Consider the following 287,417-nt stretch of genomic DNA (forward strand, 5'->3'; position numbering starts at 1 on the left):
TACTCTGGCCTACTGGTTAAGGTCTTAGACTCTTACTCTGGCCTAATGGTTAAGGTCTTAGACTCTTACTCTGGGCTAATGGTTAAGGTCTTAACTCTTACTCTGGCCTAATGGTTAAGGTCTTAACTCTTACTCTGGCCTACTGGTTAAGGTCTTAGACTCTTACTCTTACCTACTGGATAAGGTCTTAGCTCTTACTCTGGCCTAATGGTTAAGGTCTTGACACTTACTCTGGCCTAATGGTTAAGGTCTTAACTCTTACTCTGGCCTAATGGTTAAGGTCTTAACTCTTACTCTGGCCTAATGTTTAAGGTCTTAGACTCTTACTCTGGCCTCCTGGTTAAGGTCTTAGACTCTTACTCTGGGCTAATGGTTAAGGTCTTAACTCTTACTCTGGCCTAATGGTTAAGGTCTTAAGTCTTACTCTGGCCTACTGGTTAAGGTCTTAAGTCTTACTCTGGCCTAATGGTTAATGACATAATTCTTACTCTGGCCTACTGGTTAAGGTCTTAACTCTTACTCTGGCCTAATGGTTAAGGTCTTAACTCTTACTCTGGCCTAATGGTTAAGGTCTTAGACTCTTACTCTGGCCTAATGGTTAAAGTCTTGGCCTCTTACTCTGGGCTAATGGTTAAGGTCTTAACTCTTACTCTGGCCTACTGGTTAAGGTCTTAAGTCTTACTCTGGCCTAATGGTTAACGGCTTAATTCTTACTCTGGCCTACTGGTTAAGGTCTTAACTCTTAATCTGGCCTAATGGTTAAGGTCTTAACTCTTACTCTGGCCTAATGGTTAAGGTCTTAACTCTTACTATGGACTCATGGTGAAAGTCTAAACTCTTACTCTGGCCTAATGGTTAAGGTCTTAGACACTTACTCTGGCCTAATGGTTAAGGTCTTAGACTCTTACTCTGGCCCAATGGTTAAGGTCTTAACTCTTACTCTGGCCAAATGGTTAAGGTCTTAACTCTTACTCTGGCCTACTGGTTAAGGTCTTAACTCTTACTCTGGCCGAATGATTAAGGTCTTAACTCTTACTCTGGCCTAATGGTTAAGGTCTTAAATCTTACTCTGGCCTAATGATCAAGGTCTTAACTCTTACTCTGGCCTAATGGTCAAGGTCTTAACTCTTACTCTGGCCTAAAGGTCAAGGTCTTAGACTCTTACTCTGTCCTAATGGTTACGGTCTTAGACTCTTACTCTGGCCTAAGGGTTAAGGTCTTAACTCTTACTCTGGCCTAATGGTTAAGGTCTTAACTCTTACTCTGGCCTACTGGTTAAGGTCTTAAACTCTTACTCTTGCCTACTGGATAAGGTCTTAACTCTTACTCTGGCCTAATGGTTAAGGTCTTGACTCTTACTCTGGCCTAATGGTTAAGGTCTTAACACTTACTCTGGCCTAATGGTTAAGGTCTTAGACTCTTACTCTGGCCTAATGATTAACGTGTTAACTCTTACTCTGGCCTAATGGTTAAGGTCTTAGACTCTTAGTCTGGCCTAATGGTTAAGGTCTTAGCTCTTACTCTGGCCTAATATTTAAGGTCTTGACTCTTACTATGTCCTAATGGTCAAGGTATTAGACTCTTACTCTGGCCTAATGGTTAACGTATTGACTCTTACTCTGGCCTAATGTTTAAGGTCTTAACTCTTACTCTGGCCTAATGGTTAAGGTCTTAGACTTTTACTCTGGACTAATGGTTAAGTTCTTATCTCTTGCTCTGGCCCAATGGTTAAGGTCTTAACTCTTACTCTGGCTTAATGGTTAAGGTCTTAACTCTTACTCTGGCCTAATGGTTAAGGTCTTAACTCTTACTCTTGCCTAATGTTAAGGTCTTAGACCATTTCTCTGGCCTAATGGTTAAAGTCTTAACTCTTAATCTAGCCTAATGGTTAAGGTCTTAACTCTTACCCTGCCCTAATGGTTAAAGTCGTATACTTTTACTCTGGCCTAATGGTTAAGGTCTTAACTCTTACTCTGGCCTAATGGTTAAGGTCTTAGACTCTTACACTGGCCGAATGGTTAAGGTCTCTAGCCTAATGGTTAAGGTCTTAACTCTTACTCTGGCCTAATGGTTAAGGTCGTAACTCTTACTTTGGCCTAATGGTTAAGGTCTTAGACTCTTACTCTGGCCTACTGGTTAAGGTCTTAACTCTTACTCTGGCCTAATGGTTAAGGTCTTAAGTCTAACTCTGGCCTACTCGTTAAGGTCTTAACTCTTAATCTGGCCTAAGGGTTAAGGTCTTAGACTCTTACTCTGGCCTTCTGGTTAAGTTCTTAACTCTTACTCTGGCCTAATTGTTAAGGTCTTAACTCTTACTCTGGCCTACTGGTTAAGGTCTTAACTCTTACTCTGGCCTACTGGTTAAGGTCTTAGACTCTTACTCTGGATTACTGGTTAAGATCTTAACTCTTTGGCCTACTGGTTAAGGTCTTAGACTCTTACTCTGGCCTTCTGGTTAAGGTCTTAAGTCTTACTATGACCTAACGGTTAAGGTCTTATACTCTTACGCTGGCCTAATGGTTAAGGTCTTAACTCTTACTCTGGCCTAATGTTTAGGGTCTTAATTCTAACTCTGGCCTTTTGGATAAGGTCTTAGACTCTTACTCTGGCCTAATGGATAAGGTCTTAGACTCTCACTCTGGCCTAATGTTTAAGTTCTTAACTCTTACTCTGGCCTAATGGTTATGGTCTTAGACTCTTACTCTGGCCTACTGGTTAAGGTCTTAACTCTTACTCTGGCCTATTGGTTAAGGTCTTAGACTCTTACTCTGGCCTAATAGTCAAGGTCTTAACTCTTACTCTGGCCTAATGGTCAAGGTCTTAACTCTTACTCTGGCCTAATGGTTGTGGTCTTAGACTCTTACTATGGCCTAATGGTTAAGGTCTTAACTCTTACTCTGGTCTAATGGTCAAGGTTTTAACCCTTACTCTGGCCTACTGGTTAAGGTCTTAGACTCTTACTCTGGCCTAATGGTTAAGGTCTTAGACTCTTACTCTGGCCTAATGGTTAAGGTCTTAGAGTCTTACTCTGGCCTAATGTTTAAGGTCTTAACTCTTACTCTGGCCTAATGGTTAAGGTCTTAGACACTTACTCTGCCCTAATGTTTAAGGTCTGAGACTCTTACTCTTGCCTAATGGTTAAGGTCTTAACTCTCACCCTGGCCTAATGGTTAAGGTCTTAACTCTTACTCTGGCCTAATGGTTAAAGTCTTAACTCTTACTCTGGCCTAATGGTTAAGGTCTTAACTCTTACTCTGGCCTAATGGTTAAGGTCTTAACTCTTACTCTGGACTTATGGTTAAAGTCTAAACTCTTACTCTGGCCTAATGGTTAAGGTCTTAGACACTTACTCTGGCCTAATGTTTAAGGTCTTAGACTCTTACTCTGGCCCAATGGTTAAGGTCTTAACTCTTACTCTGGCCTAATGGTTAAGGTCTTAACTCTTACTCTGTCTACTGGTTAAGGTCTTAACTCTTACTCTGGCAGAATGATTAAGGTCTTAACTCTTACTCTGGCCTAATGGTTAAGGTCTTAAATCTTACTCTGGCCTAATGATCAAGGTCTTATACTCTTACTCTGGCCTAATGGTTAAGGTCTTAACTCTTACTCTGGCCTAATGGTTAAGGTCTTAACTCTTACTCTGGCCTACTGGTTAAGGTCTTAGACTCTTACTCTTGACTACTGGATAAGGTCTTAGCTCTTACTCTGGCCTAAGGGTTAAGGTCTTGACTCTTACTCTGGCCTAATGGTTAAGGTCTTAACTCTTACTCTGGACTTATGGTTAAAGTCTAAACACTTACTCTGGACTAATGGTTAAGGTCTTAGACACTTACTCTGGCCTAATGTTTAAGGTCTTAGACTCTTACTCTGGCCCAATGGTTAAGGTCTTAACTCTTACTCTGGCCTAATGGTTAAGGTCTTAACTCTTACTCTGGCCTACTGGTTAAGGTCTTAACTCTTACTCTGGCCAAATGATTAAGGTCTTAACTCTTACTCTGGCCTAATGGTTAAGGTCTTAAATCTTACTCTGGCCTAATGATCAAGGTCTTATACTCTTACTCTGGCCTAATGGTTAAGGTCTTAACTCTTACTCTGGCCTAATGGTTAAGGTCTTAACTCTTACTCTGGCCTACTGGTTAAGGTCTTAGACTCTTACTCTTGCCTACTGGATAAGGTCTTAGCTCTTACTCTGGCCTAATGGTTAAGGTCTTGACTCTTACTCTGGCCTAATGGTTAAGGTCTTAACTCTTACTCTGGCCTACTGGTTAAGGTCTTAACTCTAACTCTGGCCTAATGGTTAAGGTCTTAACTCTTACTCTGGCCTAATGGTTAAGGTCTTAGACTCTTACTCTGGCCTAATGGTTAAAGTCTTGGCCTCTTACTCTGGGCTAATGGTTAAGGTCTTAACTCTTACTCTGGCCTAATGGTTAAGGTCTTAAGTCTTACTCTGGCCTACTGGTTAAGGTCTTAAGTCTTACTCTGGCCTAATGGTTAACAACTTAATTCTTACTCTGGCCTACTGGTTAAGGTCTTAACTCTTACTCTGGCCTAATGGTTAAGGTCTTAACTCTTACTCTGGACTCATGGTTAAAGTCTAAACTCTTACTCTGGCCTAATGGTTAAGGTCTTAGACACTTACTCTGGCCTAATGTTTAAGGTCTTAGACTCTTACTCTGGCCCAATGGTTAAGGTCTTAACTCTTACTCTGGCCTAATGGTTAAGGTCTTAACTCTTACTCTGGCCTACTGGTTAAGGTCTTAACTCTTACTCTGGCCGAATGATTAATGTCTTAACTCTTACTCTGGCCTAATGGTTAAGGTCTTAAATCTTACTCTTGCCTAATGATCAAGGTCTTAACTCTTACTCTGGCCTAATGGTCAAGGTCTTAATTCTTACTCTGGCCTAAAGGTCAAGGTCTTAGACTCTTACTCTGTCCTAATGGTTACGGTCTTAGGCTCTAACTCTGACCTAAGGGTTAAGGTCTTAACTCTTACTCTGGCCTAATGGTTAAGGTCTTAACTCTTACTCTGGCCTACTGCTTAAGGTCTTAGACTCTTACTCTTGCCTACTGGATAAGGTCTTAACTCTTACTCTGGCCTAATGGTTAAGGTCTTGACTCTTACTCTGGCCTAATGGTTAAGGTCTTAACTCTTACTCTGGCCTAATGGTTAAGGTCCTAACTCTTACTCTGGCCTAATGTTTAAGGTCTTAGACTCTTACTCTGGCCTACTGGTTAAGGTCTTAGACTCTTACTCTGGCCTAATGGTTAAGGTCTTAGACTCTTACTCTGGGCTAATGGTTAAGGTCTTAACTCTTACTCTGGCCTAATGGTTAAGGTCTTAACTCTTACTCTGGCCTACTGGTTAAGGTCTTAGACTCTTACTCTTACCTACTGGATAAGGTCTTAGCTCTTACTCTGGCCTAATGGTTAAGGTCTTGACACTTACTCTGGCCTAATGGTTAAGGTCTTAACTCTTACTCTGGCCTAATGGTTAAGGTCTTAACTCTTACTCTGGCCTAATGTTTAAGGTCTTAGACTCTTACTCTGGCCTCCTGGTTAAGGTCTTAGACTCTTACTCTGGGCTAATGGTTAAGGTCTTAACTCTTACTCTGGCCTAATGGTTAAGGTCTTAAGTCTTACTCTGGCCTACTGGTTAAGGTCTTAAGTCTTACTCTGGCCTAATGGTTAATGACATAATTCTTACTCTGGCCTACTGGTTAAGGTCTTAACTCTTACTCTGGCCTAATGGTTAAGGTCTTAACTCTTACTCTGGCCTAATGGTTAAGGTCTTAGACTCTTACTCTGGCCTAATGGTTAAAGTCTTGGCCTCTTACTCTGGGCTAATGGTTAAGGTCTTAACTCTTACTCTGGCCTACTGGTTAAGGTCTTAAGTCTTACTCTGGCCTAATGGTTAACGGCTTAATTCTTACTCTGGCCTACTGGTTAAGGTCTTAACTCTTAATCTGGCCTAATGGTTAAGGTCTTAACTCTTACTCTGGCCTAATGGTTAAGGTCTTAACTCTTACTATGGACTCATGGTGAAAGTCTAAACTCTTACTCTGGCCTAATGGTTAAGGTCTTAGACACTTACTCTGGCCTAATGGTTAAGGTCTTAGACTCTTACTCTGGCCCAATGGTTAAGGTCTTAACTCTTACTCTGGCCAAATGGTTAAGGTCTTAACTCTTACTCTGGCCTACTGGTTAAGGTCTTAACTCTTACTCTGGCCGAATGATTAAGGTCTTAACTCTTACTCTGGCCTAATGGTTAAGGTCTTAAATCTTACTCTGGCCTAATGATCAAGGTCTTAACTCTTACTCTGGCCTAATGGTCAAGGTCTTAACTCTTACTCTGGCCTAAAGGTCAAGGTCTTAGACTCTTACTCTGTCCTAATGGTTACGGTCTTAGACTCTTACTCTGGCCTAAGGGTTAAGGTCTTAACTCTTACTCTGGCCTAATGGTTAAGGTCTTAACTCTTACTCTGGCCTACTGGTTAAGGTCTTAAACTCTTACTCTTGCCTACTGGATAAGGTCTTAACTCTTACTCTGGCCTAATGGTTAAGGTCTTGACTCTTACTCTGGCCTAATGGTTAAGGTCTTAACACTTACTCTGGCCTAATGGTTAAGGTCTTAGACTCTTACTCTGGCCTAATGATTAACGTGTTAACTCTTACTCTGGCCTAATGGTTAAGGTCTTAGACTCTTAGTCTGGCCTAATGGTTAAGGTCTTAGCTCTTACTCTGGCCTAATATTTAAGGTCTTGACTCTTACTATGTCCTAATGGTCAAGGTATTAGACTCTTACTCTGGCCTAATGGTTAACGTATTGACTCTTACTCTGGCCTAATGTTTAAGGTCTTAACTCTTACTCTGGCCTAATGGTTAAGGTCTTAGACTTTTACTCTGGACTAATGGTTAAGTTCTTATCTCTTGCTCTGGCCCAATGGTTAAGGTCTTAACTCTTACTCTGGCTTAATGGTTAAGGTCTTAACTCTTACTCTGGCCTAATGGTTAAGGTCTTAACTCTTACTCTTGCCTAATGTTAAGGTCTTAGACCATTTCTCTGGCCTAATGGTTAAAGTCTTAACTCTTAATCTAGCCTAATGGTTAAGGTCTTAACTCTTACCCTGCCCTAATGGTTAAAGTCGTATACTTTTACTCTGGCCTAATGGTTAAGGTCTTAACTCTTACTCTGGCCTAATGGTTAAGGTCTTAGACTCTTACACTGGCCGAATGGTTAAGGTCTCTAGCCTAATGGTTAAGGTCTTAACTCTTACTCTGGCCTAATGGTTAAGGTCGTAACTCTTACTTTGGCCTAATGGTTAAGGTCTTAGACTCTTACTCTGGCCTACTGGTTAAGGTCTTAACTCTTACTCTGGCCTAATGGTTAAGGTCTTAAGTCTAACTCTGGCCTACTCGTTAAGGTCTTAACTCTTAATCTGGCCTAAGGGTTAAGGTCTTAGACTCTTACTCTGGCCTTCTGGTTAAGTTCTTAACTCTTACTCTGGCCTAATTGTTAAGGTCTTAACTCTTACTCTGGCCTACTGGTTAAGGTCTTAACTCTTACTCTGGCCTACTGGTTAAGGTCTTAGACTCTTACTCTGGATTACTGGTTAAGATCTTAACTCTTTGGCCTACTGGTTAAGGTCTTAGACTCTTACTCTGGCCTTCTGGTTAAGGTCTTAAGTCTTACTATGACCTAACGGTTAAGGTCTTATACTCTTACGCTGGCCTAATGGTTAAGGTCTTAACTCTTACTCTGGCCTAATGTTTAGGGTCTTAATTCTAACTCTGGCCTTTTGGATAAGGTCTTAGACTCTTACTCTGGCCTAATGGATAAGGTCTTAGACTCTCACTCTGGCCTAATGTTTAAGTTCTTAACTCTTACTCTGGCCTAATGGTTATGGTCTTAGACTCTTACTCTGGCCTACTGGTTAAGGTCTTAACTCTTACTCTGGCCTATTGGTTAAGGTCTTAGACTCTTACTCTGGCCTAATAGTCAAGGTCTTAACTCTTACTCTGGCCTAATGGTCAAGGTCTTAACTCTTACTCTGGCCTAATGGTTGTGGTCTTAGACTCTTACTATGGCCTAATGGTTAAGGTCTTAACTCTTACTCTGGTCTAATGGTCAAGGTTTTAACCCTTACTCTGGCCTACTGGTTAAGGTCTTAGACTCTTACTCTGGCCTAATGGTTAAGGTCTTAGACTCTTACTCTGGCCTAATGGTTAAGGTCTTAGAGTCTTACTCTGGCCTAATGTTTAAGGTCTTAACTCTTACTCTGGCCTAATGGTTAAGGTCTTAGACACTTACTCTGCCCTAATGTTTAAGGTCTGAGACTCTTACTCTTGCCTAATGGTTAAGGTCTTAACTCTCACCCTGGCCTAATGGTTAAGGTCTTAACTCTTACTCTGGCCTAATGGTTAAAGTCTTAACTCTTACTCTGGCCTAATGGTTAAGGTCTTAACTCTTACTCTGGCCTAATGGTTAAGGTCTTAACTCTTACTCTGGACTTATGGTTAAAGTCTAAACTCTTACTCTGGCCTAATGGTTAAGGTCTTAGACACTTACTCTGGCCTAATGTTTAAGGTCTTAGACTCTTACTCTGGCCCAATGGTTAAGGTCTTAACTCTTACTCTGGCCTAATGGTTAAGGTCTTAACTCTTACTCTGTCTACTGGTTAAGGTCTTAACTCTTACTCTGGCAGAATGATTAAGGTCTTAACTCTTACTCTGGCCTAATGGTTAAGGTCTTAAATCTTACTCTGGCCTAATGATCAAGGTCTTATACTCTTACTCTGGCCTAATGGTTAAGGTCTTAACTCTTACTCTGGCCTAATGGTTAAGGTCTTAACTCTTACTCTGGCCTACTGGTTAAGGTCTTAGACTCTTACTCTTGCCTACTGGATAAGGTCTTAGCTCTTACTCTGGCCTAATGGTTAAGGTCTTGACTCTTACTCTGGCCTAATGGTTAAGGTCTTAACTCTTACTCTGGCCTAATGGTTAAGGTCTTAACTCTTACTCTGGCCTAATGTTTAAGGTCTTAGACTCTTACTCTGGCCTCCTGGTTAAGGTCTTAGACTCTTACTCTGGCCTAATGGTTAAGGTCTTAGACTCTTGCTCTGGGCTAATGGTTAAGGTCTTAACTCTTACTCTGACCTAATGGTTAAGGTCTTAAGTCTTACTCTGGCCTACTGGTTAAGGTCTTAAGTCTTACTCTGGCCTAATGGTTAATGACTTAATTCTTACTCTGGCCTACTGGTTAAGGTCTTAACTCTTACTCTGGCCTAATGGTTAAGGTCTTAACTCTTACTCTGGCCTAATGGTTAAGGTCTTAGACTCTTACTCTGGCCTAATGGTTAAAGTCTTGGCCTCTTACTCTGGGCTAATGGTTAAGGTCTTAACTCTTACTCTGGCCTAATGGTTAAGGTCTTAAGTCTTACTCTGGCCTACTGGTTAAGGTCTTAAGTCTTACTCTGGCCTAATAGTTAACAACTTAATTCTTACTCTGGCCTACTGGTTAAGGTCTTAACTCTTACTCTGGCCTAATGGTTAAGGTCTTAACTCTTACTCTGGACACCTTGACAAACCTGCCTTGCTGTTTGGATTGCCCGTGGATTCCTTGCATCTGCACCAACGCCTCGCGGAACCCGCTGCGCGGGTCCCGCTTCGCAGAGGGGCGCTCTCCTTCGTGGGCTGTTAGCTGCTGCTGGGGTAAGACAGGGGCTGAGGGCTGCGAGCAAGAGGGCTGGGAACTACATTTCCCAGGAGTCCCAGTAACCCCGCCCGTTCCACCTGGGCTGCTCTCCCTCCCCGCCCCGCCCCCAACGACCGGGTGATCACCGTAAGAGCCATATATTAACGTGTGAATACCGCTGCACGGGAGCTCGCGGGAGCTCGCCGGGAGAAGGCCGGGACAAGGGCGGGACCGTCTGTGGCCGTCAGAGGCCGTGTGAGGCCGGGCCGGGCCACCTTCCTAACATTTACCACTCAATATTTATAACATCTCATGGTATCACCTAACAGACGTTTTAAATGTTTATTTTGTAAACATTGCATTTGACCATAACCAGGCTTGTGTCCTCATTGTTAGTATAACCGCTTTGACCTAACTTTGCCCATTATTGTACATAATTTGAGGTCTGAGGTTGGTGTTAATTTGGTTATTTGTATATCTAAAGATGACCCTAAGATCTGGCAAAGAGAGGCAAGTCCAGGTCTCCACCTCTAATGGCACTTTTACGGGTACAATTGACCAGTTTTTTAAACGCTCTACTGCCATACTGGAGAAAGAAATCGCTCTAGTTGAAAAACGTCTTTCACTAGATATAATTACAGGCAAGCGATCCTCTCTTGGGAAAATTAATGAGGCAGTCTCCCCCATTCCGCTTTCCCTTTTAGACACTGATAGCAATGATGTTAATACAGATTTAGTGCTTGTAACTGTTCCTGAGACCCAAACTGTGGAGTTAGCGGGGATGGGTCAAGATAGCTCATATACCACTGCACATGATAATATGCTAAATGGAGGGACTACTATTTTTTTAGACCAGCCTGGAGAGAAATCAGGTCTCTCGGACTCACCTAATCTTAATATCAGTAAGGAGCAAGTGACTTCCCCTCCCCTTTCACAACTTCTACCCTCACAGAACCCTGGGAAACGTAAAAGGTTAGACTCTCCCGACTTAGTTGAACATATTGAGGGGGCGGGAAGTACTATTGATTCACCTATACAGTTGCCTAATACTAATGTGGTGGTTCAATTTGAAGACCATAATACCACAGTTAGTATTGCAGAAGGCATACTTCTGGCTAAGATAGAGTTACTAATGAAATCCCTGCTCTTACCACTATTCGAAAGGACAAGACTATTGAATACAAAAATGGATTCCTTGGATAGGTTGGTTAAAGATAATATAGCATCTACAAACAGAACTCTTGCCAGTTTAGCCCCCAAAGGCTTGCCCCCCACTGCCCTGTCATCATCGAAGTCTAATCTGGTGAATAACAAAGCAGGGGCCTCAAGTTCAAAAGTGGGACCCACTACTTTAAAAGCCCCGCAGCCAACAACTGTATCGGCCCCCAAGAAAACAGTTAGCTCTGAGGGCGCACCTAGACAGAAGGCCGCAAAGCAACCCCAGGCCAAGAAAACTCTTAGTAGTCACGACCAAAACATCCGGCCCTATATCAAACCTATCCCGAGGAAACAATGTGTTAATCTCCCCCCAGAGTCACAGCCTTACACCATCATCTTAACTGGCGTGGCTCCTTTAGTAGATGGTAAAAGAGAAACACACAAGGACCTCTACAATAAAGTAACATTCTGGCTTAATAAAAATCGCCCGCTCCCACCCAACATGAATCCTGAAATTCTTAATGTAAGAAGGGTGGATTGGATAGGTTATGGTAAGAAAGATCTTGAGGGGGACTGTGTGGTGATAAGTTTCAGAGAGCCATGGGTGGCTGAATTTATCAGCAGGGAACCTAGATTCGGAAGAGTTGGGGATGTGCAAACATTATTGTTGAATTATTTCTATCCTGCTTTATATACAAGTAGACCCCAAACCCCATTTCAACATTCTAGAAGAGACAGGCCAAGAGGGAGATTTCACTTTGATACCCCAGTCTACCCTTTGTTTCACCCGCACCTCACAAACCGGTTCGCTCCGCTATCCGGCTTGGAAGGTGTGGATTGACTTGACAATCTACTACCGATTCCCGGGCCGAGTGAAGTTGTACTGAGTTCCCCTAACCCTACTCCATCTCCCAGGGCTGAGATTGTAACAGGGCTGAGTGGTAATTCCCAAGGGGAGGTAGAAAGGGTAAAACTTCCAAATCCCACATATAGACCCCTGGTCCCTGAGGAGACTGTGAATCCATTTAACAACTTGCCGAAAGAAACAAGTAATACCCTCACAGTTTTGTCTTGGAATATAGCGGGATTAAAAGGGAAAATGTCTGAGGATGACTGGGGCTCTTATGTGGACTCTTTTGATGTTATCATATTACAGGAAAGCTGGTCAACTGATGCTATCTTTCGGGTTGGCTATCTTAACTACTATAAACCAGCCTGTAAAGGACCTAAAGGTCGTCCTTCAGGTGGTCTGGTTATTTGGATCAGACAATCCCTAGCCTTTAAAATTATAGACATTCCTACCTTAAGTAGTGATATTCTTGCCTTGAAATTGTCTGGTAAAAATAACGAGGACTTTTTTCTGATTAACATATATGCAAGAGGGCAACCTGGTGGGAAGCCTGCGAGAGCAGCTAGCGATTTAGATTCCCTATTAAACAATATTACTAGCGACAAATGTATAATGGTGGCAGGTGATTTTAATTGTTCTTTTGAACCTTTTCCTAGTCTTGACAAAGAAGGATATGGGGAAATCGATCAAATTTGGAATATTCCACCATTATCCATCCCTCCAATTAAAAAAGTTACCGAGGCCGCAATGCAGTGGTTAGGCCTCTGCCTTGAATGGGATCTGCGCGCAGCTAACGGTAGAACTAAATCAGATTCGATGGGAAAGGTCACTTTTGACAATTCCCAGCATTCGAGCCGTATTGACTACTTCTTAATAAAGATAGAGTTTTGGAAAATCCTAGAGGATATGGAAGTAGTCCAAAGACCTGAAAGTGACCATAATCCCCTGGCAATTAAATTACTACTGAATGAGGGTCTCAGATTGGATTCTGCATCCACTACCGTTACAGCCGAGGCTGTTCTCACGAATGACTGTAGAAGGGTACGCTGGACTAGGCTTATAGACAACCCTACCGTATTAGAAAGGGTTGCGGTGGAGGTCTCAGCAGCCACCAATTCGATGGTACCCATAGTTAATGAAGGCACTTCCCTGGAAGAAATAGGGTCGATCCATGAGTCTCTGTTTAATAGGATTAAAACTTTTTTTAATGAACCCACAAAAGGAAGGAATAATGGTCCAGTACCAACTAGGACCAAATGGTATGATAAATCTTGTCGTCTTGCCCATAGCACCCTAATAGCTGCTATTAAATCCAAGTCAGCCAATGATATTAGGCTAGCTAGGGTTAATTACAAGAAAGTACTTAAAGAGGCAAAAACCAACTGGGACGAACAGCGCTGGTTAGATTTATACCAAGCAAGCACCTCATCTAACCAACAAAAATTCTGGGAGGTTGTGAGGTGGGGTGGGACTGGGGACTCGAAAGTCCCTGTTAACCATGTGCCTGCAGAACAATGGGTCAAGCACTACGCGACGCAGTTTAGTAACACGGTACGGATCTCCCACACTTGGGAAGATGCCAGTGTACAGACTGCGGTGCCCATACTTGACCACGTTGTCTTCACAGAAACAGAAACTGTAGTTGCTCTTAAACGAGTCCAGAACGGTAAGGCCCCCGGTATGGACTGTGTCCCAGCGGACCTTTTTAAGTATGACCAGGTGCATTGGGTTCCGTACATAACTACCCTAGCAAATGCGATAGCTAGAGGGACCAGGATCCCAAATTCATGGAAAGGGGCAGAGATCCTGCCCGTGTATAAAAAAGGGGACAAAACTGATGCAGGAAACTACCGACCCATCAGTCTTATTGATGCCCTACAAAAGGTAGTGGCTAGAATGCTTTTAGGAAAAATCGACACCTGGATGACCGAAGCTGACATTCTCTCTCCATTACAAGCTGGCTTTAGGGCTCACATTAGTACTGTAGATCAGATCTTAAGATTTGTTATGATCTACTGGAAAACTGTGTTTTTGAGAGGTGGCACGATATACGCTGCATTTGTGGACCTCAAATCAGCGTTTGATTTGGTCCCCAGAGGAAAGATGTGGGCTGCATTAAGAAAGATGGGAGTTCCTTCTGCGCTCCTAGAATTTACCATCAGGATGCACGAGGGAAATTTTGCTAGAGTTAGGTGGGGCCGCCAGGGCCAGGTCACAGAACCCTTCCCTGTGACTCGTGGAGTGAGACAGGGCTGCGTCCTGGCCCCTACCCTTTTCATACTTTTTATTAATCAAGTGGTTAAGTTTCTCTCAGAAACCCCTACCGATGCCCCATCACTGGGTGGGACTAAATTCCCCCTTTTAATTTTTGCTGATGACACGCTCATATTGGCTAAAACACAGAAGGGTCTGCAGGTAGCTATAGACAAATTTGTGGATTTCTGCAATGAGAACGATTTAGAAATTAACATCAACAAAACCAAATTTATGGTCTTCACAAAGAAAAAACCACAGAGGGGCAATGTTACGATGAACGGGTCTAGTCTGGAACAGGTTGAAGTTATGACCTATCTTGGTGTGACAATGGACTATAGATTACGCTGGAAAGAGCAAATAGCGGCGCTTAGCTTGAAATTTACGCGTCTGTCCGGTTGTCTGGTGAAGGAGCAGCGGAGTTCTCTGACCAAAAGGGTATTGCCCGCTCTTAAAATATATAGTGCAAAAATCAGCTCTGCCATATTATACGGGGCTGATATATGGGGTTGTGTGGACCTGGCTGTCCTTGATAGGATACAGAACAAATTTTTCCGAAACCTAGTCAGTCTTCCTCCATCAACACCCGCTCTACCACTATTGATGGATATGGGGTTCCATTCAATTAAACATCAAGCCCAGTACAGGATGGTGGCGTTATGGAGACGAATATGGTCCACACCGGAACTTGCCATGTTTGCCCAAGAGCTTCAGGATGTTAGATCACAACAGGGGGCAGGTGAAATTCCGTGGTTTAAGTCAATTAGAAACACTCTTATCGGAATGGGCCTCCCCCAGTTGTGGTTTGAGCCGGGCTCTCACATCTTTCCCTCTAAGAAAGATTTTAAATCTCTCTTCTGGTCTATGGTTAAAGAAGAACACGTTGCTCTTTCAGAGAAACCGAACCTGACCGGTCTGTTCCTGCTACATAAAATAGTCCCTCATACCGAGTGCTTTTGGGATGTAATTGTCAAAACCTTAGATAGGAAACTTTACTTTCAGTTCCGTCTAGGTACATTGCCATTACGGGCCTTCACCAGTGGTTGGCAGAAGCCGGCGACTTCACTTTGTCCATGTTGTACTGACCATAAAGAAACAATAGGTCATTTCTTGTTTGTTTGTAATGCTTACCGTGAACCACGCCACAAGTGGCTAAAGCCTATATGCTATAGATTAAAGACCCGGTCGAGCAGTGAAGCCTTGCTCATTCTAAGAACTAACACCTCTGAATGTCTTTCCATTGGATTGGCCAAATTCCTTGGATGGGCTTGGTTATTAAGGTCTAAGACAGTTTGTAACATACCGTCATGAAAAACCCATATAGTACGTTACTTTACTAGATTGTGTCTCCGACCAGTATTGATGTTGTGTCTTTTAATATGCATTTGTTCAATAATAATCTTCTCTTGTCGTCTTTATGCACATATTTAATTTAATTGAGGTTTTAATCAATTCTTAATTCTTTTTGTTCTATTGTTCTTTACGCTTAATTTTCATATAATATCATTGATTATGTAATATTGTTATTATTTATATGTATGTAAATATTTTGTCTTTTATGAAGAATATTCGAAATAAAGACGTTAAAAACTGAAACTGAAACTTACTCTGGACTCATGGTTAAAGTCTAAACTCTTACTCTGGCCTAATGGTTAAGGTCTTAGACTCTAACTCTGGCCTAATGTTTAAGGTCTTAGACTCTTACTCTGGCCCAATGGTTAAGGTCTTAACTCTTACTCTGGCCTAATGGTTAAGGTCTTAACTCTTACTCTGGCCTAATGGTTAAGGTCTTAAATCTTACTCTGGCCTAATGATCTAGGTCTTAACTCTTACTCTGGCCTAATGGTCAAGGTCTTAATTCTTACTCTGGCCTAAAGGTCAAGGTTTTAGACTCTTACTCTGTCCTAATGGTTAAGGTCTTAGACTCTAACTCTGACCTAAGGGTTAAGGTCTTAACTCTTACTCTGGCCTAATGGTTAAGGTCTTAACTCTTACTCTGGCCTACTGGTTAAGGTCTTAGACTCTTACTCTTGCCTACTGGATAAGGTCTTAACTCTTACTCTGGCCTAATGGTTAAGGTCTTGACTCTTACTCTGGCCTAATGGTTAAGGTCTTAACTCTTACTCTGGCCTAATGGTTAAGGTCTTAACTCTTACTCTGGCCTACTGGTTAAGGTCTTAGACTCTTACTCTGGCCTAATGTTGAAGGTCTTAGACTCTTACTCTGGCCTCCTGGTTAAGGTCTTAGACTCTTACTCTGGCCTAATGGTTAAGGTCTTAGACTCTTACTCTGGGCTAATGGTTAAGGTCTTAACTCTTACTCTGGCCTAATGGTTAAGGTCTTAAGTCTTACTCTGGCCTACTGGTTAAGGTCTTAAGTCTTACTCTGGCCTAATCGTTAATGACTTAATTCTTACTCTGGCCTACTGGTTAAGGTCTTAACTCTTACTCTGGCCTAATGGTTAAGGTCTTAACTCTTACTCTGGCCTAATGGTTAAGGTCTTAGACTCTTACTCTGGCCTAATGGTTAAAGTCTTGGCCTCTTACTCTGGGCTAATGGTTAAGGTCTTAGACTCTTACTCTGGCCTACTGGTTAATGTCTTAACTCTTACTCTGGCCTAATGGTTAAGGTCTTAGACTTTTACTCTGGCCTAATGGTTAAGGTCTTAACTCTTACTCTGGCCTAATGGTTAAGCTTTTAACTCTCACTCTGGACTCATGGTTAAGGTCTAAACTCTTCCTCTGGCCTAATGGTTAATGTCTTGGACACTTACTCTGGCCTAATGTTTAAGGTCTTAGACTCTTACTCTGGCCCAATGGTTAAGGTCTTAACTCTTACTCTGGCCTAATGGTTAAGGTCTTAACTCTTACTCTGGCCTACTGGTTAAGGTCTTAACACTTACTCTGGCCTAATGGTTAAGGTCTTAACTCTTACTCTGGCCTATTGGTTAAGGTCTTAACTCTTACTCTGGCCTAATGGTTAAGGTCTTAACTCTTACTCTGGCCTAATGCTTAACGTCATAGACTCTTACACTAGCCGAATGGTTAAGGTCTCTGGTCTAATGGTTAAGGTCTTAACTCTTACTCTGGCCTAATGGTTAAGGTCTTAACTCTTAGTCTGTTCTAAAGGTTAAGGTCTTAGACTCTTACTCTGGCCTACTGGTTAATGTCTTAACTCTTACTCTGGCCTAATGGTTAAGGTCTTAGACTTTTACTCTGGCCTAATGGTTATGGCCTTAGACTCTTACTCTGGCCTACTGGTTAAGGTCTTAACTCTTACTCTGGCCGCCTACTGGTTAAGGTCTTAGACTCTTACTCTGGCCTAATGGTCAAGGTCTTAACTCTTACTCTGGCCTAATGGTCAAGGTCTTAACTCTTACTCTGGCCTAATGGTTATGGTCTTAGACTCTTACTCTGGCCTAGTTGTTAAGGTCTAACTCTTACTCTGGCCTAATGGTCAAGGTCTTAACTCTTACTCTGGCCTACTGGTTAAGGTCTTAGATTCTTACTCTGGCCTAATGGTTAAAGTCTTAGACTCTTACTCTGGCCTAATGGTTAAGGTCTTAGACTCTTACTCTGGCCTAATGGTTAAGGTCTTAACTCTTACTGTGGCCTAATGGTTAATGTCTTAGACTCTTACTCTTGCCTAATGGTTAAGGTCTTAACTCTCACTCTGGCCTAATGGTTAAGGTCTTAACTCTTACTCTGGCCTAGTCGTTAAAGTCTTAACTCTTACTCTGGCCTAATGGTTAAGGTCTTAACTCTTACTCTGGCCTACTAGTTAAGGTCTTAACTCTTACTCTGGCCTAATGGTTAAGGTCTTAGACTCTTACTCTGGCCTACTGGTTAAGGTATTAGACTCTTACTCTGGATTACTGGTCAAGATCTTAACTCTTACTCTGGCCTACTGGTTAAGGTCTTAGGCTCTTACTCTGGCCTACTGGTTAAGATCTTAGACGCTTACTCTGGCCTTCTGGTTAAGGTCTTAACTCTTATTCTGGCCTAATGGTTAAGGTCTTAGACTCTTACTCTGGCCTAATGGTTAAGGTCTTAACTCTTACTCTGGCCTAATGTTTAAGGTCTTAATTCTTACTCTGGCCTTTTGGATAAGGTCTTAGACTCTTACTCTGGCCTAATGGATAAGGTCTTAGACTCTTACTCTGACTTAATGGTTAAGGTCTTAACTCTTACTCTGTCCTAATGGTTAAGATCTTAACTCTTACTGTGGCCTAATGGTTAAGGTTTAGACTCTTACTCTGGCCTAATGGTTATGGCCTTAGACTCTTACTCTGGCCTACTGGATAAGGTCCAAACTCTTACTCTGACCTACTGGTTAAGGTCTTAGACTCTTACTCTGGCCTAATGGTTATGGTCTTAACTCTTACTCTCGCCTAATGTTTAAGGTCTTAATTCTTACTCTGGCCTTTCGGATAAGGTCTTAGACTCTTACTCTGGCCTAATGGATAAGGTCTTAGACTCTTACTCTGACCTAATGGTTAAGGTCTTAACTCTTATTCTGGCCTAATGGTTAAGGTCTTAACTCTTACTGTGGCCTAATGGTTAAGGTTTAGACTCTTACTCTGGCGTAATGGTTATTGCCTTAGACTCTTACTCTGGCTTACTGGTTAAGGTCTAAACTCTTACTCTGGCCTACTGGTTAAGGTCTTAGACTCTTACTCTGGCCTAATGGTCAAGGTCTTAACTCTTACTCTGGCCTAATGGTCAAGGTCTTCACTCTTACTCTGGCCTAATGGTTATGGTCTTAGACTCTTACTCTGGCCTAATGGTTAAGGTCTTAACTCTTACTCTGGCCTAATGGTCAAGGTCGTAACTCTTACTCTGGCCCACTGGTTAAGGTCTTAGACTCTTACTCTGGCCTAATGGTTAAAGTCTTAGACTCTTACTCTGGCCTAATGGTTAAGGTCTTAGACTCTTACTATGGCCTAATCGTTAAAGTCTTAACTCTTACTCTGGCCTAATGGTTAAGGTCTTAACTCTTACTCTGGCCTAATGGTTAAGGTTTTAACTCTTACTCTGGACTCATGGTTAAGGTCTAAACTCTTCCTCTGGCCTAATGGTTAATGTCTTAGACACTTACTCTGGCCTAATGTTTAAGGTCTTAGACTCTTACTCTGGCCCAATGGTTAAGGTCTTAACTCTTACTCTGGCCTAATGGTTAAGGTCTTAACTCTTACTCTGGCCTACTGGTTAAGGTCTTAACACTTACTCTGGCCTAATGGTTAAGGTCTTAACTCTTACTCTGGCCTACTGGTTAAGGTCTTAACTCATACTCTGGCCTAATGGTTAAGGTTTTAACTCTTACTCTGGCCTAATGCTTAACGTCATAGACTCTTACACTAGCCGAATGGTTAAGGTCTCTGGTCTAATGGTTAAGGTCTTAACTCTTACGCTGGCCTAATGGTTAAGGTCTTAACTCTTAGTCTGTTCTAATGGTTAAGGTCTTAGACTCTTACTCTGGCCTACTGGTTAATGTCTTAAATCTTACTCTGGCCTAATGGTTAAGGTCTTAGACTTTTACTCTGGCCTAATGGTTATGGCCTTAGACTCTTACTCTGGCCTACTGGTTAAGGTCTTAACTCTTACTCTGGCCTACTGGTTAAGGTCTTAGACTCGTACTCTGGCCTAATGGTCAAGGTCTTAACTCTTACTCTGGCCTAATGGTCAAGGTCTTAACTCTTACTCTGGCCTAATGGTTATGGTCTTAGACTCTTACTCTGGCCTAGTTGTTAACGTCTTAACTCTTACTCTGGCCTAATGGTCAAGGTCTTAACTCTTACTCTGGCCTACTGGTTAAGGTCTTAGACTCTTACTCTGGCCTAATGGTTAAAGTCTTAGACTCTTACTCTGGCCTAATGGGTAAGGTCTTAGACTCTTACTCTGGCCTAATGGTTAAGGTCATAACTCTTACTGTGGCCTAATGGTTAAGGTCTTAGACTCTTACTCTTGCCTAATGGTTAAGGTCTTAACTCTCACTCTGGCCTAATGGTTAAGGTCTTAACTCTTACTCTGGCCTAATCGTTAAAGTCTTAACTCTTACTCTGGCCTAATGGTTAAGGTCTTAACTCTTACTCTGGCCTACTGGTTAAGGTCTTAACTCTTACTCTGGCCTAATGGTTAAGGTCTTAGACTCTTACTCTGGCCTACTGGTTAAGGTATTAGACTCTTACTCTGGCCTACTGGTTAAGGTCTTAGACTCTTACTCTGGCCTTCTGGTTAAGGTCTTAACTCTTATACTGGCCTAATGGTTAAGGTCTTAGACTCTTACTCTGGCCTAATGGTTAAGGTCTTAACTCTTACTCTGGCCTAATGTTTAAGGTCTTAATTCGTACTCTGGCCTTTTGGATAAGGTCTTAGACTCTTACTCTGGCCTAATGGATAAGGTCTTAGACTCTTACTCTGACCTAATGGTTAAGGTATTAACTCTTACTCTGGCCTAATGGTTAAGATCTTAACTCTTACTGTGGCCTAATGGTTAAGGTTTAGACTCTTACTCTGGCCTAATGGTTATGGCCTTAGACTCTTACTCTGGCCTACTGGTTAAGGTCCAAACTCTTACTCTGGCCTACTGGTTAAGGTCTTAGACTCTTACTCTGGCCTAATGGTCAAGGTCTTAACTCTTACTCTGGCCTAATGGTCAAGGTCTTAACTCTTACTCTGGCCTACTGGTTAAGGTCTTAGATTCTTACTCTGGCCTAATGGTTAAAGTCTTAGACTCTTACTCTGGCCTAATGGTTAAGGTCTTAGACTCTTACTTTGGCCTAATGGTTAAGGTCTTAACTCTTACTGTGGCCTAATGGTTAAGGTCTTAGACTCTTACTCTTGCCTAATGGTTAAGGTCTTAACTCTCACTCTGGCCTAATGGTTAAGGTCTTAACTCTTACTCTGGCCTAGTCGTTAAAGTCTTAACTCTTACTCTGGCCTAATGGTTAAGGTCTTAACTCTTACTCTGGCCTACTGGTTAAGGTCTTAACTCTTACTCTGGCCTAATGGTTAAGGTCTTAGACTCTTACTCTTGCCTAATGGTTAAGGTCTTAACTCTCACTCTGGCCTAATGGTTAAGGTCTTAACTCTTACTCTGGCCTAGTCGTTAAAGTCTTAACTCTTACTCTGGCCTAATGGTTAAGGTCTTAACTCTTACTCTGGCCTACTGGTTAAGGTCTTAACACTTACTCTGGCCTAATGGTTAAGGTCTTAACTCTTACTCTGGCCTACTGGTTAAGGTCTTAACTCATACTCTGGCCTAATGGTTAAGGTTTTAACTCTTACTCTGGCCTAATGCTTAACGTCATAGACTCTTACACTAGCCGAATGGTTAAGGTCTCTGGTCTAATGGTTAAGGTCTTAACTCTTACGCTGGCCTAATGGTTAAGGTCTTAACTCTTAGTCTGTTCTAATGGTTAAGGTCTTAGACTCTTACTCTGGCCTACTGGTTAATGTCTTAAATCTTACTCTGGCCTAATGGTTAAGGTCTTAGACTTTTACTCTGGCCTAATGGTTATGGCCTTAGACTCTTACTCTGGCCTACTGGTTAAGGTCTTAACTCTTACTCTGGCCTACTGGTTAAGGTCTTAGACTCGTACTCTGGCCTAATGGTCAAGGTCTTAACTCTTACTCTGGCCTAATGGTCAAGGTCTTAACTCTTACTCTGGCCTAATGGTTATGGTCTTAGACTCTTACTCTGGCCTAGTTGTTAAGGTCTTAACTCTTACTCTGGCCTAATGGTCAAGGTCTTAACTCTTACTCTGGCCTACTGGTTAAGGTCTTAGACTCTTACTCTGGCCTAATGGTTAAAGTCTTAGACTCTTACTCTGGCCTAATGGGTAAGGTCTTAGACTCTTACTCTGGCCTAATGGTTAAGGTCATAACTCTTACTGTGGCCTAATGGTTAAGGTCTTAGACTCTTACTCTTGCCTAATGGTTAAGGTCTTAACTCTCACTCTGGCCTAATGTTTAAGGTCTTAACTCTTACTCTGGCCTAATCGTTAAAGTCTTAACTCTTACTCTGGCCTAATGGTTAAGGTCTTAACTCTTACTCTGGCCTACTGGTTAAGGTCTTAACTCTTACTCTGGCCTAATGGTTAAGGTCTTAGACTCTTACTCTGGCCTACTGGTTAAGGTATTAGACTCTTACTCTGGCCTACTGGTTAAGGTCTTAGACTCTTACTCTGGCCTTCTGGTTAAGGTCTTAACTCTTATACTGGCCTAATGGTTAAGGTCTTAGACTCTTACTCTGGCCTAATGGTTAAGGTCTTAACTCTTACTCTGGCCTAATGTTTAAGGTCTTAATTCATACTCTGGCCTTTTGGATAAGGTCTTAGACTCTTACTCTGGCCTAATGGATAAGGTCTTAGACTCTTACTCTGACCTAATGGTTAAGGTATTAACTCTTACTCTGGCCTAATGGTTAAGATCTTAACTCTTACTGTGGCCTAATGGTTAAGGTTTAGACTCTTACTCTGGCCTAATGGTTATGGCCTTAGACTCTTACTCTGGCCTACTGGTTAAGGTCCAAACTCTTACTCTGGCCTACTGGTTAAGGTCTTAGACTCTTACTCTGGCCTAATGGTCAAGGTCTTAACTCTTACTCTGGCCTAATGGTCAAGGTCTTAACTCTTACTCTGGCCTACTGGTTAAGGTCTTAGATTCTTACTCTGGCCTAATGGTTAAAGTCTTAGACTCTTACTCTGGCCTAATGGTTAAGGTCTTAGACTCTTACTCTGGCCTAATGGTTAAGGTCTTAACTCTTACTGTGGCCTAATGGTTAAGGTCTTAGACTCTTACTCTTGCCTAATGGTTAAGGTCTTAACTCTCACTCTGGCCTAATGGTTAAGGTCTTAACTCTTACTCTGGCCTAGTCGTTAAAGTCTTAACTCTTACTCTGGCCTAATGGTTACGGTCTTAACTCTTACTCTGGCCTACTGGTTAAGGTCTTAACTCTTACTCTGGCCTAATGGTTAAGGTCTTAGACTCTTACTCTGGCCTACTGGTTAAGGTATTAGACTCTTACTCTGGATTACTGGTCAAGATCTTAACTCTTACTCTGGCCTACTGGTTAAGGTCTTAGACTCTTACTCTGGCATAATGGTTAAGGTCTTAGACGCTTACTCTGGCCTTCTGGTTAAGGTCCTAACTCTTATTCTGGCCTAATGGTTAAGGTCTTAGACTCTTACTCTGGCCTAATGGTTAAGGTCTTAACTCTTACTCTGGCCTAATGTTTAAGGTCTTAATTCTTACTCTGGCCTTTTGGATAAGGTCTTAGACTCTTACTCTGGCCTAATGGATAAGGTCTTAGACTCTTACTCTGACCTAATGGTTAAGGTCTTAACTCTTACTCTGTCCTAATGGTTAAGATCTTAACTCTTACTGTGGCCTAATGGTTAAGGTTTAGACTCTTACTCTGGCCTAATGGTTATGGCCTTAGACTCTTACTCTGGCCTACTGGATAAGGTCCAAACTCTTACTCTGACCTACTGGTTAAGGTCTTAGACTCTTACTCTGGCCTAATGGTTATGGTCTTAACTCTTACTCTGGCCTAATGTTTAAGGTCTTAATTCTTACTCTGGCCTTTTGGATAAGGTCTTAGACTCTTACTCTGGCCTAATGGATAAGGTCTTAGACTCTTACTCTGACCTAATGGTTAAGGTCTTAACTCTTATTCTGGCCTAATGGTTAAGGTCTTAACTCTTACTGTGGCCTAATGGTTAAGGTTTAGACTCTTACTCTGGCGTAATGGTTATTGCCTTAGACTCTTACTCTGGCTTACTGGTTAAGGTCTAAACTCTTACTCTGGCCTACTGGTTAAGGTCTTAGACTCTTACTCTGGCCTAATGGTCAAGGTCTTAACTCTTACTCTGGCCTAATGGTCAAGGTCTTAACTCTTACTCTGGCCTAATGGTTATGGTCTTAGACTCTTACTCTGGCCTAATGGTTAAGGTCTTAACTCTTACTCTGGCCTAATGGTCAAGGTCTTAACTCTTACTCTGGCCCACTGGTTAAGGTCTTAGACTCTTACTCTGGCCTAATGGTTAAAGTCTTAGACTCTTACTCTGGCCTAATGGTTAAGGTCTTAGACTCTTACTATGGCCTAATCGTTAAAGTCTTAACTCTTACTCTGGCCTAATGGTTAAGGTCTTAACTCTTACTCTGGCCTAATGGTTAAGGTTTTAACTCTTACTCTGGACTCATGGTTAAGGTCTAAACTCTTCCTCTGGCCTAATGGTTAATGTCTTAGACACTTACTCTGGCCTAATGTTTAAGGTCTTAGACTCTTACTCTGGCCCAATGGTTAAGGTCTTAACTCTTACTCTGGCCTAATGGTTAAGGTCTTAACTCTTACTCTGGCCTACTGGTTAAGGTCTTAACACTTACTCTGGCCTAATGGTTAAGGTCTTAACTCTTACTCTGGCCTACTGGTTAAGGTCTTAACTCATACTCTGGCCTAATGGTTAAGGTTTTAACTCTTACTCTGGCCTAATGCTTAACGTCATAGACTCTTACACTAGCCGAATGGTTAAGGTCTCTGGTCTAATGGTTAAGGTCTTAACTCTTACGCTGGCCTAATGGTTAAGGTCTTAACTCTTAGTCTGTTCTAATGGTTAAGGTCTTAGACTCTTACTCTGGCCTACTGGTTAATGTCTTAAATCTTACTCTGGCCTAATGGTTAAGGTCTTAGACTTTTACTCTGGCCTAATGGTTATGGCCTTAGACTCTTACTCTGGCCTACTGGTTAAGGTCTTAACTCTTACTCTGGCCTACTGGTTAAGGTCTTAGACTCGTACTCTGGCCTAATGGTCAAGGTCTTAACTCTTACTCTGGCCTAATGGTCAAGGTCTTAACTCTTACTCTGGCCTAATGGTTATGGTCTTAGACTCTTACTCTGGCCTAGTTGTTAACGTCTTAACTCTTACTCTGGCCTAATGGTCAAGGTCTTAACTCTTACTCTGGCCTACTGGTTAAGGTCTTAGACTCTTACTCTGGCCTAATGGTTAAAGTCTTAGACTCTTACTCTGGCCTAATGGGTAAGGTCTTAGACTCTTACTCTGGCCTAATGGTTAAGGTCATAACTCTTACTGTGGCCTAATGGTTAAGGTCTTAGACTCTTACTCTTGCCTAATGGTTAAGGTCTTAACTCTCACTCTGGCCTAATGGTTAAGGTCTTAACTCTTACTCTGGCCTAATCGTTAAAGTCTTAACTCTTACTCTGGCCTAATGGTTAAGGTCTTAACTCTTACTCTGGCCTACTGGTTAAGGTCTTAACTCTTACTCTGGCCTAATGGTTAAGGTCTTAGACTCTTACTCTGGCCTACTGGTTAAGGTATTAGACTCTTACTCTGGCCTACTGGTTAAGGTCTTAGACTCTTACTCTGGCCTTCTGGTTAAGGTCTTAACTCTTATACTGGCCTAATGGTTAAGGTCTTAGACTCTTACTCTGGCCTAATGGTTAAGGTCTTAACTCTTACTCTGGCCTAATGTTTAAGGTCTTAATTCGTACTCTGGCCTTTTGGATAAGGTCTTAGACTCTTACTCTGGCCTAATGGATAAGGTCTTAGACTCTTACTCTGACCTAATGGTTAAGGTATTAACTCTTACTCTGGCCTAATGGTTAAGATCTTAACTCTTACTGTGGCCTAATGGTTAAGGTTTAGACTCTTACTCTGGCCTAATGGTTATGGCCTTAGACTCTTACTCTGGCCTACTGGTTAAGGTCCAAACTCTTACTCTGGCCTACTGGTTAAGGTCTTAGACTCTTACTCTGGCCTAATGGTCAAGGTCTTAACTCTTACTCTGGCCTAATGGTCAAGGTCTTAACTCTTACTCTGGCCTACTGGTTAAGGTCTTAGATTCTTACTCTGGCCTAATGGTTAAAGTCTTAGACTCTTACTCTGGCCTAATGGTTAAGGTCTTAGACTCTTACTCTGGCCTAATGGTTAAGGTCTTAACTCTTACTGTGGCCTAATGGTTAAGGTCTTAGACTCTTACTCTTGCCTAATGGTTAAGGTCTTAACTCTCACTCTGGCCTAATGGTTAAGGTCTTAACTCTTACTCTGGCCTAGTCGTTAAAGTCTTAACTCTTACTCTGGCCTAATGGTTAAGGTCTTAACTCTTACTCTGGCCTACTGGTTAAGGTCTTAACTCTTACTCTGGCCTAATGGTTAAGGTCTTAGACTCTTACTCTTGCCTAATGGTTAAGGTCTTAACTCTCACTCTGGCCTAATGGTTAAGGTCTTAACTCTTACTCTGGCCTAGTCGTTAAAGTCTTAACTCTTACTCTGGCCTAATGGTTAAGGTCTTAACTCTTACTCTGGCCTACTGGTTAAGGTCTTAACACTTACTCTGGCCTAATGGTTAAGGTCTTAACTCTTACTCTGGCCTACTGGTTAAGGTCTTAACTCATACTCTGGCCTAATGGTTAAGGTTTTAACTCTTACTCTGGCCTAATGCTTAACGTCATAGACTCTTACACTAGCCGAATGGTTAAGGTCTCTGGTCTAATGGTTAAGGTCTTAACTCTTACGCTGGCCTAATGGTTAAGGTCTTAACTCTTAGTCTGTTCTAATGGTTAAGGTCTTAGACTCTTACTCTGGCCTACTGGTTAATGTCTTAAATCTTACTCTGGCCTAATGGTTAAGGTCTTAGACTTTTACTCTGGCCTAATGGTTATGGCCTTAGACTCTTACTCTGGCCTACTGGTTAAGGTCTTAACTCTTACTCTGGCCTACTGGTTAAGGTCTTAGACTCGTACTCTGGCCTAATGGTCAAGGTCTTAACTCTTACTCTGGCCTAATGGTCAAGGTCTTAACTCTTACTCTGGCCTAATGGTTATGGTCTTAGACTCTTACTCTGGCCTAGTTGTTAACGTCTTAACTCTTACTCTGGCCTAATGGTCAAGGTCTTAACTCTTACTCTGGCCTACTGGTTAAGGTCTTAGACTCTTACTCTGGCCTAATGGTTAAAGTCTTAGACTCTTACTCTGGCCTAATGGGTAAGGTCTTAGACTCTTACTCTGGCCTAATGGTTAAGGTCATAACTCTTACTGTGGCCTAATGGTTAAGGTCTTAGACTCTTACTCTTGCCTAATGGTTAAGGTCTTAACTCTCACTCTGGCCTAATGGTTAAGGTCTTAACTCTTACTCTGGCCTAATCGTTAAAGTCTTAACTCTTACTCTGGCCTAATGGTTAAGGTCTTAACTCTTACTCTGGCCTACTGGTTAAGGTCTTAACTCTTACTCTGGCCTAATGGTTAAGGTCTTAGACTCTTACTCTGGCCTACTGGTTAAGGTATTAGACTCTTACTCTGGCCTACTGGTTAAGGTCTTAGACTCTTACTCTGGCCTTCTGGTTAAGGTCTTAACTCTTATACTGGCCTAATGGTTAAGGTCTTAGACTCTTACTCTGGCCTAATGGTTAAGGTCTTAACTCTTACTCTGGCCTAATGTTTAAGGTCTTAATTCGTACTCTGGCCTTTTGGATAAGGTCTTAGACTCTTACTCTGGCCTAATGGATAAGGTCTTAGACTCTTACTCTGACCTAATGGTTAAGGTATTAACTCTTACTCTGGCCTAATGGTTAAGATCTTAACTCTTACTGTGGCCTAATGGTTAAGGTTTAGACTCTTACTCTGGCCTAATGGTTATGGCCTTAGACTCTTACTCTGGCCTACTGGTTAAGGTCCAAACTCTTACTCTGGCCTACTGGTTAAGGTCTTAGACTCTTACTCTGGCCTAATGGTCAAGGTCTTAACTCTTACTCTGGCCTAATGGTCAAGGTCTTAACTCTTACTCTGGCCTACTGGTTAAGGTCTTAGATTCTTACTCTGGCCTAATGGTTAAAGTCTTAGACTCTTACTCTGGCCTAATGGTTAAGGTCTTAGACTCTTACTCTGGCCTAATGGTTAAGGTCTTAACTCTTACTGTGGCCTAATGGTTAAGGTCTTAGACTCTTACTCTTGCCTAATGGTTAAGGTCTTAACTCTCACTCTGGCCTAATGGTTAAGGTCTTAACTCTTACTCTGGCCTAGTCGTTAAAGTCTTAACTCTTACTCTGGCCTAATGGTTAAGGTCTTAACTCTTACTCTGGCCTACTGGTTAAGGTCTTAACTCTTACTCTGGCCTAATGGTTAAGGTCTTAGACTCTTACTCTGGCCTACTGGTTAAGGTATTAGACTCTTACTCTGGATTACTGGTCAAGATCTTAACTCTTACTCTGGCCTACTGGTTAAGGTCTTAGACTCTTACTCTGGCATAATGGTTAAGGTCTTAGACGCTTACTCTGGCCTTCTGGTTAAGGTCCTAACTCTTATTCTGGCCTAATGGTTAAGGTCTTAGACTCTTACTCTGGCCTAATGGTTAAGGTCTTAACTCTTACTCTGGCCTAATGTTTAAGGTCTTAATTCTTACTCTGGCCTTTTGGATAAGGTCTTAGACTCTTACTCTGGCCTAATGGATAAGGTCTTAGACTCTTACTCTGACCTAATGGTTAAGGTCTTAACTCTTACTCTGTCCTAATGGTTAAGATCTTAACTCTTACTGTGGCCTAATGGTTAAGGTTTAGACTCTTACTCTGGCCTAATGGTTATGGCCTTAGACTCTTACTCTGGCCTACTGGATAAGGTCCAAACTCTTACTCTGACCTACTGGTTAAGGTCTTAGACTCTTACTCTGGCCTAATGGTTATGGTCTTAACTCTTACTCTGGCCTAATGTTTAAGGTCTTAATTCTTACTCTGGCCTTTTGGATAAGGTCTTAGACTCTTACTCTGGCCTAATGGATAAGGTCTTAGACTCTTACTCTGACCTAATGGTTAAGGTCTTAACTCTTATTCTGGCCTAATGGTTAAGGTCTTAACTCTTACTGTGGCCTAATGGTTAAGGTTTAGACTCTTACTCTGGCGTAATGGTTATTGCCTTAGACTCTTACTCTGGCTTACTGGTTAAGGTCTAAACTCTTACTCTGGCCTACTGGTTAAGGTCTTAGACTCTTACTCTGGCCTAATGGTCAAGGTCTTAACTCTTACTCTGGCCTAATGGTCAAGGTCTTAACTCTTACTCTGGCCTAATGGTTATGGTCTTAGACTCTTACTCTGGCCTAATGGTTAAGGTCTTAACTCTTACTCTGGCCTAATGGTCAAGGTCTTAACTCTTACTCTGGCCCACTGGTTAAGGTCTTAGACTCTTACTCTGGCCTAATGGTTAAAGTCTTAGACTCTTACTCTGGCCTAATGGTTAAGGTCTTAGACTCTTACTATGGCCTAATCGTTAAAGTCTTAACTCTTACTCTGGCCTAATGGTTAAGGTCTTAACTCTTACTCTGGCCTAATGGTTAAGGTTTTAACTCTTACTCTGGACTCATGGTTAAGGTCTAAACTCTTCCTCTGGCCTAATGGTTAATGTCTTAGACACTTACTCTGGCCTAATGTTTAAGGTCTTAGACTCTTACTCTGGCCCAATGGTTAAGGTCTTAACTCTTACTCTGGCCTAATGGTTAAGGTCTTAACTCTTACTCTGGCCTACTGGTTAAGGTCTTAACACTTACTCTGGCCTAATGGTTAAGGTCTTAACTCTTACTCTGGCCTACTGGTTAAGGTCTTAACTCATACTCTGGCCTAATGGTTAAGGTTTTAACTCTTACTCTGGCCTAATGCTTAACGTCATAGACTCTTACACTAGCCGAATGGTTAAGGTCTCTGGTCTAATGGTTAAGGTCTTAACTCTTACGCTGGCCTAATGGTTAAGGTCTTAACTCTTAGTCTGTTCTAATGGTTAAGGTCTTAGACTCTTACTCTGGCCTACTGGTTAATGTCTTAAATCTTACTCTGGCCTAATGGTTAAGGTCTTAGACTTTTACTCTGGCCTAATGGTTATGGCCTTAGACTCTTACTCTGGCCTACTGGTTAAGGTCTTAACTCTTACTCTGGCCTACTGGTTAAGGTCTTAGACTCGTACTCTGGCCTAATGGTCAAGGTCTTAACTCTTACTCTGGCCTAATGGTCAAGGTCTTAACTCTTACTCTGGCCTAATGGTTATGGTCTTAGACTCTTACTCTGGCCTAGTTGTTAACGTCTTAACTCTTACTCTGGCCTAATGGTCAAGGTCTTAACTCTTACTCTGGCCTACTGGTTAAGGTCTTAGACTCTTACTCTGGCCTAATGGTTAAAGTCTTAGACTCTTACTCTGGCCTAATGGGTAAGGTCTTAGACTCTTACTCTGGCCTAATGGTTAAGGTCATAACTCTTACTGTGGCCTAATGGTTAAGGTCTTAGACTCTTACTCTTGCCTAATGGTTAAGGTCTTAACTCTCACTCTGGCCTAATGGTTAAGGTCTTAACTCTTACTCTGGCCTAATCGTTAAAGTCTTAACTCTTACTCTGGCCTAATGGTTAAGGTCTTAACTCTTACTCTGGCCTACTGGTTAAGGTCTTAACTCTTACTCTGGCCTAATGGTTAAGGTCTTAGACTCTTACTCTGGCCTACTGGTTAAGGTATTAGACTCTTACTCTGGCCTACTGGTTAAGGTCTTAGACTCTTACTCTGGCCTTCTGGTTAAGGTCTTAACTCTTATACTGGCCTAATGGTTAAGGTCTTAGACTCTTACTCTGGCCTAATGGTTAAGGTCTTAACTCTTACTCTGGCCTAATGTTTAAGGTCTTAATTCGTACTCTGGCCTTTTGGATAAGGTCTTAGACTCTTACTCTGGCCTAATGGATAAGGTCTTAGACTCTTACTCTGACCTAATGGTTAAGGTATTAACTCTTACTCTGGCCTAATGGTTAAGATCTTAACTCTTACTGTGGCCTAATGGTTAAGGTTTAGACTCTTACTCTGGCCTAATGGTTATGGCCTTAGACTCTTACTCTGGCCTACTGGTTAAGGTCCAAACTCTTACTCTGGCCTACTGGTTAAGGTCTTAGACTCTTACTCTGGCCTAATGGTCAAGGTCTTAACTCTTACTCTGGCCTAATGGTCAAGGTCTTAACTCTTACTCTGGCCTACTGGTTAAGGTCTTAGATTCTTACTCTGGCCTAATGGTTAAAGTCTTAGACTCTTACTCTGGCCTAATGGTTAAGGTCTTAGACTCTTACTCTGGCCTAATGGTTAAGGTCTTAACTCTTACTGTGGCCTAATGGTTAAGGTCTTAGACTCTTACTCTTGCCTAATGGTTAAGGTCTTAACTCTCACTCTGGCCTAATGGTTAAGGTCTTAACTCTTACTCTGGCCTAGTCGTTAAAGTCTTAACTCTTACTCTGGCCTAATGGTTAAGGTCTTAACTCTTACTCTGGCCTACTGGTTAAGGTCTTAACTCTTACTCTGGCCTAATGGTTAAGGTCTTAGACTCTTACTCTTGCCTAATGGTTAAGGTCTTAACTCTCACTCTGGCCTAATGGTTAAGGTCTTAACTCTTATTCTGGCCTAGTCGTTAAAGTCTTAACTCTTACTCTGGCCTAATGGTTAAGGTCTTAACTCTTACTCTGGCCTACTGGTTAAGGTCTTAACACTTACTCTGGCCTAATGGTTAAGGTCTTAACTCTTACTCTGGCCTACTGGTTAAGGTCTTAACTCATACTCTGGCCTAATGGTTAAGGTTTTAACTCTTACTCTGGCCTAATGCTTAACGTCATAGACTCTTACACTAGCCGAATGGTTAAGGTCTCTGGTCTAATGGTTAAGGTCTTAACTCTTACGCTGGCCTAATGGTTAAGGTCTTAACTCTTAGTCTGTTCTAATGGTTAAGGTCTTAGACTCTTACTCTGGCCTACTGGTTAATGTCTTAAATCTTACTCTGGCCTAATGGTTAAGGTCTTAGACTTTTACTCTGGCCTAATGGTTATGGCCTTAGACTCTTACTCTGGCCTACTGGTTAAGGTCTTAACTCTTACTCTGGCCTACTGGTTAAGGTCTTAGACTCGTACTCTGGCCTAATGGTCAAGGTCTTAACTCTTACTCTGGCCTAATGGTCAAGGTCTTAACTCTTACTCTGGCCTAATGGTTATGGTCTTAGACTCTTACTCTGGCCTAGTTGTTAAGGTCTTAACTCTTACTCTGGCCTAATGGTCAAGGTCTTAACTCTTACTCTGGCCTACTGGTTAAGGTCTTAGACTCTTACTCTGGCCTAATGGTTAAAGTCTTAGACTCTTACTCTGGCCTAATGGGTAAGGTCTTAGACTCTTACTCTGGCCTAATGGTTAAGGTCATAACTCTTACTGTGGCCTAATGGTTAAGGTCTTAGACTCTTACTCTTGCCTAATGGTTAAGGTCTTAACTCTCACTCTGGCCTAATGGTTAAGGTCTTAACTCTTACTCTGGCCTAATCGTTAAAGTCTTAACTCTTACTCTGGCCTAATGGTTAAGGTCTTAACTCTTACTCTGGCCTACTGGTTAAGGTCTTAACTCTTACTCTGGCCTAATGGTTAAGGTCTTAGACTCTTACTCTGGCCTACTGGTTAAGGTATTAGACTCTTACTCTGGCCTACTGGTTAAGGTCTTAGACTCTTACTCTGGCCTTCTGGTTAAGGTCTTAACTCTTATACTGGCCTAATGGTTAAGGTCTTAGACTCTTACTCTGGCCTAATGGTTAAGGTCTTAACTCTTACTCTGGCCTAATGTTTAAGGTCTTAATTCATACTCTGGCCTTTTGGATAAGGTCTTAGACTCTTACTCTGGCCTAATGGATAAGGTCTTAGACTCTTACTCTGACCTAATGGTTAAGGTATTAACTCTTACTCTGGCCTAATGGTTAAGATCTTAACTCTTACTGTGGCCTAATGGTTAAGGTTTAGACTCTTACTCTGGCCTAATGGTTATGGCCTTAGACTCTTACTCTGGCCTACTGGTTAAGGTCCAAACTCTTACTCTGGCCTACTGGTTAAGGTCTTAGACTCTTACTCTGGCCTAATGGTCAAGGTCTTAACTCTTACTCTGGCCTAATGGTCAAGGTCTTAACTCTTACTCTGGCCTACTGGTTAAGGTCTTAGATTCTTACTCTGGCCTAATGGTTAAAGTCTTAGACTCTTACTCTGGCCTAATGGTTAAGGTCTTAGACTCTTACTCTGGCCTAATGGTTAAGGTCTTAACTCTTACTGTGGCCTAATGGTTAAGGTCTTAGACTCTTACTCTGGCCTAATGGTTAAGGTCTTAACTCTTACTCTGGCCTACTGGTTAAGGTCTTAACTCTTACTCTGGCCTAATGGTTAAGGTCTTAGACTCTTACTCTGGCCTACTGGTTAAGGTATTAGACTCTTACTCTGGATTACTGGTCAAGATCTTAACTCTTACTCTGGCCTACTGGTTAAGGTCTTAGACTCTTACTCTGGCATAATGGTTAAGGTCTTAGACGCTTACTCTGGCCTTCTGGTTAAGGTCCTAACTCTTATTCTGGCCTAATGGTTAAGGTCTTAGACTCTTACTCTGGCCTAATGGTTAAGGTCTTAACTCTTACTCTGGCCTAATGTTTAAGGTCTTAATTCTTACTCTGGCCTTTTGGATAAGGTCTTAGACTCTTACTCTGGCCTAATGGATAAGGTCTTAGACTCTTACTCTGACCTAATGGTTAAGGTCTTAACTCTTACTCTGTCCTAATGGTTAAGATCTTAACTCTTACTGTGGCCTAATGGTTAAGGTTTAGACTCTTACTCTGGCCTAATGGTTATGGCCTTAGACTCTTACTCTGGCTTACTGGATAAGGTCCAAACTCTTACTCTGACCTACTGGTTAAGGTCTTAGACTCTTACTCTGGCCTAATGGTTATGGTCTTAACTCTTACTCTGGCCTAATGTTTAAGGTCTTAATTCTTACTCTGGCCTTTTGGATAAGGTCTTAGACTCTTACTCTGGCCTAATGGATAAGGTCTTAGACTCTTACTCTGACCTAATGGTTAAGGTCTTAACTCTTATTCTGGCCTAATGGTTAAGGTCTTAACTCTTACTGTGGCCTAATGGTTAAGGTTTAGACTCTTACTCTGGCGTAATGGTTATTGCCTTAGACTCTTACTCTGGCTTACTGGTTAAGGTCTAAACTCTTACTCTGGCCTACTGGTTAAGGTCTTAGACTCTTACTCTGGCCTAATGGTCAAGGTCTTAACTCTTACTCTGGCCTAATGGTCAAGGTCTTAACTCTTACTCTGGCCTAATGGTTATGGTCTTAGACTCTTACTCTGGCCTAATGGTTAAGGTCTTAACTCTTACTCTGGCCTAATGGTCAAGGTCTTAACTCTTACTCTGGCCCACTGGTTAAGGTCTTAGACTCTTACTCTGGCCTAATGGTTAAAGTCTTAGACTCTTACTCTGGCCTAATGGTTAAGGTCTTAGACTCTTACTATGGCCTAATCGTTAAAGTCTTAACTCTTACTCTGGCCTAATGGTTAAGGTCTTAACTCTTACTCTGGCCTAATGGTTAAGGTTTTAACTCTTACTCTGGACTCATGGTTAAGGTCTAAACTCTTCCTCTGGCCTAATGGTTAATGTCTTAGACACTTACTCTGGCCTAATGTTTAAGGTCTTAGACTCTTACTCTGGCCCAATGGTTAAGGTCTTAACTCTTACTCTGGCCTAATGGTTACGGTCTTAACTCTTACTCTGGCCTACTGGTTAAGGTCTTAACACTTTCTCTGGCCTAATGGTTAAGGTCTTAACTCTTACTCTGGCCTACTGGTTAAGGTCTTAACTCATACTCTGGCCTAATGGTTAAGGTTTTAACTCTTACTCTGGCCTAATGCTTAACGTCATAGACTCTTACACTAGCCGAATGGTTAAGGTCTCTGGTCTAATGGTTAAGGTCTTAACTCTTACGCTGGCCTAATGGTTAAGGTCTTAACTCTTAGTCTGTTCTAATGGTTAAGGTCTTAGACTCTTACTCTGGCCTACTGGTTAATGTCTTAAATCTTACTCTGGCCTAATGGTTAAGGTCTTAGACTTTTACTCTGGCCTAATGGTTATGGCCTTAGACTCTTACTCTGGCCGACTGGTTAAGGTCTTAACTCTTACTCTGGCCTACTGGTTAAGGTCTTAGACTCGTACTCTGGCCTAATGGTCAAGGTCTTAACTCTTACTCTGGCCTAATGGTCAAGGTCTTAACTCTTACTCTGGCCTAATGGTTATGGTCTTAGACTCTTACTCTGGCCTAGTTGTTAAGGTCTTAACTCTTACTCTGGCCTAATGGTCAAGGTCTTAACTCTTACTCTGGCCTACTGGTTAAGGTCTTAGACTCTTACTCTGGCCTAATGGTTAAAGTCTTAGACTCTTACTCTGGCCTAATGGGTAAGGTCTTAGACTCTTACTCTGGCCTAATGGTTAAGGTCATAACTCTTACTGTGGCCTAATGGTTAAGGTCTTAGACTCTTACTCTTGCCTAATGGTTAAGGTCTTAACTCTCACTCTGGCCTAATGGTTAAGGTCTTAACTCTTACTCTGGCCTAATCGTTAAAGTCTTAACTCTTACTCTGGCCAAATGGTTAAGGTCTTAACTCTTACTCTGGCCTACTGGTTAAGGTCTTAACTCTTACTCTGGCCTAATGGTTAAGGTCTTAGACTCTTACTCTGGCCTACTGGTTAAGGTATTAGACTCTTACTCTGGCCTACTGGTTAAGGTCTTAGACTCTTACTCTGGCCTTCTGGTTAAGGTCTTAACTCTTATACTGGCCTAATGGTTAAGGTCTTAGACTCTTACTCTGGCCTAATGGTTAAGGTCTTAACTCTTACTCTGGCCTAATGTTTAAGGTCTTAATTCGTACTCTGGCCTTTTGGATAAGGTCTTAGACTCTTACTCTGGCCTAATGGATAAGGTCTTAGACTGTTACTCTGACCTAATGGTTAAGGTATTAACTCTTACTCTGGCCTAATGGTTAAGATCTTAACTCTTACTGTGGCCTAATGGTTAAGGTTTAGACTCTTACTCTGGCCTAATGGTTATGGCCTTAGACTCTTACTCTGGCCTACTGGTTAAGGTCCAAACTCTTACTCTGGCCTACTGGTTAAGGTCTTAGACTCTTACTCTGGCCTAATGGTCAAGGTCTTAACTCTTACTCTGGCCTAATGGTCAAGGTCTTAACTATTACTCTGGCCTAATGGTTATGGTCTTAGACTCTTACTCTGGCCTAATGGTTAAGGTCTTAACTCTTACTCTGGCCTAATGGTCAAGGTCTTAACTCTTACTCTGGCCTACTGGTTAAGGTCTTAGACTCTTACTCTGGCCTAATGGTTAAGGTCTTAACTCTTACTCTGGCCTAATTGTCAAGGTCTTAATTCTTACTCTGGCCTAAAGGTCAAGGTCTTAGACTCTTACTCTGTCCTAATGGTTACGGTCTTAGGTTCTAACTCTGACCTAAGGGTTAAGGTCTTAACTCTTACTCTGGCCTAATGGTTAAGGTCTTAACTCTTACTCTGGCCTACTGCTTAAAGTCTTAGACTCTTACTCTTGCCTACTGGATAAGGTCTTAACTCTTACACTGGCCTAATGGTTAAGGTCTTGACTCTTACTCTGGCCTAATGGTTAAGGTCTTAACTCTTACTCTGGCCTAATGGTTAATGTCTTAACTCTTACTCTGGCCTAATGTTTAAGGTCTTAGACTCTTACTCTTGCCTACTGGTTAAGGTCTTAGACTCTTACTCTGGCCTAATGGTTAAGGTCTTAGACTCTTACTCTGGGCTAATGGTTAAGGTCTTAACTCTTACTCTGGCCTAATGGTTAAGGTCTTAACTCTTACTCTGGCCTACTGGTTAAGGTCTTAGACTCTTACTCTTGCCTACTGGATAAGGTCTTAGCTCTTACTCTGGCCTAATGGTTAAGGTCTTGACTCTTACTCTGGCCTAATGGTTAAGGTCTTAACTCTTACTCTGGCCTAATGGTTAAGGTCTTAACTCTTACTCTGGCCTAATGTTGAAGGTCTTAGACTCTTACTCTGGCCTCCTGGTTAAGGTCTTTGACTCTTACTCTGGCCTAATGGTTAAGGTCTTAGACTCTTACTCTGGGCTAATGGTTAAGGTCTTAACTCTTACTCTGGCCTAATGGTTAAGGTCTTAAGTCTTACTCTGGCCTACTGGTTAAGGTCTTAAGTCTTACTCTGGCCTAATGGTTAATGACTTAATTCTTACTCTGGCCTACTGGTTAAGGTCTTAACTCTTACTCTGGCCTAATGGTTAAGGTCTTAACTCTTACTCTGGCCTAATGGTTAAGGTCTTAGACTCTTACTCTGGCCTAATGGTTAAAGTCTTGGCCTCTTACTCTGGGCTAATGGTTAAGGTCTTAGACTCTTACTCTGGCCTACTGGTTAATGTCTTAACTCTTACTCTGGCCTAATGGTTAAGGTCCTAGACTTTTACTCTGGCCTAATGGTTAAGGTCTTAACTCTTACTCTGGCCTAATGGTTAAGCTTTTAACTCTCACTCTGGACTCATGGTTAAGGTCTAAACTCTTCCTCTGGCCTAATGGTTAATGTCTTGGATACTTACTCTGGCCTAATGTTTAAGGTCTTAGACTCTTACTCTGGCCCAATGGTTAAGGTCTTAACTCTTACTCTGGCCTAATGGTTAAGGTCTTAACTCTTACTCTGGCCTACTGGTTAACGTCTTAACACTTACTCTGGCCTAATGGTTAAGGTCTTAACTCTTACTCTGGCCTATTGGTTAAGGTCTTAACTCTTACTCTGGCCTAATGGTTAAGGTCTTAACTCTTACTCTGGCCTAATGCTTAACGTCATAGACTCTTACACTAGCCGAATGGTTAAGGTCTCTGGTCTAATGGTTAAGGTCTTAACTCTTACTCTGGCCTAATGGTTAAGGTCTTAACTCTTAGTCTGTTCTAAAGGTTAAGGTCTTAGACTCTTACTCTGGCCTACTGGTTAATGTCTTAACTCTTACTCTGGCCTAATGGTTAAGGTCTTAGACTTTTACTCTGGCCTAATGGTTATGGCCTTAGACTCTTACTCTGGCCTACTGGTTAAGGTCTTAACTCTTACTCTGGCCGCCTACTGGTTAAGGTCTTAGACTCTTACTCTGGCCTAATGGTCAAGGTCTTAACTCTTACTCTGGCCTAATGGTCAAGGTCTTAACTCTTACTCTGGCCTAATGGTTATGGTCTTAGACTCTTACTCTGGCCTAGTTGTTAAGGTCTTAACTCTTACTCTGGCCTAATGGTCAAGGTCTTAACTCTTACTCTGGCCTACTGGTTAAGGTCTTAGATTCTTACTCTGGCCTAATGGTTAAAGTCTTAGACTCTTACTCTGGCCTAATGGTTAAGGTCTTAGACTCTTACTCTGGCCTAATGGTTAAGGTCTTAACTCTTACTGTGGCCTAATGGTTAAGGTCTTAGACTCTTACACTTGCCTAATGGTTAAGGTCTTAACTCTCACTCTGGCCTAATGGTTAAGGTCTTAACTCTTACTCTGGCCTAGTCGTTAAAGTCTTAACTCTTACTCTGGCCTAATGGTTAAGGTCTTAACTCTTACTCTGGCCTACTGGTTAAGGTCTTAACTCTTACTCTGGCCTAATGGTTAAGGTCTTAGACTCTTACTCTGGCCTACTGGTTAAGGTATTAGACTCTTACTCTGGATTACTGGTCAAGATCTTAACTCTTACTCTGGCCTACTGGTTAAGGTCTTAGACTCTTACTCTGGCCTACTGGTTAAGGTCTTAGACGCTTACTCTGGCCTTCTGGTTAAGGTCTTAACTCTTATTCTGGCCTAATGGTTAAGGTCTTAGACTCTTACTCTGGCCTAATGGTTAAGGTCTTAACTCTTACTCTGGCCTAATGTTTAAGGTCTTAATTCTTACTCTGGCCTTTTGGATAAGGTCTTAGACTCTTACTCTGGCCTAATGGATAAGGTCTTAGACTCTTACTCTGACCTAATGGTTAAGGTCTTAACTCTTACTCTGTCCTAATGGTTAAGATCTTAACTCTTACTGTGGCCTAATGGTTAAGGTTTAGACTCTTACTCTGGCCTAATGGTTATGGCCTTAGACTCTTACTCTGGCCTACTGGATAAGGTCCAAACTCTTACTCTGACCTACTGGTTAAGGTCTTAGACTCTTACTCTGGCCTAATGGTTATGGTCTTAACTCTTACTCTGGCCTAATGTTTAAGGTCTTAATTCTTACTCTGGCCTTTTGGATAAGGTCTTAGACTCTTACTCTGGCCTAATGGATAAGGTCTTAGACTCTTACTCTGACCTAATGGTTAAGGTCTTAACTCTTATTCTGGCCTAATGGTTAAGGTCTTAACTCTTACTGTGGCCTAATGGTTAAGGTTTAGACTCTTACTCTGGCGTAATGGTTAAGGTCTTAACTCTTACTCTGGCCTAATGTTGAAGGTCTTAGACTCTTACTCTGGCCTCCTGGTTAAGGTCTTAGACTCTTACTCTGGCCTAATGGTTAAGGTCTTAGACTCTTACTCTGGGCTAATGGTTAAGGTCTTAACTCTTACTCTGGCCTAATGGTTAAGGTCTTAAGTCTTACTCTGGCCTACTGGTTAAGGTCTTAAGTCTTACTCTGGCCTAATGGTTAATGACTTAATTCTTACTCTGGGCTACTGGTTAAGGTCTTAACTCTTACTCTGGCCTAATGGTTAAGGTCTTAACTCTTACTCTGGCCTAATGGTTAAGGTCTTAGACTCTTACTCTGGCCTAATGGTTAAAGTCTTGGCCTCTTACTCTGGGCTAATGGTTAAGGTCTTAGACTCTTACTCTGGCCTACTGGTTAATGTCTTAACTCTTACTCTGGCCTAATGGTTAAGGTCTTAGACTTTTACTCTGGCCTAATGGTTAAGGTCTTAACTCTTACTCTGGCCTAATGGTTAAGCTTTTAACTCTCACTCTGGACTCATGGTTAAGGTCTAAACTCTTCCTCTGGCCTAATGGTTAATGTCTTGGACACTTACTCTGGCCTAATGTTTAAGGTCTTAGACTCTTACTCTGGCCCAATGGTTAAGGTCTTAACTCTTACTCTGGCCTAATGGTTAAGGTCTTAACTCTTACTCTGGCCTACTGGTTAACGTCTTAACACTTACTCTGGCCTAATGGTTAAGGTCTTAACTCTTACTCTGGCCTATTGGTTAAGGTCTTAACTCTTACTCTGGCCTAATGGTTAAGGTCTTAACTCTTACTCTGGCCTAATGCTTAACGTCATAGACTCTTACACTAGCCGAATGGTTAAGGTCTCTGGTCTAATGGTTAAGGTCTTAACTCTTACTCTGGCCTAATGGTTAAGGTCTTAACTCTTAGTCTGTTCTAAAGGTTAAGGTCTTAGACTCTTACTCTGGCCTACTGGTTAATGTCTTAACTCTTACTCTGGCCTAATGGTTAAGGTCTTAGACTTTTACTCTGGCCTAATGGTTATGGCCTTAGACTCTTACTCTGGCCTACTGGTTAAGGTCTTAACTCTTACTCTGGCCGCCTACTGGTTAAGGTCTTAGACTCTTACTCTGGCCTAATGGTCAAGGTCTTAACTCTTACTCTGGCCTAATGGTCAAGGTCTTAGACTCTTACTCTGGCCTAGTTGTTAAGGTCTTAACTCTTACTCTGGCCTAATGGTCAAGGTCTTAACTCTTACTCTGGCCTACTGGTTAAGGTCTTAGATTCTTACTCTGGCCTAATGGTTAAAGTCTTAGACTCTTACTCTGGCCTAATGGTTAAGGTCTTAGACTCTTACTCTGGCCTAATGGTTAAGGTCTTAACTCTTACTGTGGCCTAATGGTTAAGGTCTTAGACTCTTACTCTTGCCTAATGGTTAAGGTCTTAACTCTCACTCTGGCCTAATGGTTAAGGTCTTAACTCTTACTCTGGCCTAGTCGTTAAAGTCTTAACTCTTACTCTGGCCTAATGGTTAAGGTCTTAACTCTTACTCTGGCCTACTGGTTAAGGTCTTAACTCTTACTCTGGCCTAATGGTTAAGGTCTTAGACTCTTACTCTGGCCTAATGGTTATGGTCTTAGACTCTTACTCTGGCCTAGTTGTTAAGGTCTTAACTCTTACTCTGGCCTAATGGTCAAGGTCTTAACTCTTACTGTGGCCTACTGGTTAAGGTCTTAGATTCTTACTCTGGCCTAATGGTTAAAGTCTTAGACTCTTACTCTGGCCTAATGGTTAAGGTCTTAGACTCTTACTCTGGCCTAATGGTTAAGGTCTTAACTCTTACTGTGGCCTAATGGTTAAGGTCTTAGACTCTTACTCTTGCCTAATGGTTAAGGTCTTAACTCTCACTCTGGCCTAATGGTTAAGGTCTTAACTCTTACTCTGGCCTAGTCGTTAAAGTCTTAACTCTTACTCTGGCCTAATGGTTAAGGTCTTAACTCTTACTCTGGCCTACTGGTTAAGGTCTTAACTCTTACTCTGGCCTAATGGTTAAGGTCTTAACTCTTACTCTGGCCTAATGTTTAAGGTCTTAATTCTTACTCTGGCCTTTTGGATAAGGTCTTAGACTCTTACTCTGGCCTAATGGATAAGGTCTTAGACTCTTACTCTGACCTAATGGTTAAGGTCTTAACTCTTACTCTGTCCTAATGGTTAAGATCTTAACTCTTACTGTGGCCTAATGGTTAAGGTTTAGACTCTTACTCTGGCCTAATGGTTATGGCCTTAGACTCTTACTCTGGCCTACTGGATAAGGTCCAAACTCTTACTCTGACCTACTGGTTAAGGTCTTAGACTCTTACTCTGGCCTAATGGTTATGGTCTTAACTCTTACTCTGGCCTAATGTTTAAGGTCTTAATTCTTACTCTGGCCTTTTGGATAAGGTCTTAGACTCTTACTCTGGCCTAATGGATAAGGTCTTAGACTCTTACTCTGACCTAATGGTTAAGGTCTTAACTCTTATTCTGGCCTAATGGTTAAGGTCTTAACTCTTACTGTGGCCTAATGGTTAAGGTTTAGACTCTTACTCTGGCGTAATGGTTATTGCCTTAGACTCTTACTCTGGCTTACTGGTTAAGGTCTAAACTCTTACTCTGGCCTACTGGTTAGGGTCTTGGACTCTTACTCTGGCCTAATGGTCAAGGTCTTAACTCTTACTCTGGCCTAATGGTCAAGGTCTTAACTCTTACTCTGGCCTAATGGTTATGGTCTTAGACTCTTACTCTGGCCTAATGGTTAAGGTCTTAACTCTTACTCTGGCCTAATGGTCAAGGTCTTAACTCTTACTCTGGCCCACTGGTTAAGGTCTTAGACTCTTACTCTGGCCTAATGGTTAAAGTCTTAGACTCTTACTCTGGCCTAATGGTTAAGGTCTTAGACTCTTACTATGGCCTAATCGTTAAAGTCTTAACTCTTACTCTGGCCTAATGGTTAAGGTCTTAACTCTTACTCTGGCCTAATGGTTAAGGTTTTAACTCTTACTCTGGACTCATGGTTAAGGTCTAAACTCTTCCTCTGGCCTAATGGTTAATGTCTTAGACACTTACTCTGGCCTAATGTTTAAGGTCTTAGACTCTTACTCTGGCCCAATGGTTAAGGTCTTAACTCTTACTCTGGCCTAATGGTTAAGGTCTTAACTCTTACTCTGGCCTACTGGTTAAGGTCTTAACACTTACTCTGGCCTAATGGTTAAGGTCTTAACTCTTACTCTGGCCTACTGGTTAAGGTCTTAACTCATACTCTGGCCTAATGGTTAAGGTTTTAACTCTTACTCTGGCCTAATGCTTAACGTCATAGACTCTTACACTAGCCGAATGGTTAAGGTCTCTGGTCTAATGGTTAAGGTCTTAACTCTTACGCTGGCCTAATGGTTAAGGTCTTAACTCTTAGTCTGTTCTAATGGTTAAGGTCTTAGACTCTTACTCTGGCCTACTGGTTAATGTCTTAAATCTTACTCTGGCCTAATGGTTAAGGTCTTAGACTTTTACTCTGGCCTAATGGTTATGGCCTTAGACTCTTACTCTGGCCTACTGGTTAAGGTCTTAACTCTTACTCTGGCCTACTGGTTAAGGTCTTAGACTCGTACTCTGGCCTAATGGTCAAGGTCTTAACTCTTACTCTGTCCTAATGGTCAAGGTCTTAACTCTTACTCTGGCCTAATGGTTATGGTCTTAGACTCTTACTCTGGCCTAGTTGTTAAGGTCTTAACTCTTACTCTGGCCTAATGGTCAAGGTCTTAACTCTTACTCTGGCCTACTGGTTAAGGTCTTAGACTCTTACTCTGGCCTAATGGTTAAAGTCTTAGACTCTTACTCTGGCCTAATGGGTAAGGTCTTAGACTCTTACTCTGGCCTAATGGTTAAGGTTATAACTCTTACTGTGGCCTAATGGTTAAGGTATTAGACTCTTACTCTTGCCTAATGGTTAAGGTCTTAACTCTCACTCTGGCCTAATGGTTAAGGTCTTAACTCTTACTCTGGCCTAATCGTTAAAGTCTTAACTCTTACTCTGGCCTAATGGTTAAGGTCTTAACTCTTACTCTGGCCTACTGGTTAAGGTCTTAACTCTTACTCTGGCCCAATGGTTAAGGTCTTAGACTCTTTCTCTGGCCTACTGGTTAAGGTATTAGACTCTTACTCTGGCCTACTGGTTAAGGTCTTAGACTCTTACTCTGGCCTTCTGGTTAAGGTCTTAACTCTTATACTGGCCTAATGGTTAAGGTCTTAGACTCTTACTCTGGCCTAATGGTTAAGGTCTTAACTCTTACTCTGGCCTAATGTTTAAGGTCTTAATTCGTACTCTGGCCTTTTGGATAAGGTCTTAGACTCTTACTCTGGCCTAATGGATAAGGTCTTAGACTCTTACTCTGACCTAATGGTTAAGGTATTAACTCTTACTCTGGCCTAATGGTTAAGATCTTAACTCTTACTGTGGCCTAATGGTTAAGGTTTAGACTCTTACTCTGGCCTAATGGTTATGGCCTTAGACTCTTACTCTGGCCTACTGGTTAAGGTCCAAACTCTTACTCTGGCCTACTGGTTAAGGTCTTGACTCTTACTCTGGCCTAATGGTCAAGGTCTTAACTCTTACTCTGGCCTAATGGTCAAGGTCTTAATTATTACTCTGGCCTAATGGTTATGGTCTTAGACTCTTACTCTGGCCTAATGGTTAAGGTCTTAACTCTTACTGTGGCCTAACGGTCAAGGTCTTAACTCTTACTCTGGCCTACTGGTTAAGGTCTTAGACTCTTACTCTGGCCTAATGGTTAAGGTCTTAACTCTTACTCTGGCCTAATGGTCAAGGTCTTAATTCTTACTCTGGCCTAAAGGTCAAGGTCTTAGACTTTTACTCTGTCCTAATGGTTACGGTCTTAGACTCTTACTCTGGCCTAATGGTTAAGGTCTAAACTCTTACTGTGGCCTAACGGTCAAGGTCTTAACTCTTACTCTGGCCTACTGGTTAAGGTCTTAGACTCTTACTCTGGCCTAATGGTTAAGGTCTTAACTCTTACTCTGGCCTAATGTTTAAGGTCTTAATTCTTACTCTGGCCTTTTGGATAAGGTCTTAGACTCTTACTCTGGCCTAATGGATAAGGTCTTAGACTCTTACTCTGACCTAATGGTTAAGGTCTTAACTCTTACTCTGTCCTAATGGTTAAGATCTTAACTCTTACTGTGGCCTAATGGTTAAGGTTTAGACTCTTACTCTGGCCTAATGGTTATGGCCTTAGACTCTTACTCTGGCCTACTGGATAAGGTCCAAACTCTTACTCTGACCTACTGGTTAAGGTCTTAGACTCTTACTCTGGCCTAATGGTTATGGTCTTAACTCTTACTCTGGCCTAATGTTTAAGGTCTTAATTCTTACTCTGGCCTTTTGGATAAGGTCTTAGACTCTTACTCTGGCCTAATGGATAAGGTCTTAGACTCTTACTCTGACCTAATGGTTAAGGTCTTAACTCTTATTCTGGCCTAATGGTTAAGGTCTTAACTCTTACTGTGGCCTAATGGTTAAGGTTTAGACTCTTACTCTGGCGTAATGGTTATTGCCTTAGACTCTTACTCTGGCTTACTGGTTAAGGTCTAAACTCTTACTCTGGCCTACTGGTTAAGGTCTTGGACTCTTACTCTGGCCTAATGGTCAAGGTCTTAACTCTTACTCTGGCCTAATGGTCAAGGTCTTAACTCTTACTCTGGCCTAATGGTTATGGTCTTAGACTCTTACTCTGGCCTAATGGTTAAGGTCTTAACTCTTACTCTGGCCTAATGGTCAAGGTCTTAACTCTTACTCTGGCCCACTGGTTAAGGTCTTAGACTCTTACTCTGGCCTAATGGTTAAAGTCTTAGACTCTTACTCTGGCCTAATGGTTAAGGTCTTAGACTCTTACTATGGCCTAATCGTTAAAGTCTTAACTCTTACTCTGGCCTAATGGTTAAGGTCTTAACTCTTACTCTGGCCTAATGGTTAAGGTTTTAACTCTTACTCTGGACTCATGGTTAAGGTCTAAACTCTTCCTCTGGCCTAATGGTTAATGTCTTAGACACTTACTCTGGCCTAATGTTTAAGGTCTTAGACTCTTACTCTGGCCCAATGGTTAAGGTCTTAACTCTTACTCTGGCCTAATGGTTAAGGTCTTAACTCTTACTCTGGCCTACTGGTTAAGGTCTTAACACTTACTCTGGCCTAATGGTTAAGGTCTTAACTCTTACTCTGGCCTACTGGTTAAGGTCTTAACTCATACTCTGGCCTAATGGTTAAGGTTTTAACTCTTACTCTGGCCTAATGCTTAACGTCATAGACTCTTACACTAGCCGAATGGTTAAGGTCTCTGGTCTAATGGTTAAGGTCTTAACTCTTACGCTGGCCTAATGGTTAAGGTCTTAACTCTTAGTCTGTTCTAATGGTTAAGGTCTTAGACTCTTACTCTGGCCTACTGGTTAATGTCTTAAATCTTACTCTGGCCTAATGGTTAAGGTCTTAGACTTTTACTCTGGCCTAATGGTTATGGCCTTAGACTCTTACTCTGGCCTACTGGTTAAGGTCTTAACTCTTACTCTGGCCTACTGGTTAAGGTCTTAGACTCGTACTCTGGCCTAATGGTCAAGGTCTTAACTCTTACTCTGTCCTAATGGTCAAGGTCTTAACTCTTACTCTGGCCTAATGGTTATGGTCTTAGACTCTTACTCTGGCCTAGTTGTTAAGGTCTTAACTCTTACTCTGGCCTAATGGTCAAGGTCTTAACTCTTACTCTGGCCTACTGGTTAAGGTCTTAGACTCTTACTCTGGCCTAATGGTTAAAGTCTTAGACTCTTACTCTGGCCTAATGGGTAAGGTCTTAGACTCTTACTCTGGCCTAATGGTTAAGGTTATAACTCTTACTGTGGCCTAATGGTTAAGGTATTAGACTCTTACTCTTGCCTAATGGTTAAGGTCTTAACTCTCACTCTGGCCTAATGGTTAAGGTCTTAACTCTTACTCTGGCCTAATCGTTAAAGTCTTAACTCTTACTCTGGCCTAATGGTTAAGGTCTTAACTCTTACTCTGGCCTACTGGTTAAGGTCTTAACTCTTACTCTGGCCCAATGGTTAAGGTCTTAGACTCTTACTCTGGCCTACTGGTTAAGGTATTAGACTCTTACTCTGGCCTACTGGTTAAGGTCTTAGACTCTTACTCTGGCCTTCTGGTTAAGGTCTTAACTCTTATACTGGCCTAATGGTTAAGGTCTTAGACTCTTACTCTGGCCTAATGGTTAAGGTCTTAACTCTTACTCTGGCCTAATGTTTAAGGTCTTAATTCGTACTCTGGCCTTTTGGATAAGGTCTTAGACTCTTACTCTGGCCTAATGGATAAGGTCTTAGACTCTTACTCTGACCTAATGGTTAAGGTATTAACTCTTACTCTGGCCTAATGGTTAAGATCTTAACTCTTACTGTGGCCTAATGGTTAAGGTTTAGACTCTTACTCTGGCCTAATGGTTATGGCCTTAGACTCTTACTCTGGCCTACTGGTTAAGGTCCAAACTCTTACTCTGGCCTACTGGTTAAGGTCTTGACTCTTACTCTGGCCTAATGGTCAAGGTCTTAACTCTTACTCTGGCCTAATGGTCAAGGTCTTAATTATTACTCTGGCCTAATGGTTATGGTCTTAGACTCTTACTCTGGCCTAATGGTTAAGGTCTTAACTCTTACTGTGGCCTAACGGTCAAGGTCTTAACTCTTACTCTGGCCTACTGGTTAAGGTCTTAGACTCTTACTCTGGCCTAATGGTTAAGGTCTTAACTCTTACTCTGGCCTAATGGTCAAGGTCTTAATTCTTACTCTGGCCTAAAGGTCAAGGTCTTAGACTTTTACTCTGTCCTAATGGTTACGGTCTTAGGTTCTAACTCTGACCTAAGGGTTAAGGTCTTAACTCTTACTCTGGCCTAATGGTTAAGGTCTTAACTCTTACTCTGGCCTACTGCTTCAAGTCTTAGACTCTTACTCTTGCCTACTGGATAAGGTCTTAACTCTTACTCTGGCCTAATGGTTAAGGTCTTGACTCTTACTCTGGCCTAATGGTTAAGGTCTTAACTCTTACTCTGGCCTAATGGTTAAGGTCTTAACTCTTACTCTGGCCTAATGTTTAAGGTCTTAGACTCTTACTCTTGCTTACTGGTTAAGGTCTTAGACTCTTACTCTGGCCTAATGGTTAAGGTCTTAGACTCTTACTCTGGGCTAATGGTTAAGGTCTTAACTCTTACTCTGGCCTAATGGTTAAGGTCTTAACTCTTACTCTGGCCTACTGGTTAAGGTCTTAGACTCTTTCTCTTACCTACTGGATAAGGTCTTAGCTCTTACTCTGGCCTAATGGTTAAGGTCTTAACTCTTACTCTGGCCTAATGGTTAAGGTCTTAGACTCTTACTCTGGCCTAATGGTTAAGGTCTTAACTCTTACTCTGGCCTAATGTTTAAGGTCTTAGACTCTTACTCTGGCCTACTGGTTAAGGTCTTAGACTCTTATTCTGGCCTAATGGTTAAGGTCTTAGACTCTTACTCTGGGCTAATGGTTAAGGTCTTAACTCTTACTCTGGCCTAATGGTGAAGGTCTTAACTCTTACTCTGGCCTACTGGTTAAGGTCTTAGACTCTTACTCTTGCCTACTGGATAAGGTCTTAGCTCTTACTCTGGCCTAATGGTTAAGGTCTTGACTCTTACTCTGGCCTAATAGTTAAGGTCTTAACTCTTACTCTGGCCTAATGGTTAAGGTCTTAACTCTTACTCTGGCCTAATGTTTAAGGTCTTAGACTCTTACTCTGGCCTCCTGGTTAAGGTCTTAGACTCTTACTCTGGGCTAATGGTTAAGGTCTTAACTCTTACTCTGGCCTAATGGTTAAGGTCTTTAGTCTTACTCTGGCCTACTGGTTAAGGTCTTAAGTCTTACTCTGGCCTAATGGTTAATGACTTAATTCTTACTCTGGTCTACTGGTTAAGGTCTTAACTCTTACTCTGGCCTAATGGTTAAGGTCTTAACTCTTACTCTGGCCTAATGGTTAAGGTCTTAGACTCTTACTCTGGCCTAATGGTTAAAGTCTTGGCCTCTTACTCTGGGCTAATGGTTAAGGTCTTAACTCTTACTCTGGCCTACTGGTTAAGGTCTTAAGTCTTACTCTGGCCTAATGGTTAACGGCTTAATTCTTACTCTGGCCTACTGGTTAAGGTCTTAACTCTTACTCTGACCTAATGGTTAAGGTCTTAACTCTTACTCTGGCCTAATGGTTAAGGTCTTAACTCTTACTCTGGACTCATGGTTAAAGTCTAAACTCTTACTCTGGCCTAATGGTTAAGGTCTTAGACACTTACTCTGGCCTAATGGTTAAGGTCTTAGACTCTTACTCTGGCCCAATGGTTAAGGTCTTAACTCTTACTCTGGCCAAATGGTTAAGGTCTTAACTCTTACTCTGGCCTACTGGTTAAGGTCTTAACTCTTACTCTGGCCGAATGATTAAGGTCTTAACTCTTACTCTGGCCTAATGGTTAAGGTCTTAAATCTTACTCTGGCCTAATGATCAAGGTCTTAACTCTTACTCTGGCCTAAAGGTCAAGGTCTTAGACTCTTACTCTGTCCTAATGATTAACGTTTTAACTCTTACTCTGGCCTAAAGGTTAAGGTCTTAGACTCTTAGTCTGGCCTAATAGTTAAGGTCTTAACTCTTACTCTGGCCTAATATTTAAGGTCTTAACTCTTACTATGTCCTAATGGTCAAGGTATTAGACTCTTACTCTGGCCTAATGGTTAACGTATTGACTCTTACTCTGGCCTAATGTTTAAGGTCATAACTCTTACTATGGCCTAATGGTTAAGGTCTTAGACTTTTACTCTGGACTAATGGTTAAGGCCTTATCTCTTGCTCTGGCCTAATGGTTAAGGTCTTAACTCTTACTCTGGCTTAATGGTTAAGGTCTTAACTCTTACTCTGGCCTAATGGTTAAGGTCTTAACTCTTACTCTTGCCTAATGTTAAGGTCTTAGACTCTTACTCTGGCCTAATGGTTAAAGTCTTAACTCTTAATCTAGCCTAATGGTTAAGGTCTTAACTCTTACCCTGCCCTAATGGTTAAAGTCGTATACTTTTACTCTGGCCTAATGGTTAAGATCTTAGACTCTTACACTGGCCGAATGGTTAAGGTCTCTAGCCTAATGGTTAAGGTCTTAACTCTTACTCTGGCCTAATGGTTAAGGTCGTAACTCTTACTTTGGCCTAATGGTTAAGGTCTTAGACTCTTACTCTGGCCTACTGGTTAAGGTCTTAACTCTTACTCTTGCCTAATGGTTAAGGTCTTAAGTCTAACTCTGTCCTACTCGTTAAGGTCTTAACTCTTAATCTGGCCTAAGGGTTAAGGTCTTAACTCTCACCCTGGCCTAGTGGTTAAGGTCTTAACTCTTACTCTGGCCTAATGGTTAAAGTCTTAACTCTTACTCTGGCCTAATGGTTAAGGTCTTAACTCTTACTCTGGCCTAATGGTTAAGGTCTTAACTCTTACTCTGGACTTATGGTTAAAGTCTAAACTCTTACTCTGGCCTAATGGTTAAGGTCTTAGACACTTACTCTGGCCTAATGTTTAAGGTCTTAGACTCTTACTCTGGCCCAATGGTTAAGGTCTTAACTCTTACTCTGGCCTCATGGTTAAGGTCTTAACTCTTACTCTGTCTACTGGTTAAGGTCTTAACTCTTACTCTGGCAGAATGATTAAGGTCTTAACTCTTACTGTGGCCTAATGGTTAAGGTCTTAAATCTTACTCTTGCCTAATGATCAAGGTCTTATACTCTTACTCTGGCCTAATGGTTAAGGTCTTAACTCTTACTCTGGCCTAATGGTTAAGGTCTTAACTCTTACTCTGGCCTACTGGTTAAGGTCTTAGACTCTTACTCTTGCCTACTGGATAAGGTCTTAGCTCTTACTCTGGCCTAATGGTTAAGGTCTTGACTCTTACTCTGGCCTAATGGTTAAGGTCTTAACTCTTACTCTGGCCTAATGGGTAAGGTCTTAACTCTTACTCTGGCCTAATGTTTAAGGTCTTAGACTCTTACTCTGGCCTCCTGGTTAAGGTCTTAGACTCTTACTCTTGCCTAATGGTTAAGGTCTTAACTCTCACCCTGGCCTAATGGTTAAGGTCTTAACTCTTACTCTGGCCTAATGGTTAAAGTCTTAACTCTTACTCTGGCCTAATGGTTAAGGTCCTAACTCTTACTCTGGCCTAATGGTTAAGGTCTTAACTCTTACTCTGGACTTGTGGTTAAAGTCTAAACTCTTACTCTGGCCTAATGGTTAAGGTCTTAGACACTTACTCTGGCCTAATGTTTAAGGTCTTAGACTCTTACTCTGGCCCAATGGTTAAGGTCTTAACTCTTACTCTGGCCTAATGGTTAAGGTCTTAACTCTTACTCTGTCTACTGGTTAAGGTCTTAACTCTTACTCTGGCAGAATGATTAAGGTCTTAACTCTTACTCTGGCCTAATGGTTAAGGTCTTAAATCTTACTCTGGCCTAATGATCAAGGTCTTATACTCTTACTCTGGCCTAATGGTTAAGGTCTTAACTCTTACTCTGGCCTAATGGTTAAGGTCTTAACTCTTACTCTGGCCTACTGGTTAAGGTCTTAGACTCTTACTCTTGCCTACTGGATAAGGTCTTAGCTCTTACTCTGGCCTAATGGTTAAGGTCTTGACTCTTACTCTGGCCTAATGGTTAAGGTCTTAACTCTTACTGTGGCCTAATGGTTAAGGTCTTAACTCTTACTGTGGCCTAATGTTTAAGGTCTTAGACTCTTACTCTGGCCTCCTGGTTAAGGTCTTAGACTCTTACTCTGGCCTAATGGTTAAGGTCTTAGACTCTTACTCTGGGCTAATGGTTAAGGTCTTAACTCTTACTCTGGCCCAATGGTTAAGGTCTTAAGTCTTACTCTGGCCTACTGGTTAAGGTCTTAAGTCTTACTCTGGCCTAATGGTTAATGACTTAATTCTTACTCTGGCCTACTGGTTAAGGTCTTAACTCTTACTCTGGCCTAATGGTTAAGGTCTTAACTCTTACTCTGGCCTAATGGTTAAGGTCTTAGACTCTTACTCTGGCCTAATGGTTAAAGTCTTGGCCTCTTACTCTGGGCTAATGGTTAAGGTCTTAACTCTTACTCTGGCCTAATGGTTAAGGTCTTAAGTCTTACTCTGGCCTACTGGTTAAGGTCTTAAGTCTTACTCTGGCCTAATAGTTAACAACTTAATTCTTACTCTGGCCTACTGGTTAAGGTCTTAACTCTTACTCTGGCCTAATGGTTAAGGTTTAAACTCTTACTCTGGACTCATGGTTAAAGTCTAAACTCTTACTCTGGCCTAATGGTTAAGGTCTTAGACACTTACTCTGGCCTAATGTTTAAGGTCTTAGACTCTTACTCTGGCCCAATGGTTAAGGTCTTAACTCTTACTCTGGCCTAATGGTTAAGGTCTTAAATCTTACTCTGGCCTAATGATCAAGGTCTTAACTCTTACTCTGGCCTAATGGTCAAGGTCTTAATTCTTACTCTGGCCTAAAGGTCAAGGTCTTAGACTCTTACTCTGTCCTAATGGTTACGGTCTTAGACTCTAACTCTGACCTAAGGGTTAAGGTCTTAACTCTTACTCTGGCCTAATGGTTAAGGTCTTAACTCTTACTCTGGCCTACTGGTTAAGGTCTTAACTCTTACTCTGGCCTAATGGTTAAGGTCTTGACTCTTACTCTGGCCTAATGGTTAAGGTCTTAACTCTTACTCTGGCCTAATGGTTAAGGTCTTAACTCTTACTCTGGCCTAATGTTTAAGGTCTTAGACTCTTACTCTGGCCTACTGGTTAAGGTCTTAGACTCTTACTCTGGGCTAATGGTTAAGGTCTTAACTCTTACTCCGGCCTAATGGTTAAGGTCTTAACTCTTACTCTGGCCTACTGGTTAAGGTCTTAGACTCTTACTCTTGCCTACTGGATAAGGTCTTAGCTCTTACTCTGGCCTAATGGTTAAGGTCTTGACTCTTACTCTGGCCTAATGGTTAAGGTCTTAACTCTTACTCTGGCCTAATGGTTAAGGTCTTAACTCTTACTCTGGCCTAATGTTTAAGGTCTTAGACTCTTACTCTGGCCTCCTGGTTAAGGTCTTAGACTCTTACTCTGGCCTAATGGTTAAGGTCTTAGACTCTTACTCTGGGCTAATGGTTAAGGTCTTAACTCTTACTCTGGCCTAATGGTTAAGGTCTTAAGTCTTACTCTGGCCTACTGGTTAAGGTCTTAAGTCTTACTCTGGCCTAATGGTTAATGACTTAATTCTTACTCTGGCCTACTGGTTAAGGTCTTAACACTTACTCTGGCCTAATGGTTAAGGTCTTAACTCTTACTCTGGCCTAATGGTTAAGGTCTTAGACTCTTACTCTGGCCTAATGGTTAAAGTCTTGGCCTCTTACTCTGGGCTAATGGTTAAGGTCTTAACTCTTACTCTGGCCTACTGGTTAAGGTCTTAAGTCTTACTCTGGCCTAATGGTTAACGACTTAATTCTTACTCTGGCCTACTGGTTAAGGTCTTAACTCTTACTCTGGCCTAATGGTTAAGGTCTTAAGTCTTACTCTGGCCTACTGGTTAAGGTCTTAAGTCTTACTCTGGCCTAATGGTTAACAACTTAATTCTTACTCTGGCCTACTGGTTAAGGTCTTAACTCTTACTCTGGCCTAATGGTTAAGGTCTTAACTCTTACTCTGGACTTATGGTTAAAGTCTAAACTCTTACTCTGGCCTAATGGTTAAGGTCTTAGACACTTACTCTGGCCTAATGTTTAAGGTCTTAGACTCTTACTCTGGCCCAATGGTTAAGGTCTTAACTCTTACTCTGGCCTAATGGTTAAGGTCTTAACTTTTACTCTGGCCTACTGGTTAAGGTCTTAACTCTTACTCTGGCCGAATGATTAAGGTCTTAACTCTTACTCTGGCCTAATGGTTAAGGTCTTAAATCTTACTCTGGCCTAATGATCAAGGTCTTAACTCTTACTCTACTCTGGCCTAATGGTCAAGGTCTTAATTCTTACTCTGGCCTAAAGGTCAAGGTCTTAGACTCTTACTCTGTCCTAATGGTTACGGTCTTAGACTCTAACTCTGACCTAAGGGTTAAGGTCTTAACTCTTACTCTGGCCTAATGGTTAAGGTCTTAACTCTTACTCTGGCCTACTGGTTAAGGTCTTAGACTCTTACTCTTGCCTACTGGATAAGGTCTTAACTCTTACTCTGGCCTAATGGTTAAGATCTTGACTCTTACTCTGGCCTAATGGTTAAGGTCTTAACTCTTACTCTGGCCTAATGGTTAAGGTCTTAACTCTTACTCTGGCCTAATGTTTAAGGTCTTAGACTCTTACTCTGGCCTACTGGTTAAGGTCTTAGACTCTTACTCTGGCCTAATGGTTAAGGTCTTAGACTCTTACTCTGGGCTAATGGTTAAGGTCTTAACTCTTACTCTGGCCTAATGGTTAAGGTCTTAACTCTTACTCTGGCCTACTGGTTAAGGTCTTAGACTCTTACTCTTGCCTACTGGATAAGGTCTTAGCTCTTACTCTGGCCTAATGGTTAAGGTCTTGACTCTTACTCTGGCCTAATGGTTAAGGTCTTAACTCTTACTCCGGCCTAATGGTTAAGGTCTGAACTCTTACTCTGGCCTAATGTTGAAGGTCTTAGACTCTTACTCTGGCCTCCTGGTTAAGGTCTTAGACTCTTACTCTGGCCTAATGGTTAAGGTCTTAGACTCTTACTCTGGGCTAATGGTTAAGGTCTTAACTCTTACTCTGGCCTAATGGTTAAGGTCTTAAGTCTTACTCTGGCCTACTGGTTAAGGTCTTAAGTCTTACTCTGGCCTAATGGTTAATGACTTAATTCTTACTCTGGCCTACTGGTTAAGGTCTTAACTCTTACTCTGGCCTAATGGTTAAGGTCTTAACTCTTACTCTGGCCTAATGGTTAAGGTCTTAGACTCTTACTCTGGCCTAATGGTTAAAGTCTTGGCCTCTTACTCTGGGCTAATGGTTAAGGTCTTAGACTCTTACTCTGGCCTACTGGTTAATGTCTTAACTCTTACTCTGGCCTAATGGTTAAGGTCTTAACTCTTACTCTGGCCTACTGGTTAAGGTCTTAACACTTACTCTGGCCTAATGGTTAAGGTCTTAACTCTTACTCTGGCCTATTGGTTAAGGTCTTAACTCTTACTCTGGCCTAATGGTTAAGGTCTTAACTCTTACTCTGGCCTAATGCTTAACGTCATAGACTCTTACACTAGCCGAATGGTTAAGGTCTCTGGTCTAATGGTTAAGGTCTTAACTCTTACTCTGGCCTAATGGTTAAGGTCTTAACTCTTAGTCTGTTCTAAAGGTTAAGGTCTTAGACTCTTACTCTGGCCTACTGGTTAATGTCTGAACTCTTACTCTGGCCTAATGGTTAAGGTCTTAGACTTTTACTCTGGCCTAATGGTTATGGCCTTAGACTCTTACTCTGGCCTACTGGTTAAGGTCTTAACTCTTACTCTGGCCGCCTACTGGTTAAGGTCTTAGACTCTTACTCTGGCCTAATGGTCAAGGTCTTAACTCTTACTCTGGCCTAATGGTCAAGGTCTTAACTCTTACTCTGGCCTAATGGTTATGGTCTTAGACTCTTACTCTGGCCTAGTTGTTAAGGTCTTAACTCTTACTCTGGCCTAATGGTCAAGGTCTTAACTCTTACTCTGGCCTACTGGTTAAGGTCTTAGATTCTTACTCTGGCCTAATGGTTAAAGTCTTAGACTCTTACTCTGGCCTAATGGTTAAGGTCTTAGACTCTTACTCTGGCCTAATGGTTAAGGTCTTAACTCTTACTGTGGCCTAATGGTTAAGGTCTTAGACTCTTACTCTTGCCTAATGGTTAAGGTCTTAACTCTCACTCTGGCCTAATGGTTAAGGTCTTAACTCTTACTCTGGCCTAGTCGTTAAAGTCTTAACTCTTACTCTGGCCTAATGGTTAAGGTCTTAACTCTTACTCTGGCCTACTGGTTAAGGTCTTAACTCTTACTCTGGCCTAATGGTTAAGGTCTTAGACTCTTACTCTGGCCTACTGGTTAAGGTATTAGACTCTTACTCTGGATTACTGGTCAAGATCTTAACTCTTACTCTGGCCTACTGGTTAAGGTCTTAGACTCTTACTCTGGCCTACTGGTTAAGGTCTTAGACGCTTACTCTGGCCTTCTGGTTAAGGTCTTAACTCTTATTCTGGCCTAATGGTTAAGGTCTTAGACTCTTACTCTGGCCTAATGGTTAAGGTCTTAACTCTTACTCTGGCCTAATGTTTAAGGTCTTAATTCTTACTCTGGCCTTTTGGATAAGGTCTTAGACTCTTACTCTGGCCTAATGGATAAGGTCTTAGACTCTTACTCTGACCTAATGGTTAAGGTCTTAACTCTTACTCTGTCCTAATGGTTAAGATCTTAACTCTTACTGTGGCCTAATGGTTAAGGTTTAGACTCTTACTCTGGCCTAATGGTTATGGCCTTAGACTCTTACTCTGGCCTACTGGATAAGGTCCAAACTCTTACTCTGACCTACTGGTTAAGGTCTTAGACTCTTACTCTGGCCTAATGGTTATGGTCTTAACTCTTACTCTGGCCTAATGTTTAAGGTCTTAATTCTTACTCTGGCCTTTTGGATAAGGTCTTAGACTCTTACTCTGGCCTAATGGATAAGGTCTTAGACTCTTACTCTGACCTAATGGTTAAGGTCTTAACTCTTATTCTGGCCTAATGGTTAAGGTCTTAACTCTTAGTGTGGCCTAATGGTTAAGGTTTAGACTCTTACTCTGGCGTAATGGTTATTGCCTTAGACTCTTACTCTGGCTTACTGGTTAAGGTCTAAACTCTTACTCTGGCCTACTGGTTAAGGTCTTAGACTCTTACTCTGGCCTAATGGTCAAGGTCTTAACTCTTACTCTGGCCTAATGGTCAAGGTCTTAACTCTTACTCTGGCCTAATGGTTATGGTCTTAGACTCTTACTCTGGCCTAATGGTTAAGGTCTTAACTCTTACTCTGGCCTAATGGTCAAGGTCTTAACTCTTACTCTGGCCCACTGGTTAAGGTCTTAGACTCTTACTCTGGCCTAATGGTTAAAGTCGTATACTTTTACTCTGGCCTAATGGTTAAGGTCTTAACTCTTACTCTGGCCTAATGGTTAAGATCTTAGACTCTTACACTGGCCGAATGGTTAAGGTCTCTAGCCTAATGGTTAAGGTCTTAACTCTTACTCTGGCCTAATGGTTAAGGTCGTAACTCTTACTTTGGCCTAATGGTTAAGGTCTTAGACTCTTACTCTGGCCTACTGGTTAAGGTCTTAACTCTTACTCTTGCCTAATGGTTAAGGTCTTAAGTCTAACTCTGGCCTACTCGTTAAGGTCTTAACTCTTAATCTGGCCTAAGGGTTAAGGTCTTAACTCTCACCCTGGCCTAGTGGTTAAGGTCTTAACTCTTACTCTGGCCTAATGGTTAAAGTCTTAACTCTTACTCTGGCCTAATGGTTAAGGTCTTAACTCTTACTCTGGCCTAATGGTTAAGGTCTTAACTCTTACTCTGGACTTATGGTTAAAGTCTAAACTCTTACTCTGGCCTAATGGTTAAGGTCTTAGACACTTACTCTGGCCTAATGTTTAAGGTCTTAGACTCTTACTCTGGCCCAATGGTTAAGGTCTTAACTCTTACTCTGGCCTAATGGTTAAGGTCTTAACTCTTACTCTGTCTACTGGTTAAGGTCTTAACTCTTACTCTGGCAGAATGATTAAGGTCTTAACTCTTACTCTGGCCTAATGGTTAAGGTCTTAAATCTTACTCTTGCCTAATGATCAAGGTCTTATACTCTTACTCTGGCCTAATGGTTAAGGTCTTAACTCTTACTCTGGCCTAATGGTTAAGGTCTTAACTCTTACTCTGGCCTACTGGTTAAGGTCTTAGACTCTTACTCTTGCCTACTGGATAAGGTCTTAGCTCTTACTCTGGCCTAATGGTTAAGGTCTTGACTCTTACTCTGGCCTAATGGTTAAGGTCTTAACTCTTACTCTGGCCTAATGGTTAAGGTCTTAACTCTTACTCTGGCCTAATGTTTAAGGTCTTAGACTCTTACTCTGGCCTCCTGGTTAAGGTCTTAGACTCTTACTCTTGCCTAATGGTTAAGGTCTTAACTCTCACCCTGGCCTAATGGTTAAGGTCTTAACTCTTACTCTGGCCTAATGGTTAAAGTCTTAACTCTTACTCTGGCCTAATGGTTAAGGTCCTAACTCTTACTCTGGCCTAATGGTTAAGGTCTTAACTCTTACTCTGGACTTGTGGTTAAAGTCTAAACTCTTACTCTGGCCTAATGGTTAAGGTCTTAGACACTTACTCTGGCCTAATGTTTAAGGTCTTAGACTCTTACTCTGGCCCAATGGTTAAGGTCTTAACTCTTACTCTGGCCTAATGGTTAAGGTCTTAACTCTTACTCTGTCTACTGGTTAAGGTCTTAACTCTTACTCTGGCAGAATGATTAAGGTCTTAACTCTTACTCTGGCCTAATGGTTAAGGTCTTAAATCTTACTCTGGCCTAATGATCAAGGTCTTATACTCTTACTCTGGCCTAATGGTTAAGGTCTTAACTCTTACTCTGGCCTAATGGTTAAGGTCTTAACTCTTACTCTGGCCTACTGGTTAAGGTCTTAGACTCTTACTCTTGCCTACTGGATAAGGTCTTAGCTCTTACTCTGGCCTAATGGTTAAGGTCTTGACTCTTACTCTGGCCTAATGGTTAAGGTCTTAACTCTTACTGTGGCCTAATGGTTAAGGTCTTAACTCTTACTCTGGCCTAATGTTTAAGGTCTTAGACTCTTACTCTGGCCTCCTGGTTAAGGTCTTAGACTCTTACTCTGGCCTAATGGTTAAGGTCTTAGACTCTTACTCTGGGCTAATGGTTAAGGTCTTAACTCTTACTCTGGCCCAATGGTTAAGGTCTTAAGTCTTACTCTGGCCTACTGGTTAAGGTCTTAAGTCTTACTCTGGCCTAATGGTTAATGACTTAATTCTTACTCTGGCCTACTGGTTAAGGTCTTAACTCTTACTCTGGCCTAATGGTTAAGGTCTTAACTCTTACTCTGGCCTAATGGTTAAGGTCTTAGACTCTTACTCTGGCCTAATGGTTAAAGTCTTGGCCTCTTACTCTGGGCTAATGGTTAAGGTCTTAACTCTTACTCTGGCCTAATGGTTAAGGTCTTAAGTCTTACTCTGGCCTACTGGTTAAGGTCTTAAGTCTTACTCTGGCCTAATAGTTAACAACTTAATTCTTACTCTGGCCTACTGGTTAAGGTCTTAACTCTTACTCTGGCCTAATGGTTAAGGTTTAAACTCTTACTCTGGACTCATGGTTAAAGTCTAAACTCTTACTCTGGCCTAATGGTTAAGGTCTTAGACACTTACTCTGGCCTAATGTTTAAGGTCTTAGACTCTTACTCTGGCCCAATGGTTAAGGTCTTAACTCTTACTCTGGCCTAATGGTTAAGGTCTTAACTCTTACTCTGGCCTAATGGTTAAGGTCTTAAATCTTACTCTGGCCTAATGATCAAGGTCTTAACTCTTACTCTGGCCTAATGGTCAAGGTCTTAATTCTTACTCTGGCCTAAAGGTCAAGGTCTTAGACTCTTACTCTGTCCTAATGGTTACGGTCTTAGACTCTAACTCTGACCTAAGGGTTAAGGTCTTAACTCTTACTCCGGCCTAATGGTTAAGGTCTTAACTCTTACTCTGGCCTACTGGTTAAGGTCTTAGACTCTTACTCTTGCCTACTGGATAAGGTCTTAGCTCTTACTCTGGCCTAATGGTTAAGGTCTTGACTCTTACTCTGGCCTAATGGTTAAGGTCTTAACTCTTACTCTGGCCTAATGGTTAAGGTCTTAACTCTTACTCTGGCCTAATGTTTAAGGTCTTAGACTCTTACTCTGGCCTCCTGGTTAAGGTCTTAGACTCTTACTCTGGCCTAATGGTTAAGGTCTTAGACTCTTACTCTGGGCTAATGGTTAAGGTCTTAACTCTTACTCTGGCCTAATGGTTAAGGTCTTAAGTCTTACTCTGGCCTACTGGTTAAGGTCTTAAGTCTTACTCTGGCCTAATGGTTAATGACTTAATTCTTACTCTGGCCTACTGGTTAAGGTCTTAACACTTACTCTGGCCTAATGGTTAAGGTCTTAACTCTTACTCTGGCCTAATGGTTAAGGTCTTAGACTCTTACTCTGGCCTAATGGTTAAAGTCTTGGCCTCTTACTCTGGGCTAATGGTTAAGGTCTTAACTCTTACTCTGGCCTACTGGTTAAGGTCTTAAGTCTTACTCTGGCCTAATGGTTAACGACTTAATTCTTACTCTGGCCTACTGGTTAAGGTCTTAACTCTTACTCTGGCCTAATGGTTAAGGTCTTAAGTCTTACTCTGGCCTACTGGTTAAGGTCTTAAGTCTTACTCTGGCCTAATGGTTAACAACTTAATTCTTACTCTGGCCTACTGGTTAAGGTCTTAACTCTTACTCTGGCCTAATGGTTAAGGTCTTAACTCTTACTCTGGACTTATGGTTAAAGTCTAAACTCTTACTCTGGCCTAATGGTTAAGGTCTTAGACACTTACTCTGGCCTAATGTTTAAGGTCTTAGACTCTTACTCTGGCCCAATGGTTAAGGTCTTAACTCTTACTCTGGCCTAATGGTTAAGGTCTTAACTTTTACTCTGGCCTACTGGTTAAGGTCTTAACTCTTACTCTGGCCGAATGATTAAGGTCTTAACTCTTACTCTGGCCTAATGGTTAAGGTCTTAAATCTTACTCTGGCCTAATGATCAAGGTCTTAACTCTTACTCTACTCTGGCCTAATGGTCAAGGTCTTAATTCTTACTCTGGCCTAAAGGTCAAGGTCTTAGACTCTTACTCTGTCCTAATGGTTACGGTCTTAGACTCTAACTCTGACCTAAGGGTTAAGGTCTTAACTCTTACTCTGGCCTAATGGTTAAGGTCTTAACTCTTACTCTGGCCTACTGGTTAAGGTCTTAGACTCTTACTCTTGCCTACTGGATAAGGTCTTAACTCTTACTCTGGCCTAATGGTTAAGATCTTGACTCTTACTCTGGCCTAATGGTTAAGGTCTTAACTCTTACTCTGGCCTAATGGTTAAGGTCTTAACTCTTACTCTGGCCTAATGTTTAAGGTCTTAGACTCTTACTCTGGCCTACTGGTTAAGGTCTTAGACTCTTACTCTGGCCTAATGGTTAAGGTCTTAGACTCTTACTCTGGGCTAATGGTTAAGGTCTTAACTCTTACTCTGGCCTAATGGTTAAGGTCTTAACTCTTACTCTGGCCTACTGGTTAAGGTCTTAGACTCTTACTCTTGCCTACTGGATAAGGTCTTAGCTCTTACTGTGGCCTAATGGTTAAGGTCTTGACTCTTACTCTGGCCTAATGGTTAAGGTCTTAACTCTTACTCCGGCCTAATGGTTAAGGTCTGAACTCTTACTCTGGCCTAATGTTGAAGGTCTTAGACTCTTACTCTGGCCTCCTGGTTAAGGTCTTAGACTCTTACTCTGGCCTAATGGTTAAGGTCTTAGACTCTTACTCTGGGCTAATGGTTAAGGTCTTAACTCTTACTCTGGCCTAATGGTTAAGGTCTTAAGTCTTACTCTGGCCTACTGGTTAAGGTCTTAAGTCTTACTCTGGCCTAATGGTTAATGACTTAATTCTTACTCTGGCCTACTGGTTAAGGTCTTAACTCTTACTCTGGCCTAATGGTTAAGGTCTTAACTCTTACTCTGGCCTAATGGTTAAGGTCTTAGACTCTTACTCTGGCCTAATGGTTAAAGTCTTGGCCTCTTACTCTGGGCTAATGGTTAAGGTCTTAGACTCTTACTCTGGCCTACTGGTTAATGTCTTAACTCTTACTCTGGCCTAATGGTTAAGGTCTTAACTCTTACTCTGGCCTACTGGTTAAGGTCTTAACACTTACTCTGGCCTAATGGTTAAGGTCTTAACTCTTACTCTGGCCTATTGGTTAAGGTCTTAACTCTTACTCTGGCCTAATGGTTAAGGTCTTAACTCTTACTCTGGCCTAATGCTTAACGTCATAGACTCTTACACTAGCCGAATGGTTAAGGTCTCTAGTCTAATGGTTAAGGTCTTAACTCTTACTCTGGCCTAATGGTTAAGGTCTTAACTCTTAGTCTGTTCTAAAGGTTAAGGTCTTAGACTCTTACTCTGGCCTACTGGTTAATGTCTTAACTCTTACTCTGGCCTAATGGTTAAGGTCTTAGACTTTTACTCTGGCCTAATGGTTATGGCCTTAGACTCTTACTCTGGCCTACTGGTTAAGGTCTTAACTCTTACTCTGGCCGCCTACTGGTTAAGGTCTTAGACTCTTACTCTGGCCTAATGGTCAAGGTCTTAACTCTTACTCTGGCCTAATGGTCAAGGTCTTAACTCTTACTCTGGCCTAATGGTTATGGTCTTAGACTCTTACTCTGGCCTAGTTGTTAAGGTCTTAACTCTTACTCTGGCCTAATGGTCAAGGTCTTAACTCTTACTCTGGCCTACTGGTTAAGGTCTTAGATTCTTACTCTGGCCTAATGGTTAAAGTCTTAGACTCTTACTCTGGCCTAATGGTTAAGGTCTTAGACTCTTACTCTGGCCTAATGGTTAAGGTCTTAACTCTTACTGTGGCCTAATGGTTAAGGTCTTAGACTCTTACTCCTGCCTAATGGTTAAGGTCTTAACTCTCACTCTGGCCTAATGGTTAAGGTCTTAACTCTTACTCTGGCCTAGTCGTTAAAGTCTTAACTCTTACTCTGGCCTAATGGTTAAGGTCTTAACTCTTACTCTGGCCTACTGGTTAAGGTCTTAACTCTTACTCTGGCCTAATGGTTAAGGTCTTAGACTCTTACTCTGGCCTACTGGTTAAGGTATTAGACTCTTACTCTGGATTACTGGTCAAGATCTTAACTCTTACTCTGGCCTACTGGTTAAGGTCTTAGACTCTTACTCTGGCCTACTGGTTAAGGTCTTAGACGCTTACTCTGGCCTTCTGGTTAAGGTCTTAACTCTTATTCTGGCCTAATGGTTAAGGTCTTAGACTCTTACTCTGGCCTAATGGTTAAGGTCTTAACTCTTACTCTGGCCTAATGTTTAAGGTCTTAATTCTTACTCTGGCCTTTTGGATAAGGTCTTAGACTCTTACTCTGGCCTAATGGATAAGGTCTTAGACTCTTACTCTGACCTAATGGTTAAGGTCTTAACTCTTACTCTGTCCTAATGGTTAAGATCTTAACTCTTACTGTGGCCTAATGGTTAAGGTTTAGACTCTTACTCTGGCCTAATGGTTATGGCCTTAGACTCTTACTCTGGCCTACTGGATAAGGTCCAAACTCTTACTCTGACCTACTGGTTAAGGTCTTAGACTCTTACTCTGGCCTAATGGTTATGGTCTTAACTCTTACTCTGGCCTAATGTTTAAGGTCTTAATTCTTACTCTGGCCTTTTGGATAAGGTCTTAGACTCTTACTCTGGCCTAATGGATAAGGTCTTAGACTCTGACTCTGACCTAATGGTTAAGGTCTTAACTCTTATTCTGGCCTAATGGTTAAGGTCTTAACTCTTAGTGTGGCCTAATGGTTAAGGTTTAGACTCTTACTCTGGCGTAATGGTTATTGCCTTAGACTCTTACTCTGGCTTACTGGTTAAGGTCTAAACTCTTACTCTGGCCTACTGGTTAAGGTCTTAGACTCTTACTCTGGCCTAATGGTCAAGGTCTTAACTCTTACTCTGGCCTAATGGTCAAGGTCTTAACTCTTACTCTGGCCTAATGGTTATGGTCTTAGACTCTTACTCTGGCCTAATGGTTAAGGTCTTAACTCTTACTCTGGCCTAATGGTCAAGGTCTTAACTCTTACTCTGGCCCACTGGTTAAGGTCTTAGACTCTTACTCTGGCCTAATGGTTAAAGTCTTAGACTCTTACTCTGGCCTAATGGTTAAGGTCTTAGACTCTTACTATGGCCTAATCGTTAAAGTCTTAACTCTTACTCTGGCCTAATGGTTAAGGTCTTAACTCTTACTCTGGCCTAATGGTTAAGGTTTTAACTCTTACTCTGGACTCATGGTTAAGGTCTAAACTCTTCCTCTGGCCTAATGGTTAATGTCTTAGACACTTACTCTGGCCTAATGTTTAAGGTCTTAGACTCTTACTCTGGCCCAATGGTTAAGGTCTTAACTCTTACTCTGGCCTAATGGTTAAGGTCTTAACTCTTACTCTGGCCTACTGGTTAAGGTCTTAACACTTACTCTGGCCTAATGGTTAAGGTCTTATCTCTTACTCTGGCCTACTGGTTAAGGTCTTAACTCATACTCTGGCCTAATGGTTAAGGTTTTAACTCTTACTCTGGCCTAATGCTTAACGTCATAGACTCTTACACTAGCCGAATGGTTAAGGTCTCTGGTCTAATGGTTAAGGTCTTAACTCTTACGCTGGCCTAATGGTTAAGGTCTTAACTCTTAGTCTGTTCTAATGGTTAAGGTCTTAGACTCTTACTCTGGCCTACTGGTTAATGTCTTAAATCTTACTCTGGCCTAATGGTTAAGGTCTTAGACTTTTACTCTGGCCTAATGGTTATGGCCTTAGACTCTTACTCTGGCCTACTGGTTAAGGTCTTAACTCTTACTCTGGCCTACTGGTTAAGGTCTTAGACTCGTACTCTGGCCTAATGGTCAAGGTCTTAACTCTTACTCTGGCCTAATGGTCAAGGTCTTAACTCTTACTCTGGCCTAATGGTTATGGTCTTAGACTCTTACTCTGGCCTAGTTGTTAAGGTCTTAACTCTTACTCTGGCCTAATGGTCAAGGTCTTAACTCTTACTCTGGCCTACTGGTTAAGGTCTTAGACTCTTACTCTGGCCTAATGGTTAAAGTCTTAGACTCTTACTCTGGCCTAATGGGTAAGGTCTTAGACTCTTACTCTGGCCTAATGGTTAAGGTCATAACTCTTACTGTGGCCTAATGGTTAAGGTCTTAGGCTCTTACTCTTGCCTAATGGTTAACGTCTTAACTCTCACTCTGGCCTAATGGTTAAGGTCTTAACTCTTACTCTGGCCTAATCGTTAAAGTCTTAACTCTTACTCTGGCCTAATGGTTAAGGTCTTAACTCTTACTCTGGCCTAGTCGTTAAAGTCTTAACTCTTACTCTGGCCTAATGGTTAAGGTCTTAACTCTTACTCTGGCCTACTGGTTAAGGTCTTAACTCTTACTCTGTCCTAATGGTTAAGATCTTAACTCTTACTGTGGCCTAATGGTTAAGGTTTAGACTCTTACTCTGGCCTAATGGTTATGGCCTTAGACTCTTACTCTGGCCTACTGGATAAGGTCCAAACTCTTACTCTGACCTACTGGTTAAGGTCTTAGACTCTTACTCTGGCCTAATGGTTATGGTCTTAACTCTTACTCTGGCCTAATGTTTAAGGTCTTAATTCTTACTCTGGCCTTTTGGATAAGGTCTTAGACTCTTACTCTGGCCTAATGGATAAGGTCTTAGACTCTTACTCTGACCTAATGGTTAAGGTCTTAACTCTTATTCTGGCCTAATGGTTAAGGTCTTAACTCTTAGTGTGGCCTAATGGTTAAGGTTTAGACTCTTACTCTGGCGTAATGGTTATTGCCTTAGACTCTTACTCTGGCTTACTGGTTAAGGTCTAAACTCTTACTCTGGCCTACTGGTTAAGGTCTTAGACTCTTACTCTGGCCTAATGGTCAAGGTCTTAACTCTTACTCTGGCCTAATGGTCAAGGTCTTAACTCTTACTCTGGCCTAATGGTTATGGTCTTAGACTCTTACTCTGGCCTAATGGTTAAGGTCTTAACTCTTACTCTGGCCTAATGGTCAAGGTCTTAACTCTTACTCTGGCCCACTGGTTAAGGTCTTAGACTCTTACTCTGGCCTAATGGTTAAAGTCTTAGACTCTTACTCTGGCCTAATGGTTAAGGTCTTAGACTCTTACTATGGCCTAATCGTTAAAGTCTTAACTCTTACTCTGGCCTAATGGTTAAGGTCTTAACTCTTACTCTGGCCTAATGGTTAAGGTTTTAACTCTTACTCTGGACTCGTGGTTAAGGTCTAAACTCTTCCTCTGGCCTAATGGTTAATGTCTTAGACACTTACTCTGGCCTAATGTTTAAGGTCTTAGACTCTTACTCTGGCCCAATGGTTAAGGTCTTAACTCTTACTCTGGCCTAATGGTTAAGGTCTTAACTCTTACTCTGGCCTACTGGTTAAGGTCTTAACACTTACTCTGGCCTAATGGTTAAGGTCTTAACTCTTACTCTGGCCTACTGGTTAAGGTCTTAACTCATACTCTGGCCTAATGGTTAAGGTTTTAACTCTTACTCTGGCCTAATGCTTAACGTCATAGACTCTTACACTAGCCGAATGGTTAAGGTCTCTGGTCTAATGGTTAAGGTCTTAACTCTTACGCTGGCCTAATGGTTAAGGTCTTAACTCTTAGTCTGTTCTAATGGTTAAGGTCTTAGACTCTTACTCTGGCCTACTGGTTAATGTCTTAAATCTTACTCTGGCCTAATGGTTAAGGTCTTAGACTTTTACTCTGGCCTAATGGTTATGGCCTTAGACTCTTACTCTGGCCTACTGGTTAAGGTCTTAACTCTTACTCTGGCCTACTGGTTAAGGTCTTAGACTCGTACTCTGGCCTAATGGTCAAGGTCTTAACTCTTACTCTGGCCTAATGGTCAAGGTCTTAACTCTTACTCTGGCCTAATGGTTATGGTCTTAGACTCTTACTCTGGCCTAGTTGTTAAGGTCTTAACTCTTACTCTGGCCTAATGGTCAAGGTCTTAACTCTTACTCTGGCCTACTGGTTAAGGTCTTAGACTCTTACTCTGGCCTAATGGTTAAAGTCTTAGACTCTTACTCTGGCCTAATGGGTAAGGTCTTAGACTCTTACTCTGGCCTAATGGTTAAGGTCATAACTCTTACTGTGGCCTAATGGTTAAGGTCTTAGACTCTTACTCTTGCCTAATGGTTAACGTCTTAACTCTCACTCTGGCCTAATGGTTAAGGTCTTAACTCTTACTCTGGCCTAATCGTTAAAGTCTTAACTCTTACTCTGGCCTAATGGTTAAGGTCTTAACTCTTACTCTGGCCTACTGGTTAAGGTCTTAACTCTTACTCTGGCCTAATGGTTAAGGTCTTAGACTCTTACTCTGGCCTACTGGTTAAGGTATTAGACTCTTACTCTGGCCTACTGGTTAAGGTCTTAGACTCTTACTCTGGCCTTCTGGTTAAGGTCTTAACTCTTATACTGGCCTAATGGTTAAGGTCTTAGACTCTTACTCTGGCCTAATGGTTAAGGTCTTAACTCTTACTCTGGCCTAATGTTTAAGGTCTTAATTCGTACTCTGGCCTTTTGGATAAGGTCTTAGACTCTTACTCTTGCCTAATGGATAAGGTCTTAGACTCTTACTCTGACCTAATGGTTAAGGTATTAACTCTTACTCTGGCCTAATGGTTAAGATCTTAACTCTTACTGTGGCCTAATGGTTAAGGTTTAGACTCTTACTCTGGCCTAATGGTTATGGCCTTAGACTCTTACTCTGGCCTACTGGTTAAGGTCCAAACTCTTACTCTGGCCTACTGGTTAAGGTCTTAGACTCTTACTCTGGCCTAATGGTCAAGGTCTTAACTCTTACTCTGGCCTAATGGTCAAGGTCTTAACTATTACTCTGGCCTAATGGTTATGGTCTTAGACTCTTACTCTGGCCTAATGGTTAAGGTCTTAACTCTTACTCTGGCCTAATGGTCAAGGTCTTAACTCTTACTCTGGCCTACTGGTTAAGGTCTTAGACTCTTTGTGAGAAGTTGGCCTGGCATATGCTGTTCCTAGTTATAGGGACACCTTGCACCAGTCCAATTCGACTCCTATTGATGATAGGTTTAAGACAACCTTTAAAGAAAGCTATCCTAGTGGTAGCTGTGGAGAGCAGCCTTCAGGCTAAGTCTTGAAGGAGTGTTAAGCTTATTGTTTTACCATAATAACCTCTTGAATAACCAAATGAAAGAGTAGCCCACACAGGTATATATATAAAATATATGTATTTATTCTAGACAGAATCCCACAGTCACTTTATGTGGCTAGTGGCAAAGTTACACGTCAAACAAGCATTTATAAACACAATAAATAGCACAGAAATCAATGGGCCCCAGGGGGGGACCAAACCATATACTAAAATAGTGGTATAAGAACCACGACAATTCTACAGGCAATGCCTAGGGCATTCAGGATCGCTGGCCCCTTAAGAATCCACCCACAGTTAAGAGGAAGGGGACCCACGGGAGGCGTGTGCAGTGCGAGAAGTTGCTATCGGGATCGCAATGTTAGCCTATGGAGAATGTCGCGGTTGAATAATTAAGGTTTAAGGACACTTCTAACAACAGTACAAAGTTAAGGCTTGAGACTTAAGGCTTTGGAGAGCCCACCACCACGGAAGTACCGAAGTACCACTGTTACCTGCCCCAGGGAAGCCGGGTGCATAGGTCGATTCTGGTGTCGGGTCGCGGGCTGATTTTCTATGGAAAAGGAGTCCAAACTGCTGCTAGCTGGAAGTGTCGTTGAAGTCGTGAAGATTAAAGTTGAAGAAAAGACAAAGATGAACCTGAAAGCAGAGGGGACAGAGTCTGGGTCACAGCACAGTGACCAGGGAGCTCACAGGAAGGAGCTCGTGGATGTCGGGTGCTTCAGGTGTGGAAGGTACAGCTGGGCTCTGCAGTCACGGGCTCCGGGAGGCTTCAAGGAAGGCCAGCTTCTGGAGGGTGACTGTCCCACGTCGGCTGAGGGTCGCTGCGGTGTTAGTGTCCCGATTGGATCCACTAAGCATTGGCAACCGCAACCCACGCAAGATGAACAAAGCAGCTGCTGGTGCAGACCCACGTGGTCTGAGGGTGCTCTCCTTTGCAGGGAGCGTAGAGCAGGCCTGGAGCAACCAGGGGAACTCTTAGAAAAGAAGATTGTCCTCCGTCAGGGCCCACAAGTCGAGGGACAAGGGACCGCGGAAGGCAGCAAAATGGAGTGCGTAAAAGGGCTCCCACGGGCCACCGGAGCGGGCCAGGGAGCTGAGGGTCGGCGCAAATGCTGCTTGAAGGTTGGCTCAAGAATGGGCCAAAGCACAACTTCCCCACTGGTCGGGGTCGTGTGCTGGACAAGAGGTGGCCGGTGTCTCGGGGTATGCAGGGATCTCGACACCCACGTGGTCCAGGGTGCTCAGACTTGCTGGGCACACTCACAGGACGCTGGGATGCACTGGAGACCCACCTCGAGGTTGCTGGAAGGCGTCGAAGGTCGTGAGAGCAACGAAGTTCCAACCGGGTATCTTGTAGTCTTTTAGGTGCCTGCCAAGCAGGGGGATAACTCCTTTATCCCAAGGGAGATTTCTTCAGTCAGCTGGGCAGCAGCTCGTCGAAGGTCAGTTCTGTGAAGTCCTGTACGAATCTAAGGCTCTAGGGCAAAGTTATTCCCATATATCCCCAAGATTAGGGGATGGTCCAAAATAGAGCCTACCAATCAGAGTAGAGGCGGGAAAGGGTGGCTACACCCACTCCCCTTTGTGTGTTTCCCGCCTGGGCGAGGGGCAGGATGTCCCTGAACCGGTTCCAGGCGGTGTATGCAGAATTGGGGCTCTGCAGCTGCCTACGTGCAACTCTGAAAGGACATTTGGTGCACCCACCCTGTTCCAATCCACATATCCTGTCTGGGGAGGTGCTGGCACCTCCCTGCCACAGGAGCCCTATTGTCCAGATGGCGAGGCTGGGGTTTTCCCCAGCAACAGCCAGCCAGAGTCGTGTAGGTGGCGAACAGTAGCCATTTTGTGGTACATGTGCACTTTTAAATTGGTTTCCAAATTCTACCGCTTTTCCCATATCACCCTCCTAGCAAGGGGGAATCGTGCCCCCATGCCCATGGCTGGACTGGGGGTATGATTCCTTCATGTTTGACACCAAACACGATATGGTTCTGTGTAGCCATTCCTAAGTTACAGCGATGACGCAATAACTTATAATGCGGTTAAGAGTATATGGTATGGCTACCCTACAAACAACCCAGTAACGATTTTACGAAGGTTGCAGAGAGGTCCTACTCACGTAGGGGTCCCCCCTCACACATACCTCAGCACCCAGCCCTGTAGGATTACCAGGGCCTGCCATAGGGGTGACCTATGAGAGTATATGTGTTGTATGGTATGGGACATAGGGTACCTACATCCCTGTAAGGGGTGCTAGCACCACCTTACCCAGGCTACAGTAGTGGCCTGGTGGTGTCAGTTTGGGTGGCTGTCCCAGGGTGGCACAATCAGTGCTGCAGCCCTGGTAGGCCTACTGGGGGACCCATGCCCTGGGTACCTAGGGTACCATCTACAAGGGACTGGTAGGGCATGCCCAGCATCCAATTATGTTTGTACCTAGAGTACTCACAACAGTTTTAGGGAGAAAGCAGATAGGCTGGGGTCCTGGATAGCAGGATCCCAGCCAGACTAGTCAAAAACCACTTAAATACCAGGCAAAAAGTTGGGGGCAACCATTAGTCAGATTCCACTCTCCTACATAACCCCCCCCCAAACGAAAGGAGATAAGGCAAACCTTGTCCAGATAAGCCTTTATTTCCTGAGTGGCCATATAAGGAAGAACCTGTACTAACATGGTTGCTCCCTGTGTCATGGTCCACTTGGGAAATCCTACCCCAAGGGGTTCTAGAGTTTCTCCAAAGTCTAGGGAAATTACCTGTATTGGTTTTTGGGTCAGAGGTGGGCTGGTGGGGTGTCTGAGTCTGGAAGTGAGACCCTACTTGGGTTGGTCTCAACCTCCTCAGATCACTGGCCACTATGGAAGCCTTTCTGCCCAGGACTGTGTCATATCTGGCCCTAAGGGTTAACCTCTGGCTGCCTACAGCTGGGGGTTGGATCCCTTTGGCTGGAATAGTGGAGGGCACTGGAAGGTTTGGGGCAGCTAGGCCCCAGGTTTCCCTGTGCTCAACAATATCCATTTGAGGGGTGCCTATACCTAGGGGTAAGGGGGATCCCTCAGTTTGTAGAGGAATATTCACCTGGCTGAAACTACTCTGCTGGGTGTCCCTAATCTGTTGATGAGGGGGTTCCTCTGGGCAGGGGCCCAATAAGGGTCCACTGACCTCCCTGACCTCTGCAGCCCTGGGCTGACTGAGGCAGGGTAGAGAGGGGCAGGATACCTGCTCCAGACTGGGTACCACCTTGGAAGGATCCCCTGCCATCAGAGAGTTGGGCAGGTCAGGCCTGTCCACTTCTGGGGCAGTTACTTCACAAGGGGCAGGATCAGTTCCCTGAGAAACTTGACCCTTACCTGTAGTCTGGTGGGGGGAGGACTGTTCCTCTTCCCCTATGCTCTCTGTTTGGGTAGAGTTATCCATAGTTTCAGGCTTCACTCTTTCTATTTTCTCCTGGGGTGGAGGTGAGGCCCTCAGGGTCTCATCCACTCTCTCAGGGATTCCTACCATTTTCAAATGGGCCTTGTGGTCAACCTCAGCCCAGGCTGAGATTTCTAGATCATTCCCCAGTAGACAATCTACAGGCAAGTTTGGGGACACTGCCACTCTTAGGGGCCAGTGACCCCTCCCCAGCTGAGATTTATCACTGCCATGGGATGATCTGTCCTGATTCCATCTATATTGGTCACCTGGTAGCTAAACCCAGGTAAAAGCTGATCTAGGGGCACTAGTCTCTTGGTCACCATGGTGACACTGGCCCCTGTGTCCTTATAGGCCACAGCCTTCTGACCATTGATTATTGGTTCTTGTCTGTACCTGCCCAGAATACTGGGACTCATGGTAAAGTTGGCAAACCCCATGCCACCATCACAGACCATAGTTGCTAATGCAGGGGACCTGGCTAGGCCAGAGTCCACTGGTGTCCCCAAAGAGAACCCAACTAAGTTTTTGGGTGCACTCCCACCACCTGGGGGATTACTACTAGTAGTAACAGGAGGTGTTGGAGCTGGTTTTGGAGGAACATTCTCTTTATTGCCATTCTTTGGACAGCTGGAGTCAGTTTTCCAGTGGCCAGGTTTCTTACACACATGGCAATATGGTTTCTTGTTATTAGAGGAAGTATTTTGGGACCCACCCCCAGCACTGGGTTGTTGGGGCCCTTCAGAGGACTTTTCTTGTTTATCATCCCCACCTTTCTCTTTGGGCTTAGTGGAATCCTTCTTCTGGTCACCAACTTGGTTCTTAGGCCTAATCCTGGTTCTGACCTATTTGTCTGCCTTCTTTCCCAATTCTTGGGGAGAGGTCAGATCAGAGTCCACCAGGTGCTGGTGTAAAAGTTGGTTCTGACAATTATTAAGAATCTGCTCCCTCATAATGAGATTATACAATCCTTGATAATCATTAACTTTACTGCCATTTAACCAACCTTCCAGTGCCTTGGTTGCACAATCCACAAAGTCTACCCAATCCTGATTCTGTGCTTTCTGGGTGTCTCTGAACTTAAGTCTGTATTGATCAGTGGTTAAGCCAAACCCATCTATTAAAGCAGCTTTCAGGATATAATAATCATCAGCATCCTCTTCTCTTACAGAGAGGAGCTTGTCTCTACCTTTATCTGAAAAGGAGAGCCACAGGATTGCTGCCCACTGCTCTACAGGGACCCTCTGTACTCTACAGGCCCTTTCAAGAGCAGATATCCATTTGTGGATATCATCCCCATTCTGATAGGGGGGCACAATCTTGTGGAGGTTCCTATTGTCCTGGACTCTCTCTCTAACTCTAGGGGTTTCATCACTGCCACCAGGGATCTCTAGACCCCACTTTCTTGAAGCTTTCTGAAGCTCCAGGGTTTCCCTGTCCAATGCTAACTGTTCTCTTTTAAGCTCAAGCTTAGCCTGCTCAAATTTGATCAGTCTGCATTTCCTCTCATGAGAGGATTCTCTTCTCTGAGAAGAGGCAGAGGACCCTTTGGATCTCCTAGAATGGTTGGATCCCACTGAGGGGGATCTGTTCCTTCTTAGATCCACCACTCTCCTTTTAAGGGTGGAGGGAGTGCCTCTTGAGCCATCACCTCCATGCTGTGAGTGGTCTGTTTCTTCCAGGTCAGGATTTTCATCCTCTTCCTGTTCCTCTTCAGATTCCACTATGGGAGTGTCCTCTTCTGAGGGGTGCCCACCCACTCTGTCCGTCCCTCTGGATCCTATGGACTCCATAAAGTCTGCTATGAGCAGGATCTCCTTGAGACGTTTTGTGTTGGCACCTCTTTCTGTCTTCAGTCTCCTAAGGGTGCACATTTCCCTGAGCTCTGCAAAGGTGAAATTATCATACATATCTATAGGGACCCTCTGGGGTCCTTCCATAGCCTTAGTGCTTCCTGAAGACATGTTTAGTGTAGTGATGTATCTACCTACACTAAGTGTGGCCTACTGAACCCTCTCTTGAGTTGTAGTCAAGGTGTGCTAGACCCTCTACACACAACTCCAAGTTCAGTAGAACTTATTGTATTCTAGCTTGAATTTATATGTACCTTTGGTACCTTGTGGCTTTCACTTTAGAAATTCAATTTGTTATCTGGTAAAACAATGGCAAGCTTGAATCCAACCGCTGCACACCAATGTGAGAAGTTGGCCTGGCATATGCTGTTCCTAGTTATAGGGACACCTTGCACCAGTCCAATTCGACTCCTATTGATGATAGGTTTAAGACAACCTTTAAAGAAAGCTATCCTAGTGGTAGCTGTGGAGAGCAGCCTTCAGGCTAAGTCTTGAAGGAGTGTTAAGCTTATTGTTTTACCATAATAACCTCTTGAATAACCAAATGAAAGAGTAGCCCACACAGGTATATATATAAAATATATGTATTTATTCTAGACAGAATCCCACAGTCACTTTATGTGGCTAGTGGCAAAGTTACACGTCAAACAAGCATTTATAAACACAATAAATAGCACAGAAATCAATGGGCCCCAGGGGGGGACCAAACCATATACTAAAATAGTGGTATAAGAACCACGACAATTCTACAGGCAATGCCTAGGGCATTCAGGATCGCTGGCCCCTTAAGAATCCACCCACAGTTAAGAGGAAGGGGACCCACGGGAGGCGTGTGCAGTGCGAGAAGTTGCTATCGGGATCGCAATGTTAGCCTATGGAGAATGTCGCGGTTGAATAATTAAGGTTTAAGGACACTTCTAACAACAGTACAAAGTTAAGGCTTGAGACTTAAGGCTTTGGAGAGCCCACCACCACGGAAGTACCGAAGTACCACTGTTACCTGCCCCAGGGAAGCCGGGTGCATAGGTCGATTCTGGTGTCGGGTCGCGGGCTGATTTTCTATGGAAAAGGAGTCCAAACTGCTGCTAGCTGGAAGTGTCGTTGAAGTCGTGAAGATTAAAGTTGAAGAAAAGACAAAGATGAACCTGAAAGCAGAGGGGACAGAGTCTGGGTCACAGCACAGTGACCAGGGAGCTCACAGGAAGGAGCTCGTGGATGTCGGGTGCTTCAGGTGTGGAAGGTACAGCTGGGCTCTGCAGTCACGGGCTCCGGGAGGCTTCAAGGAAGGGCAGCTTCCGGAGGGCGACTCTCCCACGTCGGCTGAGGGTCGCTGCGGTGTTAGTGTCCCGATTGGATCCACTAAGCATTGGCAACCGCAACCCACGCAAGATGAACAAAGCAGCTGCTGGTGCAGACCCACGTGGTCTGAGGGTGCTCTCCTTTGCAGGGAGCGTAGAGCAGGCCTGGAGCAACCAGGGGAACTCTTAGAAAAGAAGATTGTCCTCCGTCAGGGCCCACAAGTCGAGGGACAAGGGACCGCGGAAGGCAGCAAAATGGAGTGCGTAAAAGGGCTCCCACGGGCCACCGGAGCGGGCCAGGGAGCTGAGGGTCGGCACAAATGCTGCTTGAAGGTTGGCTCAAGAATGGGCCAAAGCACAACTTCCCCACTGGTCGGGGTCGTGTGCTGGACAAGAGGTGGCCGGTGTCTCGGGGTATGCGGGGATCTCGACACCCACGTGGTCCAGGGTGCTCAGACTTGCTGGGCACACTCACAGGATGCTGGGATGCACTGGAGACCCACCTCGAGGTTGCTGGAAGGCGTCGAAGGTCGTGAGAGCAATGAAGTTCCAACCGGGTATCTTGTAGTCTTTTAGGTGCCTGCCAAGCAGGGGGATAACTCCTTTATCCCAAGGGAGATTTCTTCAATCAGCTGGGCAGCAGCTCGTCGAAGGTCAGTTCTGTGAACTCCTGTACGAATCTAAGGCTCTAGGGCAAAGTTATTCCCATATATCCCCAAGATTAGGGGATGGTCCAAAATAGAGCCTACCAATCAGAGTAGAGGCGGGAAAGGGTGGCTACACCCACTCCCCTTTGTGTGTTTCCCGCCTGGGCGAGGGGCAGGATGCCCCTGAACCGGTTCCAGGCGGTGTATGCAGAATTGGGGCTCTGCAGCTGCCTACGTGCAACTCCGAAAGGACATTTGGTGCACCCACCCTGTTCCAATCCACATATCCTGTCTGGGGAGGTGCTGGCACCTCCCTGCCACAGGAGCCCTATTGTCCAGATGGCGAGGCTGGGGTTTTCCCCAGCAACAGCCAGCCAGAGTCGTGTAGGTGGCGAACAGTAGCCATTTTGTGGTACATGTGCACTTTTAAATTGGTTTCCAAATTCTACCGCTTTTCCCATATCACCCTCCTAGCAAGGGGGGATCGTGCCCCCATGCCCATGGCTGGACTGGGGGTATGATTCCTTCATGTTTGACACCAAACACGATATGGTTCTGTGTAGCCATTCCTAAGTTACAGCGATGACGCAATAACTTATAATGCGGTTAAGAGTATATGGTATGGCTACCCTACAAACAACCCAGTAACGATTTTACGAAGGTTGCAGAGAGGTCCTACTCACGTAGGGGTCCCCCCTCACACATACCTCAGCACCCAGCCCTGTAGGATTACCAGGGCCTGCCATAGGGGTGACCTATGAGAGTATATGTGTTGTATGGTATGGGACATAGGGTACCTACATCCCTGTAAGGGGTGCTAGCACCACCTTACCCAGGCTACAGTAGTGGCCTGGTGGTGTCAGTTTGGGTGGCTGTCCCAGGGTGGCACAATCAGTGCTGCAGCCCTGGTAGGCCTACTGGGGGACCCATGCCCTGGGTACCTAGGGTACCATCTACAAGGGACTGGTAGGGCATGCCCAGCATCCAATTATGTTTGTACCTAGAGTACTCACAACAGTTTTAGAGAGAAAGCAGATAGGCTGGGGTCCTGGATAGCAGGATACCAGCCAGACTAGTCAAAAACCACTTAAATACCAGGCAAAAAGTTGGGGGCAACCATTAGTCAGATTCCACTCTCCTACACTCTTACTCTGGCCTAATGGTTAAGGTCTTAACTCTTACTCTGGCCTAATGGTCAAGGTCTTAATTCTTACTCTGGCCTAAAGGTCAAGGTCTTAGACTCTTACTCTGTCCTAATGGTTACGGTCTTAGGTTCTAACTCTGGCCTACTGGTTAAGGTCTTAATTCTTACTCTGGCCTAATGGTTAAGGTCTTAGACTCTTACTCTGGCCTACTGGTTAAGGTCTTAGACTCTTACTCTGGGCTAATGGTTAAGGTCTTAACTCTTACTCTGGCCTAATGGTTAAGGTCTTAACTCTTACTCTGGCCTACTGGTTAAGGTCTTAGACTCTTACTCTTACCTACTGGATAAGGTCTTAACTCTTACTCTGGCCTACTGGTTAAGGTCTTAATTCTTACTCTGGCCTAATGGTTAAGGTCTTAGACTCTTACTCTGGGCTAATGGTTAAGGTCTTAACTCTTACTCTGGCCTAATGGTTAAGGTCTTAACTCTTACTCTGGCCTACTGGTTAAGGTCTTAGACTCTTACTCTTACCTACTGGATAAGGTCTTAGCTCTTACTCTGGCCTAATGGTTAAGGTCTTAACTCTTACTCTGGCCTAATGGTTAAGGTCTTAGACTCTTACTCTGGCCTAATGGTTAAGGTCTTAACTCTTACTCTGGCCTAATGTTTAAGGTCTTAGACTCTTACTCTGGCCTACTGGTTAAGGTCTTAGACTCTTACTCTGGCCTAATGGTTAAGGTCTTAGGCTCTTACTCTGGGCTAATGGTTAAGGTCTTAACTCTTACTCTGGCCTAATGGTGAAGGTCTTAACTCTTACTCTGGCCTACTGGTTAAGGTCTTAGACTCTTACTCTTGCCTACTGGATAAGGTCTTGGCTCTTACTCTGGCCTAATGGTTAAGGTCTTGACTCTTACTCTGGCCTAATGGTTAAGGTCTTAACTCTTACTCTGGCCTAATGGTTAAGGTCTTAACTCTTACTCTGGCCTAATGTTTAAGGTCTTAGACTCTTACTCTGGCCTCCTGGTTAAGGTCTTAGACTCTTACTCTGGGCTAATGGTTAAGGTCTTAACTCTTACTCTAGCCTAATGGTTAAGGTCTTTAGTCTTACTCTGGCCTACTGGTTAAGGTCTTAAGTCTTACTCTGGCCTAATGGTTAATGACTTAATTCTTACTCTGGTCTACTGGTTAAGGTCTTAACTCTTACTCTGGCCTAATGGTTAAGGTCTTTACTCTTACTCTGGCCTAATGGTTAAGGTCTTAGACTCTTACTCTGGCCTAATGGTTAAAGTCTTGGTCTCTTACTCTGGGCTAATGGTTAAGGTCTTAACTCTTACACTGGCCTACTGGTTAAGGTCTTAAGTCTTACTCTGGCCTAATGGTTAACGGCTTAATTCTTACTCTGGCCTAGTGGTTAAGGTCTTACCTCTTACTCTGACCTAATGGTTAAGGTCTTAACTCTTACTCTGGCCTAATGGTTAAGGTCTTAACTCTTACTCTGGACTCATGGTTAAAGTCTAAACTCTTACTCTGGCCTAATGGTTAAGGTCTTAGACACTTACTCTGGCCTAATGGTTAAGGTCTTAGACTCTTACTCTGGCCCAATGGTTAAGGTCTTAACTCTTACTCTGGCCAAATGGTTAAGGTCTTAACTCTTACTCTGGCCTACTGGTTAAGGTCTTAACTCTTACTCTGGCCGAATGATTAAGGTCTTAACTCTTACTCTGGCCTAATGGTTAAGGTCTTAAATCTTACTCTGGCCTAATGATCAAGGTCTTAACTCTTACTCTGGCCTAATGGTCAAGGTCTTAAGTCTTACTCTGGCCTAAAGGTCAAGGTCTTAGACTCTTACTCTGTCCTAATGGTTACGGTCTTAGACTCTTACTCTGGCCTAAGGGTTAAGGTCTTAACTCTTACTGTGGCCTAATGGTTAAGGTCTTAACTCTTACTCTGGCCTACTGGTTAAGGTCTTAAACTCTTACTCTTGCCTACTGGATAAGGTCTTAACTCTTACTCTGGCCTAATGGTTAAGGTCTTGACTCTTACTCTGGCCTAATGGTTAAGGTCTTAACTCTTAGTCTGGCCTAATGGTTAAGGTCTTAGACTCTTACTCTGGCCTAATGATTAACGTTTTAACTCTTACTCTGGCCTAAAGGTTAAGGTCTTAGACTCTTAGTCTGGCCTAATGGTTAAGGTCTTAACTCTTACTCTGGCCTAATATTTAAGGTCTTAACTCTTACTATGTCCTAATGGTCAAGGTATTAGACTCTTACTCTGGCCTAATGGTTAACGTATTGACTCTTACTCTGGCCTAATGTTTAAGGTCATAACTCTTACTCTGGCCTAATGGTTAAGGTCTTAGACTTTTACTCTGGACTAATGGTTAAGGTCTTATCTCTTGCTCTGGCCTAATGGTTAAGGTCTTAACTCTTACTCTGGCTTAATGGTTAAGGTCTTAACTCTTACTCTGGCCTAATGGTTAAGGTCTTAACTCTTACTCTTGCCTAATGTTAAGGTCTTAGACTCTTACTCTGGCCTAATGGTTAAAGTCTTAACTCTTAATCTAGCCTAATGGTTAAGGTCTTAACTCTTACCCTGCCCTAATGGTTAAAGTCGTATACTTTTACTCTGGCCTAATGGTTAAGGTCTTAACTCTTACTCTGGCCTAATGGTTAAGGTCTTAGACTCTTACACTGGCCGAATGGTTAAGGTCTCTAGCCTAATGGTTAAAGTCTTAACTCTTACTCTGGCCTAATGGTTAAGGTCGTAACTCTTACTTTGGCCTAATGGTTAAGGTCTTAGACTCTTACTCTGGCCTACTGGTTAAGGTCTTAACTCTTACTCTGGCCTAATGGTTAAGGTCTTAAGTCTAACTCTGGCCTACTCGTTAAGGTCTTAACTCTTAATCTGGCCTAAGGGTTAAGGTCTTAGACTCTTACTCTGGCCTTCTGGTTAAGTTCTTAACTCTTACTCTGGCCTAATTGTTAAGGTCTTAACTCTTACTCTGGCCTACTGGTTAAGGTCTTAATTCTTACTCTGGCCTAATGGTTAAGGTCTTAGACTCTTACTCTGGCCTACTGGTTAAGGTCTTAGACTCTTACTCTGGATTACTGGTTAAGATCTTAACTCTTTGGCCTACTGGTTAAGGTCTTAGACTCTTACTCTGGCCTACTGGTTAAGGTCTTAGACTCTTACTCTGGCCTTCTGGTTAAGGTCTTAAGTCTTACTATGACCTAACGGTTAAGGTCTTATACTCTTACGCTGGCCTAATGGTTAAGGTCTTAACTCTTACTCTGGCCTAATGTTTAAGGTCTTAATTGTTACTCTGGCCTTTTGGATAAGGTCTTAGACTCTTACTCTGGCCTAATGGATAAGGTCTTAGACTCTCACTCTGGCCTAATGTTTAAGTTCTTAACTCTTACTCTGGCCTAATGGTTATGGTCTTAGACTCTTACTCTGGCCTACTGGTTAAGGTCTTAACTCTTACTCTGGCCTATTGGTTAAGGTCTTAGACTCTTACTCTGGCCTAATGGTCAAGGTCTTAACTCTTACTCTGGCCTAATGGTCAAGGTCTTAACTCTTACTCTGGCCTAATGGTTGTGGTCTTAGACTCTTACTATGGCCTAATGGTTAAGGTCTTAACTCTTACTCTGGTCTAATGGTCAAGGTTTTAACTCTTACTCTGGCCTACTGGTTAAGGTCTTAGACTCTTACTCTGGCCTAATGGTTAAGGTCTTAGACTCTTACTCTGGCCTAATGGTTAAGGTCTTAGACTCTTACTCTGGCCTAATGTTTAAGGTCTTAACTCTTACTGTGGCCTAATTGTTAAGGTCTTAGACTCTTACTCTTGCCTAATGGTTAAGGTCTTAACTCTCACCCTGGCCTAATGGTTAAGGTCTTAACTCTTACTCTGGCCTAATGGTTAAAGTCTTAACTCTTACTCTGGCCTAATGGTTAAGGTCTTAACTCTTACTCTGGCCTAATGGTTAAGGTCTTAACTCTTACTCTGGACTTATGGTTAAAGTCTAAACTCTTACTCTGGCCTAATGGTTAAGGTCTTAGACACTTACTCTGGCCTAATGTTTAAGGTCTTAGACTCTTACTCTGGCCCAATGGTTAAGGTCTTAACTCTTACTCTGGCCTAATGGTTAAGGTCTTAACTCTTACTCTGTCTACTGGTTAAGGTCTTAACTCTTACTCTGGCCTACTGGTTAAGGTCTTAGACTCTTACTCTTGCCTACTGGATAAGGTCTTAGCTCTTACTCTGGCCTAATGGTTAAGGTCTTCACTCTTACTCTGGCCTAATGGTTAAGGTCTTAACTCTTACTCTGGCCTAATGTTTAAGGTCTTAGACGCTTACTCTGGCCTCCTGGTTAAGGTCTTAGACTCTTACTCTGGCCTAATGGTTAAGGTCTTAGACTCTTACTCTGGGCTAATGGTTAAGGTCTTAACTCTTACTCTGGCCTAATGGTTAAGGTCTTAAGTCTTACTCTGGCCTACTGGTTAAGGTCTTAAGTCTTACTCTGGCCTAATGGTTAATGACTTAATTCTTACTCTGGCCTACTGGTTAAGGTCTTAACTCTTACTCTGGCCTAATGGTTAAGGTCTTAACTCTTACTCTGGCCTAATGGTTAAGGTCTTAGACTCTTACTCTGGCCTAATGGTTAAAGTCTTGGCCTCTTACTCTGGGCTAATGGTTAAGGTCTTAACTCTTACTCTGGCCTAATGGTTAAGGTCTTAAGTCTTACTCTGGCCTACTGGTTAAGGTCTTAAGTCTTACTCTGGCCTAATGGTTAACAACTTAATTCTTACTCTGGCCTACTGGTTAAGGTCTAAACTCTTACTCTGGCCTAATGGTTAAGGTCTTAACTCTTACTCTGGACTCATGGTTAAAGTCTAAACTCTTACTCTGGCCTAATGGTTAAGGTCTTAGACACTAACTCTGGCCTAATGTTTAAGGTCTTAGACTCTTACTCTGGCCCAATGGTTAAGGTCTTAACTCTTACTCTAGCCTAATGGTTAAGGTCTTAACTCTTACTCTGGCCTAATGGTTAAGGTCTTAAATCTTACTCTGGCCTAATGATCAAGGTCTTAACTCTTACTCTGGCCTAATGGTCAAGGTCTTAATTCTTACTCTGGCCTAAAGGTCAAGGTCTTAGACTCTTACTCTGTCCTAATGGTTACGGTCTTAGACTCTAACTCTGACCTAAGGGTTAAGGTCTTAACTCTTACTCTGGCCTAATGGTTAAGGTCTTAACTCTTACTCTGGCCTACTGGTTAAGGTCTTAGACTCTTACTCTTGCCTACTGGATAAGGTCTTAACTCTTACTCTGGCCTAATGGTTAAGGTCTTGACTCTTACTCTGGCCTAATGGTTAAGGTCTTAACTCTTACTCTGGCCTAATGGTTAAGGTCTTAACTCTTACTCTGGCCTAACGTTTAAGGTCTTAGACTCTTACTCTGGCCTACTGGTTAAGGTCTTAGACTCTTACTCTGGCCTAATGGTTAAGGTCTTATACTCTTACTCTGGGCTAATGGTTAAGGTCTTAAATCTTACTCTGGCCTAATGGTTAAGGTCTTAACTCTTACTCTGGCCGACTGGTTAAGGTCTTAGACTCTTACTCTTGCCTACTGGATAAGGTCTTAGCTCTTACTCTGGCCTAATGGTTAAGGTCTTGACTCTTACTCTGGCCTAATGGTTAAGGTCTTAACTCTTACTCTGGCCTAATGCTTAAGGTCTTAACTCTTACTCTGGCCTAATGTTTAAGGTCTTAGACTCTTACTCTGGCCTCCTGGTTAAGGTCTTAGACTCTTACTCTGGCCTAATGGTTAAGGTCTTAGACTCTTACTCTGGGCTAATGGTTAAGGTCTTAACTCTTACTTTGGCCTAATGGTTAAGGTCTTAAGTCTTACTCTGGCCTACTGGTTAAGGTCTTAAGTCTTACTCTGGCCTAATGGTTAATGACTTAATTCTTACTCTGGCCAACTGGTTAAGGTCTTAACTCTTACTCTGGCCTAATGGTTAAGGTCTTAACTCTTACTCTGGCCTAATGGTTAAGGTCTTAGACTCTTACTCTGGCCTAATGGTTAAAGTCTTGGCCTCTTACTCTGGGCTAATGGTTAAGGTCTTAAGTCTTACTCTGGCCTACTGGTTAAGGTCTTAAGTCTTACTCTGGCCTAATGGTTAACGACTTAATTCTTACTCTGGCCTACTGGTTAAGGTCTTAACTCTTACTCTGGCCTAATGGTTAAGGTCTTAAGTCTTACTCTGGCCTACTGGTTAAGGTCTTAAGTCTTACTCTGGCCTAATGGTTAACAACTTAATTCTTACTCTGGCCTACTGGTTAAGGTCTTAACTCTTACTCTGGCCTAATGGTTAAGGTCTTAACTCTTACTCTGGACTCATGGTTAAAGTCTAAACTCTTACTCTGGCCTAATGGTTAAGGTCTTAGACACTTACTCTGGCCTAATGTTTAAGGTCTTAGACTCTTACTCTGGCCCAATGGTTAAGGTCTTAACTCTTACTCTGGCCTAATGGTTAAGGTCTTAACTTTTACTCTGGCCTACTGGTTAAGGTCCTAACTCTTACCCTGGCCTAATGGTTAAGGTCTTAAATCTTACTCTGGCCTAATGATCAAGGTCTTAACTCTTACTCTACTCTGGCCTAATGGTCAAGGTCTTAATTCTTACTCTGGCCTAAAGGTCAAGGTCTTAGACTCTTACTCTGTCCTAATGGTTACGGTCTTAGACTCTAACTCTGACCTAAGGGTTAAGGTCTTAACTCTTACTCTGGCCTAATGGTTAAGGTCTTAACTCTTACTCTGGCCTACTGGTTAAGGTCTTAGACTCTTACTCTTGCCTACTGGATAAGGTCTTAACTCTTACTCTGGCCTAATGGTTAAGGTCTTGACTCTTACTCTGGCCTAATGGTTAAGGTCTTAACTCTTACTCTGGCCTAATGGTTAAGGTCTTAACTCTTACTCTGGCCTAATGTTTAAGGTCTTAGACTCTTACTCTGGCCTACTGGTTAAGGTCTTAGACTCTTACTCTGGCCTAATGGTTAAGGTCTTAGACTCTTACTCTGGGCTAATGGTTAAGGTCTTAACTCTTACTCTGGCCTAATGGTTAAGGTCTTAACTCTTACTCTGGCCTACTGGTTAAGGTCTTAGACTCTTACTCTTGCCTACTGGATAAGGTCTTAGCTCTTACTCTGGCCTAATGGTTAAGGTCTTGACTCTTACTCTGGCCTAATGGTTAAGGTCTTAACTCTTACTCTGGCCTAATGGTTAAGGTCTTAACTCTTACTCTGGCCTAATGTTGAAGGTCTTAGACTCTTACTCTGGCCTCCTGGTTAAGGTCTTAGACTCTTACTCTGGCCTAATGGTTAAGGTCTTAGACTCTTACTCTGGGCTAATGGTTAAGGTCTTAACTCTTACGCTGGCCTAATGGTTAAGGTCTTAAGTCTTACTCTGGCCTACTGGTTAAGGTTTTAAGTCTTGCTCTGGCCTAATGGTTAATGACTTAATTCTTACTCTGGCCTACTGGTTAAGGTCTTAACTCTTACTCTGGCCTAATGGTTAAGGTCTTAACTCTTACTCTGGCCTAATGGTTAAGGTCTTAGACTCTTACTCTGGCCTAATGGTTACAGTCTTGGCCTCTTACTCTGGGCTAATGGTTAAGGTCTTAGACTCTTACTCTGGCCTACTGGTTAATGTCTTAACTCTTACTCTGGCCTAATGGTTAAGGTCTTAGACTTTTACTCTGGCCTAATGGTTAAGGTCTTAACTCTTACTCTGGCCTAATGGTTAAGGTTTTAACTCTCACTCTGGACTCATGGTTAAGGTCTAAACTCTTCCTCTGGCCTAATGGTTAATGTCTTAGACACTTACTCTGGCCTAATGTTTAAGGTCTTAGACTCTTACTCTGGCCCAATGGTTAAGGTCTTAACTCTTACTCTGGCCTAATGGTTAAGGTCTTAACTCTTACTCTGGCCTACTGGTTAAGGTCTTAACACTTACTCTGGCCTAATGGTTAAGGTCTTAACTCTTACTCTGGCCTATTGGTTAAGGTCTTAAATCTTACTCTGGCCTAATGGTTAAGGTCTTAACTCTTACTCTGGCCTAATGCTTAACGTCATAGACTCTTACACTAGCCGAATGGTTAAGGTCTCTGGTCTAATGGTTAAGGTCTTAACTCTTACTCTGGCCTAATGGTTAAGGTCTTAACTCTTAGTCTGTTCTAAAGGTTAAGGTCTTAGACTCTTACTCTGGCCTACTGGTTAATGTCTTAACTCTTACTCTGGCCTAATGGTTAAGGTCTTAGACTTTTACTCTGGCCTAATGGTTATGGCCTTAGACTCTTACTCTGGCCTACTGGTTAAGGTCTTAACTCTTACTCTGGCCTACTGGTTAAGGTCTTAGACTCTTACTCTGGCCTAATGGTCAAGGTCTTAACTCTTACTCTGGCCTAATGGTCAAGGTCTTAACTCTTACTCTGGCCTAATGGTTATGGTCTTAGACTCTTACTCTGGCCTAGTTGTTAAGGTCTTAACTCTTACTCTGGCCTAATGGTCAAGGTCTTAACTCTTACTCTGGCCTACTGGTTAAGGTCTTAGATTCTTACTCTGGCCTAATGGTTAAAGTCTTAGACTCATACTCTGGCCTAATGGTTAAGGTCTTAGACTCTTACTCTGGCCTAATGGTTAAGGTCTTAACTCTTACTGTGGCCTAATGGTTAAGGTCTTAGACTCTTACTCTTGCCTAATGGTTAAGGTCTTAACTCTCACTCTGGCCTAATGGTTAAGGTCTTAACTCTTACTCTGGCCTAATCGTTAAAGTCTTAACTCTTACTCTGGCCTAATGGTTAAGGTCTTAACTCTTACTCTGGCCTACTGGTTAAGGTCTTAACTCTTACTCTGGCCTAATGGTTAAGGTCTTAGACTCTTACTCTGGCCTACTGGTTAAGGTATTAGACTCTTACTCTGGATTACTGGTCAAGATCTTAACTCTTACTCTGGCCTACTGGTTAAGGTCTTAGACTCTTACTCTGGCCTACTGGTTAAGGTCTTAGACGATTACTCTGGCCTTCTGGTTAAGGTCTTAACTCTTATTCTGGCCTAATGGTTAAGGTCTTAGACTCTTACTCTGGCCTAATGGTTAAGGTCTTAACTCTTACTCTGGCCTAATGTTTAAGGTCTTAATTCTTACTCTGGCCTTTTGGATAAGGTCTTAGACTCTTACTCTGGCCTAATGGATAAGGTCTTAGACTCTTACTCTGACCTAATGGTTAAGGTCTTAACTCTTACTCTGTCCTAATGGTTAAGATCTTAACTCTTACTGTGGCCTAATGGTTAAGGTTTAGACTCTTACTCTGGCCTAATGGTTATGGCCTTAGACTCTTACTCTGGCCTACTGGATAAGGTCCAAACTCTTACTCTGACCTACTGGTTAAGGTCTTAGACTCTTACTCTGGCCTAATGGTTATGGTCTTAACTCTTACTCTGGCCTAATGTTTAAGGTCTTAATTCTTACTCTGGCCTTTTGGATAAGGTCTTAGACTCTTACTCTGGCCTAATGGATAAGGTCTTAGACTCTTACTCTGACCTAATGGTTAAGGTCTTAACTCTTATTCTGGCCTAATGGTTAAGGTCTTAACTCTTACTGTGGCCTAATGGTTAAGGTTTAGACTCTTACTCTGGCCTAATGGTTATGTCCTTAGACTCTTACTCTGGCTTACTGGTTAAGGTCTAAACTCTTACTCTGGCCTACTGGTTAAGGTCTTAGACTCTTACTCTGGCCTAATGGTCAAGGTCTTAACTCTTACTCTGGCCTAATGGTCAAGGTCTTAACTCTTACTCTGGCCTAATGGTCAAGGTCTTAACTCTTACTCTGGCCCACTGGTTAAGGTCTTAGACTCTTACTCTGGCCTAATGGTTAAACTCTTAGACTCTTACTCTGGCCTAATGGTTAAGGTCTTAGACTCTTACTATGGCCTAATCGTTAAAGTCTTAACTCTTACTCTGGCCTAATGGTTAAGGTCTTAACTCTTACTCTGGCCTAATGGTTAAGGTATAGACTCTTACTCTGGCGTAATGGTTATTGCCTTAGACTCTTACTCTGGCTTACTGGTTAAGGTCTAAACTCTTACTCTGGCCTACTGGTTAAGGTCTTAGACTCTTACTCTGGCCTAATGGTCAAGGTCTTAACTCTTACTCTGGCCTAATGGTTATGGTCTTAGACTCTTACTCTGGCCTAATGGTTAAGGTCTTAACTCTTACTCTGGCCTAATGGTCAAGGTCTTAACTCTTACTCTGGCCCACTGGTTAAGGTCTTAGACTCTTACTCTGGCCTAATGGTTAAAGTCTTAGACTCTTACTCTGGCCTAATGGTTAAGGTCTTAGACTCTTACTATGGCCTAATCGTTAAAGTCTTAACTCTTACTCTGGCCTAATGGTTAAGGTCTTAACTCTTACTCTGGCCTAATGGTTAAGGTTTTAACTCTTACTCTGGACTCATGGTTAAGGTCTAAACTCTTCCTCTGGCCTAATGGTTAATGTCTTAGACACTTACTCTGGCCTAATGTTTAAGGTCTTAGACTCTTACTCTGGCCCAATGGTTAAGGTCTTAACTCTTACTCTGGCCTAATGGTTAAGGTCTTAACTCTTACTCTGGCCTACTGGTTAAGGTCTTAACACTTACTCTGGCCTAATGGTTAAGGTCTTAACTCTTACTCTGGCCTACTGGTTAAGGTCTTAACTCATACTCTGGCCTAATGGTTAAGGTTTTAACTCTTACTCTGGCCTAATGCTTAACGTCATAGACTCTTACACTAGCCGAATGGTTAAGGTCTCTGGTCTAATGGTTAAGGTCTTAACTCTTACGCTGGCCTAATGGTTAAGGTCTTAACTCTTAGTCTGTTCTAATGGTTAAGGTCTTAGACTCTTACTCTGGCCTACTGGTTAATGTCTTAAATCTTACTCTGGCCTAATGGTTAAGGTCTTAGACTTTTACTCTGGCCTAATGGTTATGGCCTTAGACTCTTACTCTGGCCTACTGGTTAAGGTCTTAACTCTTACTCTGGCCTACTGGTTAAGGTCTTAGACTCGTACTCTGGCCTAATGGTCAAGGTCTTAACTCTTACTCTGGCCTAATGGTCAAGGTCTTAACTCTTACTCTGGCCTAATGGTTATGGTCTTAGACTCTTACTCTGGCTAAGTTGTTAAGGTCTTAACTCTTACTCTGGCCTAATGGTCAAGGTCTTAACTCTTACTCTGGCCTACTGGTTAAGGTCTTAGACTCTTACTCTGGCCTAATGGTTAAAGTCTTAGACTCTTACGCTGGCCTAATGGGTAAGGTCTTAGACTCTTACTCTGGCCTAATGGTTAAGGTCATAACTCTTACTGTGGCCTAATGGTTAAGGTCTTAGACTCTTACTCTTGCCTAATGGTTAAGGTCTTAACTCTCACTCTGGCCTAATGGTTAAGGTCTTAACTCTTACTCTGGCCTAATCGTTAAAGTCTTAACTCTTACTCTGGCCTAATGGTTAAGGTCTTAACTCTTACTCTGGCCTACTGGTTAAGGTCTTAACTCTTACTCTGGCCTAATGGTTAAGGTCTTAGACTCTTACTCTGGCCTACTGGTTAAGGTATTAGACTCTTACTCTGGCCTACTGGTTAAGGTCTTAGACTCTTACTCTGGCCTTCTGGTTAAGGTCTTAACTCTTATTCTGGCCTAATGGTTAAGGTCTTAGACTCTTACTCTGGCCTAATGGTTAAGGTCTTAACTCTTACTCTGGCCTAATGTTTAAGGTCTTAATTCGTACTCTGGCCTTTTGGATAAGGTCTTAGACTCTTACTCTGGCCTAATGGATAAGGTCTTAGACTCTTACTCTGACCTAATGGTTAAGGTATTAACTCTTACTCTGGCCTAATGGTTAAGATCTTAACTCTTACTGTGGCCTAATGGTTAAGGTTTAGACTCTTACTCTGGCCTAATGGTTATGGCCTTAGACTCTTACTCTGGCCTAATGGTTAAGGTCCAAACTCTTACTCTGGCCTACTGGTTAAGGTCTTAGATTCTTACTCTGGCCTAATGGTCAAGGTCTTAACTCTTACTCTGGCCTAATGGTCAAGGTCTTAACTATTACTCTGGCCTAATGGTTATGGTCTTAGACTCTTACTCTGGCCTAATGGTTAAGGTCTTAACTCTTACTCTGGCCTAATGGTCAAGGTCTTAACTCTTACTCTGGCCTACTGGTTAAGGTCTTAGACTCTTACTCTGGCCTAATGGTTAAGGTCTTAACTCTTACTCTGGCCTAATGGTCAAGGTCTTAATTCTTACTCTGGCCTAAAGGTCAAGGTCTTAGACTCTTACTCTGTCCTAATGGTTACGGTCTTAGGTTCTAACTCTGACCTAAGGGTTAAGGTCTTAACTCTTACTCTGGCCTAATGGTTAAGGTCTTAACTCTTACTCTGGCCTACTGCTTAAGGTCTTAGACTCTTACTCTTGCCTACTGGATAAGGTCTTAACTCTTACTCTGGCCTAATGGTTAAGGTCTTGACTCTTACTCTGGCCTAATGGTTAAGGTCTTAACTCTTACTCTGGCCTAATGGTTAAGGTCTTAACTCTTACTCTGGCCTAATGTTTAAGGTCTTAGACTCTTACTCTGGCCTACTGGTTAAGGTCTTAGACTCTTACTCTGGCCTAATGGTTAAGGTCTTATACTCTTACTCTGGGCTAATGGTTAAGGTCTTAAATCTTACTCTGGCCTAATGGTTAAGGTCTTAACTCTTACTCTGGCCTACTGGTTAAGGTCTTAGACTCTTACTCTTGCCTACTGGATAAGGTCTTAGCTCTTACTCTGGCCTAATGGTTAAGGTCTTGACTCTTACTCTGGCCTAATGGTTAAGGTCTTAACTCTTACTCTGGCCTAATGGTTAAGGTCTTAACTCTTACTCTGGCCTAATGTTTAAGGTCTTAGACTCTTACTCTGGCCTCCTGGTTAAGGTCTTAGACTCTTACTCTGGCCTAATGGTTAAGGTCTTAGACTCTTACTCTGGGCTAATGGTTAAGGTCTTAACTCTTACTCTGGCCTAATGGTTAAGGTCTTAAGTCTTACTCTGGCCTACTGGTTAAGGTCTTAAGTCTTACTCTGGCCTAATGGTTAATGACTTAATTCTTACTCTGGCCTACTGGTTAAGGTCTTAACTCTTACTCTGGCCTAATGGTTAAGGTCTTAACTCTTACTCTGGCCTAATGGTTAAGGTCTTAGACTCTTACTCTGGCCTAATGGTTAAAGTCTTGGCCTCTTACTCTGGGCTAATGGTTAAGGTCTTAACTCTTACTCTGGCCTACTGGTTAAGGTCTTAAGTCTTACTCTGGCCTAATGGTTAACGACTTAATTCTTACTCTGGCCTACTGGTTAAGGTCTTAACTCTTACTCTGGCCTAATGGTTAAGGTCTTAAGTCTTACTCTGGCCTACTGGTTAAGGTCTTAAGTCTTACTCTGGCCTAATGGTTAACAACTTAATTCTTACTCTGGCCTACTGGTTAAGGTCTTAACTCTTACTCTGGCCTAATGGTTAAGGTCTTAACTCTTACTCTGGACTCATGGTTAAAGTCTAAACTCTTACTCTGGCCTAATGGTTAAGGTCTTAGACACTTACTCTGGCCTAATGTTTAAGGTCTTAGACTCTTACTCTGGCCCAATGGTTAAGGTCTTAACTCTTACTCTGGCCTAATGGTTAAGGTCTTAACTTTTACTCTGGCCTACTGGTTAAGGTCTTAACTCTTACTCTGGCCGAATGATTAAGGTCTTAACTCTTACTCTGGCCTAATGGTTAAGGTCTTAAATCTTACTCTGGCCTAATGATCAAGGTCTTAACTCTTACTCTGGCCTAATGGTCAAGGTCTTAACTCTTACTCTGGCCTAAAGGTCAAGGTCTTAGACTCTTACTCTGTCCTAATGGTTACGGTCTTAGACTCTAACTCTGACCTAAGGGTTAAGGTCTTAACTCTTACTCTGGCCTAATGGTTAAGGTCTTAACTCTTACTCTGGCCTACTGGTTAAGGTCTTAGACTCTTACTCTTGCCTACTGGATAAGGTCTTAACTCTTACTCTGGCCTAATGGTTAAGGTCTTGACTCTTACTCTGGCCTAATGGTTAAGGTCTTAACTCTTACTCTGGCCTAATGGTTAAGGTCTTAACTCTTACTCTGGCCTAATGTTTAAGGTCTTAGACTCTTACTCTGGCCTACTGGTTAAGGTCTTAGACTCTTACTCTGGTCTAATGGTTAAGGTCTTAGACTCTTACTCTGGGCTAATGGTTAAGGTCTTAACTCTTACTCTGGCCTAATGGTTAAGGTCTTAACTCTTACTCTGGCCTACTGGTTAAGGTCTTAGACTCTTACTCTTGCCTACTGGATAAGGTCTTAGCTCTTACTCTGGCCTAATGGTTAAGGTCTTGACTCTTACTCTGGCCTAATGGTTAAGGTCTTAACTCTTACTCTGGCCTAATGGTTAAGGTCTTAACTCTGGCCTAATGTTGAAGGTCTTAGACTCTTACTCTGGCCTCCTGGTTAAGGTCTTAGACTCTTACTCTGGCCTAATGGTTAAGGTCTTAGACTCTTACTCTGGGCTAATGGTTAAGGTCTTAACTCTTACGCTGGCCTAATGGTTAAGGTCTTAAGTCTTACTCTGGCCTACTGGTTAAGGTTTTAAGTCTTGCTCTGGCCTAATGGTTAATGACTTAATTCTTACTCTGGCCTACTGGTTAAGGTCTTAACTCTTACTCTGGCCTAATGGTTAAGGTCTTAACTCTTACTCTGGCCTAATGGTTAAGGTCTTAGACTCTTACTCTGGCCTAATGGTTACAGTCTTGGCCTCTTACTCTGGGCTAATGGTTAAGGTCTTAGACTCTTACTCTGGCCTACTGGTTAATGTCTTAACTCTTACTCTGGCCTAATGGTTAAGGTCTTAGACTTTTACTCTGGCCTAATGGTTAAGGTCTTAACTCTTACTCTGGCCTAATGGTTAAGGTTTTAACTCTCACTCTGGACTCATGGTTAAGGTCTAAACTCTTCCTCTGGCCTAATGGTTAATGTCTTAGACACTTACTCTGGCCTAATGTTTAAGGTCTTAGACTCTTACTCTGGCCCAATGGTTAAGGTCTTAACTCTTACTCTGGCCTAATGGTTAAGGTCTTAACTCTTACTCTGGCCTACTGGTTAAGGTCTTAACACTTACTCTGGCCTAATGGTTAAGGTCTTAACTCTTACTCTGGCCTATTGGTTAAGGTCTTAACTCTTACTCTGGCCTAATGGTTAAGGTCTTAACTCTTACTCTGGCCTAATGCTTAACGTCATAGACTCTTACACTAGCCGAATGGTTAAGGTCTCTGGTCTAATGGTTAAGGTCTTAACTCTTACTCTGGCCTAATGGTTAAGGTCTTAACTCTTAGTCTGTTCTAAAGGTTAAGGTCTTAGACTCTTACTCTGGCCTACTGGTTAATGTCTTAACTCTTACTCTGGCCTAATGGTTAAGGTCTTAGACTTTTACTCTGGCCTAATGGTTATGGCCTTAGACTCTTACTCTGGCCTACTGGTTAAGGTCTTAACTCTTACTCTGGCCTACTGGTTAAGGTCTTAGACTCTTACTCTGGCCTAATGGTCAAGGTCTTAACTCTTACTCTGGCCTAATGGTCAAGGTCTTAACTCTTACTCTGGCCTAATGGTTATGGTCTTAGACTCTTACTCTGGCCTAGTTGTTAAGGTCTTAACTCTTACTCTGGCCTAATGGTCAAGGTCTTAACTCTTACTCTGGCCTACTGGTTAAGGTCTTAGATTCTTACTCTGGCCTAATGGTTAAAGTCTTAGACTCTTACTCTGGCCTAATGGTTAAGGTCTTAGACTCTTACTCTGGCCTAATGGTTAAGGTCTTAACTCTTACTGTGGCCTAATGGTTAAGGTCTTAGACTCTTACTCTTGCCTAATGGTTAAGGTCTTAACTCTCACTCTGGCCTAATGGTTAAGGTCTTAACTCTTACTCTGGCCTAATCGTTAAAGTCTTAACTCTTACTCTGGCCTAATGGTTAAGGTCTTAACTCTTACTCTGGCCTACTGGTTAAGGTCTTAACTCTTACTCTGGCCTAATGGTTAAGGTCTTAGACTCTTACTCTGGCCTACTGGTTAAGGTATTAGACTCTTACTCTGGCCTAATGTTTAAGGTCTTAATTCTTACTCTGGCCTTTTGGATAAGGTCTTAGACTCTTACTCTGGCCTAATGGATAAGGTCTTAGACTCTTACTCTGACCTAATGGTTAAGGTCTTAACTCTTACTCTGTCCTAATGGTTAAGATCTTAACTCTTACTGTGGCCTAATGGTTAAGGTTTAGACTCTTACTCTGGCCTAATGGTTATGGCCTTAGACTCTTACTCTGGCCTACTGGATAAGGTCCAAACTCTTACTCTGACCTACTGGTTAAGGTCTTAGACTCTTACTCTGGCCTAATGGTTATGGTCTTAACTCTTACTCTGGCCTAATGTTTAAGGTCTTAATTCTTACTCTGGCCTTTTGGATAAGGTCTTAGACTCTTACTCTGACCTAATGGATAAGGTCTTAGACTCTTACTCTGACCTAATGGTTAAGGTCTTAACTCTTATTCTGGCCTAATGGTTAAGGTCTTAACTCTTACTGTGGCCTAATGGTTAAGGTTTAGACTCTTACTCTGGCCTAATGGTTATGGCCTTAGACTCTTACTCTGGCTTACTGGTTAAGGTCTAAACTCTTACTCTGGCCTACTGGTTAAGGTCTTAGACTCTTACTCTGGCCTAATGGTCAAGGTCTTAACTCTTACTCTGGCCTAATGGTCAAGGTCTTAACTCTTACTCTGGCCTAATGGTCAAGGTCTTAACTCTTACTCTGGCCTAATGGTTATGGTCTTAGACTCTTACTCTGGCCTAATGGTTAAGGTCTTAACTCTTACTCTGGCCTAATGGTCAAGGTCTTAACTCTTACTCTGGCCCACTGGTTAAGGTCTTAGACTCTTACTCTGGCCTAATGGTTAAACTCTTAGACTCTTACTCTGGCCTAATGGTTAAGGTCTTAGACTCTTACTATGGCCTAATCGTTAAAGTCTTAACTCTTACTCTGGCCTAATGGTTAAGGTCTTAACTCTTACTCTGGCCTAATGGTTAAGGTATAGACTCTTACTCTGGCGTAATGGTTATTGCCTTAGACTCTTACTCTGGCTTACTGGTTAAGGTCTAAACTCTTACTCTGGCCTACTGGTTAAGGTCTTAGACTCTTACTCTGGCCTAATGGTCAAGGTCTTAACTCTTACTCTGGCCTAATGGTTATGGTCTTAGACTCTTACTCTGGCCTAATGGTTAAGGTCTTAACTCTTACTCTGGCCTAATGGTCAAGGTCTTAACTCTTACTCTGGCCCACTGGTTAAGGTCTTAGACTCTTACTCTGGCCTAATGGTTAAAGTCTTAGACTCTTACTCTGGCCTAATGGTTAAGGTCTTAGACTCTTACTATGGCCTAATCGTTAAAGTCTTAACTCTTACTCTGGCCTAATGGTTAAGGTCTTAACTCTTACTCTGGCCTAATGGTTAAGGTTTTAACTCTTACTCTGGACTCATGGTTAAGGTCTAAACTCTTCCTCTGGCCTAATGGTTAATGTCTTAGACACCTACTCTGGCCTAATGTTTAAGGTCTTAGACTCTTACTCTGGCCCAATGGTTAAGGTCTTAACTCTTACTCTGGCCTAATGGTTAAGGTCTTAACTCTTACTCTGGCCTACTGGTTAAGGTCTTAACACTTACTCTGGCCTAATGGTTAAGGTCTTAACTCTTACTCTGGCCTACTGGTTAAGGTCTTAACTCATACTCTGGCCTAATGGTTAAGGTTTTAACTCTTACTCTGGCCTAATGCTTAACGTCATAGACTCTTACACTAGCCGAATGGTTAAGGTCTCTGGTCTAATGGTTAAGGTCTTAACTCTTACGCTGGCCTAATGGTTAAGGTCTTAACTCTTAGTCTGTTCTAATGGTTAAGGTCTTAGACTCTTACTCTGGCCTACTGGTTAATGTCTTAAATCTTACTCTGGCCTAATGGTTAAGGTCTTAGACTTTTACTCTGGCCTAATGGTTATGGCCTTAGACTCTTACTCTGGCCTACTGGTTAAGGTCTTAACTCTTACTCTGGCCTACTGGTTAAGGTCTTAGACTCGTACTCTGGCCTAATGGTCAAGGTCTTAACTCTTACTCTGGCCTAATGGTCAAGGTCTTAACTCTTACTCTGGCCTAATGGTTATGGTCTTAGACTCTTAATCTGGCCTAGTTGTTAAGGTCTTAACTCTTACTCTGGCCTAATGGTCAAGGTCTTAACTCTTACTCTGGCCTACTGGTTAAGGTCTTAGACTCTTACTCTGGCCTAATGGTTAAAGTCTTAGACTCTTACGCTGGCCTAATGGGTAAGGTCTTAGACTCTTACTCTGGCCTAATGGTTAAGGTCATAACTCTTACTGTGGCCTAATGGTTAAGGTCTTAGACTCTTACTCTTGCCTAATGGTTAAGGTCTTAACTCTCACTCTGGCCTAATGGTTAAGGTCTTAACTCTTACTCTGGCCTAATCGTTAAAGTCTTAACTCTTACTCTGGCCTAATGGTTAAGGTCTTAACTCTTACTCTGGCCTACTGGTTAAGGTCTTAACTCTTACTCTGGCCTGATGGTTAAGGTCTTAGACTCTTACTCTGGCCTACTGGTTAAGGTATTAGACTCTTACTCTGGCCTACTGGTTAAGGTCTTAGACTCTTACTCTGGCCTTCTGGTTAAGGTCTTAACTCTTATTCTGGCCTAATGGTTACGGTCTTAGACTCTTACTCTGGCCTAATGGTTAAGGTCTTAACTCTTACTCTGGCCTAATGTTTAAGGTCTTAATTCGTACTCTGGCCTTTTGGATAAGGTCTTAGACTCTTACTCTGGCCTAATGGATAAGGTCTTAGACTCTTACTCTGACCTAATGGTTAAGGTATTAACTCTTACTCTGGCCTAATGGTTAAGATCTTAACTCTTACTGTGGCCTAATGGTTAAGGTTTAGACTCTTACTCTGGCCTAATGGTTATGGCCTTAGACTCTTACTCTGGCCTACTGGTTAAGGTCCAAACTCTTACTCTGGCCTACTGGTTAAGGTCTTAGACTCTTACTCTGGCCTAATGGTCAAGGTCTTAACTCTTACTCTGGCCTAATGGTCAAGGTCTTAACTATTACTCTGGCCTAATGGTTATGGTCTTAGACTCTTACTCTGGCCTAATGGTTAAGGTCTTAACTCTTACTCTGGCCTAATGGTCAAGGTCTTAACTCTTACTCTGGCCTACTGGTTAAGGTCTTAGACTCTTACTCTGGCCTAATGGTTAAGGTCTTAACTCTTACTCTGGCCTAATGGTCAAGGTCTTAATTCTTACTCTGGCCTAAAGGTCAAGGTCTTAGACTCTTACTCTGTCCTAATGGTTACGGTCTTAGGTTCTAACTCTAACCTAAGGGTTAAGGTCTTAACTCTTACTCTGGCCTAATGGTTAAGGTCTTAACTCTTACTCTGGCCTACTGCTTAAGGTCTTAGACTCTTACTCTTGCCTACTGGATAAGGTCTTAACTCTTACTCTGGACTAATGGTTAAGGTCTTGACTCTTACTCTGGCCTAATGGTTAAGGTCTTAACTCTTACTCTGGCCTAATGGTTAAGGTCTTAACTCTTACTCTGGCCTAATGTTTAAGGTCTTAACTCTTACTCTGGCCTACTGGTTAAGGTCTTAGACTCTTACTCTTACCTACTGGATAAGGTCTTAGCTCTTACTCTGGCCTAATGGTTAAGGTCTTAACTCTTACTCTGGCCTAATGGTTAAGGTCTTAGACTCTTACTCTGGCCTAATGGTTAAGGTCTTAACTCTTACTCTGGCCTAATGTTTAAGGTCTTAGACTCTTACTCTGGCCTACTGGTTAAGGTCTTAGACTCTTACTCTGGCCTAATGGTTAAGGTCTTAGACTCTTACTCTGGGCTAATGGTTAAGGTCTTAACTCTTACTCTGGCCTAATGGTGAAGGTCTTAACTCTTACTCTGGCCTACTTTTTAAGGTCTTAGACTCTTACTCTTGCCTACTGGATAAGGTCTTAGCTCTTACTCTGGCCTAATGGTTAAGGTCTTGACTCTTACTCTGGCCTAATGGTTAAGGTCTTAACTCTTACTCTGGCCTAATGGTTAAGGTCTTAACTCTTACTCTGGCCTAATGTTTAAGGTCTTAGACTCTTACTCTGGCCTCCTGGTTAAGGTCTTAGACTCTTACTCTGGGCTAATGGTTAAGGTCTTAACTCTTACTCTGGCCTAATGGTTAAGGTCTTTAGTCTTACTCTGGCCTACTGGTTAAGGTCTTAAGTCTTACTCTGGCCTAATGGTTAATGACTTAATTCTTACTCTGGCCTACTGGTTAAGGTCTTAACTCTTACTCTGGCCTAATGGTTAAGGTCTTAACTCTTACTCTGGCCTAATGGTTAAGGTCTTAGACTCTTACTCTGGCCTAATGGTTAAAGTCTTGGCCTCTTACTCTGGGCTAATGGTTAAGGTCTTAACTCTTACTCTGGCCTACTGGTTAAGGTCTTAAGTCTTCCTCTGGCCTAATGGTTAACGGCTTAATTCTTACTCTGGCCTACTGGTTAAGGTCTTAACTCTTACTCTGACCTAATGGTTAAAGTCTTAACTCTTACTCTGGCCTAATGGTTAAGGTCTTAACTCTTACTCTGGACTCATGGTTAAAGTCTAAACTCTTAATCTGGCCTAATGGTTAAGGTCTTAGACACTTACTCTGGCCTAATGGTTAAGGTCTTAGACTCTTACTCTGGCCCAATGGTTAAGGTCTTAACTCTTACTCTGGCCAAATGGTTAAGGTCTTAACTCTTACTCTGGCCTACTGGTTAAGGTCTTAACTCTTACTCTGGCCGAATGATTAAGGTCTTAACTCTTACTCTGGCCTAATGGTTAAGGTCTTAAATCTTACTCTGGCCTAATGATCAAGGTCTTAACTCTTACTCTGGCCTAATGGTCAAGGTCTTAACTCTTACTCTGGCCTAAAGGTCAAGGTCTTAGACTCTTACTCTGTCCTAATGGTTACGGTCTTAGACTCTTACTCTGGCCTAAGGGTTAAGGTCTTAACTCTTACTCTGGCCTAATGGTTAAGGTCTTAACTCTTACTCTGGCCTACTGGTTAAGGTCTTAAACTCTTACTCTTGCCTACTGGATAAGGTCTTAACTCTTACTCTGGCCTAATGGTTAAGGTCTTGACTCTTACTCTGGCCTAATGGTTAAGGTCTTAACTCTTAGTCTGGCCTAATGGTTAAGGTCTTAGACTCTTACTCTGGCCTAATGATTAACATTTTAACTCTTACTCTGGCCTAAAGGTTAAGGTCTTAGACTCTTAGTCTGGCCTAATGGTTAAGGTCTTAACTCTTACTCTGGCCTAATATTTAAGGTCTTAACTCTTACTATGTCCTAATGGTCAAGGTATTAGACTCTTACTCTGGCCTAATGGTTAACGTATTGACTCTTACTCTGGCCTAATGTTTAAGGTCATAACTCTTACTCTGGCCTAATGGTTAAGGTCTTAGACTTTTACTCTGGACTAATGGTTAAGGTCTTATCTCTTGCTCTGGCCTAATGGTTAAGGTCTTAACTCTTACTCTGGCTTAATGGTTAAGGTCTTAACTCTTACTCTGGCCTAATGGTTAAGGTCTTAACTCTTACTCTTGCCTAATGTTAAGGTCTTAGACTCTTATTCTGGCCTAATGGTTAAAGTCTTAACTCTTAATCTAGCCTAATGGTTAAGGTCTTAACTCTTACCCTGCCCTAATGGTTAAAGTCGTATACTTTTACTCTGGCCTAATGGTTAAGGTCTTAACTCTTACTCTGGCCTAATGGTTAAGGTCTTAGACTCTTACACTGGCCGAATGGTTAAGGTCTCTAGCCTAATGGTTAAGGTCTTAACTCTTACTCTGGCCTAATGGTTAAGGTCGTAATTCTTACTTTGGCCTAATGGTTAAGGTCTTAGACTCTTACTCTGGCCTACTGGTTAAGGTCTTAACTCTTACTCTGGCCTAATGGTTAAGGTCTTAAGTCTAACTCTGGCCTACTCGTTAAGGTCTTAACTCTTAATCTGGCCTAAGGGTTAAGGTCTTAGACTCTTACTCTGGCCTTCTGGTTAAGTTCTTAACTCTCACTCTGGCCTAATTGTTAAGGTCTTAACTCTTACTCTGGCCTACTGGTTAAGGTCTTAATTCTTACTCTGGCCTAATGGTTAAGGTCTTAGACTCTTACTCTGGCCTACTGGTTAAGGTCTTAGACTCTTACTCTGGATTACTGGTTAAGATCTTAACTCTTTGGCCTACTGGTTAAGGTCTTAGACTCTTACTCTGGCCTACTGGTTAAGGTCTTAGACTCTTACTCTGGCCTTCTGGTTAAGGTCTTAAGTCTTACTATGACCTAACGGTTAAGGTCTTATACTCTTACGCTGGCCTAATGGTTAAGGTCTTAACTCTTACTCTGGCCTAATGTTTAAGGTCTTAATTCTTACTCTGGCCTTTTGGATAAGGTCTTAGACTCTTACTCTGGCCTAATGGATAAGGTCTTAGACTCTCACTCTGGCCTAATGTTTAAGTTCTTAACTCTTACTCTGGCCTAATGGTTATGGTCTTAGACTCTTACTCAGGCCTACTGGTTAAGGTCTTAACTCTTACTCTGGCCTATTGGTTAAGGTCTTAGACTCTTACTCTGGCCTAATGGTCAAGGTCTTAACTCTTACTCTGGCCTAATGGTCAAGGTCTTAACTCTTACTCTGGCCTAATGGTTGTGGTCTTAGACTCTTACTATGGCCTAATGGTTAAGGTCTTAACTCTTACTCTGGTCTAATGGTCAAGGTTTTAACTCTTACTCTGGCCTACTGGTTAAGGTCTTAGACTCTTACTCTGGCCTAATGGTTAAGGTCTTAGACTCTTACTCTGGCCTAATGGTTAAGGTCTTAGACTCTTACTCTGGCCTAATGTTTAAGGTCTTAACTCTTACTGTGGCCTAATTGTTAAGGTCTTAGACTCTTACTCTTGCCTAATGGTTAAGGTCTTAACTCTCACCCTGGCCTAATGGTTAAGGTCTTAACTCTTACTCTGGCCTAATGGTTAAAGTCTTAACTCTTACTCTGGCCTAATGGTTAAGGTCTTAACTCTTACTCTGGCCTAATGGTTAAGGTCTTAACTCTTACTCTGGACTTATGATTAAAGTCTAAACTCTTACTCTGGCCTAAGGGTTAAGGTCTTAGACACTTACTCTGGCCTAATGTTTAAGGTCTTAGACTCTTACTCTGGCCCAATGGTTAAGGTCTTAACTCTTACTCTGGCCTAATGGTTAAGGTCTTAACTCTTACTCTGTCTACTGGTTAAGGTCTTAACTCTTACTCTGGCCTACTGGTTAAGGTCTTAGACTCTTACTCTTGCCTACTGGATAAGGTCTTAGCTCTTACTCTGGCCTAATGGTTAAGGTCTTGACTCTTACTCTGGCCTAATGGTTAAGGTCTTAACTCTTACTCTGGCCTAATGTTTAAGGTCTTAGACTCTTACTCTGGGCTAATGGTTAAGGTCTTAACTCTTACTCTGGCCTAATGGTTAAGGTCTTAAGTCTTACTCTGGCCTACTGGTTAAGGTCTTAAGTCTTACTCTGGCCTAATGGTTAATGACTTAATTCTTACTCTGGCCTACTGGTTAAGGTCTTAACTCTTACTCTGGCCTAATGGTTAAGGTCTTAACTCTTACTCTGGCCTAATGGTTAAGGTCTTAGACTCTTACTCTGGCCTAATGGTTAAAGTCTTGGCCTCTTACTCTGGGCTAATGGTTAAGGTCTTAACTCTTACTCTGGCCTAATGGTTAAGGTCTTAAGTCTTACTCTGGCCTACTGGTTAAGGTCTTAAGTCTTACTCTGGCCTAATGGTTAACAACTTAATTCTTACTCTGGCCTACTGGTTAAGGTCTTAACTCTTACTCTGGCCTAATGGTTAAGGTCTTAACTCTTACTCTGGACTCATGGTTAAAGTCTAAACTCTTACTCTGGCCTAATGGTTAAGGTCTTAGACACTAACTCTGGCCTAATGTTTAAGGTCTTAGACTCTTACTCTGGCCCAATGGTTAAGGTCTTAACTCTTACTCTAGCCTAATGGTTAAGGTCTTAACTCTTACTCTGGCCTAATGGTTAAGGTCTTAAATCTTACTCTGGCCTAATGATCAAGGTCTTAACTCTTACTCTGGCCTAATGGTCAAGGTCTTAATTCTTACTCTGGCCTAAAGGTCAAGGTCTTAGACTCTTACTCTGTCCTAATGGTTACGGTCTTAGACTCTAACTCTGACCTAAGGGTTAAGGTCTTAACTCTTACTCTGGCCTAATGGTTAAGGTCTTAACTCTTACTCTGGCCTACTGGTTAAGGTCTTAGACTCTTACTCTTGCCTACTGGATAAGGTCTTAACTCTTACTCTATCCTAATGGTTAAGGTCTTGACTCTTACTCTGGCCTAATGGTTAAGGTCTTAACTCTTACTCTGGCCTAATGGTTAAGGTCTTAACTCTTACTCTGGCCTAATGTTTAAGGTCTTAGACTCTTACTCTGGCCTACTGGTTAAGGTCTTAGACTCTTACTCTGGCCTAATGGTTAAGGTCTTAACTCTTACTCTGGCCTACTGGTTAAGGTCTTAGACTCTTACTCTGGCCTACTGGTTAAGGTCTTAGACTCTTACTCTTGCCTACTGGATAAGGTCTTAGCTCTTACTCTGGCCTAATGGTTAAGGTCTTGACTCTTACTCTGGCCTAATGGTTAAGGTCTTAACTCTTACTCTGGCCTAATGGTTAAGGTCTTAACTCTTACTCTGGCCTAATGTTTAAGGTCTTAGACTCTTACTCTGGCCTCCTGGTTAAGGTCTTAGACTCTTACTCTGGCCTAATGGTTAAGGTCTTAGACTCTTACTCTGTGCTAATGGTTAAGGTCTTAACTCTTACTCTGGCCCAATGGTTAAGGTCTTAACTCTTACTCTGGCCTACTGGTTAAGGTCTTAAGTCTTACTCTGGCCTAATGGTTAATGACTTAATTCTTACTCTGGCCTACTGGTTAAGGTCTTAACTCTTACTCTGGCCTAATGGTTAAGGTCTTAACTCTTACTCTGGCCTAATGGTTAAGGTCTTAGACTCTTACTCTGGCCTAATGGTTAAAGTCTTGGCCTCTTACTCTGGGCTAATGGTTAAGGTCTTAACTCTTACTCTGGCCTACTGGTTAAGGTCTTAAGTCTTACTCTGGCCTAATGGTTAACAACTTAATTCTTACTCTGGCCTACTGGTTAAGGTCTTAACTCTTACTCTGGCCTAATGGTTAAGGTCTTAAGTCTTACTCTGGCCTACTGGTTAAGGTCTTAAGTCTTACTCTGGCCTAATGGTTAACAACTTAATTCTTACTCTGGCCTACTGGTTAAGGTCTTAGCTCTTACTCTGGCCTAATGGTTAAGGTCTTGACTCTTACTCTGGCCTAATGGTTAAAGTCTTGGCCTCTTACTCTGGGCTAATGGTTAAGGTCTTAACTCTTACTCTGGCCTACTGCTTAAGGTCTTAAGTCTTACTCTGGCCTAATGGTTAACGACTTAATTCTTACTCTGGCCTACTGGTTAAGGTCTTAGCTCTTACTCTGGCCTAATGGTTAAGGTCTTGACTCTTACTCTGGCCTAATGGTTAAGGTCTTAACTCTTACTCTGGCCTAATGGTTAAGGTCTTAACTCTTACTCTGGCCTAATGTTTAAGGTCTTAGACTCTTACTCTGGCCTCCTGGTTAAGGTCTTAGACTCTTACTCTGGCCTAATGGTTAAGGTCTTAAGTCTTACTCTGGCCTAATGGTTAACGACTTAATTCTTACTCTGGCCTACTGGTTAAGGTCTTAACTCTTACTCTGGCCTAATGGTTAAGGTCTTAAGTCTTACTCTGGCCTACTGGTTAAGGTCTTAAGTCTTACTCTGGCCTAATGGTTAACAACTTAATTCTTACTCTGGCCTACTGGTTAAGGTCTTAACTCTTACTCTGGCCTAATGGTTAAGGTCTTAACTCTTACTCTGGACTCATGGTTAAAGTCTAAACTCTTACTCTGGCCTAATGGTTAAGGTCTTAGACACTTACTCTGGCCTAATGTTTAAGGTCTTAGACTCTTACTCTGGCCCAATGGTTAAGGTCTTAACTCTTACTCTGGCCTAATGGTTAAGGTCTTAACTTTTACTCTGGCCTACTGGTTAAGGTCTTAACTCTTACTCTGGCCGAATGGTTAAAGTCTTAACTCTTACTCTGGCCTAATGGTTAAGGTCTTAACTCTTACTCTGGCCTAATGGTTAAGGTCTTAACTCTTACTCTGGACTTATGGTTAAAGTCTAAACTCTTACTCTGGCCTAATGGTTAAGGTCTTAGACACTTACTCTGCCCTAATGTTTAAGGTCTTAGACTCTTACTCTGGCCCAATGGTTAAGGTCTTAACTCTTACTCTGGCCTAATGGTTAAGGTCTTAACTCTTACTCTGTCTACTGGTTAAGGTCTTAACTCTTACTCTGGCCTACTGGTTAAGGTCTTAGACTCTTACTCTTGCCTACTGGATAAGGTCTTAGCTCTTACTCTGGCCTAATGGTTAAGGTCTTGACTCTTACTCTGGCCTAATGGTTAAGGTCTTAACTCTTACTCTGGCCTAATGTTTAAGGTCTTAGACTCTTACTCTGGCCTCCTGGTTAAGGTCTTAGACTCTTACTCTGGCCTAATGGTTAAGGTCTTAGACTCTTACTCTGGGCTAATGGTTAAGGTCTTAACTCTTACTCTGGCCTAATGGTTAAGGTCTTAAGTCTTACTCTGGCCTACTGGTTAAGGTCTTAAGTCTTACTCTGGCCTAATGGTTAATGACTTAATTCTTACTCTGGCCTACTGGTTAAGGTCTTAACTCTTACTCTGGCCTAATGGTTAAGGTCTTAACTCTTACTCTGGCCTAATGGTTAAGGTCTTAGACTCTTACTCTGGCCTAATGGTTAAAGTCTTGGCCTCTTACTCTGGGCTAATGGTTAAGGTCTTAACTCTTACTCTGGCCTAATGGTTAAGGTCTTAAGTCTTACTCTGGCCTACTGGTTAAGGTCTTAAGTCTTACTCTGGCCTAATGGTTAACAACTTAATTCTTACTCTGGCCTACTGGTTAAGGTCTTAACTCTTACTCTGGCCTAATGGTTAAGGTCTTAACTCTTACTCTGGACTCATGGTTAAAGTCTAAACTCTTACTCTGGCCTAATGGTTAAGGTCTTAGACACTAACTCTGGCCTAATGTTTAAGGTCTTAGACTCTTACTCTGGCCCAATGGTTAAGGTCTTAACTCTTACTCTAGCCTAATGGTTAAGGTCTTAACTCTTACTCTGGCCTAATGGTTAAGGTCTTAAATCTTACTCTGGCCTAATGATCAAGGTCTTAACTCTTACTCTGGCCTAATGGTCAAGGTCTTAATTCTTACTCTGGCCTAAAGGTCAAGGTCTTAGACTCTTACTCTGTCCTAATGGTTACGGTCTTAGACTCTAACTCTGACCTAAGGGTTAAGGTCTTAACTCTTACTCTGGCCTAATGGTTAAGGTCTTAACTCTTACTCTGGCCTACTGGTTAAGGTCTTAGACTCTTACTCTTGCCTACTGGATAAGGTCTTAACTCTTACTCTATCCTAATGGTTAAGGTCTTGACTCTTACTCTGGCCTAATGGTTAAGGTCTTAACTCTTACTCTGGCCTAATGGTTAAGGTCTTAACTCTTACTCTGGCCTAATGTTTAAGGTCTTAGACTCTTACTCTGGCCTACTGGTTAAGGTCTTAGACTCTTACTCTGGCCTAATGGTTAAGGTCTTAGACTCTTACTCTGGGCTAATGGTTAAGGTCTTAACTCTTACTCTGGCCTACTGGTTAAGGTCTTAGACTCTTACTCTTGCCTACTGGATAAGGTCTGAGCACTTACTCTGGCCTAATGGTTAAGGTCTTGACTCTTACTCTGGCCTAATGGTTAAGGTCTTAACTCTTACTCTGGCCTAATGGTTAAGGTCTTAACTCTTACTCTGGCCTAATGTTTAAGGTCTTAGACTCTTACTCTGGCCTCCTGGTTAAGGTCTTAGACTCTTACTCTGGCCTAATGGTTAAGGTCTTAGACTCTTACTCTGTGCTAATGGTTAAGGTCTTAACTCTTACTCTGGCCCAATGGTTAAGGTCTTAACTCTTACTCTGGCCTACTGGTTAAGGTCTTAAGTCTTACTCTGGCCTAATGGTTAATGACTTAATTCTTACTCTGGCCTACTGGTTAAGGTCTTAACTCTTACTCTGGCCTAATGGTTAAGGTCTTAACTCTTACTCTGGCCTAATGGTTAAGGTCTTAGACTCTTACTCTGGCCTAATGGTTAAAGTCTTGGCCTCTTACTCTGGGCTAATGGTTAAGGTCTTAACTCTTACTCTGGCCTACTGGTTAAGGTCTTAAGTCTTACTCTGGCCTAATGGTTAACAACTTAATTCTTACTCTGGCCTACTGGTTAAGGTCTTAACTCTTACTCTGGCCTAATGGTTAAGGTCTTAAGTCTTACTCTGGCCTACTGGTTAAGGTCTTAAGTCTTACTCTGGCCTAATGGTTAACAACTTAATTCTTACTCTGGCCTACTGGTTAAGGTCTTAGCTCTTACTCTGGCCTAATGGTTAAGGTCTTGACTCTTACTCTGGCCTAATGGTTAAAGTCTTGGCCTCTTACTCTGGGCTAATGGTTAAGGTCTTAACTCTTACTCTGGCCTACTGCTTAAGGTCTTAAGTCTTACTCTGGCCTAATGGTTAACGACTTAATTCTTACTCTGGCCTACTGGTTAAGGTCTTAGCTCTTACTCTGGCCTAATGGTTAAGGTCTTGACTCTTACTCTGGCCTAATGGTTAAGGTCTTAACTCTTACTCTGGCCTAATGGTTAAGGTCTTAACTCTTACTCTGGCCTAATGTTTAAGGTCTTAGACTCTTACTCTGGCCTCCTGGTTAAGGTCTTAGACTCTTACTCTGGCCTAATGGTTAAGGTCTTAAGTCTTACTCTGGCCTAATGGTTAACGACTTAATTCTTACTCTGGCCTACTGGTTAAGGTCTTAACTCTTACTCTGGCCTAATGGTTAAGGTCTTAAGTCTTACTCTGGCCTACTGGTTAAGGTCTTAAGTCTTACTCTGGCCTAATGGTTAACAACTTAATTCTTACTCTGGCCTACTGGTTAAGGTCTTAACTCTTACTCTGGCCTAATGGTTAAGGTCTTAACTCTTACTCTGGACTCATGGTTAAAGTCTAAACTCTTACTCTGGCCTAATGGTTAAGGTCTTAGACACTTACTCTGGCCTAATGTTTAAGGTCTTAGACTCTTACTCTGGCCCAATGGTTAAGGTCTTAACTCTTACTCTGGCCTAATGGTTAAGGTCTTAACTTTTACTCTGGCCTACTGGTTAAGGTCTTAACTCTTACTCTGGCCGAATGATTAAGGTCTTAACTCTTACTCTGGCCTAATGGTTAAGGTCTTAAATCTTACTCTGGCCTAATGATCAAGGTCTTAACTCTTACTCTGTCCTAATGTTTACGGTCTTAGACTCTAACTCTGACCTAAGGGTTAAGGTCTTAACTCTTACTCTGGCCTAATGGTTAAGGTCTTAAGTCTTACTCTGGCCTAATGTTTAAGATCTTGGCTCTTACTCTGTCCTAATGGTTAAGGTCTTAGACTCTTACTCTGGCGTAATGGTTAAGGTCTTAACTCTTACTCTGGCCTAATGGTTAAGGTCTTAACTCTTACTCTGGCCTAATGTTTAAGGTCTTAGACTCTTACTATGGCCTACTGGTTAAGGTCTTAGACTCTTACTCTGGCCCACTGGTTAAGGTCTTAATTCTTACTCTGGCCTAATGGTTAAGGTCTTAACTCTTACTCTGGCCTACTAGTTAAGGTCTTAACTCTTACTCTGGCCGAAGGATTAAGGTCTTAACTCTTACTCTGGCCTAATGGTTAAGGTCTTAAATCTTACTCTGGCCTAATGATCAAGGTCTTAACTCTCACTCTGGCCTAATGGTCAAGGTCTTAACTCTTACTCTGGCCTAAAGGTCAAGGTCTTAGACTCTTACTCTGTCCTAATGGTTAAGGTCTTAGACTCTTACTCTGGCCTAATGGTTAAGGTCTTAACTCTTACTCTGGCCTAATGGTTAAAGTCTTAACTCTTACTCTGGCCTACTGGTTAAGGTCTTAGACTCTTAATCTTGCCTACTGGATAAGGTCTTAACTCTTACTCTGGCCTAATGGTTAAGGTCTTAACTCTTACCCTGGCCTAATGGTTACAGTCGTATACTTTTACTCTGGCCTAATGGTTAAGGTCTTATCTCTTACTCTGGCCTAATGGTTAAGGTCTTAAGTCTTACTCTGGCCTACTGGTTAAGGTCTTAAGTCTTACTCTGGCCTAATGGTTAAGGTCTTAACTCTTACTCTGGCCCAATGGTTAAGGTCTTAACTCTTACTCTGGCCTAATGGTTAAGGTCTTAACTCTTACTCTGGACTCATGGTTAAAGTCTAAACTCTTACTCTGGCCTAATGGTTAAGGTCTTAGACACTTACTCTGGCCTAATGTTTAAGGTCTTAGACTCTTACTCTGGCCCAATGGTTAAGGTCTTAACTCTTACTCTGGCCTAATGGTTAAGGTCTTAACTCTTACTCTGGCCTACTGGTTAAGGTCTTAACTCTTACTCTGGCCGAATGATTAAGGTCTTAACTCTTACTCTGGCCTAATGGTTAAGGTCTTAAATCTTACTCTGGCCTAATGATCAAGGTCTTAACTCTTACTCTGGCCTAATGGTCAAGGTCTTAACTCTTACTCTGGCCTAAAGGTCAAGGTCTTAGACTCTTACTCTGTCCTAATGGTTAAGGTCTTAGACTCTTACTCTGGCCTAATGGTTAAGGTCTTAACTCTTACTCTGGCCTAATGGTTAAAGTCTTAACTCTTACTCTGGCCTACTGGTTAAGGTCTTATACTCTTACTCTTGCCTACTGGATAAGGTCTTAACTCTTACTCTGGCCTAATGGTTAAGGTCTTGACTCTTACTCTGGCCTAATGGTTACGGTCTTAGACTCTTACTCTGGCCTAAGGGTTAAGGTCTTAACTCTTACTCTGGCCTAATGGTTAAGGTCTTAACTCTTACTCTGGCCTACTGGTTAAGGTCTTAGACTCTTACTCTTGCCTACTGGATAAGGTCTTAACTCTTACTCTGGCATAATGGTTAAGGTCTTGACTCTTACTCTGGCCTAATGGTTAAGGTCTTAACTCTTACTCTGGCCTAATGGTTAAGGTCTTAACTCTTACTCTGGCCTAATGGTTAAGGTCTTAGACTCTTACTCTGGCCTACTGGTTAAGGTCTTAGACTCTTACTCTGGCCTAATGGTTAAGGTCTTAGACTCTTACTCTGGCCTAATGGTTAAGGTCTTAGACTCTTACTCTGGTCTAATGGTTAAGGTCTTAACTCTTACTCTGGCCTAATGGTTAAGGTCTTAAGTCTTACTCTGGCCTACTGGTTAAGGTCTTAAGTCTTACTCTGGGCTAATGGTTAACAACTTAATTCTTACTCTGGCCTACTGGTTAAGGTCTTAACTCTTACTCTGGCCTAATGGTTAAGGTCTTAGCTCTTAGTCTGGCCTAATGGTTAAGGTCTTAGACTCTTACTCTGGCCTAATGGTTAAAGTCTTGGCCTCTTACTCTGGCCTAATGGTTAAGGTCTTGGCTCTTACTCTGTCCTAATGGTTAAGGTCTTAGACTCTTACTCTGGCCTAATGGTTAAGGTCTTAACTCTTACTCTGGCCTAATGTTTAAGGTCTTAGACTCTTACTATGGCCTACTGGTTAAGGTCTTAGACTCTTACTCTGGCCTACTGGTTAAGGTCTTAACTCTTACTCTGGCCTAATGGTTAAGGTCTTAGACTCTTACTCTGGCCTAATGGTTACGGTCCTAGACTCTTACTCTGGCCTACTGGTTAAGGTCTTAACTCTTACTCTGGCCTAATGGTTAAGGTCTTAACTCTTACTCTGGCCTACTGGTTAAGGTATTAGACTCTTACTCTGGCCTAATGGTGAAGGTCTTAGACTCTTACTCTGGCTTAATGGTTAAGGTCTTAGACTCTTACTCTGGCCTAATGGTTAAGGTCTTAGACTCTTAGTCTGGCCTAATGTTTAACATTTTAACTCTTACTCTGGCCTAATGGTTAAGGTCTTAGACTCTTAGTCTGGCCTAATGGTTAAGGTCTTAACTCTTACTCTGGCCTAATATTTAAGGTCTTAACTCTTACTATGTCCTAATGGTCAAGGTATTAGACTCTTACTCTGGCCTAATGGTTAACGTATTGACTCTTACTCTGGTCTAATGGTTAAGGTCTTGACTCTTACTCTGGCCTAATGTTTAAGGTCTTAACTCTTACTCTGGGCTAATGGTTAAGGTCTTAACTCTTACTCTGGCCTAATGGTTAAGGCCTTAAGTCTTACTCTGGCCTACTGGTTAAGGTCTTAAGTCTTACTCTGGCCTAATGGTTAACAACTTAATTCTTACTCTGGCCTACTGGTTAAGGTCTTAACTCTTACTCTGGCCTAATGGTTAAGGTCTTAAGTCTTACTCTGGCGTAATGGTTAAGGTCTTAGACTCTTACTCTGGCCTAATGGTTAAATTCTTGGCCTCTTACTCTGGCCGAATGGTTAAGGTCTTGGCTCTTACTCTGTCCTAATGGTTAAGGTCTTAGACTCTTACTCTGGCGTAATCGTTAAGGTCTTAACTCTTACTCTGGCCTAATGGTTAAGGTCTTAACTCTTACTCTGGCCTAATGTTTAAGGTCTTAGACTCTTACTATGGCCTACTGGTTAAGGTCTTAGACTCTTACTCTGGCCTACTGGTTAAGGTCTTAACTCTTACTCTGGCCTAATGGTTAAGGTCTTAACTCTTACTCTGGCCTACTGGTTAAAGTCTTGGCCTCTTACTCTGGCCTAATGGTTAAGGTCTTGGCTCTTACTCTGTCCTAATGGTTAAGGTCTTAGACTCTTACTCTGGCGCAATGGTTAAGGTCTTGGCCTCTTACTCTGGCCTAATGTTTAAGGTCTTAGCTCTTACTCTGTCCTAATGGTTGAGGTTTTAGACTCTTACTCTAGCCTAATGGTTAAGGTCTTAACTCTTGCTCTGGCCTAATGGTTAAGGTCTTAACTCTTTCTCTGGCCTAATGGTTAAAGGTCTAGACTCTAACTCTGGCCTATTGTTTAATGTCTTAACTCTTACTCTGGCCTAATGGTTAAGGTCTAGACTCTTACTCTGGCATAATGGTTAAGTTCTTAACTCTAACTCTGGCCTAATGGTTAAGGTCTTAACTCTTACTCTGGCCTAATGGTTAAGGTCTTAGACTCTTACTCTGGCCTAATGGTTATGGTCTTAGACTCTTACTCTGACCTACTGGTTAAGGTCTTAACTCTTACTCTGGCCTAATGGTTAAGGTCTTAACTCTTACTCTGGCCTACTGGTTAAGGTCTTAGACTCTTACTCTGGCCTAATGGTGAAGGTCTTAGACTCTTACTCTGGCTTAATGGTTAAGGTCTTAGACTCTTACTCTGGCCTAATGGTTAAGGTCTTAGACTCTTAGTCTGGCCTAATGTTTAACGTTTTAACTCTTACTCTGGCCTAATGGTTAAGGTCTTAGACTCTTAGTCTGGCCTAATGGTTAAGGTCTTAACTCTTACTCTGGCCTAATATTTAAGGTCTTAACTCTTACTATGTCCTAATGGTCAAGGTATTAGACTATTACTCTGGCCTAATGGTTAACGTATTGACTCTTACTCTGGTCTAATGGTTAAGGTCTTGACTCTTACTCTGGCCTAATGTTTAAGGTCTTAACTCTTACTCTGGCCTAATGGTTAAGGTCTTAGACTTTTACTCTGGACTAATGGTTAAGGTCTTATCTCTTGCTCTGGCCTAATGGTTAAGGTCTTAACTCTTACTCTGGCTTAATGGTTAAGGTCATAGACTTTTACTCTGGACTAATGGTTAAGGTCTTATCTCTTGCTCTGGCCTAATGGTTAAGGTCTTAACTCTTACTCTGGCTTAATGGTTAAGGTCTTAACTCTTACTCTGGCCTAATGGTTAAGGTCTTAACTCTTACTCTTGCCTAATGTTAAGGTCTTAGACTCTTACTCTTGCCTAATGGTTAAGGTTTTAACTCTTAATCTGGCCTAATGGTTAAAGTCGTATACTTTTACTCTGGCCTAATGGTTAAGGTCTTATCTCTTACTCTGGCTTAATGGTTAAGGTCTTAGACTCTTACACTGGCCGAATGGTTAAGGTCTCTAGCCTAATGGTTAAGGTCTTAACTCTTACTCTGGCCTAATGGTTAAGGTCGTAACTCTTACTCTGGCCTAATGGTTAAGGTCTTAGACTCTTACTCTGGCCTACTGGTTAAGGTCTTAAGTCTAACTCTGGCCTACTTGTTAAGGTCTTAACTCTTAATCTGGCCTAAGGTATAAGGTCTTTGACTCTTACTCTGGCCTTCTGGTTAAGTTCTTAACTCTTACTCTGGCCTAATTGTTAAGGTCTTAACTCTTACTCTGGCCTACTGGTTAAGGTCTTAACTCTTACTCTGGCCTAATGATTAAGGTCTTAACTCTTACTCTGGCCTAATGGTTAAGGTCTTAGACTCTTACTCTGGCCTAATGGTTAAAGTCTTGGCCTCTTACTCTGGGCTAATGGTTAAGGTCTTAACTCTTACTCTGGCCTAATGGTTAAGGTCTTAAGTCTTACTCAGGCCTACTGGTTAAGGTCTTAAGTCTTACTCTTGCCTAATGGTTAACGACTTAATTCTTACTCTGGCCTACTGGTTAAGGTCTTAACTCTTACTCTGGCCTAATGGTTAAGGTCTTAACTCTTACTCTGGCCTAATGGTTAAGGTCTTAACTCTTACTCTGGACTCATGGTTAAAGTCTAAACTCTTACTCTGGCCTAATGGTTAAGGTCTTAGACACTTACTCTGGCCTAATGTTTAAGGTCTTAGACTCTTACTCTGGCCCAATGGTTAAGGTCTTAACTCTTACTCTGGCCTAATGGTTAAGGTCTTAACTCTTACTCTGGCCTACTGGTTAAGGTCTTAACTCTTACTCTGGCCGAATGATTAAGGTCTTAACTCTTACTCTGGCCTAATGGTTAAGGTCTTAAATCTTACTCTGGCCTAATGATCAAGGTCTTAATCTTACTCTGGCCTAATGGTCAAGGTCTTAACTCTTACTCTGGCCTAAAGGTCAAGGTCTTAGACTCTTACTCTGTCCTAATGGTTAAGGTCTTAGACTCTTACTCTGGCCTAATGGTTAAGGTCTTAAATCTTACTCTGGCCTAATGGTTAAAGTCTTAACTCTTACTCTGGCCTATTGGTTAAGGTCTTAGACTCTTAATCTTGCCTACTGGATAAGGTCTTAACTCTTACTCTGGCCTAATGGTTAAGGTCTTAACTCTTACCCTGGCCTAATGGTTAAAGTCGTATACTTTTACTCTGGCCTAATGGTTAAGGTCTTATCTCTTACTCTGGCCTAATGGTTAAGGTCTTAGACTCTTACACTGGCCGAATGGTTAAGGTCTCTAGCCTAATGGTTAAGGTCTTAACTCTTACTCTGGCCTAATGGTTAAGGTCGTAACTCTTACTCTGGCCTAATGGTTAAGGTCTTAGACTCTTACTCTGGCCTACTGGTTAAGGTCTTAACTCTTAGTCTTGCCTAATGGTTAAGGTCTTAAGTCTAACTCTGGCCTACTTGTTAAGGTCTTAACTCTTAATCTGGCCTAAGGGTTAAGGTCTTTGACTCTTACTCTGGCCTTCTGGTTAAGTTCTTAACTCTTACTCTGGCCTAATTGTTAAGGTCTTAACTCTTACTCTGGCCTACTGGTTAAGGTCTTAACTCTTACTCTGGCCTAATGGTTAAGGTCTTAGACTCTTACTCTGGCCTAATGGTTAAAGTCTTGGCCTCTTACTCTGGGCTAATGGTTAAGGTCTTAACTCTTACTCTGGCCTAATGGTTAAGGTCTTAAGTCTTACTCTGGCCTACTGGTTAAGGTCTTAAGTCTTACTCTGGCCTAATGATTAATGACTTAATTCTTACTCTGGCCTAATGGTTAAGGTCTTAACTCTTACTCTGGCCTAATGGTTAAGGTCTTAACTCTTACTCTGGACTCATGGTTAAAGTCTAAACTCTTACTCTGGCCTAATGGTTAAGGTCTTAGACACTTACTCTGGCCTACTGGTTAAGGTCTTAACTCTTACTCTGGCCTAATGGTTAAGGTCTTAACTCTTACTCTGGCCTAATGGTTAATGTCTTAGACTCTTACTCTGGCCTAATGGTTAAAGTCTTGGCCTCTTACTCTGGGCTAATGGTTAAGGTCTTAACTCTTACTGTGGCCTACTGGTTAAGGTCTTAAGTCTAACTCTGGCCTAATGGTTAACAACTTAATTCTTACTCTGGCCTACTGGTTAAGGTCTTAACTCTTACTCTGGCCTAATGGTTAAGGTCTTAAGTCTTACTCTGGCCTACTGGTTAAGGTCTTAAGTCTTACTCTGGCCTAATGGTTAACAACTTAATTCTTACTCTGGCCTACTGGTTAAGGTCTTAGCTCTTACTCTGGCCTAATGGTAAAGGTCTTGACTCTTACTCTGGCCTAATGGTTAAAGTCTTGGCCTCTTACTCTGGGCTAATGGTTAAGGTCTTAACTCTTACTCTGGCCTACTGGTTAAGGTCTTAAGTCTTACTCTGGCCTAATGGTTAACGACTTAATTCTTACTCTGGCCTACTGGTTAAGGTCTTAGCTCTTACTCTGGCCTAATGGTTAAGGTCTTGACTCTTACTCTGGCCTAATGGTTAAGGTCTTAACTCTTACTCTGGCCTAATGGTTAAGGTCTTAACTCTTACTCTGGCCTAATGTTTAAGGTCTTAGACTCTTACTCTGGCCTCCTGGTTAAGGTCTTAGACTCTTACTCTGGCCTAATGGTTAAGGTCTTAGACTCTTACTCTGTGCTAATGGTTAAGGTCTTAACTCTTACTCTGGCCTAATGGTTAAGGTCTTAACTCTTACTCTGGCCTACTGGTTAAGGTCTTAAGTCTTACTCTGGCCTAATGGTTAATGACTTAATTCTTACTCTGGCCTACTGGTTAAGGTCTTAACTCTTACTCTGGCCTAATGGTTAAGGTCTTAACTCTTACTCTGGCCTAATGGTTAAGGTCTTAGACTCTTACTCTGGCCTAATGGTTAAAGTCTTGGCCTCTTACTCTGGGCTAATGGTTAAGGTCTTAACTCTTACTCTGGCCTACTGGTTAAGGTCTTAAGTCTTACTCTGGCCTAATGGTTAACAACTTAATTCTTACTCTGGCCTACTGGTTAAGGTCTTAACTCTTACTCTGGCCTAATGGTTAAGGTCTTAAGTCTTTCTCTGGCCTACTGGTTAAGGTCTTAAGTCTTACTCTGGCCTAATGGTTAACAACTTAATTCTTACTCTGGCCTACTGGTTAAGGTCTTAACTCTTACTCTGGCCTAATGGTTAAGGTCTTAACTCTTACTCTGGACTCATGGTTAAAGTCTAAACTCTTACTCTGGCCTAATGGTTAAGGTCTTAGACACTTACTCTGGCCTAATGTTTAAGGTCTTAGACTCTTACTCTGGCCCAATGGTTAAGGTCTTAACTCTTACTCTGGCCTAATGGTTAAGGTCTTAACTTTTACTCTGGCCTACTGGTTAAGGTCTTAACTCTTACTCTGGCCGAATGATTAAGGTCTTAACTCTTACTCTGGCCTAATGGTTAAGGTCTTAAATCTTACTCTGGCCTAATGATCAAGGTCTTAACTCTTACTCTGTCCTAATGTTTACGGTCTTAGACTCTAACTCTGACCTAAGGGTTAAGGTCTTAACTCTTACTCTGGCCTAATGGTTAAGGTCTTAAGTCTTACTCTGGCCTAATGTTTAAGGTCTTGGCTCTTACTCTGTCCTAATGGTTAAGGTCTTAGACTCTTACTCTGGCGTAATGGTTAAGGTCTTAACTCTTACTCTGGCCTAATGGTTAAGGTCTTAACTCTTACTCTGGCCTAATGTTTAAGGTCTTAGACTCTTACTATGGCCTACTGGTTAAGGTCTTAGACTCTTACTCTGGCCTACTGGTTAAGGTCTTAACTCTTACTCTGGCCTAATGGTTAAGGTCTTAACTCTTACTCTGGCCTACTAGTTAAGGTCTTAACTCTTACTCTGGCCGAAGGATTAAGGTCTTAACTCTTACTCTGGCCTAATGGTTAAGGTCTTAAATCTTACTCTGGCCTAATGATCAAGGTCTTAACTCTTACTCTGGCCTAATGGTCAAGGTCTTAACTCTTACTCTGGCCTAAAGGTCAAGGTCTTAGACTCTTACTCTGTCCTAATGGTTAAGGTCTTAGACTCTTACTCTGGCCTAATGGTTAAGGTCTTAACTCTTACTCTGGCCTAATGGTTAAAGTCTTAACTCTTACTCTGGCCTACTGGTTAAGGTCTTAGACTCTTAATCTTGCCTACTGGATAAGGTCTTAACTCTTACTCTGGCCTAATGGTTAAGGTCTTAACTCTTACCCTGGCCTAATGGTTAAAGTCGTATACTTTTACTCTGGCCTAATGGTTAAGGTCTTATCTCTTACTCTGGCCTAATGGTTAAGGTCTTAAGTCTTACTCTGGCCTACTGGTTAAGGTCTTAAGTCTTACTCTGGCCTAATGGTTAAGGTCTTAACTCTTACTCTGGCCCAATGGTTAAGGTCTTAACTCTTACTCTGGCCTAATGGTTAAGGTCTTAACTCTTACTCTGGACTCATGGTTAAAGTCTAAACTCTTACTCTGGCCTAATGGTTAAGGTCTTAGACACTTACTCTGGCCTAATGTTTAAGGTCTTAGACTCTTACTCTGGCCCAATGGTTAAGGTCTTAACTCTTACTCTGGCCTAATGGTTAAGGTCTTAACTCTTACTCTGGCCTACTGGTTAAGGTCTTAACTCTTACTCTGGCCGAATGATTAAGGTCTTAACTCTTACTCTGGCCTAATGGTTAAGGTCTTAAATCTTACTCTGGCCTAATGATCAAGGTCTTAACTCTTACTCTGGCCTAATGGTCAAGGTCTTAACTCTTACTCTGGCCTAAAGGTCAAGGTCTTAGACTCTTACTCTGTCCTAATGGTTAAGGTCTTAGACTCTTACTCTGGCCTAATGGTTAAGGTCTTAACTCTTACTCTGGCCTAATGGTTAAAGTCTTAACTCTTACTCTGGCCTACTGGTTAAGGTCTTATACTCTTACTCTTGCCTACTGGATAAGGTCTTAACTCTTACTCTGGCCTAATGGTTAAGGTCTTGACTCTTACTCTGGCCTAATGGTTACGGTCTTAGACTCTTACTCTGGCCTAAGGGTTAAGGTCTTAACTCTTACTCTGGCCTAATGGTTAAGGTCTTAACTCTTACTCTGGCCTACTGGTTAAGGTCTTAGACTCTTACTCTTGCCTACTGGTTAAGGTCTTAGACTCTTACTCTGGCCTAATGGTTAAGGTCTTAGACTCTTACTCTGGTCTAATGGTTAAGGTCTTAACTCTTACTCTGGCCTAATGGTTAAGGTCTTAAGTCTTACTCTGGCCTACTGGTTAAGGTCTTAAGTCTTACTCTGGCCTAATGGTTAACAACTTAATTCTTACTCTGGCCTACTGGTTAAGGTCTTAACTCTTACTCTGGCCTAATGGTTAAGGTCTTAGCTCTTAGTCTGGCCTAATGGTTAAGGTCTTAGACTCTTACTCTGGCCTAATGGTTAAAGTCTTGGCCTCTTACTCTGGCCTAATGGTTAAGGTCTTGGCTCTTACTCTGTCCTAATGGTTAAGGTCTTAGACTCTTACTCTGGCGCAATGGTTAAGGTCTTGGCCTCTTACTCTGGCCTAATGTTTAAGGTCTTAGCTCTTACTCTGTCCTACTGGTTGAGGTTTTAGACTCTTACTCTAGCCTAATGGTTAAGGTCTTAACTCTTACTCTGGCCTAATGGTTAAGGTCTTAACTCTTTCTCTGGCCTAATGGTTAAAGGTCTAGACTCTAACTCTGGCCTATTGTTTAATGTCTTAACTCTTACTCTGGCCTAATGGTTAAGGTCTAGACTCTTACTCTGGCATAATGGTTAAGTTCTAGACTCTTACTCTGGCCTAATGGTTAAGGTCATAACTCTTACTCTGGCCTAATGGTTAAGGTCTTAACTCTTACTCTGGCCTAATGTTTAAGGTCTTAGACTCTTACTCTGGCCTACTGGTTAAGGTCTTAGACTCTTACTCTGGCCTAATGTTTAAGGTCTTAGACTCTTACTCTGGGCTAATGGTTAAGGTCTTAACTCTTACTCTGGCCTAATGGTTAAGGCCTTAAGTCTTACTCTGGCCTACTGGTTAAGGTCTTAAATCTTACTCTGGCCTAATGGTTAACAACTTAATTCTTACTCTGGCCTACTGGTTAAGGTCTTAACTCTTACTCTGGCCTAATGGTTAAGGTCTTAACTCTTACTCTGGCGTAATGGTTAAGGTCTTAGACTCTTACTCTGGCCTAATGGTTAAATTCTTGGCCTCTTACTCTGGCCTAATGGTTAAGGTCTTGGCTCTTACTCTGTCCTAATGGTTAAGGTCTTAGACTCTTACTCTGGCATAATGGTTAAGGTCTTAACTCTTACTCTGGCCTAATGGTTAAGGTCTTAACTCTTACTCTGGCCTAATGTTTAAGGTCTTAGACTCTTACTATGGCCTACTGGTTAAGGTCTTAGACTCTTACTCTGGCCTACTGGTTAAGGTCTTAACTCTTACTCTGGCCTAATGGTTAAGGTCTTAGACTCTTACTCTGGCCTAATGGTTACGGTCCTAGACTCTTACTCTGGCCTACTGGTTAAGGTCTTAACTCTTACTCTGGCCTAATGGTTAAGGTCTTAACTCTTACTCTGGCCTACTGGTTAAGGTATTAGACTCTTACTCTGGCCTAATGGTGAAGGTCTTAGACTCTTACTCTGGCTTAATGGTTAAGGTCTTAGACTCTTACTCTGGCCTAATGGTTAAGGTCTTAGACTCTTAGTCTGGCCTAATGTTTAACATTTTAACTCTTACTCTGGCCTAATGGTTAAGGTCTTAGACTCTTAGTCTGGCCTAATGGTTAAGGTCTTAACTCTTACTCTGGCCTAATATTTAAGGTCTTAACTCTTACTATGTCCTAATGGTCAAGGTATTAGACTCTTACTCTGGCATAATGGTTAACGTATTGACTCTTACTCTGGTCTAATGGTTAAGGTCTTGACTCTTACTCTGGCCTAATGTTTAAGGTCTTAACTCTTACTCTGGGCTAATGGTTAAGGTCTTAACTCTTACGCTGGCCTAATGGTTAAGGCCTTAAGTCTTACTCTGGCCTACTGGTTAAGGTCTTAAGTCTTACTCTGGCCTAATGGTTAACAACTTAATTCTTACTCTGGCCTACTGGTTAAGGTCTTAACTCTTACTCTGGCCTAATGGTTAAGGTCTTAAGTCTTACTCTGGCGTAATGGTTAAGGTCTTAGACTCTTACTCTGGCCTAATGGTTAAATTCTTGGCCTCTTACTCTGGCCTAATGGTTAAGGTCTTGGCTCTTACTCTGTCCTAATGGTTAAGGTCTTAGACTCTTACTCTGGCGTAATGGTTAAGGTCTTAACTCTTACTCTGGCCTAATGGTTAAGGTCTTAACTCTTACTCTGGCCTAATGTTTAAGGTCTTAGACTCTTACTATGGCCTACTGGTTAAGGTCTTAGACTCTTACTCTGGCCTACTGGTTAAGGTCTTAACTCTTACTCTGGCCTAATGGTTAAGGTCTTAACTCTTACTCTGGCCTACTGGTTAAAGTCTTGGCCTCTTACTCTGGCCTAATGGTTAAGGTCTTGGCTCTTACTCTGTCCTAATGGTTAAGGTCTTAGACTCTTACTCTGGCGCAATGGTTAAGGTCTTGGCCTCTTACTCTGGCCTAATGTTTAAGGTCTTAGCTCTTACTCTGTCCTAATGGTTGAGGTTTTAGACTCTTACTCTAGCCTAATGGTTAAGGTCTTAACTCTTACTCTGGCCTAATGGTTAAGGTCTTAACTCTTTCTCTGGCCTAATGGTTAAAGGTCTAGACTCTAACTCTGGCCTATTGTTTAATGTCTTAACTCTTACTCTGGCCTAATGGTTAAGGTCTAGACTCTTACTCTGGCATAATGGTTAAGTTCTTAACTCTTACTCTGGCCTAATGGTTAAGGTCTTAACTCTTACTCTGGCCTAATGGTTAAGGTCTTAGACTCTTACTCTGGCCTAATGGTTATGGTCTTAGACTCTTACTCTGACCTACTGGTTAAGGTCTTAACTCTTACTCTGGCCTAATGGTTAAGGTCTTAACTCTTACTCTGGCCTACTGGTTAAGGTCTTAGACTCTTACTCTGGCCTAATGGTGAAGGTCTTAGACTCTTACTCTGGCTTAATGGTTAAGGTCTTAGACTCTTACTCTGGCCTAATGGTTAAGGTCTTAGACTCTTAGTCTGGCCTAATGTTTAACGTTTTAACTCTTACTCTGGCCTAATGGTTAAGGTCTTAGACTCTTAGTCTGGCCTAATGGTTAAGGTCTTAACTCTTACTCTGGCCTAATATTTAAGGTCTTAACTCTTACTATGTCCTAATGGTCAAGGTATTAGACTATTACTCTGGCCTAATGGTTAACGTATTGACTCTTACTCTGGTCTAATGGTTAAGGTCTTGACTCTTACTCTGGCCTAATGTTTAAGGTCTTAACTCTTACTCTGGCCTAATGGTTAAGGTCTTAGACTTTTACTCTGGACTAATGGTTAAGGTCTTATCTCTTGCTCTGGCCTAATGGTTAAGGTCTTAACTCTAACTCTGGCTTAATGGTTAAGGTCATAGACTTTTACTCTGGACTAATGGTTAAGGTCTTAACTCTTACTCTGGCTTAATGGTTAAGGTCTTAACTCTTACTCTGGCCTAATGGTTAAGGTCTTAACTCTTACTCTTGCCTAATGTTAAGGTCTTAGACTCTTACTCTTGCCTAATGGTTAAGGTCTTAACTCTTAATCTGGCCTAATGGTTAAAGTCGTATACTTTTACTCTGGCCTAATGGTTAAGGTCTTATCTCTTACTCTGGCTTAATGGTTAAGGTCTTAGACTCTTACACTGGCCGAATGGTTAAGGTCTCTAGCCTAATGGTTAAGGTCTTAACTCTTACTCTGGCCTAATGGTTAACGTCGTAACTCTTACTCTGGCCTAATGGTTAAGGTCTTAGACTCTTACTCTGGCCTACTGGTTAAGGTCTTAAGTCTAACTCTGGCCTACTTGTTAAGGTCTTAACTCTTAATCTGGCCTAAGGTATAAGGTCTTTGACTCTTACTCTGGCCTTCTGGTTAAGTTCTTAACTCTTACTCTGGCCTAATTGTTAAGGTCTTAACTCTTACTCTGGCCTACTGGTTAAGGTCTTAACTCTTACTCTGGCCTAATGATTAAGGTCTTAACTCTTACTCTGGCCTAATGGTTAAGGTCTTAGACTCTTACTCTGGCCTAATGGTTAAAGTCTTGGCCTCTTACTCTGGGCTAATGGTTAAGGTCTTAACTCTTACTCTGGCCTAATGGTTAAGGTCTTAAGTCTTACTCAGGCCTACTGGTTAAGGTCTTAAGTCTTACTCTTGCCTAATGGTTAACGACTTAATTCTTACTCTGGCCTACTGGTTAAGGTCTTAACTCTTACTCTGGCCTAATGGTTAAGGTCTTAACTCTTACTCTGGCCTAATGGTTAAGGTCTTAACTCTTACTCTGGACTCATGGTTAAAGTCTAAACTCTTACTCTGGCCTAATGGTTAAGGTCTTAGACACTTACTCTGGCCTAATGTTTAAGGTCTTAGACTCTTACTCTGGCCCAATGGTTAAGGTCTTAACTCTTACTCTGGCCTAATGGTTAAGGTCTTAACTCTTACTCTGGCCTACTGGTTAAGGTCTTAACTCTTACTCTGGCCGAATGATTAAGGTCTTAACTCTTACTCTGGCCTAATGGTTAAGGTCTTAAATCTTACTCTGGCCTAATGATCAAGGTCTTAATCTTACTCTGGCCTAATGGTCAAGGTCTTAACTCTTACTCTGGCCTAAAGGTCAAGGTCTTAGACTCTTACTCTGTCCTAATGGTTAAGGTCTTAGACTCTTACTCTGGCCTAATGGTTAAGGTCTTAAATCTTACTCTGGCCTAATGGTTAAAGTCTTAACTCTTACTCTGGCCTATTGGTTAAGGTCTTAGACTCTTAATCTTGCCTACTGGATAAGGTCTTAACTCTTACTCTGGCCTAATGGTTAAGGTCTTAACTCTTACCCTGGCCTAATGGTTAAAGTCGTATACTTTTACTCTGGCCTAATGGTTAAGGTCTTATCTCTTACTCTGGCCTAATGGTTAAGGTCTTAGACTCTTACACTGGCCGAATGGTTAAGGTCTCTAGCCTAATGGTTAAGGTCTTAACTCTTACTCTGGCCTAATGGTTAAGGTCGTAACTCTTACTCTGGCCTAATGGTTAAGGTCTTAGACTCTTACTCTGGCCTACTGGTTAAGGTCTTAACTCTTAGTCTTGCCTAATGGTTAAGGTCTTAAGTCTAACTCTGGCCTACTCGTTAAGGTCTTAACTCTTAATCTGGCCTAAGGGTTAAGGTCTTTGACTCTTACTCTGGCCTTCTGGTTAAGTTCTTAACTCTTACTCTGGCCTAATTGTTAAGGTCTTAACTCTTACTCTGGCCTACTGGTTAAGGTCTTAACTCTTACTCTGGCCTAATGGTTAAGGTCTTAGACTCTTACTCTGGCCTAATGGTTAAAGTCTTGGCCTCTTACTCTGGGCTAATGGTTACGGTCTTAACTCTTACTCTGGCCTAATGGTTAAGGTCTTAAGTCTTCCTCTGGCCTACTGGTTAAGGTCTTAAGTCTTACTCTGGCCTAATGATTAATGACTTAATTCTTACACTGGCCTAATGGTTAAGGTCTTAACTCTTACTCTGGCCTAATGGTTAAGGTCTTAACTCTTACTCTGGACTCATGGTTAAAGTCTAAACTCTTACTCTGGCCTAATGGTTAAGGTCTTAGACACTTACTCTGGCCTAATGTTTAAGGTCTTAGACTCTTACTCTGGCCCAATGGTTAAGGTCTTAACTCTTACTCTGGCCTAATGGTTAAGGTCTTAACTCTTACTCTGGCCTAAGGCCGAATGATTAAGGTCTTAACTCTTACTCTGGCCTAATGGTTAAGGTCTTAAATCTTACTCTGGCCTAATGATCAAGGTCTTAACTCTTACTCTGGCCTAATGGTCAAGGTCTTAACTCTTACTCTGCCCTAAAGGTCAAGGTCTTAGACTCTTACTCTGTCCTAATGGTTAAGGTCTTAGACTCTTACTCTGGCCTAATGGTTAAGGTCTTAACTCTTACTCTGGCCTAATGGTTAAAGTCTTAACTCTTACTCTGGCCTACTGGTTAAGGTCTTAGACTCTTACTCTTGCCTACTGGATAAGGTCTTAGCTCTTACTCTGGCCTAATGGTTAAGGTCTTGACTTTTACTCTGGCCTAATGGTTACGGTCTTAGACTCTTACTCTGGCCTAAGGGTTAAGGTCTTAACTCTTACTCTGGCCTAATGGTTAAGGTCTTAACTCTTACTCTGGCCTACTGGTTAAGGTCTTAGACTCTTACTCTTGCCTACTGGATAAGGTCTTAACTCTTACTCTGGCCTAATGGTTAAGGTCTTGACTCTTACTCTGGCCTAATGGTTAAGGTCTTAACTCTTACTCTGGCCTAATGGTTAAGGTCTTAACTCTTACTCTGGACTCATGGTTAAAGTCTAAACTCTTACTCTGGCCTAATGGTTAAGGTCTTAGACACTTACTCTGGCCTAATGTTTAAGGTCTTAGACTCTTACTCTGGCCCAATGGTTAAGGTCTTAACTCTTACTCTGGCCTAATGGTTAAGGTCTTAACTCTTACTCTGGCCTACTGGTTAAGGTCTTAACTCTTACTCTGGCCGAATGATTAAGGTCTTAACTCTTACTCTGGCCTAATGGTTAAGGTCTTAAATCTTACTCTGGCCTAATGATCAAGGTCTTAACTCTTACTCTGGCCTAATGGTCAAGGTCTTAACTCTTACTCTGGCCTAAAGGTCAAGGTCTTAGACTCTTACTCTGTCCTAATGGTTAAGGTCTTAGACTCTTACTCTGGCCTAATGGTTAAGGTCTTAACTCTTACTCTGGCCTAATGGTTAAAGTCTTAACTCTTACTCTGGCCTACTGGTTAAGGTCTTATACTCTTACTCTTGCCTACTGGATAAGGTCTTAACTCTTACTCTGGCCTAATGGTTAAGGTCTTGACTCTTACTCTGGCCTAATGGTTACGGTCTTAGACTCTTACTCTGGCCTAAGGGTTAAGGTCTTAACTCTTACTCTGGCCTAATGGTTAAGGTCTTAACTCTTACTCTGGCCTACTGGTTAAGGTCTTAGACTCTTACTCTTGCCTACTGGATAAGGTCTTAACTCTTACTCTGGCCTAATGGTTAAGGTCTTGACTCTTACTCTGGCCTAATGGTTAAGGTCTTAACTCTTACTCTGGCCTAATGGTTAAGGTCTTAACTCTTACTCTGGCCTAATGTTTAAGGTCTTAGACTCTTACTCTGGCCTACTGGTTAAGGTCTTAGACTCTTACTCTGGCCTAATGGTTAAGGTCTTAGACTCTTACTCTGGCCTAATGGTTAAGGTCTTAGACTCTTACTCTGGTCTAATGGTTAAGGTCTTAACTCTTACTCTGGCCTAATGGTTAAGGTCTTAAGTCTTACTCTGGCCTACTGGTTAAGGTCTTAAGTCTTACTCTGGCCTAATGGTTAACAACTTAATTCTTACTCTGGCCTACTGGTTAAGGTCTTAACTCTTACTCTGGCCTAATGGTTAAGGTCTTAACTCTTAGTCTGGCCTAATGGTTAAGGTCTTAGACTCTTACTCTGGCCTAATGGTTAAAGTCTTGGCCTCTTACTCTGGCCTAATGGTTAAGGTCTTGGCTCTTACTCTGTCCTAATGGTTAAGGTCTTAGACTCTTACTCTGGCGCAATGGTTAAGGTCTTGGCCTCTTACTCTGGCCTAATGTTTAAGGTCTTAGCTCTTACTCTGTCCTAATGGTTGAGGTTTTAGACTCTTACTCTAGCCTAATGGTTAATGTCTTAACTCTTACTCTGGCCTAATGGTTAAGGTCTTAACTCTTTCTCTGGCCTAATGGTTAAAGGTCTAGACTCTAACTCTGGCCTATTGTTTAATGTCTTAACTCTTACTCTGGCCTAATGGTTAAGGTCTAGACTCTTACTCTGGCATAATGGTTAAGTTCTAGACTCTTACTCTGGCCTAATGGTTAAGGTCATAACTCTTACTCTGGCCTAATGGTTAAGGTCTTAACTCTTACTCTGGCCTAATGTTTAAGGTCTTAGACTCTTACTCTGGCCTACTGGTTAAGGTCTTAGACTCTTACTCTGGCCTAATGTTTAAGGTCTTAGACTCTTACTCTGGGCTAATGGTTAAGGTCTTAACTCTTACTCTGGCCTAATGGTTAAGGCCTTAAGTCTTACTCTGGCCTACTGGTTAAGGTCTTAAGTCTTACTCTGGCCTAATGGTTAACAACTTAATTCTTACTCTGGCCTACTGGTTAAGGTCTTAACTCTTACTCTGGCCTAATGGTTAAGGTCTTAACTCTTACTCTGGCGTAATGGTTAAGGTCTTTGACTCTTACTCTGGCCTAATGGTTAAATTCTTGGCCTCTTACTCTGGCGTAATGGTTAAGGTCTTGGCTCTTACTCTGTCCTAATGGTTAAGGTCTTAGACTCTTACTCTGGCATAATGGTTAAGGTCTTAACTCTTACTCTGGCCTAATGGTTAAGGTCTTAACTCTTACTCTGGCCCAATGTTTAAGGTCTTAGACTCTTACTATGGCCTACTGGTTAAGGTCTTAGACTCTTACTCTGGCCTACTGGTTAAGGTCTTAACTCTTACTCTGGCCTAATGGTTAAGGTCTTAGACTCTTACTCTGGCCTAATGGTTACGGTCCTAGACTCTTACTCTGGCCTACTGGTTAAGGTCTTAACTCTTACTCTGGCCTAATGGTTAAGGTCTTAACTCTTACTCTGGCCTACTGGTTAAGGTATTAGACTCTTACTCTGGCCTAATGGTGAAGGTCTTAGACTCTTACTCTGGCTTAATGGTTAAGGTCTTAGACTCTTACTCTGGCCTAATGGTTTAGGTCTTAGACTCTTAGTCTGGCCTAATGTTTAACATTTTAACTCTTACTCTGGCCTAATGGTTAAGGACTTAGACTCTTAGTCTGGCCTAATGGTTAAGGTCTTAGCTCTTACTCTGGCCTAATATTTAAGGTCTTAACTCTTACTATGTCCTAATGGTCAAGGTATTAGACTCTTACTCTGGCCTAATGGTTAACGTATTGACTCTTACTCTGGTCTAATGGTTAAGGTCTTGACTCTTACTCTGGCCTAATGTTTAAGGTCTTAACTCTTACTCTGGGCTAATGGTTAAGGTCTTAACTCTTACTCTGGCCTAATGGTTAAGGCCTTAAGTCTTACTCTGGCCTACTGGTTAAGGTCTTAAGTCTTACTCTGGCCTAATGGTTAACAACTTAATTCTTACTCTGGCCTACTGGTTAAGGTCTTAACTCTTACTCTGGCCTAATGGTTAAGGTCTTAACTCTTACTCTGGCGTAATGGTTAAGGTCTTAGACTCTTACTCTGGCCTAATGGTTAAATTCTTGGCCTCTTACTCTGGCCTAATGGTTAAGGTCTTGGCTCTTACTCTGTCCTAATGGTTAAGGTCTTAGACTCTTACTCTGGCGTAATGGTTAAGGTCTTAACTCTTACTCTGGCCTAATGGTTAAGGTCTTCACTCTTACTCTGGCCTAATGTTTAAGGTCTTAGACTCTTACTATGGCCTACTGGTTAAGGTCTTAGACTCTTACTCTGGCCTACTGGTTAAGGTCTTAACTCTTACTCTGGCCTAATGGTTAAGGTCTTAACTCTTACTCTGGCCTACTGGTTAAAGTCTTGGCCTCTTACTCTGGCCTAATGGTTAAGGTCTTGGCTCTTACTCTGTCCTAATGGTTAAGGTCTTAGACTCTTACTCTGGCGCAATGGTTAAGGTCTTGGCCTCTTAATCTGGCCTAATGTTTAAGGTCTTAGCTCTTACTCTGTCCTAATGGTTGAGGTTTTAGACTCTTACTCTAGCCTAATGGTTAAGGTCTTAACTCTTACTCTGGCCTAATGGTTAAGGTCTTAACTCTTTCTCTGGCCTAATGGTTAAAGGTCTAGACTCTAACTCTGGCCTATTGTTTAATGTCTTAACTCTTACTCTGGCCTAATGGTTAAGGTCTAGACTCTTACTCTGGCATAATGGTTAAGTTCTTAACTCTTACTCTGGCCTAATGGTTAAGGTCTTAACTCTTACTCTGGCCTAATGGTTAAGGTCTTAGACTCTTACTCTGGCCTAATGGTTATGGTCTTAGACTCTTACTCTGACCTACTGGTTAAGGTCTTAACTCTTACTCTGGCCTAATGGTTAAGGTCTTAACTCTTACTCTGGCCTACTGGTTAAGGTCTTAGACTCTTACTCTGGCCTAATGGTGAAGGTCTTAGACTCTTACTCTGGCTTAATGGTTAAGGTCTTAGACTCTTACTCTGGCCTAATGGTTAAGGTCTTAGACTCTTAGTCTGGCCTAATGTTTAACGTTTTAACTCTTACTCTGGCCTAATGGTTAAGGTCTTAGACTCTTAGTCTGGCCTAATGGTTAAGGTCTTAACTCTTACTCTGGCCTAATATTTAAGGTCTTAACTCTTACTATGTCCTAATGGTCAAGGTATTAGACTATTACTCTGGCCTAATGGTTAACGTATTGACTCTTACTCTGGTCTAATGGTTAAGGTCTTGACTCTTCCTCTGGCCTAATGTTTAAGGTCTTAACTCTTACTCTGGCCTAATGGTTAAGGTCTTAGACTTTTACTCTGGACTAATGGTTAAGGTCTTATCTCTTGCTCTGGCCTAATGGTTAAGGTCTTAACTCTTACTCTGGCTTAATGGTTAAGGTCATAGACTTTTACTCTGGACTAATGGTTAAGGTCTTATCTCTTGCTCTGGCCTAATGGTTAAGGTCTTAACTCTTACTCTGGCTTAATGGTTAAGGTCTTAACTCTTACTCTGGCCTAATGGTTAAGGTCTTAACTCTTACTCTTGCCTAATGTTAAGGTCTTAGACTCTTACTCTGGCCTAATGGTTAAGGTCTTAACTCTTAATCTGGCCTAATGGTTAAAGTCGTATACTTTTACTCTGGCCTAATGGTTAAGGTCTTATCTCTTACTCTGCTCTGGCCTAATGGTTAAGGTCTTAGACTCTTACACTGGCCGAATGGTTAAGGTCTCTAGCCTAATGGTTAAGGTCTTAACTCTTACTCTGGCCTAATGGTTAAGGTCGTAACTCTTACTCTGGCCTAATGGTTAAGGTCTTAGACTCTTACTCTGGCCTACTGGTTAAGGTCTTAACTCTTACTCTTGCCTAATGGTTAAGGTCTTAAGTCTAACTCTGGCCTACTTGTTAAGGTCTTAACTCTTAATCTGGCCTAAGGTATAAGGTCTTTGACTCTTACTCTGGCCTTCTGGTTAAGTTCTTAACTCTTACTCTGGCCTAATTGTTAAGGTCTTAACTCTTACTCTGGCCTACTGGTTAAGGTCTTAACTCTTACTCTGGCCTAATGATTAAGGTCTTAACTCTTACTCTGGCCTAATGGTTAAGGTCTTAGACTCTTACTCTGGCCTAATGGTTAAAGTCTTGGCCTCTTACTCTGGGCTAATGGTTAAGGTCTTAACTCTTACTCTGGCCTAATGGTTAAGGTCTTAAGTCTTACTCAGGCCTACTGGTTAAGGTCTTAAGTCTTACTCTTGCCTAATGGTTAACGACTTAATTCTTACTCTGGCCTACTGGTTAAGGTCTTAACTCTTACTCTGGCCTAATGGTTAAGGTCTTAACTCTTACTCTGGCCTAATGGTTAAGGTCTTAACTCTTACTCTGGACTCATGGTTAAAGTCTAAACTCTTACTCTGGCCTAATGGTTAAGGTCTTAGACACTTACTCTGGCCTAATGTTTAAGGTCTTAGACTCTTACTCTGGCCCAATGGTTAAGGTCTTAACTCTTACTCTGGCCTAATGGTTAAGGTCTTAACTCTTACTCTGGCCTACTGGTTAAGGTCTTAACTCTTACTCTGGCCGAATGATTAAGGTCCTAACTCTTACTCTGGCCTAATGGTTAAGGTCTTAAATCTTACTCTGGCCTAATGATCAAGGTCTTAATCTTACTCTGGCCTAATGGTCAAGGTCTTAACTCTTACTCTGGCCTAAAGGTCAAGGTCTTAGACTCTTACTCTGTCCTAATGGTTAAGGTCTTAGACTCTTACTCTGGCCTAATGGTTAAGGTCTTAAATCTTACTCTGGCCTAATGGTTAAAGTCTTAACTCTTACTCTGGCCTACTGGTTAAGGTCTTAGACTCTTAATCTTGCCTACTGGATAAGGTCTTAACTCTTACTCTGGCCTAATGGTTAAGGTCTTAACTCTTACCCTGGCCTAATGGTTAAAGTCGTATACTTTTACTCTGGCCTAATGGTTAAGGTCTTATCTCTTACTCTGGCCTAATGGTTAAGGTCTTAGACTCTTACACTGGCCGAATGGTTAAGGTCTCTAGCCTAATGGTTAAGGTCTTAACTCTTACTCTGGCCTAATGGTTAAGGTCGTAACACTTACTCTGGCCTAATGGTTAAGGTCTTAGACTCTTACTCTGGCCTACTGGTTAAGGTCTTAACTCTTAGTCTTGCCTAATGGTTAAGGTCTTAAGTCTAACTCTGGCCTACTCGTTAACGTCTTAACTCTTAATCTGGCCTAAGGGTTAAGGTCTTTGACTCTTACTCTGGCCTTCTGGTTAAGTTCTTAACTCTTACTCTGGCCTAATTGTTAAGGTCTTAACTCTTACTCTGGCCTACTGGTTAAGGTCTTAACTCTTACTCTGGCCTAATGGTTAAGGTCTTAGACTCTTACTCTGGCCTAATGGTTAAAGTCTTGGCCTCTTACTCTGGGCTAATGGTTAAGGTCTTAACTCTTACTCTGGCCTAATGGTTAAGGTCTTAAGTCTTACTCTGGCCTACTGGTTAAGGTCTTAAGTCTTACTCTGGCCTAATGATTAATGACTTAATTCTTACTCTGGCCTACTGGTTAAGGTCTTAACTCTTACTCTGGCCTAATGGTTAAGGTCTTAACTCTTACTCTGGCCTAATGGTTAAGGTCTTAACTCTTACTCTGGACTCATGGTTAAAGTCTAAACTCTTACTCTGGCCTAATGGTTAAGGTCTTAGACACTTACTCTGGCCTAATGTTTAAGGTCTTAGACTCTTACTCTGGCCCAATCGTTAAGGTCTTAACTCTTACTCTGGCCTAATGGTTAAGGTCTTAAATCTTACTCTGGCCTAATGATCAAGGTCTTAACTCTTACTCTGGCCTAATGGTCAAGGTCTTAACTCTTACTCTGGCCTAAAGGTCAAGGTCTTAGACTCTTACTCTGTCCTAATGGTTAAGGTCTTAGACTCTTACTCTGGCCTAATGGTTAAGGTCTTAACTCTTACTCTGGCCTAATGGTTAAAGTCTTAACTCTTACTCTGGCCTACTGGTTAAGGTCTTAGACTCTTACTCTTGCCTACTGGATAAGGTCTTAACTCTTACTCTGGCCTAATGGTTAAGGTCTTGACTCTTACTCTGGCCTAATGGTTACGGTCTTAGACTCTTACTCTGGCCTAAGGGTTAAGGTCTTAACTCTTACTCTGGCCTAATGGTTAAGGTCTTGACTCTTACTCTGGCCTAATGGTTAAGGTCTTAACTCTTACTCTGGCCTACTGGTTAAGGTCTTAAGTCTTACTCTGGCCTAATGGTTAACAACTTAATTCTTACTCTGGCCTACTGGTTAAGGTCTTAACTCTTACTCTGGCCTAATGGTTAAGGTCTTAACTCTTAGTCTGGCCTAATGGTTAAGGTCTTAGACTCTTACTCTGGCCTAATGGTTAAAGTCTTGGCCTCTTACTCTGGCCTAATGGTTAAGGTCTTGGCTTTTACTCTGTCCTAATGGTTAAGGTCTTAGACTCTTACTCTGGCGCAATGGTTAAGGTCTTGGCCTCTTACTCTGGCCTAATGTTTAAGGTCAAAGCTCTTACTCTGTCCTAATGGTTGAGGTTTTAGACTCTTACTCTAGCCTAATGGTTAAGGTCTTAACTCTTACTCTGGCACAATGGTTAAGGTCTTAACTCTTTCTCTGGCCTAATGGTTAAAGGTCTAGACTCTAACTCTGGCCTATTGTTTAATGTCTTAACTCTTACTCTGGCCTAATGGTTAAGGTCTAGACTCTTACTCTGGCCTAATGGTTAAGTTCTAGACTCTTACTCTGGCCTAATGGTTAAGGTCTTAACTCTTACTCTGGCCTAATGGTTAAGGTCTTAACTCTTACTCTGGCCTAATGTTTAAGGTCTTAGACTCTTACTCTGGCCTACTGGTTAAGGTCTTAGACTCTTACTCTGGCCTAATGTTTAAGGTCTTAGACTCTTACTCTGGGCTAATGGTTAAGGTCTTAACTCTTACTCTGGCCTAATGGTTAAGGCCTTAAGTCTTACTCTGGCCTACTGGTTAAGGTCTTAAGTCTTACTCTGGCCTAATGGTTAACAACTTAATTCTTACTCTGGCCTACTGGTTAAGGTCTTAACTCTTACTCTGGCCTAATCGTTAAGGTCTTAACTCTTACTCTGGCGTAATGGTTAAGGTCTTAGACTCTTACTCTGGCCTAATGGTTAAATTCTTGGCCTCTTACTCTGGCCTAATGGTTAAGGTCTTGGCTCTTACTCTGTCCTAATGGTTAAGGTCTTAGACTCTTACTCTGGCGTAATGGTTAAGGTCTTAACTCTTACTCTGGCCTAATGGTTAAGGTCTTAACTCTTACTCTGGCCTAATGGTTAAGGTCTTGGCTCTTACTCTGTCCTAATGGTTAAGGTCTTAGACTCTTACTCTGGCGTAATGGTTAAGGTCTTAACTCTTACTCTGGCCTAATGGTTAAGGTCTTAACTCTTACTCTGGCCTAATGTTTAAGGTCTTAGACTCTTACTATGGCCTACTGGTTAAGGTCTTAGACTCTTACTCTGGCCTACTGGTTAAGGTCTTAACTCTTACTCTGGCCTAATGGTTAAGGTCTTAACTCTTACTCTGGCCTAATGGTTAAGGTCTTAAGTCTTACTCTGGCCTACTGGTTAAGGTCTTAAGTCTTACTCTGGCCTAATGATTAATGACTTAATTCTTACTCTGGCCTACTGGTTAAGGTCTTAACTCTTACTCTGGCCTAATGGTTAAGGTCTTAACTCTTACTCTGGCCTAATGGTTAAGGTCTTAACTCTTACTCTGGACTCATGGTTAAAGTCTAAACTCTTACTCTGGCCTAATGGTTAAGGTCTTAGACACTTACTCTGGCCTAATGTTTAAGGTCTTAGACTCTTACTCTGGCCCAATCGTTAAGGTCTTAACTCTTACTCTGGCCTAATGGTTAAGGTCTTAAATCTTACTCTGGCCTAATGATCAAGGTCTTAACTCTTACTCTGGCCTAATGGTCAAGGTCTTAACTCTTACTCTGGCCTAAAGGTCAAGGTCTTAGACTCTTACTCTGTCCTAATGGTTAAGGTCTTAGACTCTTACTCTGGCCTAATGGTTAAGGTCTTAACTCTTACTCTGGCCTAATGGTTAAAGTCTTAACTCTTACTCTGGCCTACTGGTTAAGGTCTTAGACTCTTACTCTTGCCTACTGGATAAGGTCTTAACTCTTACTCTGGCCTAATGGTTAAGGTCTTGACTCTTACTCTGGCCTAATGGTTACGGTCTTAGACTCTTACTCTGGGCTAAGGGTTAAGGTCTTAACTCTTACTCTGGCCTAATGGTTAAGGTCTTGACTCTTACTCTGGCCTAATGGTTAAGGTCTTAACTCTTACTCTGGCCTACTGGTTAAGGTCTTAAGTCTTACTCTGGCCTAATGGTTAACAACTTAATTCTTACTCTGGCCTACTGGTTAAGGTCTTAACTCTTACTCTGGCCTAATGGTTAAGGTCTTAACTCTTAGTCTGGCCTAATGGTTAAGGTCTTAGACTCTTACTCTGGCCTAATGGTTAAAGTCTTGGCCTCTTACTCTGGCCTAATGGTTAAGGTCTTGGCTTTTACTCTGTCCTAATGGTTAAGGTCTTAGACTCTTACTCTGGCGCAATGGTTAAGGTCTTGGCCTCTTACTCTGGCCTAATGTTTAAGGTCAAAGCTCTTACTCTGTCCTAATGGTTGAGGTTTTAGACTCTTACTCTAGCCTAATGGTTAAGGTCTTAACTCTTACTCTGGCACAATGGTTAAGGTCTTAACTCTTTCTCTGGCCTAATGGTTAAAGGTCTAGACTCTAACTCTGGCCTATTGTTTAATGTCTTAACTCTTACTCTGGCCTAATGGTTAAGGTCTAGACTCTTACTCTGGCCTAATGGTTAAGTTCTAGACTCTTACTCTGGCCTAATGGTTAAGGTCTTAACTCTTACTCTGGCCTAATGGTTAAGGTCTTAACTCTTACTCTGGCCTAATGTTTAAGGTCTTAGACTCTTACTCTGGCCTACTGGTTAAGGTCTTAGACTCTTACTCTGGCCTAATGTTTAAGGTCTTAGACTCTTACTCTGGGCTAATGGTTAAGGTCTTAACTCTTACTCTGGCCTAATGGTTAAGGCCTTAAGTCTTACTCTGGCCTACTGGTTAAGGTCTTAAGTCTTACTCTGGCCTAATGGTTAACAACTTAATTCTTACTCTGGCCTACTGGTTAAGGTCTTAACTCTTACTCTGGCCTAATGGTTAAGGTCTTAACTCTTACTCTGGCGTAATGGTTAAGGTCTTAGACTCTTACTCTGGCCTAATGGTTAAATTCTTGGCCTCTTACTCTGGCCTAATGGTTAAGGTCTTGGCTCTTACTCTGTCCTAATGGTTAAGGTCTTAGACTCTTACTCTGGCGTAATGGTTAAGGTCTTAACTCTTACTCTGGCCTAATGGTTAAGGTCTTAACTCTTACTCTGGCCTAATGGTTAAGGCCTTAAGTCTTACTCTGGCCTACTGGTTAAGGTCTTAAGTCTTACTCTGGCCTAATGGTTAACAACTTAATTCTTACTCTGGCCTACTGGTTAAGGTCTTAAATCTTACTCTGGCCTAATGGTTAAGGTCTTAACTCTTACTCTGGCGTAATGGTTAAGGTCTTAGACTCTTACTCTGGCCTAATGGTTAAGTTCTTGGCCTCTTACTCTGGCCTAATGGTTAAGGTCTTGGCTCTTACTCTGTCCTAATGGTTAAGGTCTTAGACTCTTACTCTGGCGTAAAGGTTAAGGTCTTGGCCTCTTACTCTGGCCTAATGTTTAAGGTCTTAGCTCTTACTCTGTCCTAATGGTTAAGGTCTTAGACTCTTACTCTGGCCTAATGGTTAATGTCTTAACTCTTAGTCTGGCATAATGGTTAAGGCCTTAGACTCTTACTCTGGCCTACTGGTTAAGGTCTTAACTCTTACTCTGGCCTAATGGTTAAGGTCTTAACTCTTCCTCTGGGCTAATGGTTAAGGCCTTAGACTCTTACTCTGGCCTACTGGTTAAGGTCTTAACTCTTACTCTGGCCTAATGGTTAAGGTCTTAACTCTTCCTCTGGGCTAATGGTCAAGGTCTTAGACTCTTACTCTAGCTTAATGGTCTAGGTCTTAGACTCTTACTCTGGCCTAATGGTCAAGGTCTTAGACTCTTACTCTGGAATAAAAGGTTAAGGTCCAATACTCTTACTCTGGCCTAATGGTTAAGGTCTTAGACTCTTACTCTGGCCTAATGGTTAAGGTCTTAACTCTTACTCTGGCTTAATGGTTAAGGTCTTGACTCTTACTCTGGCCTAATGTTTAAGGTCATAACTCTTACTCTGGCCTAATGGTTAAGGTCTTAGACTTTTACTCTGGACTAATGGTTAAGGTCTTATCTCTTGCTCTGGCCTAATGGTTAAGGTCTTAACTCTTACTCTGGCTTAATGGTTAAGGTCTTAGACTCTTACTCTGGCCTAATGGTTATGGTCTTATCTCTTACTCTTGCCTAATGTTAAGGTCTTAGACTCTTACTCTGGCCTAATGGTTAAGGTCTTAACTCTTAATCTGGCCTAATGGTTAATGTCTTAACTCTTACCCTGGCCTAGTGGTTAAAGTCGTATACTTTTACTCTGGCCTAATGGTTAAGGTCTTAACTCTTACTCTGGCCTAATGGTTAAGGTCTTAGTCTCTTACAATGGCCGAATGGTTAAGGTCTCTAGCCTAATGGTTAAGGTCTTAACTCTTACTCTGGCCTCATGGTTAAGGTCGTAACTCTTACTCTGGCCTAATGGTTAAGGTCTTAGACTCGTACTCTGGCCTACTGGTTAAGGTCTTATCTCTTACACTAGCCTAATGGTTAAGGTCTTAAGTCTAACTCTGGTCTACTCATTAAGGTTTTAACTCTTAATCTGGCCTGAGGGTTAAGGTCTTAGACTCTTACTCTGGCCTTCTGGTTAAGTTCTTAACTCTTACTCTGGCCTAATTGTTAAGGTCTTAACTCTTACTGTGGCCTAATGGTTAAGGTTTGGACTCTTACTCTGGCCTAATGGTTATGGTCTTAGACTCTTACTCTGGCCTACTGGTTAAGGTCTTAACTCTTACTCTGGCCTAATGGTTAAGGTCTTAGACTCTTACTCTGGCCTACTGGTTAAGGTCTTATCTCTTACTGTGGCCTAATGGTTAAGGTTTAGACTCTTATTCTGGCCTAATGGTTATGGTCTTAGACTCTTACTCTGGCCTAATGGTTAAGGTCTTAACTCTTACTCTGGCCTACTGGTTAAGGTCTTAGACTCTTACTCTGGCCTAATGGTGAAGGTCTTAGACTCTTACTCTGGCTTAATGGTTGAGGTCTTAGACTCTTACTCTGGCCTAATGGTTAAGGTCTTAGACTCTTAGTCTGGCCTAATGTTTAACATTTTAACTCTTACTCTGGCCTAATGGTTAAGGTCTTAGACTCTTAGTCTGGCCTAATGGTTAAGGTCTTAACTCTTACTCTGGCCTAATATTTAAGGTCTTAACTCTTACTATGTCCTAATGGTCAAGGTATTAGACTCTTACTCTGGCCTAATGATTACCGTATTGACTCTTACTCTGGTCTAATGGTTAAGGTCTTGACTCTTACTCTGGCCTAATGTTTAAGGTCTTAACTCTTACTCTGGCCTAATGGTTAAGGTCTTAGACTTTTACTCTGGACTAATGGTTAAGGTCTTAACTCTTACTCTGGCCTAATGGTTAAGGTCTTAAATCTTACTCTGGCCTAATGATCAAGGTCTTAACTCTTACTCTGGCCTAATGGTCAAGGTCTTAGACTCTTACTCTGGCCTAATGGTTAAGGTCTTAGACTCTTAGTCTGGCCTAATGTTTAACGTTTTAACTCTTACTCTGGCCTAATGGTTAAGGTCTTAGACTCTTACTCTGGCCTAGTCGTTAAGGTCTTAGACTCTTACAATGGCCGAATGGTTAAGGTCGTAACTCTTACTCTGGCCTAATGGTTAAGGTCTTAACTCTTACTCTGGCCTCATGGTTAAGGTCGTAACTCTTACTCTGGCCTCATGGTTAAGGTCATGACTCTTTCTCTGGCCTAATGGTTAAGGTCTTAACTCTTACTCTGGCCTAATGGTTAAGGTCTTGACTCTTACTCTGGCCTAATGGTTAAGGTCTTAACTCTTACTCTGGCCTAATGGTTAAGGTCTTAACTCTTACTCTGGGCTAATGGTTATGGTCTTAACTCTTACTCTGGCCTAATGGTTAAGGTCTTAAGTCTTACTCTGGCCTACTGGTTAAGGTCTTAAGTCTTACTTTGGCCTAATGGTTAACAACTTAATTCTTACTCTGGCCTACTGGTTAAGGTCTTAACTCTTACTCTGGCCTAATGGTTAAGGTCTTAACTCTTACTCTGGCCTAATGGTTAAGGTCTTAGACTCTTACTCTGGCCTAATGGTTAAAGTCTTGGCCTCTTACTCTGGGCTAATGGTTAAGGTCTTAACTCTTACTCTGGCCTAATGGTTAAGGTCTTAAGTCTTACTCTGGCCTATTGGTTAAGGTCTTAAGTCTTACTCTGGCCTAATGGTTAACGACTTAATTCTTACTCTGGCCTACTGGTTAAGGTCTTAACTCTTACTCTGGCCTAATGGTTAAGGTCTTAACTCTTACTCTGGCCTAATGGTTAAGGTCTTAACTCTTACTCTGGACTCATGGTTAAAGTCTAAACTCTTACTCTGGCCTAATGGTTAAGGTCTTAGACACTTACTCTGGCCTAATGTTTAAGGTCTGAGACTCTTACTCTGGCCCAATGGTTAAGGTCTTAACTCTTACTCTGGCCTAATGGTTAAGGTCTTAACTCTTACTCTGGCCTACTGGTTAAGGTCTTAACTCTTACTCTGGCCGAATGATTAAGGTCTTAACTCTTACTCTGGCCTAATGGTTAAGGTCTTAAATCTTACTCTGGCCTAATGATCAAGGTCTTAACTCTTACTCTGGCCTAATGGTCAAGGTCTTAACTCTTACTCTGGCCTAAAGGTCAAGGTCTTAGACTCTTACTCTGTCCTAATGGTTAAGGTCTTAGACTCTTACTCTGGCCTAATGATCAAGGTCTTAACTCTTGCTCTGGCCTAATGGTCATCATCTTAACTCTTACTCTGGCCTAAAGGTCAAGGTCTTAGACTCTTACTCTGGCCTAATGGTTAAGGTCTTAGACTCTTAGTCTGGCCTAATGTTTAACGTTTTAACTCTTACTCTGGCCTAATGGTTAAGGTCTTAGACTCTTAGTCTGGCCTAATGGTTAAGGTCTTAACTCTTACTCTGGCCTAATATTTAAGGTCTTAACTCTTACTATGTCCTAATGGTCAAGGTATTAGACTCTTACTCTGGCCTAATGGTTAACGTATTGACTCTTACTCTGGTCTAATGGTTAAGGTCTTGACTCTTACTCTGGCCTAATGTTTAAGGTCTTAACTCTTACTCTGGCCTAATGGTTAAGGTCTTAGACTTTTACTCTGGACTAATGGTTAAGGTCTTATCTCTTGCTCTGGCCTAATGGTTAAGGTCTTAACTCTTACTCTGGCTTAATGGTTAAGGTCTTAACTCTTACTCTGGCCTAATGGTTAAGGTCTTAACTCTTACTCTTGCCTAATGTTAAGGTCTTAGACTCTTACTCTGGCCTAATGGTTAAGGTCTTAATTCTTAATCTGGCCTAATGGTTAATGTCTTAACTCTTACCCTGGCCTAATGGTTAAAGTCGTATACTTTTACTCTGGCCTAATGGTTAAGGTCTTATCTCTTACTTTGGCCTAATGGTTAAGGTCTTAGACTCTTACACTGGCCGAATGGTTAAGGTGTCTAGCCTAATGGTTAAGGTCTTAACTCTTAGTCTGGCCTAATGGTTAAGGTCGTAACTCTTACTCTGGCCTAATGGTTAAGGTCTTAGACTCTTACTCTGGCCTACTGGTTAAGGTCTTAACTCTTACTCTTGCCTAATGGTTAAGGTCTTAAGTCTAACACTGGCCTACTCGTTAAGGTCTTAACTCTTAATCTGGCCTAAGGGTTAAGGTCTTAGACTCTTACTCTGGCCTACTGGTTAAGGTCTTAAGTCTTACTCTGGCCTAATGGTTAACAACTTAATTCTTACTCTGGCCTACTGGTTAAGGTCTTAACTCTTACTCTGGCCTAATGGTTAAGGTCTTAACTCTTACTCTGGCGTAATGGTTAAGGTCTGAGACTCTTACTCTGGCCTAATGGTTAAATTCTTGGCCTCTTACTCTGGCCTAATGGTTAAGGTCTTAACTCTTACTCTTGCCTAATGTTAAGGTCTTAGACTCTTACTCTGGCCTAATGGTTAAGGTCTTAATTCTTAATCTGGTCTAATGGTTAAGGTCTTGACTCTTACTCTGGCCTAATGTTTAAGGTCTTAACTCTTACTCTGGCCTAATGGTTAAGGTCTTAGACTTTTACTCTGGACTAATGGTTAAGGTCTTATCTCTTGCTCTGGCCTAATGGTTAAGGTCTTAACTCTTACTCTGGCTTAATGGTTAAGGTCTTAACTCTTACTCTGGCCTAATGGTTAAGGTCTTAACTCTTACTCTTGCCTAATGTTAAGGTCTTAGACTCTTACTCTGGCCTAATGGTTAAGGTCTTAATTCTTAATCTGGCCTAATGGTTAATGTCTTAACTCTTACCCTGGCCTAATGGTTAAAGTCGTATACTTTTACTCTGGCCTAATGGTTAAGGTCTTATCTCTTACTTTGGCCTAATGGTTAAGGTCTTAGACTCTTACACTGGCCGAATGGTTAAGGTGTCTAGCCTAATGGTTAAGGTCTTAACTCTTAGTCTGACCTAATGGTTAAGGTCGTAACTCTTACTCTGGCCTAATGGTTAAGGTCTTAGACTCTTACTCTGGCCTACTGGTTAAGGTCTTAACTCTTACTCTTGCCTAATGGTTAAGGTCTTAAGTCTAACACTGGCCTACTCGTTAAGGTCTTAACTCTTAATCTGGCCTAAGGGTTAAGGTCTTAGACTCTTACTCTGGCCTACTGGTTAAGGTCTTAAGTCTTACTCTGGCCTAATGGTTAACAACTTAATTCTTACTCTGGCCTACTGGTTAAGGTCTTAACTCTTACTCTGGCCTAATGGTTAAGGTCTTAACTCTTACTCTGGCGTAATGGTTAAGGTCTGAGACTCTTACTCTGGCCTAATGGTTAAATTCTTGGCCTCTTACTCTGGCCTAATGGTTAAGGTCTTAACTCTTACTCTTGCCTAATGTTAAGGTCTTAGACTCTTACTCTGTCCTAATGGTTAAGGACTTAGACTCTTACTCTGGCGTAATGGTTAAGGTCTTAACTCTTACTCTGGCCTAATGGTTAAGGTCTTAACTCTTACTCTAGCCTAATGGTTAAGGCCTTAAGTCTTACTCTGGCCTACTGGTTAAGGTCTTAAGTGTTACTCTGGCCTAATGGTTAACAACTTAATTCTTACTCTGGCCTACTGGTTAAGGTCTTAAATCTTACTCTGGCCTAATGGTTAAGGTCTTAACGCTTACTCTGGCGTAATGGTTAAGGTCTTTGACTCTTACTCTGGCCTAATGGTTAAGTTCTTGGCCTCTTACTCTGGCCTAATGGTTAAGGTCTTGGCTCTTACTCTGTCCTAATGGTTAAGGTCTTAGACTCTTACTCTGGCGTAATGGTTAAGGTCTTGGCCTCTTACTGTGGCCTAATGTTTAAGGTCTTAGCTCTTACTCTGTCCTAATGGTTAAGGTCTTAGACTCTTACTCTGGCCTAATGGTTAATGTCTTAACTCTTAGTCTGGCATAATGGCTAAGGTCTTAACTCTTTCTGTGGCCTAATGGTTAAGGTCTAGACTCTAACTCTGGCCTATTGTTTAATGTCTTAACTCTTACTCTGGCCTAATGGTTAAGGTCTAGACTCTTACTCTGGCCTAATGGTTAAGTTCTAGACTCTTACTCTGGCCTAATGGTTAAGGTCTTAACTCTTACTCTGGCCTAATAGTTAACGTCTTAGACTCTTACTCTGACCTAATGGATAATGTCTTAACACTTAATCTGGCACAATGGTTAAGGTCTTAGACTCTTAGTCTTGCCTACTGGCTAAGGTCTTAGACTCTTACTCTGGCCTAATGGTTAAGGTCTTAACTCTTACTCTGGCCTAATGGTTAAGGTCTTAACTCTTACTCTGGCCTGCTGGTTAAGGTCTTAACTCTTACTCTGGCCTAATGGTTAAGTTCTTAGACAATTACTCTGGCCTAATGGTTAAGGTCTTAGACTCTTACTCTGGCCTAATGGTTAAGGTCTTAACTCTTACTCTGGCCTAATGGTTAAGGTCTTAGACTCTTACTCTGGCCTAATGGTTAAGGTCTTAACTCTTACTCTGGCCTACTGGTTAAGGCCTTAGACTCTTACTCTGGCCTACTGGTTAAGGTCTTAACTCTTACTCTGGCCTAATGGTTAAGGTCTTAACTCTTCCTCTGGTCTAATGGTCAAGGTCTTAGACTCTTACTCTAGCTTAATGGTCTAGGTCTTAGACTCTTACTCTGGCCTAATGGTCAAGGTCTTAGACTCTTGCTCTGGAATAAAAGGTTAAGGTCTAAGACTCTTACTCTGGCCTAATGGTTAAGGTCTTAGACTCTTACTCTGGCCTAATGGTTAAGGTCTTATCTCTTACTCTGGCTTAATGGTTAAGGTCTTGACTCTTACTCTGGCCTAATGTTTAAGGTCCTAACTCTTCCTCTGGCCTAATGGTTAAGGTCTTAGACTTTTACTCTGGACTAATGGTTAAGGTCTTATCTCTTGCTCTGGCCTAATGGTTAAGGTCTTAACTCTTACTCTGGCTTAATGGTTAAGGTCTTAACTCTTACTCTGGCCTAATGGTTAAGGTCTTAGACTCTTACTCTGGCCTAATATTTGAGGTCTTAACTCTTACTCTGGCCTAATGGTTAAGGTCTTAGACTCTTATTCTGGCCTAATGGTTAGGGTCTTAACTCTTACTCTTGCCTAATGTTAAGGTCTTAGACTCTTACTCTGGCCTAATGGTTAAGGTCTTAACTCTTAATCTGGCCTAATGGTTAAGGTCTTAACTCTTACCCTGGCCTAGTGGTTAATGTCGTATACTTTTACTCTGGCCTAATGGTTAAGGTCTTAACTCTTACTCTGGCCTAGTCGTTAAGATCTTAGACTCTTACAATGGCCGAATGGTTAAGGTCGTAACTCTTACTCTGGCCTAATGGTTAAGGTCATGACTCTTACTCTGGCCAAATGGTTAAGGTCTTAACTCTTACTCTGGCCTAATGGTTACGGTCTTAACTCTTACTCTGGCCTCATGGTTAAGGTCGTAACTCTTACTCTGGCCTAATGGTTAAGGTCATGACTCTTACTCTGGCCTAATGGTTAAGGTCTTAACTCTTTCTCTGGCCTAATGGTTAAGGTCTTAGACTCTTACTCTGGCCTAATTGTTAAGGTCTTAACTATTAGTCTGGCCTAATGGTTAACGTCTTAGACTCTTTCTCTGGCCTAATGGTTAAGGTCTTAACTCTTACTCTGGCCTAATGGTTAAGGTCTTAACTCTTACTCTGGCCTAATGGTTAAGGTCTTAACTCTTACTCTGGCCTAATGTTTAAGGTCTTAGACTCTTACTCTGGCCTACTGGTTAAGGTCTTAGAATCTTACTCAGACCTAATGGTTAAGGTCTTAGACTCTTACTCTGGGCTAATGGTTAAGGTCTTAACTCTTACTCTGGCCTAATGGTTAAGGTCTTAAGTCTTACTCTGGCCTACTGGTTAAGGTCTTAAGTCTTACTCTGGCCTAATGGTTAACAACTTAATTCTTACTCTGGCCTACTGGTTAAGGTCTTAACTCTTACTCTGGCCTAATGGTTAAGGTCTTAACTCTTAGTCTGGCCTAATGGTTAAGGTCTTAGACATTTACTCTGGCCTAATGGTTAAAGTCTTGGCCTCTTACTCTGGCCTAATGGTTAAGGTCTTGGCTCTTACTCTGTCCTAATGGTTAAGGTCTTAGACTCTTACACTAGCCTAATGGTTAAGGTCTTAACTCTTACTCTGGCCTAATGGTTAAGGTCTTAACTCTTTCTCTGGCCTAATGGTTAAAGGTCTAGACTCTAACTCTGGCCTATTGTTTAATGTCTTAACTCTTACTCTGGCCTAATGGTTAAGGTCTAGACTCTTACTCTGGCCTAATGGTTAAGGTCTTAACTCTTACTCTGGCCTAATGGTTAAGGTCTTAGACTCTTACTCTGACCTAATGTATAATGTCTTAACACTTAATCTGGCACAATGGTTAAGGTTTTAGACTCTTACTCTTGCCTACTGGCTAAGGTCTTTGACTCTTACTCTGGCCTAATGGTTAAGGTCTTAACTCTTACTCTGGCCTAATGGTTAAGTTCTTAGACAATTACTCTGGCCTAATGGTTAAGGTCTTAGACTCTTACTTTGGCCTACTGGTTAAGGTCTTAGACTCTTACTCTGGCCTACTGGTTAAGGTCTTGACTCTTACTCTGGCCTAATGGTTAAGGTATTAACTCTTACTCTGGCCTAATGGTTAAGGTCTTAACTCTTACTCTGGCCTAATGGTTAAGGTCTTAGACTCTTACTCTGGCCTACTGGTTAAGGCCTTAGACTCTTACTCTGGCCTACTGGTTAAGGTCTTAACTCTTACTCTGGCCTAATGGTTAAGGTCTTAACTCTTCCTCTGGGCTAATGGTCAAGGTCTTAGACTCTTACTCTAGCTTAATGGTCTAGGTCTTAGACTCTTACTCTGGCCTAATGGTCAAGGTCTTAGACTCTTACTCTGGAATAAAAGGTTAAGGTCTAATACTCTTACTCTGGCCTAATGGTTAAGGTCTTAGACTCTTACTCTGGCCTAATGGTTAAGGTCTTAACTCTTACTCTGTGTAGGAGAGTGGAATCTGACTAATGGTTGCCCCCAACTTTTTGCCTGGTATTTAAGTGGTTTTTGACTAGTCTGGCTGGGATCCTGCTATCCAGGACCCCAGCCTATCTGCTTTCTCCCTAAAACTGTTGTGAGTACTCTAGGTACAAACATAATTGGATGCTGGGCATGCCCTACCAGTCCCTTGTAGATGGTACCCTAGGTACCCAGGGCATGGGTCCCCCAGTAGGCCTACCAGGGCTGCAGCACTTATTGTGCCACCCTGGGACAGCCACCCAAACTGACACCACCAGGCCACTACTGTAGCCTGGGTAAGGTGGTGCTAGCACCCCTTACAGGGACGTAGGTACCCTATGTCCCATACCATACAACACGTATACTCTCATAGGTCACCCCTATGGCAGGCCCTGGTAATCCTACAGGGCTGGGTGCTGAGGTATGTGTGAGGGGGGACCCCTACATGAGTAGGACCTCCCTGCAACCTTCGTAAAAACGTTACTGGGTTGTTTGTAGTGTAGCCATACCATATACTCTTACCGCATTATAAGTTATTGCGTCATCGCTGTAACTTTGGAATGGCTACACCAAACCATATCGTGTTTGGTGTCAAACATGAAGGAATCATACCCCCAGTCCAGCCATGGGCATGGGGGCACGATTCCCCCTTGCTAGGAGGGTGATATGGGAAAAGCGGTAGAATTTGGAAACCAATTTAAAAGTGCACATGTACCACAAAATGGCTACTGTTCGCCACCTACACGACTCTGGCTGGCTGTTGCTGGGGAAAACCCCAGCCTCGCCATCTGGACAATAGGGCTCCTGTGGCAGGGAGGTGCCAGCACCTCCCCAGACAGGATATGTGGATTGGAACAGGGTGGGTGCACCAAAAGTCCATTCAGAGTTGCACGTAGGCAGCTGCAGAGCCCCAATTCTGCATACACCGCCTGGAACCGGTTCAGGGGCATCCTGCCCCTCGCCCAGGCGGGAAACACACAAAGGGGAGTGGGTGTAGCCACCCTTTCCCGCCTCTACTCTGATTGGTAGGCTCTATTTTGGACCATCCCCTAATCTTGGGGATATATGGGAATAACTTTGCCCTAGAGCCTTAGATTCGTACAGGACTTCACAGAACTGACCTTCGACGAGCTGCTGCCCAGCTGACTGAAGAAATCTACCTTGGGATAAAGGAGTTATCCCCCTGCTTGGCAGGCACCTAAAAGACTACAAGATACCCGGTTGGAACTTCGTTGCTCTCACGACCTTCGACGCCTTCCAGCAACCTCGAGGTGGGTCTCCAGTGCATCCCAGCGTCCTGTGAGTGTGCCCAGCAAGTCTGAGCACCCTGGACCACGTGGGTGTCGAGATCCCCGCATACCCCGAGACACCGGCCACCTCTTGTCCAGCACACGACCCCGACCAGTGGGGAAGTTGTGCTTTGGCCCATTCTTGAGCCAACCTTCAAGCAGCATTTGTGCCGACCCTCAGCTCCCTGGCCCGCTCCGGTGGCCCGTGGGAGCCCTTTTACGCACTCCATTTTGCTGCCTTCCGCGGTCCCTTGTCTCTCGACTTGTGGGCCCTGACGGAGGACAATCTTCCTTTCTAAGAGTTCCCCTGGTTGCTCCAGGCCTACTCTACGCTCCCTGCAAAGGAGAGCACCCTCAGACCCCGTGGGTCTGCACCAGCAGCTGCTTTGTTCATCTTGCGTGGGTGGCGGTTGCCAATGCTTAGTGGATCCTATCGGGACACTAACACCGCAGCGACCCTCAGCCGACGTGGGACAGTCGCCCTCCAGAAGCTGGCCTTCCTTGAAGCCTCCCGGAGCCCGTGACTGCAGAGCCCAGCTGTACCTTCCACACCTGAAGCACCCGACATCCACGAGCTCCTTCCTGTGAGCTCCCTGGTCACTGTGCTGTGACCCAGACTCTGTCCCCTCTGCTTTCAGGTTCATCTTTGTCTTTTCTTCAACTTTAATCTTCACGACTTCAGCGACACTTCCAGCTAGCAGCAGTTTGGACTCCTTTTCCATAGAAAATCAGCCCGCGACCCGACACCAGAATCGACCTATGCACCCGGCTTCCCTGGGGCAGGTAACAGTGGTACTTCGGTACTCCCGTGGTGGTGGGCTCTCCAAAGCCTTAAGTCTCAAGCCTTAACTTTGTACTGTTGTTAGAAGTGTCCTTAAACCTTAACTATTCAACCGCGACATTCTCCATAGGCTAACATTGCGATCCCGACAGCAGCTTCTCGCACTGCACACGCCTCCCGTGGGTCCCCTTCCTCTTAACTGTGGGTGGATTCTTAAGGGGCCAGCGATCCTGAATGCCCTAGGCATTGCCTATAGAATTGTCGTGGTTCTTATACCACTATTTTAGTATATGGTTTGGTCCCCCCCTGGGGCCCATTGATTTCTGTGCTATTTATTGTGTTTAGAAATGCTTGTTTGAATGGTAACTTTGCCACTAGCCACATAAAGTGACTGTGGGATTCTGTCTAGAATAAATACATATATTTTATATATATACCTGTGTGGGCTACTCTTTCATTTGGTTATTCAAGAGGTTATTATGGTAAAACAATAAGCTTAACACTCCTTCAAGACTTAGCCTGAAGGCTGCTCTCCACAGCTACCACTAGGATAGCTTTCTTTAAAGGTTGTCTTAAACCTACCATCAATAAGAGTCGAATTGGACTGGTGCAAGGTGTCCCTATAACTAGGAACAGCATATGCCAGGCCAACTTCTCACATTGGTGTGCAGCGGTTGGATTCAAGCTTGCCATTGTTTTACCAGATAACAAATTGAATTTCTAAAGTGAAAGCCACAAGGTACCAAAGGTACATATAAATTCAAGCTAGAATACAATAAGTTCTACTGAACTTGGAGTTGTGTGTAGAGGGTTTAGCACACCTTGACTACAACTCAAGAGAGGGTTCAGTAGGCCACACTTAGTGTAGGTAGATACATCACTACACTAAACATGTCTTCAGGTGGCACTAAGGCTATGGAAGGACCCCAGAGGGTCCCAGTAGATAAGTATGATAATTTCACCTTTGCAGAGCTCAGGGAAATGTGCACCCTTAGGGGACTGAAGACAGAAAGAGGTGCCAACACAAAACGTCTCAAGGAGATCCTGCTCATAGCAGACTTTATGGAGTCCATAGGATCCAGAGGGACGGACAGAGTGGGTGGGCACCCCTCAGAAGAGGACACTCCCAGAGTGGAATCTGAAGAGGAACAGGAAGAGGATGAAAATCCTGACCTGGAAGAAACAAACCACTCACAGCATGGAGGTGATGGCCCAAGAGGCACTCCCTCCACCCTTAAAAGGGGAGTGGTGGGTCCAAGAAGGAACAGATCCCCCTCAGTGGGATCCAACCATTCTAAGGGATCCAAAGGGTCCTCTGCCTCTTCTCAGAGAAGAGAAACCTCTCATGAGAGGAAATGCAGACTGATCAAATTTGAGCAGGCTAAGCTTGAGCTTAAAAGAGAACAGTTAGCATTGGACAGGGAAACCCTGGAGCTTCAGAAAGCTTCAAGAAAGTGGGGTCTAGAGATCCCTGGTGGCAGTAATGAAACCCCTAGAGTTAGAGAGAGAGTCCCTGACAATAGGAACCTCCACAAGATTGTGCCCCCCTATCAGAATGGGGATGATATCCACAAATGGATATCTGCTCTTGAAAGGGCCTGTAGAGTACAGAGGGTCCCTGTAGAGCAGTGGGCAGCAATCCTGTGGCTCTCCTTTTCAGATAAAGGGAGAGACAAGCTCCTCTCTGTAAGAGAAGAGGATGCTGATGATTATTATATCTTGAAAGCTGCTTTAATAGATGGGTTTGGCTTAACCACTGATCAATACAGACTTAAGTTCAGAGACACCCAGAAAGCACAGAATCAAGATTGGGTAGACTTTGTGGATTGTGCAACCAAGGCACTGGAAGGTTGGTTAAATGGCAGTAAAGTTAATGATTATCAAGGATTGTATAATCTCATTATGAGGGAGCAGATTCTTAATAATTGTCAGAACCAACTTTTACACCAGCACCTGGTGGACTCTGATCTGACCTCTCCCCAAGAATTGGGAAAGAAGGCAGACAAATGGGTCAGAACCAGGATTAGGCCTAAGAACCAAGTTGGTGACCAGAAGAAGGATTCCACTAAGCCCAAAGAGAAAGGTGGGGATGATAAACAAGAAAAGTCCTCTGAAGGGCCCCAACAAACCAGTGCTGGGGGTGGGTCCCAAAATACTTCCTCTAATACCAAGAAACCATATTGCCATGTGTGTAAGAAACCTGGCCACTGGAAAACTGACTCCAGCTGTCCTAAGAATGGCAATAAAGAAAGTGTTCCTCCGAAACCAGCTCCAACACCTCCTGTTACTACTAGTAGTAATCCCCCAGGTGGTGGGAGTGCACCCAAAAACTTAGTTGGGTTCTCTTTGGGGACACCAGTGGACTCTGGCCTAGCCAGGTCCCCTGCATTAGCAACAATGGTCTGTGATGGTGGCATGGGGTTTGCCAACTTTACCATGAGCCCCAGTATTCTGGGCAGGTACAGACAAGAACCAATAATCAATGGTCAGAAGGCTGTGGCCTATAAGGACACAGGGGCCAGTGTCACCATGGTGACCAAGAGGCTAGTGCCCCTAGATCAGCTTTTACCTGGGTTTAGCTATCAGGTGACCAATATTGATGGAATCAGGACAGATCATCCCATGGCAGTGATAAATCTCAGCTGGGGAGGAGTCACTGGCCCCAAGAGAGTGGCAGTGTCCCCAAACTTGCCTGTAGATTGTCTACTGGGGAATGATCTAGAAATCTCAGCCTGGGCTGAGGTTGACCACAAGGCCCATTTGAAAATGGTAGGAATCCCTGAGAGAGTGGATGAGACCCTGAGGGCCTCACCTCCACCCCAGGAGAAAATAGAAAGAGTGAAGCCTGAAACTATGGATCACTCTACACAAACAGAGAGCATAGGGGAGGAAGAGCAGTCTTCCCCCCACCAGACTACAGGTAAAGGTCCAGTTTCTCAGGGAACTGACCCTGCCCCTTGTGAAGTAACTGCCCCAGAAGTGGACAGGCTTGGCCTGCCCACCTCTCTGATGGCAGGGGATCCTTCCAAGGTGGTACCCAGTCTGGAGCAGGTATCCTGCCCCTCTCTACCCTGCCTCAGTCAGCCCAGGGCTGCAGAGGTCAGGGAGGTCAGTGGACCCTTATTGGGCCCCTGCCCAGAGGAACCCCCTCATCAACAGATTAGGGACACCCAGCAGAGTAGTTTCAGCCAGGTGAATATTCCTCTACAAACGGAGGGATCCCCCTTACCCCTAGGTATAGGCACCCCTCAAATGGATGTTGTTGAGCACAGGGAAACCTGGGGCCTAGCTGCCCCAAACCTTCCAGTGCCCTCCACTATTCCAGCCAAAGGGATCCAACCCCCAGCTGTAGGCAGCCAGAGGTTGACCCTTAGGGCCAGATATGACCCAGTCATGGGCAGAAAGGCTTCCATAGTGGCCAGTGATCTGAGGAGGTTGAGACCAACCCAAGTAGGGTCTCACTTCCAGACTCAGACACCCCACCAGCCCACCTCTGACCCAAAAACCAATACCGGTAATTTCCCTAGACTTTGGAGAAACTCTAGAACCCTTTGGGGTAGGATTTCCCAAGTGGACCATGACACAGGGAGCAACCATGTTAGTACAGGTTCTTCCTTATATGGCCACTCAGGAAATAAAGGCTTATCTGGACAAGGTTAGCCTTATCTCCTTTCGTTTGGGGGGGGGTTATGTAGGAGAGTGGAATCTGACTAATGGTTGCCCCCAACTTTTTGCCTGGTATTTAAGTGGTTTTTGACTAGTCTGGCTGGGATCCTGCTATCCAGGACCCCAGCCTATCTGCTTTCTCCCTAAAACTGTTGTGAGTACTCTAGGTACAAACATAATTGGATGCTGGGCATGCCCTACCAGTCCCTTGTAGATGGTACCCTAGGTACCCAGGGCATGGGTCCCCCAGTAGGCCTACCAGGGCTGCAGCACTTATTGTGCCACCCTGGGACAGCCACCCAAACTGACACCACCAGGCCACTACTGTAGCCTGGGTAAGGTGGTGCTAGCACCCCTTACAGGGACGTAGGTACCCTATGTCCCATACCATACAACACGTATACTCTCATAGGTCACCCCTATGGCAGGCCCTGGTAATCCTACAGGGCTGGGTGCTGAGGTATGTGTGAGGGGGGACCCCTACATGAGTAGGACCTCCCTGCAACCTTCGTAAAAACGTTACTGGGTTGTTTGTAGTGTAGCCATACCATATACTCTTACCGCATTATAAGTTATTGCGTCATCGCTGTAACTTTGGAATGGCTACACCAAACCATATCGTGTTTGGTGTCAAACATGAAGGAATCATACCCCCAGTCCAGCCATGGGCATGGGGGCACGATTCCCCCTTGCTAGGAGGGTGATATGGGAAAAGCGGTAGAATTTGGAAACCAATTTAAAAGTGCACATGTACCACAAAATGGCTACTGTTCGCCACCTACACGACTCTGGCTGGCTGTTGCTGGGGAAAACCCCAGCCTCGCCATCTGGACAATAGGGCTCCTGTGGCAGGGAGGTGCCAGCACCTCCCCAGACAGGATATGTGGATTGGAACAGGGTGGGTGCACCAAAAGTCCATTCAGAGTTGCACGTAGGCAGCTGCAGAGCCCCAATTCTGCATACACCGCCTGGAACCGGTTCAGGGGCATCCTGCCCCTCGCCCAGGCGGGAAACACACAAAGGGGAGTGGGTGTAGCCACCCTTTCCCGCCTCTACTCTGATTGGTAGGCTCTATTTTGGACCATCCCCTAATCTTGGGGATATATGGGAATACCTTTGCCCTAGAGCCTTAGATTCGTACAGGACTTCACAGAACTGACCTTCGACGAGCTGCTGCCCAGCTGACTGAAGAAATCTCCCTTGGGATAAAGGAGTTATCCCCCTGCTTGGCAGGCACCTAAAAGACTACAAGATACCCGGTTGGAACTTCGTTGCTCTCACGACCTTCAACGCCTTCCAGCAACCTCGAGGTGGGTCTCCATTGCATCCCAGCGTCCTGTGAGTGTGCCCAGCAAGTCTGAGCACCCTGGACCACGTGGGTGTCGAGATCCCCGCATACCCCGAGACACCGGCCACCTCTTGTCCAGCACACGACCCCGACCAGTGGGGAAGTTGTGCTTTGGCCCATTCTTGAGCCAACCTTCAAGCAGCATTTGTGCCAACCCTCAGCTCCCTGGCCCGCTCCGGTGGCCCGTGGGAGCCCTTTTACGCACTCCATTTTGCTGCCTTCCGCGGTCCCTTGTCTCTCGACTTGTGGGCCCTGACGGAGGACAATCTTCCTTTCTAAGAGTTCCCCTGGTTGCTCCAGGCCTACTCTACGCTCCCTGCAAAGGAGAGCACCCTCAGACCCCGTGGGTCTGCACCAGCAGCTGCTTTGTTCATCTTGCGTGGGTGGCGGTTGCCAATGCTTAGTGGATCCTATTGGGACACTAACACCGCAGCGACCCTCAGCCGACGTGGGACAGTCGCCCTCCAGAAGCTGGCCTTCCTTGAAGCCTCCCGGAGCCCGTGACTGCAGAGCCCAGCTGTACCTTCCACACCTGAAGCACCCGACATCCACGAGCTCCTTCCTGTGAGCTCCCTGGTCACTGTGCTGTGACCCAGACTCTGTCCCCTCTGCTTTCAGGTTCATCTTTGTCTTTTCTTCAACTTTAATCTTCACGACTTCAGCGACACTTCCAGCTAGCAGCAGTTCTGACTCCTTTTCCATAGAAAATCAGCCCGCGACCCGACACCAGAATCGACCTATGCACCCGGCTTCCCTGGGGCAGGTAACAGTGGTACTTCGGTACTCCCGTGGTGGTGGGCTCTCCAAAGCCTTAAGTCTCAAGCCTTAACTTTGTACTGTTGTTAGAAGTGTCCTTAAACCTTAACTATTCAACCGCGACATTCTCCATAGGCTAACATTGCGATCCCGACAGCAGCTTCTCGCACTGCACACGCCTCCCGTGGGTCCCCTTCCTCTTAACTGTGGGTGGATTCTTAAGGGGCCAGCGATCCTGAATGCCCTAGGCATTGCCTATAGAATTGTCGTGGTTCTTATACCACTATTTTAGTATATGGTTTGGTCCCCCCCTGGGGCCCATTGATTTCTGTGCTATTTATTGTGTTTAGAAATGCTTGTTTGAATGGTAACTTTGCCACTAGCCACATAAAGTGACTGTGGGATTCTGTCTAGAATAAATACATATATTTTATATATATACCTGTGTGGGCTACTCTTTCATTTGGTTATTCAAGAGGTTATTATGGTAAAACAATAAGCTTAACACTCCTTCAAGACTTAGCCTGAAGGCTGCTCTCCACAGCTACCACTAGGATAGCTTTCTTTAAAGGTTGTCTTAAACCTACCATCAATAAGAGTCGAATTGGACTGGTGCAAGGTGTCCCTATAACTAGGAACAGCATATGCCAGGCCAACTTCTCACACTCTGGCTTAATGGTTAAGGTCTTGACTCTTACTCTGGCCTAATGTTTAAGGTCATAACTCTTACTCTGGCCTAATGGTTAAGGTCTTAGACTTTTACTCTGGACTAATGGTTAAGGTCTTATCTCTTGCTCTGGCCTAATGGTTAAGGTCTTAACTCTTACTCTGGCTTAATGGTTAAGGTCTTAACTTTTGCTCTGGCCTAATGGTTAAGGTTTTAGACTCTTACTCTGGCCTAATATTTGAGGTCTTAACTCTTACTCTGGCCTAATGGTTAAGGTCTTAGACTCTTACTCTGGCCTAATGGTTAGGGTCTTATCTCTTACTCTTGCCTAATATTAAGGTCTTAGACTCTTACTCTGGCCTAATGGTTAAGGTCTTCACTCTTAATCTGGCCTAATGGTTAAGGTCTTAACTCTTACCCTGGCCTAGTGTTTAAAGTCGTACACTTTTACTCTGGCCTAATGGTTAAGGTCTTAACTCTTACTCTGGCCTAATGGTTAAGGTCTTAGTCTCTTACAATGGCCGAATGGTTAAGATCTCTAGCCTAATGGTTAAGGTCTTAACTCTTACTCTGGCCTCATGGTTAAGGTCGTAACTCTTACTCTGGCCTAATGGTTAAGGTCTTAGACTCGTACTCTGGCCTACTGGTTAAGGTCTTATCTCTTACACTGGCCTAATGGTTAAGGTCTTAAGTCTAACTCTGGTCTACTCATTAAGGTTTTAACTCTTAATCTGGCCTGAGGGTTAAGGTCTTAGACTCTTACTCTGGCCTTCTGGTTAAGTTCTTAACTCTTACTCTGGCCTAATTGTTAAGGTCTTAACTCTTACTGTGGCCTAATGGTTAAGGTTTGGACTCTTACTCTGGCCTAATGGTTATGGTCTTAGACTCTTACTCTGGCCTACTGGTTAAGGTCTTAACTCTTACTCTGGCCTAATGGTTAAGGTCTTAGACTCTTACTCTGGCCTACTGGTTAAGGTCTTATCTCTTACTGTGGCCTAATGGTTAAGGTTTAGACTCTTATTCTGGCCTAATGGTTATGGTCTTAGACTCTTACTCTGGCCTAATGGTTAAGGTCTTAACTCTTACTCTGGCCTACTGGTTAAGGTCTTAGACTCTTACTCTGGCCTAATGGTGAAGGTCTTAGACTCTTACTCTGGCTTAATAGTTGAGGTCTTAGACTCTTACTCTGGCCTAATGGTTAAGGTCTTGGACTCTTAGTCTGGCCTAATGTTTAACGTTTTAACTCTTACTCTGGCCTAATGGTTAAGGTCTTAGACTCTTAGTCTGGCCTAATGGTTAAGGTCTTAACTCTTACTCTGGCCTAATATTTTAGGTCTTAACTCTTACTATGTCCTAATGGTCAAGGTATTAGACTCTTACTCTGGCCTAATGATTAACGTATTGACTCTTACTCTGGTCTAATGGTTAAGGTCTTGACTCTTACTCTGGCCTAATATTTAAGGTCTTAACTCTTACTCTGGCCTAATGGTTAAGGTCTTAGACGTTTACTCTGGACTAATGGTTAAGGTCTTAACTCTTACTCTGGCCTAATGGTTAAGGTCTTAAATCTTACTCTGGCCTAATGATCAAGGTCTTAACTCTTACTCTGGCCTAATGGTCAAGGTCTTAGACTCTTACTCTGGCCTAATGGTTAAGGTCTTAGACTCTTAGTCTGGCCTAATGTTTAACGTTTTAACTCTTACTCTGGCCTAATGGTTAAGGTCTTAGACTCTTAGTCTGGCCTAATGGTTAAGGTCTTAACTCTTACTCTGGCCTAATATTTAAGGTCTTAACTCTTACTATGTCCTAATGGTCAAGGTATTAGACTCTTACTCTGGCCTAATGATTAACGTATTGACTCTTACTCTGGTCTAATGGTTAAGGTCTTGATTCTTACTCTGGCCTAATGTTTAAGGTCTTAACTCTTACTCTGGCCTAATGGTTAAGGTCTTAGACTTTTACTCTGGACTAATGGTTAAGGTCTTATCTCTTGCTCTGGCCTAATGGTTAAGGTCTTAACTCTTACTCTGGCTTAATGGTTAAGGTCTTAACTCTTACTCTGGCCTAATGGTTAAGGTCTTAACTCTTACTCTTGCCTAATGGTAAGGTCTTAGACTCTTACTCTGGCATAATGGTTAAGGTCTTAACTCTTAATCTGGCCTAATGGTTAATGTCTTAACTCTTACCCTGGCCTAATGGTTAAAGTCGTATACTTTTACTCTGGCCTAATGGTTAAGGTCTTATCTCTTACTCTGGCCTAATGGTTAAGGTCTTAGACTCTTACTCTGGCCTACTGGTTAAGGTCTTAACTCTTACTCTTGCCTAATGGTTAAGGTCTTAAGTCTAACACTGGCCTACTCGTTAAGGTCTTAACTCTTAATCTGGCCGAAGGGTTAAGGTGTTAGACTCTTACTCTGGCCTTCTGGTTAAGTTCTTAACTCTTACTCTGGCCTAATTGTTAAGGTCTTAACTCTTACTCTGGCCTAATGGTTAAGGTCTTAACTCTTACTCTGGCCTAATGGTTAAGGTCTTAGACTCTTACTCTGGCCTAATGGTTAAAGTCTTGGCCTCTTACTCTGGGCTAATGGTTAAGGTCTTAACTCTTACTCTGGCCTAATGGTTAAGGTCTTAAGTCTTACTCTGGCCTACTGGTTAAGGTCTTAAGTCTTACTCTGGCCTAATGGTTAACGACTTAATTCGTACTCTGGCCTACTGGTTAAGGTCTTAACTCTTACTCTGGCCTAATGGTTAAGGTCTTAACTCTTACTCTGGCCTAATGGTTAAGGTCTTAACTCTTACTCTGGACTCATGGTTAAAGTCTAAACTCTTACTCTGGCCTAATGGTTAAGGTCTTAGACACTTACTCTGGCCTAATGTTTAAGGTCTGAGACTCTTACTCTGGCCCAATGGTTAAGGTCTTAACTCTTACTCTGGCCTAATGGTTAAGGTCTTAACTCTTACTCTGGCCTACTGGTTAAGGTCTTAACTCTTACTCTGGCCGAATGATTAAGGTCTTAACTCTTACTCTGGCCTAATGGTTAAGGTCTTAAATCTTACTCTGGCCTAATGATCAAGGTCTTAACTCTTACTCTGGCCTAATGGTCAAGGTCTTAACTCTTACTCTGGCCTAAAGGTCAAGGTCTTAGACTCTTACTCTGTCCTAATGGTTAAGGTCTTAGACTCTTACTCTGGCCTAATGATCAAGGTCTTAACTCTTGCTCTGGCCTAATGGTCAAGGTCTTAACTCTTACTCTGGCCTAAAGGTCAAGGTCTTAGACTCTTACTCTGGCCTAATGGTTAAGGTCTTAGACTCTTAGTCTGGCCTAATGTTTAACGTTTTAACTCTTACTCTGGCCTAATGGTTAAGGTCTTAGACTCTTAGTCTGGCCTAATGGTTAAGGTCTTAACTCTTACTCTGGCCTAATATTTAAGGTCTTAACTCTTACTATGTCCTAATGGTCAAGGTATTAGACTCTTACTCTGGCCTAATGGTTAACGTATTGACTCTTACTCTGGTCTAATGGTTAAGGTCTTGACTCTTACTCTGGCCTAATGTTTAAGGTCTTAACTCTTACTCTGGCCTAATGGTTAAGGTCTTAGACTTTTACTCTGGACTAATGGTTAAGGTCTTATCTCTTGCTCTGGCCTAATGGTTAAGGTCTTAACTCTTACTCTGGCTTAATGGTTAAGGTCTTAACTCTTACTCTGGCCTAATGGTTAAGGTCTTAACTCTTACTCTTGCCTAATGTTAAGGTCTTAGACTCTTACTCTGGCCTAATGGTTAAGGTCTTAATTCTTAATCTGGCCTAATGGTTAATGTCTTAACTCTTACCCTGGCCTAATGGTTAAAGTCGTATACTTTTACTCTGGCCTAATGGTTAAGGTCTTATCTCTTACTTTGGCCTAATGGTTAAGGTCTTAGACTCTTACACTGGCCGAATGGTTAAGGTCTCTAGCCTAATGGTTAAGGTCTTAACTCTTAGTCTGGCCTAATGGTTAAGGTCGTAACTCTTACTCTGGCCTAATGGTTAAGGTCGTAGACTCTTACTCTGGCCTACTGGTTAAGGTCTTAACTCTTACTCTTGCCTAATGGTTAAGGTCTTAAGTCTAACACTGGCCTACTCGTTAAGGTCTTAACTCTTAATCTGGCCTAAGGGTTAAGGTCTTAGACTCTTACTCTGGCCTACTGGTTAAGGTCTTAAGTCTTACTCTGGCCTAATGGTTAACAACTTAATTCTTACTCTGGCCTACTGGTTAAGGTCTTAACTCTTACTCTGGCCTAATGGTTAAGGTCTTAACTCTTACTCAGGAGTAATGGTTAAGGTCTGAGACTCTTACTCTGGCCTAATGGTTAAATTCTTGGCCTCTTACTCTGGCCTAATGGTTACGGTCTTGGCTCTTACTCTGTCCTAATGGTTAAGGTCTTAGACTCTTACTCTGGCGTAATGGTTAAGGTCTTAACTCTTACTCTGGCCTAATGGTTAAGGTCTTAACTCTTACTCTAGCCTAATGGTTAAGGCCTCAAGTCTTACTCTGGCCTACTGGTTAAGGTCTTAAGTGTTACTCTGGCCTAATGGTTAACAACTTAATTCTTACTCTGGCCTACTGGTTAAGGTCTTAAATCTTACTCTGGCCCAATGGTTAAGGTCTTAACGCTTACTCTGGCGTAATGGTTAAGGTCTTAGACTCTTACTCTGGCCTAATGGTTAAGTTCTTGGCCTCTTACTCTGGCCTAATGGTTAAGGTCTTGGCTCTTACTCTGTCCTAATGGTTAAGGTCTTAGACTCTTACTCTGGCGTAATGGTTAAGGTCTTGGCCTCTTACTGTGGCCTAATGTTTAAGGTCTTAGCTCTTACTCTGTCCTAATGGTTAAGGTCTTAGACTCTTACTCTGGCCTAATGGTTAATGTCTTAACTCTTAGTCTGGCATAATGGCTAAGGTCTTAACTCTTTCTGTGGCCTAATGGTTAAGGTCTAGACTCTAACTCTGGCCTATTGTTTAATGTCTTAACTCTTACTCTGGCCTAATGGTTAAGGTCTAGACTCTTACTCTGGCATAATGGTTAAGTTCTAGACTCTTACTCTGGCCTAATGGTTAAGGTCTTAACTCTTACTCTGGCCTAATAGTTAACGTCTTAGACTCTTACTCTGACCTAATGGATAATGTCTTAACACTTAATCTGGCACAATGGTTAAGGTCTTAGACTCTTAGTCTTGCCTACTGGCTAAGGTCTTAGACTCTTACTCTGGCCTAATGGTTAAGGTCTTAACTCTTACTCTGGCCTAATGGTTAAGGTCTTAACTCTTACTCTGGCCTGCTGGTTAAGGTCTTAACTCTTACTCTGGCCTAATGGTTAAGTTCTTAGACAATTACTCTGGCCTAATGGTTAAGGTCTTAGACTCTTACTTTGGCCTACTGGTTAAGGTCTTAGACTCTTACTCTGGCCTACTGGTTAAGGTCTTGACTCTTACTCTGGCCTAATGGTTAAGGTATTAACTCTTACTCTGGCCTAATGGTTAAGGTCTTAGACTCTTACTCTGTCTTAGACTCTTACTCTGGCCTAATGGTTAAGGTCTTAACTCTTACTCTGGCCTACTGGTTAAGGCCTTAGACTCTTACTCTGGCCTACTGGTTAAGGTCTTAACTCTTACTCTGGCCTAATGGTTAAGGTCTTAACTCTTCCTCTGGTCTAATGGTCAAGGTCTTAGACTCTTACTCTAGCTTAATGGTCTAGGTCTTAGACTCTTACTCTGGCCTAATGGTCAAGGTCTTAGACTCTTGCTCTGGAATAAAAGGTTAAGGTCTAAGACTCTTACTCTGGCCTAATGGTTAAGGTCTTAGACTCTTACTCTGGCCTAATGGTTAAGGTCTTAACTCTTACTCTGGCTTAATGGTTAAGGTCTTGACTCTTACTCTGGCCTAATGTTTAAGGTCCTAACTCTTACTCTGGCCTAATGGTTAAGGTCTTAGACTTTTACTCTGGACTAATGGTTAAGGTCTTATCTCTTGCTCTGGCCTAATGGTTAAGGTCTTAACTCTTACTCTGGCTTAATGGTTAAGGTTTTAACTCTTACTCTGGCCTAATGGTTAAGGTCTTAGACTTTTACTCTGGCCTAATATTTGAGGTCTTAACTCTTACTCTGGCCTAATGGTTAAGGTCTTAGACTCTTCTTCTGGCCTAATGGTTAGGGTCTTAACTCTTACTCTTGCCTAATGTTAAGGTCTTAGACTCTTACTCTGGCCTAATGGTTAAGGTCTTAACTCTTAATCTGGCCTAATGGTTAAGGTCTTAACTCTTACCCTGGCCTAGTGGTTAATGTCGTATACTTTTACTCTGGCCTAATGGTTAAGGTCTTAACTCTTACTCTGGCCTAGTCGTTAAGATCTTAGACTCTTACAATGGCCGAATGGTTAAGGTCGTAACTCTTACTCTGGCCTAATGGTTAAGGTCATGACTCTTACTCTGGCCAAATGGTTAAGGTCTTAACTCTTACTCTGGCCTAATGGTTACGGTCTTAACTCTTACTCTGGCCTCATGGTTAAGGTCATGACTCTTACTCTGGCCTAATGGTTAAGGTCTTAACTCTTACTCTGGCCTAATGGTTAAGGTCTTAGACTCTTACTCTGGCCTAATTGTTAAGGTCTTAACTATTAGTCTGGCCTAATGGTTAACGTCTTAGACTCTTTCTCTGGCCTAATGGTTAAGGTCTTAACTCTTACTCTAGCCTAATGGTTAAGGTCTTAACTCTTACTCTGGCCTAATGGTTAAGGTCTTAACTCTTACTCTGGCCTAATGTTTAAGGTCTTAGACTCTTACTCTGGCCTACTGGTTAAGGTCTTAGAATCTTACTCAGACCTAATGGTTAAGGTCTTAGACTCTTACTCTGGGCTAATGGTTAAGGTCTTAACTCTTACTCTGGCCTAATGGTTAAGGTCTTAAGTCTTACTCTGGCCTACTGGTTAAGGTCTTAAGTCTTACTCTGGCCTAATGGTTAACAACTTAATTCTTACTCTGGCCTACTGGTTAAGGTCTTAACTCTTACTCTGGCCTAATGGTTAAGGTCTTAGACATTTACTCTGGCCTAATGGTTAAAGTCTTGGCCTCTTACTGTGGAAATATGGATTTTTCTGGTCAGTTATGTCCCCTATCTTGGACCCCAACGGTTTCATGTATAAATCACAAGTACATGTATGTTCCCTCCAGTTCCAGTTATGAAGACGCAAACACATGTGCGTCCACCGCCAACATGTCCTCTTTCAGATCCGCCATGAATGGGCTGGATATTCCATTCCTAAGTATGAAAGGCCACCGCCTTTATATGGTTCGCTTATGCCATTTTACAGTCCAGGCAAGTAGGCCCTGATTCTGCCATCAAGCTTTTCCTGCCTCCTGCCTCTGAAAACTCCGGTCTGAGCTCACATCTGTATCCATGAACTTTGTCCTCATTCTCTGCGCGGCTAACGGTGCCTGACATCAGCCTGTTGCCTGCCAAAAACTGTATTTCACCTTCGAGATTATCTGCTTCGCTCCCTACCCAATGCATTCCTGTCTAGTAGTTTAAGTAAACATTCTTCCAGCTACCGAGCAAAAGGCCCGGCTTCTCTATCTTTATGCAAGTAATTCATAGCCCTGTCACTATGGAAGATTTCGGCCCTCGCATCTAGTATAGACACTTAGACGCTTGTACACGCAGTATAGTCAGTATAGTCAGTATAGAATAAGATTCTACTCTAAGAGACCTCTCTTTTGGATAACATAGTTCTTTAAACATAGGATGTTAGATATGATTTGGGATTAGGTTGACTTGACCCTCCAGACTTCTGTCGCCACATGTAGAGCTAAATGTCAAGTCCCCTTCTCCCCCTAGTTGCACGTCAATCACACGTCATGCTGCTGCGCGCGCATTTCTGCCAAGTATTTCTGCTGACATTGCGAAATTCTTTCATGGAACCACCCTATTATGACATCATACCTGATGACGTTCTTTAGTTACACCCAGTTACACCCACTTTTGCTACGCATGTATGTTTTATCTTTGCTATCAATTGTTACGCCTCCTCCATCTGTTTCACTGTAATGCCTATTGTATAAAATGATTACTTGTCAATAAAGTAAGGGTCTTCACTTCCTGAACCTTCGTGGTGATGGAATATGGAGCGCCAATTTAAATTGATTCTGGAATAAAGCCCGTTCCGAACCTCTAATACCACGGATTCTGCCTCTTATTTTACTGAGCTATTGTTATAGATTTTCCGCATCAAATTAAGTCCCGGTAATTAAATTATTTACCACATAAATGGCGCCCGAACAGGGACACTTTCTCATCTCACGCGCCGGCGGTGCGTTGCAGGCCCGGTCTCCTGTCACAGCTGGACGGACAACAACGCGTACCCACAGGATTTCCTGTATCTCCCTCCTGCCGAGCGGGGGTAACTGAGGCTGCGATCAACACCCAGACGAGGCGGTGAGAAGTGCGAAGTATCCCGACCAGAGCCTAGCTGAGAGAGCAAGATCCGAGGTATACAGAGGCCCACCAGTTTCCGAAGTTTCCGAAGTTCCGAGTCGAGTCCAGTCCGGTTCAAGTTCAGTTCAGTTCCGAGGCCTTCCGTTCCGAGCTACCCGGTGAGTACCATTATCGGGGAGGCGTTCTGACGTGCACATAGGTTGTGCCGGTCAAGACGGGTTTGGGTACACAAATCCGGTCTGCACTGTTTCAGCAGTGTATCTGTACTGTTTAGCAGTATATCAAGTATGTCTAGTATATAATTCAGATTTACCTAGTTAGTATCGAGTATTATGCTTAGTGACTAGTTCCCTAGATGACCATCATTGTTTATTCATTAAATGTTAAATGTTAAAATGTTTTAAATACGTTCTGTATATTGTGGTGTGAATGACTGTTCGTTATTGTGTTTTATGGTATTAAACGTGTTCAAAATTAGGTATCAGATCAGTTCTCAATATGCCGCTCTTTTCGAAATTAAGACAGATCAAAACCAGAAAAGGGGTACTCGAAGAAGCTGTTCCCATTCCTCCTAGGGACACTCCAGGGTACTTCATGTATCATAAACATGGCCTAGACGCCATATTATTTCTTGATCTATGGGTAGACTACACCAAGGAATTACCAGGAAGTCAGAGGTGGCCCGCAGCTGGGACCTGGGATGCAGAGTGCATTATGAAAGTAGAAGAAGAATTGTGGAAAAAGAAAGCTAGACAGTCACAGAAAGATGCCATTGAATCATGGCGTAAAGAATCATATAGACGTACAGAAAAAGCGCTCAGACAGGAAGAGAAAAGTAAGGAAAATTCAAATAAAGTTCGAGAAAGTGTATTAATTGAAGAAGGTACTCGAGTAAAGTCAGAACAAACAGACAGACAAAGAAATGCCCTTGTGAATGGTATGTATCCTCTTCTGGCCGAAGGACTACCTAAGGCTACTCCGGAAATACCAAGAGACTTGCCACCCCCATTGTTTCCGATAAAAGCACATCCCAAAGGGCATCCCAGAACCGCAGAAGATGTTTTTCTTTCCTCTTATCTAGACGACGCAGCTCCCGCGTATGCTAATGCTGCGCCACATAGACCGCCTGCCGAGGGGGTTCAACGCCAAGACCCTCCTTCGTCTGTACCTCTGCAACAGCAAACTCCGACACAAGTTCCGGCAAGCACATCTGTTTCTACATCCGCATCCACACCTATGGTTGCTATATCCCGTTCAACGAATCCTTTCACATCCAGCACCCCAGGTGGTGCTACCGGAGGTACATCAAGCATTTTTTCTACGCCACCCAGAACAAATAAACTTTCCTTTCAAGAATTAGCCCACCAACGTACGCCCAAACTAGTAACTCCCAACACGCTCAAGGAACTTCTAATAGACTGTAGATATGACCCTGTGCCCGGAAAAGGGGACGAAATGATGCTGGCATCATTACGTATCCGACGAGCTGCAATATATTTAGGGAAGCTACCAGGAATGACTGCACATTTAGAAAATATATATCATTTTGTTCAATCAGGGCGAGATCCTGAGAGTATTAACAGAGCCATGGAGCACCAAAAGGTCGAAATACAGGGGGAACTGTTACGTTTCCTCATAAACTGTGTGATCAGAAATCAAGATCAACCAGGGGTAAATCCGGAAGAAATGCAGATTCTTACCACATGGGGTAAGAATATATCAGAGGGGAGACATGATAAACGATCATGCATAGTAGCTATGAGCCGAAAGATCCGCAAAGAAATAGAACGAATACACGAGGAAAGACTAGCAGTAGACGAACCAGAACAAATCGAGGACGAGGAAGAACTAGAACTACCCACAGGACAGTTAGAAACCATGGCCTATGTAGGTAGAGGAAGATCTTGCAATAATACTAGATGCTTTACTGATCCGATATGTCCGATACGTCCAGATAATAACAGAAAATTCCAAACTCCTATAATAAATATAAGGTCCCCCGAACATTCATTCCAAGCCGCTGACAAATTACTCCGAGAACGAAGGGGTTATCATATACTCGATTCTATGGACGAACAAGAATTAGCCAGGTCAGCCGTTCACTGGGTTGATAGTCCTGGAAAATATGGTGATGATACACTAGTACATACGTTTTTGAACCTCGCCCCAGATGAACAGCGTTTAGCTGGTATCTATATGACTCAACAACTCCTTATATTATATAAAAGCCAACACTCCGATCCTGGCCCCTTACCTGATATATTGACTGAATTACTCACGAATAAATGGAGAGGTTCCGGTACTAAGTTAATTAGAGAAATACTAGAATCCAGAAAGCAGTACATCCTTTTTGTATGTCCTGAACATGTCTCACTGCCCATCAAGGAAAGAACGACGCATTACATGGATAGACAGAATCCCTTACGCGAAGTGCACCCGATAAAGGGTGATGACAATGAGTTTAAACGTGTGTTTGTATACACACCCATATCTAAAATAGAACTATTAGAAATGAAGAAAGTGGTACCCAGTCATGATAAAGACCCAGCAGGTTTCCATCGTGAAATTAAAGATATGTTACTCATGGGAGAATATACCTACCCCGACATTATGACAATATTGAAGGTATTAATGCCTGCTGGCATTTACGAAAAACTCAAGGAAAAGGATTGGGAAGTGGGAGACCAGAAGATAGATTGGACAGCATTAGAAAACGAAGAAAAAGCTCGAGGTCCAGGTTCAGGGCTCGGGGACAAGATCAAAGCACTACCAGGTCTACTAGTACAGGTACTGCCACGTTTATTAACTACGAAAAAGGAAGACTGGGGTGCAATCTCAGCCTGTAAACAAAAATCAGACGAAGACACTAGTGATTTCTATTCCCGATTTGAGAAATGTTTTGGTATAAATAGTGGAATAAAAGCAAGTAGCGAGTCGTATCCACATCTGTTTGTGACAAAGTTAGTTGAAAATGCCTTGCCCCAAGTTAAGAATAGAGTATTGAAGTTCGAGAGTACCTGGCAAGGTAACACTCCGTCACAAATGTTACAAATGCTACAGTACCATCACAATAGAATTAGAGAAGAACAAGAACATGAACATAGACGCATGAAAGACACGAAAATGAAAATGCTAGTTTCCCAGACAGTGCCAGTTGACGGTCATAAGAAGGGTATAACACAGTCCGGTGTTTCAACAGGTCCTGTTAAAGGGACGTGCAACTATTGTAAACAGCCAGGTCATTATGTACACGATTGTCCCGTTTTAAAACATAATATCGCCATAGGTAACACAAAAGAAAGATCAAGACCACTTAGACAGGATCAGAATGAACAAGGAACTCCGCAGCATGCACAGTCCATGCCAGCTCCGCAACAGTCTATGCCAGCTCCACCACCGCAGCCTATTGCTGCCACACAAACAACGACCCGACAGATGTATCAGACCGCACAGTATGACTATCCTGATTATCAACGATACTCATGAAACAGCCTAGAGAGGGAAGTTGGCTTACCCCTTATTGAGGTCCCTGTAGATCAAGAAGGACCTTATGTACACAGTGAACTGTTAGGTCAAGATAGAAAATTCTTACTCGATACAGGGGCAAGCCGAACAACAATAAAACGTAGTGAAGTTCCAGGGGCACCCCTCTCAGGCACACAGAATATTTCCCTTGGTTTTTCAGGAAAACCTATAATTAACGAAGTAACACAGCCTCTTCCACTTACGATTGGTCCCTTGACACAAACTACAGATTTATTACTTACTAAATCATGTCCAGAAAACTTGTTAGGCATAAAAACTTTGAAAGCTCTAGGAGCTATTATATGTTGTTCTCCGGAAGGAGTAAGATTGTTTTTACGTGATTTCAAAGGGCACTACGTGTCCCGAGACATGGATCACCGACTACAGACTTTACCGACACATTTATGGGCACAAGGCCCTACAGATGTTGGTTGCATGAACATTACACCATATCGAGTCACACTAAAGGCAGGAGTGGTACTTCCACGAATGCGACAATACAAGTTACCCCCAGATGCTGTAGTGGCTTTACTACAAAATCATTGACGAGCTTATTACCCAAGGAGTGGTTGTGGTAACTGACTCCAATATATGTAATTCACCGATAATTCCGATTCTTAAACGAACCGATCCAACAGCCCCGCCAGTATATCGATTGGTTATTGATCTGCGCGAATTAAATAAATGCATAGTACCACAATACCCCGTAGTCCCAGATATTTCTTCATTACTGACAGCCATTGATTCCGAAGCAACATTCTTTACTGTAATTGATCTCAAGAATGCCTTCTTCAGCGTCCCAATAGATCCGGAAAGCCAATACTTGTTCGGATTTAGTTTAAATGGACGAAGCTTTAAATTCACACGCGCACCTCAAGGATTTACAGAAAGCCCCAGCATTTATAGCCAAGCACTGAAACGAGAACTCGACAGTATCCACATGCCAGTCAACACTGCCCTGCTTCAATATGTCGATGATCTGCTGATCACCGCTAGAAGCGAACCTGAATGTGAGAAAGCCTCACTGACGGTATTACAATTTTTGGCCGAAAAGGGGCACAAGGTGTCCCCTTCTAAGCTGCAATTCTGTGTCCAGCGAGTTGTTTACCTTGGTCACTCGCTGTCCAAGGAGGGAAGGCAGCTTACACCAGATCGCATCCAGCTAATTGCAAATATGCCGATACCCAAGACACAAAAGGAGGTGCGGGCTTTCATAGGCCTCACTTCATATTGTAGGCAGTGGATCCCTCAGTATGCATTTCTAGCAAAACCCCTCATTCAATTGACAACACAGGAGGCAGCCACATCGACTGTTCTCCCTTGGACTCAGGAACATACACAAGTTTTTGAAAGCCTAAAGGAAGCCTTATGCCAAGCACCAGTTTTAGCAACACCATGTTACAATAAACAGTTTACACTCTTCGTTACAGAACGCGAAGGTACTGCCTTGTCAGTACACACACAGGAACAAGCAGGATCACACAAACCATGTGCTTATTTTTCTAGTACATTAGATCCCGTAGCTCAGGCTTTGCCTGCGTGCCTGAAATCAGTGGCAGCAACAGCTTTAGCAATCAGACAAAGCGATGCCATAGTATTAGGGCATCCATTGACAGTACAAGTACCACATGCAGTAGAGGTTCTCTTGAACCGCACACAAACACAACACTTGACTATAGCACGACTCACTGGTTACGAATTAACATTGTTTCAGCCACATATAGAAATCAGACGTTGTAGTACATTGAATCCTGCCACACTGTTACCTGTAAATGGAACAGACCCACTAGCACATGATTGTATTGAAGTTATCACTATCACGACGAAACCCAGACAAGATTTGACAGACGTCCCATTGTCAGACCCAGACCTGACGTTGTATGTAGATGGTTCATGTATGAGAACAGGTACAGGAGAGCTAGTGGCCGCTTACGCAGTCACAACAGACACTGAAATCATTGAAACCAATTGCATAAATACCTTGTCCGCTCAAGCAGCAGAGCTCATCGCTCTGACACAAGCCTGTATTCAAGCCACAAATAAAAAAGTCAACATATACACTGATTCACGTTATGCATTCGGAGTTGTACATGACTTCGGCGTGCTGTGGCGAGAGAGAGGTTATTTAACTTCTCACGGTGCCCACATTCAGCACGGACCCCTTATTCATGCCTTATTAGATGCAATACATCTACCCACTGCAATATCAATTATGAAATGTAAAGCTCATACGAAAGTTACTGATATCATTTCTCAAGGCAATGATCTAGCTGACAGAACAGCTAAACAGACTGCTCAAACTCAAACATCCGACATGACAAAGACAATAGTCCCGACACCAACACATTGCATGATGGTTAAGGATCCCGCTCTTGACGTAATCGACATACAGACACATGCTACACCAGACGAAATAAAGAAATGGACTGAATTAGGAGGGATCCAAACGGATCAAGGATGGATGACGAAGGAAAAATCTGTGTGGTTCCTTCCTGATTCAATGGTCCAAGTCGTTATTAACACTGTACATAGTCCAGCACATCTAGGAGAAAAAGCTATGCTAGACAGCATTCAACACATTTGGTTCAACAAACATTTACGAGCAGCAGCTAAACAAAAAGTCCGTACCTGTATGATCTGTTGTCAGTTTAACCCAGGTAAAAGCATTCCCGTAGAGCAGGGTGGATTTCAGCCTCCTGATCACCCTTTTGAAGTCCTCCAGATGGATTATATCCAGATGGAACGATGTCGAGGATTCAAATATGTTCTCGTAGTTGTCTGTGCTCTTTCCCGTTGGACAGAGGCATACCCGGTTTCAGATTACACTGCCCCGACTACTGCCAAACAGTTAGTTCGAGAATTCTTCCCACGGTACGGTTTACCACGTGTTGTCTACTCAGATAACGGCCAGCCGTTCGCATCCGAACTAATGAAACACGTTTCACTTTTGTTAGGCTATCAGTGGAAATTTCACTGTGTCCGACACCCCGAGGCAGCAGGTCTCGTGGAAAGACATAACCAGACCCTGAAAATTAGATTGTCCAAAATATGCAGAGAGAAAGGTGTCGACTGGGTAGTAGCCTTACCCGTTGCACTTTTTTACATGAGAATGGTAGCACACTCTCGAACAGGGCTATCCCCTTATGAAGTGATCTTCGGTAGACCACCAAATATGTGGGGGACGCCTATACCACGCAAAATAACTGATATTGACTGTAATATGCTGACAGATTACTTGGCTTCCTTGATGTCTGCACTACAATCTTGTCGTTCACAGGTAGCTGCAGCCTTTCCCGACAACACCGAGGTGAAACCCCATGACGTAATTCCAGGGGATTTGGTTTTAGTAAGGAACTTTGACCGGAAGTCTCAGCTGGATCCTAGGTGGAAGTCGCCTCAACTCGTATTGCTAACGACGAGGACAGCCGTAAAGATCGAAGGACGAAAAGGCTGGATACATTCAAGTCATATCAAGAAATTTCATGGACTACCGTCAGACGTAAACGACACACCTTGCGTGTCTTCCCCGAGTGACTCAAAACTTCCTTTGGTTGAATTGAATAACCATGAACAATACAAACTAAAACTTAGGTCTAACAAGTCAGGCAATTTGATTGTTTAAGTCCTCTCCAAGGTGAATCGGTCGAATTTGTCTCTGACATGTATCCCTTAGACCTGTATAGAGAAAGAAACAGAAGGATAAAGTTGAAACGACATGCGTACTGTAAATCACTGCGTAGTCATTGCACAGTGACGTTATTAATTTTGTTTTTCCAAAGTCTTTTAATAATTACTGCAAGTATATTGTTGCACACATATTATCCTATTTCTAGACATGTTTACAATATTACTGCTGAACATTCTTTTAGTGAATTACCTCCGCATGAATTGTCTTATAGATTTGCGCTACGCAATAACACTTTTATTAGTATGTTACATCATTCCCATCAGGTTAGCAATGCTACAAATTGTTGGATATGTGGTCGACTCCCTCCCTATCAGAACTATAAAGGAATTCTACCTCTCTTTCCATACCCGTTCACACACAACGGCTCCTGTGGAGCATGGTTTAGTCTAATTAATTCCCTAGATTCGAATTCTGCAGTTTACCAGAATAACTGGGTATGGGGAAATCTGAACTCAGTTTTACTCAAAGTCTGCCACCCCAACAAGGAGGGACTTCCCAAAAGAACAGGAACTGATCTAGAAAATGAAGTATATGGATTAGGTAATTTTACGCTCAATCTCATGATCTTGAATGTCGAATCCGAAGCTACTCCAATTTTGCCCGCCATGTCAGTATTTCCAGTTAAAGGTGAATTATGTGTAAGAAAGAATGGTTCCATACATATGGGCCATAGTAGATGCACCACTGTAATAGAATTTAGTGATCAAGGCAAGTCTACATTTAGAGCTTCCCGCCATTCCTACTTCATATGTGGTCAGACGGCATACATACGTTTGCCACTAGATTGGGATGGTACCTGCTACATCGGATTCCTTTTGCCACCTGTTTTCCTAGCTCCTCCTGATTATCACAGAAATACTCATTTAGTACACAATAGAGAAAGGAGAGATCTCCCAATAGTCGATTACACTGAGACAGCATGGGAAAAATACACAGATTTCAATAAAGGTCTCTTTCCCTATATAGGTACAGTTACCAATAGTAAGCTGATACGTAGATTAACCAGAACCCTTGAAGCAGTAGTGAACGAAACTATTTCCGCCTTAGGCAATTTAACAGAAGAGCAGTCTGCTATGCGGATTGTTGTGCTTCAAAATCGTCTTGTCCTTGACGTCATCCTGGCCGATAGGGGCGGAGCTTGTAGGGTCATCGGATCAAGTTGTTGCATTTTCATACCGGAAAATTCGCCATCTGTATATAAAGCCATAACTCGCCTTCATAAGATTGTAAGCCAGATACACCAGAATCCAGGCACCTGGACTTGGTCCGGTTGGTTTTGGAGTGTATTATCTACCTTTGGATGGAAGGTCCTATCCTTCCTAGGTATTGGCTTCCTCATATTATTCAGTTGCTGTCTATGCCTACAATGTGGACCAGCGATCTGTGGTCTGTGTGCCACATCGTGTATTCCACCACCAAGATTTCATTCATCACGGAAGAAGAAAGAAGAACAAATGATGCTATATGAACAGATCGATGGATTAATGAAGATTGATATCTCTTGACGGGCAAGTAGGGGACAAGGAGGGAATGTGGAAATATGGATTTTTCTGGTCAGTTATGTCCCCTATCTTGGACCCCAACGGTTTCATGTATAAATCACAAGTACATGTATGTTCCCTCCAGTTCCAGTTATGAAGACGCAAACACATGTGCGTCCACCGCCAACATGTCCTCTTTCAGATCCGCCATGAATGGGCTGGATATTCCATTCCTAAGTATGAAAGGCCACCGCCTTTATATGGTTCGCTTATGCCATTTTACAGTCCAGGCAAGTAGGCCCTGATTCTGCCATCAAGCTTTTCCTGCCTCCTGCCTCTGAAAACTCCGGTCTGAGCTCACATCTGTATCCATGAACTTTGTCCTCATTCTCTGGCAGGCTAACGGTGCCTGACATCAGCCTGTTGCCTGCCAAAAACTGTATTTCACCTTCGAGATTATCTGCTTCGCTCCCTACCCAATGCATTCCTGTCTAGTAGTTTAAGTAAACATTCTTCCAGCTACCGAGCAAAAGGCCCGGCTTCTCTATCTTTATGCAAGTAATTCATAGCCCTGTCACTATGGAAGATTTCGGCCCTCGCATCTAGTATAGACACTTAGACGCTTGTACACGCAGTATAGTCAGTATAGTCAGTATAGAATAAGATTCTACTCTAAGAGACCTCTCTTTTGGATAACATAGTTCTTTAAACATAGGATGTTAGATATGATTTGGGATTAGGTTGACTTGACCCTCCAGACTTCTGTTGCCACATGTAGAGCTAAATGTCAAGTCCCCTTCTCCCCCTAGTTGCACGTCAATCACACGTCATGCTGCTGCGCGCGCATTTCTGCCAAGTATTTCTGCTGACATTGCGAAACCATTAGACCAGAGTAAGAGTCAATACGTTAATCATTAGGCCAGAGTAAGAGTCTAATACCTTGACCATTAGGACATAGTAAGAGTTAAGACCTTAAATATTAGGCCAGAGTAAGAGTTAAGACCTTAACCATTAGGCCAGACTAAGAGTCTAAGACCTTAACCATTAGGCCAGAGTAAGAGTTAAAACGTTAAACATTAGGCCAGACTAAGAGTCTAAGACCTTAACCATTAGGCCAGAGTAAGAGTCTAAGACCTTAATCATTAAGCCAGAGTAAGAGTCTAAGACCTTCACCATTAGGCCAGAGTAAGAGTCTAAGACCTTAACCAGTAGGCCAGAGTAAGAGTTAAGACCTTAACCATTAGGCCAGAGTAAGAGTCTAAGACCATAACCATTAGGCCAGAATAAGAGTCTAAACCTTAACCATTAGGCCACAGTAAGAGATAAGACCTTAACCAGTAGGCCAGAGTAAGAGTCTAAGACCTTAACCATTAGGCCAGAGTAAGAGTTAAGACCTTAACCAGTAGGCGGGAGTAAGAGTCTAAGACCATAACCATTAGGCCACAGTAAGAGTTAAGACCTTAACAATTAGGCCAGAGTAAGAGTTAAGAACTTAACCAGAAGGCCAGAGTAAGAGTCTAAGACCTTAACCCTCAGGCCAGATTAAGAGTTAAAACCTTAACGAGTAGACCAGAGTTAGACTTAAGACCTTAACCATTAGGCCAGAGTAAGAGATAAGACCTTAACCAGTAGGCCAGAGTACGAGTCTAAGACCTTAACCTTACTTACCTTACTTACTCTGGCCTAATGGTTAAGGTCTTGGCTCTTACTCTGTCCTAATGGTTAAGGTCTTAGACTCTTACTCTGGCGTAATGGTTAAGGTCTTGGCCTCTTACTCTGGCCTAATGTTTAAGGTCTTCGCTCTTACTCTGTCCTAATGGTTGAGGTCTTAGACTCTTACACTAGCCTAATGGTTAAGTTCTTAACTCTTACTCTGGCCTAATGGTTAAGGTCTTAACTCTTTCTCTGGCCTAATGGTTAAAGGTCTAGACTCTAACTCTGGCCTATTGTTTAATGTCTTAACTCTTACTCTGGCCTAATGGTTAAGGTCTAGACTCTTACTCTGGCCTAATGGTTAAGGTCTTAACTCTTACTCTGGCCTAATGGTTAAGGTCTTAGACTCTTACTCTGACCTAATGTATAATGTCTTAACACTTAATCTGGCACAATGGTTAAGGTCTTAGACTCTTACTCTTGCCTACTGGCTAAGGTCTTAGACTCTTACTCTGGCCTAATGGTTAAGGTCTTAACTCTTACTCTGGCCTAATGGTTAAGGTCTTAACTCTTACTCTGGCCTGCTGGTTAAGGTCTTAACTCTTACTCTGGCCTAATGGTTAAGTTCTTAGACAATTACTCTGGCCTAATGGTTAAGGTCTTAGACTCTTACTTTGGCCTACTGGTTAAGGTCTTAGACTCTTACTCTGGCCTACTGGTTAAGGTCTTGACTCTTCCTCTGGCCTAATGGTTAAGGTATTAACTCTTACTCTGGCCTAATGGTTAAGGTCTTAACTCTTACTCTGGCCTAATGGTTAAGGTCTTAGACTCTTACTCTGTCTTAGACTCTTACTCTGGCCTAATGGTTAAGGTCTTAACTCTTACTCTGGCCTACTGGTTAAGGCCTTAGACTCTTACTCTGGCCTACTGGTTAAGGTCTTAACTCTTACTCTGGCCTAATGGTTAAGGTCTTAACTCTTCCTCTGGTCTAATGGTGAAGGTCTTAGACTCTTACTCTAGCTTAATGGTCTAGGTCTTAGACTCTTACTCTGGCCTAATGGTCAATGTCTTAGACTCTTACTCTGGAATAAAAGGTTAAGGTCTAATACTCTTACTCTGGCCTAATGGTTAAGGTCTTAGACTCTTACTCTGGCCTAATGGTTAAGGTCTTAACTCTTACTCTGGCTTAATGGTTAAGGTCTTGACTCTTACTCTGGCCTAATGTTTAAGGTCATAACTCTTACTCTGGCCTAATGGTTAAGGTCTTAGACTTTTACTCTGGACTAATGGTTAAGGTCTTATCTCTTGCTCTGGCCTAATGGTTAAGGTCTTAACTCTTACTCTGGCTTAATGGTTAAGGTCTTAACTTTTGCTCTGGCCTAATGGTTAAGGTTTTAGACTCTTACTCTGGCCTAATATTTGAGGTCTTAACTCTTACTCTGGCCTAATGGTTAAGGTCTTAGACTCTTACTCTGGCCTAATGGTTAGGGTCTTATCTCTTACTCTTGCCTAATGTTAAGGTCTTAGACTCTTACTCTGGCCTAATGGTTAAGGTCTTAACTCTTAATCTGGCCTAATGGTTAAGGTCTTAACTCTTACCCTGGCCTAGTCGTTAAAGTCGTATACTTTTACTCTGGCCTAATGGTTAAGGTCTTAACTCTTACTCTGGCCTAATGGTTAAGGTCTTAGTCTCTTACAATGGCCGAATGGTTAAGGTCTCTAGCCTAATGGTTAAGGTCTTAACTCTTACTCTGGCCTCATGGTTAAGGTCGTAACTCTTACTCTGGCCTAATGGTTAAGGTCTTAGACTCGTACTCTGGCCTACTGGTTAAGGTCTTATCTCTTACTCTGGCCTAATGGTTAAGGTCTTAAGTCTAACTCTGGTCTACTCGTTAAGGTTTTAACTCTTAATCTGGCCTGAGGGTTAAGGTCTTAGACTGTTACTCTGGCCTTCTGGTTAAGTTCTTAACTCTTACTCTGGCCTAATTGTTAAGGTCTTAACTCTTACTGTGGCCTAATGGTTAAGGTTTGGACTCTTACTCTGGCCTAATGGTTATGGTCTTAGACTCTTACTCTGGCCTACTGGTTAAGGTCTTAACTCTTACTCTGGCCTAATGGTTAAGGTCTTAGACTCTTACTCTGGCCTACTGGTTAAGGTCTTATCTCTTACTGTGGCCTAATGGTTAAGGTTTAGACTCTTATTCTGGCCTAATGGTTATGGTCTTAGACTCTTACTCTGGCCTAATGGTTAAGGTCTTAACTCTTACTCTGGCCTACAGGTTAAGGTCTTAGACTCTTACTCTGGCCTAATGGTGAAGGTCTTAGACTCTTACTCTGGCTTAATGATTAAGGTCTTAGACTCTTACTCTGGCCTAATGGTTAAGGTCTTAGACTCTTAGTCTGGCCTAATGTTTAACGTTTTAACTCTTACTCTGGCCTAATGGTTAAGGTCTTAGACTCTTAGTCTGGCCTAATGGTTAAGGTCTTAACTCTTACTCTGGCCTAATATTTAAGGTCTTAACTCTTACTATGTCCTAATGGTCAAGGTATTAGACTCTTACTCTGGCCTAATGATTAACGTATTGACTCTTACTCTGGTCTAATGGTTAAGGTCTTAACTCTTACTCTGGCCTAATGTTTAAGGTCTTAACTCTTACTCTGGCCTAATGGTTAAGGTCTTAGACTTTTACTCTGGACTAATGGTTAAGGTCTTAACTCTTACTCTGGCCTAATGGTTAAGGTCTTAAATCTTACTCTGGCCTAATGATCAAGGTCTTAACTCTTACTCTGGCCTAATGGTCAAGGTCTTAGACTCTTACTCTGGCCTAATGGTTAAGGTCTTAGACTCTTAGTCTGGCCTAATGTTTAACGTTTTAACTCTTACTCTGGCCTAATGGTTAAGGTCTTAGACTCTTGGTCTGGCCTAATGGTTAAGGTCTTAACTCTTACTCTGGCCTAATATTTAAGGTCTTAACTCTTACTATGTCCTAATGGTCAAGGTATTAGACTCTTACTCTGGCCTAATGATTAACGTATTGACTCTTACTCTGGTCTAATGGTTAAGGTCTTGACTCTTACTCTGGTCTAATGTTTAAGGTCTTAACTCTTACTCTGGCCTAATGGTTAAGGTCTTAGACTTTTACTCTGGACTAATGGTTAAGGTCTTATCTCTTGCTCTGGCCTAATGGTTAAGGTCTTAACTCTTACTCTTGCCGAATGTTAAGGTCTTAGACTCTTACTCTGGCCTAATGGTTAAGGTCTTAACTCTTAATCTGGCCTAATGGTTAATGTCTTAACTCTTACCCTGGCCTAATGGTTAAAGTCGTATACTTTTACTCTGGCCTAATGGTTAAGGTCTTATCTCTTACTCTGGCCTAATGGTTAAGGTCTTAGACTCTTACTCTGGCCTACTGGTTAAGGTCTTAACTCTTACTCTTGCCTAATGGTTAAGGACTTAAGTCTAACACTGGCCTACTCGTTAAGGTCTTAACTCTTAATCTGGCCTAAGGGTTAAGGTCTTAGACTCTTACTCTGGCCTTCTGGTTAAGTTCTTAACTCTTACTCTGGCCTAATTGTTAAGGTCTTAACTCTTACTCTGGCCTACTGGTTAAGGTCTTAACTCTTACTCTGGCCTAATGGTTAAGGTCTTAACTCTGACTCTGGCCTAATGGTTAAGGTCTTAGACTCTTACTCTGGCCTAATGGTTAAAGTCTTGGCCTCTTACTCTGGGCTAATGGTTAAGGTCTTAACTCTTACTCTGGCCTAATGGTTAAGGTCTTCAGTCTTACTCTGGCCTACTGGTTAAGGTCTTAAGTCTTACTCTGGCCTAATGGTTAACGACTTAATTCTTACTCTGGCCTACTGGTTAAGGTCTTAACTCTTACTCTGGCCTAATGGTTAAGGTCTTAACTCTTACTCTGGCCTAATCGTTAAGGTCTTAACTCTTACTCTGGACTCATGGTTAAAGTCTAAACTCTTACTCTGGCCTAATGGTTAAGGTCTTAGACACTTACTCTGGCCTAATGTTTAAGGTCTGAGACTCTTACTCTGGCCCAATGGTTAAGGTCTTAACTCTTACTCTGGCCTAATGGTTAAGGTCTTAACTCTTACTCTGGCCTACTGGTTAAGGTCTTAACTCTTACTCTGGCCGAATGATTAAGGTCTTAACTCTTACTCTGGCCTAATGGTTAAGGTCTTAAATCTTACTCTGGCCTAATGATCAAGGTCTTAACTCTTACACTGGCCTAATGGTCAAGGTCTTAACTCTTACTCTGGCCTAAAGGTCAAGGTCTTAGACTCTTACTCTGTCCTAATGGTTAAGGTCTTAGACTCTTACTCTGGCCTAATGATCAAGGTCTTAACTCTTACTCTGGCCTAATGGTCAAGGTCTTAACTCTTACTCTGGCCTAAAGGTCAAGGTCTTAGACTCTTACTCTGGCCTAATGGTTAAGGTCTTAGACTCTTAGTCTGGCCTAATGTTTAACGTTTTAACTCTTACTCTGGCCTAATGGTTAAGGTCTTAGACTCTTAGTCTGGCCTAATGGTTAAGGTCTTAACTCTTACTCTGGCCTAATATTTAAGGTCTTAACTCTTACTATGTCCTAATGGTCAAGGTATTAGACTCTTACTCTGGCCTAATGGTTAACGTATTGACTCTTACTCTGGTCTAATGGTTAAGGTCTTGACTCTTACTCTGGCCTAATGTTTAAGGTCTTAACTCTTACTCTGGCCTAATGGTTAAGGTCTTAGACTTTTACTCTGGACTAATGGTTAAGGTCTTATCTCTTGCTCTGGCCTAATGGTTAAGGTCTTAACTCTTACTCTGGCTTAATGGTTAAGGTCTTAACTCTTACTCTGGCCTAATGGTTAAGGTCTTAACTCTTACTCTTGCCTAATGTTAATGTCTTAGACTCTTACTCTGGCCTAATGGTTAAGGTCTTAACTCTTAATCTGGCCTAATGGTTAATGTCTTAACTCTTACCCTGGCCTAATGGTTAAAGTCGTATACTTTTACTCTGGCCTAATGGTTAAGGTCTTATCTCTTACTTTGGCCTAATGGTTAAGGTCTTAGACTCTTACACTGGCCGAATGGTTAAGGTCTCTAGCCTAATGGTTAAGGTCTTAACTCTTACTCTGGCCTAATGGTTAAGGTCGTAACTCTTACTCTGGCCTAATGGTTAAGGTCTTAGACTCTTACTCTGGCCTACTGGTTAAGGTCTTAACTCTTACTCTTGCCTAATGGTTAAGGTCTTAAGTCTAACACTGGCCTACTCGTTAAGGTCTTAACTCTTAATCTGGCCTAAGGGTTAAGGTCTTAGACTCTTACTCTGGCCTTCTGGTTAAGGTCTTAACTCTTACTCTGGCCCAATTGTTAAGGTCTTAACTCTTACTCTGGCCTATTGGTTAAGGTCTTAACTCTTACTCTGGCCTAATGGTTAAGGTCTTAGACTCTTACTCTGGCCTAATGGTTAAAGTCTTGGCCTCTTACTCTGGGCTAATGGTTAAGGTCTTAATTCTTACTCTGGCCTACTGGTTAAGGTCTTAAGTCTTACTCTGGCCTACTGGTTAAGGTCTTAAGTCTTACTCTGGCCTAATGGTTAACGACTTAATTCTTACTCTGGCCTACTGGTTAAGGTCTTAACTCTTACTCTGGCCTAATGGTTAAGGTCTTAACTCTTACTCTGGCCTAATGGCTAAGGTCTTAACTCTTACTCTGGACTCATGGTTAAAGTCTAAACTCTTACTCTGGCCTAATGGTTAAGGTCTTAGACACGTACTCTGGCCTAATGTTTCAGGTCTGAGACTCTTACTCAGGCCCAATGGTTAAGGTCTTAACTCTTACTCTGGCCTAATGGTTAAGGTCTTAACTCTTACTCTGGCCTACTGGTTGAGGTCTTAACTCTTACTCTGGCCGAATTATTAAGGTCTTAACTCTTACTCTGGCCTAATGGTTAAGGTCTTAAATCTTACTCTGGCCTAATGATCAAGGTCTTAACTCTTACTCTGGCCTAATAGTCAAGGTCTTAGACTCTTACTCTGTCCTAATGGTTAAGGTCTTAGACTCTTTCTCTGGCCTAATGGTTAAGGTCTTAACTCTTACTCTGGCCTAATGGTTAAAGTCTTAACTCTTACTCTGGCCTACTGGTTAAGGTCTTAGACTCTTACTCTTGCCTACTGGATAAGGTCTTAACTCTTACTCTGGCCTAATGGTTAAGGTCTTGACTCTTACTCTGGCCTAATGGTTACGGTCTTAGACTCTTACTCTGGCCTAAGGGTTAAGGTCTTAACTCTTACTATGGCCTAATGGTTAAGGTCTTAACACTTACTCTGGCCTACTGGTTAAGGTCTTAGACTCTTACTCTTGCCTACTGGATAAGGTCTTAACTCTTACTCTGGCCTAATGGTTAAGGTCTTGACTCTTACTCTGTCCTAATGGTTAAGGTCTTAGACTCTTACTCTTGGCTAATTGTTAAGGTCTTAACTCTTACTCTGGCCTAATGTTTAAGGTCTTAAGTCTTACTCTGGCCTACTGGTTAAGGTCTTAAGTCTTACTCTGGCCTAATGGTTAACAACTTAATTCTTACTCTGGCCTACTGGTTAAGGTCTTAACTCTTACTCTGGTCTAATGGTTAAGGTCTTAACTCTTAGTCTGGCCTAATGGTTAAGGTCTTAGACTCTTACTCTGGCCTAATGGTTAAAGTCTTGGCCTCTTACTCTGGCCTAATGGTTAAGGTCTTGGCTCTTACTCTGACCTAATGGTTAAGGTCTTAGACTCTTACTCTGGCGCAATGGTTAAGGTCTTGGCCTCTTACTCTGGCCTAATGTTTAAGGTCTTAGCTCTTACTCTGTCCTAATGGTTGAGGTCTTAGACTCTTACTCTAGCCTAATGGTTAAGGTCTTAACTCTTAGTCTGGCCTAATGGTTAAGGTCTTAACTCTTTCTCTGGCCTAATGGTTAAGGTCTAGACTCTAACTCTGGCCTATTGTTTAATGTCTTAACTCTTACTGTGGCCTAATGGTTAAGGTCTAGACTCTTACTCTGGCCTAATGGTTAAGTTCTAGACACTTACTCTGGCCTAATGGTTAAGGTCTTAACTCTTACTCTGGCCTAATAGTTAAGGTCTTAGACTCTTACTCTGACCTAATGGATAATGTCTTAACACTTAATTTGGCACAATGGTTAAGGTCTTAGACTCTTAGTCTTGCCTACTGGCTAAGGTCTTAGACTCTTACTCTGGCCTAATGGTTAAGGTCTTAACTCTTACTCTGGCCTAATGGTTAAGGTCTTAACTCTTACTCTGGCCTGCTGGTTAAGGTCTTAACTCTTACTCTGGCCTAATGGTTAAGTTCTTAGACAATTACTCTGGCCTAATGGTTAAGGTCTTAGACTCTTACTTTGGCCTACTGGTTAAGGTCTTAGACTCTTACTCTGGCCTACTGGTTAAGGTCTTGACTCTTACTCTGGCCTAATGGTTAAGGTATTAACTCTTACTCTGGCCTAATGGTTAAGGTCTTAACTCTTACTCTGGCCTAATGGTTAAGGTCTTAGACTCTTACTCTGTCTTAGACTCTTACTCTGGCCTAATGGTTAAGGTCTTAACTCTTACTCTGGCCTACTGGTTAAGGCCTTAGACTCTTACTCTGGCCTACTGGTTAAGGTCTTAACTCTTACTCTGGCCTAATGGTTAAGGTCTTAACTCTTCCTCTGGTCTAATGGTCAAGGTCTTAGACTCTTACTCTAGCTTAATGGTCTAGGTCTTAGACTCTTACTCTGGCCTAATGGTCAAGGTCTTAGACTCTTGCTCTGGAATAAAAGGTGAAGGTCTAAGACTCTTACTCTGGCCTAATGGTTAAGGTCTTAGACTCTTACTCTGGCCTAATGGTTAAGGTCTTAACTCTTACTCTGGCTTAATGGTTAAGGTCTTGACTCTTACTCTGGCCTAATGTTTAAGGTCCTAACTCTTACGCTGGCCTAATGGTTAAGGTCTTAGACTTTTACTCTGGACTAATGGTTAAGGTCTTATCTCTTGCTCTGGCCTAATGGTTAAGGTCCTAACTCTTACTCTGGCTTAATGGTTAAGGTCTTAACTCTTACTCTGGCCTAATGGTTAAGGTCTTAGACTCTTACTCTGGCCTAATATTTGAGGTCTTAACTCTTACTCTGGCCTAATGGTTAAGGTCTTAGACTCTTATTCTGGCCTAATGGTTAGGGTCTTAACTCTTACTCTTGCCTAATGTTAAGGTCTTAGACTCTTACTCTGGCCTAATGGTTAAGGTCTTAACTCTTAATCTGGCCTAATGGTTAAGGTCTTAACTCTTACCCTGGCCTAGTGGTTAAAGTCGTATACTTTTACTCTGGCCTAATGGTTAAGGTCTTAACTCTTACTCTGGCCTAGTCGTTAAGGTCTTAGACTCTTACAATGGCCGAATGGTTAAGGTCGTAACTCTTACTCTGGCCTAATGGTTAAGGTCATGACTCTTACTCTGGCCAAATGGTTAAGGTCTTGACTCTTACTCTGGCCTAATGGTTACGGTCTTAACTCTTACTCTGGCCTCATGGTTAAGGTCGTAACTCTTACTCTGGCCTAATGGTTAAGGTCATGACTCTTACTCTGGCCTAATGGTTAAGGTCTTAACTCTTACTCTGGCCTAATGGTTAAGGTCTTAGACTCTTACTCTGGCCTAATTGTTAAGGTCTTAACTATTAGTCTGGCCTAATGGTTAACGTCTTAGACTCTTTCTCTGGCCTAATGGTTAAGGTCTTAACTCTTACTCTGGCCTAATGGTTAAGGTCTTAACTCTTACTCTGGCCTAATGGTTAAGGTCTTAACTCTTACTCTGGCCTAATGTTTAAGGTCTTAGACTCTTACTCTGGCCTACTTGTTAAGGTCTTAGAATCTTACTCTGGCCTAATGGTTAAGGTCTTAGACTCTTACTCTGGCCTACTGGTTAAGGTCTTAACTCTTACTCTTGCCTAATGGTTAAGGTCTTAAGTCTAACATTGGCCTACTCGTTAAGGTCTTAACTCTTAATCTGGCCTAAGGGTTAAGGTCTTAGACTCTTACTCTGGCCTTCTGGTTAAGTTCTTAACTCTTACTCTGGCCTAATTGTTAAGGTCTTAACTCTTACTCTGGCCTACTGGTTAAGGTCTTAACTCTTACTCTGGCCTAATGGTTAAGGTCTTAACTCTTACTCTGGCCTAATGGTTAAGGTCTTAGACTCTTACTCTGTCCTAATGGTTAAAGTCTTGGCCTCTTACTCTGGGCTAATGGTTAAGGTCTTAACTCTTACTCTGGCCTAATGGTTAAGGTCTTCAGTCTTACTCTGGCCTACTGGTTAAGGTCTTAAGTCTTACTCTGGCCTAATGGTTAACGACTTAATTCTTACTCTGGCCTACTGGTTAAGGTCTTAACTCTTACTCTGGCCTAATGGTTAAGGTCTTAACTCTTACTCTGGCCTAATCGTTAAGGTCTTAACTCTTACTCTGGACTCATGGTTAAAGTCTAAACTCTTACTCTGGCCTAATGGTTAAGGTCTTAGACACTTACTCTGGCCTAATGTTTAAGGTCTGAGACTCTTACTCTGGCCCAATGGTTAAGGTCTTAACTCTTACTCTGGCCTAATGGTTAAGGTCTTAACTCTTACTCTGGCCTACTGGTTAAGGTCTTAACTCTTACTCTGGCCGAATGATTAAGGTCTTAACTCTTACTCTGGCCTAATGGTTAAGGTCTTAAATCTTACTCTGGCCTAATGATCAAGGTCTTAACTCTTACACTGGCCTAATGGTCAAGGTCTTAACTCTTACTCTGGCCTAAAGGTCAAGGTCTTAGACTCTTACTCTGTCCTAATGGTTAAGGTCTTAGACTCTTACTCTGGCCTAATGATCAAGGTCTTAACTCTTACTCTGGCCTAATGGTCAAGGTCTTAACTCTTACTCTGGCCTAAAGGTCAAGGTCTTAGACTCTTACTCTGGCCTAATGGTTAAGGTCTTAGACTCTTAGTCTGGCCTAATGTTTAACGTTTTAACTCTTACTCTGGCCTAATGGTTAAGGTCTTAGACTCTTAGTCTGGCCTAATGGTTAAGGTCTTAACTCTTACTCTGGCCTAATATTTAAGGTCTTAACTCTTACTATGTCCTAATGGTCAAGGTATTAGACTCTTACTCTGGCCTAATGGTTAACGTATTGACTCTTACTCTGGTCTAATGGTTAAGGTCTTGACTCTTACTCTGGCCTAATGTTTAAGGTCTTAACTCTTACTCTGGCCTAATGGTTAAGGTCTTAGACTTTTACTCTGGACTAATGGTTAAGGTCTTATCTCTTGCTCTGGCCTAATGGTTAAGGTCTTAACTCTTACTCTGGCTTAATGGTTAAGGTCTTAACTCTTACTCTGGCCTAATGGTTAAGGTCTTAACTCTTACTCTTGCCTAATGTTAAGGTCTTAGACTCTTACTCTGGCCTAATGGTTAAGGTCTTAACTCTTAATCTGGCCTAATGGTTAATGTCTTAACTCTTACCCTGGCCTAATGGTTAAAGTCGTATACTTTTACTCTGGCCTAATGGTTAAGGTCTTATCTCTTACTTTGGCCTAATGGTTAAGGTCTTAGACTCTTACACTGGCCGAATGGTTAAGGTCTCTAGCCTAATGGTTAAGGTCTTAACTCTTACTCTGGCCTAATGGTTAAGGTCGTAACTCTTACTCTGGCCTAATGGTTAAGGTCTTAGACTCTTACTCTGGCCTACTGGTTAAGGTCTTAACTCTTACTCTTGCCTAATGGTTAAGGTCTTAAGTCTAACACTGGCCTACTCGTTAAGGTCTTAACTCTTAATCTGGCCTAAGGGTTAAGGTCTTAGACTCTTACTCTGGCCTTCTGGTTAAGGTCTTAACTCTTACTCTGGCCCAATTGTTAAGGTCTTAACTCTTACTCTGGCCTATTGGTTAAGGTCTTAACTCTTACTCTGGCCTAATGGTTAAGGTCTTAGACTCTTACTCTGGCCTAATGGTTAAAGTCTTGGCCTCTTACTCTGGGCTAATGGTTAAGGTCTTAATTCTTACTCTGGCCTACTGGTTAAGGTCTTAAGTCTTACTCTGGCCTACTGGTTAATGTCTTAAGTCTTACTCTGGCCTAATGGTTAACGACTTAATTCTTACTCTGGCCTACTGGTTAAGGTCTTAACTCTTACTCTGGCCTAATGGTTAAGGTCTTAACTCTTACTCTGGCCTAATGGCTAAGGTCTTAACTCTTACTCTGGACTCATGGTTAAAGTCTAAACTCTTACTCTGGCCTAATGGTTAAGGTCTTAGACACGTACTCTGGCCTAATGTTTAAGGTCTGAGACTCTTACTCTGGCCCAATGGTTAAGGTCTTAACTCTTACTCTGGCCTAATGGTTAAGGTCTTAACTCTTACTCTGGCCTACTGGTTGAGGTCTTAACTCTTACTCTGGCCGAATTATTAAGGTCTTAACTCTTACTCTGGCCTAATGGTTAAGGTCTTAAATCTTACTCTGGCCTAATGATCAAGGTCTTAACTCTTACTCTGGCCTAATGGTCAAGGTCTTAGACTCTTACTCTGTCCTAATGGTTAAGGTCTTAGACTCTTTCTCTGGCCTAATGGTTAAGGTCTTAACTCTTACTCTGGCCTAATGGTTAAAGTCTTAACTCTTACTCTGGCCTACTGGTTAAGGTCTTAGACTCTTACTCTTGCCTACTGGATAAGGTCTTAACTCTTACTCTGGCCTAATGGTTAAGGTCTTGACTCTTACTCTGGCCTAATGGTTACGGTCTTAGACTCTTTCTCTGGCCTAAGGGTTAAGGTCTTAACTCTTACTCTGGCCTAATGGTTAAGGTCTTAACACTTACTCTGGCCTACTGGTTAAGGTCTTAGACTCTTACTCTTGCCTACTGGATAAGGTCTTAACTCTTACTCTGGCCTAATGGTTAAGGTCTTGACTCTTACTCTGTCCTAATGGTTAAGGTCTTAGACTCTTACTCTTGGCTAATTGTTAAGGTCTTAACTCTTACTCTGGCCTAATTTTTAAGGTCTTAAGTCTTACTCTGGCCTACTGGTTAAGGTCTTAAGTCTTACTCTGGCCTAATGGTTAAACACTTAATTCTTACTCTGGCCTACTGGTTAAGGTCTTAACTCTTACTCTGGTCTAATGGTTAAGGTCTTAACTCTTAGTCTGGCCTAATGGTTAAGGTCTTAGACTCTTACTCTGGCCTAATGGTTAAAGTCTTGGCCTCTTACTCTGGCCTAATGGTTAAGGTCTTGGCTCTTACTCTGACCTAATGGTTAAGGTCTTAGACTCTTACTCTGGCGCAATGGTTAAGGTCTTGGCCTCTTACTCTGGCTTAATGTTTAAGGTCTTAGCTCTTACTCTGTCCTAATGGTTGAGGTCTTAGACTCTTACTCTAGCCTAATGGTTAAGGTCTTAACTCTTAGTCTGGCCTAATGGTTAAGGTCTTAACTCTTTCTCTGGCCTAATGGTTAAGGTCTAGACTCTAACTCTGGCCTATTGTTTAATGTCTTAACTCTTACTCTGGCCTAATGGTTAAGGTCTAGACTCTTACTCTGGCCTAATGGTTAAGTTCTAGACACTTACTCTGGCCTAATGGTTAAGGTCTTAACTCTTACTCTGGCCTAATAGTTAAGGTCTTAGACTCTTACTCTGACCTAATGGATAATGTCTGAACACTTAATTTGGCACAATGGTTAAGGTCTTAGACTCTTAGTCTTGCCTACTGGCTAAGGTCTTAGACTCTTACTCTGGCCTAATGGTTAAGGTCTTAACTGTTACTCTGGCCTAATGGTTAAGGTCTTAACTCTTACTCTGGCCTGCTGGTTAAGGTCTTAACTCTTACTCTGGCCTAATGGTTAAGTTCTTAGACAATTACTCTGGCCTAATGGTTAAGGTCTTAGACTCTTACTTTGGCCTACTGGTTAAGGTCTTAGACTCTTACTCTGGCCTACTGGTTAAGGTCTTGACTCTTACTCTGACCTAATGGTTAAGGTATTAACTCTTACTCTGGCCTAATGGTTAAGGTCTTAACTCTTACTCTGGCCTAATGGTTAAGGTCTTAGACTCTTACTCTGTCTTAGACTCTTACTCTGGCCTAATGGTTAAGGTCTTAACTCTTACTCTGGCCTACTGGTTAAGGCCTTAGACTCTTACTCTGGCCTACTGGTTAAGGTCTTAACTCTTACTCTGGCCTAATGGTTAAGGTCTTAACTCTTCCTCTGGTCTAATGGTCAAGGTCTTAGACTCTTACTCTAGCTTAATGGTCTAGGTCTTAGACTCTTACTCTGGCCTAATGGTCAAGGTCTTAGACTCTTGCTCTGGAATAAAAGGTGAAGGTCTAAGACTCTTACTCTGGCCTAATGGTTAAGGTCTTAGAATCCTACTCTGGCCTAATGGTTAAGGTCTTAACTCTTACTCTGGCTTAATGGTTAAGGTCTTGACTCTTACTCTGGCCTAATGTTTAAGGTCCTAACTCTTACTCTGGCCTAATGGTTAAGGTCTTAGACTTTTACTCTGGACTAATGGTTAAGGTCTTATCTCTTGCTCTGGCCTAATGGTTAAGGTCTTAACTCTTACTCTGGCTTAATGGTTAAGGTCTTAACTCTTACTCTGGCCTAATGGTTAAGGTCTTAGACTCTTACTCTGGCCTAATATTTGAGGTCTTAACTCTTACTCTGGCCTAATGGTTAAGGTCTTAGACTCTTATTCTGGCCTAATGGTTAGGGTCTTAACTCTTACTCTTGCCTAATGTTAAGGTCTTAGACTCTTACTCTGGCCTAATGGTTAAGGTCTTAACTCTTAATCTGGCCTAATGGTTAAGGTCTTAACTCTTACCCTGGCCTAGTGGTTAAAGTCGTATACTTTTACTCTGGGCTAATGGTTAAGGTCTTAACTCTTACTCTGGCCTAGTCGTTAAGGTCTTAGACTCTTACAATGGCCGAATGGTTAAGGTCGTAACTCTTACTCTGGCCTAATGGTTAAGGTCATGACTCTTACTCTGGCCAAATGGTTAAGGTCTTGACTCTTACTCTGGCCTAATGGTTACGGTCTTAACTCTTACTCTGGCCTCATGGTTAAGGTCGTAACTCTTACTCTGGCCTAATGGTTAAGGTCATGACTCTTACTCTGGCCTAATGGTTAAGGTCTTAACTCTTACTCTGGCCTAATGGTTAAGGTCTTAGACTCTTACTCTGGCCTAATTGTTAAGGTCTTAACTATTAGTCTGGCCTAATGGTTAACGTCTTAGACTCTTTCTCTGGCCTAATGGTTAAGGTCTTAACTCTTACTCTGGCCTAATGGTTAAGGTCTTAACTCTTACTCTGGCCTAATGTTTAAGGTCTTAGACTCTTACTCTGGCCTACTTGTTAAGGTCTTAGAATCTTACTCTGGCCTAATGGTTAAGGTCTTAGACTCTTACTCTGGCCTACTGGTTAAGGTCTTAACTCTTACTCTTGCCTAATGGTTAAGGTCTTAAGTCTAACATTGGCCTACTCGTTAAGGTCTTAACTCTTAATCTGGCCTAAGGGTTAAGGTCTTAGACTCTTACTCTGGCCTTCTGATTAAGTTCTTAACTCTTACTCTGGCCTAATTGTTAAGGTCTTAACTCTTACTCTGGCCTACTGGTTAAGGTCTTAACTCTTACTCTGGCCTAATGGTTAAGGTCTTAACTCTTACTCTGGCCTAATGGTTAAGATCTTAGACTCTTACTCTGGCCTAATGGTTAAAGTCTTGGCCTCTTACTCTGGGCTAATGGTTAAGGTCTTAACTCTTACTCTGGCCTAATGGTTAAGGTCTTAAGTCTTACTCTGGCCTACTGGTTAAGGTCTTAAGTCTTACTCTGGTCTAAGGGTTAACGACTTAATTCTTACTCTGGCCTACTGGTTAAGGTCTTAACTCTTACTCTGGCCTACTGGTTAAGGTCTTAACTCTTACTCTGGCCTAATGGTTAAGGTCTTAACTCTTACTCTGGACTCATGGTTAAAGTCTAAACTCTTACTCTGGCCTAATGGTTAAGGTCTTAGACACTTACTCTGGCCTAATGTTTAAGGTCTGAGACTCTTACTCTGGCCCAATGGTTAAGGTCTTAACTCTTACTCTGGCCTAATGGTTAAGGTCTTAACTCTTACTCTGGCCTACTGGTTAAGGTCTTAACTCTTACTCTGGCCGAATGATTAAGGTCTTAACTCTTACTCTGGCCTAATGGTTAAGGTCTTAAATCTTACTCTGGCCTAATGATCAAGGTCTTAACTCTTACGCTGGCCTAATGGTCAAGGTCTTAACTCTTACTCTGGCCTAAAGGTCAAGGTCTTAGACTCTTACTCTGTCCTAATGGTTAAGGTCTTAGACTCTTACTCTGGCCTAATGATCAAGGTCTTAACTCTTACTCTGGCCTAATGGTCAAGGTCTTAACTCTTACTCTGGCTTAAAGGTCAAGGTCTTAGACTCTTACTCTGGCCTAATGGTTAAGGTCTTAGACTCTTAGTCTGGCCTAATGTTTAACGTTTTAACTCTTACTCTGGCCTAATGGTTAAGGTCTTAGACTCTTAGTCTGGCCTAATGATTAAGGTCTTAACTCTTACTCTGGCCTAATATTTAAGGTCTTAACTCTTACTATGTCCTAATGGTCAAGGTATTAGACTCTTACTCTGGCCTAATGGTTAACGTATTGACTCTTACTCTGGTCTAATGGTTAAGGTCTTGACTCTTACTCTGGCCTAATGTTTAAGGTCTTAACTCTTACTCTGGCCTAATGGTTAAGGTCTTAGACTTTTACTCTGGACTAATGGTTAAGGTCTTATCTCTTGCTCTGGCCTAATGGTTAAGGTCTTAACTCTTACTCTGGCTTAATGGTTAAGGTCTTAACTCTTACTCTGGCCTAATGGTTAAGGTCTTAACTCTTACTCTTGCCTAATGTTAAGGTCTTAGACTCTTACTCTGGCCTAATGGTTAAGGTCTTAACTCTTAATCTGGCCTAATGGTTAATGTCTTAACTCTTACCCTGGCCTAATGGTTAAAGTCGTATACTTTTACTCTGGCCTAATGGTTAAGGTCTTATCTCTTACTTTGGCCTAATGGTTAAGGTCTTAGACTCTTACACTGGCCGAATGGTTAAGGTCTCTAGCCTAATGGTTAAGGTCTTAACTCTTACTCTGGCCTAATGGTTAAGGTCGTAACTCTTACTCTGGCCTAATGGTTAAGGTCTTAGACTCTTACTCTGGCCTACTGGTTAAGGTCTTAACTCTTACTCTTGCCTAATGGTTAAGGTCTTAAGTCTAACACTGGCCTACTCGTTAAGGTCTTAACTCTTAATCTGGCCTAAGGGTTAAGGTCTTAGACTCTTACTCTGGCCTTCTGGTTAAGTTCTTAACTCTTACTCTGGCCTAATTGTTAAGGTCTTAACTCTTACTCTGGCCTACTGGTTAAGGTCTTAACTCTTACTCTGGCCTAATGGTTAAGGTCTTAACTCTTACTCTGGCCTAATGGTTAAGGTCTTAGACTCTTACCCTGGCCTAATGGTTAAAGTCGTATACTTTTACTCTGGCCTAATGGTTAAGGTCTTATCTCTTACTTTGGCCTAATGGTTAAGGTCTTAGACTCTTACACTGGCCGAATGGTTAAGGTCTCTAGCCTAATGGTTAAGGTCTTAACTCTTACTCTGGCCTAATGGTTAAGGTCGTAACTCTTACTCTGGCCTAATGGTTAAGGTCTTAGACTCTTACTCTGGCCTACTGGTTAAGGTCTTAACTCTTACTCTTGCCTAATGGTTAAGGTCTTAAGTCTAACACTGGCCTACTCGTTAAGGTCTTAACTCTTAATCTGGCCTAAGGGTTAAGGTCTTAGACTCTTACTCTGGCCTTCTGGTTAAGTTCTTAACTCTTACTCTGGCCTAATTGTTAAGGTCTTAACTCTTACTCTGGCCTACTGGTTAAGGTCTTAACTCTTACTCTGGCCTAGTGGTTAAGGTCTTAACTCTTACTCTGGCCTAATGGTTAAGGTCTTAGACTCTTACTCTGGCCTAATGGTTAAAGTCTTGGCCTCTTACTCTGGGCTAATGGTTAAGGTCTTAACTCTTACTCTGGCCTAATGGTTAAGGACTTAAGTCTTACTCTGGCCTACTGGTTAAGGTCTTAAGTCTTACTCTGGCCTAATGGTTAACGACTTAATTCTTACTCTGGCCTACTGGTCAAGGTCTTAACTCTTACTCTGGCCTAATGGTTAAGGTCTTAACTCTTACTCTGGCCTAATGGCTAAGGTCTTAACTCTTACTCTGGACTCATGGTTAAAGTCTAAACTCTTACTCTGGCCTAATGGTTAAGGTCTTAGACACTTACTCTGGCCTAATGTTTAAGGTCTGAGACTCTTACTCTGGCCCAATGGTTAAGGTCTTAACTCTTACTCTGGCTTAATGGTTAAGGTCTTAACTCTTACTCTGGCCTAATGGTTAAGGTCTTAGACTCTTACTCTGGCCTAATATTTGAGGTCTTAACTCTTACTCTGGCCTAATGGTTAAGGTCTTAGACTCTTATTCTGGCCTAATGGTTAGGGTCTTAACTCTTACTCTTGCCTAATGTTAAGGTCTTAGACTCTTACTCTGGCCTAATGGTTAAGGTCTTAACTCTTAATCTGGCCTAATAGTTAAGGTCTTAACTCTTACCCTGGCCTAGTGGTTAAAGTCGTATACTTTTACTCTGGCCTAATGGTTAAGGTCTTAACTCTTACTCTGGCCTAGTCGTTAAGGTCTTAGACTCTTACAATGGCCGAATGGTTAAGGTCGTAACTCTTACTCTGGCCTAATGGTTAAGGTCATGACTCTTACTCTGGCCAAATGGTTAAGGTCTTAACTCTTACTCTGGCCTAATGGTTACGGTCTTAACTCTTACTCTGGCCTCATGGTTAAGGTCGTAACTCTTACTCTGGCCTAATGGTTAAGGTCATGACTCTTACTCTGGCCTAATGGTTAAGGTCTTAACTCTTACTCTGGCCTAATGGTTAAGGTCTTAGACTCTTACTCTGGCCTAATTGTTAAGGTCTTAACTATTAGTCTGGCCTAATGGTTAACGTCTTAGACTCTTTCTCTGGCCTAATGGTTAAGGTCTTAACTCTTACTCTGGCCTAATGGTTAAGGTCTTAACTCTTACTCTGGCCTAATGGTTAAGGTCTTAACTCTTACTCTGGCCTAATGTTTAAGGTCTTAGACTCTTACTCTGGCCTACTTGTTAAGGTCTCAGAATCTTACTCTGGCCTAATGGTTAAGGTCTTAGACTCTTACTCTGGCCTACTGGTTAAGGTCTTAACTCTTACTCTTGCCTAATGGTTAAGGTCTTAAGTCTAACACTGGCCTACTCGTTAAGGTGTTAACTCTTAATCTGGCCTAAGGGTTAAGGTCTTAGACTCTTACTCTGGCCTTCTGGTTAAGTTCTTAACTCTTACTCTGGCCTAATTGTTAAGGTCTTAACTCTTACTCTGGCCTACTTGTTAAGGTCTTAACTCTTACTCTGGCCTAATGGTTAAGGTCTTAACTCTTACTCTGGCCTAATGGTTAAGGTTTTAGACTCTTACTCTGGCCTAATGGTTAAAGTCTTGGCCTCTTACTCTGGGCTAATGGTTAAGGTCTTAACTCTTACTCTGGCCTAATGGTTAAGGTCTTAAGTCTTACTCTGGCCTACTGGTTAAGGTCTTAAGTCTTACTCTGGTCTAATGGTTAACGACTTAATTCTTACTCTGGCCTACTGGTTAAGGTCTTAACTCTTACTCTGGCCTAATGGTTAAGGTCTTAACTCTTACTCTGGCCTAATAGTTAAGGTCTTAACTCTTACTCTGGACTCATGGTTAAAGTCTAAACTCTTACTCTGGCCTCATGGTTAAGGTCTTAGACACTTACTCTGTCCTAATGTTTAAGGTCTGAGACTCTTACTCTGGCCCAATGGTTAAGGTCTTAACTCTTACTCTGGCCTAATGGTTAAGGTCTTAACTCTTACTCTGGCCTACTGGTTAAGGTCTTACCTCTTACTCTGGCCGAATGATTAAGGTCTTAACTCTTACTCTGGCCTAATGGTTAAGGTCTTAATTCTTACTCTGGCCTAATGATCAAGGTCTTAACTCTTACGCTGGCCTAATGGTCAAGGTCTTAACTCTTACTCTGGCCTAAAGGTCAAGGTCTTAGACTCTTACTCTGTCCTAATGGTTAAGGTCTTAGACTCTTACTCTGGCCTAATGATCAAGGTCTTAACTCTTACTCTGGCCTAATGGTCAAGGTCTTAACTCTTACTCTGGCCTAAAGGTCAAGGTCTTAGACTCTTACTCTGGCCTAATGGTTAAGGTCTTAGACTCTTAGTCTGGCCTAATGTTTAACGTTTTAACTCTTACTCTGGCCTAATGGTTAAGGTCTTAGACTCTTAGTCTGGCCTAATGGTTAAGGTCTTAACTCTTACTCTGGCCTAATATTTAAGGTCTTAACTCTTACTATGTCCTAATGGTCAAGGTATTAGACTCTTACTCTGGCCTAATGGTTAACGTATTGACTCTTACTCTGGTCTAATGGTTAAGGTCTTGACTCTTACTCTGGCCTAATGGTTAAGGTCTTAACTCTTACTCTGGACTAATGGTTAAGGTCTTAGACTTTTACTCTGGACTAATGGTTAAGGTCTTATCTCTTGCTCTGGCCTAATGGTTAAGGTCTTAACTCTTACTCTGGCTTAATGGTTAAGGTCTTAACTCTTACTCTGGCCTAATGGTTAAGGTCTTAACTCTTACTCTTGCCTAATGTTAAGGTCTTAGACTCTTACTCTGGCCTAATGGTTAAGGTCTTAACTCTTAATCTGGCCTAATGGTTAATGTCTTAACTCTTACCCTGGCCTAATGGTTAAAGTCGTATACTTTTACTCTGGCCTAATGGTTAAGGTCTTATCTCTTACTTTGGCCTAATGGTTAAGGTCTTAGACTCTTACACTGGCCGAATGGTTAAGGTCTCTAGCCTAATGGTTAAGGTCTTAACTCTTACTCTGGCCTAATGGTTAAGGTTGTAACTCTTACTCTGGCCTAATGGTTAAGGTCTTAGACTCTTACTCTGGCCTACTGGTTAAGGTCTTAACTCTTACTCTTGCCTAATGGTTAAGGTCTTAAGTCTAACACTGGCCTACTCGTTAAGGTCTTAACTCTTAATCTGGCCTAAGGGTTAAGGTCTTAGACTCTTACTCTGGCCTTCTGGTTAAGTTCTTAACTCTTACTCTGGCCTAATTGTTAAGGTCTTAACTCTTACTCTGGCCTACTGGTTAAGGTCTTAACTCTTACTCTGGCCTAATGGTTAAGGTCTTAACTCTTACTCTGGCCTAATGGTTAAGGTCTTAGACTCTTACTCTGGCCTAATGGTTAAAGTCTTGGCCTCTTACTCTGGGCTAATGGTTAAGGTCTTAACTCTTACTCTGGCCTAATGGTTAAGGTCTTAAGTCTTACTCTGGCCTACTGGTTAAGGTCTTAAGTCTTACTCTGGCCTAATGGTTAACGACTTAATTCTTACTCTGGCCTACTGGTTAAGGTCTTAACTCTTACTCTGGCCTAATGGTTAAGGTCTTAACTCTTACTCTGGCCTAATGGTTAAGGTCTTAACTCTTACTCTGGACTCATGGTTAAAGTCTAAACTCTTACTCTGCCCTAATGGTTAAGGTCTTAGACACTTACTCTGGCCTAATGTTTAAGGTCTGAGACTCTTACTCTGGCCCAATGGTTAAGGTCTTAACTCTTACTCTGGCCTAATGGTTAAGGTCTTAACTCTTACTCTGGCCTACTGGTTAAGGTCTTAACTCTTACTCTGGCCTAATGGTTAAGGTCTTAGACTCTTAGTCTGGCCTAATGGTTAAGGTCTTAACTCTTACTCTGGCCTAATATTTAAGGTCTTAACTCTTACTATGTCCTAATGGTCAAGGTATTAGACTCTTACTCTGGCCTAATGATTAACGTATTGACTCTTACTCTGGTCTAATGGTTAAGGTCTTGACTCTTACTCTGGTCTAATGTTTAAGGTCTTAACTCTTACTCTGGCCTAATGGTTAAGGTCTTAGACTTTTACTCTGGACTAATGGTTAAGGTCTTATCTCTTGCTCTGGCCTAATGGTTAAGGTCTTAACTCTTACTCTTGCCGAATGTTAAGGTCTTAGACTCTTACTCTGGCCTAATGGTTAAGGTCTTAACTCTTAATCTGGCCTAATGGTTAATGTCTTAACTCTTACCCTGGCCTAATGGTTAAAGTCGTATACTTTTACTCTGGCCTAATGGTTAAGGTCTTATCTCTTACTCTGGCCTAATGGTTAAGGTCTTAGACTCTTACTCTGGCCTACTGGTTAAGGTCTTAACTCTTACTCTTGCCTAATGGTTAAGGACTTAAGTCTAACACTGGCCTACTCGTTAAGGTCTTAACTCTTAATCTGGCCTAAGGGTTAAGGTCTTAGACTCTTACTCTGGCCTTCTGGTTAAGTTCTTAACTCTTACTCTGGCCTAATTGTTAAGGTCTTAACTCTTACTCTGGCCTACTGGTTAAGGTCTTAACTCTTACTCTGGCCTAATGGTTAAGGTCTTAACTCTGACTCTGGCCTAATGGTTAAGGTCTTAGACTCTTACTCTGGCCTAATGGTTAAAGTCTTGGCCTCTTACTCTGGGCTAATGGTTAAGGTCTTAACTCTTACTCTGGCCTAATGGTTAAGGTCTTCAGTCTTACTCTGGCCTACTGGTTAAGGTCTTAAGTCTTACTCTGGCCTAATGGTTAACGACTTAATTCTTACTCTGGCCTACTGGTTAAGGTCTTAACTCTTACTCTGGCCTAATGGTTAAGGTCTTAACTCTTACTCTGGCCTAATCGTTAAGGTCTTAACTCTTACTCTGGACTCATGGTTAAAGTCTAAACTCTTACTCTGGCCTAATGGTTAAGGTCTTAGACACTTACTCTGGCCTAATGTTTAAGGTCTGAGACTCTTACTCTGGCCCAATGGTTAAGGTCTTAACTCTTACTCTGGCCTAATGGTTAAGGTCTTAACTCTTACTCTGGCCTACTGGTTAAGGTCTTAACTCTTACTCTGGCCGAATGATTAAGGTCTTAACTCTTACTCTGGCCTAATGGTTAAGGTCTTAAATCTTACTCTGGCCTAATGATCAAGGTCTTAACTCTTACACTGGCCTAATGGTCAAGGTCTTAACTCTTACTCTGGCCTAAAGGTCAAGGTCTTAGACTCTTACTCTGTCCTAATGGTTAAGGTCTTAGACTCTTACTCTGGCCTAATGATCAAGGTCTTAACTCTTACTCTGGCCTAATGGTCAAGGTCTTAACTCTTACTCTGGCCTAAAGGTCAAGGTCTTAGACTCTTACTCTGGCCTAATGGTTAAGGTCTTAGACTCTTAGTCTGGCCTAATGTTTAACGTTTTAACTCTTACTCTGGCCTAATGGTTAAGGTCTTAGACTCTTAGTCTGGCCTAATGGTTAAGGTCTTAACTCTTACTCTGGCCTAATATTTAAGGTCTTAACTCTTACTATGTCCTAATGGTCAAGGTATTAGACTCTTACTCTGGCCTAATGGTTAACGTATTGACTCTTACTCTGGTCTAATGGTTAAGGTCTTGACTCTTACTCTGGCCTAATGTTTAAGGTCTTAACTCTTACTCTGGCCTAATGGTTAAGGTCTTAGACTTTTACTCTGGACTAATGGTTAAGGTCTTATCTCTTGCTCTGGCCTAATGGTTAAGGTCTTAACTCTTACTCTGGCTTAATGGTTAAGGTCTTAACTCTTACTCTGGCCTAATGGTTAAGGTCTTAACTCTTACTCTTGCCTAATGTTAAGGTCTTAGACTCTTACTCTGGCCTAATGGTTAAGGTCTTAACTCTTAATCTGGCCTAATGGTTAATGTCTTAACTCTTACCCTGGCCTAATGGTTAAAGTCGTATACTTTTACTCTGGCCTAATGGTTAAGGTCTTATCTCTTACTTTGGCCTAATGGTTAAGGTCTTAGACTCTTACACTGGCCGAATGGTTAAGGTCTCTAGCCTAATGGTTAAGGTCTTAACTCTTACTCTGGCCTAATGGTTAAGGTCGTAACTCTTACTCTGGCCTAATGGTTAAGGTCTTAGACTCTTACTCTGGCCTACTGGTTAAGGTCTTAACTCTTACTCTTGCCTAATGGTTAAGGTCTTAAGTCTAACACTGGCCTACTCGTTAAGGTCTTAACTCTTAATCTGGCCTAAGGGTTAAGGTCTTAGACTCTTACTCTGGCCTTCTGGTTAAGGTCTTAACTCTTACTCTGGCCCAATTGTTAAGGTCTTAACTCTTACTCTGGCCTATTGGTTAAGGTCTTAACTCTTACTCTGGCCTAATGGTTAAGGTCTTAGACTCTTACTCTGGCCTAATGGTTAAAGTCTTGGCCTCTTACTCTGGGCTAATGGTTAAGGTCTTAATTCTTACTCTGGCCTACTGGTTAAGGTCTTAAGTCTTACTCTGGCCTACTGGTTAAGGTCTTAAGTCTTACTCTGGCCTAATGGTTAACGACTTAATTCTTACTCTGGCCTACTGGTTAAGGTCTTAACTCTTACTCTGGACTAATGGTTAAGGTCTTAACTCTTACTCTGGCCTAATGGCTAAGGTCTTAACTCTTACTCTGGACTCATGGTTAAAGTCTAAACTCTTACTCTGGCCTAATGGTTAAGGTATTAGACACGTACTCTGGCCTAATGTTTCAGGTCTGAGACTCTTACTCAGGCCCAATGGTTAAGGTCTTAACTCTTACTCTGGCCTAATGGTTAAGGTCTTAACTCTTACTCTGGCCTACTGGTTGAGGTCTTAACTCTTACTCTGGCCGAATTATTAAGGTCTTAACTCTTACTCTGGCCTAATGGTTAAGGTCTTAAATCTTACTCTGGCCTAATGATCAAGGTCTTAACTCTTACTCTGGCCTAATGGTCAAGGTCTTAGACTCTTACTCTGTCCTAATGGTTAAGGTCTTAGACTCTTTCTCTGGCCTAATGGTTAAGGTCTTAACTCTTACTCTGGCCTAATGGTTAAAGTCTTAACTCTTACTCTGGCCTACTGGTTAAGGTCTTAGACTCTTACTCTTGCCTACTGGATAAGGTCTTAACTCTTACTCTGGCCTAATGGTTAAGGTCTTGACTCTTACTCTGGCCTAATGGTTACGGTCTTAGACTCTTACTCTGGCCTAAGGGTTAAGGTCTTAACTCTTACTATGGCCTAATGGTTAAGGTCTTAACACTTACTCTGGCCTACTGGTTAAGGTCTTAGACTCTTACTCTTGCCTACTGGATAAGGTCTTAACTCTTACTCTGGCCTAATGGTTAAGGTCTTGACTCTTACTCTGTCCTAATGGTTAAGGTCTTAGACTCTTACTCTTGGCTAATTGTTAAGGTCTTAACTCTTACTCTGGCCTAATGTTTAAGGTCTTAAGTCTTACTCTGGCCTACTGGTTAAGGTCTTAAGTCTTACTCTGGCCTAATGGTTAACAACTTAATTCTTACTCTGGCCTACTGGTTAAGGTCTTAACTCTTACTCTGGTCTAATGGTTAAGGTCTTAACTCTTAGTCTGGCCTAATGGTTAAGGTCTTAGACTCTTACTCTGGCCTAATGGTTAAAGTCTTGGCCTCTTACTCTGGCCTAATGGTTAAGGTCTTGGCTCTTACTCTGACCTAATGGTTAAGGTCTTAGACTCTTACTCTGGCGCAATGGTTAAGGTCTTGGCCTCTTACTCTGGCCTAATGTTTAAGGTCTTAGCTCTTACTCTGTCCTAATGGTTGAGGTCTTAGACTCTTACTCTAGCCTAATGGTTAAGGTCTTAACTCTTAGTCTGGCCTAATGGTTAAGGTCTTAACTCTTTCTCTGGCCTAATGGTTAAGGTCTAGACTCTAACTCTGGCCTATTGTTTAATGTCTTAACTCTTACTCTGGCCTAATGGTTAAGGTCTAGACTCTTACTCTGGCCTAATGGTTAAGTTCTAGACACTTACTCTGGCCTAATGGTTAAGGTCTTAACTCTTACTCTGGCCTAATAGTTAAGGTCTTAGACTCTTACTCTGACCTAATGGATAATGTCTTAACACTTAATTTGGCACAATGGTTAAGGTCTTAGACTCTTAGTCTTGCCTACTGGCTAAGGTCTTAGACTCTTACTCTGGCCTAATGGTTAAGGTCTTAACTCTTACTCTGGCCTAATGGTTAAGGTCTTAACTCTTACTCTGGCCTGCTGGTTAAGGTCTTAACTCTTACTCTGGCCTAATGGTTAAGTTCTTAGACAATTACTCTGGCCTAATGGTTAAGGTCTTAGACTCTTACTTTGGCCTACTGGTTAAGGTCTTAGACTCTTACTCTGGCCTACTGGTTAAGGTCTTGACTCTTACTCTGGCCTAATGGTTAAGGTATTAACTCTTACTCTGGCCTAATGGTTAAGGTCTTAACTCTTACTCTGGCCTAATGGTTAAGGTCTTAGACTCTTACTCTGTCTTAGACTCTTACTCTGGCCTAATGGTTAAGGTCTTAACTCTTACTCTGGCCTACTGGTTAAGGCCTTAGACTCTTACTCTGGCCTACTGGTTAAGGTCTTAACTCTTACTCTGGCCTAATGGTTAAGGTCTTAACTCTTCCTCTGGTCTAATGGTCAAGGTCTTAGACTCTTACTCTAGCTTAATGGTCTAGGTCTTAGACTCTTACTCTGGCCTAATGGTCAAGGTCTTAGACTCTTGCTCTGGAATAAAAGGTGAAGGTCTAAGACTCTTACTCTGGCCTAATGGTTAAGGTCTTAGACTCTTACTCTGGCCTAATGGTTAAGGTCTTAACTCTTACTCTGGCTTAATGGTTAAGGTCTTGACTCTTACTCTGGCCTAATGTTTAAGGTCCTAACTCTTACTCTGGCCTAATGGTTAAGGTCTTAGACTTTTACTCTGGACTAATGGTTAAGGTCTTATCTCTTGCTCTGGCCTAATGGTTAAGGTCTTAACTCTTACTCTGGCTTAATGGTTAAGGTCTTAACTCTTACTCTGGCCTAATGGTTAAGGTCTTAGACTCTTACTCTGGCCTAATATTTGAGGTCTTAACTCTTACTCTGGCCTAATGGTTAAGGTCTTAGACTCTTATTCTGGCCTAATGGTTAGGGTCTTAACTCTTACTCTTGCCTAATGTTAAGGTCTTAGACTCTTACTCTGGCCTAATGGTTAAGGTCTTAACTCTTAATCTGGCCTAATGGTTAAGGTCTTAACTCTTACCCTGGCCTAGTGGTTAAAGTCGTATACTTTTACTCTGGCCTAATGGTTAAGGTCTTAACTCTTACTCTGGCCTAGTCGTTAAGGTCTTAGACTCTTACAATGGCCGAATGGTTAAGGTCGTAACTCTTACTCTGGCCTAATGGTTAAGGTCATGACTCTTACTCTGGCCAAATGGTTAAGGTCTTGACTCTTACTCTGGCCTAATGGTTACGGTCTTAACTCTTACTCTGGCCTCATGGTTAAGGTCGTAACTCTTACTCTGGCCTAATGGTTAAGGTCATGACTCTTACTCTGGCCTAATGGTTAAGGTCTTAACTCTTACTCTGGCCTAATGGTTAAGGTCTTAGACTCTTACTCTGGCCTAATTGTTAAGGTCTTAACTATTAGTCTGGCCTAATAGTTAACGTCTTAGACTCTTTCTCTGGCCTAATGGTTAAGGTCTTAACTCTTACTCTGGCCTAATGGTTAAGGTCTTAACTCTTACTCTGGCCTAATGGTTAAGGTCTTAACTCTTACTCTGGCCTAATGTTTAAGGTCTTAGACTCTTAATCTGGCCTACTTGTTAAGGTCTTAGAATCTTACTCTGGCCTAATGGTTAAGGTCTTAGACTCTTACTCTGGCCTACTGGTTAAGGTCTTAACTCTTACTCTTGCCTAATGGTTAAGGTCTTAAGTCTAACATTGGCCTACTCGTTAAGGTCTTAACTCTTAATCTGGCCTAAGGGTTAAGGTCTTAGACTCTTACTCTGGCCTTCTGGTTAAGTTCTTAACTCTTACTCTGGCCTAATTGTTAAGGTCTTAACTCTTACTCTGGCCTACTGGTTAAGGTCTTAACTCTTACTCTGGCCTAATGGTTAAGGTCTTAACTCTTACTCTGGCCTAATGGTTAAGGTCTTAGACTCTTACTCTGTCCTAATGGTTAAAGTCTTGGCCTCTTACTCTGGGCTAATGGTTAAGGTCTTAACTCTTACTCTGGCCTAATGGTTAAGGTCTTCAGTCTTACTCTGGCCTACTGGTTAAGGTCTTAAGTCTTACTCTGGCCTAATGGTTAACGACTTAATTCTTACTCTGGCCTACTGGTTAAGGTCTTAACTCTTACTCTGGCCTAATGGTTAAGGTCTTAACTCTTACTCTGGCCTAATCGTTAAGGTCTTAACTCTTACTCTGGACTCATGGTTAAAGTCTAAACTCTTACTCTGGCCTAATGGTTAAGGTCTTAGACACTTACTCTGGCCTAATGTTTAAGGTCTGAGACTCTTACTCTGGCCCAATGGTTAAGGTCTTAACTCTTACTCTGGCCTAATGGTTAAGGTCTTAACTCTTACTCTGGCCTACTGGTTAAGGTCTTAACTCTTACTCTGGCCGAATGATTAAGGTCTTAACTCTTACTCTGGCCTAATGGTTAAGGTCTTAAATCTTACTCTGGCCTAATGATCAAGGTCTTAACTCTTACACTGGCCTAATGGTCAAGGTCTTAACTCTTACTCTGGCCTAAAGGTCAAGGTCTTAGACTCTTACTCTGTCCTAATGGTTAAGGTCTTAGACTCTTACTCTGGCCTAATGATCAAGGTCTTAACTCTTACTCTGGCCTAATGGTCAAGGTCTTAACTCTTACTCTGGCCTAAAGGTCAAGGTCTTAGACTCTTACTCTGGCCTAATGGTTAAGGTCTTAGACTCTTAGTCTGGCCTAATGTTTAACGTTTTAACTCTTACTCTGGCCTAATGGTTAAGGTCTTAGACTCTTAGTCTGGCCTAATGGTTAAGGTCTTAACTCTTACTCTGGCCTAATATTTAAGGTCTTAACTCTTACTATGTCCTAATGGTCAAGGTATTAGACTCTTACTCTGGCCTAATGGTTAACGTATTGACTCTTACTCTGGTCTAATGGTTAAGGTCTTGACTCTTACTCTGGCCTAATGTTTAAGGTCTTAACTCTTACTCTGGCCTAATGGTTAAGGTCTTAGACTTTTACTCTGGACTAATGGTTAAGGTCTTATCTCTTGCTCTGGCCTAATGGTTAAGGTCTTAACTCTTACTCTGGCTTAATGGTTAAGGTCTTAACTCTTACTCTGGCCTAATGGTTAAGGTCTTAACTCTTACTCTTGCCTAATGTTAAGGTCTTAGACTCTTACTCTGGCCTAATGGTTAAGGTCTTAACTCTTAATCTGGCCTAATGGTTAATGTCTTAACTCTTACCCTGGCCTAATGGTTAAAGTCGTATACTTTTACTCTGGCCTAATGGTTAAGGTCTTATCTCTTACTTTGGCCTAATGGTTAAGGTCTTAGACTCTTACACTGGCCGAATGGTTAAGGTCTCTAGCCTAATGGTTAAGGTCTTAACTCTTACTCTGGCCTAATGGTTAAGGTCGTAACTCTTACTCTGGCCTAATGGTTAAGGTCTTAGACTCTTACTCTGGCCTACTGGTTAAGGTCTTAACTCTTACTCTTGCCTAATGGTTAAGGTCTTAAGTCTAACACTGGCCTACTCGTTAAGGTCTTAACTCTTAATCTGGCCTAAGGGTTAAGGTCTTAGACTCTTACTCTGGCCTTCTGGTTAAGGTCTTAACTCTTACTCTGGCCCAATTGTTAAGGTCTTAACTCTTACTCTGGCCTATTGGTTAAGGTCTTAACTCTTACTCTGGCCTAATGGTTAAGGTCTTAGACTCTTACTCTGGCCTAATGGTTAAAGTCTTGGCCTCTTACTCTGGGCTAATGGTTAAGGTCTTAATTCTTACTCTGGCCTACTGGTTAAGGTCTTAAGTCTTACTCTGGCCTACTGGTTAATGTCTTAAGTCTTACTCTGGCCTAATGGTTAACGACTTAATTCTTACTCTGGCCTACTGGTTAAGGTCTTAACTCTTACTCTGGCCTAATGGTTAAGGTCTTAACTCTTACTCTGGCCTAATGGCTAAGGTCTTAACTCTTACTCTGGACTCATGGTTAAAGTCTAAACTCTTACTCTGGCCTAATGGTTAAGGTCTTAGACACGTACTCTGGCCTAATGTTTAAGGTCTGAGACTCTTACTCTGGCCCAATGGTTAAGGTCTTAACTCTTACTCTGGCCTAATGGTTAAGGTCTTAACTCTTACTCTGGCCTACTGGTTGAGGTCTTAACTCTTACTCTGGCCGAATTATTAAGGTCTTAACTCTTACTCTGGCCTAATGGTTAAGGTCTTAAATCTTACTCTGGCCTAATGATCAAGGTCTTAACTCTTACTCTGGCCTAATGGTCAAGGTCTTAGACTCTTACTCTGTCCTAATGGTTAAGGTCTTAGACTCTTTCTCTGGCCTAATGGTTAAGGTCTTAACTCTTACTCTGGCCTAATGGTTAAAGTCTTAACTCTTACTCTGGCCTACTGGTTAAGGTCTTAGACTCTTACTCTTGCCTACTGGATAAGGTCTTAACTCTTACTCTGGCCTAATGGTTAAGGTCTTGACTCTTACTCTGGCCTAATGGTTACGGTCTTAGACTCTTACTCTGGCCTAAGGGTTAAGGTCTTAACTCTTACTCTGGCCTAATGGTTAAGGTCTTAACACTTACTCTGGCCTACTGGTTAAGGTCTTAGACTCTTACTCTTGCCTACTGGATAAGGTCTTAACTCTTACTCTGGCCTAATGGTTAAGGTCTTGACTCTTACTCTGTCCTAATGGTTAAGGTCTTAGACTCTTACTCTTGGCTAATTGTTAAGGTCTTAACTCTTACTCTGGCCTAATGTTTAAGGTCTTAAGTCTTACTCTGGCCTACTGGTTAAGGTCTTAAGTCTTACTCTGGCCTAATGGTTAACAACTTAATTCTTACTCTGGCCTACTGGTTAAGGTCTTAACTCTTACTCTGGTCTAATGGTTAAGGTCTTAACTCTTAGTCTGGCCTAATGGTTAAGGTCTTAGACTCTTACTCTGGCCTAATGGTTAAAGTCTTGGCCTCTTACTCTGGCCTAATGGTTAAGGTCTTGGCTCTTACTCTGACCTAATGGTTAAGGTCTTAGACTCTTACTCTGGCGCAATGGTTAAGGTCTTGGCCTCTTACTCTGGCTTAATGTTTAAGGTCTTAGCTCTTACTCTGTCCTAATGGTTGAGGTCTTAGACTCTTACTCTAGCCTAATGGTTAAGGTCTTAACTCTTAGTCTGGCCTAATGGTTAAGGTCTTAACTCTTTCTCTGGCCTAATGGTTAAGGTCTAGACTCTAACTCTGGCCTATTGTTTAATGTCTTAACTCTTACTCTGGCCTAATGGTTAAGGTCTAGACTCTTACTCTGGCCTAATGGTTAAGTTCTAGACACTTACTCTGGCCTAATGGTTAAGGTCTTAACTCTTACTCTGGCCTAATAGTTAAGGTCTTAGACTCTTACTCTGACCTAATGGATAATGTCTGAACACTTAATTTGGCACAATGGTTAAGGTCTTAGACTCTTAGTCTTGCCTACTGGCTAAGGTCTTAGACTCTTACTCTGGCCTAATGGTTAAGGTCTTAACTCTTACTCTGGCCTAATGGTTAAGGTCTTAACTCTTACTCTGGCCTGCTGGTTAAGGTCTTAACTCTTACTCTGGCCTAATGGTTAAGTTCTTAGACAATTACTCTGGCCTAATGGTTAAGGTCTTAGACTCTTACTTTGGCCTACTGGTTAAGGTCTTAGACTCTTACTCTGGCCTACTGGTTAAGGTCTTGACTCTTACTCTGACCTAATGGTTAAGGTATTAACTCTTACTCTGGCCTAATGGTTAAGGTCTTAACTCTTACTCTGGCCTAATGGTTAAGGTCTTAGACTCTTACTCTGTCTTAGACTCTTACTCTGGCCTAATGGTTAAGGTCTTAACTCTTACTCTGGCCTACTGGTTAAGGCCTTAGACTCTTACTCTGGCCTACTGGTTAAGGTCTTAACTCTTACTCTGGCCTAATGGTTAAGGTCTTAACTCTTCCTCTGGTCTAATGGTCAAGGTCTTAGACTCTTACTCTAGCTTAATGGTCTAGGTCTTAGACTCTTACTCTGGCCTAATGGTCAAGGTCTTAGACTCTTGCTCTGGAATAAAAGGTGAAGGTCTAAGACTCTTACTCTGGCCTAATGGTTAAGGTCTTAGACTCCTACTCTGGCCTAATGGTTAAGGTCTTAACTCTTACTCTGGCTTAATGGTTAAGGTCTTGACTCTTACTCTGGCCTAATGTTTAAGGTCCTAACTCTTACTCTGGCCTAATGGTTAAGGTCTTAGACTTTTACTCTGGACTAATGGTTAAGGTCTTATCTCTTGCTCTGGCCTAATGGTTAAGGTCTTAACTCTTACTCTGGCTTAATGGTTAAGGTCTTAACTCTTACTCTGGCCTAATGGTTAAGGTCTTAGACTCTTACTCTGGCCTAATATTTGAGGTCTTAACTCTTACTCTGGCCTAATGGTTAAGGTCTTAGACTCTTATTCTGGCCTAATGGTTAGGGTCTTAACTCTTACTCTTGCCTAATGTTAAGGTCTTAGACTCTTACTCTGGCCTAATGGTTAAGGTCTTAACTCTTAATCTGGCCTAATGGTTAAGGTCTTAACTCTTACCCTGGCCTAGTGGTTTAAGTCGTATACTTTTACTCTGGCCTAATGGTTAAGGTCTTAACTCTTACTCTGGCCTAGTCGTTAAGGTCTTAGACTCTTACAATGGCCGAATGGTTAAGGTCGTAACTCTTACTCTGGCCTAATGGTTAAGGTCATGACTCTTACTCTGGCCAAATGGTTAAGGTCTTGACTCTTACTCTGGCCTAATGGTTACGGTCTTAACTCTTACTCTGGCCTCATGGTTAAGGTCGTAACTCTTACTCTGGCCTAATGGTTAAGGTCATGACTCTTACTCTGGCCTAATGGTTAAGGTCTTAACTCTTACTCTGGCCTAATGGTTAAGGTCTTAGACTCTTACTCTGGACTAATTGTTAAGGTCTTAACTATTAGTCTGGCCTAATGGTTAACGTCTTAGACTCTTTCTCTGGCCTAATGGTTAAGGTCTTAACTCTTACTCTGGCCTAATGGTTAAGGTCTTAACTCTTACTCTGGCCTAATGTTTAAGGTCTTAGACTCTTACTCTGGCCTACTTGTTAAGGTCTTAGAATCTTACTCTGGCCTAATGGTTAAGGTCTTAGACTCTTACTCTGGCCTACTGGTTAAGGTCTTAACTCTTACTCTTGCCTAATGGTTAAGGTCTTAAGTCTAACATTGGCCTACTCGTTAAGGTCTTAACTCTTAATCTGGCCTAAGGGTTAAGGTCTTAGACTCTTACTCTGGCCTTCTGGTTAAGTTCTTAACTCTTACTCTGGCCTAATTGTTAAGGTCTTAACTCTTACTCTGGCCTACTGGTTAAGGTCTTAACTCTTACTCTGGCCTAATGGTTAAGGTCTTAACTCTTACTCTGGCCTAATGGTTAAGGTCTTAGACTCTTACTCTGGCCTAATGGTTAAAGTCTTGGCCTCTTACTCTGGGCTAATGGTTAAGGTCTTAACTCTTACTCTGGCCTAATGGTTAAGGTCTTAAGTCTTACTCTGGCCTACTGGTTAAGGTCTTAAGTCTTACTCTGGTCTAATGGTTAACGACTTAATTCTTACTCTGGCCTACTGGTTAAGGTCTTAACTCTTACTCTGGCCTAATGGTTAAGGTCTTAACTCTTACTCTGGCCTAATGGTTAAGGTCTTAACTCTTACTCTGGACTCATGGTTAAAGTCTAAACTCTTACTCTGGCCTAATGGTTAAGGTCTTAGACACTTACTCTGGCCTAATGTTTAAGGTCTGAGACTCTTACTCTGGCCCAATGGTTAAGGTCTTAACTCTTACTCTGGCCTAATGGTTAAGGTCTTAACTCTTACTCTGGCCTACTGGTTAAGGTCTTAACTCTTACTCTGGCCGAATGATTAAGGTCTTAACTCTTACTCTGGCCTAATGGTTAAGGTCTTAAATCTTACTCTGGCCTAATGATCAAGGTCTTAACTCTTACGCTGGCCTAATGGTCAAGGTCTTAACTCTTACTCTGGCCTAAAGGTCAAGGTCTTAGACTCTTACTCTGTCCTAATGGTTAAGGTCTTAGACTCTTACTCTGGCCTAATGATCAAGGTCTTAACTCTTACTCTGGCCTAATGGCCAAAGGTCTTAACTCTTACTCTGGCTTAAAGGTCAAGGTCTTAGACTCTTACTCTGGCCTAATGGTTAAGGTCTTAGACTCTTAGTCTGGCCTAATGTTTAACGTTTTAACTCTTACTCTGGCCTAATGGTTAAGGTCTTAGACTCTTAGTCTGGCCTAATGGTTAAGGTCTTAACTCTTACTCTGGCCTAATATTTAAGGTCTTAACTCTTACTATGTCCTAATGGTCAAGGTATTAGACTCTTACTCTGGCCTAATGGTTAACGTATTGACTCTTACTCTGGTCTAATGGTTAAGGTCTTGACTCTTACTCTGGCCTAATGTTTAAGGTCTTAACTCTTACTCTGGCCTAATGGTTAAGGTCTTAGACTTTTACTCTGGACTAATGGTTAAGGTCTTATCTCTTGCTCTGGCCTAATGGTTAAGGTCTTAACTCTTACTCTGGCTTAATGGTTAAGGTCTTAACTCTTACTCTGGCCTAATGGTTAAGGTCTTAACTCTTACTCTTGCCTAATGTTAAGGTCTTAGACTCTTACTCTGGCCTAATGGTTAAGGTCTTAACTCTTAATCTGGCCTAATGGTTAATGTCTTAACTCTTACCCTGGCCTAATGGTTAAAGTCGTATACTTTTACTCTGGCCTAATGGTTAAGGTCTTATCTCTTACTTTGGCCTAATGGTTAAGGTCTTAGACTCTTACACTGGCCGAATGGTTAAGGTCTCTAGCCTTATGGTTAAGGTCTTAACTCTTACTCTGGCCTAATGGTTAAGGTCGTAACTCTTACTCTGGCCTAATGGTTAAGGTCTTAGACTCTTACTCTGGCCTACTGGTTAAGGTCTTAACTCTTACTCTTGCCTAATGGTTAAGGTCTTAAGTCTAACACTGGCCTACTCGTTAAGGTCTTAACTCTTAATCTGGCCTAAGGGTTAAGGTCTTAGACTCTTACTCTGGCCTTCTGGTTAAGTTCTTAACTCTTACTCTGGCCTAATTGTTAAGGTCTTAACTCTTACTCTGGCCTACTGGTTAAGGTCTTAACTCTTACTCTGGCCTAGTGGTTAAGGTCTTAACTCTTACTCTGGCCTAATGGTTAAGGTCTTAGACTCTTACTCTGGCCTAATGGTTAAAGTCTTGGCCTCTTACTCTGGGCTAATGGTTAAGGTCTTAACTCTTACTCTGGCCTAATGGTTAAGGACTTAAGTCTTACTCTGGCCTACTGGTTAAGGTCTTAAGTCTTACTCTGGCCTAATGGTTAACGACTTAATTCTTACTCTGGCCTACTGGTCAAGGTCTTAACTCTTACTCTGGCCTAATGGTTAAGGTCTTAGACACTTACTCTGGCCTAATGGCTAAGGTCTTAACTCTTACTCTGGACTCATGGTTAAAGTCTAAACTCTTACTCTGGCCTAATGGTTAAGGTCTTAGACACTTACTCTGGCCTAATGTTTAAGGTCTGAGACTCTTACTCTGGCCCAATGGTTAAGGTCTTAACTCTTACTCTGGCTTAATGGTTAAGGTCTTAACTCTTACTCTGGCCTAATGGTTAAGGTCTTAGACTCTTACTCTGGCCTAATATTTGAGGTCTTAACTCTTACTCTGGCCTAATGGTTAAGGTCTTAGACTCTTATTCTGGCCTAATGGTTAGGGTCTTAACTCTTACTCTTGCCTAATGTTAAGGTCTTAGACTCTTACTCTGGCCTAATGGTTAAGGTCTTAACTCTTAATCTGGCCTAATAGTTAAGGTCTTAACTCTTACCCTGGCCTAGTGGTTAAAGTCGTATACTTTTACTCTGGCCTAATGGTTAAGGTCTTAACTCTTACTCTGGCCTAGTCGTTAAGGTCTTAGACTCTTACAATGGCCGAATGGTTAAGGTCGTAACTCTTACTCTGGCCTAATGGTTAAGGTCATGACTCTTACTCTGGCCAAATGGTTAAGGTCTTAACTCTTACTCTGGCCTAATGGTTACGGTCTTAACTCTTACTCTGGCCTCATGGTTAAGGTCGTAACTCTTACTCTGGCCTAATGGTTAAGGTCTTAACTCTTACTCTGGCCTAATGGTTAAGGTCTTAGACTCTTACTCTGGCCTAATTGTTAAGGTCTTAACTATTAGTCTGGCCTAATGGTTAACGTCTTAGACTCTTTCTCTGGCCTAATGGTTAAGGTCTTAACTCTTACTCTGGCCTAATGGTTAAGGTCTTAACTCTTACTCTGGCCTAATGGTTAAGGTCTTAACTCTTACTCTGGCCTAATGGTTAAGGTCTTAACTCTTACTCTGGCCTAATGTTTAAGGTCTTAGACTCTTACTCTGGCCTACTTGTTAAGGTCTCAGAATCTTACTCTGGCCTAATGGTTAAGGTCTTAGACTCTTACTCTGGCCTACTGGTTAAGGTCTTAACTCTTACTCTTGCCTAATGGTTAAGGTCTTAAGTCTAACACTGGCCTACTCGTTAAGGTCTTAACTCTTAATCTGGCCTAAGGGTTAAGGTCTTAGACTCTTACTCTGGCCTTCTGGTTAAGTTCTTAACTCTTACTCTGGCCTAATTGTTAAGGTCTTAACTCTTACTCTGGCCTACTTGTTAAGGTCTTAACTCTTACTCTGGCCTAATGGTTAAGGTCTTAACTCTTACTCTGGCCTAATGGTTAAGGTTTTAGACTCTTACTCTGGCCTAATGGTTAAAGTCTTGGCCTCTTACTCTGGGCTAATGGTTAAGGTCTTAACTCTTACTCTGGCCTAATGGTTAAGGTCTTAAGTCTTACTCTGGCCTACTGGTTAAGGTCTTAAGTCTTACTCTGGTCTAATGGTTAACGACTTAATTCTTACTCTGGCCTACTGGTTAAGGTCTTAACTCTTACTCTGGCCTAATGGTTAAGGTCTTAACTCTTACTCTGGCCTAATAGTTAAGGTCTTAACTCTTACTCTGGACTCATGGTTAAAGTCTAAACTCTTACTCTGGCCTCATGGTTAAGGTCTTAGACACTTACTCTGTCCTAATGTTTAAGGTCTGAGACTCTTACTCTGGCCCAATGGTTAAGGTCTTAACTCTTACTCTGGCCTAATGGTTAAGGTCTTAACTCTTACTCTGGCCTACTGGTTAAGGTCTTACCTCTTACTCTGGCCGAATGATTAAGGTCTTAACTCTTACTCTGGCCTAATGGTTAAGGTCTTAATTCTTACTCTGGCCTAATGATCAAGGTCTTAACTCTTACGCTGGCCTAATGGTCAAGGTCTTAACTCTTACTCTGGCCTAAAGGTCAAGGTCTTAGACTCTTACTCTGTCCTAATGGTTAAGGTCTTAGACTCTTACTCTGGCCTAATGATCAAGGTCTTAACTCTTACTCTGGCCTAATGGTCAAGGTCTTAACTCTTACTCTGGCCTAAAGGTCAAGGTCTTAGACTCTTACTCTGGCCTAATGGTTAAGGTCTTAGACTCTTAGTCTGGCCTAATGTTTAACGTTTTAACTCTTACTCTGGCCTAATGGTTAAGGTCTTAGACTCTTAGTCTGGCCTAATGGTTAAGGTCTTAACTCTTACTCTGGCCTAATATTTAAGGTCTTAACTCTTACTATGTACTAATGGTCAAGGTATTAGACTCTTACTCTGGCCTAATGGTTAACGTATTGACTCTTACTCTGGTCTAATGGTTAAGGTCTTGACTCTTACTCTGGCCTAATGGTTAAGGTCTTAACTCTTACTCTGGACTAATGGTTAAGGTCTTAGACTTTTACTCTGGACTAATGGTTAAGGTCTTATCTCTTGCTCTGGCCTAATGGTTAAGGTCTTAACTCTTACTCTGGCTTAATGGTTAAGGTCTTAACTCTTACTCTGGCCTAATGGTTAAGGTCTTAACTCTTACTCTTGCCTAATGTTAAGGTCTTAGACTCTTACTCTGGCCTAATGGTTAAGGTCTTAACTCTTAATCTGGCCTAATGGTTAATGTCTTAACTCTTACCCTGGCCTAATGGTTAAAGTCGTATACTTTTACTCTGGCCTAATGGTTAAGGTCTTATCTCTTACTTTGGCCTAATGGTTAAGGTCTTAGACTCTTACACTGGCCGAATGGTTAAGGTCTCTAGCCTAATGGTTAAGGTCTTAACTCTTACTCTGGCCTAATGGTTAAGGTTGTAACTCTTACTCTGGCCTAATGGTTAAGGTCTTAGACTCTTACTCTGGCCTACTGGTTAAGGTCTTAACTCTTACTCTTGCCTAATGGTTAAGGTCTTAAGTCTAACACTGGCCTACTCGTTAAGGTCTTAACTCTTAATCTGGCCTAAGGGTTAAGGTCTTAGACTCTTACTCTGGCCTTCTGGTTAAGTTCTTAACTCTTACTCTGGCCTAATTGTTAAGGTCTTAACTCTTACTCTGGCCTACTGGTTAAGGTCTTAACTCTTACTCTGGCCTAATGGTTAAGGTCTTAACTCTTACTCTGGCCTAATGGTTAAGGTCTTAAGTCTTACTCTGGCCTACTGGTTAAGGTCTTAAGTCTTACTCTGGCCTAATGGTTAACGACTTAATTCTTACTCTGGCCTACTGGTTAAGGTCTTAACTCTTACTCTGGCCTAATGGTTAAGGTCTTAACTCTTACTCTGGCCTAATGGTTAAGGTCTTAACTCTTACTCTGGACTCATGGTTAAAGTCTAAACTCTTACTCTGCCCTAATGGTTAAGGTCTTAGACACTTACTCTGGCCTAATGTTTAAGGTCTGAGACTCTTACTCTGGCCCAATGGTTAAGGTCTTAACTCTTACTCTGGCCTAATGGTTAAGGTCTTAACTCTTACTCTGGCCTACTGGTTAAGGTCTTAACTCTTACTCTGGCCGAATGATTAAGGTCTTAACTCTTACTCTGGCCTAATGGTTAAGGTCTTAAATCTTACTCTGGCCTAATGATCAAGGTCTTAACTCTTACGCTGGCCTAATGGTCAAGGTCTTAACTCTTACTCTGGCCTAAAGGTCAAGGTCTTAGACTCTTACTCTGTCCTAATGGTTAAGGTCTTAGACTCTTACTCTGGCCTAATGATCAAGGTCTTAACTCTTACTCTGGCCTAATGGTCAAGGTCTTAACTCTTACTCTGGCCTAAAGGTCAAGGTCTTAGACTCTTACTCTGGCCTAATGGTTAAGGTCTTAGACTCTTAGTCTGGCCTAATGTTTAACATTTTAACTCTTACTCTGGCCTAATGGTTAAGGTCTTAGACTCTTAGTCTGGCCTAATGGTTAAGGTCTTAACTCTTACTCTGGCCTAATATTTAAGGTCTTAACTCTTACTATGTCCTAATGGTCAAGGTATTGGACTCTTACTCTGGCCTAATGGTTAACGTATTGACTCTTACTCTGGTCTAATGGTTAAGGTCTTGACTCTTACTCTGGCCTAATGTTTAAGGTCTTAACTCTTACTCTGGCCTAATGGTTAAGGTCTTAGACTTTTACTCTGGACTAATGGTTAAGGTCTTATCTCTTGCTCTGGCCTAATGGTTAAGGTCTTAACTCTTACTCTGGCTTAATGGTTAAGGTCTTAACTCTTACTCTGGCCTAATGGTTAAGGTCTTAACTCTTACTCTTGCCTAATGTTAAGGTCTTAGACTCTTACTCTGGCCTAATGGTTAAGGTCTTAACTCTTAATCTGGCCTAATGGTTAATGTCTTAACTCTTACCCTGGCCTAATGGTTAAAGTCGTATACTTTTACTCTGGCCTAATGGTTAAGGTCTTATCTCTTACTTTGGCCTAATGGTTAAGGTCTTAGACTCTTACACTGGCCGAATGGTTAAGGTCTCTAGCCTAATGGTTAAGGTCTTAACTCTTACTCTGGCCTAATGGTTAAGGTCGTAACTCTTACTCTGGCCTAATGGTTAAGGTCTTAGACTCTTACTCTGGCCTACTGGTTAAGGTCTTAACTCTTACTCTTGCCTAATGGTTAAGGTCTTAAGTCTAACACTGGCCTACTCATTAAGGTCTTAACTCTTAATCTGGCCCAAGGGTTAAGGTCTTAGACTCTTACTCTGGCCTTCTGGTTAAGTTCTTAACTCTTACTCTGGCCTAATTGTTAAGTTCTTAACTCTTACTCTGGCCTACTGGTTAAGGTCTTAACTCTTACTCTGGCCTAATGGTTAAGGTCTTAACTCTTACTCTGGCCTAATGGTTAAGGTCTTAGACTCTTACTCTGGCCTAATGGTTAAAGTCTTGGCCTCTTACTCTGGGCTAATGGTTAAGGTCTTAACTCTTACTCTGGCCTAATGGTTAAGGTCTTAAGTCTTACTCTGGCCTACTGGTTAAGGTCTTAAGTCTTACTCTGGCCTAATGGTTAACGACTTAATTCTTACTCTGGCCTACTGGTTAAGGTCTTAACTCTTACTCTGGCCTAATGGTTAAGGTCTTAACTCTTAGTCTGGCCTAATGGTTAAGGTCTTAGACTCTTACTCTGGCCTAATGGTTAAAGTCTTGGCCTCTTACTCTGGCCTAATGGTTAAGGTCTTGGCTCTTACTCTGACCTAATGGTTAAGGTCTTAGACTCTTACTCTGGCGCAATGGTTAAGGTCTTGGCCTCTTACTCTGGCTTAATGTTTAAGGTCTTAGCTCTTACTCTGTCCTAATGGTTGAGGTCTTAGACTCTTACTCTGGCCTAATGGTTAAGGTCTTAACTCTTAGTCTGGCCTAATGGTTAAGGTCTTAACTCTTTCTCTGGCCTAATGGTTAAGGTCTAGACTCTAACTCTGGCCTATTGTTTAATGTCTTAACTCTTACTCTGGCCTAATGGTTAAGGTCTAGACTCTTACTCTGGCCTAATGGTTAAGTTCTAGACACTTACTCTGGCCTAATGGTTAAGGTCTTAACTCTTACTCTGGCCTAATAGTTAAGGTCTTAGACTCTTACTCTGACCTAATGGATAATGTCTGAACACTTAATTTGGCACAATGGTTAAGGTCTTAGACTCTTAGTCTTGCCTACTGGCTAAGGTCTTAGACTCTTACTCTGGCCTAATGGTTAAGGTCTTAACTCTTACTCTGGCCTAATGGTTAAGGTCTTAACTCTTACTCTGGCCTGCTGGTTAAGGTCTTAACTCTTACTCTGGCCTAATGGTTAAGTTCTTAGACAATTACTCTGGCCTAATGGTTAAGGTCTTAGACTCTTACTTTGGCCTACTGGTTAAGGTCTTAGACTCTTACTCTGGCCTACTGGTTAAGGTCTTGACTCTTACTCTGACCTAATGGTTAAGGTATTAACTCTTACTCTGGCCTAATGGTTAAGGTCTTAACTCTTACTCTGGCCTAATGGTTAAGGTCTTAGACTCTTACTCTGTCTTAGACTCTTACTCTGGCCTAATGGTTAAGGTCTTAACTCTTACTCTGGCCTACTGGTTAAGGCCTTAGACTCTTACTCTGGCCTACTGGTTAAGGTCTTAACTCTTACTCTGGCCTAATGGTTAAGGTCTTAACTCTTCCGCTGGTCTAATGGTCAAGGTCTTAGACTCTTACTCTAGCTTAATGGTCTAGGTCTTAGACTCTTACTCTGGCCTAATGGTCAAGGTCTTAGACTCTTGCTCTGGAATAAAAGGTGAAGGTCTAAGACTCTTACTCTGGCCTAATGGTTAAGGTCTTAGACTCCTACTCTGGCCTAATGGTTAAGGTCTTAACTCTTACTCTGGCTTAATGGTTAAGGTCTTGACTCTTACTCTGGCCTAATGTTTAAGGTCCTAACTCTTACTCTGGCCTAATGGTTAAGGTCTTAGACTTTTACTCTGGACTAATGGTTAAGGTCTTATCTCTTGCTCTGGCCTAATGGTTAAGGTCTTAACTCTTACTCTGGCTTAATGGTTAAGGTCTTAACTCTTACTCTGGCCTAATGGTTAAGGTCTTAGACTCTTACTCTGGCCTAATATTTGAGGTCTTAACTCTTACTCTGGCCTAATGGTTAAGGTCTTAGACTCTTATTCTGGCCTAATGGTTAGGGTCTTAACTCTTACTCTTGCCTAATGTTAAGGTCTTAGACTCTTACTCTGGCCTAATGGTTAAGGTCTTAACTCTTAATCTGGCCTAATGGTTAAGGTCTTAACTCTTACCCTGGCCTAGTGGTTAAAGTCGTATACTTTTACTCTGGCCTAATGGTTAAGGTCTTAACTCTTACTCTGGCCTAGTCGTTAAGGTCTTAGACTCTTACAATGGCCGAATGGTTAAGGTCGTAACTCTTACTCTGGCCTAATGGTTAAGGTCATGACTCTTACTCTGGCCAAATGGTTAAGGTCTTGACTCTTACTCTGGCCTAATGGTTACGGTCTTAACTCTTACTCTGGCCTCATGGTTAAGGTCGTAACTCTTACTCTGGCCTAATGGTTAAGGTCATGACTCTTACTCTGGCCTAATGGTTAAGGTCTTAACTCTTACTCTGGCCTAATGGTTAAGGTCTTAGACTCTTACTCTGGACTAATTGTTAAGGTCTTAACTATTAGTCTGGCCTAATGGTTAACGTCTTAGACTCTTTCTCTGGCCTAATGGTTAAGGTCTTAACTCTTACTCTGGCCTAATGGTTAAGGTCTTAACTCTTACTCTGGCCTAATGTTTAAGGTCTTAGACTCTTACTCTGGCCTACTTGTTAAGGTCTTAGAATCTTACTCTGGCCTAATGGTTAAGGTCTTAGACTCTTACTCTGGCCTACTGGTTAAGGTCTTAACTCTTACTCTTGCCTAATGGTTAAGGTCTTAAGTCTAACATTGGCCTACTCGTTAAGGTCTTAACTCTTAATCTGGCCTAAGGGTTAAGGTCTTAGACTCTTACTCTGGCCTTCTGGTTAAGTTCTTAACTCTTACTCTGGCCTAATTGTTAAGGTCTTAACTCTTACTCTGGCCTACTGGTTAAGGTCTTAACTCTTACTCTGGCCTAATGGTTAAGGTCTCAACTCTTACTCTGGCCTAATGGTTAAGGTCTTAGACTCTTACTCTGGCCTAATGGTTAAAGTCTTGGCCTCTTACTCTGGGCTAATGGTTAAGGTCTTAACTCTTACTCTGGCCTAATGGTTAAGGTCTTAAGTCTTACTCTGGCCTACTGGTTAAGGTCTTAAGTCTTACTCTGGTCTAATGGTTAACGACTTAATTCTTACTCTGGCCTACTGGTTAAGGTCTTAACTCTTACTCTGGCCTAATGGTTAAGGTCTTAACTCTTACTCTGGCCTAATGGTTAAGGTCTTAACTCTTACTCTGGACTCATGGTTAAAGTCTAAACTCTTACTCTGGCCTAATGGTTAAGGTCTTAGACACTTACTCTGGCCTAATGTTTAAGGTCTGAGACTCTTACTCTGGCCCAATGGTTAAGGTCTTAACTCTTACTCTGGCCTAATGTTAAGGTCTTAACTCTTACTCTGGCCTACTGGTTAAGGTCTTAACTCTTACTCTGGCCGAATGATTAAGGTCTTAACTCTTACTCTGGCCTAATGGTTAAGGTCTTAAATCTTACTCTGGCCTAATGATCAAGGTCTTAACTCTTACGCTGGCCTAATGGTCAAGGTCTTAACTCTTACTCTGGCCTAAAGGTCAAGGTCTTAGACTCTTACTCTGTCCTAATGGTTAAGGTCTTAGACTCTTACTCTGGCCTAATGATCAAGGTCTTAACTCTTACTCTGGCCTAATGGTCAAGGTCTTAACTCTTACTCTGGCTTAAAGGTCAAGGTCTTAGACTCTTACTCTGGCCTAATGGTTAAGGTCTTAGACTCTTAGTCTGGCCTAATGTTTAACGTTTTAACTCTTACTCTGGCCTAATGGTTAAGGTCTTAGACTCTTAGTCTGGCCTAATGGTTAAGGTCTTAACTCTTACTCTGGCCTAATATTTAAGGTCTTAACTCTTACTATGTCCTAATGGTCAAGGTATTAGACTCTTACTCTGGCCTAATGGTTAACGTATTGACTCTTACTCTGGTCTAATGGTTAAGGTCTTGACTCTTACTCTGGCCTAATGTTTAAGGTCTTAACTCTTACTCTGGCCTAATGGTTAAGGTCTTAGACTTTTACTCTGGACTAATGGTTAAGGTCTTATCTCTTGCTCTGGCCTAATGGTTAAGGTCTTAACTCTTACTCTGGCTTAATGGTTAAGGTCTTAACTCTTACTCTGGCCTAATGGTTAAGGTCTTAACTCTTACTCTTGCCTAATGTTAAGGTCTTAGACTCTTACTCTGGCCTAATGGTTAAGGTCTTAACTCTTAATCTGGCCTAATGGTTAATGTCTTAACTCTTACCCTGGCCTAATGGTTAAAGTCGTATACTTTTACTCTGGCCTAATGGTTAAGGTCTTATCTCTTACTTTGGCCTAATGGTTAAGGTCTTAGACTCTTACACTGGCCGAATGGTTAAGGTCTCTAGCCTAATGGTTAAGGTCTTAACTCTTACTCTGGCCTAATGGTTAAGGTCGTAACTCTTACTCTGGCCTAATGGTTAAGGTCTTAGACTCTTACTCTGGCCTACTGGTTAAGGTCTTAACTCTTACTCTTGCCTAATGGTTAAGGTCTTAAGTCTAACACTGGCCTACTCGTTAAGGTCTTAACTCTTAATCTGGCCTAAGGGTTAAGGTCTTAGACTCTTACTCTGGCCTTCTGGTTAAGTTCTTAACTCTTACTCTGGCCTAATTGTTAAGGTCTTAACTCTTACTCTGGCCTACTGGTTAAGGTCTTAACTCTTACTCTGGCCTAATGGTTAAGGTCTTAGACTCTTACTCTGGCCTAATGGTTAAAGTCTTGGCCTCTTACTCTGGGCTAATGGTTAAGGTCTTAACTCTTACTCTGGCCTAATGGTTAAGGACTTAAGTCTTACTCTGGCCTACTGGTTAAGGTCTTAAGTCTTACTCTGGCCTAATGGTTAACGACTTAATTCTTACTCTGGCCTACTGGTCAAGGTCTTAACTCTTACTCTGGCCTAATGGTTAAGGTCTTAGACACTTACTCTGGCCTAATGGCTAAGGTCTTAACTCTTACTCTGGACTCATGGTTAAAGTCTAAACTCTTACTCTGGCCTAATGGTTAAGGTCTTAGACACTTACTCTGGCCTAATGTTTAAGGTCTGAGACTCTTACTCTGGCCCAATGGTTAAGGTCTTAACTCTTACTCTGGCTTAATGGTTAAGGTCTTAACTCTTACTCTGGCCTAATGGTTAAGGTCTTAGACTCTTACTCTGGCCTAATATTTGAGGTCTTAACTCTTACTCTGGCCTAATGGTTAAGGTCTTAGACTCTTATTCTGGCCTAATGGTTAGGGTCTTAACTCTTACTCTTGCCTAATGTTAAGGTCTTAGACTCTTACTCTGGCCTAATGGTTAAGGTCTTAACTCTTAATCTGGCCTAATAGTTAAGGTCTTAACTCTTACCCTGGCCTAGTGGTTAAAGTCGTATACTTTTACTCTGGCCTAATGGTTAAGGTCTTAACTCTTACTCTGGCCTAGTCGTTAAGGTCTTAGACTCTTACAATGGCCGAATGGTTAAGGTCGTAACTCTTACTCTGGCCTAATGGTTAAGGTCATGACTCTTACTCTGGCCAAATGGTTAAGGTCTTAACTCTTACTCTGGCCTAATGGTTACGGTCTTAACTCTTACTCTGGCCTCATGGTTAAGGTCGTAACTCTTACTCTGGCCTAATGGTTAAGGTCTTAACTCTTACTCTGGCCTAATGGTTAAGGTCTTAGACTCTTACTCTGGCCTAATTGTTAAGGTCTTAACTATTAGTCTGGCCTAATGGTTAACGTCTTAGACTCTTTCTCTGGCCTAATGGTTAAGGTCTTAACTCTTACTCTGGCCTAATGGTTAAGGTCTTAACTCTTACTCTGGCCTAATGGTTAAGGTCTTAACTCTTACTCTGGCCTAATGTTTAAGGTCTTAGACTCTTACTCTGGCCTACTTGTTAAGGTCTCAGAATCTTACTCTGGCCTAATGGTTAAGGTCTTAGACTCTTACTCTGGCCTACTGGTTAAGGTCTTAACTCTTACTCTTGCCTAATGGTTAAGGTCTTAAGTCTAACACTGGCCTACTCGTTAAGGTCTTAACTCTTAATCTGGCCTAAGGGTTAAGGTCTTAGACTCTTACTCTGGCCTTCTGGTTAAGTTCTTAACTCTTACTCTGGCCTAATTGTTAAGGTCTTAACTCTTACTCTGGCCTACTTGTTAAGGTCTTAACTCTTACTCTGGCCTAATGGTTAAGGTCTTAACTCTTACTCTGGCCTAATGGTTAAGGTTTTAGACTCTTACTCTGGCCTAATGGTTAAAGTCTTGGCCTCTTACTCTGGGCTAATGGTTAAGGTCTTAACTCTTACTCTGGCCTAATGGTTAAGGTCTTAAGTCTTACTCTGGCCTACTGGTTAAGGTCTTAAGTCTTACTCTGGTCTAATGGTTAACGACTTAATTCTTACTCTGGCCTACTGGTTAAGGTCTTAACTCTTACTCTGGCCTAATGGTTAAGGTCTTAACTCTTACTCTGGCCTAATAGTTAAGGTCTTAACTCTTACTCTGGACTCATGGTTAAAGTCTAAACTCTTACTCTGGCCTCATGGTTAAGGTCTTAGACACTTACTCTGTCCTAATGTTTAAGGTCTGAGACTCTTACTCTGGCCCAATGGTTAAGGTCTTAACTCTTACTCTGGCCTAATGGTTAAGGTCTTAACTCTTACTCTGGCCTACTGGTTAAGGTCTTACCTCTTACTCTGGCCGAATGATTAAGGTCTTAACTCTTACTCTGGCCTAATGGTTAAGGTCTTAATTCTTACTCTGGCCTAATGATCAAGGTCTTAACTCTTACGCTGGCCTAATGGTCAAGGTCTTAACTCTTACTCTGGCCTAAAGGTCAAGGTCTTAGACTCTTACTCTGTCCTAATGGTTAAGGTCTTAGACTCTTACTCTGGCCTAATGATCAAGGTCTTAACTCTTACTCTGGCCTAATGGTCAAGGTCTTAACTCTTACTCTGGCCTAAAGGTCAAGGTCTTAGACTCTTACTCTGGCCTAATGGTTAAGGTCTTAGACTCTTAGTCTGGCCTAATGTTTAACGTTTTAACTCTTACTCTGGCCTAATGGTTAAGGTCTTAGACTCTTAGTCTGGCCTAATGGTTAAGGTCTTAACTCTTACTCTGGCCTAATATTTAAGGTCTTAACTCTTACTATGTACTAATGGTCAAGGTATTAGACTCTTACTCTGGCCTAATGGTTAACGTATTGACTCTTACTCTGGTCTAATGGTTAAGGTCTTGACTCTTACTCTGGCCTAATGGTTAAGGTCTTAACTCTTACTCTGGACTAATGGTTAAGGTCTTAGACTTTTACTCTGGACTAATGGTTAAGGTCTTATCTCTTGCTCTGGCCTAATGGTTAAGGTCTTAACTCTTACTCTGGCTTAATGGTTAAGGTCTTAACTCTTACTCTGGCCTAATGGTTAAGGTCTTAACTCTTACTCTTGCCTAATGTTAAGGTCTTAGACTCTTACTCTGGCCTAATGGTTAAGGTCTTAACTCTTAATCTGGCCTAATGGTTAATGTCTTAACTCTTACCCTGGCCTAATGGTTAAAGTCGTATACTTTTACTCTGGCCTAATGGTTAAGGTCTTATCTCTTACTTTGGCCTAATGGTTAAGGTCTTAGACTCTTACACTGGCCGAATGGTTAAGGTCTCTAGCCTAATGGTTAAGGTCTTAACTCTTACTCTGGCCTAATGGTTAAGGTTGTAACTCTTACTCTGGCCTAATGGTTAAGGTCTTAGACTCTTACTCTGGCCTACTGGTTAAGGTCTTAACTCTTACTCTTGCCTAATGGTTAAGGTCTTAAGTCTAACACTGGCCTACTCGTTAAGGTCTTAACTCTTAATCTGGCCTAAGGGTTAAGGTCTTAGACTCTTACTCTGGCCTTCTGGTTAAGTTCTTAACTCTTACTCTGGCCTAATTGTTAAGGTCTTAACTCTTACTCTGGCCTACTGGTTAAGGTCTTAACTCTTACTCTGGCCTAATGGTTAAGGTCTTAACTCTTACTCTGGCCTAATGGTTAAGGTCTTAGACTCTTACTCTGGCCTAATGGTTAAAGTCTTGGCCTCTTACTCTGGGCTAATGGTTAAGGTCTTAACTCTTACTCTGGCCTAATGGTTAAGGTCTTAAGTCTTACTCTGGCCTACTGGTTAAGGTCTTAAGTCTTACTCTGGCCTAATGGTTAACGACTTAATTCTTACTCTGGCCTACTGGTTAAGGTCTTAACTCTTACTCTGGCCTAATGGTTAAGGTCTTAACTCTTACTCTGGCCTAATGGTTAAGGTCTTAACTCTTACTCTGGACTCATGGTTAAAGTCTAAACTCTTACTCTGCCCTAATGGTTAAGGTCTTAGACACTTACTCTGGCCTAATGTTTAAGGTCTGAGACTCTTACTCTGGCCCAATGGTTAAGGTCTTAACTCTTACTCTGGCCTAATGGTTAAGGTCTTAACTCTTACTCTGGCCTACTGGTTAAGGTCTTAACTCTTACTCTGGCCGAATGATTAAGGTCTTAACTCTTACTCTGGCCTAATGGTTAAGGTCTTAAATCTTACTCTGGCCTAATGATCAAGGTCTTAACTCTTACGCTGGCCTAATGGTCAAGGTCTTAACTCTTACTCTGGCCTAAAGGTCAAGGTCTTAGACTCTTACTCTGTCCTAATGGTTAAGGTCTTAGACTCTTACTCTGGCCTAATGATCAAGGTCTTAACTCTTACTCTGGCCTAATGGTCAAGGTCTTAACTCTTACTCTGGCCTAAAGGTCAAGGTCTTAGACTCTTACTCTGGCCTAATGGTTAAGGTCTTAGACTCTTAGTCTGGCCTAATGTTTAACATTTTAACTCTTACTCTGGCCTAATGGTTAAGGTCTTAGACTCTTAGTCTGGCCTAATGGTTAAGGTCTTAACTCTTACTCTGGCCTAATATTTAAGGTCTTAACTCTTACTATGTCCTAATGGTCAAGGTATTGGACTCTTACTCTGGCCTAATGGTTAACGTATTGACTCTTACTCTGGTCTAATGGTTAAGGTCTTGACTCTTACTCTGGCCTAATGTTTAAGGTCTTAACTCTTACTCTGGCCTAATGGTTAAGGTCTTAGACTTTTACTCTGGACTAATGGTTAAGGTCTTATCTCTTGCTCTGGCCTAATGGTTAAGGTCTTAACTCTTACTCTGGCTTAATGGTTAAGGTCTTAACTCTTACTCTGGCCTAATGGTTAAGGTCTTAACTCTTACTCTTGCCTAATGTTAAGGTCTTAGACTCTTACTCTGGCCTAATGGTTAAGGTCTTAACTCTTAATCTGGCCTAATGGTTAATGTCTTAACTCTTACCCTGGCCTAATGGTTAAAGTCGTATACTTTTACTCTGGCCTAATGGTTAAGGTCTTATCTCTTACTTTGGCCTAATGGTTAAGGTCTTAGACTCTTACACTGGCCGAATGGTTAAGGTCTCTAGCCTAATGGTTAAGGTCTTAACTCTTACTCTGGCCTAATGGTTAAGGTCGTAACTCTTACTCTGGCCTAATGGTTAAGGTCTTAGACTCTTACTCTGGCCTACTGGTTAAGGTCTTAACTCTTACTCTTGCCTAATGGTTAAGGTCTTAAGTCTAACACTGGCCTACTCGTTAAGGTCTTAACTCTTAATCTGGCCCAAGGGTTAAGGTCTTAGACTCTTACTCTGGCCTTCTGGTTAAGTTCTTAACTCTTACTCTGGCCTAATTGTTAAGTTCTTAACTCTTACTCTGGCCTACTGGTTAAGGTCTTAACTCTTACTCTGGCCTAATGGTTAAGGTCTTAACTCTTACTCTGGCCTAATGGTTAAGGTCTTAGACTCTTACTCTGGCCTAATGGTTAAAGTCTTTGCCTCTTACTCTGGGCTAATGGTTAAGGTCTTAACTCTTACTCTGGCCTAATGGTTAAGGTCTTAAGTCTTACTCTGGCCTACTGGTTAAGGTCTTAAGTCTTACTCTGGCCTAATGGTTAACGACTTAATTCTTACTCTGGCCTACTGGTTAAGGTCTTAACTCTTACTCTGGCCTAATGGTTAAGGTCTTAACTCTTACTCTGGCCTAATGGCTAAGGTCTTAACTCTTACTCTGGACTCATGGTTAAAGTCTAAACTCTTACTCTGGCCTAATGGTTAAGGTCTTAGACACGTACTCTGGCCTAATGTTTAAGGTCTGAGACTCTTACTCTGGCCCAATGGTTAAGGTCTTAACTCTTACTCTGGCCTAATGGTTAAGGTCTTAACTCTTACTCTGGCCTAATGGTTAAGGTCTTAACTCTTACTCTGGCCGAATGATTAAGGTCTTAACTCTTACTCTGGCCTAATGGTTAAGGTCTTAAATCTTACTCTGGCCTAATGATCAAGGTCTTAACTCTTACTCTGGCCTAATGGTCAAGGTCTTAGACTCTTACTCTGTCCTAATGGTTAAGGTCTTAGACTCTTTCTCTGGCCTAATGGTTAAGGTCTTAACTCTTACTCTGGCCTAATGGTTAAAGTCTTAACTCTTACTCTGGCCTACTGGTTAAGGTCTTAGACTCTTACTCTTCCCTACTGGATAAGGTCTTAACTCTTACTCTGGCCTAATGGTTAAGGTCTTGACTCTTACTCTGGCCTAATGGTTACGGTCTTAGACTCTTACTCTGGCCTAAGGGTTAAGGTCTTAACTCTTACTCTGGCCTAATGGTTAAGGTCTTAACACTTACTCTGGCCTACTGGTTAAGGTCTTATACTCTTACTCTTGCCTACTGGATAAGGTCTTAACTCTTACTCTGGCCTAATGGTTAAGGTCTTGACTCTTACTCTGGCCTAATGTTTAAGGTCTTAGACTCTTACTCTGGCCTACTGGTTAAGGTCTTAGACTCTTACTCTGTCCTAATGGTTAAGGTATTAGACTCTTACTCTGGGCTAATGGTTAAGGTCTTAACTCTTACTCTGGCGTAATGGTTAAGGTCTTAAGTCTTACTCTGGCCTACTGGTTAAGGTCTTAAGTCTTACTCTGGCCTAATGGTTAACAACATAATTCTTACTCTGGCCTACTGGTTAAGGTCTTAACTCTTACTCTGGTCTAATGGTTAAGGTCTTAACTCTTAGTCTGGCCTAATGGTTAAGGTCTTAGACTCTTACTCTGGCCTAATGGTTAAAGTCTTGGCCTCTTACTCTGGCCTAATGGTTAAGGTCTTGGCTCTTACTCTGACCTAATGGTTAAGGTCTTAGACTCTTACTATGGCGCAATGGTTAAGGTCTTGGCCTCTTACTCTGGCCTAATGTTTAAGGTCTTAGCTCTTACTCTGTCCTAATGGTTGAGGTCTTAGACTCTTACTCTAGCCTAATGGTTAAGGTCTTAACTCTTAGTCTGGCCTAATGGTTAAGGTCTTAACTCTTTCTCTGGTCTAATGGTTAAGGTCTAGACTCTAACTCTGGCCTATTGTTTAATGTCTTAACTCTTACTCTGGCCTAATGGTTAAGGTCTAGACTCTTACTCTGGCCTAATGGTTAAGTTCTAGACTCTTACTCTGGCCTAATGGTTAAGGTCTTAACTCTTACTCTGGCCTAATAGTTAAGGTCTTAGACTCTTACTCTGACCTAATGGATAATGTGTTAACACTTAATTTGGCACAATGGTTAAGGTCTTAGACTCTTAGTCTTGCCTACTGGCTAAAGTCTTAGACTCTTACTCTGGCCTAATGGTTAAGGTCTTAACTCTTACTCTGGCCTAATGGTTAAGGTCTTAACTCTTACTCTGGCCTGCTGGTTAAGGTCTTAACTCTTACTCTGGCCTAATGGTTAAGGTCTTAACTCTTACTCTGGCCTGCTGGTTAAGGTCTTAACTCTTACTCTGGCCTAATGGTTAAGTTCTTAGACAATTACTCTGGCCTAATTGTTAAGGTCTTAGACTCTTACTTTGGCCTACTGGTTAAGGTCTTAGACTCTTACTCTGGCCTACTGGTTAAGGTCTTGACTCTTACTCTGGCCTAATGGTTAAGGTATTAACTCTTACTCTGGCCTAATGGTTAAGGTCTTAACTCTTACTCTGGACTAATGGTTAAGGTCTTAGACTCTTACTCTGTCTTAGACTCTTACTCTGGCCTAATGGTTAAGGTCTTAAATCTTACTCTGGCCTACTGGTTAAGGCCTTAGACTCTTACTCTGGCCTACTGGTTAAGGTCTTAACTCTTACTCTGGCCTAATGGTTAAGGTCTTAACTCTTCCTCTGGTCTAATGGTCAAGGTCTTAGACTCTTACTCTAGCTTAATGGTCTAGGTCTTAGACTCTTACTCTGGCCTAATGGTCAAGGTCTTAGACTCTTGCTCTGGAATAAAAGGTTAAGGTCTAAGACTCTTACTCTGGCCTAATGGTTAAGGTCTTAGACTCTTACTCTGGCCTAATGGTTAAGGTCTTAACTCTTACTCTGGCTTAATGGTTAAGGTCTTGACTCTTACTCTGGCCTAATGTTTAAGGTCCTAACTCTTACTCTGGCCTAATGGTTAAGGTCTTAGACTTTTACTCTGGACTAATGGTTAAGGTCTTATCTCTTGCTCTGGCCTAATGGTTAAGGTCTTAACTCTTACTCTGGCTTAATGGTTAAGGTCTTAACTCTTACTCTGGCCTAATGGTTAAGGTCTTAGACTCTTACTCTGGCCTAATATTTGAGGTCTTAACTCTTACTCTGGCCTAATGGTTAAGGTCTTAGACTCTTATTCTGGCCTAATGGTTAGGGTCTTAACTCTTACTCTTGCCTAATGTTAAGGTCTTAGACTCTTACTCTGGCCTAATGGTTAAGGTCTTAACTCTTAATCTGGCCTAATGGTTAAGGTCTTAACTCTTACCCTGGCCTAGTGGTTAAAGTCGTATACTTTTACTCTGGCCTAATGGTTAAGGTCTTAACTCTTACTCTGGCCTAATGGTTAAGGTCTTGGACATTTACTCTGGCCTAATGGTTAAAGTCTTGGCCTCTTACTCTGGCCTAATGGTTAAGGCCTTGGCTCTTACTCTGTCCTAATGGTTAAGGTCTTAGACTCTTACTCTGGCGTAATGGTTAAGGTCTAGGCCTCTTACTCTGGCCTAATGTTTAAGGTCTTAGCTCTTACTCTGTCCTAATGTTTGAGGTCTTAGACTCTTACACTAGCCTAATGGTTAAGGTCTTAACTCTTACTCTGGCCTAATGGTTAAGGTCTTAACTCTTTCTCTGGCCTAATGGTTAAAGGTCTAGACTCTAACTCTGGCCTATTGTTTAATGTCTTAACTCTTACTCTGGCCTAATGGTTAAGGTCTAGACTCTTACTCTGGCCTAATGGTTAAGGTCTTAACTCTTACTCTGGCCTAATGGTTAAGGTCTTAGACTCTTACTCTGACCTAATGTATAATGTCTTAACACTTAATCTGGCACAATGGTTAAGGTCTTAGACTCTTACTCTTGCCTACTGGCTAAGGTCTTAGACTCTTACTCTGGCCTAATGGTTAAGGTCTTAACTCTTACTCTGGCCTAATGGTTAAGGTCTTAACTCTTACTCTGGCCTGCTGGTTAAGGTCTTAACTCTTACTCTGGCCTAATGGTTAAGTTCTTAGACAATTACTCTGGCCTAATGGTTAAGGTCTTAGACTCTTACTTTGGCCTACTGGTTAAAGTCTTAGACTCTTACTCTGGCCTACTGGTTAAGGTCTTGACTCTTACTCTGGCCTAATGGTTAAGGTATTAACTCTTACTCTGGCCTAATGGTTAAGGTCTTAACTCTTACTCTGGCCTAATGGTTAAGGTCTTAGACTCTTACTCTGTCTTAGACTCTTACTCTGGCCTAATGGTTAAGGTCTTAACTCTTACTCTGGCCTACTGGTTAAGGCCTTAGACTCTTACTCTGGCCTACTGGTTAAGGTCTTAACTCTTACTCTGGCCTAATGGTTAAGGTCTTAACTCTTCCTCTGGTCTAATGGTCAAGGTCTTAGACTCTTACTCTAGCTTAATGGTCTAGGTCTTAGACTCTTACTCTGGCCTAATGGTCAAGGTCTTAGACTCTTGCTCTGGAATAAAAAGTTAAGGTCTAAGACTCTTACTCTGGCCTAATGGTTAAGGTCTTAGACTCTTACTCTGGCCTAATGGTTAAGGTCTTAACTCTTACTCTGGCTTAATGGTTAAGGTCTCAACTCTTACTCTGGCCTAATGTTTAAGGTCCTAACTCTTACTCTGGCCTAATGGTTAAGGTCTTAGACTTTTACTCTGGACTAATGGTTAAGGTCTTAGACTCTTACTCTGGCCTAATATTTGAGGTCTTAACTCTTACTCTGGCCTAATGGTTAAGGTCTTAGACTCTTATTCTGGCCTAATGGTTAGGGTCTTAACTCTTACTCTTGCCTAATGTTAAGGTCTTAGACTCTTACTCTGGCCTAATGGTTAAGGTCTTATCTCTTAATCTGGCCTAATGGTTAAGGTCTTAACTCTTACCCTGGCCTAGTGGTTAAAGTCGTATACTTTTACTCTGGCCTAATGGTTAAGGTCTTAACTCTTACTCTGGCCTAGTCGTTAAGGTCTTAGACTCTTACAATGGCCGAATGGTTAAGGTCATAACTCTTACTCTGGCCTAATGGTTAAGGTCATGACTCTTACTCTGGCCAAATGGTTAAGGTCTTAACTCTTACTCTGGCCTAATGGTTACGGTCTTAACTCTTACTCTGGCCTCATGGTTAAGGTCGTAACTCTTACTCTGGCCTAATGGTTAAGGTCATGACTCTTACTCAGGCCTAATGGTTAAGGTCTTAATTCTTACTCTGGCCTAATGGTTAAGGTCTTAGACTCTTACTCTGGCCTAATTGTTAAGGTCTTAACTATTAGTCTGGCCTAATGGTTAACGTCTTAGACTCTTTCTCTGGCCTAATGGTTAAGGTCTTAACTCTTACTCTGGCCTAATGGTTAAGGTCTTAACTCTTACTCTGGCCTAATGGTTAAGGTCTTAACTCTTACTCTGGCCTAATGTTTAAGGTCTTAGACTCTTACTCTGGCCTACTTGTTAAGGTCTTAGAATCTTACTCTGGCCTAATGGTTAAGGTCTTAACTCTTCCTCTGGTCTAATGGTCAAGGTCTTAGACTCTTACTCTAGCTTAATGGTCTAGGTCTTAGACTCTTACTCTGGCCTAATGGTCAAGGTCTTAGACTCTTACTCTGGAATAAAAGGTTAAGGTCTAAGACTCTTACTCTGGCCTAATGGTTAAGGTCTTAGACTCTTACTCTGGCCTAATGGTTAAGGTCTTAACTCTTACTCTGGCTTAATGGTTAAGGTCTTGACTCTTACTCTGGCCTAATGTTTAAGGTCATAACTCTTACTCTGGCCTAATGGTTAAGGTCTTAGACTTTTACTCTGGCCTAATGGTTAAGGTCTTAGACTCTTACTCTGGGCTAATGGTTAAGGTCTTAACTCTTACTCTGGCCTAATGGTTAAGGTCTTAAGTCTTACTCTGGCCTACTGGTTAAGGTCTTAAGTCTTACTCTGGCCTAATGGTTAACAACTTAATTCTTACTCTGGCCTACTGGTTAAGGTCTTAACTCTTACTCTGGCCTAATGGTTAAGGTCTTAACTCTTAGTCTGGCCTAATGGTTAAGGTCTTGGACATTTACTCTGGCCTAATGGTTAAGGCCTTGGCTCTTACTCTGTCCTAATGGTTAAGGTCTTAGACTCTTACTCTGGCGTAATGGTTAAGGTCTAGGCCTCTTACTCTGGCCTAATGTTTACGGTCTTAGCTCTTACTCTGTCCTAATGGTTGAGGTCTTAGACTCTTACACTAGCCTAATGGTTAAGGTCTTAACTCTTACTCTGGCCTAATGGTTAAGGTCTTAACTCTTTCTCTGGCCTAATGGTTAAGGTCTTAGACTCTTACACTGGCCGAATGGTTAAGGTCTCTAGCCTAATGTTTAAGGTCTTAGCTATGACTCTGTCCTAACGGTGGTGGATTAAACCCAGATCAGTTGACTGGGGGTGAGTGCTTGCAATGTTCAACACTCCGTCCATCATTTCCTTTGGTTTTGCTAATGGTTAAAGGTCTAGACTCTAACTCTGGCCTATTGTTTAATGTCTTAACTCTTACTCTGGCCTAATGGTTAAGGTCTAGACTCTTACTCTGGCCTAATGGTTAAGGTCTTAACTCTTACTCTGGCCTAATGGTTAAGGTCTTAGACTCTTACTCTGACCTAATGTATAATGTCTTAACACTTAATCTGGCACAATGGTTAAGGTCTTAGACTCTTACTCTTGCCTACTGGCTAAGGTCTTAGACTCTTACTCTGGCCTAATGGTTAAGGTCTTAACTCTTACTCTGGCCTAATGGTTAAGGTCTTAACTCTTACTCTGGCCTGCTGGTTAAGGTCTTAACTCTTACTCTGGCCTAATGGTTAAGTTCTTAGACAATTACTCTGGCCTAATGGTTAAGGTCTTAGACTCTTACTTTGGCCTACTGGTTAAGGTCTTAGACTCTTACTCTGGCCTACTGGTTAAGGTCTTGACTCTTACTCTGGCCTAATGGTTAAGGTCTTAACTCTTACTCTGGCCTAATGGTTAAGGTCTTAGACTCTTACTCTGTCTTAGACTCTTACTCTGGCCTAATGGTTAAGGTCTTAACTCTTACTCTGGCCTACTGGTTAAGGCCTTAGACTCTTACTCTGGCCTACTGGTTAAGGTCTTAACTCTTACTCTGGCTTAATGGTTAAGGTCTTAACTCTTCCTCTGGTCTAATGGTCAAGGTCTTAGACTCTTACTCTAGCTTAATGGTCTAGGTCTTAGACTCTTACTCTGGCCTAATGGTCAAGGTCTTAGACTCTTACTCTGGAATAAAAGGTTAAGGTCTAAGACTCTTACTCTGGCCTAATGGTTAAGGTCTTAGACTCTTACTCTGGCCTAATGGTTAAGGTCTTAACTCTTACTCTGGCTTAATGGTTAAGGTCTTGACTCTTACTCTGGCCTAATGTTTAAGGTCATAACTCTTACTCTGGCCTAATGGTTAAGGTCTTAGACTTTTACTCTGGCCTAATGGTTAAGGTCTTAGACTCTTACTCTGGGCTAATGGTTAAGGTCTTAACTCTTACTCTGGCCTAATGGTTAAGGTCTTAAGTCTTACTCTGGCCTACTGGTTAAGGTCTTAAGTCTTACTCTGGCCTAATGGTTAACAACTTAATTCTTACTCTGGCCTACTGGTTAAGGTCTTAACTCTTACTCTGGCCTAATGGTTAAGGTCTTAACTCTTAGTCTGGCCTAATGGTTAAGGTCTTAGACTCTTACTCTGGCCTAATGGTTAAAGTCTTGGCCTCTTACTCTGGCCTAATGGTTAAGGTCTTGGCTCTTACTCTGTCCTAATGGTTAAGGTCTTAGACTCTTACTCTGGCGCAATGGTTAAGGTCTTGGCCTCTTACTCTGGCCTAATGTTTAAGGTCTTAGCTCTTACTCTGTCCTAATGGTTGAGGTCTTAGACTCTTACTCTAGCCTAATGGTTAAGGTCTTAACTCTTACTCTGGCCTAATGGTTAAGGTCTTAGACTTTTACTCTGGACTAATGGTTAAGGTCTTATCTCTTGCTCTGGCCTAATGGTTAAGGTCTTAACTCTTACTCTGGCTTAATGGTTAAGGTCTTAACTCTTACTCTGGCCTAATGGTTACGGTCTTAACTCTTACTCTTGCCTAATGTTAAGGTCTTAGACTCTTACTCTGGCCTAATGGTTAAGGTCTTAACTCTTAATCTGGCCTAATGGTTAATGTCTTAACTCTTACCCTGGCCTAATGGTTAAAGTCGTATACTTTTACTCTGGCCTAATGGTTAAGGTCTTATCTCTTACTCTGGCCTAATGGTTAAGGTCTTAGACTCTTACTCTGGCCTACTGGTTAAGGTCTTAACTCTTACTCTTGCCTAATGGTTAAGGTCTTAAGTCTAACACTGGCCTACTCGTTAAGGTCTTAACTCTTAATCTGGCCTAAGGGTTAAGGTCTTAGACTCTTACTCTGGCCTTCTGGTTAAGTTCTTAACTCTTACTCTGGCCTAATTGTTAAGGTCTTAACTCTTACTCTGGCCTACTGGTTAAGGTCTTAACTCTTACTCTGGCCTAATGGTTAAGGTCTTAGACTCTTACTCTGGCCTAATGGTTAAAGTCTTGGCCTCTTACTCTGGGCTAATGGTTAAGGTCTTAACTCTTACTCTGGCCTAATGGTTAAGGTCTTAACTCTTACTCTGGCCTAATGGTTAAGGTCTTAGACTCTTACTCTGGCCTAATGGTTAAAGTCTTGGCCTCTTACTCTGGGCTAATGGTTAAGGTCTTAACTCTTACTCTGGCCTAATGGTTAAGGTCTTAAGTCTTACTCTGGCCTACTGGTTAAGGTCTTAAGTCTTACTCTGGCCTAATGGTTAACGGCTTAATTCTTACTCTGGCCTACTGGTTAAGGTCTTAACTCTTACTCTGGCCTAATGGTTAAGGTCTTAACTCTTACTCTGGCCTAATGGTTAAGGTCTTAACTCTTACTCTGGACTCATGGTTAAAGTTTAAACTCTTACTCTGGCCTAATGGTTAAGGTCTGAGACTCTTACTCTGGCCCAATGGTTAAGGTCTTATCTCTTAGTCTGGCCTACTGGTTAAGGTCTTAACTCTTACTCTGGCCGAATGATTAAGGTCTTAACTCTTACTCTGGCCTAATGGTTAAGGTCTTAAATCTTACTCTGGCCTAATGATCAAGGTCTGAACTCTTACTCTGGCCTAATGGTCAAGGTCTTAACTCTTACTCTGGCCTAAAGGTCAAGGTCTTAGACTCTTACTCTGTCCTAATGGTTAAGGTCTTAGACTCTTACTCTGGCCTAATGATCAAGGTCTTAACTCTTACTCTGGCCTAATGGTCAAGGTCTTAACTCTTACTCTGGCCTAAAGGTCAAGGTCTTAGACTCTTACTCTGGCCTAATGGTTAATGTCTTAGACTCTTAGTCTGGCCTAATGTTTAACGTTTTAACTCTTACTCTGGCCTAATGGTTAAGGTCTTAGACTCTTAGTCTGGCCTAATGGTTAAGGTCTTAACTCTTACTCTGGCCTAATATTTAAGGTCTTAACTCTTACTATGTCCTAATGGTCAAGGTATTAGACTCTTACCCTGGCCTAATGGTTAACGTATTGACTCTTACTCTGGTCTAATGGTTAAGGTCTTGACTCTTACTCTGGCCTAATGTTTAAGGTCTTAACTCTTACTCTGGTCTAATGGTTAAGGTCTTAGACTTTTACTCTGGACTAATGGTTAAGGTCTTATCTCTTGCTCTGGCCTAATGGTTAAGGTCTTAACTCTTACTCTGGCTTAATGGTTAAGGTCTTAACTCTTACTCTGGCCTAATGGTTAAGGTCTTAACTCTTACTCTTGCCTAATGTTAAGGTCTTAGACTCTTACTCTGGCCTAATGGTTAAGGTCTTAACTCTTATTCTGGCCTAATGGTTAATGTCTTAACTCTTACCCTGGCCTAATGGTTAAAGTCGTATACTTTTACTCTGCCCTAATGGTTAAGGTCTTATCTCTTACTTTGGCCTAATGGTTAAGGTCTTAGACTCTTACACTGGCCGAATGGTTAAGGTCTCTAGCCTAATGGTTAAGGTCTTAACTCTTACTCTGGCCTAATGGTTAAGGTCGTAACTCTTACTCTGGCCTAATGGTTAAGGTCTTAGACTCTTACTCTGGCCTACTGGTTAAGGTCTTAACTCTTACTCTTGCCTAATGGTTAAGGTCTTAAGTCTAACACTGGCCTACTCGTTAAGGTCTTAACTCTTAATCTGGCCTAAGGGTTAAGGTCTTAGACTCTTACTCTGGCCTTCTGGTTAAGTTCTTAACTCTTACTCTGGCCTAATTGTTAAGGTCTTAACTCTTACTCTGGCCTACTGGTTAAGGTCTTAACTCTTACTCTGGCCTAATGGTTAAGGTCTTAACTCTTACTCTGGCCTAATGGTTAAGGTCTTAGACTCTTACTCTGGCCTAATGGTTAAAGTCTTGGCCTCTTACTCTGGGCTAATGGTTAAGGTCTTAACTCTTACTCTGGCCTAATGGTTAAGGACTTAAGTCTTACTCTGGCCTACTGGTTAAGGTCTTAAGTCTTACTCTGGCCTAATGGTTAACGACTTAATTCTTACTCTGGCCTACTGGTTAAGGTCTTAACTCTTACTCTGGCCTAATGGTTAAGGTCTTAACTCTTACTCTGGCCTAATGGCTAAGGTCTTAACTCTTACTCTGGACTCATGGTTAAAGTCTAAACTCTTACTCTGGCCTAATGGTTAAGGTCTTAGACACTTACTCTGGCCTAATGTTTAAGGTCTGAGACTCTTACTCTGGCCCAATGGTTAAGGTCTTAACTCTTACTCTGGCCTAATGGTTAAGGTCTTAACTCTTACTCTGGCCTACTGGTTAAGGTCTTAACTCTTACTCTGGCCGAATGATCAAGGTCTTAACTCTTACTCTGGCCTAATGGTCAAGGTCTTAGACTCTTACTCTGTCCTAATGGTTAAGGTCTTAGACTCTTTCTCTGGCCTAATGGTTAAGGTCTTAACTCTTACTCTGGCCTAATGGTTAAAGTCTTAACTCTTACTCTGGCCTACTGGTTAAGGTCTTAGACTCTTACTCTTGCCTACTGGATAAGGTCTTAACTCTTACGCTGGCCTAATGGTTAAGGTCTTGACTCTTACTCTGGCCTAATGGTTACGGTCTTAGACTCTTACTCTGGCCTAAGGGTTAAGGTCTTAACTCTTAATCTGGCCTAATGGTTAAGGTCTTAACTCTTACCCTGGCCTAGTGGTTAAAGTCGTATACTTTTACTCTGGCCTAATGGTTAAGGTCTTAACTCTTACTCTGGCCTAATGGTTAAGGTCTTGGACATTTACTCTGGCCTAATGGTTAAAGTCTTGGCCTCTTACTCTGGCCTAATGGTTAAGGCCTTGGCTCTTACTCTGTCCTAATGGTTAAGGTCTTAGACTCTTACTCTGGCGTAATGGTTAAGGTCTAGGCCTCTTACTCTGGCCTAATGTTTAAGGTCTTAGCTCTTACTCTGTCCTAATGGTTGAGGTCTTAGACTCTTACACTAGCCTAATGGTTAAGGTCTTAACTCTTACTCTGGCCTAATGGTTAAGGTCTTAACTCTTTCTCTGGCCTAATGGTTAAAGGTCTAGACTCTAACTCTGGCCTATTGTTTAATGTCTTAACTCTTACTCTGGCCTAATGGTTAAGGTCTAGACTCTTACTCTGGCCTAATGGTTAAGGTCTTAACTCTTACTCTGGCCTAATGGTTAAGGTCTTAGACTCTTACTCTGACCTAATGTATAATGTCTTAACACTTAATCTGGCACAATGGTTAAGGTCTTAGTCTCTTACTCTTGCCTACTGGCTAAGGTCTTAGACTCTTACTCTGGCCTAATGGTTAAGGTCTTAACTCTTACTCTGGCCTAATGGTTAATGTCTTAACTCTTACCCTGGCCTAATGGTTAAAGTCGTATACTTTTACTCTGGCCTAATGGTTAAGGTCTTATCTCTTACTTTGGCCTAATGGTTAAGGTCTTAGACTCTTACACTGGCCGAATGGTTAAGGTCTCTAGCCTAATGGTTAAGGTCTTAACTCTTACTCTGGCCTAATGGTTAAGGTCGTAACTCTTACTCTGGCCTAATGGTTAAGGTCTTAGACTCTTACTCTGGCCTACTGGTTAAGGTCTTAACTCTTACTCTTGCCTAATGGTTAAGGTCTTAAGTCTAACACTGGCCTACTCGTTAAGGTCTTAACTCTTAATCTGGCCTAAGGGTTAAGGTCTTAGACTCTTACTCTGGCCTTCTGGTTAAGTTCTTAACTCTTACTCTGGCCTAATTGTTAAGGTCTTAACTCTTACTCTGGCCTACTGGTTAAGGTCTTAACTCTTACTCTGGCCTAATGGTTAAGGTCTTAACTCTTACTCTGGCCTAATGGTTAAGGTCTTAGACTCTTACTCTGGCCTAATGGTTAAAGCCTTGGCCTCTTACTCTGGGCTAATGGTTAAGGTCTTAACTCTTACTCTGGCCTAATGGTTAAGGACTTAAGTCTTACTCTGGCCTACTGGTTAAGGTCTTAAGTCTTACTCTGGCCTAATGGTTAACGACTTAATTCATACTCTGGCCTACTGGTTAAGGTCTTAACTCTTACTCTGGCCTAATGGTTAAGGTCTTAACTCTTACTCTGGCCTAATGGCTAAGGTCTTAACTCTTACTCTGGACTCATGGTTAAAGTCTAAACTCTTACTCTGGCCTAATGGTTAAGGTCTTAGACACTTACTCTGGCCTAATGTTTAAGGTCTGAGACTCTTACTCTGGCCCAATGGTTAAGGTCTTAACTCTTACTCTGGCCTAATGGTTAAGGTCTTAACTCTTACTCTGGCCTACTGGTTAAGGTCTTAACTCTTACTCTGGCCGAATGATCAAGGTCTTAACTCTTACTCTGGCCTAATGGTCAAGGTCTTAGACTCTTACTCTGTCCTAATGGTTAAGGTCTTAGAGACTCTTTCTCTGGCCTAATGGTTAAGGTCTTAACTCTTACTCTGGCCTAATGGTTAAAGTCTTAACTCTTACTCTGGCCTACTGGTTAAGGTCTTAGACTCTTACTCTTGCCTACTGGATAAGGTCTTAACTCTTACTCTGGCCTAATGGTTAAGGTCTTGACTCTTACTCTGGCCTAATGGTTACGGTCTTAGACTCTTACTCTGGCCTAAGGGTTAAGGTCTTAACTCTTAATCTGGCCTAATGGTTAAGGTCTTAACTCTTACCCTGGCCTAGTGGTTAAAGTCGTATACTTTTACTCTGGCCTAATGGTTAAGGTCTTAACTCTTACTCTGGCCTAATGGTTAAGGTCTTGGACATTTACTCTGGCCTAATGGTTAAAGTCTTGGCCTCTTACTCTGGCCTAATGGTTAAGGCCTTGGCTCTTACTCTGTCCTAATGGTTAAGGTCTTAGACTCTTACTCTGGCGTAATGGTTAAGGTCTAGGCCTCTTACTCTGGCCTAATGTTTAAGGTCTTAGCTCTTACTCTGTCCTAATGGTTGAGGTCTTAGACTCTTACACTAGCCTAATGGTTAAGGTCTTAACTCTTACTCTGGCCTAATGGTTAAGGTCTTAACTCTTTCTCTGGCCTAATGGTTAAAGGTCTAGACTCTAACTCTGGCCTATTGTTTAATGTCTTAACTCTTACTCTGGCCTAATGGTTAAGGTCTAGACTCTTACTCTGGCCTAATGGTTAAGGTCTTAACTCTTACTCTGGCCTAATGGTTAAGGTCTTAGACTCTTACTCTGACCTAATGTATAATGTCTTAACACTTAATCTGGCACAATGGTTAAGGTCTTAGACTCTTACTCTTGCCTACTGGCTAAGGTCTTAGACTCTTACTCTGGCCTAATGGTTAAGGTCTTAACTCTTACTCTGGCCTAATGGTTAAGGTCTTAACTCTTACTCTGGCCTGCTGGTTAAGGTCTTAACTCTTACTCTGGCCTAATGGTTAAGTTCTTAGACAATTACTCTGGCCTAATGGTTAAGGTCTTAGACTCTTACTTTGGCCTACTGGTTAAAGTCTTAGACTCTTACTCTGGCCTACTGGTTAAGGTCTTGACTCTTACTCTGGCCTAATGGTTAAGGTATTAACTCTTACTCTGGCCTAATGGTTAAGGTCTTAACTCTTACTCTGGCCTAATGGTTAAGGTCTTAGACTCTTACTCTGTCTTAGACTCTTACTCTGGCCTAATGGTTAAGGTCTTAACTCTTACTCTGGCCTACTGGTTAAGGCCTTAGACTCTTACTCTGGCCTACTGGTTAAGGTCTTAACTCTTACTCTGGCCTAATGGTTAAGGTCTTAACTCTTCCTCTGGTCTAATGGTCAAGGTCTTAGACTCTTACTCTAGCTTAATGGTCTAGGTCTTAGACTCTTACTCTGGCCTAATGGTCAAGGTCTTAGACTCTTGCTCTGGAATAAAAAGTTAAGGTCTAAGACTCTTACTCTGGCCTAATGGTTAAGGTCTTAGACTCTTACTCTGGCCTAATGGTTAAGGTCTTAACTCTTACTCTGGCTTAATGGTTAAGGTCTCGACTCTTACTCTGGCCTAATGTTTAAGGTCCTAACTCTTACTCTGGCCTAATGGTTAAGGTCTTAGACTTTTACTCTGGACTAATGGTTAAGGTCTTATCTCTTGCTCTGGCCTAATGGTTAAGGTCTTAACTCTTACTCTGGCTTAATGGTTAAGGTCTTAACTCTTACTCTGGCCTAATGGTTAAGGTCTTAGACTCTTACTCTGGCCTAATATTTGAGGTCTTAACTCTTACTCTGGCCTAATGGTTAAGGTCTTAGACTCTTATTCTGGCCTAATGGTTAGGGTCTTAACTCTTACTCTTGCCTAATGTTAAGGTCTTAGACTCTTACTCTGGCCTAATGGTTAAGGTCTTAACTCTTAATCTGGCCTAATGGTTAAGGTCTTAACTCTTACCCTGGCCTAGTGGTTAAAGTCGTATACTTTTACTCTGGCCTAATGGTTAAGGTCTTAACTCTTACTCTGGCCTAGTCGTTAAGGTCTTAGACTCTTACAATGGCCGAATGGTTAAGGTCGTAACTCTTACTCTGGCCTAATGGTTAAGGTCATGACTCTTACTCTGGCCAAATGGTTAAGGTCTTAACTCTTACTCTGGCCTAATGGTTACGGTCTTAACTCTTACTCTGGCCTCATGGTTAAGGTCGTAACTCTTACTCTGGCCTAATGGTTAAGGTCATGACTCTTACTCAGGCCTAATGGTTAAGGTCTTAATTCTTACTCTGGCCTAATGGTTAAGGTCTTAGACTCTTACTCTGGCCTAATTGTTAAGGTCTTAACTATTAGTCTGGCCTAATGGTTAACGTCTTAGACTCTTTCTCTGGCCTAATGGTTAAGGTCTTAACTCTTACTCTGGCCTAATGGTTAAGGTCTTAACTCTTACTCTGGCCTAATGGTTAAGGTCTTAACTCTTACTCTGGCCTAATGTTTAAGGTCTTAGACTCTTACTCTGGCCTACTTGTTAAGGTCTTAGAATCTTACTCTGGCCTAATGGTTAAGGTCTTAACTCTTCCTCTGGTCTAATGGTCAAGGTCCTAGACTCTTACTCTAGCTTAATGGTCTAGGTCTTAGACTCTTACTCTGGCCTAATGGTCAAGGTCTTAGACTCTTACTCTGGAATAAAAGGTTAAGGTCTAAGACTCTTACTCTGGCCTAATGGTTAAGGTCTTAGACTCTTACTCTGGCCTAATGGTTAAGGTCTTAACTCTTACTCTGGCTTAATGGATAAGGTCTTGACTCTTACTCTGGCCTAATGTTTAAGGTCATAACTCTTACTCTGGCCTAATGGTTAAGGTCTTAGACTTTTACTCTGGCCTAATGGTTAAGGTCTTAGACTCTTACTCTGGGCTAATGGTTAAGGTCTTAACTCTTACTCTGGCCTAATGGTTAAGGTCTTAAGTCTTACTCTGGCCTACTGGTTAAGGTCTTAAGTCTTACTCTGGCCTAATGGTTAACAACTTAATTCTTACTCTGGCCTACTGGTTAAGGTCTTAACTCTTACTCTGGCCTAATGGTTAAGGTCTTAAATCTTACTCTGGCCTAATGGTTAAGGTCTTAAGTCTTACTCTGGCCTACTGGTTAAGGTCTTAAGTCTTACTCTGGCCTAATGGTTAACAACTTAATTCTTACTCTGGCCTACTGGTTAAGGTCTTAACTCTTACTCTGGCCTAATGGTTAAGGTCTTAAATCTTACTCTGGCCTAATGATCAAGGTCTGAACTCTTACTCTGGCCTAATGGTCAAGGTCTTAACTCTTACTCTGGCCTAAAGGTCAAGGTCTTAGACTTTTACTCTGTCCTAATGGTTAAGGTCTTAGACTCTTACTCTGGCCTAATGATCAAGGTCTTAACTCTTACTCTGGCCTAATGGTCAAGGTCTTAACTCTTACTCTGGCCTAAAGGTCAAGGTCTTAGACTCTTACTCTGGCCTAATGGTTAATGTCTTAGACTCTTAGTCTGGCCTAATGTTTAACGTTTTAACTCTTACTCTGGCCTAATGGTTAAGGTCTTAGACTCTTAGTCTGGCCTAATGGTTAAGGTCTTAACTCTTACTCTGGCCTAATATTTAAGGTCTTAACTCTTACTATGTCCTAATGGTCAAGGTATTAGACTCTTACTCTGGCCTAATGGTTAACGTATTGACTCTTACTCTGGTCTAATGGTTAAGGTCTTGACTCTTACTCTGGCCTAATGTTTAAGGTCTTAACTCTTACTCTGGCCTAATGGTTAAGGTCTTAGACTTTTACTCTGGACTAATGGTTAAGGTCTTATCTCTTGCTCTGGCCTAATGGTTAAGGTCTTAACTCTTACTCTGGCTTAATGGTTAAGGTCTTAACTCTTACTCTGGCCTAATGGTTAAGGTCTTAACTCTTACTCTTGCCTAATGTTAAGGTCTTAGACTCTTACTCTGGCCTAATGGTTAAGGTCTTAACTCTTATTCTGGCCTAATGGTTAATGTCTTAACTCTTACCCTGGCCTAATGGTTAAAGTCGTATACTTTTACTCTGGCCTAATGGTTAAGGTCTTATCTCTTACTTTGGCCTAATGGTTAAGGTCTTAGACTCTTACACTGGCCGAATGGTTAAGGTCTCTAGCCTAATGGTTAAGGTCTTAACTCTTACTCTGGCCTAATGGTTAAGGTCGTAACTCTTACTCTGGCCTAATGGTTAAGGTCTTAGACTCTTACTCTGGCCTACTGGTTAAGGTCTTAACTCTTACTCTTGCCTAATGGTTAAGGTCTTAAGTCTAACACTGGCCTACTCGTTAAGGTCTTAACTCTTAATCTGGCCTAAGGGTTAAGGTCTTAGACTCTTACTCTGGCCTTCTGGTTAAGTTCTTAACTCTTACTCTGGCCTAATTGTTAAGGTCTTAACTCTTACTCTGGCCTACTGGTTAAGGTCTTAACTCTTACTCTGGCCTAATGGTTAAGGTCTTAACTCTTACTCTGGCCTAATGGTTAAGGTCTTAACTCTTACTCTGGCCTAATGGTTAAGGTCTTAACTCTTACTCTGGCCTAATGGTTAAGGACTTAAGTCTTACTCTGGCCTACTGGTTAAGGTCTTAAGTCTTACTCTGGCCTAATGGTTAACGACTTAATTCATACTCTGGCCTACTGGTTAAGGTCTTAACTCTTACTCTGGCCTAATGGTTAAGGTCTTAACTCTTACTCTGGCCTAATGGCTAAGGTCTTAACTCTTACTCTGGACTCATGGTTAAAGTCTAAACTCTTACTCTGGCCTAATGGTTAAGGTCTTAGACACTTACTCTGGCCTAATGTTTAAGGTCTGAGACTCTTACTCTGGCCCAATGGTTAAGGTCTTAACTCTTACTCTGGCCTAATGGTTAAGGTCTTAACTCTTACTCTGGCCTACTGGTTAAGGTCTTAACTCTTACTCTGGCCGAATGATCAAGGTCTTAACTCTTACTCTGGCCTAATGGTCAAGGTCTTAGACTCTTACTCTGTCCTAATGGTTAAGGTCTTAGAGACTCTTTCTCTGGCCTAATGGTTAAGGTCTTAACTCTTACTCTGGCCTAATGGTTAAAGTCTTAACTCTTACTCTGGCCTACTGGTTAAGGTCTTAGACTCTTACTCTTGCCTACTGGATAAGGTCTTAACTCTTACTCTGGCCTAATGGTTAAGGTCTTGACTCTTACTCTGGCCTAATGGTTACGGTCTTAGACTCTTACTCTGGCCTAAGGGTTAAGGTCTTAACTCTTAATCTGGCCTAATGGTTAAGGTCTTAACTCTTACCCTGGCCTAGTGGTTAAAGTCGTATACTTTTACTCTGGCCTAATGGTTAAGGTCTTAACTCTTACTCTGGCCTAATGGTTAAGGTCTTGGACATTTACTCTGGCCTAATGGTTAAAGTCTTGGCCTCTTACTCTGGCCTAATGGTTAAGGCCTTGGCTCTTACTCTGTCCTAATGGTTAAGGTCTTAGACTCTTACTCTGGCGTAATGGTTAAGGTCTAGGCCTCTTACTCTGGCCTAATGTTTAAGGTCTTAGCTCTTACTCTGTCCTAATGGTTGAGGTCTTAGACTCTTACACTAGCCTAATGGTTAAGGTCTTAACTCTTACTCTGGCCTAATGGTTAAGGTCTTAACTCTTTCTCTGGCCTAATGGTTAAAGGTCTAGACTCTAACTCTGGCCTATTGTTTAATGTCTTAACTCTTACTCTGGCCTAATGGTTAAGGTCTAGACTCTTACTCTGGCCTAATGGTTAAGGTCTTAACTCTTACTCTGGCCTAATGGTTAAGGTCTTAGACTCTTACTCTGACCTAATGTATAATGTCTTAACACTTAATCTGGCACAATGGTTAAGGTCTTAGACTCTTACTCTTGCCTACTGGCTAAGGTCTTAGACTCTTACTCTGGCCTAATGGTTAAGGTCTTAACTCTTACTCTGGCCTAATGGTTAAGGTCTTAACTCTTACTCTGGCCTGCTGGTTAAGGTCTTAACTCTTACTCTGGCCTAATGGTTAAGTTCTTAGACAATTACTCTGGCCTAATGGTTAAGGTCTTAGACTCTTACTTTGGCCTACTGGTTAAAGTCTTAGACTCTTACTCTGGCCTACTGGTTAAGGTCTTGACTCTTACTCTGGCCTAATGGTTAAGGTATTAACTCTTACTCTGGCCTAATGGTTAAGGTCTTAACTCTTACTCTGGCCTAATGGTTAAGGTCTTAGACTCTTACTCTGTCTTAGACTCTTACTCTGGCCTAATGGTTAAGGTCTTAACTCTTACTCTGGCCTACTGGTTAAGGCCTTAGACTCTTACTCTGGCCTACTGGTTAAGGTCTTAACTCTTACTCTGGCCTAATGGTTAAGGTCTTAACTCTTCCTCTGGTCTAATGGTCAAGGTCTTAGACTCTTACTCTAGCTTAATGGTCTAGGTCTTAGACTCTTACTCTGGCCTAATGGTCAAGGTCTTAGACTCTTGCTCTGGAATAAAAAGTTAAGGTCTAAGACTCTTACTCTGGCCTAATGGTTAAGGTCTTAGACTCTTACTCTGGCCTAATGGTTAAGGTCTTAACTCTTACTCTGGCTTAATGGTTAAGGTCTCGACTCTTACTCTGGCCTAATGTTTAAGGTCCTAACTCTTACTCTGGCCTAATGGTTAAGGTCTTAGACTTTTACTCTGGACTAATGGTTAAGGTCTTATCTCTTGCTCTGGCCTAATGGTTAAGGTCTTAACTCTTACTCTGGCTTAATGGTTAAGGTCTTAACTCTTACTCTGGCCTAATGGTTAAGGTCTTAGACTCTTACTCTGGCCTAATATTTGAGGTCTTAACTCTTACTCTGGCCTAATGGTTAAGGTCTTAGACTCTTATTCTGGCCTAATGGTTAGGGTCTTAACTCTTACTCTTGCCTAATGTTAAGGTCTTAGACTCTTACTCTGGCCTAATGGTTAAGGTCTTAACTCTTAATCTGGCCTAATGGTTAAGGTCTTAACTCTTACCCTGGCCTAGTGGTTAAAGTCGTATACTTTTACTCTGGCCTAATGGTTAAGGTCTTAACTCTTACTCTGGCCTAGTCGTTAAGGTCTTAGACTCTTACAATGGCCGAATGGTTAAGGTCGTAACTCTTACTCTGGCCTAATGGTTAAGGTCATGACTCTTACTCTGGCCAAATGGTTAAGGTCTTAACTCTTACTCTGGCCTAATGGTTACGGTCTTAACTCTTACTCTGGCCTCATGGTTAAGGTCGTAACTCTTACTCTGGCCTAATGGTTAAGGTCATGACTCTTACTCAGGCCTAATGGTTAAGGTCTTAATTCTTACTCTGGCCTAATGGTTAAGGTCTTAGACTCTTACTCTGGCCTAATTGTTAAGGTCTTAACTATTAGTCTGGCCTAATGGTTAACGTCTTAGACTCTTTCTCTGGCCTAATGGTTAAGGTCTTAACTCTTACTCTGGCCTAATGGTTAAGGTCTTAACTCTTACTCTGGCCTAATGGTTAAGGTCTTAACTCTTACTCTGGCCTAATGTTTAAGGTCTTAGACTCTTACTCTGGCCTACTTGTTAAGGTCTTAGAATCTTACTCTGGCCTAATGGTTAAGGTCTTAACTCTTCCTCTGGTCTAATGGTCAAGGTCTTAGACTCTTACTCTAGCTTAATGGTCTAGGTCTTAGACTCTTACTCTGGCCTAATGGTCAAGGTCTTAGACTCTTACTCTGGAATAAAAGGTTAAGGTCTAAGACTCTTACTCTGGCCTAATGGTTAAGGTCTTAGACTCTTACTCTGGCCTAATGGTTAAGGTCTTAACTCTTACTCTGGCTTAATGGATAAGGTCTTGACTCTTACTCTGGCCTAATGTTTAAGGTCATAACTCTTACTCTGGCCTAATGGTTAAGGTCTTAGACTTTTACTCTGGCCTAATGGTTAAGGTCTTAGACTCTTACTCTGGGCTAATGGTTAAGGTCTTAACTCTTACTCTGGCCTAATGGTTAAGGTCTTAAGTCTTACTCTGGCCTACTGGTTAAGGTCTTAAGTCTTACTCTGGCCTAATGGTTAACAACTTAATTCTTACTCTGGCCTACTGGTTAAGGTCTTAACTCTTACTCTGGCCTAATGGTTAAGGTCTTAAATCTTACTCTGGCCTAATGGTTAAGGTCTTAAGTCTTACTCTGGCCTACTGGTTAAGGTCTTAAGTCTTACTCTGGCCTAATGGTTAACAACTTAATTCTTACTCTGGCCTACTGGTTAAGGTCTTAACTCTTACTCTGGCCTAATGGTTAAGGTCTTAAATCTTACTCTGGCCTAATGATCAAGGTCTGAACTCTTACTCTGGCCTAATGGTCAAGGTCTTAACTCTTACTCTGGCCTAAAGGTCAAGGTCTTAGACTTTTACTCTGTCCTAATGGTTAAGGTCTTAGACTCTTACTCTGGCCTAATGATCAAGGTCTTAACTCTTACTCTGGCCTAATGGTCAAGGTCTTAACTCTTACTCTGGCCTAAAGGTCAAGGTCTTAGACTCTTACTCTGGCCTAATGGTTAATGTCTTAGACTCTTAGTCTGGCCTAATGTTTAACGTTTTAACTCTTACTCTGGCCTAATGGTTAAGGTCTTAGACTCTTAGTCTGGCCTAATGGTTAAGGTCTTAACTCTTACTCTGGCCTAATATTTAAGGTCTTAACTCTTACTATGTCCTAATGGTCAAGGTATTAGACTCTTACTCTGGCCTAATGGTTAACGTATTGACTCTTACTCTGGTCTAATGGTTAAGGTCTTGACTCTTACTCTGGCCTAATGTTTAAGGTCTTAACTCTTACTCTGGCCTAATGGTTAAGGTCTTAGACTTTTACTCTGGACTAATGGTTAAGGTCTTATCTCTTGCTCTGGCCTAATGGTTAAGGTCTTAACTCTTACTCTGGCTTAATGGTTAAGGTCTTAACTCTTACTCTGGCCTAATGGTTAAGGTCTTAACTCTTACTCTTGCCTAATGTTAAGGTCTTAGACTCTTACTCTGGCCTAATGGTTAAGGTCTTAACTCTTATTCTGGCCTAATGGTTAATGTCTTAACTCTTACCCTGGCCTAATGGTTAAAGTCGTATACTTTTACTCTGGCCTAATGGTTAAGGTCTTATCTCTTACTTTGGCCTAATGGTTAAGGTCTTAGACTCTTACACTGGCCGAATGGTTAAGGTCTCTAGCCTAATGGTTAAGGTCTTAACTCTTACTCTGGCCTAATGGTTAAGGTCGTAACTCTTACTCTGGCCTAATGGTTAAGGTCTTAGACTCTTACTCTGGCCTTCTGGTTAAGTTCTTAACTCTTACTCTGGCCTAATTGTTAAGGTCTTAACTCTTACTCTGGCCTACTGGTTAAGGTCTTAACTCTTACTCTGGCCTAATGGTTAAGGTCTTAACTCTTACTCTGGCCTAATGGTTAAGGTCTTAGACTCTTACTCTGGCCTAATGGTTAAAGTCTTGGCCTCTTACTCTGGGCTAATGGTTAAGGTCTTAACTCTTACTCTGGCCTAATGGTTAAGGACTTAAGTCTTACTCTGGCCTACTGGTTAAGGTCTTAAGTCTTACTCTGGCCTAATGGTTAACGACTTAATTCTTACTCTGGCCTACTGGTTAAGGTCTTAACTCTTACTCTGGCCTAATGGTTAAGGTCTTAACTCTTACTCTGGCCTAATGGCTAAGGTCTTAACTCTTACTCTGGACTCATGGTTAAAGTCTAAACTCTTACTCTGGCCTAATGGTTAAGGTCTTAGACACTTACTCTGGCCTAATGTTTAAGGTCTGAGACTCTTACTCTGGCCCAATGGTTAAGGTCTTAACTCTTACTCTGGCCTAATGGTTAAGGTCTTAACTCTTACTCTGGCCTACTGGTTAAGGTCTTAACTCTTACTCTGGCCGAATGATCAAGGTCTTAACTCTTACTCTGGCCTAATGGTCAAGGTCTTAGACTCTTACTCTGTCCTAATGGTTAAGGTCTTAGACTCTTTCTCTGGCCTAATGGTTAAGGTCTTAACTCTTACTCTGGCCTAATGGTTAAAGTCTTAACTCTTACTCTGGCCTACTGGTTAAGGTCTTAGACTCTTACTCTTGCCTACTGGATAAGGTCTTAACTCTTACGCTGGCCTAATGGTTAAGGTCTTGACTCTTACTCTGGCCTAATGGTTACGGTCTTAGACTCTTACTCTGGCCTAAGGGTTAAGGTCTTAACTCTTAATCTGGCCTAATGGTTAAGGTCTTAACTCTTACCCTGGCCTAGTGGTTAAAGTCGTATACTTTTACTCTGGCCTAATGGTTAAGGTCTTAACTCTTACTCTGGCCTAATGGTTAAGGTCTTGGACATTTACTCTGGCCTAATGGTTAAAGTCTTGGCCTCTTACTCTGGCCTAATGGTTAAGGCCTTGGCTCTTACTCTGTCCTAATGGTTAAGGTCTTAGACTCTTACTCTGGCGTAATGGTTAAGGTCTAGGCCTCTTACTCTGGCCTAATGTTTAAGGTCTTAGCTCTTACTCTGTCCTAATGGTTGAGGTCTTAGACTCTTACACTAGCCTAATGGTTAAGGTCTTAACTCTTACTCTGGCCTAATGGTCAAGGTCTTAACTCTTTCTCTGGCCTAATGGTTAAAGGTCTAGACTCTAACTCTGGCCTATTGTTTAATGTCTTAACTCTTACTCTGGCCTAATGGTTAAGGTCTAGACTCTTACTCTGGCCTAATGGTTAAGGTCTTAACTCTTACTCTGGCCTAATGGTTAAGGTCTTAGACTCTTACTCTGACCTAATGTATAATGTCTTAACACTTAATCTGGCACAATGGTTAAGGTCTTAGTCTCTTACTCTTGCCTACTGGCTAAGGTCTTAGACTCTTACTCTGGCCTAATGGTTAAGGTCTTAACTCTTACTCTGGCCTAATGGTTAATGTCTTAACTCTTACCCTGGCCTAATGGTTAAAGTCGTATACTTTTACTCTGGCCTAATGGTTAAGGTCTTATCTCTTACTTTGGCCTAATGGTTAAGGTCTTAGACTCTTACACTGGCCGAATGGTTAAGGTCTCTAGCCTAATGGTTAAGGTCTTAACTCTTACTCTGGCCTAATGGTTAAGGTCGTAACTCTTACTCTGGCCTAATGGTTAAGGTCTTAGACTCTTACTCTGGCCTACTGGTTAAGGTCTTAACTCTTACTCTTGCCTAATGGTTAAGGTCTTAAGTCTAACACTGGCCTACTCGTTAAGGTCTTAACTCTTAATCTGGCCTAAGGGTTAAGGTCTTAGACTCTTACTCTGGCCTTCTGGTTAAGTTCTTAACTCTTACTCTGGCCTAATTGTTAAGGTCTTAACTCTTACTCTGGCCTACTGGTTAAGGTCTTAACTCTTACTCTGGCCTAATGGTTAAGGTCTTAACTCTTACTCTGGCCTAATGGTTAAGGTCTTAGACTCTTACTCTGGCCTAATGGTTAAAGTCTTGGCCTCTTACTCTGGGCTAATGGTTAAGGTCTTAACTCTTACTCTGGCCTAATGGTTAAGGACTTAAGTCTTACTCTGGCCTACTGGTTAAGGTCTTAAGTCTTACTCTGGCCTAATGGTTAACGACTTAATTCTTACTCTGGCCTACTGGTTAAGGTCTTAACTCTTACTCTGGCCTAATGGTTAAGGTCTTAACTCTTACTCTGGCCTAATGGCTAAGGTCTTAACTCTTACTCTGGACTCATGGTTAAAGTCTAAACACTTACTCTGGCCTAATGGTTAAGGTCTTAGACACTTACTCTGGCCTAATGTTTAAGGTATGAGACTCTTACTCTGGCCCAATGGTTAAGGTCTTAACTCTTACTCTGGCCTAATGGTTAAGGTCTTAACTCTTACTCTGGCCTACTGGTTAAGGTCTTAACTCTTACTCTGGCCGAATGATCAAGGTCTTAACTCTTACTCTGGCCTAATGGTCAAGGTCTTAGACTCTTACTCTGTCCTAATGGTTAAGGTCTTAGACTCTTTCTCTGGCCTAATGGTTAAGGTCTTAACTCTTACTCTGGCCTAATGGTTAAAGTCTTAACTCTTACTCTGGCCTACTGGTTAAGGTCTTAGACTCTTACTCTTGCCTACTGGATAAGGTCTTAACTCTTACTCTGGCCTAATGGTTAAGGTCTTGACTCTTACTCTGGCCTAATGGTTACGGTCTTAGACTCTTACTCTGGCCTAAGGGTTAAGGTCTTAACTCTTAATCTGGCCTAATGGTTAAGGTCTTAACTCTTACCCTGGCCTAGTGGTTAAAGTCGTATACTTTTACTCTGGCCTAATGGTTAAGGTCTTAACTCTTACTCTGGCCTAATGGTTAAGGTCTTGGACATTTACTCTGGCCTGATGGTTAAAGTCTTGGCCTCTTACTCTGGCCTAATGGTTAAGGCCTTGGCTCTTACTCTGTCCTAATGGTTAAGGTCTTAGACTCTTACTCTGGCGTAATGGTTAAGGTCTAGGCCTCTTACTCTGGCCTAATGTTTAAGGTCTTAGCTCTTACTCTGTCCTAATGGTTGAGGTCTTAGACTCTTACACTAGCCTAATGGTTAAGGTCTTAACTCTTACTCTGGCCTAATGGTTAAGGTCTTAACTCTTTCTCTGGCCTAATGGTTAAAGGTCTAGACTCTAACTCTGGCCTATTGTTTAATGTCTTAACTCTTACTCTGGCCTAATGGTTAAGGTCTAGACTCTTACTCTGGCCTAATGGTTAAGGTCTTAACTCTTACTCTGGCCTAATGGTTAAGGTCTTAGACTCTTACTCTGACCTAATGTATAATGTCTTAACACTTAATCTGGCACAATGGTTAAGGTCTTAGACTCTTACTCTTGCCTACTGGCTAAGGTCTTAGACTCTTACTCTGGCCTAATGGTTAAGGTCTTAACTCTTACTCTGGCCTAATGGTTAAGGTCTTAACTCTTACTCTGGCCTGCTGGTTAAGGTCTTAACTCTTACTCTGGCCTAATGGTTAAGTTCTTAGACAATTACTCTGGCCTAATGGTTAAGGTCTTAGACTCTTACTTTGGCCTACTGGTTAAAGTCTTAGACTCTTACTCTGGCCTACTGGTTAAGGTCTTGACTCTTACTCTGGCCTAATGGTTAAGGTATTAACTCTTACTCTGGCCTAATGGTTAAGGTCTTAACTCTTACTCTGGCCTAATGGTTAAGGTCTTAGACTCTTACTCTGTCTTAGACTCTTACTCTGGCCTAATGGTTAAGGTCTTAACTCTTACTCTGGCCTACTGGTTAAGGCCTTAGACTCTTACTCTGGCCTACTGGTTAAGGTCTTAACTCTTACTCTGGCCTAATGGTTAAGGTCTTAACTCTTCCTCTGGTCTAATGGTCAAGGTCTTAGACTCTTACTCTAGCTTAATGGTCTAGGTCTTAGACTCTTACTCTGGCCTAATGGTCAAGGTCTTAGACTCTTGCTCTGGAATAAAAAGTTAAGGTCTAAGACTCTTACTCTGGCCTAATGGTTAAGGTCTTAGACTCTTACTCTGGCCTAATGGTTAAGGTCTTAACTCTTACTCTGGCTTAATGGTTAAGGTCTCGACTCTTACTCTGGCCTAATGTTTAAGGTCCTAACTCTTACTCTGGCCTAATGGTTAAGGTCTTAGACTTTTACTCTGGACTAATGGTTAAGGTCTTATCTCTTGCTCTGGCCTAATGGTTAAGGTCTTAACTCTTACTCTGGCTTAATGGTTAAGGTCTTAACTCTTACTCTGGCCTAATGGTTAAGGTCTTAGACTCTTACTCTGGCCTAATATTTGAGGTCTTAACTCTTACTCTGGCCTAATGGTTAAGGTCTTAGACTCTTATTCTGGCCTAATGGTTAGGGTCTTAACTCTTACTCTTGCCTAATGTTAAGGTCTTAGACTCTTACTCTGGCCTAATGGTTAAGGTCTTAACTCTTAATCTGGCCTAATGGTTAAGGTCTTAACTCTTACCCTGGCCTAGTGGTTAAAGTCGTATACTTTTACTCTGGCCTAATGGTTAAGGTCTTAACTCTTACTCTGGCCTAGTCGTTAAGGTCTTAGACTCTTACAATGGCTGAATGGTTAAGGTCGTAACTCTTACTCTGGCCTAATGGTTAAGGTCATGACTCTTACTCTGGCCAAATGGTTAAGGTCTTAACTCTTACTCTGGCCTAATGGTTACGGTCTTAACTCTTACTCTGGCCTCATGGTTAAGGTCGTAACTCTTACTCTGGCCTAATGGTTAAGGTCATGACTCTTACTCAGGCCTAATGGTTAAGGTCTTAATTCTTACTCTGGCCTAATGGTTAAGGTCTTAGACTCTTACTCTGGCCTAATTGTTAAGGTCTTAACTATTAGTCTGGCCTAATGGTTAACGTCTTAGACTCTTTCTCTGGCCTAATGGTTAAGGTCTTAACTCTTACTCTGGCCTAATGGTTAAGGTCTTAACTCTTACTCTGGCCTAATGGTTAAGGTCTTAACTCTTACTCTGGCCTAATGTTTAAGGTCTTAGACTCTTACTCTGGCCTACTTGTTAAGGTCTTAGAATCTTACTCTGGCCTAATGGTTAAGGTCTTAACTCTTCCTCTGGTCTAATGGTCAAGGTCTTAGACTCTTACTCTAGCTTAATGGTCTAGGTCTTAGACTCTTACTCTGGCCTAATGGTCAAGGTCTTAGACTCTTACTCTGGAATAAAAGGTTAAGGTCTAAGACTCTTACTCTGGCCTAATGGTTAAGGTCTTAGACTCTTACTCTGGCCTAATGGTTAAGGTCTTAACTCTTACTCTGGCTTAATGGTTAAGGTCTTGACTCTTACTCTGGCCTAATGTTTAAGGTCATAACTCTTACTCTGGCCTAATGGTTAAGGTCTTAGACTTTTACTCTGGCCTAATGGTTAAGGTCTTAGACTCTTACTCTGGGCTAATGGTTAAGGTCTTAACTCTTACTCTGGCCTAATGGTTAAGGTCTTAAGTCTTACTCTGGCCTACTGGTTAAGGTCTTAAGTCTTACTCTGGCCTAATGGTTAACAACTTAATTCTTACTCTGGCCTACTGGTTAAGGTCTTAACTCTTACTCTGGCCTAATGGTTAAGGTCTTAACTCTTAGTCTGGCCTAATGGTTAAGGTCTTGGACATTTACTCTGGCCTAATGGTTAAGGCCTTGGCTCTTACTCTGTCCTAATGGTTAAGGTCTTAGACTCTTACTCTGGCGTAATGGTTAAGGTCTAGGCCTCTTACTCTGGCCTAATGTTTACGGTCTTAGCTCTTACTCTGTCCTAATGGTTGAGGTCTTAGACTCTTACACTAGCCTAATGGTTAAGGTCTTAACTCTTACTCTGGCCTAATGGTTAAGGTCTTAACTCTTTCTCTGGCCTAATGGTTAAAGGTCTAGACTCTAACTCTGGCCTATTGTTTAATGTCTTAACTCTTACTCTGGCCTAATGGTTAAGGTCTAGACTCTTACTCTGGCCTAATGGTTAAGGTCTTAAACTCTTACTCTGGCCTAATGGTTAAGGTCTTAGACTCTTACTCTGACCTAATGTATAATGTCTTAACACTTAATCTGGCACAATGGTTAAGGTCTTAGACTCTTACTCTTGCCTACTGGCTAAGGTCTTAGACTCTTACTCTGGCCTAATGGTTAAGGTCTTAACTCTTACTCTGGCCTAATGGTTAAGGTCTTAACTCTTACTCTGGCCTGCTGGTTAAGGTCTTAACTCTTACTCTGGCCTAATGGTTAAGTTCTTAGACAATTACTCTGGCCTAATGGTTAAGGTCTTAGACTCTTACTTTGGCCTACTGGTTAAGGTCTTAGACTCTTACTCTGGCCTACTGGTTAAGGTCTTGACTCTTACTCTGGCCTAATGGTTAAGGTCTTAACTCTTACTCTGGCCTACTGGTTAAGGCCTTAGACTCTTACTCTGGCCTACTGGTTAAGGTCTTAACTCTTACTCTGGCCTAATGGTTAAGGTCTTAACTCTTCCTCTGGCCTAATGGTCAAGGTCTTAGACTCTTACTCTGGAATAAAAGGTTAAGGTCTAAGACTCTTACTCTGGCCTAATGGTTAAGGTCTTAGACTCTTACTCTGGCCTAATGGTTAAGGTTTTAACTCTTACTCTGGCTTAATGGTTAAGGTCTTGACTCTTACTCTGGCCTAATGTTTAAGGTCATAACTCTTACTCTGGCCTAATGGTTAAGGTCTTAGACTTTTACTCTGGCCTAATGGTTAAGGTCTTAGACTCTTACTCTGGGCTAATGGTTAAGGTCTTAACTCTTACTCTGGCCTAATGGTTAAGGTCTTAAGTCTTACTCTGGCCTACTGGTTAAGGTCTTAAGTCTTACTCTGGCCTAATGGTTAACAACTTAATTCTTACTCTGGCCTACTGGTTAAGGTCTTAACTCTTACTCTGGCCTAATGGTTAAGGTCTTAACTCTTAGTCTGGCCTAATGGTTAAGGTCTTAGACTCTTACTCTGGCCTAATGGTTAAAGTCTTGGCCTCTTACTCTGGCCTAATGGTTAAGGTCTTGGCTCTTACTCTGTCCTAATGGTTAAGGTCTTAGACTCTTACTCTGGCGCAATGGTTAAGGTCTTGGCCTCTTACTCTGGCCTAATGTTTAAGGTCTTAGCTCTTACTCTGTCCTAATGGTTGAGGTCTTAGACTCTTACTCTAGCCTAATGGTTAAGGTCTTAACTCTTACTCTGGCCTAATGGTTAAGGTCTTAGACTTTTACTCTGGACTAATGGTTAAGGTCTTATCTCTTGCTCTGGCCTAATGGTTAAGGTCTTAACTCTTACTCTGGCTTAATGGTTAAGGTCTTAACTCTTACTCTGGCCTAATGGTTAAGGTCTTAACTCTTAGTCTGGCCTAATGGTTAAGGTCTTAGACTCTTACTCTGGCCTAATGGTTAAAGTCTTGGCCTCTTACTCTGGCCTAATGGTTAAGGTCTTGGCTCTTACTCTGTCCTAATGGTTAAGGTCTTAGACTCTTACTCTGGCGCAATGGTTAAGGTCTTGGCCTCTTACTCTGGCCTAATGTTTAAGGTCTTAGCTCTTACTCTGTCCTAATGGTTGAGGTCTTAGACTCTTACTCTAGCCTAATGGTTAAGGTCTTAACTCTTACTCTGGCCTAATGGTTAAGGTCTTAGACTTTTACTCTGGACTAATGGTTAAGGTCTTATCTCTTGCTCTGGCCTAATGGTTAAGGTCTTAACTCTTAATCTGGCCTAATGGTTAATGTCTTAACTCTTACCCTGGCCTAATGGTTAAAGTCGTATACTTTTACTCTGGCCTAATGGTTAAGGTCTTATCTCTTACTCTGGCCTAATGGTTAAGGTCTTAGACTCTTACTCTGGCCTACTGGTTAAGGTCTTAACTCTTACTCTTGCCTAATGGTTAAGGTCTTAAGTCTAACACTGGCCTACTCGTTAAGGTCTTAACTCTTAATCTGGCCTAAGGGTTAAGGTCTTAGACTCTTACTCTGGCCTTCTGGTTAAGTTCTTAACTCTGGCCTAATTGTTAAGGTCTTAACTCTTACTCTGGCCTACTGGTTAAGGTCTTAACTCTTACTCTGGCCTAATGGTTAAGGTCTTAGACTCTTACTCTGGCCTAATGGTTAAAGTCTTGGCCTCTTACTCTGGGCTAAAGGTTAAGGTCTTAACTCTTACTCTGGCCTAATGGTTAAGGTCTTAACTCTTACTCTGGCCTAATGGTTAAGGTCTTAGACTATTACTCTGGCCTAATGGTTAAAGTCTTGGCCTCTTACTCTGGGCTAATGGTTAAGGTCTTAACTCTTACTCTGGCCTAATGGTTAAGGTCTTAAGTCTTACTCTGGCCTACTGGTTAAGGTCTTAAGTCTTACTCTGGCCTAATGGTTAACGGCTTAATTCTTACTCTGGCCTACAGGTTAAGGTCTTAACTCTTACTCTGGCCTAATGGTTAAGGTCTTAACTCTTACTCTGGCCTAATGGTTAAGGTCTTAACTCTTACTCTGGACTCATGGTTAAAGTTTAAACTCTTACTCTGGCCTAATGGTTAAGGTCTTAGACACTTACTCTGGCCTAATGTTTAAGGTCTGAGACTCTTACTCTGGCCCAATGGTTAAGGTCTTATCTCTTACTCTGGCCTAATGGTTAAGGTCTTAACTCTTACTCTGGCCTACTGGTTAAGGTCTTAACTCTTACTCTGGCCGAATGATTAAGGTCTTAACTCTTACTCTGGCCTAATGGTTAAGGTCTTAAATCTTACTCTGGCCTAATGATCAAGGTCTGAACTCTTACTCTGGCCTAATGGTCAAGGTCTTAACTCTTACTCTGGCCTAAAGGTCAAGGTCTTAGACTCTTACTCTGTCCTAATGGTTAAGGTCTTAGACTCTTACTCTGGCCTCATGATCAAGGTCTTAACTCTTACTCTGGCCTAATGGTCAAGGTCTTAACTCTTACTCTGGCCTAAAGGTCAAGGTCTTAGACTCTTACTCTGGCCTAATGGTTAATGTCTTAGACTCTTAGTCTGGCCTAATGTTTAACGTTTTAACTCTTACTCTGGCCTAATGGTTAAGGTCTTAGACTCTTAGTCTGGCCTAATGGTTAAGGTCTTAACTCTTACTCTGGCCTAATATTTAAGGTCTTAACTCTTACTATGTCCTAATGGTCAAGGTATTAGACTCCTACTCTGGCCTAATGGTTAACGTATTGACTCTTACTCTGGTCTAATGGTTAAGGTCTTATCTCTTGCTCTGGCCTAATGGTTAAGGTCTTAACTCTTACTTTGGCTTAATGGTTAAGGTCTTAACTCTTACTCTGGCCTAATGGTTAAGGTCTTAACTCTTACTCTTGCCTAATGTTAAGGTCTTAGACTCTTACTCTGGCCTAATGGTTAAGGTCTTAACTCTTATTCTGGCTTAATGGTTAATGTCTTAACTCTTACACTGGCCTAATGGTTAAAGTCGTATACTTTTACTCTGGCCTAATGGTTAAGGTCTTATCTCTTACTTTGGCCTAATGGTTAAGGTCTTAGACTCTTACACTGGCCGAATGGTTAAGGTCTCTAGCCTAATGGTTAAGGTCTTAACTCTTACTCTGGCCTAATGGTTAAGGTCGTAACTCTTACTCTGGCCTAATGGTTAAGGTCTTAGACTCTTACTCTGGCCTTCTGGTTAAGTTCTTAACTCTTACTCTGGCCTAATTGTTAAGGTCTTAACTCTTACTCTGGCCTACTGGTTAAGGTCTTAACTCTTACTCTGGCCTAATGGTTAAGGTCTTAACTCTTACTCTGGCCTAATGGTTAAGGTCTTAGACTCTTACTCTGGCCTAATGGTTAAAGTCTTGGCCTCTTACTCTGGGCTAATGGTTAAGGTCTTAACTCTTACTCTGGCCTAATGGTTAAGGACTTAAGTCTTACTCTGGCCTACTGGTTAAGGTCTTAAGTCTTACTCTGGCCTAATGGTTAACGACTTAATTCTTACTCTGGCCTACTGGTTAAGGTCTTAACTCTTACTCTGGCCTAATGGTTAAGGTCTTAACTCTTACTCTGGCCTAATGGCTAAGGTCTTAACTCTTACTCTGGACTCATGGTTAAAGTCTAAACTCTTACTCTGGCCTAATGGTTAAGGTCTTAGACACTTACTCTGGCCTAATGTTTAAGGTCTGAGACTCTTACTCTGGCCCAATGGTTAAGGTCTTAACTCTTACTCTGGCCTAATGGTTAAGGTCTTAACTCTTACTCTGGCCTACTGGTTAAGGTCTTAACTCTTACTCTGGCCGAATGATCAAGGTCTTAACTCTTACTCTGGCCTAATGGTCAAGGTCTTAGACTCTTACTCTGTCCTAATGGTTAAGGTCTTAGACTCTTTCTCTGGCCTAATGGTTAAGGTCTTAACTCTTACTCTGGCCTAATGGTTAAAGTCTTAACTCTTACTCTGGCCTACTGGTTAAGGTCTTAGACTCTTACTCTTGCCTACTGGATAAGGTCTTAACTCTTACGCTGGCCTAATGGTTAAGGTCTTGACTCTTACTCTGGCCTAATGGTTACGGTCTTAGACTCTTACTCTGGCCTAAGGGTTAAGGTCTTAACTCTTAATCTGGCCTAATGGTTAAGGTCTTAACTCTTACCCTGGCCTAGTGGTTAAAGTCGTATACTTTTACTCTGGCCTAATGGTTAAGGTCTTAACTCTTACTCTGGCCTAATGGTTAAGGTCTTGGACATTTACTCTGGCCTAATGGTTAAAGTCTTGGCCTCTTACTCTGGCCTAATGGTTAAGGCCTTGGCTCTTACTCTGTCCTAATGGTTAAGGTCTTAGACTCTTACTCTGGCGTAATGGTTAAGGTCTAGGCCTCTTACTCTGGCCTAATGTTTAAGGTCTTAGCTCTTACTCTGTCCTAATGGTTGAGGTCTTAGACTCTTACACTAGCCTAATGGTTAAGGTCTTAACTCTTACTCTGGCCTAATGGTCAAGGTCTTAACTCTTTCTCTGGCCTAATGGTTAAAGGTCTAGACTCTAACTCTGGCCTATTGTTTAATGTCTTAACTCTTACTCTGGCCTAATGGTTAAGGTCTAGACTCTTACTCTGGCCTAATGGTTAAGGTCTTAACTCTTACTCTGGCCTAATGGTTAAGGTCTTAGACTCTTACTCTGACCTAATGTATAATGTCTTAACACTTAATCTGGCACAATGGTTAAGGTCTTAGTCTCTTACTCTTGCCTACTGGCTAAGGTCTTAGACTCTTACTCTGGCCTAATGGTTAAGGTCTTAACTCTTACTCTGGCCTAATGGTTAATGTCTTAACTCTTACCCTGGCCTAATGGTTAAAGTCGTATACTTTTACTCTGGCCTAATGGTTAAGGTCTTATCTCTTACTTTGGCCTAATGGTTAAGGTCTTAGACTCTTACACTGGCCGAATGGTTAAGGTCTCTAGCCTAATGGTTAAGGTCTTAACTCTTACTCTGGCCTAATGGTTAAGGTCGTAACTCTTACTCTGGCCTAATGGTTAAGGTCTTAGACTCTTACTCTGGCCTACTGGTTAAGGTCTTAACTCTTACTCTTGCCTAATGGTTAAGGTCTTAAGTCTAACACTGGCCTACTCGTTAAGGTCTTAACTCTTAATCTGGCCTAAGGGTTAAGGTCTTAGACTCTTACTCTGGCCTTCTGGTTAAGTTCTTAACTCTTACTCTGGCCTAATTGTTAAGGTCTTAACTCTTACTCTGGCCTACTGGTTAAGGTCTTAACTCTTACTCTGGCCTAATGGTTAAGGTCTTAACTCTTACTCTGGCCTAATGGTTAAGGTCTTAGACTCTTACTCTGGCCTAATGGTTAAAGTCTTGGCCTCTTACTCTGGGCTAATGGTTAAGGTCTTAACTCTTACTCTGGCCTAATGGTTAAGGACTTAAGTCTTACTCTGGCCTACTGGTTAAGGTCTTAAGTCTTACTCTGGCCTAATGGTTAACGACTTAATTCTTACTCTGGCCTACTGGTTAAGGTCTTAACTCTTACTCTGGCCTAATGGTTAAGGTCTTAACTCTTACTCTGGCCTAATGGCTAAGGTCTTAACTCTTACTCTGGACTCATGGTTAAAGTCTAAACACTTACTCTGGCCTAATGGTTAAGGTCTTAGACACTTACTCTGGCCTAATGTTTAAGGTATGAGACTCTTACTCTGGCCCAATGGTTAAGGTCTTAACTCTTACTCTGGCCTAATGGTTAAGGTCTTAACTCTTACTCTGGCCTACTGGTTAAGGTCTTAACTCTTACTCTGGCCGAATGATCAAGGTCTTAACTCTTACTCTGGCCTAATGGTCAAGGTCTTAGACTCTTACTCTGTCCTAATGGTTAAGGTCTTAGACTCTTTCTCTGGCCTAATGGTTAAGGTCTTAACTCTTACTCTGGCCTAATGGTTAAAGTCTTAACTCTTACTCTGGCCTACTGGTTAAGGTCTTAGACTCTTACTCTTGCCTACTGGATAAGGTCTTAACTCTTACTCTGGCCTAATGGTTAAGGTCTTGACTCTTACTCTGGCCTAATGGTTACGGTCTTAGACTCTTACTCTGGCCTAAGGGTTAAGGTCTTAACTCTTAATCTGGCCTAATGGTTAAGGTCTTAACTCTTACCCTGGCCTAGTGGTTAAAGTCGTATACTTTTACTCTGGCCTAATGGTTAAGGTCTTAACTCTTACTCTGGCCTAATGGTTAAGGTCTTGGACATTTACTCTGGCCTGATGGTTAAAGTCTTGGCCTCTTACTCTGGCCTAATGGTTAAGGCCTTGGCTCTTACTCTGTCCTAATGGTTAAGGTCTTAGACTCTTACTCTGGCGTAATGGTTAAGGTCTAGGCCTCTTACTCTGGCCTAATGTTTAAGGTCTTAGCTCTTACTCTGTCCTAATGGTTGAGGTCTTAGACTCTTACACTAGCCTAATGGTTAAGGTCTTAACTCTTACTCTGGCCTAATGGTTAAGGTCTTAACTCTTTCTCTGGCCTAATGGTTAAAGGTCTAGACTCTAACTCTGGCCTATTGTTTAATGTCTTAACTCTTACTCTGGCCTAATGGTTAAGGTCTAGACTCTTACTCTGGCCTAATGGTTAAGGTCTTAACTCTTACTCTGGCCTAATGGTTAAGGTCTTAGACTCTTACTCTGACCTAATGTATAATGTCTTAACACTTAATCTGGCACAATGGTTAAGGTCTTAGACTCTTACTCTTGCCTACTGGCTAAGGTCTTAGACTCTTACTCTGGCCTAATGGTTAAGGTCTTAACTCTTACTCTGGCCTAATGGTTAAGGTCTTAACTCTTACTCTGGCCTGCTGGTTAAGGTCTTAACTCTTACTCTGGCCTAATGGTTAAGTTCTTAGACAATTACTCTGGCCTAATGGTTAAGGTCTTAGACTCTTACTTTGGCCTACTGGTTAAAGTCTTAGACTCTTACTCTGGCCTACTGGTTAAGGTCTTGACTCTTACTCTGGCCTAATGGTTAAGGTATTAACTCTTACTCTGGCCTAATGGTTAAGGTCTTAACTCTTACTCTGGCCTAATGGTTAAGGTCTTAGACTCTTACTCTGTCTTAGACTCTTACTCTGGCCTAATGGTTAAGGTCTTAACTCTTACTCTGGCCTACTGGTTAAGGCCTTAGACTCTTACTCTGGCCTACTGGTTAAGGTCTTAACTCTTACTCTGGCCTAATGGTTAAGGTCTTAACTCTTCCTCTGGTCTAATGGTCAAGGTCTTAGACTCTTACTCTAGCTTAATGGTCTAGGTCTTAGACTCTTACTCTGGCCTAATGGTCAAGGTCTTAGACTCTTGCTCTGGAATAAAAAGTTAAGGTCTAAGACTCTTACTCTGGCCTAATGGTTAAGGTCTTAGACTCTTACTCTGGCCTAATGGTTAAGGTCTTAACTCTTACTCTGGCTTAATGGTTAAGGTCTCGACTCTTACTCTGGCCTAATGTTTAAGGTCCTAACTCTTACTCTGGCCTAATGGTTAAGGTCTTAGACTTTTACTCTGGACTAATGGTTAAGGTCTTATCTCTTGCTCTGGCCTAATGGTTAAGGTCTTAACTCTTACTCTGGCTTAATGGTTAAGGTCTTAACTCTTACTCTGGCCTAATGGTTAAGGTCTTAGACTCTTACTCTGGCCTAATATTTGAGGTCTTAACTCTTACTCTGGCCTAATGGTTAAGGTCTTAGACTCTTATTCTGGCCTAATGGTTAGGGTCTTAACTCTTACTCTTGCCTAATGTTAAGGTCTTAGACTCTTACTCTGGCCTAATGGTTAAGGTCTTAACTCTTAATCTGGCCTAATGGTTAAGGTCTTAACTCTTACCCTGGCCTAGTGGTTAAAGTCGTATACTTTTACTCTGGCCTAATGGTTAAGGTCTTAACTCTTACTCTGGCCTAGTCGTTAAGGTCTTAGACTCTTACAATGGCTGAATGGTTAAGGTCGTAACTCTTACTCTGGCCTAATGGTTAAGGTCATGACTCTTACTCTGGCCAAATGGTTAAGGTCTTAACTCTTACTCTGGCCTAATGGTTACGGTCTTAACTCTTACTCTGGCCTCATGGTTAAGGTCGTAACTCTTACTCTGGCCTAATGGTTAAGGTCATGACTCTTACTCAGGCCTAATGGTTAAGGTCTTAATTCTTACTCTGGCCTAATGGTTAAGGTCTTAGACTCTTACTCTGGCCTAATTGTTAAGGTCTTAACTATTAGTCTGGCCTAATGGTTAACGTCTTAGACTCTTTCTCTGGCCTAATGGTTAAGGTCTTAACTCTTACTCTGGCCTAATGGTTAAGGTCTTAACTCTTACTCTGGCCTAATGGTTAAGGTCTTAACTCTTACTCTGGCCTAATGTTTAAGGTCTTAGACTCTTACTCTGGCCTACTTGTTAAGGTCTTAGAATCTTACTCTGGCCTAATGGTTAAGGTCTTAACTCTTCCTCTGGTCTAATGGTCAAGGTCTTAGACTCTTACTCTAGCTTAATGGTCTAGGTCTTAGACTCTTACTCTGGCCTAATGGTCAAGGTCTTAGACTCTTACTCTGGAATAAAAGGTTAAGGTCTAAGACTCTTACTCTGGCCTAATGGTTAAGGTCTTAGACTCTTACTCTGGCCTAATGGTTAAGGTCTTAACTCTTACTCTGGCTTAATGGTTAAGGTCTTGACTCTTACTCTGGCCTAATGTTTAAGGTCATAACTCTTACTCTGGCCTAATGGTTAAGGTCTTAGACTTTTACTCTGGCCTAATGGTTAAGGTCTTAGACTCTTACTCTGGGCTAATGGTTAAGGTCTTAACTCTTACTCTGGCCTAATGGTTAAGGTCTTAAGTCTTACTCTGGCCTACTGGTTAAGGTCTTAAGTCTTACTCTGGCCTAATGGTTAACAACTTAATTCTTACTCTGGCCTACTGGTTAAGGTCTTAACTCTTACTCTGGCCTAATGGTTAAGGTCTTAACTCTTAGTCTGGCCTAATGGTTAAGGTCTTGGACATTTACTCTGGCCTAATGGTTAAGGCCTTGGCTCTTACTCTGTCCTAATGGTTAAGGTCTTAGACTCTTACTCTGGCGTAATGGTTAAGGTCTAGGCCTCTTACTCTGGCCTAATGTTTACGGTCTTAGCTCTTACTCTGTCCTAATGGTTGAGGTCTTAGACTCTTACACTAGCCTAATGGTTAAGGTCTTAACTCTTACTCTGGCCTAATGGTTAAGGTCTTAACTCTTTCTCTGGCCTAATGGTTAAAGGTCTAGACTCTAACTCTGGCCTATTGTTTAATGTCTTAACTCTTACTCTGGCCTAATGGTTAAGGTCTAGACTCTTACTCTGGCCTAATGGTTAAGGTCTTAAACTCTTACTCTGGCCTAATGGTTAAGGTCTTAGACTCTTACTCTGACCTAATGTATAATGTCTTAACACTTAATCTGGCACAATGGTTAAGGTCTTAGACTCTTACTCTTGCCTACTGGCTAAGGTCTTAGACTCTTACTCTGGCCTAATGGTTAAGGTCTTAACTCTTACTCTGGCCTAATGGTTAAGGTCTTAACTCTTACTCTGGCCTGCTGGTTAAGGTCTTAACTCTTACTCTGGCCTAATGGTTAAGTTCTTAGACAATTACTCTGGCCTAATGGTTAAGGTCTTAGACTCTTACTTTGGCCTACTGGTTAAGGTCTTAGACTCTTACTCTGGCCTACTGGTTAAGGTCTTGACTCTTACTCTGGCCTAATGGTTAAGGTCTTAACTCTTACTCTGGCCTACTGGTTAAGGCCTTAGACTCTTACTCTGGCCTACTGGTTAAGGTCTTAACTCTTACTCTGGCCTAATGGTTAAGGTCTTAACTCTTCCTCTGGCCTAATGGTCAAGGTCTTAGACTCTTACTCTGGAATAAAAGGTTAAGGTCTAAGACTCTTACTCTGGCCTAATGGTTAAGGTCTTAGACTCTTACTCTGGCCTAATGGTTAAGGTTTTAACTCTTACTCTGGCTTAATGGTTAAGGTCTTGACTCTTACTCTGGCCTAATGTTTAAGGTCATAACTCTTACTCTGGCCTAATGGTTAAGGTCTTAGACTTTTACTCTGGCCTAATGGTTAAGGTCTTAGACTCTTACTCTGGGCTAATGGTTAAGGTCTTAACTCTTACTCTGGCCTAATGGTTAAGGTCTTAAGTCTTACTCTGGCCTACTGGTTAAGGTCTTAAGTCTTACTCTGGCCTAATGGTTAACAACTTAATTCTTACTCTGGCCTACTGGTTAAGGTCTTAACTCTTACTCTGGCCTAATGGTTAAGGTCTTAACTCTTAGTCTGGCCTAATGGTTAAGGTCTTAGACTCTTACTCTGGCCTAATGGTTAAAGTCTTGGCCTCTTACTCTGGCCTAATGGTTAAGGTCTTGGCTCTTACTCTGTCCTAATGGTTAAGGTCTTAGACTCTTACTCTGGCGCAATGGTTAAGGTCTTGGCCTCTTACTCTGGCCTAATGTTTAAGGTCTTAGCTCTTACTCTGTCCTAATGGTTGAGGTCTTAGACTCTTACTCTAGCCTAATGGTTAAGGTCTTAACTCTTACTCTGGCCTAATGGTTAAGGTCTTAGACTTTTACTCTGGACTAATGGTTAAGGTCTTATCTCTTGCTCTGGCCTAATGGTTAAGGTCTTAACTCTTACTCTGGCTTAATGGTTAAGGTCTTAACTCTTACTCTGGCCTAATGGTTAAGGTCTTAACTCTTAGTCTGGCCTAATGGTTAAGGTCTTAGACTCTTACTCTGGCCTAATGGTTAAAGTCTTGGCCTCTTACTCTGGCCTAATGGTTAAGGTCTTGGCTCTTACTCTGTCCTAATGGTTAAGGTCTTAGACTCTTACTCTGGCGCAATGGTTAAGGTCTTGGCCTCTTACTCTGGCCTAATGTTTAAGGTCTTAGCTCTTACTCTGTCCTAATGGTTGAGGTCTTAGACTCTTACTCTAGCCTAATGGTTAAGGTCTTAACTCTTACTCTGGCCTAATGGTTAAGGTCTTAGACTTTTACTCTGGACTAATGGTTAAGGTCTTATCTCTTGCTCTGGCCTAATGGTTAAGGTCTTAACTCTTAATCTGGCCTAATGGTTAATGTCTTAACTCTTACCCTGGCCTAATGGTTAAAGTCGTATACTTTTACTCTGGCCTAATGGTTAAGGTCTTATCTCTTACTCTGGCCTAATGGTTAAGGTCTTAGACTCTTACTCTGGCCTACTGGTTAAGGTCTTAACTCTTACTCTTGCCTAATGGTTAAGGTCTTAAGTCTAACACTGGCCTACTCGTTAAGGTCTTAACTCTTAATCTGGCCTAAGGGTTAAGGTCTTAGACTCTTACTCTGGCCTTCTGGTTAAGTTCTTAACTCTGGCCTAATTGTTAAGGTCTTAACTCTTACTCTGGCCTACTGGTTAAGGTCTTAACTCTTACTCTGGCCTAATGGTTAAGGTCTTAGACTCTTACTCTGGCCTAATGGTTAAAGTCTTGGCCTCTTACTCTGGGCTAAAGGTTAAGGTCTTAACTCTTACTCTGGCCTAATGGTTAAGGTCTTAACTCTTACTCTGGCCTAATGGTTAAGGTCTTAGACTCTTACTCTGGCCTAATGGTTAAAGTCTTGGCCTCTTACTCTGGGCTAATGGTTAAGGTCTTAACTCTTACTCTGGCCTAATGGTTAAGGTCTTAAGTCTTACTCTGGCCTACTGGTTAAGGTCTTAAGTCTTACTCTGGCCTAATGGTTAACGGCTTAATTCTTACTCTGGCCTACAGGTTAAGGTCTTAACTCTTACTCTGGCCTAATGGTTAAGGTCTTAACTCTTACTCTGGCCTAATGGTTAAGGTCTTAACTCTTACTCTGGACTCATGGTTAAAGTTTAAACTCTTACTCTGGCCTAATGGTTAAGGTCTTAGACACTTACTCTGGCCTAATGTTTAAGGTCTGAGACTCTTACTCTGGCCCAATGGTTAAGGTCTTATCTCTTACTCTGGCCTAATGGTTAAGGTCTTAACTCTTACTCTGGCCTACTGGTTAAGGTCTTAACTCTTACTCTGGCCGAATGATTAAGGTCTTAACTCTTACTCTGGCCTAATGGTTAAGGTCTTAAATCTTACTCTGGCCTAATGATCAAGGTCTGAACTCTTACTCTGGCCTAATGGTCAAGGTCTTAACTCTTACTCTGGCCTAAAGGTCAAGGTCTTAGACTCTTACTCTGTCCTAATGGTTAAGGTCTTAGACTCTTACTCTGGCCTCATGATCAAGGTCTTAACTCTTACTCTGGCCTAATGGTCAAGGTCTTAACTCTTACTCTGGCCTAAAGGTCAAGGTCTTAGACTCTTACTCTGGCCTAATGGTTAATGTCTTAGACTCTTAGTCTGGCCTAATGTTTAACGTTTTAACTCTTACTCTGGCCTAATGGTTAAGGTCTTAGACTCTTAGTCTGGCCTAATGGTTAAGGTCTTAACTCTTACTCTGGCCTAATATTTAAGGTCTTAACTCTTACTATGTCCTAATGGTCAAGGTATTAGACTCCTACTCTGGCCTAATGGTTAACGTATTGACTCTTACTCTGGTCTAATGGTTAAGGTCTTATCTCTTGCTCTGGCCTAATGGTTAAGGTCTTAACTCTTACTTTGGCTTAATGGTTAAGGTCTTAACTCTTACTCTGGCCTAATGGTTAAGGTCTTAACTCTTACTCTTGCCTAATGTTAAGGTCTTAGACTCTTACTCTGGCCTAATGGTTAAGGTCTTAACTCTTATTCTGGCTTAATGGTTAATGTCTTAACTCTTACACTGGCCTAATGGTTAAAGTCGTATACTTTTACTCTGGCCTAATGGTTAAGGTCTTATCTCTTACTTTGGCCTAATGGTTAAGGTCTTAGACTCTTACACTGGCCGAATGGTTAAGGTCTCTAGCCTAATGGTTAAGGTTTTAACTCTTACTCTGGCCTAATGGTTAAGGTCGTAACTCTTACTCTGGCCTAATGGTTAAGGTCTTAGACTCTTACTCTGGCCTACTGGTTAAGGTCTTAACTCTTACTCTTGCCTAATGGTTAAGGTCTTAAGTCTAACACTGGCCTACTCGTTAAGGTCTTAACTCTTAATCTGGCCTAAGGGTTAAGGTCTTAGACTCTTACTCTGGCCTTCTGGTTAAGTTCTTAACTCTTACTCTGGCCTAATTGTTAAGGTCTTAACTCTTACTCTGGCCTACTGGTTAAGGTCTTAACTCTGACTCTGGCCTAATGGTTAAGGTCTTAACTCTTACTCTGGCCTAATGGTTAAGGTCTTAGACTCTTACTCTGGCCTAATGGTTAAAGTCTTGGCCTCTTACTCTGGGCTAATGGTTAAGGTCTTAACTCTTACTCTGGCCTAATGGTTAAGGACTTAAGTCTTACTCTGGCCTACTGGTTAAGGTCTTAAGTCTTACTCTGGCCTAATGGTTAACGACTTAATTCTTACTCTGGCCTACTGGTTAAGGTCTTAACTCTTACTCTGGCCTAATGGTTAAGGTCTTAACTCTTACTCTGGCCTAATGGCTAAGGTCTTAACTCTTACTCTGGACTCATGGTTAAAGTCTAAACTCTTACTCTGGCCTAATGGTTAAGGTCTTAGACACTTACTCTGGCCTAATGTTTAAGGTCTGAGACTCTTACTCTGGCCCAATGGTTAAGGTCTTAACTTTTACTCTGGCCTACTGGTTAAGGTCTTAACTCTTACTCTGGCCGAATGATCAAGGTCTTAACTCTTACTCTGGCCTAATGGTCAAGGTCTTAGACTCTTACTCTGTCCTAATGGTTAAGGTCTTAGACTCTTTCTCTGGCCTAATGGTTAAGGTCTTAACTCTTACTCTGGCCTAATGGTTAAAGTCTTAACTCTTACTCTGGCCTACTGGTTAAGGTCTTAGACTCTTACACTTGCCTACTGGATAAGGTCTTAACTCTTACGCTGGCCTAATGGTTAAGGTCTTGACTCTTACTCTGGCCTAATGGTTACGGTCTTAGACTCTTACTCTGGCCTAAGGGTTAAGGTCTTAACTCTTAATCTGGCCTAATGGTTAAGGTCTTAACTCTTACCCTGGCCTAGTGGTTAAAGTCGTATACTTTTACTCTGGCCTAATGGTTAAGGTCTTAACTCTTACTCTGGCCTAATGGTTAAGGTCTTGGATATTTACTCTGGCCTAATGGTTAAAGTCTTGGCCTCTTACTCTGGCCTAATGGTTAAGGCCTTGGCTCTTACTCTGTCCTAATGGTTAAGGTCTTAGACTCTTACTCTGGCGTAATGGTTAAGGTCTAGGCCTCTTACTCTGGCCTAATGTTTAAGGTCTTAGCTCTTACTCTGTCCTAATGGTTGAGGTCTTAGACTCTTACACTAGCCTAATGGTTAAGGTCTTAACTCTTACTCTGGCCTAATGGTTAAGGTCTTAACTCTTTCTCTGGCCTAATGGTTAAAGGTCTAGACTCTAACTCTGGCCTATTGTTTAATGTCTTAACTCTTACTCTGGCCTAATGGTTAAGGTCTAGACTCTTACTCTGGCCTAATGGTTAAGGTCTTAACTCTTACTCTGGCCTAATGGTTAAGGTCTTAGACTCTTACTCTGACCTAATGTATAATGTCTTAACACTTAATCTGGCACAATGGTTAAGGTCTTAGTCTCTTACTCTTGCCTACTGGCTAAGGTCTTAGACTCTTACTCTGGCCTAATGGTTAAGGTCTTAACTCTTACTCTGGCCTAATGGTTAATGTCTTAACTCTTACCCTGGCCTAATGGTTAAAGTCGTATACTTTTACTCTGGCCTAATGGTTAAGGTCTTATCTCTTACTTTGGCCTAATGGTTAAGGTCTTAGACTCTTACACTGGCCGAATGGTTAAGGTCTCTAGCCTAATGGTTAAGGTCTTAACTCTTACTCTGGCCTAATGGTTAAGGTCGTAACTCTTACTCTGGCCTAATGGTTAAGGTCTTAGACTCTTACTCTGGCCTACTGGTTAAGGTCTTAACTCTTACTCTTGCCTAATGGTTAAGGTCTTAACTCTAACACTGGCCTACTCGTTAAGGTCTTAACTCTTAATCTGGCCTAAGGGTTAAGGTCTTAGACTCTTACTCTGGCCTTCTGGTTAAGTTCTTAACTCTTACTCTGGCCTAATTGTTAAGGTCTTAACTCTTACTCTGGCCTACTGGTTAAGGTCTTAACTCTTACTCTGGCCTAATGGTTAAGGTCTTAACTCTTACTCTGGCCTAATGGTTAAGGTCTTAGACTCTTACTCTGGCCTAATGGTTAAAGTCTTGGCCTCTTACTCTGGGCTAATGGTTAAGGTCTTAACTCTTACTCTGGCCTAATGGTTAAGGACTTAAGTCTTACTCTGGCCTACTGGTTAAGGTCTTAAGTCTTACTCTGGCCTAATGGTTAACGACTTAATTCTTACTCTGGCCTACTGGTTAAGGTCTTAACTCTTACTCTGGCCTAATGGTTAAGGTCTTAACTCTTACTCTGGCCTAATGGCTAAGGTCTTAACTCTTACTCTGGACTCATGGTTAAAGTCTAAACTCTTACTCTGGCCTAATGGTTAAGGTCTTAGACACTTACTCTGGCCTAATGTTTAAGGTCTGAGACTCTTACTCTGGCCCAATGGTTAAGGTCTTAACTCTTACTCTGGCCTAATGGTTAAGGTCTTAACTCTTACTCTGGCCTACTGGTTAAGGTCTTAACTCTTACTCTGGCCGAATGATCAAGGTCTTAACTCTTACTCTGGCCTAATGGTCAAGGTCTTAGACTCTTACTCTGTCCTAATGGTTAAGGTCTTAGACTCTTTCTCTGGCCTAATGGTTAAGGTCTTAACTCTTACTCTGGCCTAATGGTTAAAGTCTTAACTCTTACTCTGGCCTACTGGTTAAGGTCTTAGACTCTTACTCTTGCCTACTGGATAAGGTCTTAACTCTTACTCTGGCCTAATGGTTAAGGTCTTAACTCTTACCCTGGCCTAGTGGTTAAAGTCATATACTTTTACTCTGGCCTAATGGTTAAGGTCTTAACTCTTACTCTGGCCTAATGGTTAAGGTCTTGGACATTTACTCTGGCCTAATGGTTAAAGTCTTGGCCTCTTACTCTGGCCTAATGGTTAAGGCCTTGGCTCTTACTCTGTCCTAATGGTTAAGGTCTTAGACTCTTACTCTGGCGTAATGGTTAAGGTCTAGGCCTCTTACTCTGGCCTAATGTTTAAGGTCTTAGCTCTTACTCTGTCCTAATGGTTGAGGTCTTAGACTCTTACACTAGCCTAATGGTTAAGGTCTTAACTCTTACTCTGGCCTAATGGTTAAGGTCTTAACTCTTTCTCTGGCCTAATGGTTAAAGGTCTAGACTCTAACTCTGGCCTATTGTTTAATGTCTTAACTCTTACTCTGGCCTAATGGTTAAGGTCTAGACTCTTACTCTGGCCTAATGGTTAAGGTCTTAACTCTTACTCTGGCCTAATGGTTAAGGTCTTAGACTCTTACTCTGACCTAATGTATAATGTCTTAACACTTAATCTGGCACAATGGTTAAGGTCTTAGACTCTTACTCTTGCCTACTGGCTAAGGTCTTAGACTCTTACTCTGGCCTAATGGTTAAGGTCTTAACTCTTACTCTGGCCTAATGGTTAAGGTCTTAACTCTTACTCTGGCCTGCTGGTTAAGGTCTTAACTCTCACTCTGGCCTAATGGTTAAGTTCTTAGACAATTACTCTGGCCTAATGGTTAAGGTCTTAGACTCTTACTTTGGCCTACTGGTTAAGGTCTTAGACTCTTACTCTGGCCTACTGGTTAAGGTCTTGACTCTTACTCTGGCCTAATGGTTAAGGTATTAACTCTTACTCTGGCCTAATGGTTAAGGTCTTAACTCTTACTCTGGCCTAATGGTTAAGGTCTTAGACTCTTACTCTGTCTTAGACTCTTACTCTGGCCTAATGGTTAAGGTCTTAACTCTTACTCTGGCCTACTGGTTAAGGCCTTAGACTCTTACTCTGGCCTACTGGTTAAGGTCTTAACTCTTACTCTGGCCTAATGGTTAAGGTCTTAACTCTTCCTCTGGTCTAATGGTCAAGGTCTTAGACTCTTACTCTAGCTTAATGGTCTAGGTCTTAGACTCTTACTCTGGCCTAATGGTCAAGGTCTTAGACTCTTGCTCTGGAATAAAAAGTTAAGGTCTAAGACTCTTACTCTGGCCTAATGGTTAAGGTCTTAGACTCTTACTCTGGCCTAATGGTTAAGGTCTTAACTCTTACTCTGGCTTAATGGTTAAGGTCCTGACTCTTACTCTGGCCTAATGTTTAAGGTCCTAACTCTTACTCTGGCCTAATGGTTAAGGTCTTAGACTTTTACTCTGGACTAATGGTTAAGGTCTTATCTCTTGCTCTGGCCTAATGGTTAAGGTCTTAACTCTTACTCTGGCTTAATGGTTAAGGTCTTAACTCTTACTCTGGCCTAATGGTTAAGGTCTTAGACTCTTACTCTGGCCTAATATTTGAGGTCTTAACTCTTACTCTGGCCTAATGGTTAAGGTCTTAGACTCTTATTCTGGCCTAATGGTTAGGGTCTTAACTCTTACTCTTGCCTAATGTTAAGGTCTTAGACTCTTACTCTGGCCTAATGGTTAAGGTCTTAACTCTTAATCTGGCCTAATGGTTAAGGTCTTAACTCTTACCCTGGCCTAGTGGTTAAAGTCGTATACTTTTACTCTGGCCTAATGGTTAAGGTCTTAACTCTTACTCTGGCCTAGTCGTTAAGGTCTTAGACTCTTACAATGGCCGAATGGTTAAGGTCGTAACTCTTACTCTGGCCTAATGGTTAAGGTCATGACTCTTACTCTGGCCAAATGGTTAAGGTCTTAACTCTTACTCTGGCCTAATGGTTACAGTCTTAACTCTTACTCTGGCCTCATGGTTAAGGTCGTAACTCTTACTCTGGCCTAATGGTTAAGGTCATGACTCTTACTCTGGCCTAATGGTTAAGGTCTTAATTCTTACTCTGGCCTAATGGTTAAGGTCTTAGACTCTTACTCTGGCCTAATTGTTAAGGTCTTAACTATTAGTCTGGCCTAATGGTTAACGTCTTAGACTCTTTCTCTGGCCTAATGGTTAAGGTCTTAACTCTTACTCTGGCCTAATGGTTAAGGTCTTAACTCTTACTCTGGCCTACTGGTTAAAGTCATAACTCTTACTCTGGCATAATAGCTAAGGTCTTAGACTCGTACTCTGGCCTAATGGTTAAGGTCTTAACTCTTACTCTTGCATAATAGCTAAGGTCTTAACTCTTACTCTGGCCTAATAGCTAAGGTCTTAGACTCGTACACTGGCCTAATGGTTCAGGTCTTAACTCTTCCTCTGGCCTAATAGCTAAGGTCTCAGACTCGTACTGTGGCCTACTGGTTAAGGTCTTACTCTTACTCTGGCCTAATGGTTAAGGTCTTAACTCTTACTCTGGACTCATGGTTAAAGTTTAAACTCTTACTCTGGCCTAATGGTTAAGGTCTTAGACACTTACTCTGGCCTAATGTTTAAGGTCTGAGACTCTTACTCTGGCCCAATGGTTAAGGTCTTATCTCTTACTCTGGCCTAATGGTTAAGGTCTTAACTCTGACTCTGGCCTACTGGTTAAGGTCTTAACTCTTACTCTGGCCGAATGATTAAGGTCTTAATTCTTACTCTGGCCTAATGGTTAAGGTCTTAAATCTTACTCTGGCCTAATGATCAAGGTCTTAACTCTTACTCTGGCCTAATGGTCAAGGTCTTAACTCTTACTCTGGCCTAAAGGTCAAGGTCTTAGACTCTTACTCTGTCCTAATGGTTAAGGTCTTAGACTCTTACTCTGGCCTAATGATCAAGGTCTTAACTCTTACTCTGGCCTAATGGTCAAGGTCTTAACTCTTACTCTGGCCTAAAGGTCAAGGTCTTAGACTCTTACTCTGGCCTAATGGTTAATGTCTTAGACTCTTAGTCTGGCCTAATGTTTAACGTTTTAACTCTTACTCTGGCCTAATGGTTAAGGTCTTAGACTCTTAGTCTGGCCTAATGGTTAAGGTCTTAACTCTTACTCTGGCCTAATATTTAAGGTCTTAACTCTTACTATGTCCTAATGGTCAAGGTATTAGACTCTTACTCTGGCCTAATGGTTAACGTATTGACTCTTACTCTGGTCTAATGGTTAAGGTCTTGACTCTTACTCTGGCCTAATGTTTAAGGTCTTAACTCTTACTCTGGCCTAATGGTTAAGGTCTTAGACTTTTACTCTGGACTAATGGTTAAGGTCTTATCTCTTGCTCTGGCCTAATGGTTAAGGTCTTAACTCTTACTCTAGCTTAATGGTTAAGGTCTTAACTCTTACTCTGGCCTAATGGTTAAGGTCTTAACTCTTACTCTTGCCTAATGTTAAGGTCTTAGACTCTTAATCTGGCCTAATGGTTAAGGTCTTAACTCTTATTCTGGCCTAATGGTTAATGTCTTAACTCTTACCCTGGCCTAATGGTTAAAGTCGTATACTTTTACTCTGGCCTAATGGTTAAGGTCTTATCTCTTACTTTGGCCTAATGGTTAAGGTCTTAGACTCTTACACTGGCCGAATGGTTAAGGTCTCTAGCCTAATGGTTAAGGTCTTAACTCTTACTCTGGCCTAATGGTTAAGGTCGTAACTCTTACTCTGGCCTAATGGTTAAGGTCTTAGACTCTTACTCTGGCCTACTGGTTAAGGTCTTAACTCTTACTCTTGCCTAATGGTTAAGGTCTTAAGTCTAACACTGGCCTACTCGTTAAGGTCTTAACTCTTAATCTGGCCTAAGGGTTAAGGTCTTAGACTCTTACTCTGGCCTTCTGGTTAAGTTCTTAACTCTTACTCTGGCCTAATTGTTAAGGTCTTAACTCTTACTCTGGCCTACTGGTTAAGGTCTTAACTCTTACTCTGGCCTAATGGTTAAGGTCTTAACTCTTACTCTGGCCTAATGGTTAAGGTCTTAGACTCTTACTCTGGCCTAATGGTTAAAGTCTTGGCCTCTTACTCTGGGCTAATGGTTAAGGTCTTAACTCTTACTCTGGCCTAATGGTTAAGGACTTAAGTCTTACTCTGGCCTACTGGTTAAGGTCTTAAGTCTTACTCTGGCCTAATGGTTAACGACTTAATTCTTACTCTGGCCTACTGGTTAAGGTCTTAACTCTTACTCTGGCCTAATGGCTAAGGTCTTAACTCTTACTCTGGACTCATGGTTAAAGTCTAAACTCTTACTCTGGCCTAATGGTTAAGGTCTTAGACACTTACTCTGGCCTAATGTTTAAGGTCTGAGACTCTTACTCTGGCCCAATGGTTAAGGTCTTAACTCTTACTCTGGCCTAATGGTTAAGGTCTTAACTCTTACTCTGGCCTACTGGTTAAGGTCTTAACTCTTACTCTGGCCGAATGATCAAGGTCTTAACTCTTACTCTGGCCTAATGGTCAAGGTCTTAGACTCTTACTCTGTCCTAATGGTTAAGGTCTTAGACTCTTTCTCTGGCCTAATGGTTAAGGTCTTAACTCTTACTCTGGCCTAATGGTTAAAGTCTTAACTCTTACTCTGGCCTACTGGTTAAGGTCTTAGACTCTTACTCTTGCCTACTGGATAAGGTCTTAACTCTTACTCTGGCCTAATGGTTAAGGTCTTGACTCTTACTCTGGCCTAATGGTTACGGTCTTAGACTCTTACTCTGGCCTAAGGGTTAAGGTCTTAACTCTTAATCTGGCCTAATGGTTAAGGTCTTAACTCTTACCCTGGCCTAGTGGTTAAAGTCGTATACTTTTACTCTGGCCTAATGGTTAAGGTCTTAACTCTTACTCTGGCCTAATGGTTAAGGTCTTGGACATTTACTCTGGCCTAATGGTTAAAGTCTTGGCCTCTTACTCTGGCCTAATGGTTAAGGCCTTGGCTCTTACTCTGTCCTAATGGTTAAGGTCTTAGACTCTTACTCTGGCGTAATGGTTAAGGTCTAGGCCTCTTACTCTGGCCTAATGTTTAAGGTCTTAGCTCTTACTCTGTCCTAATGGTTGAGGTCTTAGACTCTTACACTAGCCAAATTGTTAAGGTCTTAACTCTTACTCTGGCCTAATGGTTAAGGTCTTAACTCTTTCTCTGGCCTAATGGTTAAAGGTCTAGACTCTAACTCTGGCCTATTGTTTAATGTCTTAACTCTTACTCTGGCCTAATGGTTAAGGTCTAGACTCTTACTCTGGCCTAATGGTTAAGGTCTTAGACACTTACTCTGGCCTAATGTTTAAGGTCTGAGACTCTTACTCTGGCCCAATGGTTAAGGTCTTAACTCTTACTCTGGCCTAATGGTTAAGGTCTTAACTCTTACTCTGGCCTACTGGTTAAGGTCTTAACTCTTACTCTGGCCGAATGATCAAGGTCTTAACTCTTACTCTGGCCTAATGGTCAAGGTCTTAGACTCTTACTCTGTCCTAATGGTTAAGGTCTTAGACTCTTTCCCTGGCCTAATGGTTAAGGTCTTAACTCTTACTCTGGCCTAATGGTTAAAGTCTTAACTCTTACTCTGGCCTACTGGTTAAGGTCTTAGACTCTTACTCTTGCCTACTGGATAAGGTCTTAACTCTTACTCTGGCCTAATGGTTAAGGTCTTGACTCTTACTCTGGCCTAATGGTTACGGTCTTAGACTCTTACTCTGGCCTAAGGGTTAAGGTCTTAACTCTTAATCTGGCCTAATGGTTAAGGTCTTAACTCTTACCCTGGCCTAGTGGTTAAAGTCGTATACTTTTACTCTGGCCTAATGGTTAAGGTCTTAACTCTTACTCTGGCCTAATGGTTAAGGTCTTGGACATTTACTCTGGCCTAATGGTTAAAGTCTTGGCCTCTTACTCTGGCCTAATGGTTAAGGCCTTGGCTCTTACTCTGTCCTAATGGTTAAGGTCTTAGACTCTTACTCTGGCGTAATGGTTAAGGTCTAGGCCTCTTACTCTGGCCTAATGTTTAAGGTCTTAGCTCTTACTCTGTCCTAATGGTTGAGGTCTTAGACTCTTACACTAGCCAAATTGTTAAGGTCTTAACTCTTACTCTGGCCTAATGGTTAAGGTCTTAACTCTTTCTCTGGCCTAATGGTTAAAGGTCTAGACTCTAACTCTGGCCTATTGTTTAATGTCTTAACTCTTACTCTGGCCTAATGGTTAAGGTCTAGACTCTTACTCTGGCCTAATGGTTAAGGTCTTAACTCTTACTCTGGCCTAATGGTTAAGGTCTTAGACTCTTACTCTGACCTAATGTATAATGTCTTAACACTTAATCTGGCACAATGGTTAAGGTCTTAGACTCTTACTCTTGCCTACTGGCTAAGGTCTTAGACTCTTACTCTGGCCTAATGGTTAAGGTCTTAACTCTTACTCTGGCCTAATGGTTAAGGTCTTAACTCTTACTCTGGCCTGCTGGTTAAGGTCTTAACTCTTACTCTGGCCTAATGGTTAAGTTCTTAGACAATTACTCTGGCCTAATGGTTAAGGTCTTAGACTCTTACTTTGGCCTACTGGTTAAGGTCTTAGACTCTTACTCTGGCCTACTGGTTAAGGTCTTGACTCTTACTCTGGCCTAATGGTTAAGGTATTAACTCTTACTCTGGCCTAATGGTTAAGGTCTTAACTCTTACTCTGGCCTAATGGTTAAGGTCTTAGACTCTTACTCTGTCTTAGACTCTTACTCTGGCCTAATGGTTAAGGTCTTAACTCTTACTCTGGCCTACTGGTTAAGGCCTTAGACTCTTACTCTGGCCTACTGGTTAAGGTCTTAACTCTTACTCTGGCCTAATGGTTAAGGTCTTAACTCTTCCTCTGGTCTAATGGTCAAGGTCTTAGACTCTTACTCTAGCTTAATGGTCTAGGTCTTAGACTCTTACTCTGGCCTAATGGTCAAGGTCTTAGACTCTTGCTCTGGAATAAAAAGTTAAGGTCTAAGACTCTTACTCTGGCCTAATGGTTAAGGTCTTAGACTCTTACTCTGGCCTAATGGTTAATGTCTTAACTCTTACTCTGGCTTAATGGGTAAGGTCTTGACTCTTACTCTGGCCTAATGTTTAAGGTCCTAACTCTTACTCTGGCCTAATGGTTAAGGTCTTAGACTTTTACTCTGGACTAATGGTTAAGGTCTTATCTCTTGCTCTGGCCTAATGGTTAAGGTCTTAACTCTTACTCTGGCTTAATGGTTAAGGTCTTAACTCTTACTCTGGCCTAATGGTTAAGGTCTTAGACTCTTACTCTGGCCTAATATTTGAGGTCTTAACTCTTACTCTGGCCTAATGGTTAAGGTCTTAGACTCTTATTCTGGCCTAATGGTTAGGGTCTTAACTCTTACTCTTGCCTAATGTTAAGGTCTTAGACTCTTACTCTGGCCTAATGGTTAAGGTCTTAACTCTTAATCTGGCCTAATGGTTAAGGTCTTAACTCTTACCCTGGCCTAGTGGTTAAAGTCGTATACTTTTACTCTGGCCTAATGGTTAAGGTCTTAACTCTTACTCTGGCCTAGTCGTTAAGGTCTTAGACTCTTACAATGGCCGAATGGTTAAGGTCGTAACTCTTACTCTGGCCTAATGGTTAAGGTCATGACTCTTACTCTGGCCAAATGGTTAAGGTCTTAACTCTTACTCTGGCCTAATGGTTAAGGTCTTAACTCTTTCTCTGGCCTAATGGTTAAAGGTCTAGACTCTAACTCTGGCCTATTGTTTAATGTCTTAACTCTTACTCTGGCCTAATGGTTAAGGTCTAGACTCTTACTCTGGCCTAATGGTTAAGGTCTTAACTCTTACTCTGGCCTAATGGTTAAGGTCTTAGACTCTTACTCTGACCTAATGTATAATGTCTTAACACTTAATCTGGCACAATGGTTAAGGTCTTAGACTCTTACTCTTGCCTACTGGCTAAGGTCTTAGACTCTTTCTCTGGCCTAATGGTTAAGGTCTTAACTCTTACTCTGGCCTAATGGTTAAGGTCTTAACTCTTACTCTGGCCTGCTGGTTAAGGTCTTAACTCTTACTCTGGCCTAATGGTTAAGTTCTTAGACAATTACTCTGGCCTAATGGTTAAGGTCTTAGACTCTTACTTTGGCCTACTGGTTAAGGTCTTAGACTCTTACTCTGGCCTACTGGTTAAGGTCTTGACTCTTACTCTGGCCTAATGGTTAAGGTATTAACTCTTACTCTGGCCTAATGGTTAAGGTCTTAACTCTTACTCTGGCCTAATGGTTAAGGTCTTAGACTCTTACTCTGTCTTAGACTCTTACTCTGGCCTAATGGTTAAGGTCTTAACTCTTACTCTGGCCTACTGGTTAAGGCCTTAGACTCTTACTCTGGCCTACTGGTTAAGGTCTTAACTCTTACTCTGGCCTAATGGTTAAGGTCTTAACTCTTCCTCTGGTCTAATGGTCAAGGTCTTAGACTCTTACTCTAGCTTAATGGTCTAGGTCTTAGACTCTTACTCTGGCCTAATGGTCAAGGTCTTAGACTCTTGCTCTGGAATAAAAAGTTAAGGTCTAAGACTCTTACTCTGGCCTAATGGTTAAGGTCTTAGACTCTTACTCTGGCCTAATGGTTAATGTCTTAACTCTTACTCTGGCTTAATGGGTAAGGTCTTGACTCTTACTCTGGCCTAATGTTTAAGGTCCTAACTCTTACTCTGGCCTAATGGTTAAGGTCTTAGACTTTTACTCTGGACTAATGGTTAAGGTCTTATCTCTTGCTCTGGCCTAATGGTTAAGGTCTTAACTCTTACTCTGGCTTAATGGTTAAGGTCTTAACTCTTACTCTGGCCTAATGGTTAAGGTCTTAGACTCTTACTCTGGCCTAATATTTGAGGTCTTAACTCTTACTCTGGCCTAATGGTTAAGGTCTTAGACTCTTATTCTGGCCTAATGGTTAGGGTCTTAACTCTTACTCTTGCCTAATGTTAAGGTCTTAGACTCTTACTCTGGCCTAATGGTTAAGGTCTTAACTCTTAATCTGGCCTAATGGTTAAGGTCTTAACTCTTACCCTGGCCTAGTGGTTAAAGTCGTATACTTTTACTCTGGCCTAATGGTTGAGGTCTTAACTCTTACTCTGGCCTAGTCGTTAAGGTCTTAGACTCTTACAATGGCCGAATGGTTAAGGTCGTAACTCTTACTCTGGCCTAATGGTTAAGGTCATGACTCTTACTCTGGCCAAATGGTTAAGGTCTTAACTCTTACTCTGGCCTAATGGTTACGGTCTTAACTCTTACTCTGGCCTCATGGTTAAGGTCGTAACTCTTTCTCTGGCCTAATGGTTAAGGTCATGACTCTTACTCTGGCCTAATGGTTAAGGTCTTAATTCTTACTCTGGCCTAATGGTTAAGGTCTTAGACTCTTACTCTGGCCTAATTGTTAAGGTCTTAACTATTAGTCTGGCCTAATGGTTAACGTCTTAGACTCTTTCTCTGGCCTAATGGTTAAGGTCTTAACTCTTACTCTGGCCTAATGGTTAAGGTCTTAACTCTTACTCTGGCCTAATGGTTAAGGTCTTAACTCTTACTCTGGCCTAATGTTTAAGGTCTTAGACTCTTACTCTGGCCTACTTGTTAAGTTCTTAGAATCTTACTCTGGCCTAATGGTTAAGGTCTTAGACTCTTACTCTGGGCTAATGGTTAAGGTCTTAACTCTTACTCTGGCCTAATGGTTAAGGTCTTAAGTCTTACTCTGGCCTACTGGTTAAGGTCTTAAGTCTTACTCTGGCCTAATGGTTAACAACTTAATAATTACTCTGGCCTACTGGTTAAGGTCTTAACTCTTACTCTGGCCTAATGGTTAAGGTCTTAACTCTTAGTCTGGCCTAATGGTTAAGGTCTTGGACATTTACTCTGGCCTAATGGTTAAAGTCTTGGCCTCTTACTCTGGCCTAATGGTTAAGGCCTTGGCTCTTACTCTGTCCTAATGGTTAAGGTCTTAGACTCTTACACTGGCGTAATGGTTAAGGTCTAGGCCTCTTACTCTGGCCTAATGTTTAAGGTCTTAGCTCTTACTCTGTCCTAATGGTTGAGGTCTTAGACTCTTACACTAGCCTAATGGTTAAGGTCTTAACTCTTACTCTGGCCTAATGGTTAAGGTCTTAACTCTTTCTCTGGCCTAATGGTTAAAGGTCTAGACTCTAACTCTGGCCTATTGTTTAATGTCTTAACTCTTACTCTGGCCTAATGGTTAAGGTCTAGACTCTTACTCTGGCCTAATGGTTAAGGTCTTAACTCTTACTCTGGCCTAATGGTTAAGGTCTTAGACTCTTACTCTGACCTAATGTATAATGTCTTAACACTTAATCTGGCACAATGGTTAAGGTCTTAGACTCTTACTCTTGCCTACTGGCTAAGGTCTTAGACTCTTACTCTGGTCTAATGGTTAAGGTCTTAACTCTTACTCTGGCCTAATGGTTAAGGTCTTAACTCTTACTCTGGCCTGCTGGTTAAGGTCTTAACTCTTACTCTGGCCTAATGGTTAAGTTCTTAGACAATTACTCTGGCCTAATGGTTAAGGTCTTAGACTCTTACTTTGGCCTACTGGTTAAGGTCTTAGACTCTTACTCTGGCCTACTGGTTAAGGTCTTGACTCTTACTCTGGCCTAATGGTTAAGGTCTTAACTCTTACTCTGGCCTAATGGTTAAGGTCTTAGACTCTTACTCTGTCTTAGACTCTTACTCTGGCCTAATGGTTAAGGTCTTAACTCTTACTCTGGCCTACTGGTTAAAGCCTTAGACTCTTACTCTGGCCTACTGGTTAAGGTCTTAACTCTTACTCTGGCCTAATGGTTAAGGTCTTAACTCTTCCTCTGGTCTAATGGTCAAGGTCTTAGACTCTTACTCTAGCTTAATGGTCTAGGTCTTAGACTCTTACTCTGGCCTAATGGTCAAGGTCTTAGACTCTTACTCTGGAATAAAAGGTTAAGGTCTAAGACTCTTACTCTGGCCTAATGGTTAAGGTCTTAGACTCTTACTCTGGCCTAATGGTTAAGGTCTTAACTCTTACTCTGGCTTAATGGTTAAGGTCTTGACTCTTACTCTGGCCTAATGTTTAAGGTCATAACTCTTACTCTGGCCTAATGGTTAAGGTCTTAGACTTTTACTCTGGCCTAATGGTTAAGGTCTTAGACTCTTACTCTGGGCTAATGGTTAAGGTCTTAACTCTTACTCTGGCCTAATGGTTAAGGTCTTAAGTCTTACTCTGGCCTACTGGTTAAGGTCTTAAGTCTTACTCTGGCCTATTGGTTAACAACTTAATTCTTACTCTGGCCTACTGGTTAAGGTCTTAACTCTTACTCTGGCCTAATGGTTAAGGTCTTAACTCTTAGTCTGGCCTAATGGTTAAGGTCTTAGACTCTTACTCTGGCCTAATGGTTAAAGTCTTGGCCTCTTACTCTGGCCTAATGGTTAAGGTCTTGGCTCTTACTCTGTCCTAATGGTTAAGGTCTTAGACTCTTACTCTGGCGCAATGGTTAAGGTCTTGGCCTCTTACTCTGGCCTAATGTTTAAGGTCTTAGCTCTTATTCTGTCCTAATGGTTGAGGTCTTAGACTCTTACTCTAGCCTAATGGTTAAGGTCTTAACTCTTACTCTGGCCTAATGGTTAAGGTCTTAGACTTTTACTCTGGACTAATGGTTAAGGTCTTATCTCTTGCTCTGGCCTAATGGTTAAGGTCTTAACTCTTACTCTGGCTTAATGGTTAAGGTCTTAACTCTTACTCTGGCCTAATGGTTAAGGTCTTAACTCTTACTCTTGCCTAATGTTAAGGTCTTAGACTCTTACTCTGGCCTAATGGTTAAGGTCTTAACTCTTAATCTGGCCTAATGGTTAATGTCTTAACTCTTACCCTGGCCTAATGGTTAAATTCGTATACTTTTACTCTGGCCTAATGGTTAAGGTCTTATCTCTTACTCTGGCCTAATGGTTAAGGTCTTAGACTCTTACTCTGGCCTACTGGTTAAGGTCTTAACTCTTACTCTTGCCTAATGGTTAAGGTCTTAAGTCTAACACTGGCCTACTCGTTAAGGTCTTAACTCTTAATCTGGCCTAAGGGTTAAGGTCTTAGACTCTTACTCTGGCCTTCTGGTTAAGTTCTTAACTCTTACTCTGGCCTAATTGTTAAGGTCTTAACTCTTACTCTGGCCTACTGGTTAAGGTCTTAACTCTTACTCTGGCCTAATGGTTAAGGTCTTAGACTCTTACTCTGGCCTAATGGTTAAAGTCTTGGCCTCTTACTCTGGGCTAATGGTTAAGGTATTAACTCTTACTCTGGCCTAATGGTTAAGGTCTTAACTCTTACTCTGGCCTAATGGTTAAGGTCTTAGACTCTTACTCTGTCTTAGACTCTTACTCTGGCCTAATGGTTAAGGTCTTAACTCTTACTCTGGCCTACTGGTTAAGGCCTTAGACTCTTACTCTGGCCTACTGGTTAAGGTCTTAACTCTTACTCTGGCCTAATGGTTAAGGTCTTAACTCTTCCTCTGGTCTAATGGTCAAGGTCTTAGACTCTTACTCTAGCTTAATGGTCTAGGTCTTAGACTCTTACTCTGGCCTAATGGTCAAGGTCTTAGACTCTTGCTCTGGAATAAAAAGTTAAGGTCTAAGACTCTTACTCTGGCCTAATGGTTAAGGTCTTAGACTCTTACTCTGGCCTAATGGTTAAGGTCTTAACTCTTACTCTGGCTTAATGGTTAAGGTCTTGACTCTTACTCTGGCCTAATGTTTAAGGTCCTAACTCTTATTCTGGCCTAATGGTTAAGGTCTTAGACTTTTACTCTGGACTAATGGTTAAGGTCTTATCTCTTGCTCTGGCCTAATGGTTAAGGTCTTAACTCTTACTCTGGCTTAATGGTTAAGGTCTTAACTCTTACTCTGGCCTAATGGTTAAGGTCTTAGACTCTTACTCTGGCCTAATATTTGAGGTCTTAACTCTTACTCTGGCCTAATGGTTAAGGTCTTAGACTCTTATTCTGGCCTAATGGTTAGGGTCTTAACTCTTACTCTTGCCTAATGTTAAGGTCTTAGACTCTTACTCTGGCCTAATGGTTAAGGTCTTAACTCTTAATCTGGCCTAATGGTTAAGGTCTTAACTCTTACCCTGGCCTAGTGGTTAAAGTCGTATACTTTTACTCTGGCCTAATGGTTAAGGTCTTAACTCTTACTCTGGCCTAGTCGTTAAGGTCTTAGACTCTTACAATGGCCGAATGGTTAAGGTCGTAACTCTTACTCTGGCCTAATGGTTAAGGTCATGACTCTTACTCTGGCCAAATGGTTAAGGTCTTAACTCTTACTCTGGCCTAATGGTTACGGTCTTAACTCTTACTCTGGCCTCATGGTTAAGGTCGTAACTCTTTCTCTGGCCTAATGGTTAAGGTCATGACTCTTACTCTGGCCTAATGGTTAAGGTCTTAATTCTTACTCTGGCCTAATGGTTAAGGTCTTAGACTCTTACTCTGGCCTAATTGTTAAGGTCTTAACTATTAGTCTGGCCTAATGGTTAACGTCTTAGACTCTTTCTCTGGCCTAATGGTTAAGGTCTTAACTCTTACTCTGGCCTAATGGTTAAGGTCTTAACTCTTACTCTGGCCTAATGGTTAAGGTCTTAACTCTTACTCTGGCCTAATGTTTAAGGTCTTAGACTCTTACTCTGGCCTACTTGTTAAGTTCTTAGAATCTTACTCTGGCCTAATGGTTAAGGTCTTAGACTCTTACTCTGGGCTAATGGTTAAGGTCTTAACTCTTACTCTGGCCTAATGGTTAAGGTCTTAAGTCTTACTCTGGCCTACTGGTTAAGGTCTTAAGTCTTACTCTGGCCTAATGGTTAACAACTTAATAATTACTCTGGCCTACTGGTTAAGGTCTTAACTCTTACTCTGGCCTAATGGTTAAGGTCTTAACTCTTAGTCTGGCCTAATGGTTAAGGTCTTGGACATTTACTCTGGCCTAATGGTTAAAGTCTTGGCCTCTTACTCTGGCCTAATGGTTAAGGCCTTGGCTCTTACTCTGTCCTAATGGTTAAGGTCTTAGACTCTTACTCTGGCGTAATGGTTAAGGTCTAGGCCTCTTACTCTGGCCTAATGTTTAAGGTCTTAGCTCTTACTCTGTCCTAATGGTTGAGGTCTTAGACTCTTACACTAGCCTAATGGTTAAGGTCTTAACTCTTACTCTGGCCTAATGGTTAAGGTCTTAACTCTTTCTCTGGCCTAATGGTTAAAGGTCTAGACTCTAACTCTGGCCTATTGTTTAATGTCTTAACTCTTACTCTGGCCTCATGGTTAAGGTCTAGACACTTACTCTGGCCTAATGGTTAAGGTCTTAACTCTTACTCTGGCCTAATGGTTAAGGTCTTAGACTCTTACTCTGACCTAATGTATAATGTCTTAACACTTAATCTGGCACAATGGTTAAGGTCTTAGACTCTTACTCTTGCCTACTGGCTAAGGTCTTAGACTCTTACTCTGGCCTAATGGTTAAGGGCTTAACTCTTACTCTGGCCTAATGGTTAAGGTCTTAACTCTTACTCTGGCCTACTGGTTAAGGTCTTGACTCTTACTCTGGCCTAATGGTTAAGGTCTTAACTCTTACTCTGGCCTAATGGTTAAGGTCTTAGACTCTTACTCTGTCTTAGACTCTTACTCTGGCCTAATGGTTAAGGTCTTAACTCTTACTCTGGCCTACTGGTTAAAGCCTTAGACTCTTACTCTGGCCTACTGGTTAAGGTCTTAACTCTTACTCTGGCCTAATGGTTAAGGTCTTAACTCTTCCTCTGGTCTAATGGTCAAGGTCTTAGACTCTTACTCTAGCTTAATGGTCTAGGTCTTAGACTCTTACTCTGGCCTAATGGTCAAGGTCTTAGACACTTACTCTGGAATAAAAGGTTAAGGTCTAAGACTCTTACTCTGGCCTAATGGTTAAGGTCTTAGACTCTTACTCTGGCCTAATGGTTAAGGTCTTAACTCTTACTCTGGCTTAATGGTTAAGGTCTTGACTCTTACTCTGGCCTAATGTTTAAGGTCATAACTCTTACTCTGGCCTAATGGTTAAGGTCTTAGACTTTTACTCTGGCCTAATGGTTAAGGTCTTAGACTCTTACTCTGGGCTAATGGTTAAGGTCTTAACTCTTACTCTGGCCTAATGGTTAAGGTCTTAAATCTTACTCTGGCCTACTGGTTAAGGTCTTAAGTCTTACTCTGGCCTATTGGTTAACAACTTAATTCTTACTCTGGCCTACTGGTTAAGGTCTTAACTCTTACTCTGGCCTAATGGTTAAGGTCTTAACTCTTAGTCTGGCCTAATGGTTAAGGTCTTAGACTCTTACTCTGGCCTAATGGTTAAAGTCTTGGCCTCTTACTCTGGCCTAATGGTTAAGGTCTTGGCTCTTACTCTGTCCTAATGGTTAAGGTCTTAGACACTTACTCTGGCGCAATGGTTAAGGTCTTGGCCTCTTACTCTGGCCTAATGTTTAAGGTCTTAGCTCTTATTCTGTCCTAATGGTTGAGGTCTTAGACTCTTACTCTAGCCTAATGGTTAAGGTCTTAACTCTTACTCTGGCCTAATGGTTAAGGTCTTAGACTTTTACTCTGGACTAATGGTTAAGGTCTTATCTCTTGCTCTGGCCTAATGGTTAAGGTCTTAACTCTTACTCTGGCTTAATGGTTAAGGTCTTAACTCTTACTCTGGCCTAATGGTTAAGGTCTTAACTCTTACTCTTGCCTAATGTTAAGGTCTTAGACTCTTACTCTGGCCTAATGGTTAAGGTCTTAACTCTTAATCTGGCCTAATGGTTAATGTCTTAACTCTTACCCTGGCCTAATGGTTAAAGTCGTATACTTTTACTCTGGCCTAATGGTTAAGGTCTTATCTCTTACTCTGGCCTAATGGTTAAGGTCTTAGACTCTTACTCTGGCCTACTGGTTAAGGTCTTAACTCTTACTCTTGCCTAATGGTTAAGGTCTTAAGTCTAACACTGGCCTACTCGTTAAGGTCTTAACTCTTAATCTGGCCTAAGGGTTAAGGTCTTAGACTCTTACTCTGGCCTTCTGGTTAAGTTCTTAACTCTTACTCTGGCCTAATTGTTAAGGTCTTAACTCTTACTCTGGCCTACTGGTTAAGGTCTTAACTCTTACTCTGGCCTAATGGTTAAGGTCTTAGACTCTTACTCTGGCCTAATGGTTAAAGTCTTGGCCTCTTACTCTGGGCTAATGGTTAAGGTCTTAACTCTTACTCTGGCCTAATGGTTAAGGTCTTAACTCTTACTCTGGCCTAATGGTTAAGGTCTTAGACTCTTACTCTGGCCTAATGGTTAAAGTCTTGGCCTCTTACTCTGGGCTAATGGTTAAGGTCTTAACTCTTACTCTGGCCTAATGGTTAAGGTCTTAAGTCTTACTCTGGCCTACTGGTTAAGGTCTTAATCTTACTCTGGCCTAATGGTTAACGGCTTAATTCTTACTCTGGCCTACTGGTTAAGGTCTTAACTCTTACTCTGGCCTAATGGTTAAGGTCTTAACTCTTACTCTGGCCTAATGGTTAAGGTCTTAACTCTTACTCTGGACTCATGGTTAAAGTTTAAACTCTTACTCTGGCCTAATGGTTAAGGTCTTAGACACTTACTCTGGCCTAATGTTTAAGGTCTGAGACTCTTACTCTGGCCCAATGGTTAAGGTCTTAACTGTTACTCTGGCCTAATGGTTAAGGTCTTAACTCTTACTCTGGCCTAATGGTTAAGGTCTTAACTCTTACTCTGGCCTAATGATCAAGGTCTTAACTCTTACTCTGGCCTAATGGTCAAGGTCTTAACTCTTACTCTGGCCTAAAGGTCAAGGTCTTAGACTCTTACTCTGTCCTAATGGTTAAGGTCTTAGACTCTTACTCTGGCCTAAAGATCAAGGTCTTAACTCTTACTCTGGCCTAATGGTCAAGGTCTTAGACACTTACTCTGGCCTAATGTTTAAGGTCTGAGACTCTTACTCTGGCCTACTGGTTAAGGTCTTAACTCTTACTCTGGCCGAATGATTAAGGTCTTAACTCTTACTCTGGCCTAATGGTTAAGGTCTTAACTCTTACTCTGGCCTAATGATCAAGGTCTTAACTCTTACTCTGGCCTAATGGTCAAGGTCTTAACTCTTACTCTGGCCTAAAGGTCAAGGTCTTAGACTCTTACTCTGTCCTAATGGTTAAGGTCTTAGACTCTTACTCTGGCCTAAAGATCAAGGTCTTAACTCTTACTCTGGCCTAATGGTCAAGGTCTTAGACTCTTACTCTGGCCTAATGTTTAAGGTCCTAACTCTTACTCTGGCCTAATGGTTAAGGTCTTAGACTTTTACTCTGGACTAATGGTTAAGGTCTTATCTCTTGCTCTGGCCTAATGGTTAAGGTCTTAACTCTTACTCTGGCTTAATGGTTAAGGTCTTAACTCTTACTCTGGCCTAATGGTTAAGGTCTTAGACTCTTACTCTGGCCTAATATTTGAGGTCTTAACTCTTACTCTGGCCTAATGGTTAAGGTCTTAGACTCTTATTCTGGCCTAATGGTTAGGGTCTTAACTCTTACTCTTGCCTAATGTTAAGGTCTTAGACTCTTACTCTGGCCTAATGGTTAAGGTCTTAACTCTTAATCTGGCCTAATGGTTAAGGTCTTAACTCTTACCCTGGCCTAGTGGTTAAAGTCGTATACTTTTACTCTGGCCTAATGGTTAAGGTCTTAACTCTTACTCTGGCCTAGTCGTTAAGGTCTTAGACTCTTACAATGGCCGAATGGTTAAGGTCGTAACTCTTACTCTGGCCTAATGGTTAAGGTCATGACTCTTACTCTGGCCAAATGGTTAAGGTCTTAACTCTTACTCTGGCCTAATGGTTACGGTCTTAACTCTTACTCTGGCCTCATGGTTAAGGTCGTAACTCTTTCTCTGGCCTAATGGTTAAGGTCATGACTCTTACTCTGGCCTAATGGTTAAGGTCTTAATTCTTACTCTGGCCTAATGGTTAAGGTCTTAGACTCTTACTCTGGCCTAATTGTTAAGGTCTTAACTATTAGTCTGGCCTAATGGTTAACGTCTTAGACTCTTTCTCTGGCCTAATGGTTAAGGTCTTAACTCTTACTCTGGCCTAATGGTTAAGGTCTTAACTCTTACTCTGGCCTAATGGTTAAGGTCTTAACTCTTACTCTGGCCTAATGTTTAAGGTCTTAGACTCTTACTCTGGCCTACTTGTTAAGTTCTTAGAATCTTACTCTGGCCTAATGGTTAAGGTCTTAGACTCTTACTCTGGGCTAATGGTTAAGGTCTTAACTCTTACTCTGGCCTAATGGTTAAGGTCTTAAGTCTTACTCTGGCCTACTGGTTAAGGTCTTAAGTCTTACTCTGGCCTAATGGTTAACAACTTAATAATTACTCTGGCCTACTGGTTAAGGTCTTAACTCTTACTCTGGCCTAATGGTTAAGGTCTTAACTCTTAGTCTGGCCTAATGGTTAAGGTCTTGGACATTTACTCTGGCCTAATGGTTAAAGTCTTGGCCTCTTACTCTGGCCTAATGGTTAAGGCCTTGGCTCTTACTCTGTCCTAATGGTTAAGGTCTTAGACTCTTACTCTGGCGTAATGGTTAAGGTCTAGGCCTCTTACTCTGGCCTAATGTTTAAGGTCTTAGCTCTTACTCTGTCCTAATGGTTGAGGTCTTAGACTCTTACACTAGCCTAATGGTTAAGGTCTTAACTCTTACTCTGGCCTAATGGTTAAGGTCTTAACTCTTTCTCTGGCCTAATGGTTAAAGGTCTAGACTCTAACTCTGGCCTATTGTTTAATGTCGTAACTCTTACTCTGGCCTCATGGTTAAGGTCTAGACACTTACTCTGGCCTAATGGTTAAGGTCTTAACTCTTACTCTGGCCTAATGGTTAAGGTCTTAGACTCTTACTCTGACCTAATGTATAATGTCTTAACACTTAATCTGGCACAATGGTTAAGGTCTTAGACTCTTACTCTTGCCTACTGGCTAAGGTCTTAGACTCTTACTCTGGCCTAATGGTTAAGGTCTTAACTCTTACTCTGGCCTAATGGTTAAGGTCTTAACTCTTACTCTGGCCTACTGGTTAAGGTCTTGACTCTTACTCTGGCCTAATGGTTAAGGTCTTAACTCTTACTCTGGCCTAATGGTTAAGGTCTTAGACTCTTACTCTGTCTTAGACTCTTACTCTGGCCTAATGGTTAAGGTCTTAACTCTTACTCTGGCCTACTGGTTAAAGCCTTAGACTCTTACTCTGGCCTACTGGTTAAGGTCTTAACTCTTACTCTGGCCTAATGGTTAAGGTCTTAACTCTTCCTCTGGTCTAATGGTCAAGGTCTTAGACTCTTACTCTAGCTTAATGGTCTAGGTCTTAGACTCTTACTCTGGCCTAATGGTCAAGGTCTTAGACACTTACTCTGGAATAAAAGGTTAAGGTCTAAGACTCTTACTCTGGCCTAATGGTTAAGGTCTTAGACTCTTACTCTGGCCTAATGGTTAAGGTCTTAACTCTTACTCTGGCTTAATGGTTAAGGTCTTGACTCTTACTCTGGCCTAATGTTTAAGGTCATAACTCTTACTCTGGCCTAATGGTTAAGGTCTTAGACTTTTACTCTGGCCTAATGGTTAAGGTCTTAGACTCTTACTCTGGGCTAATGGTTAAGGTCTTAACTCTTACTCTGGCCTAATGGTTAAGGTCTTAAATCTTACTCTGGCCTACTGGTTAAGGTCTTAAGTCTTACTCTGGCCTATTGGTTAACAACTTAATTCTTACTCTGGCCTACTGGTTAAGGTCTTAACTCTTACTCTGGCCTAATGGTTAAGGTCTTAACTCTTAGTCTGGCCTAATGGTTAAGGTCTTAGACTCTTACTCTGGCCTAATGGTTAAAGTCTTGGCCTCTTACTCTGGCCTAATGGTTAAGGTCTTGGCTCTTACTCTGTCCTAATGGTTAAGGTCTTAGACACTTACTCTGGCGCAATGGTTAAGGTCTTGGCCTCTTACTCTGGCCTAATGTTTAAGGTCTTAGCTCTTATTCTGTCCTAATGGTTGAGGTCTTAGACTCTTACTCTAGCCTAATGGTTAAGGTCTTAACTCTTACTCTGGCCTAATGGTTAAGGTCTTAGACTTTTACTCTGGACTAATGGTTAAGGTCTTATCTCTTGCTCTGGCCTAATGGTTAAGGTCTTAACTCTTACTCTGGCTTAATGGTTAAGGTCTTAACTCTTACTCTGGCCTAATGGTTAAGGTCTTAACTCTTACTCTTGCCTAATGTTAAGGTCTTAGACTCTTACTCTGGCCAAATGGTTAAGGTCTTAACTCTTACTCTGGCCTAATGGTTACGGTCTTAACTCTTACTCTGGCCTCATGGTTAAGGTCGTAACTCTTTCTCTGGCCTAATGGTTAAGGTCATGACTCTTACTCTGGCCTAATGGTTAAGGTCTTAATTCTTACTCTGGCCTAATGGTTAAGGTCTTAGACTCTTACTCTGGCCTAATTGTTAAGGTCTTAACTATTAGTCTGGCCTAATGGTTAACGTCTTAGACTCTTTCTCTGGCCTAATGGTTAAGGTCTTAACTCTTACTCTGGCCTAATGGTTAAGGTCTTAACTCTTACTCTGGCCTAATGGTTAAGGTCTTAACTCTTACTCTGGCCTAATGTTTAAGGTCTTAGACTCTTACTCTGGCCTACTTGTTAAGTTCTTAGAATCTTACTCTGGCCTAATGGTTAAGGTCTTAGACTCTTACTCTGGGCTAATGGTTAAGGTCTTAACTCTTACTCTGGCCTAATGGTTAAGGTCTTAAGTCTTACTCTGGCCTACTGGTTAAGGTCTTAAGTCTTACTCTGGCCTAATGGTTAACAACTTAATAATTACTCTGGCCTACTGGTTAAGGTCTTAACTCTTACTCTGGCCTAATGGTTAAGGTCTTAACTCTTAGTCTGGCCTAATGGTTAAGGTCTTGGACATTTACTCTGGCCTAATGGTTAAAGTCTTGGCCTCTTACTCTGGCCTAATGGTTAAGGCCTTGGCTCTTACTCTGTCCTAATGGTTAAGGTCTTAGACTCTTACTCTGGCGTAATGGTTAAGGTCTAGGCCTCTTACTCTGGCCTAATGTTTAAGGTCTTAGCTCTTACTCTGTCCTAATGGTTGAGGTCTTAGACTCTTACACTAGCCTAATGGTTAAGGTCTTAACTCTTACTCTGGCCTAATGGTTAAGGTCTTAACTCTTTCTCTGGCCTAATGGTTAAAGGTCTAGACTCTAACTCTGGCCTATTGTTTAATGTCTTAACTCTTACTCTGGCCTCATGGTTAAGGTCTAGACACTTACTCTGGCCTAATGGTTAAGGTCTTAACTCTTACTCTGGCCTAATGGTTAAGGTCTTAGACTCTTACTCTGACCTAATGTATAATGTCTTAACACTTAATCTGGCACAATGGTTAAGGTCTTAGACTCTTACTCTTGCCTACTGGCTAAGGTCTTAGACTCTTACTCTGGCCTAATGGTTAAGGTCTTAACTCTTACTCTGGCCTAATGGTTAAGGTCTTAACTCTTACTCTGGCCTACTGGTTAAGGTCTTGACTCTTACTCTGGCCTAATGGTTAAGGTCTTAACTCTTACTCTGGCCTAATGGTTAAGGTCTTAGACTCTTACTCTGTCTTAGACTCTTACTCTGGCCTAATGGTTAAGGTCTTAACTCTTACTCTGGCCTACTGGTTAAAGCCTTAGACTCTTACTCTGGCCTACTGGTTAAGGTCTTAACTCTTACTCTGGCCTAATGGTTAAGGTCTTAACTCTTCCTCTGGTCTAATGGTCAAGGTCTTAGACTCTTACTCTAGCTTAATGGTCTAGGTCTTAGACTCTTACTCTGGCCTAATGGTCAAGGTCTTAGACACTTACTCTGGAATAAAAGGTTAAGGTCTAAGACTCTTACTCTGGCCTAATGGTTAAGGTCTTAGACTCTTACTCTGGCCTAATGGTTAAGGTCTTAACTCTTACTCTGGCTTAATGGTTAAGGTCTTGACTCTTACTCTGGCCTAATGTTTAAGGTCATAACTCTTACTCTGGCCTAATGGTTAAGGTCTTAGACTTTTACTCTGGCCTAATGGTTAAGGTCTTAGACTCTTACTCTGGGCTAATGGTTAAGGTCTTAACTCTTACTCTGGCCTAATGGTTAAGGTCTTAAATCTTACTCTGGCCTACTGGTTAAGGTCTTAAGTCTTACTCTGGCCTATTGGTTAACAACTTAATTCTTACTCTGGCCTACTGGTTAAGGTCTTAACTCTTACTCTGGCCTAATGGTTAAGGTCTTAACTCTTAGTCTGGCCTAATGGTTAAGGTCTTAGACTCTTACTCTGGCCTAATGGTTAAAGTCTTGGCCTCTTACTCTGGCCTAATGGTTAAGGTCTTGGCTCTTACTCTGTCCTAATGGTTAAGGTCTTAGACACTTACTCTGGCGCAATGGTTAAGGTCTTGGCCTCTTACTCTGGCCTAATGTTTAAGGTCTTAGCTCTTATTCTGTCCTAATGGTTGAGGTCTTAGACTCTTACTCTAGCCTAATGGTTAAGGTCTTAACTCTTACTCTGGCCTAATGGTTAAGGTCTTAGACTTTTACTCTGGACTAATGGTTAAGGTCTTATCTCTTGCTCTGGCCTAATGGTTAAGGTCTTAACTCTTACTCTGGCTTAATGGTTAAGGTCTTAACTCTTACTCTGGCCTAATGGTTAAGGTCTTAACTCTTACTCTTGCCTAATGTTAAGGTCTTAGACTCTTACTCTGGCCTAATGGTTAAGGTCTTAACTCTTAATCTGGCCTAATGGTTAATGTCTTAACTCTTACCCTGGCCTAATGGTTAAAGTCGTATACTTTTACTCTGGCCTAATGGTTAAGGTCTTATCTCTTACTCTGGCCTAATGGTTAAGGTCTTAGACTCTTACTCTGGCCTACTGGTTAAGGTCTTAACTCTTACTCTTGCCTAATGGTTAAGGTCTTAAGTCTAACACTGGCCTACTCGTTAAGGTCTTAACTCTTAATCTGGCCTAAGGGTTAAGGTCTTAGACTCTTACTCTGGCCTTCTGGTTAAGTTCTTAACTCTTACTCTGGCCTAATTGTTAAGGTCTTAACTCTTACTCTGGCCTACTGGTTAAGGTCTTAACTCTTACTCTGGCCTAATGGTTAAGGTCTTAGACTCTTACTCTGGCCTAATGGTTAAAGTCTTGGCCTCTTACTCTGGGCTAATGGTTAAGGTCTTAACTCTTACTCTGGCCTAATGGTTAAGGTCTTAACTCTTACTCTGGCCTAATGGTTAAGGTCTTAGACTCTTACTCTGGCCTAATGGTTAAAGTCTTGGCCTCTTACTCTGGGCTAATGGTTAAGGTCTTAACTCTTACTCTGGCCTAATGGTTAAGGTCTTAAGTCTTACTCTGGCCTACTGGTTAAGGTCTTAATCTTACTCTGGCCTAATGGTTAACGGCTTAATTCTTACTCTGGCCTACTGGTTAAGGTCTTAACTCTTACTCTGGCCTAATGGTTAAGGTCTTAACTCTTACTCTGGCCTAATGGTTAAGGTCTTAACTCTTACTCTGGACTCATGGTTAAAGTTTAAACTCTTACTCTGGCCTAATGGTTAAGGTCTTAGACACTTACTCTGGCCTAATGTTTAAGGTCTGAGACTCTTACTCTGGCCCAATGGTTAAGGTCTTAACTGTTACTCTGGCCTAATGGTTAAGGTCTTAACTCTTACTCTGGCCTAATGGTTAAGGTCTTAACTCTTACTCTGGCCTAATGATCAAGGTCTTAACTCTTACTCTGGCCTAATGGTCAAGGTCTTAACTCTTACTCTGGCCTAAAGGTCAAGGTCTTAGACTCTTACTCTGTCCTAATGGTTAAGGTCTTAGACTCTTACTCTGGCCTAAAGATCAAGGTCTTAACTCTTACTCTGGCCTAATGGTCAAGGTCTTAGACACTTACTCTGGCCTAATGTTTAAGGTCTGAGACTCTTACTCTGGCCTACTGGTTAAGGTCTTAACTCTTACTCTGGCCGAATGATTAAGGTCTTAACTCTTACTCTGGCCTAATGATCAAGGTCTTAAATCTTACTCTGGCCTAATGATCAAGGTCTTAACTCTTACTCTGGCCTAATGGTCAAGGTCTTAACTCTTACTCTGGCCTAAAGGTCAAGGTCTTAGACTCTTACTCTGTCCTAATGGTTAAGGTCTTAGACTCTTACTCTGGCCTAATGATCAAGGTCTTAACTCTTACTCTGGCCTAATGGTCAAGGTCTTAACTCTTACTCTGGCCTAAAGGTCAAGGTCTTAGACTCTTACTCTGGCCTAATGGTTAATGTCTTAGACTCTTAGTCTGGCCTAATGTTTAACGTTTTAACTCTTACTCTGGCCTAATCGTTAAGGTCTTAGACTCTTAGTCTGGCCTAATGGTTAAGGTCTTAACTCTTACTCTGGCCTAATATTTAAGGTCTTAACTCTTACTATGTCCTAATGGTCAAGGTATTAGACTCTTACTCTGGCCTAATGGTTAACGTATTGACTCTTACTCTGGTCTAATGGTTAAGGTCTTGACTCTTACTCTGGCCTAATGTTTAAGGTCTTAACTCTTACTCTGGCCTAATGGTTAAGGTCTTAGACTTTTACTCTGGACTAATGGTTAAGGTCTTAAGTCTAACACTGGCCTACTCGTTAAGGTCTTAACTCTTAATCTGG

This window comes from Triturus cristatus, chromosome 4_1, assembly GCF_964204655.1.
Source record: "Triturus cristatus chromosome 4_1, aTriCri1.1, whole genome shotgun sequence".
NCBI lineage: Eukaryota > Metazoa > Chordata > Amphibia > Caudata > Salamandridae > Triturus > Triturus cristatus.